Here is a 281,688-nt window from a genome sequence, read left to right as displayed (position 1 = left end):
AGATATTAGTCTGAGACTAAAACAACATGCCTGTTGTATTCAATTTATTCATTAACATTAGCGACTGTCTATCTGTGGATATTTCTGATATTTGGAACCCTGTTTGTTGTGCAATAATTATCCGGTTTAATGACTTTGTTTTTACATGACCGTTTGTCAGCAGTCTAGAGTTTGTTACAACAACAGTGTAATGATGACAGAATATTTAAACTGGTTGCATAAAGTATTTTTTAAAGGCAAAATAGTCTGAATAGGCAACTTTTAAACACTACCTCCGTCTCTATGACTGATGTTTTCATCTGTTTTAATGCACGTGTTTGACCGGATGATGTCAGTTACCTATAAATTATGCATACAAGTCGCTTCGGACTATAAGTCGCAGAACCTTTCTAACAATGAAAAAAACTTGATTTATATTCCAGAAAATACGGTAGTTGACATTATCAACAACAAATTGCTGACAAATACGAAATAGAAGGAAGACAACGCAGCTCATAGTTCAGATGCACTCCAAACTTTCCAAAAAGCTTAAGGTGATGTATATCGCAAAGTAGGTGGGGATTATACAAAAATACAAAATAAGTAAAAACAGAATCAGTTTTGTCGTGAAATAAAGTAATAAATTGACTAATAGTCAATTAATTGTTCTAAAAATAGTTAGATTAGTCAATTAGCAAAATAATTGTTAGTTGCAGCACTTATCTGCAAAGATAAACTCCCTATGAAGTGTATAATTTCTGAGCCAATAGCAGCAGTAGGCCTAACAAATTACAAAAATTATTGTTTCAAAAAAGGCTCCAAACGACCCTTCTGCCCCGCCATTGTTTGGAAATCAACTTACGAATGGCTTATTTTTAGTCGTCTCTGCAGTTTCAACTGGGACAGGAAATATTTTAACATAAAAATGTAATTAACAAACATTTATTTTAATAACTTAAATAAATTCAATTATTTTCATTATGTGAAGGTTATAGTTTAAAACCATTTTTTTATCTTCTTTCCTTTGGTTTTACAGTATAATTTTGTCTCTCTAGAGCTGACCAATTCTGCCTGACATGTTGAAGGTCTTGATATATAAATTAGGATTTCATTGCTCTTCATATTTTATGATACAATTATGAGTACCAGAGCATGCAAGAAACACAATTATACACAATGGAACAGCTCAAGAACTTCACGAAGACACTGAGGAATTCTTAAGACAAACATAAAAGCTCTTATCCTTCTGAAGAAAAGGACTAATGGCACCACCCAAGAAGAAACGGTAAGATTAGCCTCGTGACCTTCCAATCTTCCATCCCTCTCTTCAAAAACCCAACTCTGCTAACAAACTGCCATAAACAACCATTTTTACTGCAGCTCAACTTCAACACGATGCGAGAAATGGGACACGGCCACATGCAAGATCTCACTGTCTATTTTAATATTCCGAGCAGAGTGAGAAACAGACAGAAAATCAATACCTTCATTTTTTTTTCAATATTAAAGAATAGGTGGAAAGGGGCAGAGCTCCAACCTTTTGCTATAAAATCCTATAAAAGATTGGCTTTAAAGCCATTTGCCATTTGATCTAAGATGGGGCTGAAGACAAACCCCTGGGGCAGAATTATTTGATTAAACGTTGTTTGTTCTGCCTCACTCTGGGAACACTTGAAGAACTGGTACAAACACTGTGGCTTTTTCATTTGGAATTTTATGTTTGTTTGAATAAATACACAGTTGAAAATGTTCAATTTACCTTGACCATTTTTACACTCCCTGATAGGTAACTTACATTTAATGCTATGCACAATAAATATGGTCCTAACTATACTTAATAATGACAGAATTGCAATTATAAAACAGATAGTTCTGACTAGAGCTGAGCGATAAAGCCATGTAATTAGATATCGACAATATCTGACAAATATCCTTATGACGATTACAAAAGTAATTGACAGACGATGATCGACAATATCGGGAAATGACAAAACAATGGAGCTGGGAAGTCACCAAATATATTAAATAGTAGCCCAACAGTTATCATGCACTTATGTTTTTAGATACTAGCTTAATCAAAATATTAAAATGCTATAAGAATGAGAGAATAAAGAAGCAGGTTGTGTCTATTTTTACTGCTGATATGTTCTCTGAATAGCATGAAACATTTTCCAGTTATAACCTACTCTCTAGAATCAGACATGGCTTGTAACAAATGCACTATGGCTTAGCAACTAGATAAAAAAAATAAAAAATAAATAAAAAGCCTGTCAGGAAATGTCATTATTATGAAATATCATTAAAACAAAAATAATAAGAGTGACAAAATATTGTGGTCTTCATGAAAAACGTTTAATTCAAAAGTTAAGTCTATTCAAAACATTGCTTTGTGGCATCAACTTGTAGTCATCATCCACTCCATAAAGAAAAGTTTTTAATTTGCAGGACATGGGATTAAACTACAGGTTTTCTTTTTATATAAAATTATGGCGTACGTAGGACCCATTAAACAACCTTACGATTTGCGTAGGAGAAGCGCAGTTTAAGAAACAAAGATGAAAGTGATTAAATCATAAAAAAATACAAAAACACGTTTACCTTGAACTTAAATTGAGTTTGATTTCTTTTCTTTAGGCAACATTAAAGAAACGAAATACAAACACAAATTTGATAAGAACACAGTGGACATTATTAGGCTGCATTAATTGGGGAACACAAGGGAATTCATTAGGATTACACCTAATAGAACCCTAATTGAACCTTTTGAAGGGTTCACCCAAATGTAAGATGTCTATGGATTTATTTCTTCTGCAGCTCACATACGAAGATTTTTAGAAGAACATCTCAGCTCTGTACTGTAGGTCCATAAAATGCAAGTGAATGGTGATCAGGCCATCTAGCGCTCTGTGCATGCGTCAAGCACTAGGAAGTATAAATGAGCTTGAAATCATGATCGTGCCTAGAGACTGCAATGGCAAGATGTACAGTGAAATAGGAGTAATATCCTGGTCTGTTCTCACCCAAAACCAACTTGATCACTTCAGAAGACACTGATTAAAACATTGGAGTCATATGTATTACTTTTATGCTGACTTTATTTCCTTTTAAGAGCTTAAAATTTCTGGTCACCATTCACTTGCCTTATATGGACCTACAGAGCTGAGATATTCTTCTTAAAATCTTTGTTTGTGTTCAGCAGAAGAAAGAAAGTCATACACATCTGGGAAGGCATATGGGTAATTGAATGATGAGAGAATTTTCATTTTTGGGTGAACTATTCCTTAAAGCATGGACTTAGTGAAGTAAGCAAACAGTTGTAGCCGTTTAATGAAAGATAGGAAGACATATAGAAAATTTAGAGTTGTGTTTAATTTTCTGGAGGTAATGGTTTATTTATATTTTAATTATTAATATTAGTATTATTATTACGTTTACAATTATAATTGTGTTTAGATCTTAATTTATATTTGTAATTTTCAACCTGTTGTCGAATACGGTAACATGTGTGACGGCAAATGGGGCCAGTTGAGGAAGTTGGAGACAGTAAATGTTTAGATTTGGGGAGGTGGTTATATACCCCTTTTTTGTGACCACTTTGTTTTTTAATTGCTTTTTCATTTGAAATGCAATTGGAATTTAGAAATATCTTTGATTTAAGTTTTTCATGTTTCAATAATGAATTAAATTTTTTAAGCAAAATCAACTGGTGGAAGTGTAGTGCATGTGAAAATATTTACTGATCCCTCTGCAGTGGGGGCAGAGGGGCTGACGATGTAATTGGAAAATTGCCAAAAAAAAATAATTACAAATAATTTATAAAAAATATATTTTTAAAATATTTCTTGCATATTTTAGCCCAAGTTATGACTCTAGAATTTGATGCATATTTTATTTTAATACAATTAGGTTGATTAGGTAATATTACCAAGCATAAGAATTGTTAAGTACAATTGCTTTGCTGTTGTACATGCTGTAAAATGTCATTTGTAACGTATTCCATTAGATTACTCAAGGTCAGTAACTTATTCTAAATACTTTGGATTACTTCTTCAGCACTGGTAGATTTTTTCACTTGTTTTGACTATAAAAACTCTGCCAGTACAGTAAGACAAAATACACATGTTAAAAATACATTCTCTGAAAAACCTAAATATCTTATGCAGTGTTGTTTCTAAAACAAGATAAATCAAATTGTTTTAAGGATTTTTAGATATTTTTACAGGAAAACAATACAAAAATGATTATCAAGAATACGATTTTTGCCCTCATTTCAAAGGTCTTACTAGAAAAAAAGAAATAATGATCTAATGTTAATTTTCTGGTTAAAAAAAATATGATCGTGCCTGGTAATGTGCATGTAAAATGGCTAGAAATAGCATTTTAGCTTAGCATAAAGCTGACAATTTACACAAGGTTTATTTCTATTTCTTCTGCTCCAAACTTAATTCTCTGTCTGCTCGTATGAATGTAACACATCTTAAGAAAGTGTTTCACCGCTGTTCAAATGCACTTTGGATCACATCATTTATATGTATAAATGTTTTCCATCTGAAAGGACTAAATATTAAATGAAACAAATGACAATAAAATGCAAAGTAATCTCTTCAGTAATCAAAATACTTTTTGAATGTAACTGTATTCAAATTACCAATGATTTAAATTGTAACTGTGGTGGAATACAGTTACTTATATTTTGTATTTTAAATACGTAATCCCATTACATGTATTCCGTTACTCCCCAACCCTGTGCATGGATGCCGCAGAGAATAGCATGAAGCCTCCACACGTGCTTTGTCTCCGCGGTAACGAATTCAACAAGCTACGTGATAAGATGTGTGGATTGACTGTCTCAGACGCGGAGGCAACTGACATTCGTCCTCCGCCACCCAGATTGAGGCAAGTCACTACGCCACCACGAGGACTTAGAGCGCATTGGGCATTCCAAATTGGTTAGAAAAGGGGAGAGAAAAAAAAACACCACCCCTCACCCAATAAAATCACTATAACCAGAGACTATTTAGAATAGACAGGCCACAAATGAATGGGAGAATTTGCCCAATGCCCAATGGTCAATGGATTTAGAAAGGAAGTTCTGACATACAGGTTAAAGAGCCAATCATTTTTTGAGTTAAAGAAGCACAATTTACGATACCAGTGTTGTCAGATTTTACTGCTGATTTGAAATATGTTCTCTGATCATAATCTTGACCAACCGTTTTGGAGATTTCGGTCTCTCCCCATTCAAGTAAATAGGAGCTGCACTGTCATGACTGGAAATAGCTTCCAAAGATGGCCGCCAGTGGACTGACTTGCTAGAAAGACTTTGCTGTACCACACAACCTCTAGTGGCTTATTGCCGTATTTAATCAAAATGACTAATTCCTGTATAGTTTTTGGGTTGTTGTTCTTAATTTTAACCACCTTTCTGGCTTACATCTTCTCTATTGTTCATAACAAAGAATACGATACAATCACCAGCAGGCAGATAATTTAATTTGCCACAAGCCCTTCTTCAATGATGGAAAACATATTCATCACACATGGATATTAGTAATTTGAAGAATTATAATGGCAAGTAAGATGTCAGTCTGGTTCATAACTATCCAGACAGCCTTGAAGACAATCTGAAAAGATTGTAGCATTACGGTTTACTTTTAAGATGTTCCTGAAACCTCTCTGAAAAAATAGACTTGGCACACTCTCACAAAATGGGGTGGATGGTCTCCTTCCTGTTCTTGATCCATTAAATTTTCATCATGAGCAACTTTCATGTTTCTTCCATAAAAGTAATTCAGCACAGCTAAAGTAGAGAGCAAACATAACCTCGCATCCATGTCCGTGCCTGGCATCAGGATCATGAATCTCACCAAGAGCCTATTTGTTTTTCAGACATCAGAGCACTTGAAGTACAAAACTACAGAGCTGAGAGGGGTTTCTCTGAAATCTAGGCAATAGACTGTAAATTCTTGGGGTAAGAAAGATTTTCCATTAGCCAGATTCCATCAAGAGAAAAGTTGCTTGCTGCAGTTGAACTATCCTACCAAAAAAAGGAATAAGTGGTTTTAAGGAAAGTTGATTTATTGACTTGAAAGGAGAAGGGGAAAAAAAGACAGACAGACAGACAGACATAATTTCAGGTAGGGGAAAAGGTAGCTTGCAAGACACCTGATTTTTAAATATACATTGTTTCCTATGTCCACAAGAGGGCACAATGAATCAATATAAACCAAACAGCACCATGTTGTAGGCTAGCAATTGTTTATTGTAAAGAACATATCTAGCTGTTAACAAAAATGCATACATTTCAAATTCAAGGCTACAGGGTGAACTGTTTTATATACGGTCAGCCGGGTCCGGGATCGGGTCCCATTCTATTGCTGCGGGTCCCGGGTCTGTTTAACATTATGTGTAATACCCGAGTCGATCCGAGAAGACCCGGCCATAATCAGACAGCGCTGATGTCAGAGGCAGAGTGGAGTTAAGGCACACGATAGCAAATTAGCAATTCTAAGGTTAGCAGTGGTAAAGTGGCAATGAACAAGCAATCGTTATTATAATTCAAAATGGCAAACAGTTGAAGTTATCTTATGCGAGATACAAAAAAACTGCAAAGCTGATTCTAAACAAGTGGTGTTTGTCATCCATCACTGTGACAGCAAGTGGACTTTTGAAGCTGAAATAATGAGTGGATTAGCTATGCTGTTTCAATCAGCAAGAGAGGAATCACAGAAAACTTTTTTACCAACTTTCTTTCTATATCATTTGCGAATATGAAATGTTTGTGTACTGTACTGTTAATATGGTATTTCACACGTGACAAGGCAAAGGGAAAACAGAGCAAGCTGTGAAACTGTCCTTATTAACTTTCATGGTGGCAGCTGTTCAGTCTCCACCGGGCAATCTGATACAAAGCCACATGTCTGATGAAGGTCTGACACTATTCTGAAGTCGATATGACCAAAACTCTTTGTTCCATAATGATTTATGTAAATGTACTTCCAAAAAAGGCCACTTGGAGTAACTCTATAAACCAATTATCAAAGTGGTTCAAAACACACAATTTGTTTATATTTCAGTGTAAACAAAATACCACACAAACCAAAATATACATGAAGATATATTTTGTTTTATTATTTGGGAATATATTATAATGCATTCCATATATATTTATGCATTTTATAAACAATGTGAAAAGAACATTGCAATTTGAAATGTTGTAATGGAAATAAACTTTTACATACAATAAAGATGCCTTGCTCTCCCCAGCTTCGATCACCGTCAGTGAAGCTTGGAGCACACCTGCTCCTGATGCAAACTGAATGAAAAGCAGTGGAAAAAAGTCAATGCATTGGGAGATTGTGTGCTCCGGGGTCTAACTCACAGTGAGCGAAGCCAGGGAGAGCGGCTCATCTTGGCTTGAATGACATGCAAGAGCCCCCTGGATGTGCAGTTGAACAGGGGGTTTGATGAAAATATACAGTTGGGAGAAGTGGTTCCTCCAGGCCTTCAGTGATGGTGACTGAAGCCGAGAAGGGTGGCTCCCCTCGGGTTGAATGGCATGCCTGAGCCCCCTGGATGTGCAGTTGAACAGGGGGTTTGAGTGAAAATGCAGTCGGGAGGAGCGGTTCCTCCAGGCCCTCAGTGATGGTGACTGAAGCCGAGGAGGGAGGCGCCTCTTGGCTTGAGGCAGAGGCTAAAGGCTTTGGTGACTGAAGCCAAGGAGGGTGGATCAGAATGCTGGTCCAAAAGCCGAATTCTTTGTCGACAGTACGGCAGTAACACGCTATAACTGCACACCATGCGTAAAAGCGCAAAACCCACACACAGTCCACGGTTTTCCACTCCGAGCCTTCGCGAATCGGCATTAAGGATATATACAACCCTTATATTGTTCTTTTCATCTTTTCATTAGCTACACGACCCATTAGTCAAAATTATCTAGCTTTTCATTGGCCGGCTTTATCCAGAGACAAACATGGATGACGCAAATCTTTACGTCATTCGTGTGAACTGTCCTCTTTGGCTATTTTGATGACTACCCAATCACAACTGCACAGAAAATTTTGAGGCAGGGCTCATTTTGTTTGTAAGACCCTCCCAAATATCATGGTTGGGTGTTTTTCTACTGAAACACTACACAGAGTGCAAGATTTTGCAGAGAATAGACATGAATGATAAATTGTGTTGAATATATAAAACCTGAACAAAGACAGATTGATCAATATTTCTTCATATTTGTAATTTTTGGACTAAAATCTCTAATGGATTTTATTTATTGGACTCTTGCAATGAAAAGCATACCGAAGTTTGGAGGATTGTTCTCATCTGTGTTTGGCTGGAAGACAATAAAGGTCAGAACTTCCAGTTTCATTTTCCGTGTTTTGATTTTCACTCTTGACATGTTTAATAAATCTTATTGTTGTAACTTTGCGATCATCAAAATCTCTTTAAAATATCAAATCTTGAGACACAGATCTTTCAAATAATATATTGGATGTCAATATTAGTTTACAATTTCACAGTTTAAACATGCATTAAACATAATTAAATGTAAATAAATACGCAAGTGGGTCATTTTTGACCCACCCGTCATTATGTTAAATACAGTTGTATGTAAATACCTAATGCTTATACAGTGAGACGCTGATAAGAGAGCAAGACAAAATGGCCAAAGTCCTCCACCCAAGGTGCCATTCACTATGAACGTATATACTAGACCAACGTCTTTGACCATTTTGCTGTCACTGTTTTGTCAGCATTTCGTGTAGGAGTGCTGCATTTTATTAGACACTGTGTCAATTTAAAAGGAATTCAACCTTTTAAATGCATCTCTAGACACCAGCTTTCTGTTTTATTCACTGAGCTGTGTCTGTTTTAGCTCTAGAATGCGGTCGGTCTGAACATTAAGTCATTGTCAGTGCTTCGCACACATCCAAAATTCTAATGCACATTTTAGCGTTCCAATGTGCACTTTTATATAAATTAGACAAATGTACAAATTTTAATTTGACAGACTTAACCCTTTAAGCTAGGGGCCTGCCGGCACCCATCCAATATTTTTTTTTTTTTTTTTTTTTAAATATTACATTTATGCATTTGGCAGATGCTTTTATCCAAAGTGATTTACAGTGCCCTGATTACAGGGACAATCCCCCTGGAGCAACCTGGAGTTAAGTGCCTTGCTCAAGGACACAATGGTGGTGGCTGTGGGGATTGAACCAACAACCTTCCACTTACCAGTTCAGTGCTTTAGTCCACTACACCACCACCACTCTGGATAGTGTCCAAATATTAAAAACTACAGTCTTGACGAACACAAAATAGGTATCGTTTGAAAATTATTAGCTCTACTTTATAATGCATGCAGGCATTATGACCAAAACTGAACAAGTGTTTTGTAATTTGCAGACAAATCAGAAGTGTTCCGATTTGATCATTTATATTTTAAAAAAAATTGCCCTGTGCATATTATTGCAATCTGTAAAAACATCAGACTGATCAAATAGCCATGTGTCATATGTTGTTAGAAAGCTCCCAAAGAGTAGAATACAACCAGCCTATTTGTTTTACTCACAGACAAATACAGTTGAAGTCAGAAGTTTACATACACCTAAGCCAAATACATTTAAACTCAGTTTTTCACAATTCCTGGTATTTAATTGTAGAAAACATTCCCTGTTTTAGGTCAGTTAGGATCACTACTTTATTTTAAGAATGTGAAATGTCAGAATAACAGTAGAGAGAATGATTTATTTCAGCTTTTATTTCTTTCATCACATTCCCAGCAGGTTAGATGTTTACATACACTTTGTTAGTATTTGGTAGCATTGACTTTAAATTGTTTAACTTGGGTCAAATATTTTGGGTAGCCTTCCACAAGCTCACAATAATTTGCTGGAATTTTGGCCCATTCCTCCAGACAGAACTGGGGAGGTTTGTAGGCCTCCTTGCTCGCACACACTTTTTCAGTTCTGCCCACAACTTTTCTATCGGATTGAAGTCAGGGCTTTGCGATGGCCACTCCAATACCTTGACTTTGTCCAATACCTGTCCTTAAGCAATTTTGCCACAACCTTGGAGGTATGCTTGGGGTCATTGTCCATTTGGAAGACCCATTTGCGACCAAGCTTTAACTTCCTGGCTGATGTCTTGAGATGTTGCTTCAATATTCAGAATGCGTCTCCTTCCTGAGCGGTATGATGGCTGTATGGTCCCATGGTGCATGGTACTCTAGTTTGTACAGATGAATGTGGTACCTTCAGGCATTTGGAAATTGTTTCCAAGGATGAACCAGACTTGTGGAGCTCCACAATATTTTTTTCTGAGGTCTTGGCTTATTTCTTTTGATTTCCCCATGATTTTAAGCAAAGAGGCACTGAGTTTGAAGGTAGGCCTTAAAATACATCCATGGGTACACCTCCAATTCAGTACACCTCCTATCAGAAGCTAATTGGCTAATTGTCTAAAGGCACAGTTAACTCAGTGTATGTAAACTTCTGACCCACTGGAATTGTGATATAGTCAATTAAAAGTGAAACAATCTGTAAACAATTGTTGGAAAAATGACTTGTGTCATGCACAAAGTAGATGTCCTAAACGACTTGAAATCTGTGGAGTGGTTAAAAAATGAGTTTTAATGACTTCAGTCTAAGTGTAAGTAAACTTCTGACTTCAACTGTATATATATATATAACCGGTTTGTGATGAAATTCGTAAAGGTCTCAAGGTCTTGAAGGATTGCTTGGTTTACTCCTGAATGAAGCCTCATACCAGATTCCTAAAACAAAACTGACAACCAACACACGTGACAGAAAAACTTTTTGGTAATTGGGTATCAGGTTTAGATTGAATGTATTCAGACTCCACTAAACCTGAATTTACACCACTCCACTCAGTCTAAGAACCATGTCAATGCCACACTGTCTCCATTCCACTCGATATGTCCAGACAACATTCTCCTGCCTCTTCTCCTCCTCTCCTCTCTCACACCTCCCAAACCACTGATTCATGCTCACACTTATCGGTTTCCACTTCTACCTTGCATCCCCCCTCTCCACCATTTAGCTCCTGTACATCTCCCTCTCGTAGCCACAGAGAGACCTGTTAGCGTGGTGTTACATACTGTAGCTCAATCCTTCCATCCTAATTCCCGATGCCGTAAACATCAGAGTTATTATTTCTCCCGTGTCTGATTCCCCCACCCTCTTTTGGCACACAACTTAATCAAAAACAAGATTCCTTCAAGCAGGCCAGATCTTCTCCAGAAATCAATACGAGAAGATTGCCGAGAATTGGTGATGCAGTTTGCGGTGAGCTTCACATTAGGTATCATTTAATGATATTTATATTCAGCGTAAAATATTATGACAGAACTGATGAGCTGCTCCTGAAATGGCCGATTGGAAGTTACCTAGATCTATTAAAGGTGTTTGAGTAACTGATAAAAAAAACAAAACATGCTTGAACATTGATTGCTACAACTAAAATAGTAAGGAAATTGTAAACTGATGTAATTTTATTGTTAGGCTTTTTGCCTTTTTCTGCCTGTGTAAATAGACAGGAAACTATTGGGGGACCCAAACCTGCAATCCCACAGGGACACCACAGCCTTTTTATGTGCCACAGCAATGACATATTTGGCCTGCCAGAGGAGGTCTATGATGGAAATAGCTATTCGTTAGCAATTCTAAGCCTGCTCTAATGAAAAAAATGTGACTGTGGTAACATTTTTGCGAAATGAAATTATGTGGCTCCTTACATGTATCGAAGTAAAATGTGCACTGAGTGGTGCACACTGAAAGTCTCATTTTCTCCCAAACAAATGAGATCAAGGTCTATCGAGTTTTAAATTATAATAAAAAAAACTACCTACCTACCCTAAACCTATCATAAAGAGCAAATGTGAGATGAAAAAAACAACTGCTGAAGCAACCACATAATTTTGTGGCGTTTCAAAAACACGTTCGTCCCTTGTGTCGAATCACATGCTCTTCAGGACTCGTTCACAGGTCATTTGCATCACAAGAGTAACACTTGATCAGTTGAGCTACTGCGCAATTTGATCACACTCGAACAAGCTTGTAAAATGTAGTTGCTTATGTAATGCAAACATTAAAATATATCACCTTACAACAAGTCATGTACTATAGTAAAAGTGACTGATGTCATAAGATAGCTTTGTGTGAGGAATAGGCTGATATTTATGTTTTGTTTTGTTTTTTTGTGAAAGGATAATAAAAAAAAGTTTTAGCACCTCTAGTGTTCATTTTACCAGGAAACTGCCGTGATGCATACAAAGAGCCACATAAAAATTATTCTGCAAAAATGAAGGTTTAGTAACTAGAGATTAGGGCTGTGTACATTAGATTCATGTATCAATATTTATATTAAACTATTTGTGTATTCATACAGTATCATGTCCAGCATTTAAATAAAGAACATACTCAAGAAAATACTCAAGACATGTTTTCCACATATATAAACTCAATCAAATTAAAACTGGTTTATGTACCAGTATATCAAAACATATGAATTAGAGGTTGATTGATATTGGATTTTGCTGATACTATAATAATGTGTTGAAAAGAAATCCAATAACAGATTGATCTGTCTATTACTCATTTCACTGCTCAGTTTCTACCATGTGTGATCTGTGCAAATTACAATAAAATGACTTAAGAGCTATTACTATAGTTTTTAAAATCAATATATTGAATGTGCTAAAAAAAAATCATAGTCTTTCCTTCCTGTGACAGGGCGGACCAGACAGTGGCTACAAGAGTCCAAATTGAAATCCCAGATGCAGATTATTGTGCAACCAAAATACCAATAGTAAACAGAAAGTAAAAATAAATATTTGGTGGATAACGCAGAACTTTTAACAATAAACAAGCCTGAAATATATCGGGGACTCTTTTTTTGAAATGTCAGTGCTTCACTACTTCCAGCTGCTCATTCAAACAGAAAAAGGAAATAAAATATGCACTCTTACATTAATCTACAAGGTATAACAATATAAATTGCTTAACCGTGCTGAGAATTCCAGGCCGTGAACAGTTTCTAATCGTGCCGTGCCGAATCGTGCCCAGGTGGAAAAGCTACTGTAACCATTCCTCACCGTGCTCAGAACTGTTCAACCTCATGGTGGAAAAGAGACTAAAGTCATAATTCAAAATCATTAGATCATTGGCGATTGCTTGTCATATATGTCCGGTATTAATTGATTGTGAAATGCTCTGGAGCCGCTGGAAACATTGGGGTCATAATGCGATTCTGGTCTTTAGGTCCTTTAAGACCTCTTTTAAAGAAAATTAAGACTTTTGTTATACCATTTAAGAGTTTTTATGGCCTTACATCTTAGAAAACTGAATTTAAGACATTTTAAGACTTTCTAAGGCCCCATGGGGAACCCTGCTATGAGGAATGACAGAGACTGAAATTTAGCCTGTTTCTCTCGTGGGCACACTGGGCCTCTCTCACACGTTTGGCTTAAGGGCTGGGCAAAATTATTTAATTTCCACTTAATCGTGGTCTTCATTTGAACGATCCCGTTGTCTTAAAATCTAAAGATCACTCTTTCTTTCTATCCGTAACCCTTACACTAAATTACATGCATATGCAATTAAAAATGTGTGTGATTAGCCACTAGCGGGTCATTTCTTAGATTTCACTCACCAGTGATTGAGTAGTGTATGCTGAGAGTAAAAGTTTTGACTCTTTCCATATAATGTGTGTCCAAAGACGAGAGCCAAGGCAATCCATTTGTCATTGAATAATGTCTCTTTTAATAACCTTTCTGTTCTCTACAGTCAGATATTGATAAAAAAAAAACAACAAAAGACACATTAAATTATAATCACACATACTGTACAGTAGCACAGATGCTGTAAAGAAGCCCTTCGACCAAAACAAAAACTTCTGTTAATGTCCCTGCTGCTGGTCTAAAAGAGACAGTACCCATTTAGCACTTGCTCTACATGTCAATGTAAAGAACTGTAAATGGTACACATTATGCATGTAAACAATAAACATGTAACAATTTATATATATGCAATATAATATATGCAGTTTCAAATAATATTTAATGATGAAATACATGGACTTTGTATATTTTTAAAAAGCTAAAATGTGACCAAAATTATGAAAAACTAATGATAAAATAAAATGCGTTAAATAAAAAATAAAAAATAAAAACAGCAAGAAAAGAAATAAAACCATTTGAAACTACACACGTGTTTTTTCATTCATTTTCACGTGATATATGCAGCTTCTCGCTCTCTTTGCACGCTTGTGTATGAGGGAGAGCAAAAGAGCATTTTCTTATGACTCACGCCAGATAGTCATTGTTGTCCTAAACACAGCGACTCTAAAAATCATATGTGTTATGTGTAAAGAAGACGCTGGAAAAAAAGGATAGGAGTTATTGTCGGCCACTTGTCCTTAATCCAACAACAACACAGGACAAAGCAATCAAATGAACATTGAACTCTGTCAGACTCAACACAACAAACCCAGAACAATCAATAAATACTAAGGCCGGATTGCCCACTTTGTGAATTCCCAGAACAATATGCATTAAATAACACTGTTAAAGCATGAATAACGTATCATACGTGTTAGCTGGGTTACTTTTAAAGGTGGCAAACCTGTTAGACAATTCCCATTCATCTCAATGGCAGATGCTGAGTTGGAGCATGCAGCCTCGTAACGACCTGACCTACATGCTGGCATCTTTGCTCATGGGTAGTCTGTAAACTACCCATGTTTTTTTTTTTTTTTTTTTTTTTTTTGAGTCAATCACGTAAATGACTACTACTGTTCAAAAAAATTGCGTACTAACAACAGTGATTGGTTGATGGCACCACAAGAATGCGCACAGCTCCTAGGCCATCACTAGCGACAAAAGCAGCAATCAGGGGAAAATATAGGCTGAGTTGATTTCCCGCTTTTTAGTGCACTCCATAAAAATTGGGAACTGCTTAAACATCTACTATAATATAAATAAATATTTATGATTTCTATGTTTTTTGCAAAACATTATTTCGTCAAAGTACACGGCTACTTTTGTGTATGTGTATTGTGTAACGGAGTAGTTTTAACATCTACCAGCAGGGACTAACTGTCGAAGCAGACAAGCAAAACCTTTAGCCCTTGGGGTGTGTTTTGATATCAACTCACTTTGTGTGAAGTACTTACTTGTAATGTAGAATGAATGGAAATGTGTACTGCCAAATTGTTTGATGTTATGGAATACTTTATATTATTTCATTAAAGTATTGTTCATTCCTAATAAAATCATTTTCCTCTCCCTGCAGGAAGCAAGACAAACGCAACAAAATTTTACACAGACAAGACTGCTTAAACCCTACCTGAGGGGAAAATCTTCCTTATCTGACCTGCACAAGGCTGAAAGTTCCACTCAAAATTAATTAATTAATTCTTAAGGCTACCATTATCTACAGCAATTCTTGTCTGGCTGTCGGTTTTAACATTTGGCCAGATCCAGTCGCTAAAAAATTCTTACTTGTGATTTCCCCGCTTTGAGCTCTTAGTGCTCGAGTCCTATTCCCTCGCTGCAGGTCTGTGAATTAGACTGACACTCCAGCCTGGCTGCAGAGAGCAGACCATAAACCCTGCCAGTCTAGAGTGTGTAAAATAATAATGGCAGTGTAGAAAAACCCAAGCTGTGATAATAACAAGCTCTAATGGGGTGCTCTTATCGACATCGATTTCCAATAATAGAGATCATATAAAAAGTAGGTAATTACACTGTGCAAGCAGAGGGCGTCCTGTGCAAATATCATTATCATCAAATTGGAATGGAATGCCAGCACGGAACATGCACCCATTAGGTTGGAGTGGCCCTGGGGAAATGCGGAGGAGAGGAGACACATAGAAGAGAGATCCCCGTCCGCAACACCCAATGCCCTCCGCCCTTAGAGTCATTTATACCCTTGGCCAGAGCCATTTCATCGACTGAAGCTGTGCTGCCCGCTAAATAAGTAAGGAGCTCCATTATTATGGAGGTGTGTTTTTGAAGATGAGCTCTGCACGGTAAACACTACATCCTCATAACCAAACACAGAGCAGCCGCATAAAAACAACAGAGGCTGATACGATATACAAGATGTATGATGGAATTACCTGTAAGATAGGGCTAATCACTGATGTCTTGGAATTATTATTTTTCTTTTGAAGGAGGAAGAATATTTCAGTCCAGTTATGGTCGAAATTTTCTTATTAAAATTGTCACCAAGTTGCCCTTAGTAATTTTAGGTTATACAGATGGATAGTACTTTTAACAAATTTGATTGAAATTATGTATACTCACATGAGATGTAGACTCAAGTCAAAATAGTAGCCTACAAAAAGCTGCTTTATTCTATATAGAGAAGGTTGCCCCCTCATTGGGGTCACCATATTGAGATCACATAACCAGTTTTATTTACAGGTATACAGGCTAGCTCATTTCTAGTTCTCCATCTAAACAAATCAAGCAGACAAAATAAAGAACTAAATCTACATCATAACAATGCAGTCAACAGCATAGTCCACAGTGTATCAGCATATAAAAGATCAACCATTCTGAACAGAATGAAGTGGAAAACAAAACGTCCAGACAAGCAGTTCCTATTGGAGCAATGATGAAAAAAGCTGGGACCTCAAACCATAACCGCAAACACACAACATCTGCAGCCACCACACTACAGACACAGTCAGATTGATCGCAGCATGTACACAGTGCACACAGAGTGCACTGGGAGGCAGTCAGAGTGTGTTCATGGAGAAACCATGCAGTCAGCCTCTGTGCACCACGAACCAACAATATGCCAAATTTGCTGGGATTGGAAACAAGAATGTCCAAGTTTAGTGCAAGACACATACAAAAAGAAAAAAATGAACAAAAGTAAAAATCAGCCATTCTGATCTGAACCACTACCAGTGAATAAACAAACTTCATGCCAATAGGTGTCAGTCAATGAAACATTATCGAGCACCTAGTAGTGCCTTTAATCTGTGCCTAGTAAACAGTCTGTTTACTATGCATCCCTATGACCAGGAAAACTGTAATATTCAGATTTTAAAACTGGCAAAAACCTTGTCATTTCATCTGTCATTTCTTTAACTTCACACATCTTTTTATATTGAGCTTTTATTTTGGCGGAAACCGAATGAAGCAATTTGAGTTTGTATGTTTTTGACGACAACTTCACACCTCCTGATAAGCAGTTTGCTATACATCTTAAATGTGCTTATTATACCACAAAACACTGCAATTTAATTATAGAAATATATAGTCTGCATGTGCTGCACACTTCAAGCTTAATGTGCAATCTGTTGTCTGTAATCATATGATGAGGTTTTATCAGTGTATGAACAGCCGGTTTTACACATTCCCTTTGAAGTGTGCAGCACATTCATACTGTATATTTATTTAATTAAGTTTCAGCCTTTTGTAGTTTAATCATTACACTAGCACATATTATGATTTTGATTTGATTAATTGAGCATTAAAACATTAATTGTTTGACAAATATGTCAAATTCTGTTACATTCCACATATAATGGTTAATTCTGTTTTTATGACTGGTTCTGCGATTCAGTCCTTTTTTTCCATATCGCAGAAATCATAGTGCCCTAGCCAAACCACAAGTCACACACACATTGACACAGTAATGATTGAAAGCACTTTTTACTGACCTTATCGGGATTGCATTTGCATTTGCACTTTCCCTGCCATCTGGTCTTTTCCACTCCTTTTCCTATGCATTAAAACATGAGAATAATTAGAGTGTGTATGGTAATCGAATCATGTCATGTTTTACCCTGAGCCATAAACATGCATCGGAGAGGACGTGACCTCGACTGCAGGTACGTAGAGAAGGCCTTCCCTCTCCACTCTTTGGCATTGTTGATCAAGCCCCACCTCGCTCACGTTCAATCAAAGTCACCACACCATTGTTCATTACAAGTATTTGTTTTATGAAATCTCAGCCCAGGGGTGTGTTGTTTGTCCCATCCGCACACACGCATACACACATACGTTCCTCCCACAGCTGGTAAAATTGTGCTTGTAAATGAAATCAGGCTTAACCATGCGTTGGCTTTTCATCAATCTCTGTGTGATGGCTGCTCGCCCTTGATTCATGGCTTCCACCCTCTCGAGCTCCTCCCTGTGTGTGCAGATATGAGTAATGACCCTCTATATCCCGTTGAGCTGTCGACCTAAGGGACAACCAAAGGAACCAAGGATCACCCCTATCCATTACCCTCTCTAAACACCTCCATAATTACACACAGAGTCACATGTATGCAGAATATTTGGCTCCTCCTGGATTTTCATCTGGGTATTTTAATGTTCTCAAAAGTCCTTATCCTGGTAATGAAGTGTTCCTATAAAATAATTTCTGCAAATACATTCAGTTTTGGCCTGTGTCTGTGGTGAGGGTAGTTTGTAATTTTTTATAAGATCTATTTCATTAACAATTTCTCCTTCCAATTTTGTTTAGTTTTCGTCAGTTTTCACTCTATGGCTGTTAGTTTTAGTTTTCTCAATGTCTTCTAGTTTGAGATAAGTTTAGTATTTTAGGGCTGCCATTGTTTTAACTCTATTCAATTTCTCAGGGTGGTCTAGTGTTATTGCTAAAAAAAATGTTTTATTAAGTTCGAGTTGTAAAGGTTTATTTTTATAAAATATAATTTATCAAAAACTAAAATTCAAATGTTTTTGTAATTGTTATTTCATTTTAGCTTTTTGGAGTTATAAAAATGTATTTTAGTTAAGTTTTATTTCATTTAACAAAAACGTTTGCATTCAGTTTTCAGGAACAATAATAACACTGTCTGTGGTAGCCAACAGTCAGAAAAAAATAGCAGCAGGAGTGTGTTTGTGAAATTGCAAGTGTGCATATATGTATGTGTGTGTGGGTGCGCACACAGCCCTCCCGGATACCCACGACATCTCTATCTGCCCAGTCCGACATGCCATTAGCATAAACAAGCACCTGTGTCTGTGTCTACCTGTCAGGGCCCTGTCAGTGTGTGGCTGCAGAGAAGAGCACGGTGCATTAACCCGGCCAACTTATCTCCAATGTTGTCCACAAAGGGGGGATTACAGTGCAGGAATTGCTTTTGGGAGTGCTGTCACTCAGGCGCTGATTAGAGCCCACTCCACTCTTCTATCACCTTGCAAACAACAGAGAATTCCGATGGCCCCGCGTCCTCAACGTTTCAGATCTGACGGTTCATGTCTGCAACGTTAATTGGCTGCTGTTATTATCCCAAATCCAGGTAACTGGACATGACCTATTTGGATCTGGCACCTCCATGTCTTCATTAGTAACAGGAGGGGTTCGCCCCTCGCACTGATATGCAAGCGATCTGCGCTCTACAGGATTCAGATACTTGGTGTATTGCTGATACCTATGAGAGGCTAATCTATTGCAAGGAACTCAAGGTCAAATCGAACTGGCACCAAAGCTGCGTTTCTATACCGCCTGCTTAATTAAGCCTGGAACATAACGCTGATGGCTATATTTTTCTTCTGTCAGAAAAGAAATTACGGGCAACGGAGGACTGACAGAAAGCAAGCAAACCTTTAAATTAGGCTTTAATTAGCTTGGTGTAAAATAGAAGACAGAGAGCAGGCAATATGTAACTGATGATAGTTATCTGAAGTTCTCACACACACAGACAATGCCTAATTAGGCAAAACCTATGTAGTCTTTTCAAGAGTCAAACAATAATTTACTCACGTACAAGATCTGCAAATATTCTCTTTCTGTACAAGTACAATGTGCAATAGCTGAATTTAGAGTGGAGAGATGGAGACAGCACGGTGCATTGGACAATATGACATGATTTACATTCAAATTGAAGTGTTGAAAAGACAAGAATAGCATTTGTTTTGGATTCTGGTTGCCAGCATGGGATTTGGGGGCCATTCGCACCAAACACATCTGTATACACTGTTTTTTAATTGTTTTTCAATGTGAACATGCACTAGCCAGACCGTTGTGGAGCATCTTGTTCTTTCAGGGTTTCGCACAGGAGCGAGACACCTGCGTTCTCTTCTATTTGTTGTGTCTAGCTTTTTTAGTGCAAGAATGTGTTTGGTCTGAACAGCCTCTGACACTGTCCCCAATTTACAAGTCCCCACCAGGCCTCTCAACTTGCTAAACTAGCAAGAGTTCCTGCATGGTCTAGCTGGTAAACCAACAAAACTAAGAGGGTCAACCATCATGACATTTTTGATAAAGTTGATTGACCAGCTTCATCAACGTAATTTTAGTGGTCCACCAGCTAGACCATCAGAAAACCAGCACAAACCAGCATAACTCAGCCATGGTCAGCATGGACATTTTAAGCAGGTGTTTTCAGCAGGGACACACTATGGCCATGTATAAAACCTGGTATTAAGATAAGTTTTGGGCGATCCGATTGTAAGTGGACAAGCGAGAGAGATCTCTGCTTACCTGGTCATAATATGTGGCTCTTTTGACCACTTTTGCTTGAAATTCGATGGGAAGGTCTGATTTAATGATGACATTTATTAATCATTATGTCAGTGTATTACTGCATGATAATAAACTTCAAAAAAGTAAAAGAAGAAAAAGCGCAAAAAAAAAAAAAATAAGGCTAAAGTTTATAGCAGAATTTGTTGTTGTTTTAGCAGAATACCTGTATAAACTATTGATATCAAGTATCCTAAAACTTCTGTGAAGTTCTTGTGCATGTATTCGCTTTTTAAAATTTTCCAATTGGACGGTTAATTCCTTTCAGAGTCGCACGAACTGGCAAAGATTAAACTCTTGTTTTTGCGCATCTGTTGATTGACAGGTGAGAAGGCAGTGCTACGCTGCTGTTGGAATGCATTAGAAATGGATGAACGTTTACACTATAAGGCCAGTGTTATCATATGCGTTTTCGACCACTTTCGACCACTTTCTAATGTCACAGAAGTGGACAAATCTAAAAACATTTTGGACCCCTTTTGTACCAGTCTTAAGCATAGTCCCATTTTAAATGGATCCCCCAAAACCCATCGTAATACCAGGTGTAAATGCGGTCTATAGCATTTGAAGATCACGCTAGCTTTTTTTAGATCCTCTTCTCACCTTGTTTTTCATCTTGGTCAATAACCTCTGCCTGTCTGTCTCACTCTTACGTTATCTCTCCTTTTCTGTGTCTAGCCACTGTTAAGTCACACTTCTCATTCTTTCTCTCCCTCCCCACCAGCTCAGCACAATGTACAGCAAACATGCCATTTTCTAATTGCCTGAAGTCCTTGCCCTTGTTCATAGAACACTTATAGTAAGAACCTGCCCTATTCCAGAGACCTGTAAACAGAAGTGTGGTTTCCTGATAAAAACACTGCCCTTTGACCTGAACACACCAACCTCCCAGTTAACAAACCTCACAAACTCTTAGCATTACAGTGTGAGCTTCTCATTACCACCACTCAGCCAATAAAGCTCTGAGGTACATTTATATTGCAGAAAATAGCAGAAAAAACCCACATAAAATGCAGCATGTGTAACTGAAATAAATTCTGGGCTCTAATTTATTAGGAGATGTACTAGCGCAGAGTTCATAACATTGATCCGCTGTAGCATTATTACTTGTTTTGAGTTTTAATTTCCCACAGTCCAGCTTTTCCCATTTTGTTTGGCATTTAAATGACCACATATTTCAAACTTCTCTACTCTATCTTGGTAATGTGAGAGATAATCAGTATAGTTGGGTTATTTGTGTGTTTTATGTGCAAGCCCACGGCAGAAACACAAAAAGGATGCAGCCACATTAATGTAGATCTGATTTGCCTTGATCTGTAAAGTACATTTAAATGTTTTTTTGTTTTGTTTTGTTTGTTTGTTTGTTTGTTTGTTTGTTTGTTTTTTGTTTTTTGTTTTTTTAAACAGTGTGGGAATGGGCTGTGGTTGGATGCCCTTTCAGCAGCTGGCTGCTTTGAAAAGAATGACTTTTTAAATTACCCATATATCACTGTCAGCACACAAGGGGCCGCTGTTCCAGTGGCCAGCCAGCAGTCAGAGAGGGCGCTAAGGTGGCACGGCAATCTCAGACCTTGCCCCCATGCCTCACTGCGCCAGTCCAGGAACGTACACACACACACACACACACACACACATACACAGCAATAGATTATACAGGCACACAGTTCACTCAAATACAAAGTACACAACGTTCCCAGCCAAAAAAAAAATATAATAAAAAATGCACTCTAGAAGAACGGATTAGATAAAGCAGTTGTTTAAAAAATGCTTCATGTAAATAACTGTGGACTTCGGATCTTTTTGACTTGATTGTGGACAACAGCAATCTACCGTGCTACTGCTGTAATTGATTATTAAATAACTAGGGTTGGGAACCGAGAACTGGTTCCTTTTTAAAATATATACAGGGACCACATGATTTATATGAAATTTGGTTCCATTAACATGCATTCTTACAAATAATGACTCTTATGATTATTCTAGAAGAAATGACTCTTATTGTGTGATGTTTTTGAATTTGTGTCTTATGAATTTGTGTTGTATCTGTTTTATTGATATCTAAAACATCTCATCAATTGGCAACTAATCTTATCATTTGGCAATTTAGCTGCTGAGGGTTCAGTAAATGCAATAAGAATTGCATTTCTTTATCTACAATATTTCTTCCTCAAAGGATAGAATCTATGATGGAACTGAAATCTTTAAGAGGAATCTGAACCATTAAATACCTTACAAGTCCAATCCCTACACATAACTAACATTGCTATTTAAAATGAGAGACATTGTTTTCAGCAAAACATTTCTGCCCTTTGGATGTCTTACACTGTTCATTTCATTAATGCTATGATCAATATACCCTGCACCGTAGACTTTCCCAAGAGAAGACCTGTCAAATGAACAGTGTAAGACATCCAAAGGGCTAAAATGTTTTGCTGAAAACAATGTCTCTCGTTTCAAATATCATTATTAGTTATGTGTAGGGATGGGACTTATAAGGTATTTAATGGTTACGATTCCTCTTAACGATTCCAGTTTCATCCTAAATTATTTTTTTTTTTTGAGGAAGAAATATTGTAAATAAAGAAATGCAATTCTTATTGCATTTACTGAACCCTCAGCAGCTAAATTGCTGAAAAGCTCAGAGACAGACACTGATATGTGCTCCAATAATATATATCAACACATGAGCACAAAAATCGAGATAAAAAGAAAACTAAGGCAAGCTTCATCAGAGTGAACTACTGGGTTTCGAGAATATTATGCGCTCTTGAACTAAAGCTGAACTAAACTCAAAACAGAGCTGGATTAACGTGCTTTTTTCCCATCTTTAAACACAGTTTCTTGAGGAAGAGTTCAACCTGAGTGGCAAGTAGTTAGCCAGCTGCAGTTTTGGTGGAGTTTGAAAAGCTGATGACAGCTTATGTCCCCGTGATAAACAGTGTGAGAGGAAGGCAGGCTAGGAAGCCAGCCATACTGCACTCATCTGTTATACTCACAATTAACGCACTTAATTAATGAGAGAGATCTCAGTATTAGATCCATATGTGACTGCTGCTGTGTAACAACATTTGCTGTTAAAACTAATTAAGCAATAAGAGTTGAATGCAAAGTGGTGTGGCACAGAATGCATTTGTAACAAATAAGCGTGACGCAGGGCATTGACAATGTCTCACAGCAGTGATACAAGCAAAAATGACCAAAAACAGCAGGAAAAAAAGACCTGCTTACATAAAATGTGCAACATTATCTAATATATTTTACAATTACTTATTTTCCCCATGGCACCACTTTGTTGCTGATGAGTTAATATAAGACAAGATGACGTCTCCACAGGAAGCCACAAACAGTGCAGTCCTTGGGACAGTAAGAATGATTGACATGTGCAACAACAAATGTGAACATTATGTAAACCAGGAAGACCACCAAAGACTTCTGCAAGTTGAATTTGGAATCTGGAATTTACTTGCAAAGAGAAGTGTCTCGCCTGTTACATTGAGCCCAATTAGCGTCCTGGTTACTTGCGTAATCTCCTTTCCCTGATGGAGGGAACGTGACGTTGTGTCGATGTAGTGACACTAGGGGTCGCTCTTGGGAGCCCGAAACACATCTGGTCTTTGATAAAAGGCCAATGAAAATTGCAGAGCGGTATTTGCATGCCAACCACTCATTCAGGTTTTGTTCTGAGGAGCCGACACAAGGTCCCGGCCATTTCAGCGGGTAGTTCAGCATTGTGGCAGGAGAGACACAACGTCTTGTTCCCTCCATCAGGGAACGGAGGTTACACAAGTAAGCAGGACGTTCCCCATCTGTCACTCACTCGACGTTGTGTCGATGTAGTGACACTAGGGTTCCCTATACGAAACACCACAACTGGCTGAACTGTGTTACGTGAACTGGCGGTGTGTGAGGGGCAGACCACTGTGTGCCTCGTAGCCAGCGCACCAGGCCGACACGTAACCTCCCCCAACGCTGTTATGAGTGTCGAACGGCCCTTCGGGGACAAGTCGACTGCCCAAAAGATAGAGACAGGCTAGCCCAGTCTTGGCCTCTTATCCTCTTTTTTCCTCTCCCCCAAAAAAAGAAATTAACTGACTGGGGCCACCAGGTCTACGTCGGGTGGGGTGTCCCTCCCAAGTGGAAGACACCACGGAGACCACACCCTGCCCGGGGGGGGGGGGGGGTATTTGAGTGGAAATACATCACATGGTCTTGCCGAGCTTTGTCGGAATTATGTCATGTGGAGAAGTCCCATGGTAGGTCCTACCCTACGGGGGAGGAGATTCTACAAGCATGGTGACTGGGGCAGAGGGGCCTCTGCCCAAGGAAGACGCAGTTTACCAACAGGGAAACAAATTAGCAGAAGATATACGTCGCATGGGGTTACCTATGGGGAACCACCACATGCGGAGCACCTACCCCAGTACAGGGCTTAGTTAGCACATGTACTGAGCCGGCAGCGAGTTTCTCCACGAACTCGTCTGCCACAGGGCTCGGAGGAAATCATCCAGGGAACACAGTTTGTGAACACTACTGGGAGTCAACAGCGCACATCTTCAGCTCAGGGGAGATGAAAGGCACTATCCGCAGGCGATACACCCACCAAGCTGTCCCGGACTTACCTGCTTGTGCCTGCCACTACATGGGACGAAACCGGTTCCACCCGGAAATTGTAGAACCTCGCAAAGGTGTTGGGTGTTGCCCAGCCCACTGCTCTGCAAATGTCTGTTAGAGAGGCGCCAATGGTCAAGGCCCAGGAGGCCGCTACACCCCTGGTATAATGGGCCTGTAGCCCTGCCGGGGGCGGCACGTCCTGGGCGTGATATGCCATTGTTATGGCATCAATGAGCCAGTGGGTGATCCTCTGCTTGGAGACAGTGCTTCCTTTCCGCTGTCCACCAAAGCAGACAAAGAGCTGCTCAGAGACTCTAAAGCTCTGTGTGCGATACAAATAGATGCGTAAAGCACACACCAGACACAGCAACATCAGGGCTGGGTCTGCCTCCTCCTGGGGCAGTGCTCGCGAGGAGCGTGAGGACCGAGAACCATGTCTGGGTGGGCCAGTAGGGTGCTACCAGGATGACCTGCTCCTCATCCTCCCTGACCTTGCACAGGGTCTGTGCAAGTAGGCTTACTGGGGGAAACGCATATTTGCGAAGTGCCAGTGCATCTATACCGAGAGGTGCCTCGGTCAGGGCGTACCAGAGCGGGCAGTGGGAGGATTCTTGGGAAGCGAACAGGTCTACCTGTGCCTGCCCGAATGGACTCCAAATCAGCTGGACCACCTGAGGGTGGAGTCTCCACTTTCCCCTGAGGGTAACCTGCCATGACAGTGCATCCGCTGCAGTGTTGAGGTCTCCCAGGATGTGAGTGGCTCGCAGCGACTTGAGGTGCTGCTGAGGAGACGGCGGGCAAGTTGTGACATAAAACGGGAGCGTAGACCACCTTGATGGTTGATATATGCTACCATTGTCGTGTTGTCTGTCCGAACTAACACATGCTTGCCCTGGATCAACGGCCGTAACCTCCGCAGGGTGAGCAGAATTGCCAGAAACTCAAGGCAATTGATGTGCCAACGTAGCCACGGGCCCGTCCATGAGACGGTGGCGGCTGCGTGCCCATTTCATACAGCGCCCCAGCCCGTTTTGGAGGCGTATGTCATAACCACGACGTGCCTGGAGACCTGCTCTAGGGGAACGCCTGCTCGTAGAAACGTGAGGTCGGTCCAAGGGCTGAAGAGGCGGTGACAGATCGGCGTGATGGCCACGCGATGTGTCCCGTGGTGCCATGCCCATCTCGGGACTCGAGTCTGAAGCCAGTGCTGAAGCGGTCTCATATGCATCAACCCAAGCGGAGTGGCCACCACTGAGGATGCTATATGCCCCAGGAGCCTCTGAAACAGTTTCAGTGGAACCGCTGTCTTCTGTCTGAACGCCTTCAAACAGGTCAGCACCGACTGTGCGTGCTCGTTCATGAGGCGTGCCATCAATGAGACTGAGTCCAACTCCAAGCCGAGAAAAGAGATGCTCTGAACTGGGAGGAGCTTGCTCTTTTCCCAGTTGACCCGAAGCCCAAGTCGGCTGAGGTGCGAGAGCACCAGGTCCCTGTGTGCATACAACACATCCCGAGAGTGAGCTAGGATTAGCCAATCGTCGAGATGTGAATGCCCACGTCCCTTAACGGGGCAAGGGCTGCTTCTGCGACCTTCGTGAAGACGCGAGGGGACAAGGACAGGCTGAAAGGGAGGACCTTGTACTGATACACCCGACCCTCGAATGCAAACCACAGGAAGGGTCTGTGTTGAGGTAGAATCGAGATGTGGAATTACCGTCCTTCAGGTCTACCGCCGTGAACCAATCTTGATTCCGGACACTCACTAGAATGCGTTTTTGCATCAGCATCTTGAACGGGAGTCTGTGTAAAGCCTGGTTCAGTACTCGCAGGTCCAAAATTGGCCACAACCCACTGCCTTTCTTCGGTACAATGAAGTAGGGGCTGTAAAACCCCTTTTTCATCTCGGCCAGAGGGACAGGCTCTATCACATCCTTTCGTAGGAGGGTAGCGATCTCCGTGTGCAAGGTAGCAGCGTTCTCGCCCTTCACCGAGGTGAAGTGGATGCCGCTGAACCTGAGCGGATGCCTGGTGAACTGAATCGCGTAGCCGAGTTTAACGGACTGGATCAGCCATCGCGACGGGTTGAAAAGCGCGAGCCACGCGCCAAGCTCCGGGCGAGGGGGACCAAGGGGACAACCTTACCTGGCTCCTTGTGACCACCCCCAAAACAGCCTGGGACAGGGGAGGAAGAGGCCTGTCCTCATGACCCGTGGAGACTGTCACATCGGGGGCGGATTTGTGCCACAGCTGGGCGCACAGGGTCGGGGAGACCGCTGCTGGAGCACCAAACCTGCCAAAATGGAATGGTGGATGGTGGTCATGATGACGGCCGTGCACACCGGGTATGTGACCCAGGGAACAAGGAAACCACTCTTTTGCTGAACTCTTGGGTACCGCAGCCACTTGGGCATGCGGTGAAATTAAATGAAAAGGCAACAAAAGATTCTCCTCCCGGCCCTCCACCGGGAGATGGAGTGGTCTGCTTACCAGCTCCAAAGCAGTGGGTTTCGTCGTCCCTGGTTCGCCCATCTCAGGAGCACTTCGAAGCCTTTTGCGGGTTCTTGGCAGCCAGCTGTGAGACGGGTGGTGTCTGCTTCCTGCGGTGGGCTCCATGCCGGGGCCGGGCCCGGGCCGCAGGGGCAGGCAGTGGCGGAGCCGGTGCAGTCACCACAAGGGGACGCCCTTGGTGATGTTCAGGCGGGTTGCGGGATCTTGAGCCAGGCCGGGGCAGGATGTGCCGGATAGCCTCTGTCTGCTGCTTCACTGCCGAGAACTGCTGGGCAAAGTCCTCCCTACCCTCGTGCAGTTCCTTTAGCACCTTGGCTTGGTGGACTTGCAGGAGAGCCATGGTGTGCAGGGCAGAGGCGGCTTGTCCAGCGGCACTGTAGGCCTTGGCCGTCAGGGACAACGTAAACCTACAGGCCTTGGACCGGAGCTTTGGGCGCCCATGCCAGGTGGTGGTGCTCTGCGGGCATAGGTACACCGCGAGTGCCTTATCCACCTGGGGAATCACCGAATAGCCCCTGGACGCCCCACCATCGAGGGTAGTGAGGGCGGGGGAGCTGAAAAATCGGGACCGGGCAGTAAAAGGTGCCTCCCATGACCTTGTCAGCTCCTCATGCACTTCCGGGAAGAAAGGAACTGGGGCGGGGCGTGGCTGTGAGCGGTGCCGCGAGCCCAGGAACCAATCATCGAGCCGCGAAGGTTAAGGGGAGAGCGAAGGGCTGCCCGGGAAAGCATGTCCGTCATTTCCGTGTCAGCCTGTGACTGGGAGACCGTACCCGAGGGGGGGAGCCCAGCTGAGGCTTCCGCGTCCGACTGGACGAGCCCGCTCTCCGATGCTGCGCTCGAGAGCTCATCACCTTCGCGGGCTCCGAACAAGAGGGCGAACTCGCCATGAGACGAGGTGGCAGACTCATCCAGAAGCCCGATCGGGGCAGACGAGCGTGCTGGGGAATGGGAGGTCCGTGGGGGGAAACCCGGCGGAAGTGGTCCCATTGGGGTCACCAAATCGCCCCCAGTGCTAGCCGTGCTGGCCTCATACCCGTAGGCAGAATGACCGAGGCGGGGAGCCGCTGGGGTGGCTTGCTTTCTTACGAAGGCAAGCCGCGACTGTAACGTTGCCATGGTCATGTTCTCGCAATGAGTACATGATCCATCCACGAACGCTGTCTCCGCGTGGGTCACGCCCAGACACGAAAGACAGCGATCGTGACCATCAGAAGGCGAGAGATTACGACCGTAACCAGGAATAACACACAAACGGAAAGGCATCTTTAAAAAGATGCGTCTTTAAAAAGATGCGTCTTTAAAAAGACGTTCCATGTGTGCCGCTCTTTTAGAGAAATATACTCTTTTATTTCTGCCGAAGCACCCAGGGGCATTCTCTGCAGTACACCAGTGCAGAGGAGGGAGAAGCCGCTGAAATGCGCCGTCAGATCCAGCAGAGGTGAATGAACAGTCAGCTCAGTGAACATCGACCGTTCGGCTCCGAAGAGAAAATCTGAATGAGTGGTTGCATACCAGCTCCTTTTATACCCGTATGTCCGGGGGAGTGGTAGGCAAAAACCACTCGCCAATTTTCATTGGCCTTTTATCAAAGACCAGAGGTGTTTCGGGCTCCCAAGAGTGACCCCTTGTGTCACTACATCGACACATCATCGAGTGAGTGACAGATAGGGAACATGTCCTCACCAGGCTTCTTAAAGACCCAGTGAAATATAAATTAATGTTTTGCTACTTTTAGTCCATATCTATTAGCTTTGAGGTCATCTATATGCTAGTGTACTTCTAAACGTTGATTAAATTTGTTTTCAGAAGATATAAATATTTAAAATCTGCAGTCTCTCTCTTTCCACTAAAAAGTTTCCAAATCATCCATGATATCACATAGAGGTTGAGAAACCTTGTCCAATCAAATGCTATAAAAACGAGGACACACCCTCCCCCTACAACTGTTCAGCGTGTCTGGCTGTGTTCTAACTAGCACTGATCGTACCTTCGCAGGATACTTCGTAGAGAGCACAATCCATGCAGTCATTCCAAATGGAATTTCCAATAATAATCGCTAAAAAATGAAATTTGACAGACCGTTATAACTTTTCTGCCATCTGAAGCTCTCACAGTGCAGGGAAATTGTCTTTGAAGGGAATTGGGCATAGAAATAATCACTTCTGAATGGGACATGACAAAATGGGAGCTAGACGTGAGGAAAGTTGCTGGAGTTTATTTACATTTTTTGAGCAGCTGGAGGCTTCTTGGAATGTACTGCTTGAGTACGTTTTTCTTTAATCGTTATGTTTAGTGTGATTCAAAACACAAATATATTATCTCTTAATCGCTTGCTTCTCATTCATTTGCATTGGACTTGCTCAGCAGCTCCAGCCTTGGCATAAGCAAAGACTGTGATGTGATGTGTGCGTTTGTGGGCTGTTTATGGATTAATGTTGTCAGTTAAATCATCGTTCGGCTCTCAAGTCTTTAGAAAAGTTGGCCGGCATTGAGATCGCTTCTTAGGTTTCCTCGGTAAGCGGCTCTGGCATGAGCAGCACAGTTGTTTGTGTTGTTTGACATGTCCCACCCCCACTTCCTGTTTCAGTAGGAAATAAGTCAAAACACCAAATCAAACTGCGCTCATCACGGCAGTTCACAGGGACTTTAAAGGCCAAAAATATTTAATTAAAATTGAAGTTCACCCAAAAATTACACTGCTTTTATCATTACCCTCATGTTGTTCCAAACCCATTGTAAGGCAGTATGTTACTCTCAGTAACCCTTCACTTTCACTGCCTTTTTTTTTTTATTAGCAATAAAAGTGAAGAGACTAAGGCTGTCATTTTGCCTAACATCTCCTTTTAAGTTCAAGAGAAGAAAGTCATACATGTTCGGGACAACATGAGGGTGAGATAATGACAGACTTTTTATTTTTGGGTCACCTTTTCCTTTAAATAGCTTAACCAGCAAGACCAGAAATGTCATGCTGTTCGACCAACTTCTCCAGCTCAAGTTTACTGGTCCCCGCTAGACCATCTCCAAACCACCATAAACCAGAATGAATAGCATGAAAATACATGCTGGTCAAAGCTAATCTTTTCCAAATGTTCATACTAAGGTGTTTGCAGATTACTCTAGCTTTTTCAAGATCCTCTTTTCGCCTAACCGTCTTTCTCATTCTCTGTGTCTATCCACTGCAAACTCTCTTTCTCACCCTTCCCACCAGCTCAGCACAATAACCTTTTCCATTTTTCTGCCATTAAATAAAATGAGCAACATTATCTATACTTTACTATTATTTCTTTTCCCAGCATCATTTTGACACTGATGAGTCAACATAAGACAAGATGACATCTCCACAGGAAGCCAATTGGAGTTTCTCAACAGGCTTGATCACTTACCCCAGTTGACTTATCCAACCAATTAACAACTTGTTTTCATATGATTCACACAAACAATATCCATCCGTGCTCGCAATATCAATTCATTTTCCCCAGTGCTATATAGGAGATGCTATCAAGTAGCCATCGGTGAGTGCAATGTTTACGACATACTGTAAAACAGTGTTTTCTCTCAGTGTTATTTAACAAGCTTTAACCTCCACCTTTCAAGTCAGGTTCATCTTCTTCATTAGTTTGGACTAAGTCTTTGGAGAGATAAACCCATAAAAAGGAGAACTATTAAAGGCTCATAACAAGTGTTACAAGGTGCCTTTCAAACTTGTAATATGATAGATGAGGATGCTTGACACAGGCCACTGTCTAGTATGTGGAGGCTTAGGATGTGTTCTTTGAAGTGCCCGGTGCAGGCTTAAGACTAAACCTAACCAGAGCTTTACCCAGGCTTAGTCCTAATCCAGCTTGCACAGTGCCACATGGAGAACTCCACCCCTTGGCCAACTACTAGGCACACTGCCTGTTTGGACCAAAAAAATGGTGTGAATACAAACCATATGCTTGATGAGAAAATTCACTTGTGTCTTTGATGCACTAAACCGACATATGCGGCACAATCATGCACATAAAATGGAACTAGAATGTACTGGAGTGGTACGTTGTCATGTGGTATTGGCTTCCAAATTTTTCTCTTTGAAATGTCCCTAAGCTGCAATTTAGCAATCAATTGTAGTGTATGTTGCAGTACAGTAATTTGTGCATAATGTTCTTTAAAAGCTAAGTAGACAATAAATGCTTCCAGTCAGAAAAGGAACTCTCTCTCTCTCTACACACACACACACACACACACACACAGCTTTCACATATTCATGTATGTAGGTGAATGTAAATTACAAAAATGTGCCTTGATGATGGTAATAGCTTATCTTCAAAAAGATTAGATGTTCACCTTGAACCTTTTCCAAGGCCAAAAGCAAACACCATCTGAGCCACAAGCTATCAGATAATTTGATTGACTTCAATAAGCCTGCATCTTAATAAACTACTGACCAGCCTCCATGAAGAAATGCTCTTTAAGTGATATACGAAGAGACATCATTAACATCGATATGTAATTCCACCTGTTCTTAGTTCTTAAAAGGTCAAAGACTGTGGAGATTTTTAACACTTGAGCACCCTATTTGTACTTCTCTATGCAATTTGAAACTTTGTAATGCAGCGCTTCTCATGTTATTGACAAATCGCTTTTGCTGTTTTCCCTAATTTGTAAGTCACTTTGGATAAAAACATCTACTAAATGAATAAATGTAAATGTGAACATCGCTAGAATTGTTTTTATGGAAATCTGTGATGGGACTTTTGATACTGTTCAGACTCCTAATAAACAGTAAATGAGATATGTTTCCGATTGACATCATACTACATTACCATGCCCTCAAAAAGCTAGTGTTTAAATTGTCTTTAACCTACTAAGTAGGTACAGTAGGTGGGGGCTGGTGAAGTGCATCATAAACTGCATTATGAAATAAGATGAGTTTTGGGGTCATGAAGGTGTGTCACATGGGACCATAATATGAAACAAGCAAGTGTGCTTCGGTTATTGAAAGCCAGGGTCAAGACCGTGACAATACCAATAACACACACGGATGGAAAGAAAGAGGTGTGTGTGTCAAACAATAATATGAAGAGCATCTTGTAGGTCCTCTGGCCTACATCTGGTGGGTGGGTGTGTGTGTACGTAGAGGTCTACAGCTCCGTATAATATCAGTGAATGGAAGCAGAATTTGGTATATTGAGGTGTGAAGATATTGCAATTGAAACCTACAAGCTGAAAGCTCATAAATATTTTACTGTTCATTGTGAACGGGTGATATATATACATGCAACATTATTAGTGAACAAAATATTATTTATAAATTCAGAATCAGACCCCCCATTCTGTTCTATAATTCTGTAATGTCAGAGCCATGATATCTTTAACATAAATGGGATAGGGACATGTAGAACATTAAAAACGTAAATATAAACCTTTTCCCTCTTAAGAGGCAAAAACAAGAGCGAGAAGCCATGAGAGCTAAAATATTTTTCAGATCATAAGTAAATGTTGCCCTCTGCTGGACTTCCTGTTTGACTACCCAATGCAGCTTTTCAATCATTCTCAAGGAATGGAAGTACAACCCGAATTATCTAATCTCATGAAAACATCACCCAAATGCATTAACATATTTACAATGTATACATTCCTTTGGGCCACATATTTTTCACAAACATTTTCAAATGTGCATCATTCCAAAATCTAATATCCAGAGATATGAATAAATATTGTGTTACAAACAATATGCATGCCTTTGGTCTTTAAGGACCACGTATATCTTTGAGTAGTTATCTCTGAAATATGAGATGTCTCACTAAAGAGGTCCAGGATCACGTAAGCCTGATTGTTAAAGAACTAGACTGCAGGACTGAACAGAAATGAGTCAGCAACTAGAGGGTTACTGGGGTCACAGATCTGTTCCCTTACGACTCAGTACACTTGACATTGCATCACTAATCTGACGCTATGGGGAGTGTCCTTCTATACGACCTAGATGAAACCTTTCTACAATAACGGCAATTCTAAAATTGGCTATGGTGTTTAAGCCCCGCCCTTTTAGGCACGAAGCTATCTGGTATAAATGCGGGCGTACAAACACCATTCCTCAGAATTTTCTTCCTTCAAGACAGTGATTCATCTCTCATCTAGAAGCCTTCTACTACTTCGCCGTCAACATACACGAGTCAGCGGGTGGGATCTTCACGGCAACGAGAAGATTCTCCGCTCCCCTGCAGTGTTCCAGCAAACATTTACTCCGCCTTGCCGCTTGACGCTTCGCATCCTGATTCCCTGCAGCGTTTCAGCAGGAGTTTTGTATCTTTATAAACTGTTGTGATATTGTGTGTGTATATATATATATATATATATATGAGAGCCGTTTACATGTTTGCGTCTTTTTAAAGATGTTAGGACAACTCTCAGAGTAGTATAACATATATTTTTTATTCTATATATATAGAATGACACGGTATGGGCTTGGTCTAGATCTGCTGTACGCTTGCAGCTGTTGCTGCTGCTGCTTGACATGAGTAAATATGCTGCTGCTGTTGTACGGAACCTGTGCACTGCTGCAGCTTCTACTGAACAAATAAAAAAATCCCCCAAACCATGTTAACAGAAAATAAAAAGACAAGACAAGCAAATAAGGTGATCCCTCCCCCCAACAAGCAGACCTGACTGCCAGACATGTGGGCTGCATTGAGGTGGATTTCAGTCGTGTGTAGCTAGCAGTGTATCTATAGCGTGTGTTAAAAATGTGTTCCCACTGGGGTTTATCTAGTTTATCTAGTTATTCATTTTTTGTTTTTGTTTTTTTGACAGCACATTTGTGCTGTTGCAGTGTCGACCCATAGATGCTGCAGTTACGGCACCTGGACAGCACATTTGCACTGCTTGCAGATTTTTTTTTTCTCTTGGCTTGAGCCAAGTTAGACAAGACTAGCATGGCGCAAGCTGACAGTACACCCTAGCCAGTTTAGGCAATGACTAGCACAGCACAGCTGACAGCATACCCCAGCAACCACCTGAGCAATTGTATGAAAAACTGAATCCAGAATACATCGCTTGAGTATTCAAAATAAACTGAACTGGTCTAAGATACATGCTGCTGAAAACCAACATTCCATTATATTACATAGCCGACAAGGTAACTCTGGGTGCTGAAGTGATCTTGCTTCTGCTTTGAAGAGTGCTGGTGCATGCTTCTGCATACAGAGTCCTTTCTCTATACAGAGTCCCTTGAGTAGAAATATTTGCTTCACTACAGGTGAACCATGACTCATCATAGATTATCCATCGCCCATTAGGAAGAGAGGGTAAAAAGGAGGCAGAGTTCTGGTCTCAGGTCTGGAGACATGTGGAGAGAGGGCAGAACTGTGTTAGTTTGGGTTAGGCAATAGGTAATCCTTACTAAAGTACAGGAGAAGTAAATAAGTGAAGATTTGTTTTGTTTTTGTTTTTTTTTTTGCAGATGCTGCAGTTGCGGCACCTGGACAGCACATTTGCGCTGCTTGCAGTGTCGTTAGGTTTAGTTGCTCATCCCTAAGATGCCACAGTTGCAGCACCTAGACAGCACATTTGCGCTGCTTGCAGTGTCATGAGAGGTTTCGTTGCTCGGCCTAAAGACACTGCAGTTGCTGAACAGCACGTTGTGCTCAGCAGGCCGAGTAGATGACAAGCATAATGAATTATGACTGGACACCACTGATCATGAATTAAGAAATGTAAGCCACAGAGGGAATATTCTTGTACTTAATATATTATACTGAACAGTAGGTGCGATCATGCGATACAACATACCATATTGGATATTGTTATGAATTTGTTGCTGCATTGCACGAGCGGTATGTCTTTCAAAGCTTATAATGCCTGTCGTGCACAAGTGACCCTATATGATACATACCGATTTATGCAAATCAAATGTACGCCTAACTAAAATGACGGATAGGAGATTGCTGACCATGCAAATAAAGTCATCATATCAACAGGATCTTATAGCATAGCTGGTTGTTTAAAATGCCAAAGCATGCAAAATACAGCCTTACGTCCAATTACTGCATGCCTGCTGATTTTGTTTTAATGATAGACTGAAATTGTGGAAGGAAGCTTCCATAATAGTCGGTCTGATATTACCGTGAGAGGGTCAGAACAGTATGTCTCTGGAAGATGTCTAGCAGCAAGGGTTTTTGCAAGGGAAGACTCTAGACCGACACTGAAAAGGTGGAATAGAAGCTGCATCTAAAACAGTGGTTCTCAGCTGGGGTGGGGACCCACTAAGAGGCCTCGGCACACTTCCAGGGGCCTCAAGATCTTTAAAATTATTTAGATAGGAAGATTATTATGATTTAAATATTTATTACATTATAAAACTTAATGAAAATGCTAAAATTAATACTAATAACATCTTGCTTTAATGAAGAATATACAGTTCTAGATGTTCTGGAGTACAAATTATGGTCACACTTTATATTAGGTGGCCTTAACTATTATGTACTAACATTAAATACATACAAGACTATGTATTTACTGTGTAACTACATGTTGTTCTGCAAAATTCCCACATTTGCTGCTACTGAGGTTGAGGTATAGGTAGGTTTAGGAGTAAGGGTAGGGTTAGGGTTAGGATTAGGGGTTAGTGTTAGGTTTTGGGGTAAGGGTTGGGTCAGGGGTAAAGTTAACAGTGTAACTACAAATGTAATTAAATGCAAGTACTTTAAATGTAATTACAATGCAACAACATGTACATAATAAGTACATTGTATCACATGATTAAGTACATAGTAGTTAAGGCCACCTAATATAAAGTGGGTCCCAAATTATAATTAATAGTTTTGATCTATTGTCAATACGCTACGATGCGTAGGCAGTTTATATATGTTTGATGAGGAAGAAAGGGGTTCTGATTGGTTAACATTGCAAGGTGTGCCAGGGTGACCTATCAGCCTGCGCCACAGAGTTTCTTAACTGAACTTAATTTGTCATTCATTCCGTAAGTGTTCATTATGTGAGGGACACATCCCGCCATCAGATCAGCATGAGAGCTGCATTCACTGTCTGGGCCGCGCCCACGCAGAGACAGCTCTCATAGAGGGAGACTGCCCTGTGAGGGCATGAGTCTCAAGATGCTTCACTCATGAATCGCCCTCGTTCTGAGAGACAATTCAAGCCCCGCGCCAATGGGAAACCCCCACACAACAAAAACACTCCTGACACACAATGCTGTTCCCCTCTTCCCCACTACTGTTTGTTGGGAAAGGAATGTTGTTGTTCATAATGTTGTAAAATATGCTGTTTCTGTGTCTCACATTCAATCACATGCAATAAACAATGCAATGCACTAGTTGCACATGCATGAGACACTCACACTTAAATAAATAAAGATCTTTCCCACTTCAAAGCCCACACATTATGCACAACTGCTTCCCAATGGTGAGCGGCGCATTATATCATACAATGACCAAATCAAATTGCCCCCTGTCCCATTACACGGACGCGTGGCGAGCCCTTACGGGCATTTCCGACTGGGTGCTAAAAATGATCAAACAAGGTTATATGATCCAATTTGCACGTCGGCCGGCCTGTTTCAACGGTGTTCTGTCTTCCACAGTTCCGTCTGAAGATGCGCTAGAGTTACCAGCCAAAATACACAATCTTCTTGTAAAGAACATGATATAATTATATTATTTTTCACACATTATACATTTGCACATATACAGTGAAATTCCTTTTTTTCACATATCCCAGCTAAGCTGGGGTCAGAGTGCAGGGTCAGCCATGATACAGCACCCCTGGAGCAGATAGGGTCAAGGGCCTTGCTCAAGGGCCCAACAGTAGCATCTTGGCAGTGCTGGGGCTTGAACCCCAAACATTCAGATCAGTAACCCAGAGCCTTAACCACTAAGCCACCACTGCCCCTATGATAGAGGGCTGTCTGTCTGTCTTTCTAGCTTTTCATTCTGACATCATGTATCACCACATTCTGGTTCACTCGGACAACACAAAAGTAGTTGCGTATATAAATCACCAGGAAGCGCTGGCTCACGTATGGCCGGCAAAACGCAAGTATGCATTTCCCCCAGTGCACCTCCTTCATTCTGTCATCAGCACAGTCCGAGTGGACATGAAAACAGTCCTGTTAATTGTGCTGAAATGGCCTAATCATTCCTGGTTTCTGGAGATGGTAGAAATACCAGACGGTTCTTCATGGGAAATACCGCTGAAGAGAGATCTTTTCTCTCAAACACAAGGCACGATTTGGCATCCCCAGCCAGAGCTGTGAAGCCTACATGCGTGGCCTTTGAACGGAGCACAACGGACGAGCCAGAATTGGTTCAGTCGGTTATGAACACCATTTTACAGTCTAGAGCACCTTCTACGAGATGCCTTTACACACTGAAATGGAATGTGTTCACTAATTGGTGCTTTTCACACAGCAAAGACCCAGTGAACTGCCCTATACCTGAAATTTGTAAATTTCTTTAAGAGCGATTGGACGCAGGGCTCACACCGTCAATGCTCAAAGTTTATGTGGTGACTATATCTGCGTATCACGCACCTGGAGCTGGCACCTCTACAGGCAAACATGATTTAATTATAATTCCTTAAGAGAGTGGGGTGGCTAAATCCCCCTCTCCCGGCTACATTCCTGACATGGGACCTAACTCGGGTCCTAAAAGTGCTCGCAAGGCCTCCCTTCGAGCCTCTGGACTATGTTGAATTGTGTGTGCTTTCTCTCAAACCAGCCCATCTGGCACCAACAATCATGCCACAGTACAAATAACTAAGATCAAATTTTTTCCCCATTCTGATGGTTGATGTGAACATTAACTGAAGCTCCTGACCCATATCTGAATGATTTTATGCAATGCACTGCTGCAACATGATTGGCTGATTAGATAATCACATGGATGATTGTTGGTGCCAGATGGGCTGGTTTGAGTATTTATGTAACAGCTGATCTCCTGGGATTTTCACACACAACATTCTCTAGAATTTACTCCAAATTGTGCCAAAAACAAAAAAACATCCAGTGAGTGGCAGTTCTGTGGACGGAAATACCTTGTTGATGAGAGAGGTCAACAGAGAATGGCCAGACTGGTTCAAACTGACAAAGTCTACGGTAACTCAGATAACCACTCTGTACAATTGTGGTAAGAATAATAGCATCTCAGAATGCGTTCATGACCTCAAGACTATATTATTGTAATGCATTACTGGGAGGATGTCCAGCCAGATCAATAAATAAACTTCAATTGATTCAAAATGCAGCAGCCAGAGTGCTGACGAGAACCAAGAAATTTGATCATATTAGCCCCATTTTATAATCGTTACATTGGCTACCTGTTAAATTTCGTATTAATTTTAAAATTCTGTTACCTACGGACAAAGCTTTGAATGGTCTAGCTCCGCAGTATTTAAGTGACCTTCTACCATGCTATATTCCATCACGTTCATTACGATCATACAATTCTGGCCTGTTAATAGTTCCTAGTATATTAAAATCCACAAAAGGAGGTAGATCTTTTTCATATTTCGCTCCTAAACTATAACTTCTAACTATATATCTCCCTAACACTGTTTGAGATGCAGACACACTCACTCAGTTTAAGTCTAGACTAAAGATTCATCTATTTAGCCAGGCATACACCTAATTTATCCCTCAACTCACAATTAGGCTGCTTTAGTTAGGTCTGCCAGAACCAGAAACCAGAAACATTGATTGTGATCTATAACTCTGCAATAAATTGAATGGCATCTATGCTAATATTATTTTATTTGTTTCCCTGTCTCAACCTCGGGACTCCTATCCTGAGGTCACCAGCTGGATCCAGCTCCATCCCTACTTCGTGTTGGACTCCACTGCTACGTGTCGATGTGTGATGATGACTAATAGCAGCGGGTGCCAGCCAAACATCACTTCAGTCTACGATGGACTTCAGAGGATGAACTGATGCCAACTCCAACCATAAGACATGGGATACTTCATATGCCATTTCCTGAACCTTGGACTTAGGATAGACCTCACCGAAATTACTGGCCAGGTTGAACTGCGATGCACCTAACTGATCTCTGCCTGCATCACCTCGGTCTAATGATGGACTACACTCTTGTAATGGAATACATAGACTATCAATTAATAGCCAACAAAACCCTTCATCAGCCAACTAACAAGAACAATTGCATCTATGTGAACTTCTGCAGTAAATCCATGATGGACTTCAAAGACATTAGTCATTAATCTTACAGTTCATACAAAATCTTTGTTTAAACACTGACCCTTAACACTTAGTTTAATAATTTTAAACCATGACTTGCACTATACATATGTAATACTGGTATTATATTCATGATGTTAGCCAGAGGGGAACTGGCCCCCACAGTGAGTCTAGTTTCTTCCAAGGTTATTTTTCTCCATTAGCCAACATTTTATGGAGTTGTGTGTTCCTTGCCACAGTCACCTTCGGCTTGCTCACTGTGGTTATAAATACAATTATTATTTAATTACTTATTTTTAAACACAATTCACAATCATATTTTATCAAACTACACAATGATGACTATAAGACATTATAGATATTACAGTTTTATTTACTGTTAATGCCTGATCTTCTGTAAAGCTGCTTTGAAACTGTGTGTTGTGAAAGGCTCTATACAAATAAAAATGACTTGACTATTCTGAGATGCGGGTTGGCGCTATTTGGAGGCTAGAGGGGGACCTATACAATATTAGGCAGGTGGTTTTAATGTTGTGGCTGATCAGTGTATACTTATGCCCCTCTTTTTAAGTACAGGCTCCATGACTTTTTACACAACCACCTGCATTCAAACAGTTGTATTTCCCAAAAGTCACAGGCACTTTCCTTACAAATAAACTTCCTTCCCGACTGAGTTTGTGAAGGGCTTCATTCACACTATATGACTATAGCTCATATATGCATTCTGAGTGTTCCCTTCCTGGCCCACCATGACGGTCATTCACTTGCGGCATACTCATGTCAGTCACCATCCCACGGGACTGAAGCGTCATGTTTCCTCTCTGGAAGTTTATGTCGTGTAGTGCAGCATGATGAGTTTCTGTTCCTGCCAATGTCTGTTCCTCATAGCGTCAGCTTAGTGACGCAATGTCAAGTGTACTGAGTCGTAAGGGAACGTCTCAGTTACATATGTAACCTCGTCCCTGAGACGAGGGGAACGAGACATTGCGTAAGATGGCCGCACTACAGACTCAGAGTTCTTTTGAGGTGCGAGCGATGCTCTCTTGACCCTCAGTCAGAAAATTCTGAGGAATGGTGTTTGCGCGCCCGCTTTTATACCAGACAGCTGTGCCTAAAAGTGTGGGGCTTAAACACCAGAGCCAATTTTAGAATTGCCGTTATTGTAAAAAGGTTTCAACTAGGTCATATAGAAGGACACTCCCCATAGCATCAGCTTAGTGATGCAATGTCTTGTTCCCCTCGTCTCAGGGATCCATGGTTAAATATGTAACTGAGACGTTCTTCCACCCAAGTGTACCTGGCCCTGAATTTCTCCAGGGAAACTGCCCCTAGCAGCTTGCACACAATAGGTCACTTTTTGAAGCATTGTCCTATTAACGAATGTAAACAGACAACTCAATTAGGCAATGAGAGTGTTATGACAAACATGATCACACGGGAAGTCAGCATGTTGATTCTGAGAGTTCCAGTCCGATAGGATCAGCCACATTATGCCGACACACAGCATCTCCTATCAGACATTTTTGCATCGGCTCCAGCGTGTTTACCTTCCCCTGTAGCATGACCGGAAGCACGTTGCGTCAGCAGGCGAGAAGTAATCGAGTATACATAATCAGTGACGAGCGCAATTTGGAGGTTTCATTTTTTTCTCTCCAGCATTACATTTTTACTCCACTGATGGTTAAGTTAAGGTTTGGGGGTTGGGTAGGGGGATACAGTTTATGCAGTATGCATTCCTCTATGCTGTATTACAGCCTGTTCAGCTGAAACTCAATTTACAACTTGCTTTTGGTGCCCCTTCATGTACATTTCACCTGTAACACAACAATGAACTTGGTTTATACAGATACAGTTTTGTTAACAATCTTGCTTTTTGCCTGACAGTCATTTCTGGTCTAACGGCCTCAGCCTTCGACAGACTCTTTTGTATTAGGGATGCAAATTTTGGCAAATATTTTTAACCGACTAACCACAAGTTTTAACTGGTTATTAACCGGTTCACCGATAAGCCATGAATCAAACTAAAGTGACCAAACAGGCATGACAAAGCTTTATACTGGCTGAAACAAAACAGGCTCACATGACACATGTGCATATTTAACAATAGTTATTACATCAACATCTGAATGAATAAACTTTCCTACTTATATTTCGTAACAAACTAATTTTGAATGGATCACTTGCGTGCCAAATGAGCCTATGAGGTGATAACTTTAATAGTATAATGGAAGAGTAAAAACAGTCTTGGCCTACCCACAATGTATGCTGCTGGGAAATCCTAATAGTTTACGTCATTTTCACGGACGAAATGGTCCAAACGCATGTTACACGCTTCATATTTCCTTGTCTATCAGACTGAGAGGAAGACAGTGGTTTACATGTTAACAGCACCCTCATGTGTGCATAACATGCCCTGTGTGGTTATCCCATCAAATTACCTCTCTGTTGTTTCTTCATTTAACCTCTCGTTTAATTTTTAACTGATAGTATTAGTCGAACAAATTGTTAATGCCGGTCAGTCGGTTAACCATTTACATCCCTATTTTTTATGTCTTTTGCAATGCTTATGCATACATAAAAGACATGGTTCACTCAAAAAAAAAAAAAAAAAAAAAAAAACATTCTGTCATCATTAAGTCATCTTCGTCTTGTTCCAAACCCAAATGACTTTCTCCTATGGAATACAAATGGAGATATTAGGCCGAATCTTAGCCTCAGTCACCATTCACTTTCATTGTATGGGAAAAAGATGCACTGAAAGTAAATGGTGAATGAGCGTAACATTCTGCCTAACATCTCCACTCCATTTGTGTTCCAAGGAAGAAAGTTATACATGTTTGGGAAAACATAAAGGTAAGTAAATTATGGCAGAATTTAAATTTTTCAGTGAACTATCTCTTTAAGTTCACATTATCATTGAGGTTTATGCGATAGATTACATGCTTGTGTAATCTTATCCTGCAGCCTTATCAGAAGTTACAGGGTAACAGCAATTACTCAGCTATTACCTAAGATTTATAGCTCACTGCTTATAATATAAATTGAAACATTGGCATTTAATATTAAGTCTATACCAGTCATGTTATTGGTACTGGGTCTGCTTATTTTACCTGCGGCTCTCTCTGCACCAGCCAGAGATCACTGCACCACTGGAAGAAACAAACTACTACTGATCAGCTTTGATGGGTTCAGATGGGACTATGACCAAGATGTGGACACCCCAAATCTAGACAAAATGGCTAAAGAAGGAGTCAAGGCAGCATACGTCACCCCACCCTACTTGACCATCACCAGTCCTACACACTTCACCCTGTTAACTGGTAAGAAGAAAGAGATACCAGCAATTCATATTAACAAAGTAATTGTATGTTTGCAATACATTTTCTTTATAATAAGTAGTAAGAAATTAATCAATGGCGACCCTAAAAAAATATTGGTATAAACATTTGGTCCCACTTTATTTTAATTGTCTTTAACTGCTATGGTATAATATTAAAATAGATACAATACAATGCTACATGTTGTTCTGCTTTATTCTCACAAGATGCTGCTACGGAGGTTGAGGTACAGTTAGGTTTAGGACTAGGGTTAGGGTAAGGGATGAGGTTAACAGTGTAACTACAGATGTAATTAAAAAAGCAATTATTGGTTAATCATTTAAAACATTTTAGGGAGAACATTTTACATTATGATAAAGGAAATAATGCCATTTTGTTCTTCTTTTTTTTTTTTTTTTTTAGGAAGGTACATTGAAAACCATGGAGTCATTCATAATGTGTGGTTTAACACAACCACACTTCAGAGAAAAGAGTACTACATGACACAGTTTGTGGATGAGTACTGGGATAATGGTAGTCTACCCATCTGGATCACAGCTCAAAGACAGGTACATCTTGAACCCTATAAGCAGTTAACAGCTCGAACAAAACATCTGCAGAAATCTTTGAAATCTCTGAAGTTTAAAATTTAAGTGTAAAGTTTGTAATTGAAATTTCAGTGCTTATCTTGCTGACAATAATAATAATAATAATAATAATAATAATAATAATAATAATAAAAATAATAAAAATAATAACTTAGACCAGCATGAGGTTAGTGCTGGTTTGGTGGTTCTAGTTGGTGGCCATGCTGTTCACCAGCTTATGACATCTACCAAAATCTTAAGCACTTACAGTAAGTAGTTAACTCCTAATGGTCAAGTACTACACTTTGCTGGAATATAAAACTGATACAAACACTAAAATATTGCTTAAACATCCTGTTTGTTACATTTCTATTACATAAAACACTAAACCAACTACTTTATGTGGCCTTTCTTAGGGTCTAAAAACAGGATCCCTACACTTCCCTGGCACTGCTGCCACCTACCAGAAAGAAACAGTCCAAGTGAGGGATGTAGAACCAAAAGTTTATGACTACACTAATGAGACTGCATGGAGGGAAAATGTGGATAAGGTGATGGGGGAATGGTTTAAAGATCAAGACTTGGACTTTGTCACCTTATATTTTGGCGACCCAGATGAGACAGGGCATAAGTATGGGCCTGATTCTCCTGAGCGACGTGAGGCAGTCAAAAAAGTGGACAGAACTGTAGGCTATATAAGAGAAACTGCTGAGAAACATGGACTCAGTGACCAACTGAATATTATCATCACATCTGACCATGGAATGTCCACAATGAACAAGGGAGAGAAGGAAAATCACATTGTTCTCACTGACATACCTGGTTTCAACTTGAGAGATGTGCAATTCCACCTTTTGGACTACGGACCTTCTGGGATATTGTTGCCCAAAGATGGGATGATTGACAAGGTTTACCAAGCCTTGAAAGGAGGTAATCCTAATCTTCATGTTTACAAGAAAAACGACATGCCTGCTCGACTGCATTATGGCAACCATCCGCGCATCTTACCCATTATTCTCTATGCAGACCCAGGATATGTCATCAATGGGGTGAGCATTTAATGGTAAAATGTATATAATATGCTGCATCCTACATTATGCTATATTTTATCACTGACAAAATTCTATGTTCCAAATATTATTCCAGTTTTACCCATTCCTGTCCAATAAAGGGGAACATGGCTATGACAATAATGTCATGGACATGAAGCCTTTCTTCAGGGCAGTTGGACCAGATTTCCACAATAACTTGCTGGTTGGACCATTTGAGACAGTCAACGTGTACCCTCTAATGTGCCACCTGCTGGGAATTAAACCAGAAATCAATGACGGGTCATTGGATAACACCCGACACATGCTGATCTCCAGTGGAGCGTCATGTGATTCCAGAGGCAAGTTTTAACAAGAACCAAATAAAAACGTTCAAAAATGCTTCCAAATCTAACAAAAAAATAAATGCACATACTGTTTACGTTATTTGCTATTTTAGAGGTAACTGTACTGAATAAAAGCGACTTATTGAGAGACAAAATAAAAATGCTAATGACGTGTGCTGTGATATGACATTTTGTTCCATTTTGTGAGTTATAAAATGCCTACTTGGGTAAATTTTAGACAGTGCCAATAATCAATAGCTTAATAAAATTAAATGATCTCTGTGTTGCCACAGTAGAACCTTTAGAGTTTAAGATAAACTAATGGTCAGAAGAAGTGGTCTCTTAACATGTTTTTGATAAGACTTTATGTACTGTTATATCAAAGGTTTCAAATGACATAGTCAAACTAACAATGCTATCCAATTGTATCGCTTTGTTAGCAAGTAGAGAACATGTTTGTGCAAGGCCAGTGTTATAGGTCCAACTCTTAAACCCTGTCTCTCACTATTTTAACATTGGAACATATTCAAAAAAAATTATTACACAAATTACAGAACTTTCAACTAATTAATCTCACTCCAAATGTGTGTGTGCCCTTTCCTTTTCTCTCTCTTTTTATTTAGATGCTCCAGAGTCAATCCTTCATAATGTGTTCATTGGTCTTGCTGCTGTGGCTGGATTTTTATTGCTTGTATTTGTGCTTGTTACATCCTACAATGTTTATAAAAGTAAATCGTCTCTGGTGTACAATGTAAAATGTTAATAAAAGCAAAATGTCTCTGAAGTAATGCACACAGTGAAATTACAGTGAAATTAGTTGTTAATGTTTTTTTTTTTTTTTTTTCTCAGAACAGTTCCCATATGTTTTTGAAAATGACTATTTTTTATCTTCACTCTCCAACAGAGCAGTACACATGGAAGATAATAATAAGGAAGCCAATTCCAATCAAACGTCATTCTAAGAGGGGCAATCAATTATATCTAAAAAGGTTAAAACAGCAGTGATTTTGAACCACAGACATGAACTGGGCTAATTAGAATGGGGTCAAGGTTTGGCTGTAAGCATGGCCCTCTTAGCCCTTGCTGGTATATGTCGTAATTATGGTTAGAAAAAAAACTTGATAGTTTCCATGAGCAAAGATTGTAGATTTCAAATTGCGTACTTCTGGAGGGTCATGGCCAGCCAGGCAACTGCCACTGAGATGAGTGGCAATGATAACAGATAGCCTTCTCCAGGTATTATAGAATGAATAATGAATTACCATAACTGCACAAAGAAACAAATGCTTGTTTATTTGACCATAATGGTAGAGCATGGTGTGAACCCATTATCCTATCCAAAAGCTAGTTTTTAGTTTGTAATCACTGCTGTCAATCGAAACAGCCCTTGCCATTTGCACCATGTGCATTCGTTTTCAGCGGAAATCATAATACGTTATCATGCCATTAAAGAGCTAGCATTTGACTTGTCTTTAATCTAATAAGAAGATAGGTTGATGCTCGGAAAGTGCATAAGATGAAATGGGGTCATGAAGGTGTCACATGGAGGCCGCAATATAAAGCAACCAAGGATACTTTAGTTATTGAAAAGCCTGGTTCAGAACCATGAAATTACCAAGAACACACACAGAGTAAGAAGTTGTGTGTGACAAATATTGATATTTAAAGCATCTCGTAGGTCTTCTGGGCTACATCTGGTGGCTGTGGGATGAATGGGAATGGGATTGGTATATGAAGAGAATGTTCATGTGTGATATAATAGATGCAAATTAGGCATGTAACAATACACAGTTTTCACGATACGATACAATACAGAAGCCTCACAATACGATACAATTATTTTTTTGTTTTTTTAAACGGCACCAATATTTTCACTTAAAATTATTCAAGGATTCGACATAAATGTATTTAGTGACACAACAGTGTCTGACATTGGCAACATAAAGCAGAGCTCTATAATAAAGTAACTTAAAACAACAACACTGCATTTATCAGCAGATTGTTATGAGAAAAACACAATTTTCGTGTTTTTCTTGAGAAAAATTATTTTGTCTAAATTCAAGTCATTTTAATTTCAATAGCACTTTTCACAATACACATCATTTCAAAGCAGCTTTGTAGAAAATCATGCCTTAAAGTCATAAAGCTCCCAATGAGCAAGCTAAAGGTGACCGTGACAAAGAAAAAAACTAAATAGTTATGGAGAAGAAGCAAAACCTTGAGATGAACCTGACCTCTGGCCAGGCACGGACTGGCCATTGGGAGAACCGGGACTTTTCCCGGTGGGCCGGCCTCGAAATGGGGCCACATGGGCTGCTGCGTTATGCAGAACGTGCCACAAAACGGTGCCACGATACATATGATATTGAATCGAGAGCGTCATATCGTTTGATACAACATGATACAATATTTTTTTACACCCCTAATGCAAATACGCATAAAAGGCCAAAAAAAAGAGCAAATATTTATAAAATGAAAGCAAGCTAAAATCAATCAAATTACCTTTCTTCCTCAATCTGACATTCCTCAAAACAGAAAAGAGCTCTCCAAAGAGAGGTAAAAGAGTGAATCACTTTGGGGAGTCGACAATTTTCTCAGTAAATTAATGAAAATGGTATATGGTATAGGAATGCAATATGTACCATTCCTGTACTGTTGTCAGTTAATAAAATATTACTTTGTCAAACATTGTTAGTGAATAAAATATTAGGAATTTATTAATTCAAGCCATGTTAAAAGCATTATGTCATTATCATAAATGGGACTGGGATATACAGAAGGGTGCAAAAGAGTCCACCACTGAAAAAGTTTCTATATTGCATCTTTTATAATTTTATATAAATATTTATATTACATAACATATTATCAGCATAACAATGAGTAAAAATTTGAAAAATGTACATGAATTTTAGAATTTCATAGTATTTGCTACCACTTTTGCTTAAATGATTGCATGCACTTGAGCTGGCATGGACTCCACAAGTTGTTTAGAACTTGATTTGAGAATGTTCCATAGAACAATTTGTATCCTTCAATTGAAATAAGGGAATCTGACCTTTTGTACAAAGGAGTAAGCATGTCACAAATTTGTATTTTTTTATTTGTGCAGAATCTTTCGGATTTTACATCATATCTTTTTTTTTGTTTTCAAATCTACAATTTCTAGATCACTTAATGTAATCAGATTGTGTCATTAGCATATACCAAAATACTTTTCCACTGTATTAATTTCCCGAGAGGCAAAAGTAAGAGTAAGAAACCTGGACTACACCATTTTTTTTAACTACGAGTAAATGTTGCCCTCTACTGGACTTCCTGTAAATGCAGCCAATAAAGTATTGAATTGGCCCAATGCAGTTCCCTGTCTGTCACTCACTCGACGTTGTGTAGATGTAGTGACACTAGGGGTTCGATCTTGAGAGCCCCAATCACCTTTGCTTAAAATAGAAAAGGCCAATGAGAATTGGCAAGTGGAATTTGCATGCCACTCTCCGCCCCGGACATACAGGTATAAAAGGAGATGGCGTGCATCACTCATTCAGATTTTTATTTCGGAGCCGAACGCATGTGTGTTCCGGTCACCAACGCTTACGCTGCTGGATTTACACGCATATCAGCGGTCACCCTCGCATGGTCGAGTGTTGTGCTTCCCCTGGGCGCTTCGGTGGCCAAGTCTGCAGGTGCTAAAAGAGTATATTCTAAAGAGTATATTTTCTTCTAAAAGAGCTCGCACAAACGATTGGAGTCTTTTTAAAGATGGCCTTTCACCTTTGTGCTACTGGATGTGGCCGTTATCTCTCCCCTCCGGATTCCCATGAGATCTGTCTCGAGTGCTTGGGGCGCCAACACGGTGAGGCAGCTTTCGTGGATGGGTCATGTTCTCATTGCGAGAACATGCCCATGAGAACGTTGCGGTCGTGGCTCACTTCCTGCTTCGTGAAGAAGGGAGCCACTGCAGCTGCTTCCCAGCCCTGTCCATCCTGGGCTGATACTCAGGCGGCCAGGTCGGCGAGCGCCGCGGATGATCTGGATGTTGACATGGGAGCATTTCCACCGGCTCAACCCCCGCGGACCTCCCATCCCCCAGCACACTCGTTCTACCCGGAGGAGCTATCGAGCGATGCAGGCGGTCCACCTCAGGGCAGATTTAATGTCTCGTTCGGGGCTCCTGACAAGGATGGGTTATTGATCGCAGCATCAGAGGGTGGGCTTCTGCTGTCGGAAGCGGACGAATCTTCTGAGCTCCCACCCACGAGATGGCAGCCGTGCTTGCCCGGGCGGCTGTGAACATCGGGCTAAAGTGGAACCCTCCACCCTGCCTTGAGCGTTCATGGCTGGATGATTGGTTTCTGGGCTCAGAGCACAAATCACGGCCACGCCCCTCCCCGCCCTGGTGCCTTTCTTCCCGGAAGTGCACGAGGAGCTAACGAAGTCATGGAAGGCAACTTTTTCTGCCCGTACACGCTTCACGGGCTCATCCATCCTAACTGGTCCATCCTAATATGTCGAGCTTCCCCAGGTAGAGTGCACCGTAGCGGTGCATTTATGCCTGCAGGGTGCAGCCACCTGGAGGGACCGGACTCTGACCAGCCTGGGTGAACTTACCAGCCCCACCATCGCCCCTGGGCCAGTGCAGGGTGCCCTCTGGGCCTCGGCGCAAAAGAGCAGTTTCCTCATTCCCTGGGTCATCACGCTCGCAACGGCCAAGCGCTGGAAGACTTTCCGGTCAACCAGTCGGACGCGAGTACCTTGTGTTCCCTCATTCTCCGTCGAGAGACAGCTGGAGAACAGGTAAGTGTGCTAGTCTCTGGGGCTGTGCACCTGCCCCAGCCACCGGCGTCTGTTGCGGGCTTGCGGAGCAGCATGTCCCCCCTGGGTTGTCTTCCAGGTGGGGCGCCTGCTCTGCCTTGTTGTGAACCACCCTTCCCGAGCATGATAATTCCAGTCGTCCCCTTGGTGCCGCTGGCGTGGAGTATGGAGGCCTGGTTAGGCCATCCTTCGGGCAGAGGCTGCCACCCTTCTGGCGAAGGGAGCAATAGAACCCGTCCCTGTAGCTGAGTCACACAAGGGCTGTTACAGCCCTTATTTTATTGTGCCCAAGAAAGGGGGAGGGTCGCGCCCAATATTGAACCTGCGTGCCTTGAACAAGGCCTTACACAGGCTTCCGTTCAGGATGTTAACACAGAAGCGCATCCTGGCGTCAGTATGACATCAGGATTGGTTTGCGGCCATCGACCTGAAGGATGCATACTTTCACGTATCGATCCTTCCTCGACACAGACCCTTTCTTTGGTTTGCCTTCGAGGGATGAGCATACCAGTATAAGGTAGTCCCCTTCGGTCTTCCCCTGTCCCCTCGCATCTTTACCAAGGTCGCAGAGGCTGCCCTGGCCCTGTGAAGGGAGAAGGGTATACACATACTCAATTATCTCGATGACTAATCCTAGCTCACTCGCGTGATCTATTGTGCGCACAGGGACCGACTTGGGCTTCAGGTCAACTGGGAAAAGAGCAAGCTCTCCCCTGTGCAGAGCATCTCTTTTTTCGGTATGGAGTTGGACTCGGTCCCTCTCACGGCACGTCTTATGACCGAGCTTGCACAGTCAGTGCTGACCTGCCTGAAAAGCTTCAGGCAGAAGGTAGTGACACCAGTGAAACAATTTCAGAGGCTCCTGGGGCATATGGCATCCTCGGCGGTGGTTCTCCCCCTCGGGTTGATGAATATGAGACCGCTTCAGCACTGGCTACAGACCTGAGTCCCTAGGTGGGCATGGTACCACGGCACCCAGCGTGTGACTATCACGCCACAGTGCCATCAGACTTTCAGCCCTTGGTCAGACCTCTACGAGGCGGCTGTTTGCCTTAAAGTGGCGTCTCTTCGCGAACTGGTGTTCTTCCTGTGGGGAAGACCCACAGAGGTGCGCGGTCAGGTCTGTTCTGTCTTTCTTGCAGGAAGGGCTGAAGAGACGGCTGTCTCCCTCTACCCTGAAGGTGTACATGGCTGCTATAGCAGCGTATCACAATACACTGAATGGGAGACCCTCACAGCAGCACGACCAGATCACCAGGTTCCTCAAAGGTGTGAGGAGGTTGAATCCTCCAAGACCACACCTGATTCCCTCTTGGAATCTCTATGTGGTCCTACCTGCCCTACAGAGAGCCCCCTTTGAGCCCCTGGAGCAGGCTGAGCTCAGCACTTGAACTGTCACTTGTCACGTGGCGCTCACTTTCATCAAGAGGGTGGGGGACCTACAGGTGCTCTCTGTCACCAGAAAATGCCTGGAGTTTGGGCCAGCACACTTTCACGTGATCTTGAGACCCTGGCCCGGTTACGTGCCCAAAGTTCCCACCACTCCCTTTCGAGACCAGGTGGTGAAACTGAAAGTGCTCCCTTCAGAGGAGGAAGACCCGGCCTTGTCATTGCTATGTCCAGTTCACGCCCTGCACATCTATCTGGACCGCACGCAGAGCTTCAGATGCTCAGAGCAGCTTTTTGTCTGCTTTGGAGGGCAGCAGAAGGGGAAAGCTGTCTCCAAACAGAGGCTGACCCATTGGATTGTGGATGCCATTTCTTTGGCTTACCAATCACAAGACCTGCCGTGCCCCTTGGGAGTTCGGGCACACTCCACTAGGGGTGTTGCATCCTCCTGGGCACTGGCAAGGAGGGCCTATCTAGCAGACATATGCAGAGCTGTGGGTTGGGCTACACCCAATCCCTTTGCGAGGTTTTACAACCTACGTATAGAACCGGTTTCATCCCGAGTGTTACAAAGTAACAGCATGTAGGCTGGGCAGCCAGTTGGGTGTACCGCTTGCATTACGCCTTTCCCCTTTTTCAAGGTGACAATGTGCGTTATTTTGTCCACAACAGTTCCCCGTAACTGGTGAACCCTGGATGCCTCTTTAAATCTTAAGCACTGTTCAGTGACGAACTCGGCGGAGGAGTGACGCCACCAGGCCCAGTACTCGTGGAATGGCCCTTTTCAGGTGAGCCTGTGTACTAGTGCTCAGTGCTCCATATGTGGTGATTCCCCTCTGGGTAATCCCATGTGATGCACCTGAACTGGCCGCTGACATGGCCGGGACTCTCTATCGGCTCCACAGCATAAATCTGAATGAGTGATGCACGCCAGCTCCTTTTAAACCCATATGTCCGGGGCAGAGAGTGGCATGCAAATTCCACTCGCCAATTCTCATTGGCCTTTTCTATTTTAAGCAAAGGTGAATGGGGCTCTCAAGATTGAACCCCTAGTGTCACTACATCGAGACAACATCTCGTTCCCTCCATCCAAATTCATTAACATATTCATGACATATAAATTCCTATGGGCCACATATTTTTCAATTGTTTATTATTTCCAAATGTAATCATCCAAATACATGCATAAATATTGTGTTACAAACAACGTAAATTTTTGTCCCCAAGGATCATGCATATCTTATTTGTGTAGTTATGTAATATAAGCTGTCTCACTAAACAGGTACATGGTAACACAAGCCTGGAGGTTTATAATTTAGACTGCAGAATTGATCAACATGAAGCTTTTCCAAGGAAACTGCCCCTTTCAGCTTGCACACTATAGGTAAATTTTGAAGTGCTGTCTGATTGATAAACAAAAGATTCTTAATGCCAAGTTTTATTCCATCACAATCCCTCAAGAGAATACGGATTACTCAATTAGGCAATGAGAGCTTTATGACTGGTTAGACGCTTATCTTTCCCTTAACACACCACAGGCATCATATAAAAAATTGTTTAATTTTACATTATAAGCAGTGAGCTATAAATATAAGGAAAAGAGCTGATTATTAGCTGTTGCCCTATAACTTCTGATAAGGCCACAAGATTATATAACATAAGATAACACAAGCATGCAATCCACCCCATAAAGCTCAATGATAGTGTGAACTTAAGTGTGTAGAAACATTTCAAAGGACAAAGACAAAAGAATCAGTTGAGAGCTGAGGCTGTTAGACCAGATATGACAAACAGACAAAAAGCAAGATCGTTTAGTGGAATACCAGTCATGTTATTGGTACTGGGTCTATGGCTGCTTATATTCCCTATGGCTCTCTCAGCCCCAGCCAGAAACCGCTGCACCACAGGTAGAAACAAACTACTACTGATCAGCTTTGACGGGTTCAGATGGGACTATGACAGAGACGTGGACACTCCAAATCTAGACAAAATGGCTAAAGAAGGAGTCAAGGCAGCATACGTCACCCCACCTTACCTGACTATCACCAGTCCTACACACTTCACCCTGTTAACTGGTAAGGCAACATCTAATGCTATCTGTTATAATGCAAAGACATTCACACATTTTTGAGTAAGGCTTAAGTGTCCAAATACTTATGGGGACCACGGCATATAATATAAATATATTGGACAATGCATAGCATTGTTCTGTAGCTAAAATTATGGAATCAATGTTTATTTTTTCTCAGGAAGGTACATCGAGAATCATGGTGTGATTCATAACATGTGGTTCAACACCACGACACAGGAGAAGAAACAGTATTATATGACACAGTTTGTAGATGACTACTGGGATAATGGTAGTCTACCCATCTGGATCACGGCTCAAAGACAGGTACATCTCAAACCCTAGTCAATGAAAAGCTTAAAACAACAGATTCAGTAGAAATCTTTCAAATCAAAGTTAAAAACTGAAATTGCCAAGTTGGAAATGTACATTTCAGCATTTATCTTGCTGAAAAGTTCCAATTTAAAGTTCATTAAATGTTCATTTTTGAGTGAACTTTCCTTTTAAGCATGAAGTTAGTGCTGGTTTGGTGATGGTGGAGCTTGTGGCCATGCTGTTTAAGCAGCAAAAACTGGGTTAGTTGGTAAAGCTTATGAATTTTCTGGTTAATTTGGTCAACAAAGGAAGTCTTGCAGGTCAGCAGCCTTGTGGCACACTGCTTTCCAATGCCGGAGACCAGAATCAAAAACACAACATCTTTTTGAGATCGGCAATGCTGGTCTTTTCAGTATTGTTAATGACATTAACTTTACACTGTCCTAATAAAAAAATCTCAAGAAATGTTACATAAGATTCTATATTACACCTTAAACAATTTACTTTGCGGAAAAATAACTGATACAAAAACATTACAATATTACTTCAACCTCCTAATTGTAACATTTGAATTACATACCCATTAATGTATTTATGTGGCCTTTCTTAGGGTCTGAAAACAGGATCCCTACATTTCCCTGGCACTGCTGCCACCTACCAGAAAGAGACAGTCCAAGTGAGGCAGATAGAACCAAGGTTTTATGACCACAGCAATGAGACAGTATGGAGGGAAAATGTGAACAAGGTGATGGGGGAATGGTTTAAAGATCAAGATTTAGACTTTGTGACTTTGTATTTTGGTGAACCTGATGAGATAGGGCATAAGTATGGGCCTGATTCACCTGAGAGACGTGAGGTGGTTAAAAAAGTGGACCGAACTGTGGGCTACATAAGAGAAGCTGCTAAGAAATACAGACTTACTGACCAACTGAATATTATCATCACAGCTGACCATGGAATGTCCACAGTGTTCGAACGAGAGACGGTAAATGAGATTATTCTCACCAACATCCCAGGTTTCTCCATGAGTGATCTGAAATTCCACCTGTTGGACTATGGACCCTCTGGGATGTTGTTGCCCAAAGACGGGATGCTTGACAAGGTTTACAGAGCCTTGGAAGGAGGTCACCCAAACCTTCATGTTTACAAGAAAGAGGACATGCCTGCTAGACTGCATTATGGCAACCATCCACGCATTCTACCCATCATTCTCTATGCAGACCCAGGATACGTCATCAATGGGGTGAGCATTTAATGGTAAAATGCTTATACGGTATGTAACACCTATAATAGAGTACATTTTCAATGACAATATAATGGTATACTTAATCACTTTCAAATTTCTATGTTCTAAATCTGCATCCAGTTCTACACATTCCAAGCCAACAAAGGGGAACATGGCTTTGACAATGAGGACATGGACATGAAGCCTTTCTTCAGGGCAGTGGGACCAGATTTCCACCATAACTTGCTGGTTGGACCATTTGAAACAGTTAATGTGTACCCTCTAATGTGCCACTTGCTGGGGATAAAACCAGAAATCAATGACGGGTCACTGGATAACACCCGACACATGCTGATCTCCAATGGAGAGTCATGTTACTCCAGTGGTAGGTTAACAAAAACTAAATAAAAGCTTTCAAAAGTGTTTCCATATTATGTACATATATATTCATGTTATTTAATTATTTAAAGGTCACTGTCAAGGATTTGAGGGATAAACATCAAAGGGAATAGAGTTCACCCAAAAATTAAAATTCTGTCATCATTTACTCACCCTCGTGTCATTCTAAACCTGTATTACTGTTTCTTCCGTGGAAGTCAAAAAGAGATGTTAGGCACAATGTTATCCACACCCTTCACTTTCAATGCATCTTTTCTCCCAAACATGAAAGTGAATGGCGACTGAGGCTAACAGTCTTCCTAACATCTCCCTTTGTGTTCCACAGAAGCAAGAAAGTCATACAGGTTTGGAAAAACATGAGGGTGAGAAAACTATGACAGAATTTTCATTTTGAGGTGAACTATCCTTTTTGCTTCTGCCGTAATATAAGATATTTTATTCCATTTAATGAGTTGTTATTCTAGGGTAAATAATAGACAGAGCAATTCATTAATTACTTTAACACAATCTTGCCATCAAGTGAACCTTGAGAGTTTAAGATAACTAAATGGTCATGATAGGCATCAGATGTGGCAATTTGATAAGATGTCTTGATAAGACTTTAGGTAAAGTAATCAAAAGTTACAAACTGCACCTATCAAACAAACAATGCCATTAAATATTATGGATAAAACCCCTTTGTGCAAGAACCGTGTTACTAGTGCACTACGTTCACATTTGAACCAATTGAAATCGTCTTATCACAAATTGCATAACTTTTAGGCCATCAGCCAAATTAAGGAATATTCCAGGTTCAAGTTAAATTCAATCCTCAGCATTTGTGGCATAATGTTGGACCCCATTTACACCTGGTATTAAAATGCATTTCGGGTGAACAGGTCTAAACGGGGTTTAAAACATTTTTTGATCGGATCACAAAAACCACATTCGAATGTGGTCAAAACTCATGTGACCACACTGGGTTTGAGGTGTAAAAGCTATCCGTCCTGTATGCATCCCGGAAGCAGTGAAACTCCACCCCTCCCCTGTCAATCAACCGCTGCTCTAAAACAAGAGTTTTAACTTTGCCGGTTACGAGCGGCTTTAAAAAGAAACAACAGTCAGATCGGAAATTTTTAAAAGCGGATACAGTACAAACACAATTACGAGAGCTTCACGGATCTTCTTCAGTGTATCTTATATCAACACAGATGAGAAGCACAAACACATGAAGCTCCTTTAATACAGGTAATCCTCAAAAAATTATTGATAGCTCTGCTTGACATGTTGCATTTGTGCTTAGATTAAATTTCAACCGCATCTGGGAGAAACAGCGTGCCGTTTGTTTTGCTCTTTCTTTTAAAACATTTTGTGTTTTTTTATCATGCAATAACACACTGTATGGTGGTGGGGGTGTGGTTGAGGTTATTTAGACTGTTGCCGCTGAAAAGCGTGATTTCTGATTTTAAATAAACACCATTTGAGTTGGATTCGCCGTCTCCCGCTTCCTCCTTTTCCCTAACTGTGAACTTTGTTACACACTGACATAGTGATTGATGTCGTCATGATATCAGAGACCCTCCCCTCCAAATCTGAACACAAGTAGTCACGGGAGACGCATTTAAGCAACCAGGTGTAAACAGTGATGTAAATGGGGCCAATTTGTAAAATTTTAAGGAATATTCTGGGTTTAAAACAAGTGAAGCTCAATCTACAGCATGTAGATTCAAAAAATTATTTCGACTCATCGCTCCTTTTCTTCAAAAAAGCACAAATCTGGGTTTCAGTGAGGCACTTTCAAATGGAACTGAATGGGGCCAATCCATAAACGTTAAAATACTCACTATTTCAAAAGTACAGCCACAAGACGTAAACAATATGAGCGTCAACATGACTTTAGTGTGATAAAACTACTTACTAACTTTTCTGTGTAAAGTTATATCCAATTTTACAACTTCGTTGCCATGATGACGTAACGCCGTAAACCCTAAAACCCTAAATGACCGGAAAAAAAGATCATTTAAACAATGTAACAGTTAAAGGATGGGCAAGGAGGAGGCGGGAACCGGCTGAACAGTAAACATATACTTTAATGGTATAAATGAACTTAAAACAACATAAAACATAAGGACACAGACACACATGCAACGCGGCCATGTGCGTCTCTCTCTCTCTCAAACCGGCGTCTCCAGCTGCCCCTTATGTCGCTCTCCCGCTGATCAGCTGATTCAGCACCAGCCATGCTCCATAACGGCCCGGCCATGCACTCCTCCTCGTCACACTCCTCCCCTGCCCAATTCAGGCTGGGGCGCCACCAGTCTGACTAACCCCCCCCCCCCCATCTCTGGGGGGGAGACGCTGCCCTTCCAGCTGTTCTGTCAGCTGGTGGCCCACCCCGCCTCCTATGAACCTGGGGGGAGAGACGAGGGGAGGTGTGGGGAGAGGGAAAGGGTGAGCGGAGACACAGAGAGAGGAGAGAGAGAAGAACTTGCTCACCGGCTCCCGGACACGCTATTTCCCGGTCCTCAACCGCTCCTCCACCCTCTGGCAGACGCCAGCTCGCACCTCCCCAGGCAGATGGCAGCTTGTCCTCTGGCCCCTGGCGGACGGAACCACTCCTCCCCTTCTCGGCAGACGGCCGCAGATCCTCCAGCTCTCGCCGGCCGGCAGTGACCCCTCCGTCCCCAAGCAGACGGCCGCAGCTGCTCCCCTGGCGAATGGCAGTGGCAAGGACAGCGCATCCCTCCTCCTTCCCAGGTTTCGGCACCACTGTAACAGTTAAAGGACAGGCAAGGAGGAGGCGGGAACCGGCTGAACAGTAAACATAAGCTTTAATTATATAAATGAGCTTAAAACAACATAAAGCATAAGGACACAGACACACATGCAACGCGGCCGCGTGCATCTCTCTCTCTCGAACCAGCGTCTCTGGCTGCACCTTATCTTGCTCTCTTGCTGATCAGCTGATTTAGCCCCGACCATGCTCCATCATGGCCCGGCCGAGCTCTCCTCCTTGTCACAAACAACTTTACAGCTAAAATAATACACAAGTTTTAACAGAATTAATGTAAGTGCTTTTATAAAATTATAAGCTTTACATTTGTGCCTTTAAACCCTCCAATTGGCCCCATTCACTTCCATTGTAAGTGCCTCACTGTAACCCTGATTTTTGCTTTTTTTTTTTTTTTTAAAGAAAAGGAAGGTTCGAATCCCAGGATGTTCTGAGTGACTCCAGCCGGGTCTCCTAAGCAACCAAATTTGCCCGGTTGCTAGGGAGGGTAGAGTCACACGGGGTAACCTCCTCGTGATCGCTATAATGTGGTTCGATCTCGGTGGGGTGCATGGTAAGTTGTGCGTGGATGGCGCGGTGGATGGCGTGATGCCTCCACACGCGCTATATCTCCGCGGTAACGCGCTGAACAAGCCACGTGATACGATACACAGGTTGAGGTCTCAGATGCAGAGGCAACTGAGATTCGTCCTCCGCCACCTGGATTGAGGCGAGTCACTACGCCATCATGAGGACTTAGAGCACATTGTGAATTGGGCATTCCAAATAAAAAAAAAAAAAAAAAAGGGAAGGACGAGTCAAAATAATTTTTGTGGTAATCAACATTATGCCACAAATTGTATTGAACTCAGAATATTCCTTTAAAATATTTACTGTTTCAAAAGTATAGCGACAAGACATAAACAATATGCATTGATGACATGATTTTTGTGTGATAAAATCGCTTACTAACCTTTGCTGTGTAAAGTTTTACAGCTTTTTTACCATCTCGATGTAATGCCCTAAATCCCCAAAGCAACTGTAACAACTGTGATTTAAACAACTTTACAGCTCAAACAGTACATGAGTTTTAACAGAACAATTAATGCAAGTTCTTTTATAAAATTATAAGGTTGATATTTAAGCCTTTAAACCCTCCAAAAAATAGCCCCATTGACTTCCATTGTAAGTGCCTCACTGCAACTTCGATTTTTGCTTTTTTAAAGAAAAGGAGGGATGAGTAGAAATTATTTTTTGTAGTTATCAACATGCCACAAATTCTGTCGATTGAGCTTAACTTGTATTGTATTAACTTGTATTCCTTTGATCTTGTTCACAATGTGTGTGCCATTATTCCTTTAGATGCTCCAGAGTCAATTCTTCAGAACGTGTTCATTGGTCTTGCTGCTGTGACTGGATTTTTATTGCTTGTGTTTGTGGTTGTTACATCCTTCAATATTTACACAAGATGCAAAATTAATCAGGGGTAAAGAAAAAACTAAAACAGAAACTAAAAAAAATTGTTTTACATTTTGTCTAGATTTTATTGTTGGTACAGTTCCTCTCTGTTTTTTAAAATGTGATGTATTTCTTTACCTTCACTCTCCAACAGAGTGGAAGACATGGACTATAAGGATAAGATGAAAGCCAATTCCAAGCAAATGTCATTTTAAGAGGGGAAATCAATAATGCTTCAAATACCTGTATTTTACATACATTCTGCTGCCTTATATTGATTAATATGCAGCATACTCATGTATAGACTCATTACACTGTAAATATAGAAATTCAATTACATATTCCTACTCTATTTGCTATGTTAGATGTTATTAGACACTGTTTTAAGAGGTGAGTGTTTGATTGTTTGTTTGTTTGTTTGTTTGTTTGTTTGTTTGTTTGTTTAAATACTGTTGCCATCTAGTGGAAAATTAGAGTATTCTTAAACTAATTGTTACTATATAAACCAACTGCATGCAAGTAAAGTCTGACTGTTAATAACTGCAATAATAAATTATTTACTGAAATCTTGAGACTTTCAAGGCTTTGGAAACAGTTGCATGCACAAAAACACATTTAGTCACACACACAATAGGCTGTACAATGCCATTCGGTTCAGTGGAAAAAAACAGCAAGAAGAAAATGAGCTTATGAGGACAAAATGACTGACAGAAGTTATCATTACACAAAGCTTTAGATTCAATGATTTATGGTGAAATCCTGTCCAGTCATGTGGAATTTTCCCAAAATAAGTTTAAGTAAACAGCTCATGACAAAGAGGCACTCAGAGCAGTCTGGTATGCATAAACAGTTTGAACAGTGTGCTGTAGTGTAGCCCCTCCAAACACATTCACACATACACACACGCACATACACACACACACTCAAAGAACCCGCCAGAGCAGAGCCAGTCTGGAAATGTGGAGTCTCCCCCTGGCACGTGTGCCAGACTCCCATCCATCTTCCAGTGCAATAAAATTTCTCTTTTTCTATCTATCTCTCTACTACTGTTGCAGGACATAGACTCTGTCTATACAGTTTATCCTTTATGCTCTTGCAAGCAGGGAATTTAAATATTATTCATTTCAAAAGTTTTGTGTTCAGCAAAGATTGAGACACCTTTGAGACGATCTCATTACATACTGAAGCTTCAACTGTTTCATTATTTTTTTTTTTGCAGTACTCCATAAGTGGGTGAATCTCACAAAACCTGTCAAGAAATCCCCCTAACTTGCATCACTATAATACCTATGAGCAGAAGACTCTGTATTTTGCATTACAGTAATTGCCTAATACAGAGTCTCATTCTCTTTTCTATATAAAATAAAAACAATTATATACTAAAAAAGGCAAAAAAAAATCTCAAGATTCACACACACAAAGTATATACTGTATATACTGTATGTATATATATATATATATATATATATATATATATGCAATATGCTTATTTATGCAATAATACAATAATATACTTATTTATGCAATATATATATATACAAATATCTAATATCTAGTAAATATCTAATTATAATTCAACATAAATATTGCATAAATAAGCTTATTGCATATACACACAGTATATATATATATATATACACTACCGGCCAAAAGTTTTGAAACACTTACTCATTCTTTATTATAATTTTTTCCACATTTTAGAATAATAGTAAAGTTGTCAAAACTATGGAATAACATAAATGGAACTATGGGAATTATGTTGTGACTAAACAAAATCCAAAATAAATCAAAACTGTGTTATATTTTAGCATCTTCAAAGTAGTCACCCTTTGCCTAGAATTTGCAGACATGTACTTTTGACATTTTCTCAACCAACTTCTTGAGGTATCACCCTGGGATGCTTTTTAAACAGTATTGAAGGAGTTCCCATCTATGTTGGGCACTTATTGGCTGCTTTTCTTTATTATTTGGTCCAAGTCATCAATTTCAAAAACTTTTTTTTTTTAATTACATTTTAGTTTTATAATGAAATAAATTAATATGTTGGCACAATTATATTTTTTTGTCTACAAAACTAATTTCAAACATTTAAGCATACACCTTCAGATCAAAAGATTTTTAAGATCATGAGAAACATTTCAGTCAAGTGTTTCAAAACTTTTGACCGGTAGTGTGTATATATATATATATATATATATATATATATATATATATATATATATATATATATATATATATATATATATATATATAATTTTTATTATTATTATTATTATTATTATTTTTATTTTTTTTGCATTGATCTTCTGGGTAAAATGTGACCAATATGAACATTTATCCATTTAGACTACAGCTGTCAAAATTAACATGTGCGATTAATATAAAAAGTTTAACGCATTAATTTTTCTTAATCACGATTAATGCATTTACCGTTAATAAAGCATCAACCAGCAAAAAAAAATAGTGGGACTAGAGTGGAAACTTTGTGATGTTTCCGCCCGGAGTCATTATACTAGGGCTGCGCTAATCGATCGGCCACCGATCTAAATCGGCAGATCTTCATCTTAAGTCTGTGATCAGCGATCGACTGATCATGCCTAGAATCAGGGCCAATCTATTTTGCAGCATGCAGGGAATCACACATACACTGCTACTTTAATGTATGAGCGCTTTCTCAACCCTTGATGACCCTTGACAGTGTGGCCTCTGGAGCGTGAATTGTTGGCAATTCTAAGGGTACGTTTACATGACAACGATGTACTAAAAACGGAAACGTTTTTCCTTTGCATTTTTGAAAAGTTTCGCATACAGACGACAACATTGTCAAAACAATCCCCGTTCACACGGATCCGTGAAAACGACTAAAAACGCTGTTTTATGCATGCCAGGCCAGTAGTTGGCGATGTCACTTTGTAAAGAAACACTATGCGCCTGCGCACATAAGCATTCTTCCACAAAGCGGTGAATACAAACAATGAAGTTGGCGATCGCTGGTCGTAGTAGTGATGCAGTAAATTTACATTTTGCTGGAGAAGCGTCAATAAACTCAAATCTTGAGCAGCACAAACACAGTCCTGTAGTCCACTATTATAGTTTTGAATGTCTCGTGCATTGTTTTGAAGTGCTCGTGCGCATGCCTGAACTCAAGATTATTCAATAAACTCTGCTCATTTTTACCATCACTTCGTCTCCTGCCTTCTTCTGTATTCCCCCTGCTGACTCTTGGGCTGGTAAGAGAGTAAGTTAACATAACATGCTGTTGATGTTGACTGGTTTTGGATATCAGACAGAACTCTGATATATGGATATCTTCTGATGGAGAGAGAGGTCTTGTGTACACTGGATCTAACATGCATTTTTCATTGCCTCATGTTTTCATATTCTAAGCATATCACTGAATACTGTACATGGCATCACATCTCTGTCTAGGCTACATACATAAGCGGTGGGTGAATGAATTGCAGGATAAAGGTACATCAAATAAAATTAAGTAAATAAATAAATAACATTTAAAATACAAATACATTTTTCCCATCTGAATCCATACATTAATTTCAAGATTTTCAAATTGCAGGTTCTGCCTACTGTACATTGTTCACACTCAATACAAATTAATAAATTGTTGATTATTGTTATTTGCACAGACACCAGTATTCATATTGATAATTATACATCTCAAATTGATGCCTATCAATCCATTATTCTTTATATAACATGTAAACGTGTGCGCATAACGTCATCGTTTTCACAAATTCGCGTTTTTGTATGTTTACACGGAGACGATAACAGCATCGTTTTCAAAAACTTGCACTTTGAAACCCGTTTTCAAAAGTTTGCGTTTTCAGGCCCAAAACGCCGTTGTCGTGTAAACGAACAGCCAAAACGCATAAAAAGTTTTCCGTTTTTAGTTGAAAACGTTGTGTAGGGCCTTGGCCCACTTAAAATGGCAGCAGAGACCGCATGGCCCTTTGTTCTGTGATCAAAAGGAGAGACATTGAACTCAGTTTCCCAGGATCCTTCACAAATTCACAACTGGATGCGAAGTCCCGCCCATGGACCCAGTCTCAAATGCCATTGGTCGAGTGGCCTACGACCGATGACGTCATCTCGTCAACAAAACCCGCGGACAGATGAAGTTCGGCCTCTCTGTGCTAAGCTCTGCCTGGCTGTTAAGGGACATCTGTACTGTGCACGTTCTGAAGGAGTTTTTCCCTCTGTTTGGACTGAGAACAAAGAGACCACGTTTTTCTAACCTTGCCATTTGGCCACGGTAGAGTAAGATTAACTTAGCTTTGTTCAAGTCTTATAGTATACTTATATCAACCGGTTCAGTTTCACTATAAAGCAACAGTGAATTTATTTTGAAAAACGGAAAGGCAACCAGTTTCCCTTCTCCCTCTTTTTCATTCAACGTTGACTACTTTCTGCATTCTTCTCCATCGCTGGATCCGAAGAATAAAGCAGAGACGCGTCTTTTCGCTGACGAGCGTAAGACAAGGAACCATCCAGACCGTTTCTCCTGACCACTCAATGCAACAGGAATTCCAACGGACAACCCTACTGAAATCACACAGGATTTCCCAAGTAAGGCTTGATATCTGGGCAGATTTAGTTTAGAAACTGTGATTTTTCTTGTGAATCTAAATCGTATTTTTGATTCTAAATGCTGATGTTTTGAGTATATTTGTATGTTAAACTCTGCTCGCTGCTTCGAGTTGGGAGATTTGTTTTAGTTTCTTTTGGGGTTACGTTTGTTTTGTTGAGTGATTTGAACTAGTAATTCAGTCCCGCTGTTACGAGCGGTTACCCTTAATTAAACTGCATGCATTTTTCCTCTCTCTCTCTCGCTCTCATTCTCTCTCTCTCACTGATATTCATTGAGTGAGCGGCGCCTCGGTTTATGTTCGACTCAGGCTGGTGAACCAAATTCTCCCGCCTGTTTCGTCAGTTCCTTTGTGTGTCCGCTTATTTCCATCCGCACGTGGTATCAGCTCCATTTTGGACTTAACCCTCCATTTTGAACCTGATCCTCCATTTTGATTCCTTTGTTACCACACCTGGACACACACACACACACACACACACTCACACACACACACACACACACACTAGCATATAGCTCCACTATTTGTTTAGGATTTCCTTGATTTCATTTTTGGATTATATTCGGATAGTATTGGCTGTGTTCACTGGCTGGCGAACCAAATTCTCCCGCCTGTTCCGTCAGTTGCTTTGTGTATCCGCTCATTTCCACCCGCACGTGGTATCAGCTCCATTTTGGATTTAACCCTCCATTTTGAACCTGATCCTCCATTTTGATTCCTTTGTTACCACACCTGGACACACACACACACACTAGCATATAGCTCCACTGTTAGCTTAGGATGTCCTTGATTTTATTTTTGGATTATATTCGGATAGTATTGGCTGTGTTCACTACTGCTTGATTATAATAAATCTTGTTATATTATAATAAGTACTCCTGTTTGTTTTTGTTTGAATATTGTGTTGAAGCCAACCTCTGCCACGTGAAGAACTCCCTAGTTACCACAGAGTACTATTATGTTATTGGTGTTAGAAACTAACTGTAACTAGATTACTATTAGATTTGTATACCAATAATTTAACTAGTTTTACCCTTTTTGATTATTTTGATTAACGATTAAGATACTCAACCTACAGGGTAGATTTTGTTTTATGAGACTCAATCAGTAACTTGCTATCATTTTTCTCTTTTCAAAGAGTGGTGCCCCGAGAATAGAGTTTAATGAATTAAATTCTATTTAATTACTATTTAGTTATTTAATTGTTATTTGATTATTCCATAATTAATAAGAATTAATTATTGATTATTTCTGATAGTAAAACTGATTTAAACAACCAGTAGCACCTACAGTTGTCATGTAAACAGCGTGTACTAAATAAGTATTCACGAATTTAAACTTTCAGACATGCTGTTATTCAGATGAATATGCAGGTTTGTTTTTGAAGTTTGTTAAGAATTACACATGTATGAATATTAAGTTGCCCACTGTTGCAAAGCAAAGCTTCACACAGGGAGGGAAGGAGGACACAGGGAACCGGGTTTCATCAGTCTCAGGTAAGGTTTTTTAATTGTCAACTTTCTGAGCTTACAGCTTCACAATAACTCAATAGCTTCACAGTATCTCATTAGCTTTACATTAACTCTTTAGCTTCACATTAACACATCAACTACTCAGCGGGACTCTCGATCTCTGGCTCTCTCTTTCTCGAACTGGCGCTGGCTTGGTCCTTTTATGCCGCTCTCCCCAATCTCACTACAATTAGAGACAGGTGTTATTCATAATTTGGCTCAGGTGTATGCACCCTTACCGCTCTCTCTCTCCCTCGATGGACGCTCGACCACGCCCCTGCTGCCACATATCCCCACCACCCAACTCAGGCCGGGGAGACATCCGGACTGCCTACCACTCCCCCCCCATTTCTGGACAGGGAGTCGGCGACAGCCCATCTGCACTTCCAGTCTGTGTACCACCTTGAATTTAAAGGGCTAGAGTGCCAGATACCACCGGGTGATCCGCGCGTTGGTATCCTTAATGCGGTGGAGCCATTGGAGTTGGGCGTGATCCGAGCAGAAAGTGAAGGCCCACCCCAACAGGTAGTAACGGAGAGTGAGGACAACCCACTTGATGGCCAGACACTCCTTCTCTACGGTGCTGTACTTTGTTTCCCACAAGGAGAGCTTGTGGCTGATGTACAGCACCGGGCGCTCCTCCTCCTCCACCACCTGCGAGAGTACACGGAAAACAGCCCGGACATGGAAAGGATTGACAGATTGATTTTGTGGGTGGTGGTGCATGGCCGTTCTTAGTTGGTGGAGCGATTTGTCTCGTTAATTCCGATAACGAACGAGACTCCGGCATGCTAAATAGTTATACGGCCCCGTGCGGTCGGTGTTCAACTTCTTAGAGGGACAAGTGCCATTCAGCCATGCGAGATGGAGCAATAACAGGTCTGTGATGCCCTTAGATGTCTGGGGCTGCACGCGCGCCACAATGGGTGGATCAGTGGGTGTCTACCCTGTGCCGAGAGGTGCGGGTAACCCTCTGAACCCCACTCATGATCGAGACTGGGGATTGCAACTATTTCCCATTAACGAGGAATTCCCGGTAAGCGCAGGTCATAAGCTCGCGTTGATTAAGTCCCTGCTCTTTGTACACACCGCCCGTCGCTACTACCGATTGGATGGTTTAGTGAGGTCCTTGGATCGGCCCAGCCGGGGCTCCTCACGGGCCTTGGCGGAGCGCCGAGAAGACGATCAAACTTGACTATCTAGAGGAAGTAAAAGTCATAACAAGCCCCCTGTCTGAAGCATCCGTCTGCAATACAAAAGGGAGAGAGAAATTAGGTGCATGTAAAAGCGGTCTCCCACTTTAACCTGCGTAAATGCCTGTTGGCACTGCTCCATCCACTGGACCAGGTCTGGAGCTCCCTTTTTAGTGAGATCAGTCAGCGGGCTGTTGACATCCGAACAGTTAGGCACAAATCTCCTATAATAGCCAGCCAGCCCCAGGAAATGTCTCACCTCCCTTTTGGTCTTGGGTCTCAGGCAGTTCGCAATCGCCGCCGTCTTGTCAATTTGGGGACGCACCTGCCCGTGGCCCAAGTTGAACCCCAGATACCGTACCTCCACCTGCCCAATCGTGCACTTCTTAGGGTTTGCTGTGAGCCCCGCCCATCGCAGCAACCTCAGAACCGCCCTCAGATGTTGCATATACCGCTGCCAATAATTGCTATAAATGATGATGTCATCCAAATAGGCAGCGGTGTAAGCCGAATGCGGTCTGAGGATTCGGTCCATGAGGTGATGAAACGTGGCCGGGGCCCCAAACAAACCGAATGGAAGGGTCACAAATTGGTGTAATTCGAACGGAGTGGAGAAAGCCGTTTTTCACAGGATATTGGTGTCAAGGGAATCTGCCAATAACCCTTTATCAAATCCAGTGTCGAGTAAAAACGAGTAGTGCCCAACCGATCGAGCAACTCATCAATACGAGGCATTGGGTAGGCATCAAATTTAGACACCGTGTTGACTTTTCTATAATACACACAGAACCGTACAGACCCATCGCTCTTAGGCACCAGAACAACCGGGCTGGACCAGTCGCTTTGGGATTCCTCTATTAACCCCATATCGAGCATTGCATCCAATTCTTCCCGAACTATTTTTTTTTTATGTTTGGGTAATCGGTAGGGACGGGTATGTACCACCACCCCTGGCTCGGTCTCAGTGTGGTGTTGGATGAGGTTCATGCGACCCAGTAGAGGGGAAAACACATCTGCAAATTCTTGTTGTAGTTTGGCAACCTCTGCGAATTGGTACGGTGAGAGGTGATCTCCGCAAGTGACCGGGGTGACGTGATTGTGTTTTGTGTTTACCTCCGGCCCGAGTTCCGCCCTCTCCGGTACTACTGTAGCCAATGTCACAGGGGCTGCCTCCCTCCATAATTTCAGGAGGTTAAGGTGATAAATTTGACGTGTGCCCCCTCTATCGGTTCGCTTTACCTCATAATCAAGATCCCCCACTCATTGTGTGAACTCAAAGGGTCCTTGCCACTTGGCGAGTAATTTGGAGCTCGATGTGGGGAGTAATACGAGTACCTTATGTCCCGTTGCAAATTCTCTTAGCCGAGTTCCCCTGTTATATAGTCGGCTCTGTCGTTCTTGAGCTTGGAGCAAATGATCCTGTGTTAGTTGCCCCAGGGTGTGGAGTTTTGCTCTAAGATCAAGAACGTATTGAATTTCATTCTTACTGTTTGAAGGTCCCTCCCATCAAGCACGCCATGCGGGCGCCACCCATATAGCAGCTCGAATGGGGAAAACCCAGGGGATCGAGCCATTTGTCCCAATTTCTATCATCGTCGAGCACAAACTTTCTTAAGGGTTTTATTAAATCACTCCACCAGGCCATCTGTTTGTGGATGGTATACGCTGGTGCGAATTGACTTAATGCCCAATAATTCATATAGCTCGCGTAGTGTCCTTGACATGAAGGTTGTGCCCTGATCGGTGAGGATTTCTTTTGGATTCCCCACCCGGGAGATTATTTTGAAGACTGCATGCTGAGATGTTGCACAGAAGCACATTATTCGGATTTCGCGTTGCATAGTCCACTAGGACTAATACAAAGCGATGTCCGCGTGCTGACCGCTCTAATGGCCCGACAAGGTCCATGCCAATTCTCTCGAAGTGGACCTCGATCAGCGGAAGGGGGTGCAATGGCGCCATTCACGGCATGCCGCACACCACCTTTGAACATCGCCGCCAATGCCCGGCCAATAAAAATGGACTATTAGTCGGTTCAGTGTTTTTCTTTCCCCTAAGTGACCCGCCATCGGATTATAATGAGCTTCCTGGAACACCATTTCCCAGTGGCTCCACAGTATTAAGAGCTGGGTTGTATCTTCCTTGGTTTGAGCATCCTGCGTCACTCTACACAACCGCTCGTTTATAATTGCGAAATAGGGATGTGAAAGTGCGACATTCCGCTGGAGTTGATGACCATAGATCACTCTCACTTAGTCAAAGACGTGCTTGAAGGTTTCGTCTCGTGACTGCTCCAAAGGGAAATCCCCTTCGGGAAATCCCCTGAGGAAGGGAGGGGCTGCAGCCTCTCCCCCCCACGTCAGCTCTGCCTCCCCTGCCAGAGCATCGCACATTTCACATCTCATCACTTTTGTGCAGGACCCATCTGTGCATATACATTATACATTTCTAAATTCAGGCCGATTAGTCCCCAGAATCAGCAGATGGGTGAGGCAGGAACTAACCGCGGCCTCCACTCTATGCTTTGTTCCCGGAAATTTAATAACGAGGGTCACCACAGGGTAGTTGTGAATATCCCCATGTACACATTTCACCCTCACACTTTTAGTTGTGCCCAAAGCCTCGTGTTGAACCAAGCATTGGTGGATAGTGGTCTGGTTACAACCCGTGGCCACCAAGGCTTGGTATGTCCCTTGATTCTTAACGGTATCCTGTACCCTCCAGTCTGATCGGGGGCAGCCTGTGGTGTGTCGGGGATCCGGACTACAGTTCCCAGCTCCATCACAGGACACTGATCCCAGAAGTGTTCCGGATCCTTGCAATGCCAGCAGGCCGGCCCAGGCACTACACTCGCACTTGTGGGGGCAGGTACATCCGCCTGAGGGGGAGAGCGGGTAGACCCTGAAGTCGCTGGGAAAGGGATAAACCAGCGAATGCGAGGAGCCGGCTTCGGCGGCGGGTTTCTATGCCTCCGGGGTGCAGGAACAGGGCCTGGAGAGAGGACAGAGTGAGAGGGGAGAAGGGAGTGGAAAGAGATGGGAGAAAACACAGGGGGAGGGGAGAGAGAGTGAGAGGGCTCCTCCACAATTGGGCATGCCGCAATATGGTCCTCTGCCAGCTGGACCACTTCCTCCAGCAATGCCGGGCAATGGCACTGGACCCACTCCGCCATCTCTTCTGGAAGCCGGCAGATCAGATGTTCCAGCACCATTTGGTTGACCACTCCCTCGACGTCGTGGTCCCCCACCAGCAGCCATTTCCGGCAGGCATCACGGAGACGTTGAGAGAAGGCAAACGGGCGGACGGTCCTCTCCAACTCCATCGACCAGAAGAGCTGGCGGTGTTGTTCTGGGCTCCGGCCAACCCACTGCAGGAAGTTTTCCCTCAAGATATCGTAGCCAGGAGACTAGCAGTTGTTTAGCTGTGAGCTGGGCCTCCCCAGACAACAAAGGGATAAGCCGGTCCGCTCAAACAGGTCGAGGAAGGCTTCAGGGTCATCTTCCATGGCTATCTTTATGAGTGAGGGTGGGTGCAAGGGACTAGTGTTGTCTGGGGTCACAGCCGGGGCTTTCTCCTGGCTAAGGAGGCTTCGGATCACCTGCCAGTCCTCTGCTTGAGCCCTGAGGATCTCATAGAAGTGGCGATCCTGGTCCTGACGGAGCTCAAGCAGGGCCTGTTCGTGGGAGTGGTGCAGGCCGGCGAGGGACTTGAGGACTTCCACCAGTGGTGAGGACTCCATGGGGCATACTTCCAACAGTTCCATGTCCCGGATTTCGGCACCAGTGTAACAAAGCTTCACACAGGGAGGGAAGGAGGACACAGGGAACTGGGTTTCTTCAGTCTCAGGTAAGGCTTTTTAATTGTCAACTTTCTGAGCTTACAGCTTCACAATAACTCAATAGCTTCACAGTATCTCATTAGCTTTACATTAACTCTTTAGCTTCACATTAACACATCAACTACTCAGCGGGACTCTTGATCTCTGGCTCTCTCTCTCGAAATGGTGCTGGCTTGGTCCTTTTATGCCACTCTCCCCAATCTCACTACAATTAGATACAGGTGTTAGTCATAATTTGGCTCAGATGTATGCACCCTTACCGCTCTCTCTCTCCCTCGACAGATGCTCAACCACGTCCCGCTGCACACCCATTTTCTAGATTCACTGTGGTAGTAATTCTGACTCGCTGCACAGTGAGCATGGAGAGGATAAAGAGACAGCAAACTGGTATAAAAACAAATTAAACAACAAATAAACATGCGTATACAACTCTGAGTATACCTAATGTAATGAGAGTTGTGACAATCAGACATTGTGTTGAGCGATAGAGACTGTTTGAGCATTCATGAGCACTTTCAGTTTCAGCTCGGACAGCTCAGGCAGTAAACAAATTATGGAGCAGTTTTAGAGCTTGTAATGGGTATATTTTTCTTAATTTTGAACGTATCTCTTCTGTGTTTGATGCTCTAATGGTTTTAACTAACTAATGTTAACTAATACAACTTTTGATTTAAAAAAAATTAATAGTATATGTTGTAACTAACATTAAGTTCATTAGTTCATGCTAACTACAGTAATGTTGTTAAATAATGTTAACAAAATGAACCTTTTTGTAAAGTGTTAACATAATTTTACTGTGTGGGCGATAAACCTATAACTGCACAATATAACTTGCAAAAGTGTGGCATAGGGCACTTTTTAAAAAATCTGTATCGGACGATCTTAGTGTTAAAATATCGGAGATCGATATCAACCTCATATTTCCTGATCGGTGCACCACTACATTATACTGACAGACACACCACAACACACATACAACAGTGATGGGAAAGGACCTCTTAACGCTATTTGTATGTACAAAACAAGCCCAGATGAGACTGGCGACAGAAAGCAAATACTTTGCAGCCTCTGTAAGGCTCAGTTTAATTACCACAGAAGCAGGTCAAGTCTTAACTATCACGAAAACACAGAATGAGATGTTGTCTGCAGTGTTATTCATGTGGAAATCAAAGCCATGATTACATTTACATTTACATTTATGCATTTGGCAGACATTTATCCAAAGCAACTTTCAGTGCTCTTATTTCAGGGAAAATCCCCCTGGAGCAACCTGGAGTTAAGTGCCTTGCTCAAGGACACAATGGTGGTGGCTGTGGGGATCGAACCAATCCCCATGGTTGACGCTGTTGTTGAAGCCCTGACACAAATCATGAACGTAGTGTCATGATTGCTGTAGCAAAGCGGATAGCCACAGTCTCCCAGGTGATTAAAATTGTGAAGGATGAGAGTTTAAGAGATTTAATGCCCATTGCAATGAATATGCAACCTATGTTGGGACTAGTTCTTTAAATCAGTCATACTCCCACTTTGACTTTGGGGAACGTTTAATTTTAGTTGAATTGGTGCTTATTTAGTGCATTTCTATCTTTATACTGTGGAAGCCTTTGTTTGGAAAATGTTAATAAAGCATTATATTGTTATAAACTCAGCAAGAAAAGAAATGTCCTCTCACTTTCAACTGCTTTTATTTTCAACAAACTCAACATGTGTAAATATTTGTATGAACATAAAAAAATTCAACAACTAAGACATAAACTGAACAAGTTTCGCAGACATGTGACTTACTGAAATGGAATAACATGTCCCTGAACAAAGGGGGGTCAAAAGTAACAGTCAGTATTTGGTGTGGCCACCAGCTGCATTAAGTACTGCAGTGCATCTCCTCCTCATGGACTGCACCAGATTTGCCAGTTCTTGCTGTGAGATGTTACCCCAATCTTCCACCAAGGCACTTGCAAGTTCCCGGACAATTCTTGGGGGAATGGCCCTAGCCCTCACCCTCCTATCCAACAGGTCCCAGACGTGCTCAATGGGATTGAGATCCAGGCTCTTCGCTGGCCATGGCAGAACACAAAATCATGCACAGAACAAGCAGTATGGCTGGTGGCATTGTCATGCTGGAGGGTCATGTCAGGATTAGCCTGCAGGAAGGGTACCACATGAGGGAGGAGGATGTCTTCCCTGTAACGCATTGCGTTGAGATTGCCTGCAATGACAACGAGCTCAGTCCGATGATGCTATAACACACTGCCCCAGACCATGACGAACCCTCCACCTCCAGATCGATCCCGCTCCAGAGTACAGGCCTCGGTGTAACGCTCATTCCTTCAATGTTAATCGTGAGTCCGACCATCACCCCTGGTGAGACAAAACCATGACTCGTCAGTGAAGAGCACTTTTTGCCAGTCAATCAATCAAATCAAATCAAATCAAATCACTTTATTGTCACACAGCCATATACACAAGTGCAATGGTGTGTGAAATTCTTGGGTGCAGTTCCGATCAACATAGCAGTCGTGACAGTGATGAGACATATACCAATTTACAATAACATCAAATTAACACAACACAATTTAAACATCTGTTATACACATAATTACACTCAACAATATACAAATAATAACATACACTGTACAGTATACAATATGCTGTTTTTTTTTATTTTATTTTTTTTATTATATAGATACACATTATTCAATAAAAATTAAAATATATATTAAAAAAAAGTATATATATATATATATATATATATATATATATATATATATATATATATATATATATAGAATGTACAGTATTGTACTGTATTGACATTCAGGCTGTCGGTTGATAGTCAGTTGTTAAGAGAGAACATAATATAATAATAATAATATAATTTATAATAGTCCGGTGTGAGATATAAGAGTAAGGGTAATAAAGTGCAGTGCTGATGTATTTGATCGTGGGAGATCAAGAGTTCAGAAGTCTGATTGCTTGGGGGAAGAAGCTATCATGGAGTCGGCTGGTGCGGGTCCTGATGCTGCGATACCGCCTACCTGATGGTAGCAGTGAGAACAGCCCATGGCTCAGGTGGCTGGAGTTTCTGATGATCCTCCGAGCTTTTTTCACACACCGCCTTGTATATATTTCCTGGAGGGAGGGAAGCTCACCTCCGATGATGTGCCTGGCAGTTCGCACCACCCTTTGCAGTGCGTTGCGGTTGTGGGCGGTGCTATTGCCATACCAGGCGGAGATACAGCCAGTCAGGATGCTCTCCACAGTGCAGGTGTTGAACCGTGTGAGGATGTGGCGGTTCATTCCAAACTTCCTCAGCCGTCTCAGGAAGAAGAGGCGCTTATGAGCCTTCTTCACAACGACTTCAGTGTGGACGGACCATGTGAGTTCCTCAGTGATGTGGACACCCAGGAACTTGAAGCTGCTGACTCTCTCCACTGGTGCTCCATTGATGGTGATGGGACGGTGTTCTCTGTCTTTTCTTCTGAAGTCCACCACAAGCTTCTTTGTCTTACTGACGTTGAGGGAGAGGTTGTGCTCCTGACACCAGTGTGTCAGAGTGTGCACCTCCTCTCTGTAGGCTGTTTCATCATTGTCAGTGATCAGACCTACCACCGTCATGTCATCAGCAAACTTAATGATGGCATTGGAGCTATATGTTGCCACACAGTCATGTGTGTACAAGGAATACAGTAGTGGGCTGAGAACACAGCCCTGTGGGGCTCCAGTGTTGAGGGTTAGTGATGAGGAGATATTGCTGCCTATTCTAACCACCTGGCATCTGCTTGACAGGAAGTCCAGGATCCAGCTGCACAGCGAGCTGTTTAAGCCCAGAGCCCGGAGTTTCTCATCTAGCTTGGAGGGCACTATGGTGTTGAATGCTGAGCTGTAGTCTACAAACAGCATTCTCACATAAGTGTTCTTTTTTCCAGGTGGGAGAGAGCAGTGTGTATTGTAGATGCAATGGCATCATCAGTGGAGCGGTTGTTGTGGTAAGCAAACTGCAGCGGGTCAAGATTGAGTGGCAATACAGAGCAGATGTAATCTCTGATTAGTCTCTCAAAACATTTGCTGATGATGGGGGTCAGAGCAACAGGACGCCAGTCATTTAAACAAGTTATTTTTGATTGTTTTGGTACAGGCACAATGGTGGATGTTTTAAAGCATGTGGGGACTACAGACAAAGAGAGGGAAAGGTTGAAAATGTCCGTAAAAACACCAGCCAGCTGGTTCGCGCACGCTCTGATGACGCGGCCCGGAATGCCATCTGGGCCCGCGACTTTGCGGATATTCACCCATCGGAAGGATCGGGTTACATCCGCTACAGAGACGGAGATTGAACTAACCTCTGTAGCTTCGGCCGTGAGAGCTCTCTCCGCGAGGGCGGTGTTATTTCCCTCGAAACGAGCATAAAAAGTATTTAGCTCATCCGGTAGAGAGGCAGCGGTGTTCATGGCGGAGTTTTTATTCCCTTTAAAGTCCGTGATGATGTTAATTCCCTGCCACATGCTTCTAGAGTTGGTGGTGTTAAACTGTCCTTCAATCTTGCTCCTGTACTGGCGTTTTGCTGTTTTGATAGTTTTTCGGAGGGCATAACTGGCTTGTTTATGCTCCTCCGCGTTCCCGAAATTAAAAGCGGAGGTCCGCACATTAAGTGCCGCGCGAACATCGCTATTGATCCACGGCTTCTGATTCGGATAGATTCGTACAGTTCTGGTCGGAATCACTTCCTCTACGCACGTTCTGATGAAACACATTACGCTATCAGCGTATACCTCGATGTCATCATCAGAGGCGGACCGGAACATCTCCCAGTCCGTGTGATCAAAACAGTCTTGTAGCGTAGAGTCTGATTGGTCCGACCAGCACTGGATCGTTCTGAGGGTGGGTGCTTCCTGTTTCAATTTCTGCCTGTAAGCGGGCAGAAGCAGAATGGAAGAGTGGTCCGATTTGCCAAATGGTGGGCAGGGGAGGGATTTGTAGCCATCCCGGAACGGAGAGTAGCAATGATCCAAAACCCAGTCCCCTCGTGTGTTGAAACTAATGTGCTGGTGATATTTTGGTGCGACTGATTTTAAACTGGCTTTATTAAAGTTCCCGGTCACAACGAATGCGGCCTCAGGGTGCGCGGTTTCCTGCTCACTTATAATCCCATACAGTTCCTTGAGTGCCCGGTCTGTGTCGGCTTGTGGGGGAATGTACGCAGCAGTGATAATGACCGCTGTGAATTCCCTCGGTAGCCAGAATGGTCGACACAGAAGCATAAGAAATTCCAGATCAGGAGAACAGAAAGACTTGATGGAATGTACGTTCCTCTGATCACACCAGGATTTGTTGATCATAAAACATACACCACCTCCTCTAGTTTTACCTGAGAGGTCTTTCGCTCTGTCCGCTCGGTGCACGGAGAACCCCGCGGGTTCAATGGCTGAATCTGGAATCTCTGCAGACATCCAAGTTTCCGTAAGGCAGATAATGCAGCAGTCCCTCGTCTCTCGTTGGAAAGAGATCCGCGCTTTCAGCTCGCAGAGCTTGTTATCCAGAGACTGAACATTTGCCAGTAGAATAGTGGGTAGCGGGGGTCGATTTGCGCGGCGTCTTACTCTGATGAGAACGCCGGCTCTGTTTCCCCTTTTCCTGTTTCCGCGGCCGTGCTGCCCAGACAAAGGGCTCTGCTTGCGTGTTTGTAAACAGCGGGTCGGCATTGAGGAATGTGAAGTCCGGTTTTCGGTGTGAGATCACTGAACCAATGTCCAAAAGTGTTTGTCTGTCGTAGACAATAAGGCAGACAACATCCAAGACAAAAAACATAAGAATTGTGAACAAAACAAACAAAACATTGCTATGTTGTGTCGGAGCTCGCAACGCAGCAGCCATACTCGGCGCCATCATGCAGTCCTGTCTGGTCCAGCGAAGGTGGGTTTGTGCCAATAGGCGACGTTGTTGCCGGTGATGTCTGGTAAGGACCTGCCTTACAACAGGTCTACAAGCCCTCAGTCCAGCCTCTCTCAGCCTATTATGGACAGTCTGAGCACTGATGGAGGGATTGTGCATTCCTGGTGTAACTCAAGCAGTTGTTGTTGCCATCCTGTACCTGTCCCGCAGGTGTGATATTCAGATGTACCAATCCTGTGCAGGTGTTGTTACACGTGGTCTGCCACTGCGAGGATGATCAGTTGTCCTTCCTGTCTCCCTGTAGGGCTGTCTTAGGCATCTCACAGTACGGACATTGCAATTTATTCCCCTGGCCACATCTGCAGTCCTCATGCCTCCATGCAGCATGCCTAAAGCATGTTCACGCAGATGAGGAGGGACCCTGGGCATTTTTCTTTTGGTGTTTTTCAGAGTCAGTAGAAAGGTCTCTTTAGTGTCCTAAGTTTTTATAACTGTGACCTTAATTGCCTACCGTCTGTAAGCTGTTAGTGCCTTAACGACAGTTCCACAGGTGCATGTTCATTAATTGTTTATGGTTCATTGAACAAGCATGGAAAAAATTGTTTAAACCCTTTACAATAAAGATTTTTAAAGTTATTTGGATGTTTACAAAATTATCTTTAAAATACAGTGTCCTAAAAAAGGGATGTTTCTGTTTTTGCTGAGTTTATATTGTTTTGTTTTCTTTCCTAAAAAGGAATTCAATGCATTTTGACAGGAAAATAATTATATATAGATTCAAATTTTAGCACTTACAAAATCTGCAATTAATCGCGATTAACTGCAAAATTATGAGATTAATCATGATATGAGATTAATCACGATTAAAATGTTTAATCAATTGACAGCACTAGTTTAGACTTTACCTGGTTTGTTTGTCATTTTGAGTCAGAGGTATTCTGGATTTGTAAGTACTGGCAGATAGTAGACTTGTGATAACTGCTTGAAAATTTGTTATGACTGTCATTGTCACGTTTATGTGTTTTGTTCATGTTTTGTGTTCATGTCTTTTTTTGAAAGTATAGTTCCTGTTTCTGTTCATGTCATGTGGTTTCCTGGTCATGTGATGTCATTGTTTGGATGTCAGCTCCTACGCCTACGTCAGGGGAATCGTCCCCTGGAGGAATATGTAGAGGACTTCTGCACTCTGGCCTGCAGGGTGGACTTTAATGATATTGCCCTCAAGGACTTTTCCATTTTGGGCTGAATGAGCCGGTCTCCTCCCTGATGCCTGACGGTCAAATTACCCTCAATCTGGCTCAGTTCATTGATTTAGCCCTACAATTGAGTGGTTCATCTTTCACTGTAGGAGTGGCTGAGGAGGAACTATGCACTCCTACAGTGACTGCCATATCAGAGCCATCCACCGTCATGCCGCCACGTCGTGGTAGCAGAGCTTGTGCCACCTTCTGCCCAGATCCTGAGTCTACTCCATGCCATGTCACAGCCACACCACGGCCTGCTCCATGCCATGTCACAACCACACCTCGGCCTGCTCCATGCCATGTCACAGCCATGCCTCAGCCTGCTCCATGCCATGTCACAGCCACACCTGAGTCTGCTCCATGCCATGTCACAGCCATGCCTCAACCTGCTCCATGCCATGTCAAGCTTCGGCCTGCTCCATGCCATGTCACAGCCATGCCTCGGCCTGCTCCATGCCATGTCACAGCCATGCCTCAGCCTGCTCCATGCCATGTCACAGCCATGCCTCAGCCTGCTCCATGCCATGTCACAGCCATGCCTCAGCCTGCTCCATGCCATGTCACCGCCACTCCTTGGCCTGCTCCATGCCATGTCAAAGCCACGCCTGAGTCTGCCCCATGCCATGTCACAGCCACGCCTGAGTCTGCTCCATGCCATGTCACAGCCACGCCTCGGCCTGCTCCATGCCATGTCACAGCCACTGTCTTTTATTTTGAAAGTAAAGTTCCTGTTCATGTCATGTGGTTTCCTGGTCATGTGATGTCCTGTTTTCCCTCCATGTTCACGTGTCTTGTTTTCATTGGTTTATTATCTTGTTATCAGTTCTGTTATGTCATTGGTTCATGTTTCATTGTCTTATTATTAGTTCAGTCTTGTGATTGGTTGTCTTGTTTACTTGTTACCCATGTCTGTGTATTTAGCCTTGATGTTTGCCATTGTTCAGTGTCAGGTATTGTTTATGTAACATTGTTTGGAAGTCAAGTCAAGTTATGTCAAGTCAAGTCAAGTCTAGTTTAGTTCATGTTTATGTTTCTGTTCATGGTTTCTGGATTTCACGTTTATGAATAAACTGCACTTGGGTTCTTCACATCATCATTGTCTTCATCTGCCTGTCACTGCCAGCATTCGTTACAGTTATGTTGGCCAGTGCCATGGGAATTTCCCTGTGAAGTCCAGGATAAGAGAGAAGCATTTCAATTCCATCACAACATGTCAGTTCCTAACTGGGCCACTTTAATATGCTCTGCTCTTATCCATTATTAGCTGTGAGAGCACATGTCAAACAGCCAGATTGTTCTGAGTGGTTTTTCTCCCTCTACTTTGAACTATGGCTGTGATGTTCAGTGTTGTGAAGAGCAGTTGAGCCAGGAAACAAGTATGAGGCTTAACAAATGTGCCTTATTTATTCTTTTGAGCTTGGTTTCACGTGGGGAATGCAGAACGGAGTATCAAGAGGATCTTGTGGACTATTTATGCCGGGCTATGTTTTGCGGTATTGTTTCATACTGCATTCCATTTTTTAGTGCCACCTTTATTTCTCTCAATAGACTGAATGTGGGTAGTTGACATGTCCATAGATTTTCTTTAGATCAAGATTTTAAGTTAGAATTTATATGAATGTATAGGGGAAATGTGCATCATAGGTCCTGTAACTGGTCACCAAGCCTTCACTAGGCTAATTCATTTTAAATGGTGCAGAAATGTGACAAAATTCACCATTCTAAGTAGTCTCTCAGTTAAAGGTGCACTTTTTTCAACATTAAAAAAGTTTAACTCCTAAAGACATGAATTGTAATTTTGCAACATATGTAGGAAATCATGACCACTCCCATTAAAATGAAGACTCCAGTCATATCAGTAACCATATAAAAGCTGTTTTATTCTACATGGAGAGGGTCCGCACATGGGGGCTGCCATGTTAGAATCACATGACCAGCAGAATATTACTCGCTTAATCTCAGTAAACGTCCTGTTATTTGAAACTTTCACTCATTGATTAAAGTAATCATGGCTGACTGTGAATATTACATTTCTATAATGGGATCTGAAACTGAAAACTATTGATTTTAAATGATGCTGCATCCAAGCCACTAGGTGTCAGTATAAGTCCAAGATGACACAAAGACAAAAGTTACCGAGTGCACCTTTAATATGAGGTCGTAAAAGCTGTATGCAATAATAATTTTTAACTTATGAGCGAAATGCTGTTAAAAATAGTTTTAGATCAAATTTAGCATGTCACACCTTTCAGCTTTCCTAAAGTATTCATGACAACTTCCCATATACTAATCTTTTATATTAATTTGTTCATTTTTAATTTCAAATATAGACTGCTATTTATTGTGGTCTATCTAATAAAACCCTCCGCAGCTCACAGTGAATGAGGTTTGAAACCATTTAAACTATTTCACAAAGACTGGCCAAGATGCACTGGTGGTCTTGGTCAAGAGCCATGTCTTACAACGGCCTTGTTTGGCAGGGGCATACAAGAACCGTGTCGCCTCGCACTCTGGTGAGACCTCGTAGAGCCTTGCGATGACAGATTTACTCCGAGCGTCCGGCTGCCTAGCTCCGGACATCAGCACACCTCTCCTAAATACCTGTCAATGAGGTGTCACTGTACAGAGAGTGCGCCATGCTTTCTTCTCCAGCACCGCCATGGAAATACTGACTCAACACCTCCATATCCTCACTCTCCAAGTCCAGAGCCCACTTCTGCAGTCCCGCCCAGGCAGTTCTGATGAGGCATTCCATTGAGCTGAAACAAGGCGTTAATCCATGATAACTTTTCCCGTGCCAGCATGTGGGTGCAGGTCTCTCCTCCAGTGCTTCCGTCATGCTTTTATGCTTGCCAGGTTGAATAACTCTAATGTAGCTGCAAGATTTAGGAGGTAATATCTACTGTATGTAAAGGGGGAAATAGTCTCAACAGTAAGGCTATAAATCTGTCATTTGTACTTTGATGGATAGATGATTCAGAATCGTTTTCACAAAGCAGCTGAGCTGCCGAACACAAAAGCTGCCATTTGTCTGTGTCATCTAGGGCTTGGTTTTATGTATTTGTGTGAGCAGTGAGGTATATAATATTGGCACCAATACGCAAGTCACTTTTTGGCAAAAACAAATGAGATCCCTCTATGTAACATCAAAATTGTGCAAAGGCCTAATCAACATCAGGGTATGGATTATCACATATGCATTTGCAAACAGTCAAATCAGAGAAGAAAGAGTCATGTGCTAAGTGCAGCCAAACCAATCTGAGTGTGAATATAGAAGCAAGCACAGATTAACCAACACAGGGGCCTCTGGCCTCTTGCCCACTGTATAATTCTTGTGCCACTAGCGTCGAGTTACTGTAAAAGTGGAATTGCAAAAATAATCACTGTTTTCAAACAGATTCCAGAAAGCTCTCCCAGTCTTTTAATGGTTGTACAAGCTGATAGTCCCACCCCAAAACTCACACCATTGGTCGAGTCAATAGCCGCTTTTCCACCATCGGGCCATATGGTTCTGAGCACACTGTGAAGAATGGTTCCAGTATCATTTCCACTTGAGCTTGGTTCGGCATGGAACGTTCACAGACCGTTTACAGCCCGAATTTCTCTGCATGGTTAGCTTACCATCTGTGCTGGTGAAATGGCTTTAGTACGTGGCAACTCACGATTGTCAATTTATCAACGCCAAGGTAACTCATTTGTTTGTTAGGTAGCCAGAAAAATTAGCTATGGTGACTACGTGAGGTTAAAGGTGCTGCAAGCGATTTTTTTTTTCATGGAAAAGTATGCCAAAATATTTCCTACTCACTGAAATATTTTAATGAAATAAGTGTCAACATATCTCACCAGATTCTGTGAAAGCTCTAGACTCTGTAAAAAGCAAACAAAAATGTGTCTGCATGCCGCGGTCTCTGACACTTTCTGCCTATCAATCATTTTGCACGTTCTCATAGTATTGTAGTTTCAGGGAATTATTGAGATGTAATGCCATTTCTCATAAAAGTTGTCAGTTGAGGGCGCTATTTTGCTGTTGTTGTTTTTGACAACCGCATCTGCTCGGTGTCAGTCTCAATAAATCTCATTTGGTATCTTTAGAGTGCAGGGTTTTGGAAAGAGAGGGCATGGCTAATCCTACGGCTCAGCTTCTGGAAATTCTAGAACGGCTAAATTGGCTTACAGCACCTTTAATAAAATTGTAAATGTTTGGTGTATCTTCGTGATTTTATGACAGTTTAACTAGTATAGTAAATTTTTCTGGATGCCTTTTTTGTCAGGGAAGTAACTTACTCTAGCTAGCTTATTAGCAATGCCACCCATCCAGGATTTTCCAGGATCATCACGGTTTTTAGCCGTCCATCCTGGAAAAATACAATTCCATTTACATTTACATTTACATTTATTAATTTGGCAGACGCTTTTATCCAAAGCGACTTACAAAAGAGGAAAACATAAGCGAATCATCTTAAGGAGACAGTGGTATGAAAAGTGCTGTATTACAAAGTTTCACTAGAATCAGAATAGTATTCAAAACGGAATAAAGTGCAACAGGAATTTTTTTTTTTTTTTTTTAATGACTGGTTAAGTGCTCATGGAAAAGATGTGTTTTTAATCATTTTTTGAAGACAGAGAGTGAGTCAATTTCACGGATGGAGTTGGGAAGGTTGTTCCACCAATGTGGTATGATGAAGCTGAAAATCCGGGAAAGTGTTTTGGTGCCTCTTTGTGTTGGTACAACAAGGCAATGTTCCTTAGCTGACCGCAGGCTTCTAGTGGGCACGTAGCTGTGCATAAATGATTTTAGGTATGCTGGAGCAGACCCAGTGACTGTTCTGTATGCCAGCATCAGAGCCTTGAATTTGATATGTGCAACAACCGGCAGCCAGTGGAGAGAGACAAGTAGTGGTGTAACATGCGCTCTCTGCATTCTGGATCATTTGCAGGGGTCTAATCGCACATGCAGGGAGGCCTGAAATGAGAGCATTACAGTAGTCCAGTCTAGTTATGACAAGTGACTGGACAAGCAGTTGTGTGGCATGTTCAGAGAGGAAGGGTCTTATCTTCCTGATATTGTAGAGTGTGAATCTACATGATTTTGCAGTCTTTGAGATGTGGTCTGTGGAATTTAGTCTGTTGTCGATGGTTACCCCTAGATTTCTGACCGATTTGGAAGGTGTTACTGTAGTTGCACCCAGCTGCATGGTGATGTTGTGTTCAACAGCAGGGTTGGCTGGAAAGACAAGGAGCTCAGTCTTGGCTGGGTTGAGTTACAGGTGGTGCTCCTTCATCCAGGCCGAGATGTCTGCCAGGCAGGCAGAAATTCGAGCAGTCACTGTGGTGTTGTTGGGCTGGAAAGACAAGTAGAGTTGCGTGTCATCAGCGTAGCAGTGGTAAGAGAAACCATGTGCCTGAATTATGGGTCCCAGTGTTGTTGTGTATATAGAGAAGAGAAGTGGCCCAAGCACTGATCCCTGAGGTACCCCAGTAAGTAGCTGATGAGGCTTGGATACCTCATCTCTCCAGGCTACCTTGAAGGACCTACCTGAGAGATAGGAGTTAAACCAGTCAAGCACAGTTCCTGTGATGCCCAGTGAGGAGAGGGTAGAGAGTAAGATCTGATGATTGACTGTGTCAAAGCCTGCAGAAAGGTCCAGCAGAATCAGGACAGATGATCTGGATTCAGCTTTCGCCTGTCTCAGTGACTCAGTGACAGACAGCAGGGCAGTCTCGGTGGAGTTTTGAAACCTGACTGATTGTCATCCAGCAGCTTGTTCTGTGAGAGATAGGCAGAGATTTGATTGAAAACTGCCCTTTCAAGTGTTTTTGCCATGAATGGGATGAGAGAGACTGGTCTGTAGTGTTCTATTTGTGTGGGGTTAAGTGCGGGTTTCTTCAGCAGCGGGGTTACTCGAGCCTGCTTGAATGTAATGGGAAAAGTGCCTGTAAGTAGAGATGTGTTAATTATGTGTGTGAGTGCAGGTAGGATGGACGGAGAAATGGCCTGTAGAAGGTGAGAAGGAATGGGGTCAAGGGAACAGGTGGTGGGGTGGTTGGAGAGGAGGAGTTTAGAGACCTCAGTGTCAGTCAGAGGAGAGAACATAGAGACAGAAGAGTTGCATACAGGAGATGGGTGTTTGACAGGGTGTGGTGCTGAGAATGTATTGCTGATGGTTATAACCTTATTAGTAAAAAATGTGGCGAAGTCATCTGCTGTCAGTGATGTGTCAGGTGGTGGACGGGGAGGGCAGAGAAGTGTGTTGAATGTTCTAAACAAGCTGCGAGTGTCTGTGGTGCTGTTGATCTTGTTCTGGTAATAGGAGGTTTTTGCAGATTTAACATTATCTGAAAAAGTTGCAAGCAGAGACTGATATTTACCTAGATCTGCTGGATCTTTAGATTTCCACCATCTCCTCTCAGCTGCCCTGAGGTCAGTCCGATGTTCACGAAGGACGTCAGACAGCCTGGGTCTGTGTGGTGTAGCACGTGCTGGCCTAGAGGAGATAGGACAGATGTTGTCTAGACAGGTTGTTAAAGTAGAGCTTAGTGTGTCTATGGCAGTGTTTACATTAAGTGTGGTAAATAAATTTAGTGTGGGAAGAGAGGTAAAGACAGCAGTGGAGAGGCGTGAGGGTGAAAGAGAATGGAGGTTACGGCGAAAGGAAACCAAAGGTGGAGACTGTTTTACTGTAGATGGGAGAGTCATGTTGAATTGAACAAAGTAGTGATCAGAGACATGTAAAGGAGTAACAAGAATATTTGAGTTGGTACAGTTACGTGTAAAAATGAGGTCCAGCTGGTTGCCCGATCTGTGAGTTGCTGTGGTGTGTAGTCTTTCCAAGTCAAATGAGGCCAGGAGAGTATTCAGTTCAGTGGCCTGGGGCTTGTCTTGGTGTATGATGAAATCACCAAGAACCACAAGTGGCCTACCATCCTCCAGCAAGGAGGACAGCAGGACATCCAACTCCTCAAGAAAGTTTGTCAGCTGACCTGGAGGGCGATAGATGACAACAACATGTATTTTTGTGGGTTGCATTGTAGTAATAGCATGGAATTCAAAAGTAGTATTGTTACATAGTGAAGAGTGTGATGAAAAAGTCCAGTTGTTATGAATGAGCAAACCTGTTCCCCCACCCCTACCGGTGTGACGAGGGGTGTGAGAGAAGGAGAAGTTGTTGGAGAGAGCAGCAGGTGTTGCAGTATCCTCTGGACGTATCCATGTTTCTGTCAGTGCAAGGATGCTGAGGGTGGACTGTGTGGCAAAGGCTGGAATGAAGTCATCTTTGTTCACAGCCGACTGGCAGTTCCAGAGTCCCACTGAGAAAGAGAGCGGAGCAGGTGCTGAATTGCAGAGTGGCCGTAGGTTGTGTGGGTTGCGTTTGGTCTTGCATCGATATCGTGTAAATGGTCTGTAACAGATAACAGGGATGTGCTTGAAGGCATGTGTTATTCGTGAAGTAGACTTGTTAGTATATAGAAGGAAAATAAGAAAAGAGATACAATAACAAGATACTTAAGTGCTGTGGTGAGTGGCGCCTTGTCGGTGTCCATGCTTGGTGGACTCGCTGGTCTTTACACAAGTAGGGCTTTACACGAGGAGGGCTTTACACGAGGGCTACCACTTCTGCTGCCGCTTCCGCATCAGCATTCAAGTCAATTATATACACGATGATAACGAGCCGATCAATGAAAAAAACAGGACATGCCTGAATGCTACCTAGCACAACAAAGCTAGTCATGTGGTCAACCGAAACTAAGGGTCGTGCGAGGTGACAAGTGCGGGAACAAACGCGACTTCCGTACACCGCAAATAAATTATGCTGCACTTTAGCAATAAATAATACTCTAAAACAAGTGAAGCACTGTTTATAGACACTAAAAACCACGATAGTTTTACACACACTGGACAACAAATGCTAAATCTAGCACTGAATACCCTGGGACAAGTCAAAACAATATAGCACACACACACACCAACCCACATTTAAGCAATGCAAGTTCAAGACAGTAAACAAACAGCACAAGTCTAGCAATGAATACCACTCTACAACAAAGTAAAACAATGAAATAAACACACTTACACGCAACTGCAGACTCCTGTAGATAGATCGCTTCTCATTCCGGGACGCAAAATGTCCCGGAATTTGGATATTGTTACGCGATGCAAGAAAGGTGCCTTGAGTTGTACATTTCAAGGCACCTTTGTACAATGGGCATATTTTCACGACGTGTTCAGACATATAGGCATACTGTGCAAGGAGGAGAACCAAACGCATGCATAAGAAAGTCTGATTAATTTTAGTGAACCGGTGTGTTTGGATGATTAAGATGAGTATGATTTTTCACTTTTGTGTGAACGATCCTTTTAACTTTAGCCTACTTACTACAATGCTTTAATGTTCTGGAAAACATGTCCAAAAGGAGAATGTCTTCTTTTTACTGTAACATCTGGTTCATAATGTTCAACACTCAAAAAATAAAAATATTTTTAAGATTTATGCATTTCAATATCATAACAAATTTCCAGCTGAATTGTGTGATCTTTAACAAAATTAAATTAGTCAAACAAAATATCTAAGTTTTTTATTATTATTATTAATTTTGTTAAAGATTACTCTATTCAATTTGATGGAAATTTGTTTTGAAATTGAAACGCGTAAATTTTTAAATGCGTACTGTTATTCTTGAAAATATTTTATGAGTGAATGTTTTTGTGCCTTTATTTGATTTCCTTTGGTTTAAATGTACTAATGGTTTTTAAAATGTATACATAAATTAATTCTTTATACATACAAATTTATACATTTTAAAACATTTAAATGTTCAGTGTGAACCATAAACAAACAAACAAACAAACAAAAAACTGCTTTAAATGTGTATCTTAAAAATAGGCTAAAATATTTTTTGAATGTACTGATGTTATTTTTGAATATGCAATAATTTCCATATCAAACTAGGTGTAAACGATCATAAATAATATTATATTTTTCTTGTACAGTGGCCAGAAATATGTTTTTCGATCACTGATCGGGTGTTGAGGAATTTATCAGGGCCAAGGTGGCAACCTTATAGCTCATTAAAACTCAATTATACATTACTATGCACATATAATTTTTGTACATAAATGTCCTTTTTAGCAAGTCTGGGAACTTTTCCCTTTCTGTGTTCCTGTCAACCTCTCGCTTTTTTCTGTTTGCGACATGGGTCATGTATTTCCTGTGCTTTAGCAGAGTAAAACCCAGGGGAAAAGACAATCCTTATAACTAGAATACGCAATCATATCCATAGCACACTCACTCCAATGTTTACCACTCTCACGCAGTCGCCAACTGCCGCATTTGTTACATCAAGCACCACAGTGTAAATAGAAAACAGTAAACCTGCCAACTGGCCCGGATCAGCATGGAACGGCACGGTTTCACAACGAGAACCGCTCGGCTAGTTGGTGGAAAATAGCACCAATCACTGTTACACTTTGAACTAGTCAACAAATACATTTCTTAATTACAGTTTTCTTTGCTAGTGTAACGGTGGCCAGCTGATAAATAGCTGTGCAAGGTGTATAAACCTCACTCTCCTGATGCTAGAGGCTGTAGCCTTTAACCTCCTTGTTAGCGCACGAACCTCCCATGCTGGAGATGCCGGTTCGAAGCCCATATGGAACAGGTAGAACAGGTGTATCACACTACGAGAAATAATATTAACATCGAAAAATTAAACATATTAAATTAAATCACAAGAGCAATCTTTTTAAGGAAGGTAGAAAAAGATTAAAATAACCATAAAGAGTTGTTTTCATTGACTTGAAAGGCCAGGAAGGAGAGTCTGCCTGACTGTTTTTTTGGTTACCGTTGGTCGATTCAATCAGTTTTTCGGTGTCTTGCGCCATGTGCTGTTTAAAACGCTGTGTCAAGTAAACAGTTGATTTCAAAAACCTTTGAGTTTTGTTCCATTATGTTTCACTCCATCTACCATTTTTAAACACAATAATACATCCCGGTTCTTTGTGCACCTCCAGGGGCCTGGGGCAAGTTGTCAATGCGGTGACACACACACCCTCCTCGGCTACAGTCACTGCAACAGACACCCTATGTCAACAGATCATCCAGACTGCATTGACTTAGTAATTTTTTGACACTTTTTGATCATTCATCCAGGCCCTTTGTGCTATGTATCATGCCCACAGGTGTCACGCACCTCGGCTTATGCCACTGACACAGTCCCCATCACACTTACCGGTTCTTTGTGCACCTCCAGGGGCCTGGGTCAAGTTGTCAATGCGGTGACACACACACCCTCCTCAGCTACAGTCACTGGTGTGTAAAAGCCCGTCATTTACGAGCGAGTGAAGTGACCTTTCGTGTTTCTAAACCACCTGTTTCAGGTAAATTAGTGTAAAAATGCAGTGTGTAATTCCTGTGCCACTAGCGGCAACAAACAGAACTGCCACAATAATGACTGTCCTCAAGCTTGTATCCCTATCACACAAAAAGTAGTGCAGCCAAAGTCGTGCCAAATACGTGTGATTTCCCAGGACTCCTGTTTCTGTCAGTGTGATTTTAGAAAAACAAAACAAAAAACGCTTAAATCATGTAATGAAAGAGGCCACATTCGGTGTTTCAGGTGGAAGAAATCTGTCTTTAAATGGTTACAGTCAAGAGTTGAGCACAAATAAGTTTTCCAGCTTTGTTCTCGTCCTTAACTTTATTTCTTCTAAGAATTCTATAGCTGCATATGCAAACAAGGCACAACTCAAAAAATGCTTTACTATTATAATGACCAGAGCTGTATAAGGTGTACAAGTGTATCTGACTGAATCCTTTTAATTACTAGATGTTCCCAGATGAACCACTAGGGGGCGCATTATGCTTGGCATACATACAGAGAGGATCCATTGAACCTTTAAGCAGGCCACAGAAGATGCTGGAGATATCTTAATGTTTCATGGTACAGTACAATGGAATTGATAATCTCTCAATGTATCACAATGGCGCATTACTACTCCTATATTGTGACCTTCTCAGATGAAATAAAGTTTTAGTAAGTACTCAAATAAAAATAATTGTTAATGTTTAATGAAAGCCATGAGCAACACTTTTTTTGGAAGGCCATACTCATCCACTAAAAATTTTAAGTATTCATGCAACATTAAACTGTATGATAAAGTGTGGCAAAGGGTCAGGCCTGTTTGATGGTTCAGGTTCTTTAACAATTTAATAAACCATACATGTTTTGTTTGTTTGGCAGTGAAAGACAAGACAAATGATAAGATATAAATTAATTTAGAAAACTGGATTAGCAATTCTCCTACCACCCTATCCATCAAAAACATCACTCATTTACTTGACTCATTTACTGTGAAAACACAGCACAGACACCTGATGCCAGTATTCTTTACGATTGTTCACATCTTCCATTACACTGCACCCAATGTTAAGAAAGGCTGGATCCATAATATATCAGTCCTCTGCCTACATTGAAAATAAATAGTGAGCTATCATTCATAAGGAACTACAAACTATGATTCCATTAAATATACAGACAGAAAAACATGCACTCACATGCCGTCTTACATACTCAGCACACACACACATACACAAACCAATGCTCATATGCAGAGGCACACACAAGAGTGGCGCCATAGTCTGCTGGGTGCATTTATTATGGATCAGCTTTGCCAATACTTTCAACACCAGTCCAACCTCCCTCAAACAGCTACAGGCCGATACGTGATGGATCTCGCTTTTGCGTGGAGGATCAATGCAGGACAAACAGTTCCTACTTCAGCCTTGTCAGTGCCGCCATCCAAAACACCTCTCAATCCAGCTCATAAATTATCTGAATAATTGATCTTGTCAGGGAAAGGCAGAAGGCTGAGATTTGGGCTTTTCAATGGCCACAGACATTCAGTTTGCCACAGATATCCCTTGTGGCTCTGATGCTGAGTTCTTGATGAGGTTGCATGATATTAATGAGCTTGAACACAAACAAAATACTGTTTCCACATGGACTGAAGGTGATCTGTTCCACCTCATTACAAATTAAACCTCTACATTCATCTAATCTCCAGTAAATATCTGCTGCATCAGCCGTGCATGACGAGATCACCATGAAATTAGAGCGGAGGAACCTGAACTAGCTCAAACTGTACAGTTTCACCTAACAAAAATATTGAGAATGAAGCAAACGGGTGGCAACTGCGTGCACAGAAATTTGTCTTTCAGTAAAGGATTAAAATGTTTGTGTTAGTATTATGAATACAGAAGAAGAGATCCTTCCTTTGCTACGGGAATGAGCCCATTCTTTGCAATATAGACAGCAATGGGTGTAACGATGTCATTGAGCCCACATTGCCCTGGCGATTGGGGGAAATTATAGTGCTACACTGCCAATTTCTTAAGGAAAAACGTCAGGAGGAACAAAAGAGGGATGAAGCTTGTGGTTTGATTAAACCTCAGTTGAGTTAAATTTTTGCCATCCCTCAGACTGATGGTTTGTATGCATTTCTGTCTGTCAACCTTCAGTTAAAATGTAAAATCCACAAGGTGAGTATCCAGATTCAAAGAAGTGACATTCTGTGTCTGTTTCAATGTTGATTATTGTAATCATGCCAACAACAATAGCTATAAATATTGAAGGTTGGCAGTATTATGGTATAGTGATGGTATCACATGGTAATGCCTTGGTACTGAATTATTACTGTTTTAATTTACCATAGTATTTACATGGTACAATAAGGTGTTTCAAAGAGTACCATGGTACTTTTTGGTACGTTTTTTTTTAGTGACAATAGACTATTAAGGCACATATAGAACATTTAGTGTTGCAAGACATTGAATTAACACATAAAATATTTGTGAACTCATGTTTTTCCAAATGTTCTCACTGCCTGCATTTTAGTCTTTTTCTTAAAAGTATCATGATACATGGATTCATCTTTCTCTCATCACTGAAGTCCAGGTGATAGTGCATTGATGTTCCCCTCTTGTTAATAAGGAGACATTCTTTAATCATTTCTGGTACAGACTCTCTTACACATCAAAGTCAGTTTGACCCTGCATGTCTGCAAATATAGCTTTGATCTTCCAACATCTAAGATGCAATCATACCCCTGACCCCATTGCTATGATCTCTGGTATGAACTTGAGATCACGCTGACCCTCAGTGATATTCTCATCAGGAGCAGACTCCAGTAGTCCTACTGCATCTAGCCATTTCAGAGCCATCTAACAAAAGCATATTACTGAATGTCTTTACTTAAGGGACTGTTGAAGACACCTAAAAGAGTGAAAGAAAAAAATAGAAGGACAGGCTATATTAATATTCTTCTTGAATTATAAAGCATCTCTTAAGGCAGTAAAAAGAAAATATATAAATGAGAAATAGCTGTTTATATTTACACTTCCTTACCAAAGAGACTTACAGTACAAGATGCTTGCTTAACGAGGAGAAGGCGGCCAAGGAGAAGGCGGCCATGGAGTAGCCAAATAGCAATAACAACAATACAAACAACATCTCATCTTTGCTTCAAAATTTATACATAGGCAAGAGCATTCAACTTTACAGACAGGTGGGTGACAATGCAGGGTGAATTCAGGTAAAATGTGTCACTTCACATCTCATATTTATATGATTATCAAAAAGTGACCCAACATACCTAAACTTGCCTTCCGTTTCTACAGTATTTATTTATTTTTATTTTTTTTCTTGAAGCCTACATCCTTTAAATGGGGAGATTTGCCAGGAAAAATCAGAAAATACCATTTAAATTCCAATTAAAATGTTTAAAATGGGGTGACACACTTGAGGTATTACCAAGGCAAATACACATATACACACTGCTTTAGAAATGCAATTCACCTGAGGTTTTTAGAAGAAAATAAAACTGATTTTTAAAGGAACAGCAGTCTCTTATACTGTAGCAGTGGAGTGACAGACACTAACCTCAGGCTTATGTTGATACGTGTCTCGTCCTGACATCATTCACATAACTATAAATGTAAGCTATAATAAAAAATTTTATCACCATGTTGTTTTTGAGTGGCACACTCTCATAAATATGAGAGATGTTGACAAGTCAAGGCTGTAAAGTGACACATTTCACTGTCAATGTTGACAACAACATAATTTCTCAATTACACTTAGATCTGCTTTCACAGTTGGAGGCTGATTCTGGATTTTTTGGAGGCTCATTTGGTCCAGCTTTTTAAAGTAGGAAAGGCTATATTTGTCTAATAGCAAGAACAGACACAGCAACACCACAACAACCTCTGCAGCGTACAAAGACAAAAATATATGGGCATAGATAGATAGATAGATAGATAGATAGATAGATAGATAGATACGTATTATATTGTATTGTATTGTGTGTGTGTATATATACAGTTGTGCTCAAAAGTTTGCATACCCTTGGAGAATTGGTAATAAATGTGCCATTTTTTAAGAAAACATGAGTGAGCAAGCAAAACACATTTCTTTTATTTCTTATGGGATTCATATTCAATTGTAGGTTATAACAGAATGGCACAATCATAAAACAAAACATGGCAACAAAGAAAAAAATGAAATGACCCCTGTTCAAAAGTCTGCATACCCTGTATACTGTATATTGCCCCCTTTAGCATAAATGACAGCGTGCAGTCTTTTGTAATAGTTGTCTATGAGGCCCCAAATTCTTGCAGGTGGTATAGCTGCCCATTCGTCTTGGCAATACGCCTCCAGGTCATGCAAAGTCTTTGGTTGTCTTGCATGAACCGCATGTTTGAGGTCTCCCCAGAGTGTCTCGATGATATTAAGGTCAGGAGACTGTGAAGGCCACTCCAGAACCTTCACCTTTTTCTGCTGTAACCATTGGAGGGTCAACTTGGCCTTGTGCTTAGGGTCATTGTTGTGCTGGAAAGTCCAAGAGCATCCCATGCGCAGCTTTCATGCAGAAGAATGCAAATTGTCTGCCAGTATTTTCTGATAACATGCTGCATTCATCTTGCCATCAGTTTTCACAAGATTCCCCGTGCCTTTAGAGCTCACACACCCCAAACATCAGTGAGCCACCACCATGCTTCACAGTGGGGATGGTATTCTTTTCACTATAGGCCTTGTTGACCCCTCTCCAAACATAGCGCTTATGGTTGTGACCATAAAGCTCTATTTTGGTCTCGTCACTCCAAATTACAGTGTGCCAGAAGCTGCGAGGCGTGTCAAGTTGTGTCATATTGTAACCAGGCTTTTTTGTGGCATTGGCGCAGTAAAGGCTTCTTTCTGGCAACTCGACCATGCAGCTCATTTTTGTTCAGGTATCATCGTATTGTGCTCCTTGAAACAGCCACACTGTTTTTCTCCTGAGGTTACTTGTGGGTTTTTCTTTGTGTCCCGAACAATTCTTCTGGCAGTTGTGGCTGAAATCTTTCTTGGTCTACCTGATCTTGGCTTGGTATCAAGAGATCCCCGAATTTTCCACTTCTTAATAAGTGATTGAACAGTACTGACTGGCATTTTCAAGGCTTTGGATATCTTTTTATATCCTTTTTCATCTTTATAAAGTTCCATTAACTTGTTACGCAGGTCTTTTGACAGTTCTTTTCTGCTCCCCATGGCTCAGTATATAGCCTGCTAACAAGAGAGTGTTAACAAACTCATTGACTATTTATAGACGGGCACTAATTGAAATTTAAAAGCCACAGGTGTGGGAAATTAACCTTTAATTGCCATTTAAACCTGTGTGTGTCACCTTGTGTGTCTGTAACAAGGCCAAACATTCAAGGGTATGTAAACTTTTGGGTGATTTCTGTTATCATTATGATTTAAAAAGGAGCCAAACAACTATGTGATGATAAATGGCTTCATATGATCACTATCCTTAAATAAAAGTCAGTTTTTTTGCATGAACAGTCATATTTTCAAAATCAATGCCAAAATTTCACAATTTCTGCCAGGGTATGCAAACTTTTGAGCACAACTGTATATATATATATATATATATATATATATATATATATATATATATATATATATATACAGTTGTAAATAAATAAATGAATATATATATATATATATATATATATATATATATATATATATATATATATATATATATATATATTCATTTATTTTTAAGTTAGTTTACTTGTTTACCAGTCAACAAAAGTGTCAGTGTAGAGCATGAGAGGAAATTGATGAGAAAAGTGATGTTTAAAGAAAACAAAGAAAATTCAAGGTAAATATAATTTGTTGGCGGAGTGTTTTTATTGGCTGTCATTTCCAATCAGGATGAAATTTTGTGTGGATACATGAATACACACTGTTTATAGTATAAAAAAATTGTAGCCACAAGACGTAAACATTATACGTGTTCACATGATTTTAGTGTGATTAAACCCTTATTTATGTGCATAAAGATATACCCAATATTGTAACTTTGTTGCTATGATGACACAATGCTGTAAACACTGTAAGAGATTATATTGCAATAATATAATGTAGACAAGTGATTTTATCCTACTAACTTCATGTTAACATGTATAATGTTTGCCTCTTGTGGCTATACTTTTGAAACAGTGAGTACTTTAACATTTCTGGCCTGGCCCCATTCACTTCCATTGTAAGTGCCTTACTAAGTTTTTTCTTAGTAGTTGAAAATTTTCTCTGTTGTAATCAACATTAAGTGCTGTCGATTGAGTTTAACTTATTTAAGCCAGAATAGAACAGAACTTTTCTCAGTGCTGTATTTATCTTAGATTAACTATTTCAAAACTTGCGTCGTTGACTCATCATGTAAATATCTGTCAGTCATATATTTGTGAGTGATACTGGAGTTCTTTCAGTAAGGAGTTTCCAGCCCATTGGTGTTGCCCACAAACTTACTCATGTCCCATGTTCCTTTGGTTTGGGATCTCTCCATCGTCTGCATGCCTGCTATTTGGTTCAGTCGCCAGGAAACACTCACACCATTTAGACCAATCAGAATCTTTTTTCTACCAGGGAGTGTCTGTTAAAAAAAAAAAAAAAAAAACAATCTGAAAGTTTAATGATTGGTGGTTTTTCCACTCTGTCATAGTTAGAGAGTGCCTGGGTGGCCAGACTGGCTTTCATCACGGGAAGGGTGCAGCATGTAAGGGGGCAACTGCTCCTCACACCTGATTGTTAGTGATACTGGATGGACTCCAGAACTTGGGTGGCATGTTACTATGTGAGATGAAGTTTCCAGTTATATCTCCTGGGATGTGATGACCTGAGAGTGATGAAATGGGATAAATCTGAGCATCGAAAACTATGAGTGTTTAGTTTGAAGGTTGCAGATTAAAGGTATACTAAAGATGGTGTTGAAAATCATGCATGGCGCTGCCCAGTTATCACCGTGTGAAAATATGCATTATGTATTGCAAAGAGAAAGAAAGAAAGAGAACACAGCAATTGGCAACCAGTATTTCTTGTTAAGGAGAGTAGAGTGATGGTTACTTTGCAAAACCAAATTATGCCAGACAGTGTACTTGTGGATTTAGTCCAAACCTATGCAATACTTATTTGTGTGTAAGCAAACCCCTTAACTGGGACTATTTCATACTATTCAAGCAGAGTCACAGTTTTGGCATGAGGGAAAATTTAATTTTGGTTTGAAAGCTGTGCATTAACTATTACGTAGCTTATGTATGCATAACTTTGTATGATCCCTGTTGCGCTTCCTGCTAACTCTTCTAACAATATGTCAGTTTTACCGTAAGTCAGTGAGCTGCAAAATTACAGTATTTTCCTTTGCTATAATGGAATGCTGCAGTCCAATATTTAAAATGCCTTTAGAATGCCTTCATATTGAGTGAAATAGAAAAAAAGGCAAAGCCATCTTTGTGACGTTTGTCAAATAAGGGGCTTAAACTTAACCGATATAGAATAGAACTGTGGTATCTTCATTCTTTTGCGAAGTGAAGTTGTTCTTTTCATGCCAATAGACTTAAGGCAGCAGACAGAGAAGAGAATGTTTTTACATGTGATCATCAATCCAGCATGTGTTTCAGGCGCCACATAGATTAAATGAAAGAATCTGAAAATGAAGGTCTTTAACTTTTAATCCTTTTACAAAGACCCTTCAGACTGTCTGAGGACCGAATGGCGTCTCAGAGGGAAAAAAACCCAAAGGAACTGATCCACTCCCTCTGAGGAATACGAATTACCAATTGTCCATTATGGTCCAGACTTGACTTCATAAGTCAAATTAAAATAACATCACCTCCATTAACGTCACATCAGTATTGAATCTTTATAAATAGCAGCATGGGACTTTTACTGCTTGAGGCTCATGCTAAGTAACATCAGATACAGCATATGTACAGAAACGGCATGAAATAAGCAAAAACAATGCCATTTTTAGTGGTTTTATTTTAAATGCATTTTGACTACATGGACATAAAGAATAAATAGAAGTTTCTTTTAATTTACATGAGCAGTTATTTTCCATTCCCCTTATATTTACAGCACACCAAGACTGTAATCTATATTATCCCGTCTGAGAAGTATAAAGATAAAGGCTTTTTTTTTTTTTCCGAACAATGGAAAAAGCTTGGAATTCCTTCAATAAACGCACTTTGATTTTTCGCAATGCGAAATGTTCTTCACATAAATATGTATAAAGTAACATTACAACCAAATGATGCTTAACAATTACAGTAGACACTGGTTAATATAGGCAAATACTGACCTTTCTTTTTACAAATTCATCTGGTACCACTTTACATTACAGTGGCCATGTTAAACATATTACTATAATTCATTTCTATAGTAATAACAAAATGTGATACAAGCAGCTCCACAAAATAATTACACATAAAGTACATGTAGTTCATCAGTTTTACTCTGTACTTTCTTATGTAATTACACAGTAACATGAACACTAATGTAAAGTGTAACCTAAATTGGCACCACATATACATCAAATGTACATTCCTACACTGGACAGTGCATGTGAAGATGAGTATGTAGCTTATTTCAGTTCGGGCAGGAGCATTTGCACTCTGATATAATGGGGTACTGAACTGGTATCCAAGCACATTTGAGCCCACCCTTTCTCTGCATGCATCTCCACCTCAAAACCGTAAAATGGGTCGATTTGGCAGGTTTGCAAACCATCCCTTCTGGAACTGAACAAGACCTTTTACTGTAGCAGCTGCCCACCTTAACATAGCGGGGCCAGAATCTGTTCCCCAGGTCCTGCCATGTATGCACCACCGGGCAGAAAGCATAGGACCACAGCCATAGCTGAAGTCTCCTTCTGAGTTTCTTACTGGGCTTATGTTTCTTCCCATGCTGGATCTCAAACTCCATGGCTTTGATTTCTTTGGGCATGGTGCCAGTGGGACGCTGTTTCATGATCTCTGATTCATTTAGGTCGTCCTGTCCTGTGTATTTGTCCTCTGGAGGAGTGATGGACATGAAGTTCTGGTCAAAGTGACTGCCCAGTATGGCTCTGAGTTCGGTTTCGTTCAGGTCCCTCTCCTTAGGGTCCAGTACGGGATCCGGGTCCTCTTTGAGTTCCACTATGGGCAGACTGTCACTGGGAATGGGACGGAGGAGGTAGTAATGTTGGCACATCCCTTCTTCTATCCTGAATCCGAGGGAGAAAATGAGTACATATATAGTCAGAAAATGTGGCACGTTATCCATCTTTCAGCCGTGGATGGCAGATATTAGCGTAATCCTTGCACTTGAGTGTTCGCTTTGAGTTTTGGCGAGACGCGAGCGCGCACAAACTCCAGTGCGCGCAGTCCTCGAATGATCTCCCTACAAAGTGTTCATTCAATTCAAACGGCACTATCCCTAATATCACTTCGCAAGTAAATATTATTAAAGAAATCCGTGTATAAATATTAGCTTTACAGTCATGACGCGCGTCTCTGAGGTCCAGGTTCTGCTTTTACGCACAGGTTCCCATCAGCAGAAGGGCTCATGACAGCATCAGACCATCAACCGGACCCGGTCTCCTCGTTGAGAGTGTGAGCATACCCCGCTCCTTGCATCTGAATCCGGAGTCCTGATGTCTGAGGATCCGCATGGTTTCTGGCGATGTGCGCCGAACTGAGAATCACCTGGCTCATCTGATTTATCCTCACGGGTCGCGATAGAACCCAAAGACCCATTCTCAGTTGTGGGTCTGTTGCCAGAGCTCCAAGACACCTCCTTCTATTTAGGGAGGGGGTGGGATGGACTGGGACAGGAGGCGTATAGAGTGGGTGGGGTATAAGGGGGTACAGAACTGCAGTCAAACCAGTCGCGGTTTGGAATTTCACGGTCATGCCAGCCGCAACTAAAATCTAAATGAGCGCCTATTAGTAGAAATACGGTAAACTGCGGGAGGAACAGAAAACGTACTTTTTGACTGTAATTCCACTGAATTAAATTGCGAGAGCTGTCTGTCGTTTATCGCCCTCTGCCGGTGTCATATCGATTTCTGACTCTCTAGTATGGTTAGGGGAGGGTGTAGGGATGGATTTAGGGAGAGGGACCAGGTAGCGAGGAGTAAAGAGTCTGTCTTGGAGTCAGATTTCGGCACAACACCGGTATGCGCAAAAACGGATGACATGTCAAAATATGCATGACAGCAGTGGACGACTTGGAAACGAGTGGGTAGAATCTCTGTAAACTTGGAAAACTATAACTTGTAAAATTGACAAACAGCTTATACGACCCATTCATTTATTTTAAAAGAAATATGTTAAATAAAGTTGTGAAATATTCATTTAAAATAAGTGAATAATTACGTCGAGTTATCGGAAACTATTATTTCTACTATTATCTGACTCTGTCAAAAAAAATGTGTGAGGTAGGCTAGACCAAAAACAGTTGTAACACTTTTTTCTTTTTGCTTACTGCACAGCAAAAATACTGACCAGAATAACATGCCATTTTTTCATCTATCTATTTATCTCTCTATCTATCTATCTATCTATCTATCTATCTATCTATCTATCTATCTGTCTGTCTGTCTGTCTGTCTGTCTGTCTGTCTGTCTGTCTGTCTGTCTGTACATACATACCTATGTATAATACTGTATATATCTGTCTGCCTTTCTACCTATTAATTAATTCATTTATTTGTCTGGCTTACTTATCTAAGATTTCTGACTGAATAAAAGCTAACAAAACTCTAGAGGGAGCATTTGCTATCATATTTCTTATGGCACGGGTACAGTTGTAACACAGTGTTACATCTGTCCCCTGCTGAACAACTTGCATGTATGTCTGTTTTTCTCAGTGACTTTACATCCTAACATGTTCAAAAATCTGTTCATTTACATACACAAATCAATAATTACAACAAGGAAAGTTTCCTTTTGTGGTCATTCAGTAATAATTATTTATTCACTCTGAAAGAGTGTGAATGTGCAAACTGATAATGACAGTTCAAAATTGCATTAGAAGGGAAATATTTACAGTATTAAAGCTGTACTCCATTACAACTGTATTCGGTCTACCCTAAACTAAACACTGTGCTTTATGTGGAAACAGATAATGTAACTGGTTTTATTCTATTAAATAATGCTATTTAATTTTACTGAATTTACCTGACAAATTAAGTTACACCAACGAAAGTAATTGTTAGATCAAGTAGCAAAAGATTCTTGAGGTACCAATTGCAGGTTATCTCTTTTTTCAGTGTATGCATGTATGTTTATGGGACTATATGTTTTGTAATGTGTATAAGAACAGTACAGTGGGGTCCACAAGTTTGATTGGATTTTTAAATATTTAAAACTGGATATAAACAGAAAGTTGTAGGACTTGAAACACATGACGTTACAGTTTTTCTCAATCGTTTTGGCTCATTTCTTTGAAACAGTTTTAACATTCTCTAAACTGTAAGTGCAATTGTCACAGCTGTTTTATGGGACATCAAAACTCTATTGCATGTCTGCAAAATGTAGTAACTCACCCAAAACATTTATTTCATGCTTCAAAACCTAGTTATGTCTGTACATTGGCCAATGCCATCAAAATGAAAAGTTTTTTTTTTTTTTTTTTTGTCATCGTGTGAGCCATACTGGTCAAAATGTTTAGATGTTTTTTCACCATTGTAGTCAACCCTGGAAATGTTTGTTATATTCAAATTTCATTTTTGTTCAAATTCTTTTGTTGACACTGACTGCTTACTGTTCTATACAAGAATGTCAGTTTTGTCTAGCTGAATGCTATTTTATATCACACTGAGCTTTTTAGATACCGATTTCAACTGCAGGTTGAAAAAGTTTACTGGGAAAAGTCAATACTGTACAATACTGTATTACACAGAAAAAGGATATGCACATTTGTGTGTATACAGTAAATTTTCTTTTTGTAGCAATGTGTTACATGTAAACAGAAAATTCACATTTGCATGCCCATTTTAAACATTTCTTACATGTAAAGTCATATATAGTGAACAGACAATTGCCACAAAATGACATCCATGAACATCCAAAAAAAAACAAAAAAAAACAGAACACTCCACAAGAAGTTTACTGTAAAAACAACCCCACAAATAAACAAAACAAAAAAAATAGCAGTCTTGCTAAATTGTATGGACCTAAGGCAGCAATATAAGCACACATAATACAGTAATTGTGGACATTGATTGACTGGCATGCAGAGGAATGGCATTTCTCCCTCTTCTTTTTTGTTGAGATTGAAGTCACTGTAGATCTGCTCACATTAGGCAGAACACTTTGTGTATTTCAGAGAGACCATGATTCATACTGTAATATGATAAATTAGAGGAACTATCAGATCATTTGAGCCTCTTCTGTGTCTTCTTTACTCTTCCACCTTGCTGTCCTCTTTCTCTCTGCTCACCATTATTACACCATCTCCATTTGGTCTTTTCTCAGCTCTTTCAGTGCAGTGCTCACCCCTGAAAGAGTTGAGAAAACCTTCCCCTTTTCACATCTCTTCTTCCCCCTATTTTTTCTCCCTTTACCCACTCTACCTCTTCTCATTTTGCACCTCTTCTTCGTGTTGTTTTTCCTCTTCTTCTTCTTCTTCTTCTTCTTTCTCATTGTTTGTTTGCTCTGAATTTTCATATCTGACCCCTTTTATAGATAGCAAAGTCATGACAGTTGTGTGAAAAATGTAGTAAATTGCATTTTCTTTGCTGTGTGTATTACTAACACAGCAGATATCAATATGAAGGCATTTGACAACCTGCATTTGAGAGTATGACTTTGTTTGTGTTAACTGTTTTAAAAGCATGAAATTTAGATCAGATAAATTTGTATGTAGTGTTTAGAGAAAATGAGGAAAATCAAGAAAAATGCACAATCTGTTGAGGACAATTATAAAGTGTTCAGATGACTGTGTTAGTTGTATTGAGAGCAGTGACCTGAGTTTAGAGAAATGCATAAAATTGATTGAGAAAAACTGTAAAAGGATCATTTTGCATGTGATGGCTCACACGATGAAAGAATGTTTAGAAGTTGTGAAGAGTATGACAATTTCACTGAGAATCATTTAACTGAGAATCAACTCATCAGTTTTGATCAACAAGCCATGTGCATTTAGTTATTGTGCAGAATGAAGACAACTGTACTTACTGTTTTGCACACATGTGCCAAAACGTGCAATTTGCTTAAATTATTAAGAAATTCAAATTTGGTGTGAACAAGAAACTAACTGTTCAGAGATTTGAACTTAATGTTTTGAAAAAAATAATTCTCATTCAAGAAATGAGCCAAAGCGATTGAGAAAACTGTAAATGAAGAGTAAAGCTATTGAAGATTCCTTACTATTTTAAGGTCACCAGTAAAAGTAAGCAAATTTGTGACACGTTAAAGGGATAGTTCACACAAAAATGAAAATTCCATCATCATTCACTCATCATCATGTGGTACCAAACCCATATGACTTTCTCTCTTTCATGGAACACAAGATGAAATGTTAGAATGTTAGCCTCAGTCACCATTCACTGGTCATTGTAACGTATTTTCTTACATGAAAGTGAATGGTGACTAAGGCCATAAACTAAAAAGTAATATGGGATTTTGGAACAACATGAGGGTGAGTGAATGTTGAGAGAATTTTCATTTTTGGGTTAACTATTGCTTAAATCCTTTAGCGTTTCACATAAAGGCTGAATATATAAAGATTCAGTAGTTCGCAAGTTAATATAATCCTGCAGTGAGGATAGCGTAAACATATGTGGCTTGCTGTCCCTGGCAGAGGGCTTGAGGCTGGAGACTTGACCTGTGCTCGAATGCCCCCCGGAATGGATTAGTATTGATGGAATAGATAGGAGGAGATGGGGAGGTGGTGGGATGCCAGAAACTCTCAATGCTACATAGAAGTAAGCAGCTGTTTATATACTCTTATATATGGATGTGTGATTGGTCAGATTAAATGAATTTGCACCTCCCAAACTTTGTTAATAAAACACCATTTCAGTAGTTCGCAAGTTAATAATCCTGTAATCCTGCACTGAGGATAGCGTAAACATATGTGCCTTGCTGTCCCTGGCGGAGGGCTCGAGGCTTGACCTGAGCTCAAATGCCCCCCAAAAGAAGCCAAGAAACAGAACAGCAAGTCGCTGGTGTCGTAGCCTTGTGAGACGTGGAAGTGATGTGTTGGAAGGAATAAGAGGAACCAATTGATTTTAACGACAATATCCCCCCCCCCCCCCCCAGAAAAAAAGAATGGAACCTGAAACAATGCACAGGAAGGGAAGGAGGGCGCTTGCCTAGCCTTGTGTGCAAGATGGGCAGAGGTGCCAAAGAAGATAGAATGAACGGAGCTGCTTGCGGAGGCAGCCTCAGATTAGGGTCCGCTTGGGGGATAGGAAACCAAAAGGTGTAGGATAGGGAGGAATTGGGGAGTGAAATTTATGCTGAAACACTGAAAGACAGTGGTGGTATTGGCTGCAGAGAAATGAGCTAGCGGAGAGCTATTGTGCGCTGGAGGGATCCTTATGCCCCAATGCGGGGGGCACCCCCGAGAAAGGGCAGGGTCGCCCTGGACAGAGGCGTGAATCCTGGCCGCCCAGACTGACCTTAAGTCTCCTTCCTGGCTTGGTTCGATGGAAGGGCTCATGTGGCGAATGGTGCGAGCCCCGTGGGAGATGTGTTTTCGAATTCCCCCACGACTGGATGTTGCAAGACACCTGCAAATGCACTTGTTGAGAGAGACATGGTAAGCGTGGCATCTGCGGACGCTTTAGGCTTAATTGTATGCTAGATTAAGTGACTGGAACATATGTGAAACAATGTCAGGATGCAGGCTTGCATTTGCATTTGCATTATGAATGGGCGGATCTTTGGCGTGGGACCGCGCTGCGTTCAAAGGGAGAGCGTACGATTCGTGGAAATATTTTAGCTGTATTATGACTGAGCTCACTTGGAGCTGCAAGGCAGCTGGGTCCGCAGGTGTGGGCCTGTACGACATTCGACGGTAGAACAGTTGATTCTTGAGAAAGTGAATAAATGTTGAATTTTAAAGAGCTCCGTATGCAAAATGAAACAGGCTGAATCCTAGAGCACGGGACCACACGTTGCTTAACCGGAGAAGCCTGTGTTTTATGCAAAAAGTTTATGCTGCGTATATACAAGAATTCACTCCGCAAAACTAATGGGTTGAGTCGTCAAGCATGGCATTCGACATGAGGGCATAGGTAGGCTATGTTCGAATTAAATTGATTGGTGCAGAGGTGTGGGCTTATGGTGAAATGTTTAGGGATGACCTGAAACGGGCCTATTGTGTCGATCACTGGGTGGTAATGGTATGTTTGGTATGAGTGGCACGATGTAGGTAATGGGCCATGGATGCTTAGATGCATAGCTTACAAGACGTGCCGTGGTTGTGGCCCGTGAACGGTGCATTGCGCTATTTGCAGTGTGGTAGGATTTTGTCACGTGGTCTGAAAGAAGCCATAGTTGCGGCGCTTGGACGGTGCATTGCACTGTTTGCAGTGTAGTAGTTGTCATGGCAGGGCACTACTGTGGCAGTATGAAAATGCAAAAGAGATACTGCTGCAGCAGTATCGAGCGTGGGTGGGCGTTGCAGCACATTATCAAGTGGAGCACTGCTGCGGCAGTACCAAGTGGGGCACTGCTGTGTTGGTATCAAGTGGGGCATACGTGCCTTATTACATTATACACGCCTGTAAGGAAAGCAAAAGGTGAAAGAGAAGCCAATCATAAGATTATGACAGATTGCTGAATGTTTCTTAAAGTCATGCATCCATTAGGTTCTATGTTTGAGCCTGTTAAGAGTTTGTAATCCAATGATTCGGGTAAAAGTAGAAGACTGTCTGTAAATGAAATGATAGCTGTAGAAGCGTTTGCTTCATGTATCGGGCTGCGAGGTGAGCTTGCGATCAGTCATTATTGAAGGATTCGCTTGTGGCCATTCATTCCTTAAGAGTATTACCGCCATCTGCTGTACGATGTACGTCTTGCATATGTGAAACGTCGCATAGCAATTGTTTTGTGAGGAGGGAATGCTCCACTCGACCCCTGGAGAATCGGAGCCCAGGCTACGGCTGGCTCTGAGTGTTCAGCTCCTCCAGCTTTCACGCTGAGCTTGAGGAGTTTTCTCCTATGGTCTTGGGTGCTACGAGGAGGTGAAATGTATATCAGAGCGGGTGTTGCTGTGGCAGCGAGCTTGCGCTAAAAATATCTGCGTTGAGTAGAGAAGAGATTGTTTGTTGCATGATTGCCCTGGAGTTCCAAATTGGATAAATCGCACTCTGAAGGGTGCTTTGAAGGGAGAACAATTGTGATATTCGTGTTGGAAGATGACTTCAAAACAGAATCACTGAATAGATCACACCCTAAACGTGCTGCGCGGCGAGGTAATGAGACTGACAGGAATCACCTGTGCGGGAGAACCAGATTGAAATGCTGGGGAGCGTTGGCATGATGGTTGAATTACAGTTGTGCTCAAAAGTTTGCATACACTTGGAGAATAGGTCATATAAGTACCATTTTTAAAGAAAACATGAGTGAGCAGGCAAAACACATATTTCTTTCATTTCTTATGGGATTCATATTCAACTGTAGGTTATAACAGAATGGCACAATCATAAAACAAAACATGGCAACAAAGAAAAAAATGAAATGATCCAAACTGAGCACACCTGTATATAGTTAATCTTTGTTTCATTCATTCGAATGGAGCTGTAATAGAGCTCGCATAGCGTGAAGCTGGAGCAGTGCCCGTTCGCAGAAACAGCTCACGTGATGGACTGCTCCGGATGGGAGGTTTAGATAAGAGAACATATGAACAGTCGTAGAGAGCGGTTTCACATGTATGAGGTACCGAAGTGGCCGGTTTCCGAAAGCAGCTTCACGCGTACGGACAACTCTGGGTGAAAAGAATAGATTAGGAGGAAAGTAAAAGTAGCATTTAAGTGGTAGCAGTCAATGCTGTGAAATGAATGAGCTTCTGTGGCAGCTTCTGTAGAAATTAGATTTAGATGGAAGAGCTGTTCTGATGAAGGCGAATGCTTTGCAGAGGAGTTGCAGTCTGACAATCTGAATCACATGCATGGGTCTGTTCATGGGCAGGGCCGAATGCTGGAAACTCTCAATGCTACGTAGAGGTAAGCAGCTGTTTATATAATCTTACTCTGGCTGTGTGATTGGTCGGATTTAATGAACTTGCTCCTCCCAAACTTTGTTAATAAAATACCATATAATGAAAATAAATAAGAAAAATGCAAAATTAGAAGCATTTTCACTAATGGTCTCAGACTTTTGAACCCCAGTGTATGTGTATTGTTGCTGTTCTCTTTAAAACATTATTTATCAATTGATATACTCTTAAAAGCTTACTCTTAAATGCTTTTTTAAACAGAATAAATGTGTGCCACTGTCCAATTAAAACAAGAAATGGCTCTTGAGTAGCTGTGCCAACTTTTGTCTGGTCTTGTCTTTGTATATCTAGTTTGCACTCAGATATCCCAGAATAAAAAAAATGTTCAGCATTCCACATCTCCTATGATATTCCAGTGTTCCTCTTTAATGTTTAAATTGACCTTAGAGCAATTTTCTGGATTGCTCCTGTGTCAGTGAGTGTCCGGCGCCAGTAGAATGTGAGTTCTAATTTAAAAGAAAGGAAGTGGGCTGAAATTATGTTTTTGAGATAAGCTTGCCAACCAACTGTAGTGACGAAGGAATCTGTGGCCCTTGAAAATGGCCTATCCTCCGGGTAGAATTACAGAATGCAGGACCAGCACCATCTCTCAGTGAACAAAGACATTTCTCAGAGCCAAATACAGAGTTATGTTGTTTTTTCCAGGGACCTCTTTATGAACCTAAACATTTTCAACACAAATGAAGATTTTTAGAGGAATATCCCTGCTCTGTAGGTCCACATAATGCAAGTGAATGGTGACCAGAACTTTCAAGCTCCAAAAATCACATAAAGGCAGCATAACATTAGTCCATATGACTCCAGTGGTTAAATCCATTGTGACGAAGAGGAGGGCATGGTCGGGCAGTGAGGGTGCACAGCCGGTGCTGAGTCACCTAATCAGCGGGAGAGAGAGATAAAGAGGAGCCGAAGACGCCAATGAGAGAGAGAGAGAGAGAGAGAGACAGACAGACAGACGGAATTATGTTTGTGTGTGTCTTTTATGTTATGTTGAAGTTCATTTGTATCATTAAAACTTATTGCTGACTGCTCAGCCGGGTCCCAGCTTCCTTCTTTCCTGACCGAACAGAGGTCTTTTACTTCCATATCTTCAGAAGCAATATGATAGGTGTGGGTGAAAGACAGATCAATATTTAAATAATTTTTTACCATTGATCTCCACTTTCACTTTCGCATTTCACATTTTGAAAGAATGTGAAAGTGAAGATTTATAGTGAGTTATATTTCGGTCTGTTCTCACCCAAAACCGATTGGATAACTTCAGAAGACATAGATTAAACCAGTGGTGTCGTATTCATTATTTTTATGCTGACTTTATATGAGTTTTGGAGCTTGACAGGTCTGGTCACCTTTCACCTGCATTGTATAGACATACAGAGCTAAAATATTCTTCTAAAAATCTTTGTGTTCTGCAGAAGAAAGAAAATCATACACATCTGAGATGGCATGAGGGTGAGTAAATGATGAGAGAATTAAAATTTTGGAGGGGAACTATCCCTTTATGTGCCATTCATTGTAAGTGTCTTAAAGGGATAGTTCACCCAAAAATGAAAGTTACTTTATCATTTACTCACTCTCATCATAAACCTCTATGACTTTCTTTCTTCTGAGAAACACAAAAGGAGATGTTACAGTAGGTAGAAGGTTCCAATACAATGTAAGTGAATGTTGACTGACCTTAACATTCTGCCTAACAATTTTTGTGTTTCACGAAAGAAAGTCATACTGGTTTGGAACAATAAGATGATGAGTAAATGATGACAGAATCTTCATTTGTGGGTGAACTTTCACTTTAACCTGTGAACTGTGGCTCAGTAGATGTGCTGCTCTGATGTATTTCTGTATTCCTCAGTAAATGACGCATTCTACCATGCAATTTGTACCAATTACTGTTTTACAGTGTTATTGTAGTTACCATGGAAGTGTGTGCTAACAAGAGTTGGGACACATAGAACAGCACATTAGAGGCTCCTGTAAATTTTCACAGAGAACTGAGAACATAGCATCATTCCGGACTTAATCAACAGATTATCTTTTTGATAGCACTACATGCCAGGGGCGGACTGGCCATCGGGAGCACCGGGTGTTTTCCTGGTGGGCCGCTGGTTTATTTGGGCTGGCCTCCTGCTGTGCAAGTACCGGCCCATCCTATAGGCAATATAGGCGGCCACTCTTGGCTCCAACATGCCCGTGTGGACCTCATAACAAGCAAAAATGTAATAAACTCTGTAAGACAAGCCAATACAATGGCTTTTATTTTGAAATAATGTAATGGCTTTTATTTTGAAATTGCATACACATTGGAGCGCGATTCCGTATGAGTGTATTAAGTCCATACCTCATGTGGACAAATCACAATAATGGCAACCAAAAACAACATATTAAGTATAAAATGAGCTCTGAATAATCACTAAATGACATATACTGTAACTGCAAGTTACAACAAATACAATAACAGCAGCATAAATAAAATAGGCAAACAGTAAAACTATGAGCAGTACATGGTCATTTGCATAATTTATTAATACCGCAAAGCATTTCTGAGAGTTGAACCGTAGCTTGCTGAATAATGCTTACGCCTGATAAACATGCAGAAAATAAGTCATAAAATTATTACTTTGTAGCTATTTGAGTCTTTGAGGCTTACTTTGTTTAAAGGATAGCAGAAACAGCACTTGTCAAAGCATAGGGCTTTTCACTTTTTCTCAAGAATAATCTGGGGAAGGAATTAAAACACTGCAGATATAAAGAGGCAAAAAAAAACAAACAAACAAAAAAAAAAACAGTGTAAATATGAGCAATTAATCTGAAAAATATTTGCAAAGATCTACACTTTAAGAGGTATGTTTATTTATTTTTACATATACTGTATTTATATTTGTATATTTATATATGTAAATACTATTTTTTTTAAATAAACATTTACACATAGTTATGTGAGTAATTGACATGAAATTTTAAGCACTGTCATCAGTGTCCTGCTGTGACACTTTCTTCATCTATTTTAAACAATATTTTATGATCTTGTATAGCTATATATACATATATAATATATTATTATTATACTTGTTTCCCCAACCTCATATTAACTAAGACAATAGTTTATTTGCACTTCTAGAAAAAAGTTGAAAGGTGATTAAGATCTTTGAAAACTTTGAAGAAATGCTGACTTGTCACAGCACCTAATATACACACTTTGCCTTGTACTTTCATGTACATTTTAACCTAACATCTGTATGTTGGAAAATACGTTTTCTGATCTATAAAGTGCTTATTTTTAGTGCTTTCTCTAAAAAATCCACTCATCACATTTACAATGGTTTTATGTGTTTTAAAGTGATGACAATTTTTGCACTGTGGGGCCCGTTGCCATGACTAGCAGTCAATAGGAATGTCTTTTTTTCAACACACAGCTGGTGTGTTATGGTGTGGTGTGTTGTGGGCTGGGTTTGGTGGACCGCTCTGGGCCAGAAAGTCCAGAACCACTTTTTAGTCCCAGTCCGCCCCTGCTACTTGCCCTGGTTTGAGCTTATTTCCAATGTATAAACACACTCTCCATTCTTTCTTTTCACTCATGGTGAGATCAATGTGTTTTGAATAATGGAAGCATTCAGTATTTGTCCTTTGATTTTTTGTAAACATATCTAAGTTAAGGCTAGTCGTGTCTCCATGACCATCAATGTCTCGCAATTGGTGCAGTAGTGCTCAGACCGAGTCTGAACTTCACTTAATCTTAATGATGGATCAAAAGCCCTCCCAGCTCGAGGTCAAAATATTCCGTATTCTCTTTCATGACCCAGCTAGATAAAAATGTCATTTGTTTTTGTTTAGTTCCCTGTGAAGACCTTTGATGATCTAACAAGAGAGCAATTTGAATGGTCGATTTAAAAGTTACGGTTTCACTGCAGCTAACACGCGGTCAGTTCAGTTTTAAATACAAACATACACGCAAAAACAATCTCTATCTGTCTATCGGTCTGTTTGTTTAAATTGTTAACATTGTAAGCCAAGCTTCATATCAATGTATTAAACACTTCTAAACACATCTAAAATAACTAAATTTGACATTGCACTTTCACAAATGGCAGAAACTACTCACACTAATTTTTCTGTACACTGTAAAAAAAAAATGTTCAGGTAACAAAAAATCATGTTTAATATCTAAATTTACTGGTTTATTGGAGTCAAACTATTAATGACTAACTCAACCTGACTTCATTAGCTTACACCAAAGAAAGTACATTTTTGAGGGTTAGATCAAGTAGAACATATTCTGGGTTCAATACAAATTAAGATCAATAGACCAAATTTGTGGCATAATCTGGATTACCACAAAAAAATCATTTGACTTTCTTTAAAAAAATAAAATAAAAAACACTTACAGTGGAAGTGAATGAGGACATAAATGTTAAAATACTTGCTTTTTCAAAAGTCTAGCAACAAAACATGAACAGTTTGCATTTTAACATGAATTTAGTGTGATAAAATCACTTTCTTACCTTTTCTGTGTAAAGTTATATCCAATTTTACAACTTCTTTGCCATGAAGACATAACGTAAACCATAAAATGACAGTAAAAACGACGATTTAAACAACTTAACCCGTTTGAACTTTTGACACTGAATTACATCAACTTAACTTTACGTTTTTGGCCTAAACTTAATGAAATCCTCCACAGAGGTGATCTTAACCTGGCAATGTCATTTTTTTTATTTTATTATTATTTTTTTTTTAATTTCATGTATGTATAAGCAAAGCTATAAAAATGTACCACTTTGTACCTTCAGGTCAATTTGACTCGATTCATATACAAATTACAAGAAAGGTGTAAAATTGTAGAAAAGTTTAAAATGTTACAAATGTTTAAAAAGTACACTCATACTCAGAATTGCACGCACACACACACCCACAAATACATATAAGCATATATGCATATATACAGTAAATTCATCCACTCATACACATCATTTCAAAGTGAAAATATTATTATTATTATTATTATTTTACAGAAGTCTCATGTATGCTCTGGTCACTGCTTCTATAAACCCCAAGTAGCCACAAACTTTATATAAGCTCATACTTTGTTTTTTTCAAAATTAGTCTGTTTCTACTTGTCTTTCAGCTTGCCTGGGTAAGTAATCCACTGTTATGTCTCAAATGTCCAGAAAAAAATGCAAAAATAGTATTATAAACAAATCATCCTTTGAATGTGTTCCTATTGATGAAACAGTATACATTATTGCAAAGCTGAGCTTTCAAATGACACCAAGAACACATTTGTAGTCCATTCAGAGGCTGAGATATTCCACAAAATATGGGGGAGGGGTAGAACTTCCCATAAAAGACTGGATGTCCAGAGGCAGTCACAAAACACGTTGAAGCACCTCCCACCTTTCAGATCGGTATATTTTAATAGAAGTTGATAGAGAAAAAAAAAAAAATAAAACATTTCTTGTGTTTGCTGCTATCAGGTGGAATGATTTAAGACTAAATGTAGTGATAGAGCAAACAAAGCCTTTATTACAAGCTTTTGAAATTAAAGTTAAAAAAATGGGTCAATTTCACCTATTATGTTCAAAGTCAGGACTTGATGGTTAAGATCATCCAAGGGTTAAAAGCTAAAATAATACACAAGTTTTAACGGAACAATTAAAATGAGGGACGAGTCAAAATAATTTTTTGTTGTAATCAACAATATTCCTTTACGTTAACAACTGAAAAATATCCACTAAAACTTAAGAAACACAAGTATCATTTCATAGCGTATTTACACTGGAATGTTTATTTTTTTATGACTTAAAACACATCCCTCACAACGTCATATTTAAGTTGCATCACAAAAAGCAAACAAGTTACAACCCCAATTCTGAAAAAGTTGGGACAGTATGAAAAATGCTAATAAAACAAAAATGGGTGATTTGTAAATGATATTCACCCTTTGCTATATTGAAAGCGCTACGCATTATATTATGTTTTACCCTGTGAATTTTTCTTTTTTTTTTAATGTACAGTAATTTCAAATCAGATGATTGCAACACGCTCCAAAAAAAGTTGGGACAGTCGAGTGTTTACCACTGTTAGACATCACCATTTCTTCTAAAAACACTTATTAAGCATTTGGGCACTGAAGACATAAGTTTGTTAAGTTTAAAAAGTGGAATTTTCCATTCCATATGTAGGTTTTTAGCTGCACAATTGTACGGGGTCTTCCGTATGGTGTGCTTCATAATATGCCACACAATCTCAATTGGAGACAGATCAGGACTGCAGGCAGGCCAATCTAGCACCCACACTCTCTGCTTACACAGCCGTGCACTTGTAATCCGGGAAGTATGTGGTTTGAAGTTGTCCTGCTGGAAAATGCAGGGACGTCCCTGGAAAAGACGGTGCTGGATGGCAGAAGCATGTTGCTCCAAAATTTTTACAAATCAGTCTGCATTCATGGTGTTCTCACAGTTGTGCGAGTTACCCATGCAATGGGCACTGACGCACCCCTGGCCCATACAAACCCTGGCTTTTGGACCTGACGCTAATAACAGCTTGGATGGTCCTTTTCCAATTTGGCCCAGATAACACGATGGCTGTGTTTTTCAAAAACTTTTTGAAATGTGGACTCTACGGACCAAAAAACAGTGCCACTGTTCTACTTTCCATCTATGATGAGACCGAGCCCAGAGAAGTCAGCAGCGCTTCTGGACAGTGTTGATGTAGGGCTTCTGCTTTGCATAGTAAAGTCTTAACTTGCATCTGTGGATGCAGCAGTGAATGGTGCTGACTAACAAAGGTTAACTAAAGTTATTCCAAGCCCATGTTCATGATATCCATTACAGATGAATGATGTTTTTTAAGACAGAGATGTCTGAGGGATCAGAGATCACGCGCATTCAGAAGTGGTTTACGTCTTGCCTTTTACACACCGAGATTTGACCAGATTCCTTGAATCTTTTAACTATATTGTGCAGTGTAGAGGGTGAAATGCTTCCAAAATCCTTCCAATTTGTCTTTGGGGAACATTGGTCTCAAAGTGCTGGATTATTTGCTGAAGCATCTGTTGGCAAATTGACAAGTCTTGAATGATCCTTGCTCTTGAAGGACTAGGCTGTTTTTGGAGGCTTCTTATACAGTATACAGTACTATGACACAATTGCCTCACCTGTTTAACATCTCCTGTTTCACATTGCCTTATTTCAACTCGTCAAATTGTTATTAGTCTTAAATTGCCCTTCTCAACTTTTTTGGAGCATGTTGCAATCATCTGATTTGAAATTACTGTACATTTAGAAATAAATAAATAAAATTCACATGATAAAACATCACATTATGTATAGTTGTGGTGCTTTCAATATAGCAACGGGTGAATATAATTTACAAATCACTCCTTTTTGTTTTTATTAGCATTTTTCATACTGTCCCAACTTTTTCAGAATTGGGGTTGTACAACATAACTCATCTGACATGGGAACAACCATCAACAATACAATACTCAAATATATTATTTGGATCAATAAATGCATAATGCAAAAATATACAGATATGATGGTTTTTAAATGTTTTGGCTTGCAATTTACACAGTATAAAGGTATCAAGACAAATATATTCATAACTTAACACCTTATAATAATACCCTAACTGGAATGGCAGTCACAAACATTTCAATGATTTAACTGGAATAAATTAGGTGGAATCTTGTATAATACCTCATCCTTGTGGGATTGTGTTGAACGCATACTGTAAGAACTGAGCCCCAACACACGCACGCACGCGCACGCACACTCACACACACACACACACCAGTGTGTCAGAGCAGTGCATTTTTGCCCACTGGATCTTAAGCACCAGCTGGCATTACTGTACATTAACCAGGAAGATGACAGAACATACAATCGTTTGAAGCAGAAAAGTCCAGTTGTCTTAAAAATAAAACAAAAATACACCACAAACATCAACAAATTGTTGAAACACTGCAACAGACATTCATAATGTTGCTTGCGTAAGATGCCCTTTTCATTTGGGAAAATAACTGTTTCAGTTCCCAGGGCATAAATTTGGATTACTGTGAACACATATAACTATATTCACACTTAATTGGGTAATAGTAATTGCAAAATTAAAATAGTATAGATTAGTGAATAAATACACTACTTTTTGTCCCATAACTTCCCTTTCTTTTCAAATATTTATGGCTTTATTGACAGAACCAGTATTGTGATTTTAATCATTTTACAAAACGAACCCAATTAAATCATCCAAACACTCATAAATATTTTTCTATATAAAGTGGTACAAATTTGTGCATTAAAACAAATAAAGTTGCACCTTTCTCTGCAAAAAGGTCTAAAGTGGTCCATTACAAACAATCCAGATATTAAACTTATTCCTATTACAGTAAAAAGTGTGGGATGCAAATCCATTTAAAAGTGCAGTTTTCTCTTGCCCTCCAACCTGTAAAACAAAAGTGGTTTTCATTTCCTCTTATAATAGTGTGTTATCCAGCATAAATAGGAAAAACAAAAAACAAATCAACTGCAATAAATCTTCAAATGTGAACAATCACAAACCACAAATCACTGTCAATAGGTAAACAATGCACAGTTCAAAGTATTTTTCTTCAATGAAATTAATTGTGATTGTTGTAGAGTTGTGGAACAAATGTCACACACTCTTACCCTGGAAATGTAAGCGCAGTGTAGTTCTAGCGGGAAGACTAGCAGCTGTACATCACTGCACGATTAGCTAGGTAACTCCTAGCCAATCACATGTAAGCCATTGCTTTATAAGTCTGCTCACAATCTATCACATTGCTGTTTCAGTGTGCTAACGCGGCAACCTCCACCACCCCACCACCACCAGTTAAGTCCCGTCCTGCACGGGGGTAGGCTCCTCGCCCCTGTCTCCTATCTCCAGCAGGATATGACAGTTCCAAGTACAACTTCTTCGGACTGCCAGACAGGGCTTACTCCAGAGAGAGACATTACATTTCTGTTTTATATTCATCAAATAAATGTCATCTTAAATTTCACTCAAGTCTACGAGTCTTCCTGATAGAACTAAATTTTTAATTGAGGCTCTTATGTTTTGTAACAAAGCAGACATGTAAATCTTACTGCAGTCTCTAATAATGGGACATTCTTCCATGCATACACTGAAAAACAATCAGTTAGAAACAGGTGCAGTTTGAAGGGGATCATGACTGTTCATACTTCAATAGTTCAGCAAACGATTCTAAATGGGCAGTGAAATTAGCTAATAAATCAATGTGTAAATGCAAGTAAACACATATACTTCAAACTGAATTTTGACTGGCTGCCAATTCACTTAATTCCACTCTTGACCTTCAACACCACAATAAGAACAACAGTAGAGTTTCAAAAGTGAAAAATCCCATTCATTTTCTCCATGGAGAAAATGGTTTTAGTGAATATATGTTAACCTTTCGAGACAAGCCTATCAGGAGCTCTGAGATTGTTAATGATAAATGCCAATGATGTATGCTTCTGAAGCATGATTTCAACATGATTTCAAAAAGTATAATTCACTATCTACAATTCTTAAGAGTTCTTCATCAAACAGAGTGCATAGAGTTCAGCAGTGACTGTGACCACCCAATCTCATCAAGCACTGAAATATAGATCAAGCATTTGCATACAGTACTGTGCAAAAGTTTTAGGCACATTAGATGTTTCACAAAAACATTTGTCTTGAGGTGGTTATTTTACATCTACTTTAGTGTGTCAATAGGAAATATCAGTTTTTGATTTCCAAACAGGCTTTTTGCAATAGAACAAAAGTAGACCAAGTAGTCCTAAAACAGATGGTTTGGCCCCTACAGAGCCCGCATCTCAATATCATTGAGTCAGTCTGGGAATACACAGAGACAGCAATTGAGACAGCCTAGATACATAGAACAAGTTGTCCAAGATGCTAGGAACATCTATCTGCCAACAATCTTGAAAAAAGTGTACCTAGGAGAATTGGTTGTTTACTGCACTTTGTATGAAGTAAACTGATAAATAAAAATTATTAATGGCATGAATAATATCCCCACTATACAACATTTTTCACAACTACATAAAACTTTTGCACATTACTCTATATTTGAATATTTTGCAATAACTTTTAAATAAATTACATGAATAAATTATGATGATTATGATTCGATTGTGTCATTTGCAATGCTTTGTGGGATAAGCAGTTCATTTAAATACTACTTTACTTTAGATCAACGGTTGTAATGTTGTGATTCATCTTGGAGCTATAGTAGTTAAGTTTGGTTTAGGGGCCGTTCAGACTTAAGTGTTCTGGCTTTAAAAAAAAGCTAGATGCAGAGCATCGAATGTAACAGAATGCAGGTGTCTCAAGACTCATTTTTAATGTGGCCACGTCCACACTAACACGTTTAAAAATGCATTTATTTTGCTACGTTTACGCCTCTCGTTCACACTAGAACAGCATTTTCCTCTACAAAACCCAGAGACTTTCTGATCTCCATAACTAAATACTCTGAAAAACTCGCTAGGAAAAGTTTTTAAACTAAAATGTATTAGTGTGGACGTGGCCTAAAACTGGAAGTTCTTTTAACTTGACATGGCACCTTAAAATGGAGTGCTCTTGCGAGAGACGCTGAAAAAAACAGCGCAACTCACGGTCAAAGACATCCGTTTACCGCAACTCTTTACATTCGAAAAACAGCTCAGACGGCTCACACGCATTCGGTGTGAACATCCCCTAAGAATTCTGTACTGAATAAATGTAAATGCCTATAGGGAAAATAAAAGGGATAAACTGGTTTTGTAAACAAGGCCGCTGAAAAGGTGGGCAGTCACTGTTGCGCTCTATTGGCTGAGGCAATTTCAAGTTCTGAGGAAAAGCAGTGCTTTATTTCACGTTGCATTGATAATCAACATTTTAACAGTCAGAGCCATGGTTTATGAGTTCCACAGAGTTGACCAGCAACTTCATCCTCTTCCACTGTCTGCAGAAAGGATGCAAGAATTGATTAGGCTAAGTATCCACTCATTACAACAGTGAGTTGTTATAATGTGTGCAGATGGAGAGGAGGGGTATAGTTTTGGAGGCAATTTAGGTGGTAATAAAACCACAAGTCTTCATGATGGAACACTCAGATCATTCTAAAGAGTGCTGCTGAGGACCTCTGAGACCTGTTCATTCGTTATCTCGTCTGAGTCTACATCCTGAGCTTCTCCTGTTGTGCCATACCCCGATCTGGCCACTGCGGCACCAACTCCTCTCATCCCATTCTCCTCCTCTTTATCCCAGTGTGGAACATCTCGGCTGGGTGAAGTCTTGCTGCAAGACTCCACAAAGATCCTGTGGACGTTGGGCTTACTCTCCCTGTAGGTCGGCCTGTACTCATCCAAACTGTAGGAGGTAGTGGGAGAATGTGGTAGGGAGAGTGGCATCTCCAACGGGAGGTCAATATCACTCTGTCTGGTGTAAATGCCTTCAGACAGCGAAAGCGTGTGGCTCTCGCTCTGTACACGCAGCCAGCGATGTGGTCCACCGAAATAACTCCTCTGGGGATCGCTTTTGGAAAGCAGCTTGCGCTTTGTTGGTAGATCGGCCAGGAACTTGGAATGAGAAGGTTTGTCTGTGGCCTTCACAGAATATGAGGACAATGACAAGTCCTCCAGATCCTTGGTGCATGATTCGGTCTCCAGGATGGACTTGGAGCAAGCGCTGTACTTAAGATCTTGCATCTGGAGAACATCTGGGGCGCTACCACTGAAGACATGTGCGGTCTGATGGGAGAGATCCTGGGCTGAAGAGTAAACCAAGTCCAGGTCACGAGGACTCAGAGCGTCACTTGAGTCATAGTCACTGTCTGTGGGAAGGAAGACCTCAGAGCAGCCCTCTTCATCAGAACCTGGCTGGGACTCTAGAACAGACATAAGTTAAAACAATAAGACAATTGGTACACTGGTTGGAAAAATACCAAGTGTATCTAGACATGGTTAATCAAAAGATCTGTTTTAATCATAAAATGAACATCATTAAAAGTATAGCTTTGCCTCTAAAATCTGATTGGATGAGCCATATTGGAAACTGTAAAACAGATGATATTTCCACACCTCGAATCAATATCCAAACAGACGCACATCAATTGAATTATATATTCAATATTCTAGTTGTTACAAACCATTAAAACAGCCTATAGTTAATTAACGACTTAATTAATAACTTAGTGGAAGAATCTTTTATTGTGATTGTAATTATTAAAGAAATTATTTATCCAAAAATCTTGCCCAGCGCTATAAAGGTTTCAAATCAAATATGGTGCCTTTGAGACATTATATCAGGTTAAACATGTCTCATGGCATGTCTCTTGACCAAATGTCATTGGCATCAAACCTGGCACCGTTCTGAATAACAACTTGGCTTCAGAAGGCTTGGAATATAGTGTACAAGTCATCCGGACAACTGTTATGGTGCTTTTCTGTTTTTTTTTTTTTCTTCATTTTTGTCCTTTACGACAGAAAAGAGCTGCGTAAATTTTCATTTTGTGTTCCGGAGAAAAAATAACAGCATATAGGTTTGAAATGACATAAATGTGATTAAATAATGAAAGAAATTTCATTTTGGGTGAACTATTCTTTTAGTACATTTTATTTCTTGCTGTCTTTTATTATATTGTTGTTTCACCATTTAATACACTATTTTTCACGTTGTGCCTATCAAGGTTAACAGCCCTTAACCTTGGTGAAATCACTGCAACATAAGGCACCTTATGGCTTATTGCTTTAATATCGCATGTTTTACCTTAGTACAGTAACAGTATTAGATAATCTCAATACCGCATTTTAATAAAGCCCACACTCTTTTCTCCTCTGTGTTTTACACAGATTATTGCATCAATCTCAAATATCTGCTGATCAGGAACCACATCTAACCACATCGATCTTAAACCCTCGCCGCTCAAGAACAACCATAACAACAACAACAAACAAGTCATGGCATCCGCTCATGTTATTTCTTCCTGCATTGCATACCACATTTATGATAGCTGCTTCCATTAGCATGGAGGGATTTACATGTGATAAATGTAAGGAATTAGTCAGGCAGACAAAGAATGTTAATGAGTTAGAGACACGCATCCGAACGCTAGTGGAGGTCAGTGAGAAATAGAAGCCAGCAGATACTGCTTCAGATACAGGTAGTACAGCGAGCAACACACACTTTGGTTCTGGCTATAGAACCCCCACAGCAGGCATTTGGGTGACGTCTCGGTGACATACTCGCTAAGCAAAACGACACCACTCTCCCGTTCCTGTTAGGGTTTCCAATCGATTCTCCCCACTCAGTGATGCAACCACTAAGAATCATGTTGAAAGAGCCTTAGTAATAGGTGATTCTATTGTAAGGAACGTGGAAATAGAGACTCCAGCCACTATTGTTCAATGCATTTCTGGGGCTCAGGCGTCTGACATCAGATCAAATTTAAAAGCACTGACTAATGCTAAACATAGATTTTCTAAAATTCTTATTCATGTCGGCACAAACGATGTCCAGCTTCGCCAGTCGGAGTTCACTAAATATAATGTTAAAGAGGTGTGTGAACTTGAAGAAACGATGTCAGACATTGTAATATGCTCTGGCCCCCTCCCTGCTCATCGTGGTGATGAGGTTTATAGTAGATTAGTGTCACTGAATGGCTTGATGTCTGAGTGGTGTCTGGAGAATAGCGTAGGATTTATAGACAATTGGAAGAGTTTTTGGGGTAGACCTGACCAGCTAAAGAGAGATGGACTCCATCCCTCCAGGGAAGGTGCCACTCTCCTGTCTAGTAATTTGGCTCATAGTCTTAATAGTGATAGTATTTGAATAACTGGGACCCAGGTCAGGAAGCAGACAAACCAGTTAATCCGAACATCTTCTAGCTGCCTTGAGACGTCAGACAGGTCACATAAACTACAACACATAGAGACTGTATCACCTAGATATCATGTGTCTGTTCCCCGAACTACTAAACACAAACCCCTCACTCAATCATTTAGAAAACATTTTATTCTGGTCAAACTTAATAAAATAATTGAAGATAAACATCATATAAAGGTAGGGCTACTAAACATTAGATCTCTTTCAACCAAAGCACTAATTGTAAATGAAATTATTACAGATCATAGTTTGGATGCATTCTGTTTGACTGAAACCTGGCTTAAACTGGATGAATATATTAGTTTAAATGAATCTACTCCCCCAGGTTATTGTTATAAACATGAGCCTCATCTGAAGGGTTGAGGAGGAGGTGTTGCTACAATTTACAGTGAAGTTTTTGGTGTTACTCAGAGGACAGGACACATGTTTAAGTCTTTTGAACTAATAATGCTTAATGTGACACTGTCGGATCTAAATATAATCTTGGATATTAAAAATTCTCTGTCATCTTTTGCCCTTGCAACAGTATATAGATCACCCGGGCCGTATTCTGATTTCCTTGGTGAATTTGCACATTTTCAATCAGATCTAGTAGTTACTGTAGACAAAGGTTTAATTGTTGGTGACTTCAACATTCACATAGGGATTAGCATGTATCGATATTCTCAACTCTCTTGCAGTCAGACAAAATGTGACAGGACCAACTCATAATCATGCGCTAGATTTAATTCTGTCATATGGAGTTGATGCTGATACTATAGAAATTCTACCACAGAGCGATGACATCTCAGATCATTACCTCGTCTCTTGTTTGCTGCGATCAGCTAATGTCACTCAATCTACACCACACTGTCATTCACTATTCTTTCGACCACTAAATATATAGCTTTAGCTTCACTGAGAATCTTCCAGAACTGTCTCACATACTCAGTAAGCCAAAAAGTCTAGAAAAACTTGATGTAATAATAGAAAATATTAATACAGTCTTCTCTAGCACTCTTGATAGTGTCACACCTCTTCGATTAAAGAAAATTAAAGAAAAAGCCGTGCACCATAGTACAATGATCACACTCATGCTCTCAAGAGAGCAGCTCGGAAAATGGAGCGCAAGTGGAAGAATACAAAATTAGAGGTATTTTGCGGTGCATGGAAGGATAATTTCTGTAGCTACACTAAAAGCTGCCAGGTCAGCATATTTTTAGCAAACTCATAGAAAATAACCACAACAATCCTAGGTGTTTATTCAGTACTGTGGCTAAATTGGTTAGGAATAAAGCCTCGACTGAACCAGATATTCTGTCCCAGCACAATAGTAATGACTTCATGAATTTCTTTACTGATAAAATAGAAATCATCAGAAATAAAATTGGAATTATGCAATCAACTGTCACAGCACCTCAGAAAACAGTGTCTCATAATTTTCCTCACGAGCAACTTCAATCCTTCGCTGTCACAGGTTATGAAGAGCTAACAAAACTTATCAAAAAATTAAAAGCCACAGCATGTTAGATCCAATACCAACTAAGCTCTTAAAAGAGGTATTCCCTGTAATCTCAGAACCTCTTCTTAATATTATTAACTCCTCGCTATCCTTAGAACATTTCCCAAGAAACTTTAAAATGGCAGTTATCAAACCGCTTATTAAGAAGTCACAGCTTGATCCTGGTGAATTGGCTAATTATAGACCGATTTCAAATCTCCAATTTATGTCGAAAATACTAAAAAAAGGTAGTGTCCTTCCAACTATCTTCATATCTACAGAGAAATGGTATACACTATATTGCCAAAAGTATTCGCTCACCCATCCAAATAATTGAATTCAGGTGTTCCAATCACTTCCATTGCCACAGGTGTATATAATGAAGCACCTAGGCATGCAGACTGCTTCTACAAACATTTGTGAAAGAATGGGCCGCTCTCAGGAGCTCAGTGAATTCCAGCGTGGTACTGTGATAGGATGCCACCTGTGCAACAAGTCCAGTCGTGAAATTTCCTCGCTACTAAATATTCCACAGTCAACTGTCAGTGGTATTATAACAAAGTGGAAGCGATTGGGAATGACAGCAACTCAGCCACGAAGTGGTAGGCCACGTAAAATGACAGAGCGGGGTCAGCGGATGCTGAGGCGCATAGTGCGCAGAGGTCGCCCACTTTCTGCAGAGTCAATCGCTACAGACCTCCAAAGTTCATGTGGCCTTCAGATTAGCTCAAGAACAGTGCGTAGAGAGCTTCATGGAATGGGTTTCCATGGCCGAGCAGCTGCATCCAAGCCATACATCACCAAGTGCAATGCAAAGCATCGGATGCAGTGGTGTAAAGCACGCCACCACTGGACTCTAGAGCACTGGAGACGCGTTCTCTGGAGTGCCGAATCACGCTTCTCCATCTGGCAATCTGATGGACGAGTCTGGGTTTGGCGGTTGCCAGGAGAACGGTACTTGTCTGACTGCATTGTGCCAACTGTGAAGTTTGGTGGAAGGGGGATTATGGTGTGGGGTTGTTTTTCAGGAGCTGGGCTTGGCCCCTTAGTTCCAGTGAAGGAAACTCTGAATGCTTCAGCATACCAAGAGATTTTGGACAATTCCATGCTCCCAACTTTGTGGGAACAGTTTGGGGATGGCCCCTTCCTGTTCCAACATGACTGCGCACCAGTGCACAAAGCAAGGTCCATAAAGACATGGATGAGCGAGTTTGGTGTGGAAGAACTTGACTGGCCTGCACAGAGTCCTGACCTCAACCCGATAGAGCACCTTTGGGATGAATTAGAGCAAAGACTGCGAGCCAGGCCTTCTCGCCAACATCAGTGTCTGACCTCACAAATGCGCTTCTGGAAGAATGGTCAAAAATTCCCATAAACACACTCCTAAACCTTGTGGAAAGCCTTCCCAGAAGAGTTGAAGCTGTTATAGCTGCAAAGGGCGGGCCGATGTCATATTAAACCCTATGGATTAAGAATGGGATGTCACTTAAGTTCATATGCATCTAAAGGCAGGTGAGCGAATACTTTTGGCAATATAGTGTATATGAACAATTTCAGTCAGGATTTAGGCCCCATCACAGTATAGAGACTGCACTTATCAGAGTTACAAATGACTTGCTCTTATCATCTGATTGCGGCTGCATTTCTCTTCTAGTACTTTTAGATCTTAGTGCTTTCTTCGACACCATAGATCACGAAATTATCTTGGAGAATTACGTTGGCATTAGTGGACTTGCATTAGCATGGTTCAGTTACTATTTATCAGACCGCTACCACTTGTATGTGTAAAAGAGGAACTGTCAAATCAAACAAAAGTTAAGTATGGAGTGCCACAGGGATCAGTTTTAGGGCCTCTGCTTTCCTCCTAATACATGCTTCCCCTGGGAGATATTATCAGGGATCATGGAATAAGTTTCCACTGTTATGCCGATTATACCCAACTTTATATTTCTTCTAAACCCGACAGAACTTCACAATGCTCCAAATTAAGAGAGTGTATCAATGAAATCAAAGATTGGATGGCTAGAAATTTCCTTCTACTCAATTCTGACAAAACAGAGGTACTAATTATTGGACCAAAAACCTCTAAATAAGCCGCTAAAATATAATTTGACTCTCGATGGATGTACTGTTACGTCGTCTTCTACAGCGAAGAACTTAGGTGTTATATTTGATACCAATCTGTCCTTTGAGTAGAACAGCATTCTTCCACCTCAGAAATATTGCTAAGTTAAGACACATCTCTCTGTTGCTGATGCCGAAAAACTAATTCATGCATTCATGACCTCAAGACTAGATTATTGTAATGCATTACTGGGAGAATGTACTGCAAGATCAATAAATTAATTGGTTCAAAATGCAGCTGCCAGAGTGCTGACTAGAACCAAGAAATATGATCATATTAGCCCAATTTTATCGTTGTTACATTGCCTACCTGTTAAATTTCAGATTAATTAAAAAATTGTTAACTACATACAAAGCTTTGAATGGTTTAGCTCCACAGTACTTAAGTGACTTTCTACCACACTATATTCCATCACGTTCATTACGATCACAAAATTCTGGCAGACTTCAGAGGATGAACTGATGCCAACTCCAACTGTAAGACATCGGATACTTCATATGCCACTGCCTGAATCTTGGATTTAGGATGAACCCCACCGAACCTCACCGAAATGACCTGCCGGTTGAACTGCGATGCACCTCATTGATCTTTGCCTGAATCACCTTTGTTTATTGCTGGACTACATTCTTGAAATGGAATACATAGACTATCAATGAATTGCCAACAAAAGCCTTTATCAGCCAACTAACAAATGACAATGCATCTATGTGAACTTCTGCAGCTAGTCCAGGATGGACTTCAAAGACATTAGTCATTAATCTTACAGTTTATAAAAAATCTTTGTTTAAACACTGGCCCTTAACACTTAGTTTACAAATTTTAAACCACGACTTGTACTGCACACAAATAACTAATATTGGCATTATATTCATGCTGTTTAGCCAGAGGGGAACTGGCCCCCACAGTGAGCCTGGTTTCTCCCAAGTTTATTTTTCTCCATTAACCAACATCTTATGGAGTTTTGTGTTCCTTGCCACCATTGCCTTTGGCTTGCTCACTACACAATTATTATTTAAGAATTTAATTATTTATTTTTATACACAATTTCCAATTACACAATGATAACTCTAAGACTTTATAGATATTACAGTTTCATTTTCTGTTAAGCTGTTTAGAAACGTGTGTTGTGAAAAGCTTGACTTGACTTTTATTTATTGCATCCAGAAGCTTCCTTTTGTGTTTTAAAGGCAGCCACCAATGCCTCATTCTCACTACCTTTCAAATATCACTGCATATATAATAAGTATTTGAAGGAACACACAGGCATGCAGTCAAGCACAAGAAGTATTTTTATTCCTGGATGAATGCCAGCTACTGAAAAACCTTTGCATTTACCAACTGTGGCCTTTCTTCTCAATTCTGGAGAGGGAGAGAGCACATAGTCTGTGTTAGAGGATGTGGAGTCATTCTTCTGGACAGGAGGCTCCATGCTGACATCTACTAGCCAGGTAATAGGCACCCAACCGTGAGCCTGTTTATAGCGTGCATACTGCAGGGCATTTGTGATCCAGCGGACGTCTCGCCACATCTCGTCCAATTGCTTTGAATACATAAAAAAATAGAAAACATTGGAGTCAAGTCCAGTGTTATTTCATCAGCAATGTTAAAAAATAAGATGAAGTTGCTTTAAAAGCTGTGATTGGGATTTATATTGAACCAATGCATGCTTTGCTTTTAGAGGGCGCAATGTGGTATTTTCCTCACACAAACATCACAATGACTTTCCCCACAAACATCAAAAAGCTTTTCGAACTGTTAAAATGGATCACACAAAAGCTTCACAAGGAGGCTTGAGAAACTTAAGGAGTGTGACTAATATCATAATTTACATCTTCCTTAGCCCATCACATTAGAGACTAACTGTACATATTTTTCCCATTTAGGAAATGTACCTCTCGACCTGAATCGAGAGGTACAATGTGTTTTCAATCAGACCTGTTAACTTTGTGAATCTTCACAACTAACACTTTCATATTTTCAATTCTTGAGACATACTATAGAAACTGCATTTATAAGGAGCACATTTCAAATTGGAAGGAAAAAAGCTGAACAAAAAAATCAAAGAGGGAAGACAAAAAAGAAAGTGCAATCTGAGCTCTTTCTAGCAAATGTCATGTGAGATCCAGCTTATTGGAATGAGCCCTGACACCGCAAGATGACTCCTTTGGAAAATATGCTGGGCTTCTAACAACAAAGAGGGGACTCCACTAAGACAAGAGCCATAATGTGGAAGAAATTTCTTTAGGTTGCGAAGTAGGCTGCTTCAATAAATAAGTGTTTAGCTGATTCCATTGGCTGGGGTATATTGCAACAAATTGAGGGAAAATACGCATAAATAGGCAGTGTTGCTTATATCACACCCTGTACATTAAAATGCATTCTCCATTAAATTAGTCTAAGCCTCAGACAGCACTCGCACTGACCGCCCACAGTCCATTCACTGACTGTCTGATGCATATTGCACATACAACTGGAAAGTCCTTTCTTGATCTGGCAAACTCAAATCTGATTGGCTGTACACAATTTCTGGAAGGGCACACTTGATTTTATATCAGTCCACCTGGAAACAAAGTTGAGTTAACAAGGTACTGGGTTGATACAAGTGCTTTTAAAAATGAAATAATCATTGGCTTTGTCAACATTTATTTCAGATAAATCCACCCCTAAGTGCCCTTAAAAAATAAAGTGTGGTTGTTTGCTTCACATGTCAGTCAGACGAACTATACCTGTCTAAGAAGATGATTCTTTGAATCGAAACATGCTAAAAGTTGCAACCAAAACATAAAAAATGTTGCTAATATATGGGAATGAGAGTGTAGTGAGATTTAAAGCTGAAATGTTCGATTTCTGCAGCACTAGCGTTACCATATGCAATTGCAAAAAGAAACTTTTTTTAAAAATCTTTTTTACAGCAGGATTACAAGGTACCAGGTTGATACAATGAGCGCTTTTAAAAAGAAAATATTTATTAGATTTGCCAGACCCACTTTATGTTAGGAGTCTTTAATTACTATGTACTTAGGCATTTGATAAAATGTACTTCTTATGTACATACATGTTGTTTCATCATACTTACATTTAAAGTACCTGCATTTAATTACATCTGTAGTTACACTATTAACCTTACTCCTAATTCAGGGATGCAAACTCATGAGGGGTGAAAAAAGTGAATCAATCACTAGTCCACAAACATGTTTTCTGGGGATATCAGTTTAATTTACCGAGTAGTTCAGTGACCACTTCTAGAGATGCCAGTAAGTGACTTAATCGTCTTATGTGCTATGAGTGAGTCATTGAATCGTTATGACTTGTTCATTACCAATATCTACCAGGAGACTTAATAGTGTTTAACCATTATAAGAAAGCAGATCTATAATTTTCCTTCAGTTTGACTGCTGAGCATGACTTTTCATCCAAAAAGACAACAATAATAGTCTAATAATGAGTTTCAATAACCTCCTTACCCTTCTCTTTTATTAAAATTTGCATGTCTGACTTCAGAAGAATGTTTAAGCTTTATAAGAACAAAGGAAATCTACAATTTTCCTACAGTGATATATTTAAACTTCTGAGCATGACTTTTATCAGAAAAGACAATAATAATAGCCTAATAATAATTAGTTTCAATAATGTCCTTTTGTCATTGTAAAGTGCCTTTCACATGACTTACGGCGAGGTGTCAATGCTCCGCTCAACGGCAGCACACGAAACTTTGCCCTCCACATAACAAGCGTCGCAGAAAGCATCAAGGATGGGAAATTTTACGAGTTTGCCATGCAAAAAAGCGGAAGATGTGCACAAACATTGAAAATATTTTTTTTTAGAAGAGAAAAAAAAAAATAAGAGGCCTCATTTAGGTTAAGGTCTTAGTGTTTCTTTTTTTTTTTTTTTTGGTGAATGTAATTACTGTAGTTCAATAACTGGGGTCTCTGGATACTTGGAAACGATAAGGTAATATTAAAAGAAATTATGACATATTCAACATCTCTTCATAAATTTTGACAGCTTTTAAATATTTCTTGTTGCTTTGAACTCTCTAAGAGATAATTTGTAAGGCAAAAACGTGTGTGAAAAACACTTTAGTGTAAAGTTGCACAACTCACAGTTGTGCTGACGCGTCACTCCATCGACTTGTATTCTTCTATTCAGCAGTAATGATGCAAGTCATGTGAAAGCCCATTAATGTGTATAAACATCAGTCACTTCTACACATTAATAGCTCTTTCGCCACTTTTTCTCCTTGATGAACAAGGTAGACTGACATGCTGATGCCTAAGCGAACAAAAAACATGCTCCTTCATTCGGTTTTTAAAATAAGAAGTTTTACGAGTGCCGCTTCACGCTCCACTCCCGTCAGATGCAAAATCACAGTGCAAGCGCTGCTATAGCCAAACACGCAATTGGCTGTAGCTGTAATCAATCAAGAGATCTGCCTTGGTAGGACTGCGATTGTCAAGCAAGCGATTGGCCGCTGCTGTAATCAATCACGCGGGTGACCACCTAAAAACATAACTCTTCGGATCTGCACAAATCACAAAAGTGACCAATTTTGGTTTCAAAATGGCAAATTTCCCCGAAAGTTGAGGAGTTTGAATCCCTGCCCTAACCCTAAGCCTAACCCTACCCCAACCCTTAACCTAACCCCTAACCCTACTCCTAAACCTACCGATCCTCAACCTCAGTAGCAGCAAATGTGAATCTTGTGAGAATTTAGCAGAAAAACATTGGATTTTATGTATTTTCATGTTGGAACACTGTAGTTAAAGACACATAATATAAAGTAGGAATGATTTGCCAAAGTTTATTTGAGATTAATCCACCTCGAAGCGCACAAATAAAATAAAGTATGGTAGGTCGCTTTACATATCAGTCAGACAATCTCTACATGTCAGTCAGACAATCTCTTCCTGTCTACGATGGCAGTTCGTGGCCAAAATAAACTGCGGTGTAAAATGTTTGCACTTTAGTCAAAGGTCTGGCTACTCGAAAACTACCGCTAAATAAAAAACCTACTAAAAGGCCAACACTGGGAATGAAAAGTTTTGAGGTATTTCCACAGCCAAAAAAGCTGCTTAGCATCGAAAAGACAGAAGTCTAAATCGCAGGGAGTAACACCAGTAGCGGAGTTCACTTACCTGGTAGCAGCAAACCTGTAAATCTGCCTGTTTAAAACCAAAAAGTTTAGACAACTTCGTAAATTTGAGCATACATAAGTGACTAACACTTCTCGCCACACACATTTGAAATGCATGTTTTTGTGGTCTGTCTAAGTTCTTTGACAGGACCTCACAGTGATGTAAACCTCCCCTCTAGCACGAGAGCCGAGCTCAAAACACTTTCCACCGATGTGCCACTTTGACAGACGTGGCCCATTCTCGTACACCGCCTCCTGGAACATATAAGGTTTTCACGCTAATTGATGCCACATTGCTCAGCCACACACAGCCGTGCAGTCACACTCATTGATTATTTTTTCCCCTCGTTGCTCTCAGGCACTGTGTAATCTGTGGTCGGTGTGCCACCTTTTTCCAGCGCCTCTTGGACCTGACATCACACAAACACACTTGTGGTTTTGTGGTCAATCTCAATTAATAGTCCAGACCGGGGTGGCAAGAGGGATTATTTCAGAATGGCACACACAACACAAGCCTCTCTTTCAAGTCAACTTGTGATGGTCTGCTGAGCTGTTATTGAAATTTCTACACAAGAAAAACAACTTGTTTTACAGTTTATACGTCTAGTAGTTATGCTTTATGACATCAATAAACTATCTTAATTGGATTATTAGTTTAAATTGTTTTTATAGTTTGAAGTTTCCAACACTCCCAAGTGACTGGGAATAAACACGTGTGATGCTTAGGATCGAAACATGCATGATGTATTGCAGAAAGTTGTAACCGAAACACGAACTGAGCTAATAAACGGGAATGAGGGGGTAGAGTCTGATTTAAAACTGGAGTTAGTAATGTCTGTGCCACTAGTGTCACCAAATGGAATTGCAAAAATGGTGATTGATTTCAAACAGGTTTCACGAAAAATCTTGCCGTATTCTATTTATCAGAAAAACAGATAGCCCACCTCCAAACATATGCAATTGGTTAAACCAATGTTGTTGTGTTGGTCTGGTTAGGATTCTCAAAAAACAGAGCAGTATTTTGACAGAGCCAAAGTGTTTTGGGTCATTTCTACAATTTGGTGACTTTTCGGCTTAGAAATTTAGAAAAATTAAACTTGAATAGGTATCATTATGTTTCATCATTAAAAGGGCATGTTAAAGATTTCATTAATCATACAGGTCAAGCTAAACGTCTTAAATTCAGATGTCCATAGGGTTAAGAGGGCAGGGTAAAAATAACAGGGTAGAGGGTAAAAATTAGCCACTACATGGTCTGTGAAAGATATCCAGCTAACAAATTTGTAAACTTACAGTGTGGATTTTATTTCTGTTAACATAAACACTGAAATTTTAAAATAATTCATTTTTACCAATATCTTTCCAAAACAGGGTGGACATCCATCTCCAACATCATTTTGCTGAATGACTGATATCCACCTCCAAAGTGTGACATCATTTGATAACTTAAATCTTCAAATAAAGGTCACAGTATCATAACAGGATGGACAATCAAACCAGTGTTAAAATGAAACATTTACCACAAAAGAATACATGCCATTACTGTAATAAAATGTAATACTAAACACTTAATTGTATGGAAGATATTTAGAAATGTGATTATTTACACTTTTGTCAAAGATGTATAAGATGCAGTCTGGGGACATGAGGAAATGACAATGAATTGAATAAAGACTAAAAGACTATTTGTAATGTTAAAATTTAAATAATTGAAATGATTTTAATTTATTGCATAAATAAATATATAATTAAATAATTATTAAATAAAATATAAATATTAAAAATGATTTCAATTATTAAAACATTTGACTTTTAGCGCCACAGCTGTTTTTAACATTACAAATAGTCTTTATTCTTTTTAACAAACCTTTTAAAACTGTAATCGGTTGAAATAAAACATTATAAATACCATAACTTGTAATGGGGACTTAAGTCACCAAACTGTAGGAATGACCCGTTTAATTTTTGGGGAAACAAACAACCTATGAATGGCTTATTTATTCTGACATCAAAAGAAAAGAAACATTTCAGCTTTAAAGGGATAGTTCACCCAAAACTTTAAATTCTCTCATTATTTACTCACCATCATGTCATCCCAGATGTGTATGACTTTCATCTGCAGAACACAAACAAAATTGTTTAGAAGAATATTTCAGCTCTGTAGGTCCATACAATGCAAGTGAATGGTGACCAGACCTTTCAAGCTCCAAAAATCACATAAAGGCAACATAAAAGTAATCCATATGACTCCAGTGGTTAAATCTATCTCTTTATAAGCGGTATAATAGGTGTGGGTGAGAAACAGACCAATATTTATGTCCTTTTTTACTATAAATCTACACTTTCGATTCCACCTTCAAATTCTGAAAGTGAAAGTGGAGATTTAGGGTAAAAAAAAAGACTTAAATATTGATCTGTTTCTCACCCAAAATGATTGCATCGCTTCAGTAGACATATTACACGACTGTTGACGTACAGATTGCTTTATGTGATTTTTGGAGCTTCAAAGGTCAAAGGTTGCATTGAAAGGACCTACAGAGTTGAAATATTCTTATAACAATCTTTGCTTGTGTTCAGCAGAAGAAAGTCATACACATCTGGGATGGTATGAAAGGGAGTAAATGATTAATTTTCATTTTTATGTGAACTACCCCTTTAAAATGTGTAATTTTTACACCACTAATGTCACCAAATGAAACAGCAAAAAATAATGATTGTTATCGAAAGATATTCCGAGCACTCGCCCATCTGCCACTGGTGGGACAAAATGATAGCCCGTCCCGAAACTCATGGCACTGGTTGAGCCAGTGTTGCTGTGTCCATCTAGTCGGGATGCTCAAACAAACAGAGAAATGTTTTGATAGCATCACTGTGTTAACATTTCAACAACCTACAAATGGCTTATAGTTGTTTCTACATTTTAAGCTAGAATTGGAGAAAGAATTTTAACATTGAAATTATTACACACTTCAGCTTTAATTTCCATTACCTGGATATAGTCCAATATGTGCTGGTGTCTCTGTTTGGCCGTGGACACCTCAGAGTCAGTGATAGCTTCTCTAAAAGCCTGCTGGGTGATCAGGGCATCCAGATCCAGCACTGAAGACAGCCGGCAGTACAGACTGATAAATTTTTCCTTATATGAACAGAAGTGAACTGCACAGAGACAAAATGAAAAGAAGAACACTATAGTTAGTAACCGACATGTCTTTATAAGGGCAACACTGGTGTGATGTTATTGCATTTCTTAAATTGACTTCTCTGGGATTGTGTGCTCTGAAATCGAAACCTAAGGAAGGTTATCATTAATGTCCCAAAAACCACTGACGAATCTTTTTAAAAGACTTGCTTGTAATGGAATTCTGTGGGTGGTTTACAAGTATATGGTGTTTGGGCTGAGACTACCTCACGGTATAATGTTTAAAAGTTGCTTGAAACTCTCCCCACAACAGCAGCTGAATAAGCTACCAAGTGTTCTAACTGGCACCACTGTTAAGCATACAAGCACACAATTTGCCTTTGTGTCTGAAAATAAACCCTCTATATTCGAATGTAAATGATCTTCCATTCTTTAAAACAAATTTTATTGAATTATAATATTGATTACTTGTTTAACCTTTCTTATTTTACACAGTCTGGGGAGAGCTAAATGGGGGGTGGGGGTCTGTGTTTGGCTAGCCGTGGTGCTGGTGTCTGCATGTGTGTGTGTGTATATGTGTGTTTGCTTGATTTACTAGAGGTCCTAAGGGAGTGTGACTGGGGGCAGAGGGGTGAGAGGGAGGGAGAAGGAATCTGTGGATTTTTATAAGGTCCACTGAGCTAATATTGTAGGGGTTGAAACAGAAGCCAGTGTACCGAGCTCAAACATTTGAAGAGGGAGGTTGAGGAACCCCGAGTGTGGTGTGTAGGGGTTGGTCTGTCCCGGGGCAGAGCAAACGTCGTCCGAGGCAGGCAGCAGCAGAAGAAAGGACACATTGTGACCCAGCTCCAGCACCTCATGGGTGTAGAGACGGAAGTGCTTGGCCTGTGCAGGACACACACACACACACACACACACACACGGAGACTTTAATCATGGGGGTTGGAGGGTAACAATGTTATGCCATTTTTAAGTAGAGAGCAAAAATCCCAAAACCCAGTAATATACTGTAGGCAAAAACAATATTATTATAAAGTTACTAATTCCATCCATCCATCTATCTCTGTACACCCATCCATCTATCCATCCCCTTAAAACTTCAAATCTCTCTTAAAACTGCCCAAGTTTTCAAATTAAATAAGGTTAAAATAACCTACAAACTTCAAAATATATTTAAGTGTTTTTAAAGCTGTTAAAACAAGGCTTTGTTAAGGCAATGTCAAAGTTGCTTTGACAAACTTTCCTTTTCTACTTTTAATTCCTTTTGTTGAGTTAAGTTTTATTGTAGTATCTGTAGTATGGTATTTTGTCAAAGTATGGTTATCATTGTATTATTTATAAGGGTTTTGCTGTGTGTAGTGTAATACAGAGTTAACTTATGCATAAAAATATATATATTTTAAAAGCCTTTTTTCTGTTCAAATGGCCATCCTACAATAGTTACACTTAGAAACAAAATTTTATGATATTATTGGGTAACACAGAGCTGCTTTGATGGATTGCATGTCTCTGGATGTGTATAAACTGGCTCTTGTTCTTTTTCCATTGTTCTGTAGTGCGTGCAGTGGATAATGTCCTGAAGACAGCAGTACCTGATGGAGAGGTAGATTGATCTGGTGCAGCAGACTCTTAATGGCTGTCTTGAGCTCAGAATAGAGAAGGAAGTCTGCAGCCTGATCTGCTCTTTCCACCTCCACAGGGCCAGACAGTGACTGCAGCCATTCCCACTCATCCCTGGGTGAGATGAGGCATTTCGTCAACATACACACACCTCTAACTCACTGTTTCCAGAAGAGCCCTTGACAGAGTGCCATTCCAGTGGTTTCCAAAGGCTAGCGGAATGGCATTGATGCCATGTTAGGTCTGATATTGAGAGTGAAATGTTTGCCACCAACCACTACATTGCCAATTTTAGACTGAATGTGCAATACTAAGAAAAAAACTTGTCAAACATCCATTAATGGCAAAACAGAGGCATTTTAAAATTGTACAACTGTGAGACAATGCCCAGTGAGTTAGCAAACTTATGAAATCTTCAGGGTTCCCACACCTTTTGACCAAGAGTTTCAATTAGTTGTTCGTGATTACAGAATAAAGATTTTTAAACAGATTTCATAGTTTTTTATTAATAGCACTCGCAATGAGCAATTTCTGGCATTTAAAATATTTTTTCAGCTGAGCATAACAAGCTAATTTTAAACTTGCTATAGAAATTCCTATAACTTTTCCATGACTTAAGAGCTGATTAATGTTTATGAATTTTTCAAAACTTGGAAATCACAATTAACAGATACAGGGCTCCCAACCTTTTTGACCAATAAATGTCCATGACTTCTCCATGAACTTTTCAGTAATTTGTGATTACTGGATACAGATTTTTAGAAATCAGTTTGATTCAGAACAATTTGCTAAAGATTAATTTAGACCGATAAACCATTTAGCGTAATTCATTCAATAGAACTGACTTTAAAAAAATGATTCACTGATAAATCGGACATCACTATGGCTTGTGAGCAAGTTTTACTGTACACAAGAGCAATATCTAACTCATTAAATATTTAAGAGCAAAGAAAAATATGTATTCACTACAGAAATTTCCATGAATTTTCCAGGCCAAGAAAATAATTGAGAAATTCCATGATATTGCCAGGTTTGTCATGACTGTGGGTACCCTGGATCTTATCCGTATGCAAGAGAGAGATTCAGCAAAGCACAGACATAATAAAGACTATTTTCTAAATTAGGTCTTACTAAACTTTCATTATTCTTAAACATTAAAAGTTAAAGACTCCAATTTAGTGAAATGACAGAAAAAAAGTCGACATTTCCTGCCTACAGGAGACCCGACTGGGACAGCGGCACCATCAGGGAAGTAAGCAACACCTTCTATTGGCAAGGGAAGTCCTCGGACGAACCAAGGCAGCAAGGTGTTAGCTTCGCTGTGAAGAACATGCTCGTCACCTTCATCGAGCCTCCCTCATCAGGCACCAAGATGATCCTTGCCTTCCACCTGTCAACAACCTCTGGCCCAGCCAACATCATCAGCGTGTACGCCCAAACCCTCTGATCCATCCCAGAGGAGAAAGACCAGTTCTACGAGGCCCTGGATGAAGCGATATCCAAAATCCCCAGCACAGAAGGACTTTACCTTCTTGAAGACTTTAATGCTAGAGTGGGAGCTGACCATGAAGCCTGGCCCACCTGCCTCGGCCCTCATGAAAGGGGCAAGATCAATGAGAGTGGTCAGCATCTCCTCGAGATGTGCTGCTTCCATGTTCTATGCATGTCAAACACCTTCTTAAAGTGCAAGGAGATCGACCAGGTGTCATGGAGACACCCGCGCTCCAGCCACTGGCACTAGCTACAACTCGTCATCACCAGACGGGCAGAACTTGCCAGTGTCCTCCTCATCCAAAGTTACCACAGTGCCGACTACAACACGGACCACTCCCTCGTGGCCAGCAAGGTGCGAGTAGCACCGAAAAAGCTGCACAACTCAAAGAAGAAGGGCAGCCCACACATTAACATCTGCCGTGCAAGCAATCCAGAGAAGATGCAGCAATTCACCAGCAACTTGCAGGAGGCTCTCACCGAGGACACACCTGAGGAAAACACCATTGACTCCAGGTGGTCCCATCCCACTGCCTATGGGAAGAAAGAGCGTAAAAATGCCGACTGGTATGAGGCCCACTGGGAGGAAGTGGAACCCGTGACTGAGGTGAAGGGCAAAGCCCTCCTGGCTTACAAGGCATTGCCTAGCCCGAGTGCACTTGAGGCCCCCTCAGGACTACTAAGAAAAACACCCAGCAGACCACCCCCCACTGTGCCAACACCTATTGGCTAAACCTCTGCAGCACTATCCAGGCAGCTGCTGACAATGGAGATGTAAGAGGGATGTATGAGGGCATCAAAAAGGCAACAGGCCTCTCAACCACCAAGACCCTCAAGTCCATGTCTGGCAAAGTCATCACAGACCAGGGGAAACAGCTGCAGCGCTGGGTTGAGCACTACCTCGAACTGTACTCAACCCAAAATATCGTCACACACTGCCCTGGACACCATCCCAGATCTGCCAGTCATGGAGGAGCTAGACGCCCCACTCACTCTGGATAAGCTTAGCAAAGCCACTGACTGCCTCACTTGTGGGAAGGCCCTTGGGAGAGATGGCATCCCCCCAGAAGTACTGAAGATCGGAAAACCTGCGCTGCTCCAGCCACTGCACAAACTCCTCTGCCTCAGCTGGGAACAGGGCCACATCCCCCAGGACATGCGTGATGCCAACATCGTCACTTTGTATAAGAACAAAGGAGACCACAGCAACTGCAATAATTACCGGGGCATTTCCCTCCTCAGCATCATCAGGAAGGTGTTCGCCCATGTCGCCCTGGCGTGCCTGCAGACCCTAGCCTCCCGAGTATACCCAGAGTCCCAGTGTGGCTTCAGAGCTGGCCAGTCAACTGCCAGCTGCAGGAAAATTGTCGAGCAGCAGCAAATGCCCCTCTACATCGCCTTCATTGATCTGATGTAGACGTTTGACCTGGTCAACAGGAGTGGACTCTTCAGGCTACTGCAGAAGATTGGTTGCCCTCCACGGCTGCTAGCCATTGTCACCTCATTCCATGAGAACATGCACAGCTTGGTCTGCTTTAACAGTGGAACATTGGAGGCCTTCCCAGTTGGCAGTGGAGTCAAACAAGGCTGTGTCCTTGCGCCGACGCTCTTCGGCATTTTCTTCTTCATGCTCCTACAATATGCCTTCAGGGACTGCAGCGAGGGAGTCTACATTCACATCAAGGAAGACGGCAAGCTGTTCAACATCTCCTGTCTTCGCGCTAAGACTAAAGTCACAGAGGTACTCATCCATGAGATGCTCTTTGCCGACGATGCTGCCTTGATGTCACACACGGAAGACGGTCTGCAGCAGCCTGTCAACCGCCTCTCCAACGCCTGCAAGGAGTTTGGGCTAACCATCAGTCTGTAGACCAACGTCATGACCCAGGATGCAGACTCTCCACCCTACCATCATCATTGATGGGTACAACCTGGAAGTTGTTGAGAACTTTACCTACCTCGGGTCCACCATCTCCAGTTCGTTCTCCATCAATACAGAGGTGAACGGCAGGATCACCAAGGCAGCAGCAGCCATGGCAAGACTGAAACAGAGGGTCTGGAACAATCCAAATCTCACGGAAAAGTACAAACTGCTCGTCTACCAGGCCTGTGAGCTCAGTACGTTCCGCTACAGCAGCAAGACATGGACCACTTACGTGAGACATGAGGAAACTCAACAGCTTCCACCTGAGGTGCCAGCGGGGCATTCTCCGCATTCAGTGGAAGGACAAAGTACCCAACTCAGAGGTTCTGGAACGTGCCAGCATGAACAGCTTGTCCACCACTCTTAGCGAAAGGTGCCTTCAATGGCTTCGCCATGTCAGGAGAATGGAACAAGGCTGAATGAAATCAGAAGGCTCAAGGCCGACAGGATGCCCACTTCTGCGCTACAAAGACATCTGCAAGAAAGACATGAAGCTGTCCAACATCAACACGTGGGAAAGTAGCGCAGACGACTGCTCCGTTTGGCACTTTGCTGTCAGACAGGGCGTACAGAAATTGGTGGAGCCCAGAAGCAAAAACCGTGCTGCAAAGAGAGCAAGGAGGAAGGAAAAACAACGGCAGCCTCAGCAAGCATCACCATCATTCATCTGCAGCAAATGTGGCAGAGACTGTCATTCAAGAGTCGGACTATTCAGCCACCTGCAAAGGTGCAGATAGGACATCACCCAACTGGAAGCTACACTGTCATCTCCCAAAGACAGAAGGATGCCTAAGGAAAGTTAAAGACTCCAATTTAGTGAGAAAAACAAAATTTTACTTTGTTAAAATAATCAATAAAATTGACGATGAGAGAAACTGATAAAAAATATGCTCTAAATTTCACTATAACATTTTTTACTATACATCACCTCACAGGATAAGATGATGGGGCAAAAAAAAGAGCTTTTAGTTCTTACTCTCAAGGACACTCTCAAGGCTAGTGTCTGGAGTTTAGTGGAAAAAGTTTTTTTTTTTTTTTTTTTTTTTTTGCTTTAGAGGTTTTCTCTGAGCCAAGAGTGGGAATCATCCTTAGTGAACCTCCCACTGACTTCCACAGTCCGGCCCCGTAGTAAATTTAGTTTTACTACCACACAGAACAGCAGGATAATACTCTCCCTGTCTCTACCTACCTACCAAGGTCAACATCATGACCATAGATGAAAATAAATAAATAGCTCCTTTACCAAACAAAAACAAATAGTAGTTTTGTTATGACTGTAAAAAATGGTGGTGTCAAGAAACTATGTAAGCCTGCGGTGAGGGGGAGCCCAACACGGAGTTCAGGCATATTTCAATCTTCTCAGGCACACTTGCTTCCACTGCATTTATTCACTTCACTAATGAGAAATATTAGCTTGTTGAACTGAACCGTTCATATCAATTACATGTTTCTAGGAAAATTTATATTCTTTAGATTGTATGAGTCACTTTCATGAGTCAAGACGTATGCGTTTTAACACTTTCAGCTATTTATGAACAATTGATCAATTGTTTCAGATCATGATCGCAAGCGCTAAGAAAAATACTTTCAAAGGATAAAATCATTATATGCTTTAATTACAGACTCAGTTCCACAGAACTGGACTGCACAAGATTAATATTATACAGTGATGAAGGCCAATAAGAATAGCACAATGTCCTATCCAGGGTTCCCACTCTTTTCAGGGCACAGTTTTCCAGGACTTTTCCAGGACATATTATGTTCCCAACAAGTGTAATATTTAAGCAAAAATACAATTGTCCATTTAAATTGAGCTTTTATTTTAGCGTTTCGGTCTGTTTTGGATGGTAGTTTCTCACCTCCAGATAAGCATGGTCACGCTACATGGCCAATTGTGATTATTAATCCTCGTAAAGCTGTGATTTTATCAAATAAATACATAGTCTGTATGTGCTGTGCACTTCAGAGTGCTCTGCTCTCTGTCATCTCACACACACAAGTGCACGTGTGATTATCATGATGAGGTGTTTTCAGTGTATGAGTGGTTGGCTTCACAAATTAAATTTGAAGCAGCATCACTTGCAGATTACACTGCCTGGCCAAAAAAAAAAAAGTCACTGTTTGGATTTAAAAAAGCAGATACTTAAGAGCCTATGATTGGATCATTATTGCAGTGATTATTATGTTTCAGCTGGCAACAATTCTTTTAACCCTAACTGATGCGGTGTGTAGCTTCTCATTTCTTAAACAACCATGTCGGAAGATGCATCCCGTGGTCGTGGAAAAGATGTTACTGTGTTTCAGAAGGGGCAAATTATTGGCCTGCATCAAGCAAAGAAAACATCTAAGGAGACCAACTTAGGGTGTGAATTCGTAAAAAAAAAAAAATATAAAATAAAATAAGTGGCACTGCATTTTGTACTATATAAGTACTTAAACTATTTAGTCGGAGCAAAATAGAGATGACAGCAGATGAGCAAAGAAAGCATATGACAGGGATTCGTTCATGACAGTTAACTGTTGACATAATACGCAGCTGCCAGCAATAACAAAATGATACGAATTTGTGTATTTAAGTCCTATTCTGAGTCCTGATCATTATCATGCTTTTGTGCAATTAACAAAAACCTTGTTAGCAACAGTCAAACAGTTCTGTTACACTCAAATATTTTCCAGGACAATTAATTATTTTCCAGGACATTTAGGTATTTTTCAAATTTTCCATGACTTTTCCATGACAGGAAAACTGCATGGCAAAATTCCAGGACACGTGGGAACCCAGCCTATCGCTTGTATTTTTGTTTTTCCTGAGTGTAAGTTTGATGGGTTTTTGTCCTAGAAAACCACAACATGTTTAATATTTTTGCATTAGGTGGCCCCGCCCGCTGTGAAATCTCATTCCAAAATTCCACCCTTATAACTGTAGATTTATCATCAAATATGTTCTGATTGTCTGTGATTGTGCCACATTGTGCAGCAGTTTCACATTCATTGTCACCAGAATAAAGGAAATGTTTGTTGGAGGAAACCTTTCACATTGAGCTTGTTAGTGCACAGTATAGGGAATAAAATGTTGAGAAAATCTCTAAGCTACCTTGACACATTCCAGTTGTCTCGTATCTTGGTGTGGCAGAGCATGTTGGGCATCCGTTGAGGAACCAGAACCTTGATCTGATCCACAGAGCTGCTGAGCTTCAGGAAACCCAGATAAAGCCCAGAGGACAGCCGGTGCTGACTGCGTCTCTGGTAAGCCAGAATGTCCTATGATCAGAACAACTGGTTAAACTAGATGTTTGAATTATCTTAATTTTTCATGCAAAACTCGCCACCACAATGCTAGAATGTTGAGGGGTGGTTGCTAGGTTGTTGCTATGTGGTTGCTAAGGTATTCAGAGTAGTTTTCAGTGTGTCTCTAAGTGGTTGCTAAGTGATTGCTTACCCAATTGCTTGGCCCAACTGAAAAGAGCCCACCCCTATATCTTTATGATATTCTGGTCCCTAGATATGGTGCTTATAATAAAATTTTTAGCATTTTTCGCATGTTTTAACGAAACGCAGGCAAAAACTGTAAGTCTGAACACCTAGAAAAGTAATAGCACACCTCTCCTCAACAAGCTGTAGGATTTAAGGTTTCATTCATGTCTGTAGCATAAACAGTGTCAGACGAGTTGCGCACCAAGCACCAATAATAAAATATACATGTATACAAAGAAGATTGTGCAAACTGATCTTGCAGAGGTCTTTGGAATCATATTTGTTGTCATTCTGTGTTTACCTGTATGGTGATCAGGAGGATGTCTAGGGCATAAGGTTCCTCAGGGGTGGAAAGAGACTTTCTCTGACTCTGCAGTTTGGATACCTGCATCCACTTCCCATTGAAAAAGGAATAGAGGCTGTCCATCTCCCTCACCGTAACAAGCAGCACATTGCCATGACGATCCTTAATGGGCTCATAGTGAACTCGGCCCAAGTTGTGGGTGCCCAGGAGGTTCTGGTTGGAGAAGGACAGAGGAATAGCCAAGATATGAAGAAAAGTTCTCTGGACAACTAATAATGTCATAAAAACAAGGCCTTTTTTTTTTTTTTTTTTTTTTAAAGTACACTTTGAAACCAACATGTCACAATCATTTCTGTCATTTCTTCTCAAATGTGCAATGAACTTATAACAGGTTACCACAGATCTTTTGCAGGTTGTAACTTTAGCACCACTTCAATTTTACTATAAATTTAAAGGTACACTACAGAGGATTTCTTGTTAGAAAAGAACATAAGTACATGAAAAATATGTTCAAAACAGCGTTCTTGCCTTAACTGCCTCACAAGAGTGCGGCAAAAATAATGATTTTACATTGAGGTGTCAGGCTTCCATCTTTCATCCTTGCATTTACATTATGTTAAGACCATCACCACTGGGATGCTTTAATGTTTGTTTCACTCCGCTTATGTTTGTGGCTTTCCAAACTAACGTGTAAGAGCAGTGCAGATGTTTAAGAGCAGCTAGATTTGTGAATCTTCATTCATCCCTGTGACATTAAAGTTTTGAGCCAGCAGGTGACAACAAAAGACCGTCTTGTGTGTACTATGAGATACTTGAGCTGACGTTGACAAACCGTGCTGTCAGTCAGTGCACAAGTTTTTTTGAAGTCATCCAGAATTCTCTCTCACCCCATGATCGCTCAGATTACTACTAAAATATAGCTGAGAAATAGAGTTAAACTAACAGTTTCAGCATTACTGCCGATCACAGCTGAGCTGCGACAGACGGAGTAATCAAACACATTCAAACCACCTACCTGATACACAAAGTTTCTGAGTTGGAAGAGGTAAACTTTCAACATGGCAGAGGAGAGAACGCTTTCTCTATCAGTGTCAAAATAAGAGTTCCCCAAGAAATATACAAGAATGAAATTGGCATCATCCATGTTTTCTCTCAGACAACAAAACACTTGAACGTGAGTGAAATACTTATAGGATAATTCCGATAGCATGTATGGCAGCATCACTACACGATCGGAGCAGATTACTACAACACTAAAGCTGGGCAATAGACAAACTAATAGCTGCAGGATTACTGTCCATCACTGCAACAGACACGGGTAATCACTCGCTCAGTCTAGCAAGATCACTTTTTTTGTTCTTCTACTTCTATAAAAACAAAATCATACATGCAGTCATGCTCTATTGTCCATCTATCAGCGCAGCTGTGATTACCTATGGCCGAACCACATCCGTGCTGATAGATGGACACATGGCACTCTTGCTCATGTGCTATTGTTTCAATAATCTGCAAAGTTTACACAAACCAAAATGGAAACATTACAATAAACACATAGGCTTTGACTGTGTGACAAACAGTCAGCTTAATGTAGCTACAAGTATTATGCAATATAACTCTAAGCTGTTTAATTGACCCAACTTCACTTACACCTGTAAACAGCTTTCACTTCCATCATACATCAAATTTGTGTTGGGTGATATGGACAACCCTTATGGTGTTTTTATGTGCTTTGAGCTTGACAGTTATTTTATGGTGAGCCATTAGTATATTAACATTGCTCCTGCAAGCACTATCACTTTTGCACTTATTTTGTTCTTGGATGTTCTATAAGAATATAAACCTAGTTAAAATGTTTTATTTACTTAAAGTATACAGAAAAGAAAAGATTTATATACACTACCGTTCAAAATTTAAGGTCACTTACTCATTCTTTATTTATTTTTCTTTTTTTTCTTCACATTTTAGAATAATAGTAAAGTCATCACAACTATGGAATAATAGAATTGGAAATATGGGAATTATGTTGTGACAAAAAAAAAAAATAAAAAAATAAATAAAAACTGTGTTATATTTTAGCATCTTCAAATTTTTTTTTTTGCTTAGATTTAGCAGAAATGTACTCTTGACATTTTCTAAACCAACTTCTTGAGGTATCACCCTGGGATGCTTTTTAAACAGTATTGAAGGGGTTCCCATCTATATGCTGGGCACTAAGTGGCTGCTTTTCTTAATTATTCGGTCATCCATTTCAAAAACTTTTTTTTTTTAAATAAAATGTTAGTTTTGTAATTAAATTAATTAATATGTTGGCACAATTATATTTTTGTCTACAAAACTAATTTCAAACATTTAAGCATACGCCTTCAGATCAAAATGTTTTTAAGATCATGAGAAACATTTCAAGCAAGTGACTCCAAACTATATATACATATATATATATATATATATATATATAAATGTTTCTAGTTTCAAAGGGGGGCAAAAAAAGGTGTACATAAGGCAGCAATTAATATATATAATTTTATATATGTTACGTAATGTGTTGAATTTGTGTTTACATTTTTGACAATGTAACTTCAAAAGTAAATTTCTGTAATAAAAGCGATTACTTGCAGCACACCTGCCAGAATAATCGTTATGCAATATGAAATATGCTCCAGCACTAACAGACTGACACACACTGCTCAGAATCACACATAAGGAATTTTCCCACTCAATTTCATTTTGTACGGAGATCAAATCCCATTCTGGTAATAAATTGTTAGCAAGGCTAATCACGGACTGGCAGACCTGCAGTTGGCCAGCAGCCACCAGCATCTTCTGTCTGGACTGCAGTGTGGAAGAGGATGAGGTGGAGACTGCCAGGCTCTGTCTGAGCCACCGGACGTCCTCCCACATACAAGACAGCTGCAAAACAAACATACACTCGTTAAGTTAAAGCTATTTACTTAATTCCTCGACATCATTCAAAGTCTGTGAATGAATGCCACAGCTCTTGAGTGCTGAATGATACACTGAGTACACTACCAGTCAAAAGATTGGACACACCTACTCATTCTTTATTATACATTTTTTCCACATTCAAACCTAGGCATCATGTATTTGTCTACAAAACTACAGCATTTAAGAATTTTATTACCTTTCATTTTAAATCCCTTTTTCAACATCTTTCTAACTGCTGTTCATTTTAATTGCTTATCAGGAGAGAAGTTTGTAAAATAAACATGGATGTGGATATGAATGCTTAAAATGATGAATGGCTCCTTTAATATGTATAACTTTCTCAAATCTCAACTTAAAATATCCACCTAGAAACATTTGGCAAAGAGTTATAGTCTACAAAAACTTTCACTACTTCTTGCATTCCACCACTTTACCCTTGTAATGATGGGCTGATTACAAATGTGCAGTACAACATCAATAACGTGGTGACTGTTCACTTTGACAGAATATATTTAGGACATTACACTGACCGCAGGTTGCATTTGGAAGAAACCAACAAAAATATTGACGCTTGTCAAAGAGATCGGTTAGGAAAACATCGAAAACTTATGTTTCAGTTCAACATTCACAAAACGCACGTTACTTTAGTGCAGTATCTCTCTCAGCTGCTTAATGTTGTGGTTGACTGTTTGTTTTTACATACCTTGGTAAACCACAGAAAGTCCTGCATGAGGGAGCTGCTGTATGAGTCGTCCACCTCCACGATGGGGATCTGATCCTCATTAGTCACTAGCATACTGTCCTTATGGTAAAATACTGATGCTATATAAACTCCCCTTAAAAATAGATGAAAAAAAACAAAACATTCAGAACAAGGGGCATTCAACATACAGGTGCATCTCAATAAATTAGAATGTCGTGGAAAAGTTCATTTATTTCAGTAATTCAACTCAAATTGTGAAACTCGTGTATTAAATAAATTCAATGCACACAGACTGAAGTAGTTTAAGTCTTTGGTTCTTTTAATTGTGATGATTTTGGCTCACATTTAACAAAAACCCACCAATTCACTATCTCAAAAAATTAGAATGCCAATCAGATAATCAACTCAAAACACCTGCAAAGGTTTCCTGAGCCTTCAAAATGGTCTCTCAGTTTGGTTCACTAGGCTACACAATCATGGGGAAGACTGCTGATCTGACAGTTGTTCAGAAGACAATCATTGACACCCTTCACAAGGAGGGTAAGCCACAAACATTCATTGCCAAAGAAGCTGGCTGTTCACAGAGTGCTGTATCCAAGCATGTTAACAGAAAGTTGAGTGGAAGGAAAAAGTGTGGAAGAAAAAGATGCACAACCAACCGAGAGAACCGCAGCCTTATGAGGATTGTCAAGCAAAATCGATTCAAGAATTTGGGTGAACTTCACAAGGAATGGACTGAGGCTGGGGTCAAGGCATCAAGAGCCACCACACACAGACGTGTCAAGGAATTTGGCTACAGTTGTCGTATTCCTCTTGTTAAGCCACTCCTGAACCACAGACAACATCAGAGGCGTCTTACTTGGGCTAAGGAGAAGAAGAACTGGACTGTTGCCCAGTGGTCCAAAGTCCTCTTTTCAGATGAGAACAAGTTTTGTATTTCATTTGGAAACCAAGGTCCTAGAGTCTGGAGGAAGGGTGGAGAAGCTCATAGCCCAAGTTGCTTGAAGTCCAGTGTTAAGTTTCCACAGTCTGTGATGATTTGGGGTGCAATGTCATCTGCTGGTGTTGGTCCATTGTGTTTTTTGAAAACCAAAGTCACTGCACCCGTTTACCAAGAAATTTTGGAGCACTTCATGCTTCCTTCTGCTGACCAGCTTTTTAAAGATGCTGATTTCATTTTCCAGCAGGATTTGGCACCTGCCCACACTGCCAAAAGCACCAAAAGTTGGTTAAATGACCATGGTGTTGGTGTGCTTGACTGGCCAGCAAACTCACCAGACCTGAACCCCATAGAGAATCTATGGGGTATTGTCAAGAGGAAAATGAGAAACAAGAGACCAAAAAATGCAGATGAGCTGAAGGCCACTGTCAAAGAAACCTGGGCTTCCATACCACCTCAGCAGTGCCACAAACTGATCACCTCCATGCCACGCCGACTTGAGGCAGTAATTAAAGCAAAAGGAGCCCCTACCAAGTATTGAGTACATATACAGTAAATGAACATACTTTCCAGAAGGCCAACAATTCACTAAAAATGTTTTTTTTTATTGGTCTTATGATGTATTCTAATTTTTTGAGATAGTGAATTGGTGGGTTTTTGTTAAATGTGAGCCAAAATCATCACAATTAAAAGAACCAAAGACTTAAACTACTTCAGTCTGTGTGCATTGAATTTATTTAATACACGAGTTTCACAATCTGAGTTGAATTACTGATATAAATGAACTTTTCCATGACATTCTAATTTATTGAGATGCACCTGTATTCAGCTACATTTGAATTACATAATGTGCATTTATACTGATACTACCTTCTGAGACTCTTGACAAATTTAGTAGAGGAGTGAAAAAGATGTTTTAGGCTTCGGGACACTGACTGTTTGCGACTGGGATTTTGCAGCTTCGATGTGTCTGGGGGAAAAAAAGCAAGGGTGTAAAGATGAACTAACAAGTATAAACAACAATACAACTAGAAAAGGAACATTCATGTTGGCTTGACAAAAGCCTTGCCTGAAAGTTATAAATAGGTTTAAAAGTTTAAGTTTGAAGGTTATACAGGCTTACAGAGAGACAGATAGACGCTATTACAAAAAGTAGATCTGGCACAACTTTACCCACTCATAAGGTGCATGGAATTAAATCAACAAGGATAGAACAGAGGAATCCAGCAACACTTGTGGAATAAGACATTTTAATTAGACTTAAAATTAATAAAACCAACATGTTTCAGCAGGTAGGCTTTCATCAGGATTAAAATAAAAGTACAAAACATTAACATTTGAAATAACTCTGATCAATTAATAATAAGAGAGCACACAATGACAACCACAAGGGACTCCCCTAGTAATTGTTTTTAATGGTTTAATAAGGGCCATTATTCAACTCAATCAGTCAATCAATCAGACATCCAATCTCGATATCAAAATGGTGCTTCAATTCATCAGTGTACTAAATAGTTGCATCAAAACAACACAGACATGTCAACATATCAAAATATCATATAAAAAAGAACAAACATCGTTACAAAAACTCTTTCAAAGAAACATCCTCATTCATTCCTCCTGGAAATAAACTTTTAATGTAAAAAATCAAAAAGGCCTTTTCCTAATTTGATCAATATCCCCACCTCTTGAATTGGGGTTTGTATGTTCAATAACAAAAAAGAAAAAATATGACAACAGAGACGGACAGACAGATAGATAGATAGATAGACAGATAGATAGGGGTGAGGGGTAGAATTAGAAAGCAAACATAATCAGTCTCGGTAGATTTTTATGTGACACTAAAGTTAATGGGAGTTTTACAACGTAAAAGCAGAGAAAGGTCGACTATGAGAACAATTATTGCGCTTCAGTGGAGATGGACACTTCAGAACTGCTTGAAAGCACTCCTAGCCTTGATGTTCTCGAAAATATTAAACATTGTAAAAGCAGAAGTAACAGATGGACAACTTAAAGACCGAACAACACGCTGAATGACGGAATAAACATGGGAGACAGACTAAAAGAGCCTCGGGACGTAAGTGCGAGAAGACTGGGGGAGTCGGGCCACCGACAAACCGGTTATCTGGAACATTTCAGCAGCGTATCTCCCGTTTCAAGTGCAGCCATATCAGCCCACATTTCAGCGATGCTAATCTTCAGACGTCCCTGTTTTCATGAAATTAAGCGTCACATAATTGCCCCCCGTGTAAACAGCAGGGCAGACGGAACAATCCATTTGGCTGAGAAGCTGTTTACAACGTGAAAGTGGCGAGTCACCGTGAGAGCAATCACGCTAGCTCTAGTCTCCATGTCTCCATCGGAGGGGCACGAAAGGGAGGTAGGGGAAGGCAGATTTTCCGTTTGAAAATCACTATCAACCCCCCTAAGGAATAATGTGTCTTAAAAGTCCCATAAGAAGGTTAACCCTTGCCCCTTATGACCCTACAGTGGCGATGGTTAACAGTATGTGATTAAAGATAGGACAAATGTGCACACAAAAGACTCTGATTGTTTCCTGCTTGGCTAGATGTCTACATAACGTAACCACAGAACTGCAACTCCGTCTTACTGGAATCCCAGGACAATTACGTCGCAATTGAAAAAGAGTCAAGTTTGATTATATATACTGGAATATCCCCAGAGGAAAATTCATTTGCTCAGAGGTTGCTCTTTCATAGCTCAGGAGACCTCAGTTATTGTCTCTTATATTTTTCCAAAAAAGACATAAATCAGACAATTGTTGACATACAAAAAGGGTATGAAGCTATAAAAATCATGTGGGTAGCATAGCTCAGATAATATGTTCTTGGAAGAATTTGATGAGAAATGTTTGAGTTGACATTTGAATGCAGACTTCATGTCAAATCTGAATCCAGTTTGACATCGTTGAGATCTACTGGGGTCTTTTTCTCAGGAGAAATAGCTGAGAAGCTGGAAACTTAAGCAAAAGTCTACATTCAGTAGGACAAACAACTGAGATGTTAAAGAGATCTCATTTGTGATTTGTCAATATTTTGACCTGTGGGTCATCACCAGACTCCCAGAACTAGACTTGGATGTCAACCACAATTTTTTTATCACAACAGTTGGAGTGAGAACATAATAACCCACTTTGGAAATACATTAAATCTGTTTTAGCAATTTTATATGTGTGCACAAGAAGAAATTTAGAGTCTCCAAAAATAAAGCCAGCAGCGCTGTTGCACATGTTGATAAGTTGAGTGCAGAATTTGTCTTTATTTCTTACTCAGAAGGTTAACTGGCTTTGACAAGCAGATTATTAGACATGAGTGTGTTGGCCTCCCGTGCCGCCAAACTGTCACACTAAATAAATAAAGAAATGTTTTTCCATTTATAAAAGCAAAAAAATAGATTGCGTTTGATTAATGACATGGCAATCTGTCTACCGCGCACAGTGAGTGCAACCATGAAATGAGGTGAGTGAGAGTTAGAGAGACGGCAAGCACTGGTAGCATTCTTCATTTTCAAACTAATTTAGCTGGGGTCAACAGACCCTTTTCAACATACGCGAAGTAGGTAAGCTCATCCATAACGATCGTGGCCAGACTTTCCAGGCCCTCGTTGACAGAAAGCGCTTATACAGCCGCGGCTGAGCGCGGAGGTGTGTGCGTGTGAGGGATTGCGTATACGTGTGGGTGTTGCTGTGTCTCTTGCAGGAACACTGGGAGCTGTGTGCACAACGCATATACACACACACCCCTCGGCTTGAGAGCGCACTCTCAGCTCCACATATACACATCATAAATTAAGATAACGTCTCCTTAAACGAGCTGAATTTTTTTCAAAGTGGTTTTTATAGTGGTGTCATTGTACTGGTGCTGATTCATTTAGCAGATTTCTTTTCGAACGCGTCACTCCAAAAATAACCATGTAAATACACTGCCCCTGTCAGCATGTGTGCTGACGGGGACATTATCACACACTGCAAAAGATTTTTTTACTTAATCAGTATTTTTGTATTGTTTTCCATTACAAATATCTGAACATCCTTAAACAAGATGAATTTACTTAAAAGTATGTTGTAATTGAAGTAAAAATGTGTAAGATACAAGGTTATTATAGTTTTGGGTTTTTAAATGAGTCTTAAATTATTTTTTAGTTTAGTTTCAGTTATTTTACCAACTGTGTTTGTTAGTTTTAGTTTGGTTTTACTTTTTCAATTAATTTTAGTTTTTATTTTAGTCTATCAGTATATTTTTGTTTACATTTTTATTTCTATTTCAGTTAACACAGATGAGTAAATGATTTGTTAGGGGACAACTTATGGTGTGTTCACACTTGTAGTTCGGTTCTCTTGGTCCGGACCAAAAAATAAAATGATACATTTAGTCCTGGTTCGCTTAGCATTCACACTGGCATTTTTAACACCGAACCTAAAGATACAAAACAAAAGGCATCAGGATAAGGTCACAACCTGATTGGACAGCTTTTATGATGTATATTTTGCGACGGAACTTGCCAAACATCCAAAACAATGCTGGCTGCTGGGCTAAATGCGCTCGTTGGATTTATGTATATATGGTGGTATTTTTACCAGCTGAGAACAAACGAAGAGATAATAAAATGTGTAAAGGAGTCAAAACTGCACCAGGAATTCCTCTGTTGCACACACAAACGAAGATATGTTGCAAGGACAGCTGACAATGGTTCCGACGCCTGTACCAAACTGTAATTGGCAACATAGCTCCTATGATAAGAAGAACCAGGTATGCTTGAGGTCAGTATTAAAGGCAAATTACTTCCTGTTATTGGTCTGTTTAGACATCTTTGGTCCATGCTGCATTCATATATCAGTCGAACAGCACCAGAGTTCGTTTGAAGTGGACCGAGACCCACTATCAGGGGGTCTCGGTCCGCTTGTTTGGTATGCACCAAGGTTCGGATGGCAGCGTTCACACTTGTTTAAATGAACTGCACTAACAGAGCAATCGCACCAGAGTTCATTTTAATCGAACCAAACCTGCCAAGTGTGAACACACCCTTAGTCCGGATTACACATAGGTCTATATAGTTTATAGCTAGGCTGACATACAACATGGTAAAAATAACCAAGGAAGACTTACAAACATGGAGATACACTCACCGACCACTTTATTAGGTACGCCTGTACACCTACATATTAATGCGATTATCTAATCAGCCAGTCATGTGGCAGCAGTGCAGTGCATAAAATAATTCAGATATGGGTCAGGAGGTTCAGTTAATGTTCACATCAACTATCAGAATGGGGAAAAAATGCGATATCAGTGATTTCGACTCTGGCACGATTGTTGGTGCCAGATGGTCTGGTTTGAGTATTTCTGTAATTGCTGATCTCCTGGGATTTCAGCAGCTACAGTTCTGCGGAATGCACAACACGTTGAACCTTGAGGCAAATGGGCTACAACAGCAGAAGACCACCTCGGGTTCCACTTCTCTCAGCCAAGAACAAAAAGCTGAGGCTTCTGTTCTTGGCTGACAGAAGTGGAACCCGATATGGTCTTCTGCTGTTGTAGCCCATACGCCTCAAGGTTTGTCATGTTGTGCATTCTGAGATGCTATTCTGCTCACTACAGTTATACAGATTAGTTATCTGAGATACCGTAGCCTTTCTGTCAGCTCAAACCAGTCTGGCCATTCTCCGTTGTCCTCTCTCATCAACTAGGCGTTTCCATCCACAGAACTGCCGCTCACTCTTTTTTGTTTTTGTTTTTGGCACATTCTGAGTAAACTCTAGAGACTGTTGTGCATGAAAAACACAGGAGATCAGCAGTTACAGAAATACTCAAACCAGCACATCTGGCACCAACCATCATGCCACAGTCGAAATGGCCCCATTCTGATGGTTGATGTGAAAATTGACTGAAGGTCCTGACCCAAATCTGCATGATTTATGCATTGCACTGCTGCCACACGATTGGCTGATTAAACACTCAAATGATTAAGCAGGTGTACAGGTGTTCCTAATAAAGTGGTCATGAGTGTATGCATCCCTTTAATTTTTTCAAACTAATCAATTTATCTTTAAACACTGAGCACATAACCGAATGTGGATACATGCACATGAAACTCATGGCCAGTAGATGGCAAGTTTGCGATGCAACAGAGACGTTAAAAGAAACAAAAACGATTTTGTAACATGCACAAGTCAAATTATTTAATACGAAAACTAAAAACAAGTAAAAAATACAGATTAAGATAATGCTTTTTGCAATATACACACACACTTCTTAAAGTAAACCAGACATAGACATACGTGTTATGTCTCAGCATGCTTAAAGGGATAGTTCACACAAATATGAAAATTATGTCATCATTCACTCACCCTCATGTGGTTATATATCAGTGACTATTTAGCAGAGACTGGCCACTTCTATTAAAATCAATGGGAAAAAAATTTAACACCCAATGGTTGGATTTAGACAGGAAGTTTCACCTTACAGGTAAAAGAGCAAATTACCTTTTAGATACAGACATCACCTGTCAATCAACTCGAGAACACGCATGCGCATTAGCTATATAAGCCGGGAAAATTGAATTTTTTTCTTTAGCGTAATCTGAGGTCAAAAATCACAATTTATTATTTCAGTGTTGTAAGATTTTACTGCTGATTTGAAATATGTTCTTTGATCGTAATCTTGACCAACCGTTTTGGAGATTTCGGTCTTTCCCCATTCAAGTAGATAGGAGCTGCACTTTCATGACTGGAAATACCTTACCGGGAGTGTTCCAAAGATGGCTGCCAGTGGACTGACTTGCTAGAAAGACTTTGCTCCATCCCATAATTTTTCTGTGAAACATAAAAGGAGATGTTAGGCAGAATGTTAGCCTCAGTCAAAAAAATATTATTAAATGTAATGGTGACTAAGGCTAACATTCTGCCTAACATCTTCTTTTGTGTTCCACACAACATGAGGTGAGAAAAAGATCACGTCTTCATTTTTAGGTGAATCTTTAAAGTCTCAACAAGTTTATATCAGAAAGAAGCTCTTCTTTTTTCTGTTTTTCTGCTCTCACATCAATGAAAAAGTCTCCAACGGTGTTTTCTCGTAGAATCATTTCTCCTGTATAACGTTGTTTAAGACACTGGCAGCCATCGCTCTGACATCATTAGTGTTGACTTCTAAACAGATGAGTGATGCCGTTTTTTTCGCTCTCCCTCCTCCTGCTTGTGGCTGGCTGCATAGCTCCTTAATGAAGTTGCTGTTTGTTAGCGGTGCAGTACTGTCAGCACCAGGAACAGCCTTCTTCTATACCTCGGTGGCCAGCCTCTGGGTTTAGGTGTGGGCTTGAGGCCAAAGCAGACTGCTCTTCAACTACGTCCAGTCTCCCTCGTTTTAAATGTATTTGTGCCCGGGCCCCGTGATTTACAGTGCTGCAGTATACGGGCAACATGTTTGACACATAGATGTTAAAATCCAAAATGGATAAATTTATTAAAATATTATTTATTTACGCATACTTTGCCTCTCCCTTGCTCTGTGCCCCTCAAGTGAAGAGCATAGCAGGGTGGGCAGCAGGAATGCTGAGAGGGCGTATTCATGCTGCTTTTGAGGGCCGTACTGGAGTCAAAACACTTTGACCACGCTTCATTTCGTCACTTTAATACAGAATTAATCTACTGGAAGAAGTGCAGACTTAGAAGATGAGAGCATGATTGGAGGGAGCTCTGTGCGGGCAGATGAGAGAGAGGGAGACAGAGGGAGCAAAAAAGTAAGAGACTTTTACTAAGATTTAGTTGTCAACGAATATGGGTTTTTCAATGGCTGATACTGATATGACTAGTAGAGAGCAGGGTGGTCAATGGCCAATATAAAGCAGATATATAGACTAAAACAATCTATATATACATGCTGGCCGAGAAAACAAAATGTGATCAAAATATTAATAAGTACATTCTGTTGGGTCCTGGGTAGCTCAGCAAGTAAAGACGCTGACTACCACCCCTGGAGTCGCGAGTTCGAATCCAGGGCGTGCAGAGTGACTCCAGCCAGGTCTCCTAAGCAACCATATTGGCCTGGTTGCTAGAAAGGGTAGAGTCACATGGGGTAACATCCTCGTGGTCGCTATAATGTGGTTCTCGCTCTCGCGTGGTTAGTTGCCGCGGAGAATAGCGTGAATCCACATGCACTATGTCTCCATGGTAACACGCTCCACAAGCCACGTGATAAGATGCGCGGATTGACGGTCTCAGATGCGGAGGCAACTGAGATTTGTCCTCCGCCACCCAGATTGAGGCGAATCACTACGCCACCACGAGGACTTGAAATTGGGCATTCCAAATTGGGGAGAAAAAAGGTGAGAAAAAAAAAATAAGTACATTCTGTCCAAGACAAAATAGGTATCGTTTTAAGGTTTAGAAGGTGTACTTGTGTAGGCATTATTACCAAAGCTAAACAAGTGCTTTGAAATTTGCAGACAAATTAGAAGTGTTCAGTTTTGATAATTTATCAATAATTTTGCACTGCGCATATTATTGTAATTGGTAAAAACATCAAACTGATGAAATAGCCATGTGTCATATGTCATTGAAAGCTCTCAAAGAGTAGAATACAATCAGCCTGTTTGTTTTACTTACAGACAAATATATAGTAATAGCTAAGTATATGTCTTTGAGATACATGTTACATGTAAACAGGTGTTGCTTATAATATGTGTTTTCACTGATACCTTCACGAAAAATAAACAGAGCAATAAAATATCACATATTTTACTTAGAGGAGGGGATTCCCGTTAAAACGAGCCCCACACAACGTAATCGGATGCATAGATCATTAGATAATCCACACGAAGCACATTGTGCACACAGCACATAATGTGCTATCTGGCTAAAAATCACGTTAGCTTTCCTGGATAAGATCACTTCATCGGAAACTAAGTAGTACGTTCTCCAGCATCATGGAATGCTAAACCAATCGTATAAGGATTCGTATTGCTGCAATCAGAGAAAGTCATCCAAATATGGGCAGAGAGGATCGTTCACTCTAATTACATATGGCCACCAGGAGATGGCGCCAAATACATGAAACAGCCTCAATTATGGCTCAAATGACACAGAATGGAACTAAATGAGATTTCGTTACTCATGCCTGCATGCTTTGGAGAGAGAGCATAACTTTAGTCGTTGTATTTGCATGTGTAATTAGTTCTTATGTACAATTATTATGTTTTATTTGGTTGGAGAGGCTTTTGGACAGTAGGATAAATTATTTTTGTTATGCTATAACTTTTGATTCCATAGTTCTGAGTGCTAGGTTGTGAAGGATGCAGCAGACTACCACAATTTCGACACTTTGCTGAGAATGTACAGCATACTGCAGTCTGAATTGGCTCTTTAAAATGCTGAAAGTGTGCTTATTTATACCACGCATCTGGATATATGTTGAGCTATAATGTTCTTCTCCATCATTTGATGAATAACTGCTGCCATGATAGCAACACTGCGCCAAGCCAATAGTGCTGATTTTTCTGATTTAGGTGCAATCTCTTATAAGTCTAGAGCAATTTATGCACATTTTGCACATGGTTACACTGGATTAAGGGTGGTTAGTGATAAAGACGCAGGTTTTTGCGTTGAAATACCACACAAAAGTGGCACAACTGTTTAGTGAATTTGTCCCAGATGGCAGGAAAGAGAGAGCATTATAAGAGACAGACAAAAACATAATAAAGAAAGCAAATAAAAGAGCTGGCATTAAAGACTCGCAACAGCTGAGCAAAAACAGAGCTGACGAGAATGAACTCATCTGTTCAACGCATCTGAGATTCCCGTTCTGATGTCAAGCCTTCCTGTGTTTGTGCAGCAAGAACAATGCAGCTGGGATGAGATTCCCAATCTTTTGGACCATTAATAATAGGTTTCTTGGCTCACATGGGAAAGCAGAGATATTACAGTAACTTTCAAACATGATTAAATACATCTACACTACTGCGGCAAAACACCAGACTCACTGCACCATTTATAATGCTCTGAAGGCAGGTAGGAGATCCCGGTTGATATGAGGGTTCGTAATTATGTCACTTTAAGACAAATGGGGATGAAATAGAGGATTCTGAGTATCATTGTTTAATCAAACCAAGCTTGTTATTCTGAAAAATGTCTGAAATGTATTATTCTGCTGTCACAATGCCAAGTCACGACAACACTAAGCAGAGAGAATGTTCACAGTTATATGAAAGAAGTGTAGTGGTAACAAGACTCAGTCCTCAAAGGTGGATAGTGTTACTTTTAAATATCTGTGCCATTAAACCATGATGTGTTATTATTTAGGTAGCTAGCAATAAACCTGTCAGCTAACAAACTAGAATGTCGCTCCACCAAGGCAGAGCTGACAGTTTTCGCAAATGCCAGCTATAGCGGAAATACTGAGAATGGAAGTGCTTAAGTTGCGTTCGGACATGAATTGCGCTCGGACATGAAGAACGCAATGATGTGTGAAATTGAGCTTGCATATCTAGAAGCGTCTGCATTTACGCACTTGCGTAGAGTATGTTTTGGATCTAAGAGAGACATGTATGTGTGTGTGGGTGTGTACCTCCGCAGGCGTAGTGCTGGTGTGTGGCTCGAACCTGCTGTAAGAGTCTCTCCATGGCCTCGATGTGACCTCTCCGTCTGCTCTCTCTCCCATTGCAGTCCTTCCAGTCTAACACAAGGAGATTTCACACAAAGTTTGAGTTTTAGCATTATGCCATTCTCTAGTCATTAAAAACAACTGAAAAATGGAGACTATCAATGTTATCTTCAAGTACCCTTAGCAGAAATTATCAAAGGCTTCATTTAATTAGATTCCACTGACTCTTCGCCAAGCTCCGCCTTAAAGACAAGCTTTTACTCATTTTAATGTATGTCTACGGAAGTTCTGTGTATTTGGATAGTTTTACACAGAATGTTATTTAAATTTTCAAAAATATGGTAAAATGTTGTTGCCCAGGCATTTATAATAGTAACACAAAGTACTAATAGAGAAAACAAGCAAAATAGTTCACCCAAAAATTTAATTTGTCATAATTTACTCACCCTCATGTCGTTCCAAACCCGAATTACTTTCTTTTTTATGCAGAACACACGAGATATTTTAATGAATATTATGCATGAGAATGCAGTCTTTTCAATAAAATGGCAGTTGGTAGTGACTCACTTTAAAGCTTAAAAAAGGACCCAAATGTATCATTAAAGTAGTCCGTGCAACTTGTGCATGATATTCCAAGTCATCTGAATACAAACTAAATTTTTGGTGAGCAACAACCCAAAATGTAACCCTTTAAATCTTGATGTCCCAAGCTTTTTTTCCTCTTCTGTTGTTTAAAGTGAGTCACTATCAACTGCCATTGTATTGGAAAGACATACTGCAATATTCATTAAAACATATCCTTTGAGTTCCAAATACAGTAATAAAGTCATACATGTTTGCAACGACATGAGTAAATTATGACAGAATGTTAATTTTTGGGTGAACCTTTTAAAGGAATAGTTCACTTAAAAATTTTAATTCTCTAATTATTGACTCACCCTAATATGAAGGTAGATCAGTAGCAACACTTGAAAGCTTGCATATTTGGATTTGAGAACTTGTACAATATATATTTGTACTCGTAAGTTGAAATTTACACTCACAGCACCGATGTGAAAACTTGTAAAATAAAAACTTGAAGTTGAATGTTGCAATCTGCACTCACAGACAATAATTCAAAGCTTGTGTTCTGAATTCACAATTGCAGACAAGTAGTCACAAATGTGTAAAATGACATTCACATAAATACAACTACAGACACAAACTTGTATTGCAAATTTACTTATGTACTTTAATTCATTTTCGCAGTACAAACACAAATCAGCACTTACAACCTCTCAAATCTGGCACTGCAACTTTAAATCTTCACGCTTTGACTTTTGCAACTACTTTTGCAAAAAACCTGTAGCAAAACTCAATTGTGCACTTGTAAAATCCTGATGCGAGAGAGCAAGACCAGTGTTCGGCAGGGGAGGGGTCAATGAAGTCGTTTTATTGTTTGATGCCCAGCCAATGAATGCCAACGGTGCGGATCGTGTTAACTGGGGATGTGCACGTTCAATGTGAATTGCCAAGGAGCAAAGAAAAAAACGCTTTGCACATTATAAAAAGATGTTGGTAACATTATTAACCTGCTTTGTTTCATTGGTGTCTGTTCTAATTAATTTGATACAGTTTAAGAGCGATTTTAACTGTTTCACAGGGTTTCCCATGTTGACCTGGGACTTTGGTTTGAATGGGAACTGGCAATTACTCTTGTCAAGAGCAGTAAATCACAAGTTGAATTATTTTATTTGCAACAGTAAAGCATCATAGGCTGATATGTGTCAATAATATGCTTTCAATTGCCTTCTTTATAATGAATAATGACTTGATTAACCTGAAAATCAACAAAGTGACAGCTCTAATAGAGCTGAAACGCTGGTCCAGTCATTTACTGGCAGTACATTCAGTGACCTGGGTTTAAATCCAGGTCAGACAGGATGCATTTGTAGCTTTGCTGCAGATTTTAATGTATTTTTAACAGATATAATGAAAACAATTTAGTAAAACACACAGACAATTTATAAAATTGATAAATAAATCAATAAAAATTGTAACTGAACCTGACAGCCAGCAATTACAGTATAATCAATTGAATATTCTGAGAATGCTTGAATTACTGAGAAAATAAATAATAAATAAATAATGTTTTCCATACATAGTTAAGAGGCTTTTTAAAATTGTCAAACCAATTTAAGATTTAAAATCTTAAGATTTTGCCAAACAAACAGAATTATTAGAAGAAACTTCTCATACTTTCTCAGAATTTATTCTCATTTATTCTCACTCATTGATCAATTTGGCATTTGTACTTGTGCTCCACAAAATAACATTTTTTTTAAAAATGCGCTGTTCTGAAAGATCATCTTTTGGCAGTGTCATGGGTAGTTATAAACATATGACATTGTTATGCACATAATCTTTGAAAAGTAAAGGATGCTGTTACAAAAATGTAAATAAAAATAAAGATGTTCACAAGGGATTTGAACCTCGGTCGATATATATGGATAGCGGACACACTACCACTAGACCATCGGAACCAATGAAAAGATCATTTCATCAAGATATTATTTTTCATAAATAAATAAATGTAATTTAAGTGTATAGGCCAATTACTGAGACATTTCAGCCTATGATGCTTTAATTTCGCAAATAAAATAATTCCATTTGCGATTTACTGCTCTAACAAGTGTAATCGCCAGTTCCCATTCAAACCAATGTCCCACATTAACATAGGTAACTATGTTACCCTGTGAAACCGTTAAAATCGCTCTTAAACTGTCATATTCATTAGAACAGACATCAATGAAACAAAGCGGGTTTATAATGTTACCAACATTTTTTTATAATATGCAAAATGTCTTTTCTTTGCTCCTTGACAATACACACTGCAAAAATTAAAGTACAAAAGTTAATGTGTAATACAAGTTTGTGTCTGTAGTTGTATTAATGTGAATGTCATTTTACACATTTGTGACTATTTGTCTACAACATTGATTTCAAAACACAAGCTTTGAATTATTGTCTGAGTGCAGATTGCAACATTCAACTTCAAAGTTGTTTTCACATCAGTGCTATGAGTGTAAATTTCAACTTACGAGTACAAATATTTATTGTACAAGTTCTCAAATCCAAATATGCAAGCTCTCGAGTTTTGCTACTGATTTACCTTCATACCCTAATGCCATCCCAGATGTGTATAACTTACTTTCTTCTGCTGAATACAAACAAAAATTTTTAGAAGAATATTTCAGCTTTGTAGGTCCTCACAATGCAAGTGAATGGGTACCAACATTTTGAAGCTCCAGATGCACATAAAGGCAGCATAAAAGTAATCCATAAGACTCCAGTGGTTAAATATATATCTTTAGAAGTTATATAAGTGTGGGTGAGAAACAGATTAATATTTAAATTAATATTTAACTTTTTTAAATATTAATCCACTTTTTTTAAATAAAAATCTCCACTTTCACTTTCACATTCTTCTTCTTTTGTTTTGCTGATTCGCATTCTTCATGCATATCGCCACCTACTGGGCAGAGAGAAAACATTTATGATAAAAATGGACATAAATATTGATCTGTTTCTCACCCACACATATCATATCACTTCTGAAGATATAGATTTAACCACTGGAATCTTATGTATTACTTTTATGCTGCGTTTATGTGCATTTTGGAACTTCAAAATTTTGGTACACATTTACTTGCATTGTGAGGACCTACAGAGCTGAAATATTCTTCTAAAAAAGAGTTCAGCAGAAGAAAGAAAGTCATATACATCTGGGATAGCATGAGGGTGAGTAAATTATGAGAGAATTTTCATCATTGTTGAACTATCCTTTTAAATACATCTTTAAAGGTTCATGCTGTCAAATTATATGTCCGCCATCATTCCCACATGATCTTGTAAAACATCAGTAAGGACACCTACATTTGATTAGTGAAGGGACAATTGAATGCCGTGTATTATAAGGTGGTAAAAAAAATTGTGAAGGACAGACCGGAAATGTCACTTTAAAATCTACTCATACAATCTCTATTATAAAATCCCCATCTCTTCCAGAGAATTCTCTCAGTCTGCAATATTTGTAGTTTTATAATGATGGATTTCTTATTTACAGACACAAATCTTGTCACCAGTGGTGACACAGCTTGTCTTTAGCAGCACTTGTTTAAAAAAGATTAAACTCAAGGCCAGATACAAACAGTATCAGAGGCAGGAGGCTGAGAGGAAATCGTAACAGTTAAATAATAGCGCTATTATTAGTCCTACATTCAAGGATCTTCGCTATACACAATACATATTTTTCTTCTCTAAACCAACATGATATTTGAATTGTGAGCACAAAGCTGTGCTGACTTAAACCTCAAGGTTTCAAGAACTTTCTGATCAAAGTGAACATTGCTGTTTAGAGCTACAGTACTTGGCAACTGTGGTTGCTTTGTAGAACTTACTGGAGGGAACAGCAGAAGGGGGTTGAGAAAGTTGTGGTGAACCCCAGCCCTTCATGTTGTAGGCAGACACTTGAACATAGTACTGTCTTCCCTGTGACAAACAAGAAAAAATCTTAGGCTTTGTTCAGAATTGTTTTGGTGTATCCGACTCAAATCTGTTTTATTTTTGGAGTCTGAAAACCACATGAAATCCAGTGTTTACAAACTGGAACTACATCCATATGCCACACATTCGTTTTTTTAGAATGAGTCTCAGTCTGAATGGTCAAATTGGATTTAAACCACATCTACACTAATCTGTTCTTGTTTAAAAATCTTTTCTTAGTTTCCTGACGTCATCGTTTTTCAAAGTATGTCATACTAGACAGCGTTTTCGAAAGTCTCGTTTTTGGTTGAGGAAAATGACGTTCCAGTGTGGATGAGAAGAGAAACATAGTTTTCAAAGGAAAACGGATTGGTGTAGATGTGGCTTTATTTTTTCAGCATTTGGACGAACGTTATGCAATGTGTGCCATATTGTATGGAGCTGTATTCAAAGACATTCACTATGTAATGGATGTAAGGAAGTGAACGTGTCAGCGGTATTAGACATACTCAATGCATAACTGCATAAAATACATCACTTATGTTCTCTCATGCACATCTTGAGCACCGTTTCTGTTTTCCTGGCCTCTCTTTCTACAATGACAGCTACTGTCTTACATCTCTTGCTGTTGAGCTGATGCTTACATCATTACTATAGCAACTGATGTAGATACACCGGATCTTGACAACACTGTCTGAACAAATAGATCAGAGTTTGCCATGGACAGTCAGTCCAAAAGATCAAATTTGAAAACCAATGCAGTGTGAACAAAGCCTTAGAAATCATGTGTTCTCCCCACAACAAAGGTTTTTGTTGTTGTTGTACAGCACAATAACAACAAGCATGTCCACTGGGTATTATCTTCAATGCAGTTCTGAGGACATAGCTCATTGTTTACAGTATGGACTGCACTATGTTTAAAGCTTACCGTGGTGAGACCTGTTATTGTGCACTTCAGGGACAGCAGATTCTCAAGGACCATTTCTCCGGCTAATAAGGAGAAGTCCTTCAGACAGCTCCATTCCACTGCAATATAAGTCATCATACATTATATGGTATTAAAAAGAGAAGAACGGCTATAGATGAGTGCAATCCATAGATTATAGAGATCACAGAACTGTCACTTATCCTATCAGGCTTTTCTCTGATGTAGAGTGGTGGCCCAAATATTGGCACCCTTGGTAAATATATGCAAAGAAGGCTGTGAAAAAAAATCTGCATCGTTTATCCTTTTGATCTTTCATTAAAAATAAAAATAACAAATCTTACCTTTAACTGAAGTAAAACAATTGAAACAGGGGAAATATCTCATTATTAAATAAATATTTTTTCTCCAAAACACATTTAAAAATTAAATTTTTAAATATGAATGGGAATATACTTCAGATATATTTTATTCAGATGAATTTCTAGGGGTGCCAATAATTGTGTCCAATGTGTTTTAGAGAAAGATATTAATTTAATAATGAGATATTTCCCCTCTTTCAATTGTTTTACTTCAATTAAAGGTTAGATTTTTGTGATTTTTTTTAATGAAAGATCAAAAGGATAAACGATGCAGATTTTTTTTTCACAGCCTTCTTTGCTCATATTTACCAAGGGTGCCAATATTTTTGGCCCCCACTGTACGTAAACATTAGTTAATGCACTATGAACTAACACTGAACAACTGTATTTTCATAAATTAACATTAACCAAGATAACTAAATGCTGTAAAAAAATATTGTTCATTGTTCGTTGATGACAGCTAATGCATTTACAAATGTTAATGAATAGAACCTTTTAGTAAAGTGTTACGGATGTAATAATGCTGTTGTGAATGCAGCTGATTTAAATATGTCATCAAGGTAACATTATCTAGCTGGCTAATACAGATGAGATTTTGTCAAAATTGTGAGAATGATTTGTGATAGTCTTGGAAGCATCAGTTAGAATGGGCTGATAATGATTTTGAAATAGAAAAACAGTAATGTTTCACATTGTATGTTATTTCGTGCACCAAAAAAAGTGTGTTTATTAGTTTATAGTTGTCATAGAGTTAAATTATAGCTGCATAATTTCCTTTATTTATTGAAAATTAAAAACCTAATGAATTATTTGTTGTAACATTTTGTAAAGAAAATGTAACATTTAATAAAAAACTAATATATTTCTGACGTATAAAAATACAGTCACGTAGCACTTTATTAGGAACACCTGTACGCCTACATATTCATGCGATTATCTAATCAGTCAATCATGTGGCAGCAATGCAGTGCATAAAATCAAGCAGGTCCGGGTCAGGAGCTTCAGTTAATGTTCACATCAACCAACAGAATGGGGAAAAAATGTGATCTCGTGATTTTCAACCGTGTCATGATTGTTGGTGCCAGATGGGCTGGTTTGAGTATTTCAGTAACTGCTGATCTCCTGGGATTTTCACGCAAAAAAGTCTCTAGAGTTTACTCAGAATGATGACAAAAACAAAAAAACACCCAGTGAGCAGCAGTTCTGCAGACGGAAACACCTTGTTGATGAGAGAGGTCAACAAAGAATGGCCAGATTCGACAGTAAGTCTACTGTAACTCAGATAACCACTCTGTACAATTGTAGTGAGCAGAATAGCATCTCAGAATGCACAACACGTCGAACCTTGAGACAGATAGGCTACAACTGCAAAAGACCACCTCAGGCACTTTATTAGGACCACAGTGTTCCTAATAAAGTGCTAAGTGAGTGTATGGCGACGTCACATCACACGTTTGGTCACAAGACGAAATGAAAACCAAGGTTTCGATGCTCTTGATGTAGGCATCATATTTGATTTAAGCGCTTCATTAATGATTTGATTAAATTATGACTTAAATTTAATTTTGTTCATCACAAAAAGTGATCATATGGCTTCAAAAGACTAGGAATATAGTACATGAATATATTGATTAATTGTATTGTGGTATCATGGTGGAGGTTTTTTGGTCCTTTTTCAGGCTTGAGAGACCAGAGTCACAATTTTACTATTTTAAAATTCACCTTTTGTGTTCATGCAAGACAGTGAGTCATATGAGCTTGGCGTGACATTAGGGTGAGTAAATAATGACAGAATTTTCATTTTTGGTGAACTATCACTTTAATAATGGAATATCATGGGGAATCAAAACACTTGCTTGAAAAATGAGCAAAGAGTAAACTGATTATCTCCAAATGTAGTCATAACAGGGAACAATTGGAATGTCTATTGATGCCTGTTGTGACACTGTAAATGCACATTAGGGATGCACTGACCTTTGTATTTGGTCACCACAGCGGAGTTCATGCTGGCAGGTTCCTGAAAGGTAACAGTAAGAGACGTGCTGCTGGTCACACTGAGACGCACGGCCGAAGGAGCCTCTGGTGGCCCTGAAAGTGCAAGGTCAAAGGTCACATAGTGTTCCGCTGGTAAGACTCTTAATTAGTCTTTTAATGATGAACGGCAATCTTATGGATTATGTCAAACTTCATTCAAATATAAAATATCTAAAACTTACTGTGAAAGGTTAATACCAGTTTATTTAACTGTGGACATTGTAGATGCAAGAGCTTAAGTGCATATTGGGTAAAAACACACAAACACACACACACACACACACACACACACACACACAAAACAGTGCCACCTGAATTCTTAGAACAGAAATCTTTAACAATTTGTGATGAATCATTTCCTGCTAGAATGAACACTCAATTCCCATCAATAATGCTTCTCAAGGACCTCTGAGCATCATCAATATTAAGACTCTAGTTGGCACTGATTTGGAACAAAATGTGATGTGATTTTGAGAGACAGGGACATTCACTGTCGGCATAGTAATAAAAAAATAAACTCTAATTAAAGATGAGGTGTGTAATTTTTCTGTTTGTTCACCCAATGGAAAACAGAAGGGAGTATTAAGGAAATATCTTTGAAAACATTATATTTGCAATTGCATTTGGCCTAACAGATATTAGAAACTTCACCTTCAAAGGCTGAATTGTTTACAGCACATGTAGATAAACATCTTATTGTACACTAGTCTCCTATAATTTGCGCAACAGATGTGGAATGGAATTATTTTGTCACTCGCCTGTTTACCTGTTGTCAGTTTTATTGGAAGTGCTGTCTGCTAAAGTGGAATGCAATAGCAGTGAATATATATATATATAGTACTGTGTAAAAGTTTTAGGCACATAAGATGTTTCACAAAAGCATTTATCTTAAGATGGTTATTTATAGCTTCAGCTTTAGTGTGTCAATAGGAAATATATATGTTAGACTCCAAAACGTTACTTTTGCATATAGAAAAGATTAGAACAGAAGAACAAGGAGCCCTGCAACAGATGTCATAGCCCCCAAAAAGCCCCCCACTGGACATCATGTCAGTCTGAGATTACATAAAGAGACAGAAGCAAGTGAAACAGCCTAAATAGATAGAAGAACTGTGGCGAATTCTCCAAGAAGCTTGGAACATCCTATCTGCCAACAACCAAGAAAAACTGTGTCCAGATGTACCTAGGAGAATTGGTGATCTTTTAAAGGCAAAGGTGGTCACACCAAATATTGATTTAGCTTTTTTAAGTTTACTGGTCTTTGTATGACATTAAGTGATAAATGAAAACTCTTTATTTCATTATTTTTTTGAAGACATCCTCACTATGCAACATTTTTCACAAGTGCCTAAAACATTTGCACAGTACTGTATGTATATATACTGTATATTTAAATGCATTTTCATCGAGGGAAATGCAGGTGCAAATATTCAAGGTTTGTTAAGGTTCAACAAACTTCTTAAAATGCAAACTGTGAATTTGGCTGCGAAAGAATACCACAGTATTTCAACTCCTTCCCATGTTTACTTGCACTTCGTATGTGCCTCTAACTCCTTGCAACCCAGTGCACACGACACAGCTAATGGCACCCTTGTGTTCCCCTGAAATCCCTTTCATAGACACCTATGAGAATTGAACATTTCTCTGCAATCTGATCTTTGAGAGTTTCTGCAGCAAAGCATAGCTGATTTATCATGGCTGCCTTCACTTGAGGTTGTTTACAAAGAGAAGCCAACAAAAGGTACCTGATATAACAAGTAATCAATTTGATAAGAGGGTGAGCAAGGACACTATTTTGTGTGTTCCCAGCTCAAGAGTCCTTTCAGGCCATCGAACCTAAGATTAATATTTGTGGGCTAATGATCACAGTGGCTTGTTTGCCAAGTCTTCCCACTCTAATAAAGTGAACAGGTTGAGCCAATATGGGAATAGGCGATTTCATCTAAAATGATGATAGTTTAGACAGGGCCGAAAGTAAATAAAGGCCAGTTCAATGCATATTATACTTTAGTGTGGCAAATGGGTAGCTTAGCTTTTCGATAGAGACAGTCATGATAAAATTACGCACCATGTTTAAAGGTGCAGTATGTAAGATTCAGAAAACCTTGTTATTAATGACACCTGTGGCCATTAAGTGAACTGCAGCCAGCTACCTGTTGATCGTGCTCGTGCTCCTGCACACACTTCATAGGGACGCAAGCGAGCATCGGCCAAAACAATGACATAACACACAAAGAGACTGAACGTGATTCACGCTGACAGATGAGATAGCATAATTAAAATTACACAGTTATGATTGTTTTACTACAAACTTTGAGACTAAACTAAAACTACTTATCAGCTAACATAGCATACTGATACACATACAGCTACATACTACTGAACTATACAAGACAGTTTACTGTTGCACTGCAGTTATGTTGCACTATTGTATGTTTTGTATATCATATGTTGTACTATGAATAAGAAACCAGCATATTTGCTTAAATTTATCCTGTATTCCTGACTTTTAGTATAAAGAGAAGATTGTTGAAATTATTTGAATGTTACAAAGCAAGGTAGCTTGCAATTCATCAGCGTTAGCAGGCAAAAATTACACGGATCAATCCTTCTGGCACTATATTTCACGTGCTTTGCATTTATGTAAGCTTACCTGTCCAATAAGAAGAACGCCAATTCAGGGTCGGTTTTGATCCCCAAAACCGCTTTAGATCCCCAAAACCGAACGAAGGTCCCTCCAGGAATCAAATGCCCTGCCGATGTTCACTCTAGTTTTCGCTCAACCACGATTACGTTCTCACTTAGCCAGATGGGATTCAGTAGATATGTTTTTTTTTTTTTTTTTTTTTTTTTTTTGGGCTTACTCGGAGTTTGTGTAGGAGTCGGTGTTGTGCTGGGAGCTGGCCGTTTGCTGGTTTCCATCTCTAAGATAACGTTACCTAATGTTGCAGTTTGTTGTCACTGTTGAATAGCGGAAACACTGAGGCAAGGCTCTCGGGAGCGCGCATAAACATCACATCCTTTGGATTTTCCTGTCAAAAGCGACCCGCTCCCTTTGCATGTAAATCAGTCTACAGGCTTTAATAGGCAACCTAGGAAGTCCGAGAAGGGCTCATTTTTTAAGTTGCGTTACAAGCCGTTCACACATTGGCAAAAAAATGAAATGAGAATTTAAAATTTAATGAAAATTGTTACATATTGCACCTTTAAAGAAAAAAAAAAGAAAAAAACATTTTTTCATTTTCTTGCCGTTCAGACCCCATAAAATTTAATTTTTCTGTGAAACACAAAATGAGATGCAACAAAATTGGATAAAGATTTGTACATCTCAGCTCCAAAAAGGACAGAAAAGCACTATAAAAGTATCTTAAAAGTATTCTATAGGATAGGTGGGCTACATGTCAAGTCTTCTAAAGCCATGTGCTAGCTTTGTGTGAAGAACAGACTAAAATTAAACCATTATTCACTGATAATCTTCTCCTCTGCCAGAGTTCTCATTTGACCTCAAAATTATGCTTTTAGACGTGTCAGACCAGGTTTGATTTCATTGATATAAAATGCTATTGGTTCTTGCGTGTCATGCAACCGCATATTAGATTAGAATTTTTTAGTGAACAATATCTGAATTTGTATCTGTTCCTCACACAAAGCTATCATATGACTTCAAAAGATTTAGAATAAAGAGCACAATTCATATAAACTACTTTTATGATACTTTTATAGTGCTTTTTTGTTCTTTTTGAAGCTTAGCAGTATAAATCACCATCCACTTGTCTTATCTCGATGCTCGAACATTCTGCCTAAAATCTCATTTTGTGAGACGTGCTGGTGAGTAAATGATGACAGAATTATAATTTTTGTATGAACTATTCCTTTAAGACTTTCCACCTATTTGACTCAAGTGTGTCGTGTACTCACGTGCACACTCGAAGCCGGTGCGCATGCGCTTGTAGAGCTTGCACCTCCACTCCCAGGCTTTGAGCTGTTTTTCCTTGTCAGATGTTTCCAGGCTGAGACTCTCTCTCATCACCTGGTTAGACAGCTCGCTGGCTCTCCTCTGGGCTTCCTGCACCAGTGCTGAGAGATGGGCATCTCTGCTCTCTAGACTGACAACTGAAGGAAAACACACAGAGAGGACGATTATTGAATGAATTTTTTCATTTATTCAGGTCAATAAGATTTTTTTGAGGTTGTGGATGGCCTTGCATTTCTGTTCAAGCTTTAATGTCTCAATTAGTTACTAACTCTATGTAGCACTGGCTTCATGAACCCTTTAAATAGGGGGCACTAGTGGCAGTCCTGGCTCACTTGTTGTCCTTTACAAGACAAGACAGGACCAAAGGAAAAAATAACACATTTTAACAACAAAATTAGATCCTAGACATGCTAGTCTAGTGGTATAGTTTTAATTGAGTATATAGGGACCCAATCTAATATATATATATATATATATATATATATATATATATATATATATATATATTAGATTGGGTCCCTTGCATGCTCAATATATATACAGTGGTGGGCAAAAATATTGGCATCCTTGGTAAATATGAGCAAAGAAGGCTGTGAAAAAAATCTGCATTGTTTATCCTTTTGATCTTTCATTCAAAAAACACCAGTCCTCCATACAGAAATTCTACAGATCCTTCAAATTCAGAGGTCCACGTTGGTGGAGGTTGGTGGGGTTCAGGTCAGGGCACTGAGATGGCCATGGCAGAACCTTGATTTTGTGGTCATTTTTGTGTTGATTTGGATGTTTGTTTTGGATCATTGTCTTGCTGGAAGATCTAACAGGGCCCATTGTAAGCTTTCTGGTTGAGACAGCCAGGTTTTTATTTTTTATCTGTTGGTATTTAATAGAGACCATGATGTCATGTATCTGAACAAGATGTCCAGGACCTCTGGCAGAAAAACAGCCCCACAACATTAAAGATCCATCACCACATTTAATCGTGGGCATTGGGTACTACTTCATCTCTGTGTGCGCCAAATCCATCTCTGGTGTTTGCTGCCAAAAAGCTCTTTTTCTGTTTCATCTGACATAGAATCCAGTTGCATCTGAAGTTCCAGTAGTGTCTGGCAAATTGAAGACGCTTGAGTTTGTTGTTGGATGAGTGCAGAGACTTTTTTTTCTTGAAACCCACCCAAACAACTTGTGGTGATATAGGTGATGTCTGATTTTTTTTTTTTTTTTTTTAGACTTTCTGACCCCAAGACCCAACTAATTTCTGCAATTCTCTAGCTGTGATCCTTGGTGATTCTTTGGCCACTTGAACCATCCTCCTCACTGTGCATGGAGACAATAAAAGCACACATCCTTTTGAACAAAACAATGTTTACACTAATTTTGAAAACAATGATTAGGTTGGCTTGAAAGAGCCAACCTACTGATCAACTATTTAAGCTTTTTAGCGGTGCTTGCGAAGCAAAGTATCACTATTATAATCTCACATACTTATTATTATTCTTCCGTACACTTTTTTTGCAGCTAACTCGTCCCGCACCGTAGACCCACAAATTAAGTGTTAAAACGACCGGCCTATTGAGGACACCTGTGCTTTTCTAAGGGATGGGAGGTACAGTGCACCTCTGGGGTGCAAAAAACCATCTCAGTAAGTCCCATAGGGTACTATGGGAATTGAATTTTTTCATACTATGACAGTCAATGCAAAACATTTGTCGGATCATATCTCCCAATCAGAATGTCGTAGTGACATTTCACTCGGGTTATCAATCAGTCTTTAAGTATCTTCTTGGAATGGCGAATACATGCCCTAGCAACCATTTACGGCACCCTAGCAACAACCCCCATAGACTTCCGTTCAATATGGCTCAGAAGGATGTCTTCAGAACAGAATGTCGTAGAGATTAGGGGATTGACTCTTTTCAGTCAGGTTATTAAGCAGCCAATAAGAATCACTCTGGTTACTGGCTAGCCACGCCCTAGCAACGATTTAGAGTACCCTAGCAACCAGCCCTATTGACTTCCATTAAAAATGGTTGAGAGGGATTTCTTTGGATCAGAATGTCCTACATGAGAGTTGGCTTGTTTTACTTGGGTGAGCAATCAGTCTTCAAGTATCATCATGGAAACTACTTAGCCATGCCCTAGCAACCATTTAGAGGTCACCCTAGCAACCAAGTAGAAAACATATCTCTTCACCAGAACATCATAGAGACTTCCAGGTTGGGTCATTTGAATCAGGCTATAAAGGAGCTTTTTTAGTATCAAGCTGGTAACTGCCTAACAACCAAATGAGCTCACCCTAGCAACCGAGTATCAAAACACATATCTTTGCACCAGAACATTGTAGACACTTCAGGGTTGGCTCATTTGACTCAGGCTAGCAAGGAGCCTTTTAAGTATCACACTGGTAACTGCCTAGCAACCAGATGAGCTCACCCTAGCAACCAAATAGCAAAACACATATCTCTGCACCAGAACACTGTAGACACTTCCGGGTTGGCTCATTTGGCTCAGGCTAGCAAGGAGCCTTTTGAGTTCCACCCTGGTAACTGCCTAGCAACCAGATGGGATCACCCTAGCAACCGAGTAGCAAAACACATATCTTTGCACCAGAACATCATAGAGACTTCCGGGTTAGCTCATTTGACTCAGACTAGCGAGGAGCCTTGTTAGTATCACCTTGGTAACTGCCTAGCAACCAGATGGGGTTACCCTAGCAACCAAGTAACAAATCACATATCTCTGCACCAGAACATCATAGAGGCTTCCAGGTTTGTTCATTTGACTCAGGCTAGCAAGGAGCCTTGTTAGTATCACCCTAGCAACTGCCTAGCAACTAGATGTGGTCACCCTAGCAGCCAAGTATCAAAACACATATCTCAGCACCAGAATATCATAGAGACTTCCAGTATGGGTCATTTGACTCAGGCTAGCAAAGAGCCTTGTTAGTATCACCCTGGTAACTGTCTAGCAACCCATTGCAAAAGCATAGCCAAGCAAAGCAACATGCTAGCAACATGCTAAAACATGTTAGCAATGCCTAGCTAAGCATTCTATCTATCAATAAACTTTCAGACTAGGCCTTTTTAAGCCAACCTTAAGTTTGTCCTGACGAACTTTACTTCTCTAGTTATTACTGCTGTAGTGTGAAAAAAGACAGTAGTGACAGACTTACATAACCTAAAAATAAAATCTAGAGATCAAGTCCTGCTTGAAACGACAGCTTATGTCAGTTTAGTGGCAGATGAAGTCAGCCCTGTGGGACAGAGAGGGGGTGGGGTGACAGGAAGGTGTGGACGAATGTACTTGGTGGTTGTCTGGAACACACAGGACTGTGTTTCACCATATAGATTTGTCATGGTAAAATGAATACACCTGGCCAGTCCTTCTCATAGACTGTGAATACTACTGCATTTTCTTTCAGACCCTTAGTCATAGACCATGACAGCAAAATAAACAAAGAAATACATGCCGAAAAAAACCTCTTTTACTGCAGTCGCTCAGCCCAGCCTGAACCCCTGGAGACAGGAGCTCTCCAGGGGAGATGATAAAGTGTGCATTGTCAACTCTGAAAAACGGCACCTGACCGAGCCAGTCTAATATGAGAGTCCACGGTGCAGTGGATAAAGGCAGCCATATTATCAGCCTTGAGGTGCAATTTCCTGCACTCTGAAGATTGACATCTGGCTACTATGTGCGGCTAATTGAACAAACTATAAATTATCTGCCGATATTGCACTGTCGCACACAGTTGGCATAGTTGGGGCTCTGGGACAGCCCTAAATATAGGCATTATGGGCCCCATAAACATGTTTTAAATTCAACCTTCGTCTGGACCTCCAAACTGTCAGGCATCTGGTTGATTGATTTACTTGGCACTTCTGGCCTGACATAAATATAATGCAGAAAGCCCAGGGGGGGAAAATACGGCAATGTTTATTTTCTGTTTGTTTACAAGGATTGGATTGTGCCACGATGAAATGTTTTGAAATTTAACTGCAGCTGGGGTACAATAAATCACTTAGTATAATTGCCCCCCGTTAAATGCATCATTGGAAAAGTTAAACCATTAAATGACAAACCTTGTTAAGACTTTTCTGAGGGATGCCGTGTGCTGTCTACCCCACCCCAGCCATGGCTCCAACGGCAGTACAGTGTTGCTCCCTGTTTGGTCTCAGACAACATTCAGCTTTTTCATGATTGCACTGATTCAAGCGCTCAGGTCTGGAGGGACTTTTTTCCATTCCGTTCAAGGTAAGAAACACCTGTTCTACTGTTGCCAAAGAAGTCAAGGACTGAATATGCTATTGATTAATCCAAGGGCAATTGGGTGCAGATATTTTTAACAGATCTGTAGATGTATTAAAACCTGATAACCACCCTCAGGTTTTCCCGAAAATAGCTCTGAATGCCAAATGCCTAAACAAAATGACAGTGGAGTATAAAAGTCTGAGTCCAAATTAAAACATTTTATTTAACCCACCCCAGCCACAGCTCCAATGGCAGTACAGTGTTGCTCCCTGTTTGGTCTTACACAACATTCCTCTTTTTCATGATTGCACTGAATCAAATATGATACACAATGTTTGACGGCTCCTGTTTCACTCTCTGGTCAAGCTGATGAGCCAAACAACCTATGGTATGTAAGTTTACATATTTATGGCACCATCTAATGGTTAATTGTGAAAAAAAAGTGGTTTCAATGATTACATCGATCTATTTAAAATGGCGGCAGACTTGCATGAAAAGTGGGGATAAATTACAGCTTATTTTAATAAAGTAAAAGTGAGAATAATTATTATATTGCTACTGAAATTATTAAATGAGTATTTGCTGAATATAAGCAACATTTGTTTGGATAAAATTTTGAATATTATTTTACTGAAAACCCCCCTTTGAAAACCATGTATCAAATATGATTCACTAGGCTTTTGAGGCATATCTCTCAATCACTATTACATTCCATTCATGCCCACCACAATAAAATAACAAAATAAAATAAAAATCACAGAGCATTGAAAATTCTGACATATACATTTTATAAGATATATTTAAAGTGTGAACTAATATTTCTATGTATTTTCATATATGCAGCCTGCTCTGTCATTATAATTATCTCATTGTTTTACATTACAAGCTATTATGTTGTCATCTTACCATAAGTTCTTGAGACCCAGCGAAAAAAGTTCCCTATCTGTCACTCACTCGACGTTGGTGTCGATGTAGTGACACTAGGGGTCACTCTTGGGAGCCCGAGACACCTCTGGTCTTTGATAAAAGGCCAATGAAAATTGGCGAGTGGTATTTGCATGCCACTCCCCTGGACATACGGGTATAAAAGGAGCTGGTATGCAACCACTCATTCAGATTTTCTCTTCGAAGCCGAACGGTCATGCTCATTGAGCTGAATACTACTGTTCATTCACCTCTGCTGGATCTGATGGCGCATTTCAGCGGCTTCTCCCCCCTCTGCACTGGTACACTGCAGAGAATGCCCCTGGGCACTTCGGCAGAAAAACTAGAGAGTATATTTTCTGAAAGAGCATTCTTCCCATCTAAAAGAGTATATATTTCTCTAAAAGAGTGCACACACGGAACGTCTTTTTAAAGACACGTCTTTTTAAAGATGCTTTTCCGATTGTGTGTTATTCCTGGTTGTGCTCGTTATCTCTCACCTTCGTCACGATCACTGTCTTTCGTGTCTGGGCACTGCTCACGCGGAGACAGCGTTCGTGGATGGTCATGTTCTCATTGCGAGGCTATGTCCACGGCAACAGCTCGCCTTCGTAAGAAAGCGAGCCACCACAGAGGCTCCCACCTCGGTCCTTTTACCCACGGGTATGAGGCCAGCGTGGCTAGCACTGGGGGCGATTTGGGGACCCCAATGGGACCGCCTCCGCCGGGTATCCCCCCGCGGACCTCCCATTCCCCAGCACGCTCGTCTGCCCCGATCGGGCTTCCGGGTGAGTCCGCTGGCTCGTCTCACGGCGAGTTCGACCTCTTATTCGGAGCCCGCGAAAGTGATGAGCTCTCGAGCGCAGCATCAGAGAGCGGGCTCGTCCAGTCGGAAGCCTCAGCTGGGCTTTTCCCTTCGGGGTCGATTGCCCAGTCACAGGCTGACGCGGAGATGACGATATGCTTTCCCAGGCAGCCGTGAGCGTCGGTTAGAGTGGATTTCACTGCTCTTCCCTGAACCCTTGCGGCTCGGTGATTGGTTCCTGGGCTCGCGGCGCCGCTCAAAGCCACGCCCCGCCCCCGTTCCTTTCTTTCTGGAAGTGCATGAGGAGCTGACAAGGTCGTGGGAGGCACTTTTTACTGCCCAGTCCCGATCTTTTCAGCTTCCCCGCCCTCACTACCCTCAATGGTGGGGCGGCCAAGGGCTATTCGGCAATCCCCCGGTGGATAAAGGCACTCGTGGTGCACCTATGCCCGCAGAGCGCCACCACCTGGCGTGGGTGCCCAAAGCCCCCATCCAAGGCCTGTAGGTTTACGTCGTCTCTGACGGCCAAGGCCTACGGTGCAGCTGGACAAGCCGCCTCTGCCCTGCACGCCATGGCTCTCCTGCAAGTCTGCCAAGGCTCTAAAGGAACTGCACGAGGGTAGTTCTGCCCCGGGATTGATGCAGGAACTGCGCTCGGCGACCGACCTCGCTCGCCGAGCGACAGAGGTCACAGTGCGGTCTCTCGGGCGGACGATGGCCACACTAGTGGTCCAGGAGCGCCACCTTTGGCTCAACCTGGTCGAGATGGGTGAGGCCGAAAAGACACGATTCCTTGCTGCCCCCATTTCCCAGGCAGGCCTATTCGGTGACACTGTCGAGGACTTTGCCCAGCAGTTTTCGATGGTAGAGCAGTAGATGGATGCTAGCCGGCATATCCTGCCCCGGCGCGGCTCAAGATCCCACACCCCGTCTACTCATCGTCAAGGGCGTCCCCCTGCGGTGACTGCACCGGCTCCGCCACAACCCGCCCCTTCGGCCCGGCCCTGGCGTGGAGCCCACCGCAGGAAGCAGACGCCACCCGTCTCGTGGCCGCCCAGAACCCGTGAAAGGCTTCAAAGCACCCTTGAGACGGGCGACCCAGGGACAACGAAACCCGCTGCTCTGGAGCTGGTAAGCAGATCTCTGTCTTTTTGTTACCTTTTGCATTTAATTGCACTGCATTCCCAAGTGGCTGCAGTACTCAAGAGCTCAGCAAGAGCGGTTTCCTTGTTCCCTGGGTCACGTATCCGGTGTGTACGGCAGTCATCACGACCACCGTCCACCACTCTATTTGGCAGGTTTTGCGCTCCAGCGGTGGTCTCCCGCCCCTGAGTGCCCAGCTGTGGCACAAATCCACCCCCGATGTGACAGTCTCCACGGGTCATGAGGACAGGCTTCTTCCTCCCCTGTCCCAGGCTGTTCCGGGGGTGGTCACAAGAAGCCAGGTAAGTGCTTCGATGTCCTTAGACTCAGCACGGCCACGACGTTGTGTGGCACCTCGAGCTCCGCCCCGCCGCGATGCCCCACCTGCCGGTATGTCCGATGATGTTGTCCCTTTGGTCCCCCTTGCGCGGAACTTGGACGCATGGCTTGTGCTTTCCAATCCGTCACGAGGGCTGGTCCGGACCGTCCGACTCGGCTGCGCGATTCACTTTGCCGGGCATCCGCCCAGGTTCAGCAGTGTCCACTTCACCTTGGTGAAAAACGAAAACGTTGCGCGGAGATCGCTACCCTCCTACGGAAGGGCGCGATAGAACCTGTCCCTCCAGCCGAGATGAAGAAGGGGTTTTTCAGCCCCTACTTCATCATACCGAAAAAAAGGCGGTGGGTTGAGGCCAATCTTGGACCTGTGAGTTCTGAACTAGGCTTTACACAGACTCCTGTTCAAGATGCTGACGCAAAAAAGTATTCTGGCGAGCGTCCGGCATCAAGATTGGTTTGCGGCGGTAGACCTGAAGGATGCGTACTTCCACACCTCGATCCTTCCTCAACACAGACCCTTCCTGCGGTTCGCGTTCGAGGGTCAGGCATATCAGTACAAAGTCCTCCCTTTCGGCCTGTCCCTGTCCCCTCGCGTCTTTACGAAGGTCGCAGAGGCTGCCCTTGCCCCGTTAAGGGAGGTGGGCATTCGCGTTCTCAACTATCTCGACGACTGGCTAATCCTAGCTCACTCTCGAGACGTGTTGTGCGCACACAGGGACCTGGTGCTCTCACACCTCAACTGGGAAAAGAGCAAGCACCTCACGGTTCAGAGCATCTCTTTTCTCGGTTTGGAGTTGGACTCAGTCTCCTTGACGGCGCGCCTTACGAACGAGCGTGCCCAGTCGGTGCTGGCCTGTTTGAAGGCGTTCAAACAGGGAACAGCGGTTCCACTGAAACTTTTCAGAGGCTCCTGAGGCATATGGCATCCTCGGTGGTGGCCACCCCGCTCGGGTTGATGCATATGAGGCCGCTTCAGCACTGGCTCCAGACTCGAGTCCCAAGACGGCCATGGCACCATGGGACACTCCGCGTGGCCATTACGTTGGTCTGTCACTGTCTTTTCAGCCCTTGGACGACCTCTCGTTCCTACGGGCAGGTGTTCCTCTAGAACTGGTCCCCAGGCGCGTCGTGGTCACGACAGACACCTACAAAACGAGCTGGGGCACAATTTGCAATGGGCACGCAGCCGCCGGCCTCTGGATGGGTCCACGACTGCATTGGCACATCAACTGCCTCGAGTTGTTGGCAATTCTGCTCGCCCTGCGGAGGTTTCGGCCGTTGATCCAGGGCAAGCACGTGCTAGTTCAGACAGACAACACGACAACGGTAGCATATGTCAAACGCCAAGGTGGTTTGCGCTCTCGTTATATGTCACAACTTGCCCGCCGTCTCCTCCTCTGGAGTCAGCAGCACTTCAAGTCGGTGCAAGCCACTCACATCCCGGGCAACCTCAACACTACAGCGGACGCGCTGTCACAACAGGTTACCCTCAGGGGAGAGTGGAGACTCCACCTTCAGGTGGTCCAGCTGGTTTGGAGTCGATTCGACAGGCACAGGTGCACCTGTTCGCCTCCCAAGAATCCTCCCCACTGCCCGCTCTGGTACGCCCTGACCAAAGCCCCCCTCGGCATAGACGCGCTGGCACACAGCTGGCCCCTGGCATTCGCAAATATGCATTTCCCCCAGTGAGCCTGCTTGCACAGACCCTGTGCAAGGTCAGGGAGGACGAGGAGCAGGTCATCCTGGTAGCACCCTACTGGCCCGCCCAGACATGGTGCTCGGATCTCACGCTCCTCGCAACAGCTCCCCCCTGGCAAAATTCCCCTGAGGAAGGACCTTCTTTCTCAGGGAAGGGGCACCATCTGGCACCCACGCCCAGACCTCTGGAGTCTCCATGTCTGGCCCCTGGATGGGACGCGGAAGACCTAAGTTGTCTCCCACCTGCGATGGTAGACACGATCACTCAGGCTAGGGCTCCCTCTACGAAGCGCCTGTATGCTTTTAAGTGGCGTCTGTTCGCTAAGTGGTGTTCTTCCCATCGGGAAGACCCCCAGAGATGCGCAGTCGGATCAGTGCTTTCCTTCCTGCAAGAGAGGTTGGAAGGGAGGCTGTCCCCTTCCACCTTGAAGGTGTACGTTGCTGCCATAGCAGCACACCATGACGTAGTCAACGGTAAGTCCTTTGGGAAGCACGACCTGATCATCAGGTTCCTAAGAGGCGCCAGGAGGCTGAATCCTTCCAGGCCGCGCCTCGTTCCCTCATTGGACATCTGTAGTTCTTCAGGGTCTACAGAGAGTCCCCTTTGAGCCTTTGCAGTCAGCTGAGCTTAAGGCACTCTCCTTGAAGACTGCCCTCCTGACTGCGCTCACTTCCATCAAGAGGGTAGGTGACCTGCAAGCGTTCTCTGTCAGCGAAACGTGCCTGGATTTCAGTCCAGGTTACTCTCACGTGATCCTGAGACCCTGACCGGGCTATGTCCCCAAGGTTCCCACCACCCCTTTAGGGACTAGGTGGTGAACCTGCAAGCGCTGCCCCAGGAGGAGGCAGACCCAGCCCTGTCGTCGCTGTGTTTGGTGCGCACTTTACACATCTATTTGGATCACACGCAGAGCTTTAGAATCTCTGAGCAGCTCTTTGTCTGCTTTGGTGCACAGCGGAAAAGAAGTGCTGTCTCCAAGCAGAGGATCGCCCACTGTCTCATTGACACCATAACTATGGCATATCTCGCCCAAAACATGCCGTCCCCGGTAGGGCTACGAGCCCATTCTACCCGTGGTGTAGCGGCTTCTTGGGCCCTGGCCAGAGGTGCCTCTCTAACAGACATTTGCAGAGCAGTGGGCTGGGCAACACCCAACACCTTTGCAAGGTTCTACAACCTCCGGGTGGAACCGGTTTCATCCCAGGTAGTGGCACGCAATACAAGCGGATAAGCCCGGGATAGCCGGCCGGGTGTATCGCTTGCACATAGCGCCTTCCACCTCTTTTGAGCTGAAGACGTGCGCCGTTAATTCCCAATAGTGTTCACAAAATTTGTTCCCTGGTTGACTTACTCCGAGCCCTGTGGCAGTCGAGTTTTCGGAGAGACTCGCTGCTGGCCCAGTGCACGCGCTAACTAAGAGCCCGGTTCTGGGGTAGGTGCTCTGCATGTGGCAGTTCCCTGTAAGGCTAACCCCATGCGATCTATATCTTCTGCTAATTTGTTTCCCTGCTGGCAAACTGGGTCTTCCTTGGGCAGAGCCCCTCTGCCCCAGTCTCCATGTTTGTAGTAACTCCTCCCCCATTGGGCAGGATCTACCTTGAAGGCTCTCCACATGGTTGGAAAGACCATGTGACGTATTTTTCCACTTAAATATCCCCCCCTCTCTTTGGGCGAGGTGTGGTCTCCGCGGTGTCCTCCCCTAGGGAGGGACACCCCCCGACTAGACCTGGCGGCCCAGTCGGATAATCCCCCTTCTTTTTTAGGGAGTGGAAAAAGAGAAGGGGAAAAGAGGCCACAACTGGGTTAAGCCTGTCTCTATCTTTGGGTAGTCGACTTGTCCCCAAAAAGGCCCGTTCAACACTCATAACTGTGTCGGGGGAGGTTACGTGTCAACCTGGTGTGCTGGCTATGAGGCACACAGCAAGTCTGCCCACCACACACCGCCAGTTCACGTAACACAGTTCAGCCTTGTGGCGTTTCGTATAGGGAACCCTAGTGTCACTACATCGACACCAACTTCGAGTGAGTGACAGATAGGGAACGTCATGGTTACTGGTGTAACCTCCGTTCCCTGATGGAGGGAACGAGACGTTGGTCCCTCCTGCCACAACGCTGAACTACCCGCTGAAATGGCCGGACCTTATATCGGCTCCTCAGCGTAAAACCTGAATGAGTGGTTGCATACCAGCTGCTTTTATACCCGTATGTCTGGGGGAGTGGCATGCAAATACCACTCGCCAATTTTCATTGGCCTTTTATCAAAGACCAGAGGTGTCTCGGGCTCCCAAGAGTGACCCCTAGTGTCACTACGTCGACACCAACGTCTCGTTCCCTCCATCAGGGAACGGAGGTTACACCAGTAACCATGACATTTTACAATTTCCCTTTTTTAAATATCAATATAGTGTTTGGTGCATAAAACACATATGATAAAAATTGTTTATTGAAAAAATAATATTTTATTAATATTTTATTTGATGTGCTGAATTGAACTGTGATACATTTCAATCCATATTTATAGACCAAGGAGAGGAAGTTATCATGGCCAAACTCTCAAACATTTGGTATCTCTGAAAAGCCCAGGGAGTTCTCTGATAATATCCCAAGATTTACCACTGTAGCATCTATGGGCTAAGAAAAACTTAAATAACAAATGTCCTACACAAAATAATTGCTGGGCCTCAGGAGGATAATGACATTTAAAGCCCAATGTATCAAATACGATACATAAAAAAACTTGCAAAAAATGTTTTTTACGATTTCATTTTATAGTTTGTCTAATGGTACTAAAAACAGTTTAATGTAAAAAATTGAGAATTTTTGGACAATTCTTTCATATGTCAGGCTTTACAGAGTTAAACCTTAAAACAGACAACAAGAAAAATAGGTAACACTTTACAATAAGGTTCTATTTGTTAACATTAGTTAAAAACATTAGTTAACCTGAAGTAACAATTAACAGAACTTTTACAGCATTTATTAATCTTGGTTAGTATAAATGCCTATAAAATCAAAATTTTTATTTGTTAACATAAGTTAATGCACTGTGAACTAACTTGAAATAACAATGAACAATTGCATTTTTATTAACTATCATTAACAAAGATTAATAAATGCTGTAAAAATATATTGTTCATTGTTAGTTCATGATACCTAATGCTTTCATTAATGAAAAATAGTATTTTGAAAAATTTTAAACAAAGAAATGTTATAGCATAAAAAGGATAAAAGATTAAATATTCTGCACCATTTCTTTAGCTTTTTATTCAACATTTCACTCAAACTGTTATGCTTTTGATCAAATTTGTAATAAAAAAAATACCAAATAAATGTATTTTCCCGAGTGTTCTCAGATTTTTTAACCCCACTGTACAGTATGTCAACAATCATTTGATTATATGCAGTATGTTAGGTTGCACCATGTTTTTTCCAAAATATGACAATGCATATAACTCATTAATTCATTCACTAGTGACATGTCACTAGATGTTTAGTAGAATTATGAGTGCTTATGACAGCTGTCATGGAAAGATTTACTCTTTTATTACTACTCTGAGGTGATTCTGACATGAGCCCCCAAAGCAAAGTGTCAAACGCTCACACTGGCTCCTGTTTATTGTCAGTTTCATTCTGAACAACTTGTCCAATTAAAAAGCATCTGCTTTTGGTCTCAACAGCAAAACAAGAGCAGGTGATGCAAGAAAAGCATTTTGATGATGAATTAAAGAAACTAAATAGAATGTAACTCTTGTTATTTTTCATTAGATTTCACTCAGGATGAAGCTGTGAGGATAAGCAAAACTTATCAGTGTATCCCAAAAGTAATAGCAAAACCTTTAAGTAACACAAGTAACAAACACATTTTCCACTGCAACCATATTTTCAGCCAAAAGCACAATTACTACAGTTATTGCGACTACTGTAAAATCACAATAAATTATGGGGGGAAAAAAGGAAAAAAAGTTTTCCAAAAAAGGAAAATTCTGTTATCTTTTACTCAACTTATGACTTTCCTCCTTTCATGGAACACAAAAGGAGAAGGCAGTTTGTCAGTCCCAGTCACCTTTCCCTTTCATTTCATCTTTTTTCAATACAATGAAAGTGAATAGTTACTGAGGTTAACATTCTGCCTAACATCTCCTTTAGAATGACATACAGGTTTGGAACAACATGGGTTAGTAAATGATGCCATTTTTTTTTTTTTTTTTTTTTTTTGGTGATCTCCTTCAAACAGTGTAAAAAGATTTCAGAATCAGTCTGTTGTTTAATTTTTTTTTTTATTATTTTTTTTTTTTTTAAATGATTGAAATAATTAATAATAACCACATTTCCCTTCAGTGAAAAGTTAAGTGCAAATGTGACGCAAATAAACTGTTTTTGCAAGGGGTACTTTGCTGGAAGCTTTGGTTTGTAAAGGAATATATTTTACTCCAGTCAAATCACATTTAAACACTTAGTTTGGTGGCAAAGTTTACTTCACTGAGTGGCTCTTAAAGTGTCTGTTTTGAAACACTGGAGGGACTGACTGTTTAAAACTTCTTGTTGTTAAGCATGCATACTCACAGTGTGGACTCTCTTTCCCTCCGGCTCTGAGCAGCAGTTTGGCTATGGGGACGTTGTTGGTCATGATAGAGATGTCCAGCGGCGTCAGGCCTTCACTGTTGGGGGTGTTGAGGTCCAGTTCATCGGCTGTGAACTGAAACAGCAGGATCTGCACGGCATCCAGATCCTGCTGTTCAACAGCCTCGAACAGAACCTCGCTGCCCTGAATGTTCTGTGGGGTGAAGAGAACGGTGGAGGGTTAGCAGTGACTTACAGTACACTTACTAATGGAACATTAACAGTTCCATTGGAGCAACCAGGGGTTACATGACTTACTCTAGGGCACAGCAGTGATATCTACAGTAGGCCTGCACAGAATCAGGCAGCAGAACGCTAAAAAAAGCTCTGCAGATTTCTGTTGAATTTAAATGCCTGACATCAAATACATCTCTTGCATGTTTGTGTTTATGTTTCTTTAATATGATTACATTTTAAAGGAGTTTTCAATAAATTTTGTTTAAATAAAAGGTAGAATTTAATAATACATTCAACTGCCAATGAGAATGCAGTACTCTAGGCTGCTCTTGGATGTTTAAAACAATTTATATTTAAATCCCCCATGAAATTAAAATGTGAATTTTGTGGCTTTTAGTCCATGTCTTTCTTTGAGGTCATCTATTTTATAGTGTACATCTAAAAGCTGACAAAAGTAACTTTAAACAGACTTACACTTACAGGATCTGAACCTTCAACCTGTAGGTTACTGGCCCAGATTTATAATCAGGCCACATCACGCACCAAAGTGTGGCAATAAAAATTACTGCTAACACAAACAAGAATGAAAAGGGGGTCTTTTTTAACCCTTATATAACATACGACAACAGTATGTAAGTTTATATATCCATTTAAACAGCAATGTCATTTGAGTTTCTTTTTCATTTGCGAGTTGGATCCATGTGTGAAAACATATGGAGGAGCATGTGTGTGAGCACTTGAGACAATAAGATGATTGCTAGATCTAGCTGTACATAATTAGTGACATTTGAGAAAGTTCTGAGAGCATGGCACAGCACTGACTGACTCAAGAGCATGCAGGGATAAGCCAAAATGTCAATCTATCTCAGAATGTGTCATGTGTAAGGTCAAATTAATGTTAACATCAATCAATATTACATTATATAAATGTTAATGTCAGCTAATGTTTATTTTTGGATTACAAGAAAAATTGTGTATTTATCATGATACCCATTAGAATTCTTTAAGCTGAATGCCATTTGCAAAAAATTGCCTAACACAGTGGTTCTCGACTGGTTTTGCTTTAGGACTCAGATTTTGGACAAGCAGCCAAAACAGCACCAAAATTGTTCATCGTATAAAAGAAAAAAATGTCCTGAAAATCAAACAATAAAATGTATAAATATTACAAAATAAGATTGCATGGACATGTCGCCTTTAAAGATATAGTCTATCCAAAAAAGAAAACTGTTCACTCTTTTGCATGCAATTACAATGTTGGAGCTTTCAAGCTTCAAAAAGGATGCAAAACCACCCTAAAAGCATCAGAAAAATGGTCCATATGACTCATGCGCTGTATTCCCAGTCTTCTGAATGGGATAGTTCACCCAAAACTGAGAATTCTCTCATCATTTACTAACCCTCATGCCATCCCAGATGTGTAACTTTCTTTCTTCTGCTGAACACAAACAAAGATTTTTAGAAACATATTTCAGCTCTGTTGGTCCTTACAATGCAAGTGAATGGTGACCAGAACTTTGAAGCTCCAAAAATCACATAAGTGTGGATGAGAAACAGAACAATATTTAAGTCCTGTTTTACTTCACTCTTAAGAAAAAAAATTATAAATAGTACCAAATAAGGGTTCTTTGGCTTGTAACAATAGCAGAACCATTTTTGGTGCTAAATAGAACCCTTTTTTAAAGGTTCCATAAAGAACCTTCCTTTGAAAGTGCTATATAGAACCTCAAAAGTGCTATAAAGAACCTTTTTGATGCTCTATATTTCTGATCCTATAAACATTATAGCCTCAGTTATGGTTTTATATTAAATATAAACACAAACAAACAAATATATAAATAAAAGGCATGTGTCAATTAAGTACTTTTTTCTATTTCAATGAAAAATTGTGGAAAAAATAATGCCTTTACTGCAATTGTTAGCTGAATACATTAGTAAATGATTGTGATTAAATAAATGATTGTAATTAAATAATTCCAAACGCATAAATCACTCATTAATAAAATAGGATATATACATATTTACATTAATAAATGCATCAACAATTACATAACGTGAAAGAGTCAATAAATGCATATGCAAATGAATTAGCAGACCCACATTGCTCCACACATTAAGGCTGGGACAGAAACGTGTACATTCTTTTTTATCTTTTATAGAGAGAGCATTTTTCTTCCATACTGACAACCAGTCATTCAAAGAAGAGCAAAGTCCCGTGGAAACACAAAATAGATGCAATGAAGGCTAAATTTCACTAAATATCTGCACAATCCTCTATGATGTCTTCACCATCCATCACTGTGTATTTTGGTGTAATTGAGTGGCAGCCCCTCTCTGCAGATAAAGAGGTTGTGAGGTCCAACAGCATCTGTCTGAGTAGAAATACACAATTAGGTTCAGAGTCAGTCTTTTAGAATATGTGGACAATATACAGTATGTGAGACCTTCACAATGTGAAAGAAAAAGGTTTTTGCTTTATTTATTTATTTGTTTATTTTGTGACTGGGCAAAGTGTTTATGCATAAACCCAAGTAAATATTTGAAACATTCCAAAATCCTATATGGATCACAAATTCAGTCTTTATCACTCACATGCTTAGTGGAGAAGCAGAGAGAAGTATCCTCACAGAACACAGCTGGAAAACATAGTGTAGCTGCATTTTAACTGAAAACCTATGACACAAATAAATTACATTGTATAAAATAATCATAGTGTATAAATGAATGGCAAAAATGGATATAAAAAGAAAGAGAGATAAAAAGGACTAAAAACTCACATAATCTGATAGCTTTAAGGCAGGCATATGCTGTTATCAGAGCATACAACTCATACCGCCAGTGGGATGGATACCTGAAAACACAATAAAAATCCAAAATTACCTCCTTTTTTTCATAATATAATGTCAGTATTTTAAACAAAATGACAAAATGACAGCTCACCTCTTGAGTCGGTCACACTTGCATGTTTTGGTAGAGATCTATAAAATAAAAATAAAAAATACAATTTTATGGCTAGGAAACCACCAGTACAGAAAGTTTTACTTTGTAAAGGTTAAAATTGAAAGCACTTATTATGGACTTGCTCAACATTTTGCAAAGACTTACCAATGTGCAGTGCTGCCTTTTTCAAGCAGTGACAAAAATGTCTGTTGTCTGATAACAAGCATAGTTTAATTAATTCTGTGATTATTATTTAAAGGTTATAAGCACTAAAGTTTGTCCATCAGTCTCATGTCCTGCAGAGAGAGAAAAACAGATGTCATGAGCTCTTGGTTCTATCTTCATGAATTCTCATCAGGATTATTAAATATATTTGCAAAAAATAACTGGATGCAGGTTTTATTTGGACATTGTGGCTACATTTCTAAATCTAAAGGTTAAGAGGCTCTGAGTAAAATAATTTATAATTACTGAATGCATAGAGGATAATTTTGAAACGAGAAAAATAATTTTGCGCAATTAGTCATGTTAATGCTTAAAATAGTAACAGCTTGAGGAAAGTTTCGACATACAGTTTACTGTATATTTGTCTTGAATGAGCTGAGAAAATGTGATTTCCCCAACACGAACAGTTACAGCCATAGCAGTAACAAAAGTGTTAAAAATCATGACTTCAAATTTGTCCAACCTCTTGCTCCCAAACAGCACATTCACGATAAACTGTAATCTTTAAATTCGCCACGATTTCACTTTCAAAAGCATTGAGTGAAGCAAAAGAAAAATAAGCAAATGCTCACTCCCATTTTACTGAGCTAATGGGATTGGTTATCCCTGATAACATTCCTGCTAAAACTACTAATGGGTAAATATTAAAAAAAGATATCAAGTTTACCTGTGGAGAGTGATGACAGTCTGTGAAATTGGTTGGTTGAGCTGCCAGGACTCCAGTGCTGCAAGTGAACCAATGACGCGGTGGCTTTGAAATAATTTATTGACAGTTACATTCAAAAACCCCTAATGTCCAGCGCAAAGAACCATTTGAGCACAAAAGGGTTCTTCAGGAAGATATGGTTCTAAATAGAACTATTAAGGTCAGTAAAGAAACTTTGAAGAACCATCTTTTTTAGAATGTATAAATCTCAAATTTCACTTTCACATTTTGAAAGTGAAAGTGAAGATTTATGGTAAAAAAAAAAAAAGGACTTAAATACTGATCTGCTTCTAACCCACACCTATCATATCACTTCTGAAGACATGGATTAAACCACTGGAGTCTTATGGATTACTTTTATGTGGCCTTTATGTGATTTGTGGAGCTTTAAATGTCTGGTCACCATTCACTTGCATTCTAAGGACCAACAGAGCTGAGATATTCTTCTACAAATCTTTGTTTGTGTTCTGCAGAAGAAAGAAAGTCATACACATCTGGGATGGCATGAGGATGAGTAAATAATGAGAGAATTTTCATTTTTTGGTGAACTATCCTTTTAGCATCAACAACAAATTACTGTATACAGTATGGGAAGCATTTTGTTCTCCCTTTTAAATGTTGATAAGTACATTTATTTTACTATCCTAATCATGCACAATTATATGGTTAGTTGCGTTTTATTATTTATATCAACACTGATTTTTCCCATTTGTCTTCAAAAACTTGATTTGCAACCGATTTTTTAGGTCACGACACACCAGTTGAGAACTGCTGACCTACGATACAACAAATATTTTCAAAATGTTTTAATAAAAATAAAAAATAAAATAATAATACAAAAATAAAAAATAAAATATATATACACACACATACACAAATACACTACTGGTCAAAAGTTTTGAAACACTTGACTGAATTGTTTCTCATGATCTTAAAAATCTTTTGATCTGAAGGCGTATGCTTAAATGTTTGAAATTAGTTTTGTAGACAAAAATATAATGGTGCCACCATATTAATTTATTTCATTATAAAACTAAAATGTAATTGATGTAATTAATAATAAAGAAAAGCAGCCAATAAGTGCCCAACATAGATGGGAACTCCTTCAATACTGTTTAAAAAGCATCCCAGGGTGATACCTCAAGAAGTTGGTTGAGAAAATGTCAAGAGTACATGTCTGCAAATTCTATGCAAAGGGTGACTACTTTGAAGATGCTAAAATATAACACAGTTTTGATTTATTTTGAATTTTGTTTTGTCACAAATAATTCCCATAGTTCCATTTGTTATTCCATAGTATATATGTTATATAATAATAACATTATTTATGTTATGTTACTTTACTATTATTCTAAAATGTGAAAAAAAAATATATATATATATATATATATAATAAAGAATGAGTGTGTTTCAAAACTTTTGACCTGTAGTGTATATATATAAAGGATTTGAAAGAGATAGTTCATCCAAAAAAAAAAAAAATAATAAATAAAGTCATCATTTACTCACACTCATGTTGTTCCAAACCTGTATGACTTTACATCTTCCATGGAACACAAAAGGAGATGTCAAGCAGACTGACAGCCTCATTTCCCATTCACATTCATTGTATGGAAAAATGATGCTGTGAATGTTGAATGAGACTAACACTCTGCCTAACATCGCCTTTACTGTTCCATGGAAGAAAAAAGTAATATGAGTTTGGATCCACATGCGGGCGAGTAAATGATGACAGAATATTATTTTTAAACAAAGATTATTGGTATAACTCTTTATCTGTATCGTATTAGTATAATTCTGTGAGGTCCAAGATACTCACAGACACTTTGCGAATACGATCGGATCGGCCGAAAAAGTAGACATCCTCGAAGGAGGAGTGGCTTCCTTTGAACTTTTCAGAGAGATTGCGGTAGATACGCTTAGCAGCGCTGGGGGAGGCAGGCCCCGCCCCCTTCTTACTCTGGGTAAGCTGCAGGTTCTGCATTTGTTGCGTCATACTAACGGAGAAGTTCCTGTGGAGTGGAGAAGGAAAAGAGAAAAGACTGAACACATTTATCATGAGCCCGGGGTGTCTGGGAGAGTTTGTACCCAAAATAAATTAACATGTGTGGTGGTATGTAGTTTTGTCCCCTTTTAATGACTAATGCCTGAGTCAGCAATGTCTCTGTGACAGATGGCTATTCGGTTGTCAGTAATGCTCCAGCTAAAGCAATGACTATCTAGAAGGTCCTAAATAACTGCATTCTGATGTCCAGGTACAAAGAATGCAAAATTTTGTAATCCTAATATGTAATATTCATTTTACTGCTCATGCAAACTCATGAGCGGTACAAAAAGGTGAGAAAGTCATAGCAGGTGTTCCAGGTGTATAATTTCTGTTGATTTATTTGTTGTATTTAAAGCCTTTTGTTGTATTTAAAGCCTTTTTAAACCTCTCAAGTTATTTTAATAAGGAAAATTTGGGCAAATCAGCTTCAGAAAAGGTGACTTTAGCTGAAACGTGAATAGTTTGAATCCCTGAGTGTTACTGTGATTTACAAGTTAACCCCTGCTGATAAAAAAAAAAAAAAAAAAAAAAAAAACCTGCTTAAACCAGTCTAAAATGGTTCCCTGGTCTTAGCTGGTCTCCCAGCCTAGTCAGGCTGATCCAGTTTGTTGGTTTTATAGGGGTTTCATGCACTTGTCTGGCTGGGAGAATAGCCAAACCAGCTGAAAACCAGCTAAGACCAGCAACCCATCTTAGACTGGTTTAACAAACTGTAACAGCCCATTTTCTTAACAATGACAGCCAGACAATGGCTCTCAATGCATTCAGCATAGTTTGGTTTTCAAGGATATCCTCATTGGTCTAAAAATAAATTGCAGTCTTCCAGGAAATCAATGAATTCTGAGCAGACAGTGAAGTTTATAATAGCTGTCACGAGTCTTGTAATAAAATAGCACTTTTTCATGCAACATATGTAATAGATGTTTAGCTTTGACATGATATATCAGAAAATGGATACAAATGTCAGTGAAATAACTAACTATCTCAGAGCCAAGACCAAACACTGTTGTTATTTTTTTTTTTTTTTTTTTACTTCAACACCTAGTACGGTCATTTGTGTAGAGTACGTTAACTGTAGGTTATGTAATTGCAGCCAAGTAGCATCTCTCAATCTATCCATAACATGCACAAGTAATTCACAAATGGCTGTAAAAGATCTGTTTCATTTGTCAAAACATCTGGCGTGAGCACACACTGTCTGAAAATATTGATGTAAAAACAATTATAAATAGAAAAAAAAAACGCTATCCCTTATTTAAAAAAAATAAAAGTAATATATTGAAAAAATAACAAATTTGTCCTTAATTGACATGCTCCTTAAAACGCTGCAGAACTGTGGGGGATCCATGTGATATTTCTCATCCCAGCAGTCTATAATCCAGCCAGACATGACATTAAGGCAGTACCTTGCTTTTTTTTTTTGCTTGTGCACAATATTAAGCATGCCAAACGCCCACTCAAAGCACTAATAATAATGCACTCTGCAAAGCAAGAGTGAAGTCTCTGACACCAGTGAGTAACAGAGCGAGCGAGGCGAGAGGTTGAATTGGAGCGGTGCTCTTTGTGAGACTAGGCTTTGCCTTGAATCCAATTAAGCCAATCAAAAGCAAAGGGCAGCTGCCACTGTGACTGAAGAGCACCTGTGGGAAACGACAGTGGGGTGATGGATAATTTTAGTAACACTGAAGGGGATCATACTGACCCCACCTGTGTCAAGGAAGAGGAAGGAAATTATACTTTGAGCTAGTGACAGATAAATGCCAAGCAAAGCACACACTACTTAATGTTTTAAGTCTGAAACTAGTCTGCAACACAACATAGACAATCCACATTGCATGCCCGCTGGTGAAATTTGACAGACATGCTGCAACTATTCGCAGGCACTGTGACAGATTTAAAACTGCTTTAAAATCAGACTTCAATTCCAAACTGGTTTGAAAACTGGTCGACCAGTTGTCAGGTGTCCACACTTTCCAGATCAGCGACAGAACAGCCATTAGCAAAAGCCAATACAATTGCGAGGGGAAATAGCACAAGAGAAGCGTGATGCATTGGAAAGTTGGAACCAAAAATACATTTTGGCTATTTTTCTCTCTTTTTTTTTTTTTCATTTTGTGTGAATCTCTACAAAAACAACCTTACTCCATGTTGTTTGTTGACATGTCAAGAATAAACCCTCCTGTTGCTGTGTGCGTGAGTTTGTGTGAGAACGACTTTCGGGATCGCAACTACAGTCTGAAAGGAGAATGATCTTGTAGTTGATGCACCTACTGTATTCTGCGATTGGCAGTGTAAAGTGTGCACCAACAAGACAGAAGATAAGAATCTGTGAGTCTTTAAACAAACTTGAAGTATTTAAGAGAAGCTAAACTCACCTATCCAAGCTCTGGGAGCTGCCTGGTGAGCCAGTGAGGAGAAATAGAGGTTTGAAATCCTTAATTAGTGCAGCATCGCTCTGCCTCTGGTTGAGTCTCTGAGCCAATCGTGAGATCTTGCTCTCAGATCTGACAAGACAGAAAGTCCGAGTCAGTCCATTGGGTGAGCTGAGATGCGGGACAGTGGCTGAGTCAAGGCACAGGAAGAGGGAAAAGGTGAAAACAGACACCCATGCTCTGGAGAAGCCCGGAGTACCAGGTGTTCACCGGAGCTCTCCTCTTCACGCGCATCTCGCCTTGGTGTTGGCTGGCTAATGTGCAGTGAGAGGAGTAAAGAGAGGAGATGGAGAGGGGGAGGGAGAGAGAGACATAGAGGGAGGGAGAGGGGTATTCTGCAGGCACTAAGATGAGCAACAGAGACAACAAAAGCATACAGGCGTTTAAAGCATAGTCCCACTGAGCATGCTCAGAGCACAGTGTGCAAGCATTAGAGAAAGGGGGAGAAGAGAGGGAGAGAGGAGGACCTGTTGTTCTTTTGCTTCTAATCACTCCAGTTTCCTCGTTCTGTCTCTTATCTGCCGAAACAGGCATCTAATCCCTTAACACAACAGCCTGGCATTATGATTATAAGCTGAATCCACAGGTTATCGCACCCCACATATACACAATTGTGAACTGTCTACCTAGACAGCATTTTAAGGCACCATACAATAGATGTGCTCCCACCATGAAGGCTGTTCCAAAAGGTAGGCAGTATAATTATTAACATCGTGTTTTGCCCTCTAGGTACATTTTAAATGAAAGAAAACTAGACATTGTTTAGCTTTCATCAGAGTCAGGTTTAATTTAGATTTGAGTTTTCATCAGATTCATCAGATCAACAGGTTATTGCACCCTTCCACACACACAAAATGGCTCTGTTCCAAAATCTAGTGATCTGCCTACCTAGATAGCATTTGAAGGCACCATAAGTGTGCTCAAAATGTTCACCTGTTCCAAAACAAGATCAGGAACAAGAACATAACTAATATTTTTTAATATACCTATTTTTGGCAATATTTTAAACAGGGATTGCATGTATGGTCATGGGTTCAATTCCCATGGAACACACAAATTGATAAAAATGTATGCTTTGCACTTTGGATAAAAGTGTTTGCCATTTTACATTTACAATTACATCAGATGCCAATCATTTACCACAATCAATCACTTAAAGTCCCCAAAATAAAGACAATTCAATATATATATATATATATATATATATATATATATATACACACACACACACACACACCGATCAGCCACAACATTAAAGAGCACCTATTATGGTTTTTAAACATGCCTAATTTTGTTTTAAAGGTCTCATACAATAGATTTACATGCATCCAAGGTCAAAAAGCACTTTAATTTGCTCATAATTTAAATTGCAGCATTACCTTTTTTTCCCAGTGTCAAAAACGATTCATTCAATGATCCGTTCTAAAGGATTCATTCTAAACTCCTCATTTCAGAGAGCCTACTCTGCTCTGATTGGTCAGATGTCCCAGTCTGTTGTGATTGGTCTACTGCTTAGTGTAGTGTTTGAGGGCAGGTCAAAGCTGTTCGTGAGCAGCCAGTGAAAACCAGAGGTGGGGTTTTTGTTACCAAATTACGTAGGTTAGTACAGGAAGTAAGTCTGGAATTACTAATGACTCGTTTCAGGTGTTCAGAATCGGTTCAGAAAATCCATTTGTCGTGCACTTTGATTTTTTAAACTTTGCAGAATTTTCTACATTCACAAACAGCTATATAACACACTACATGAAAGGTAATATTTGAAAAACCATAATAGGTGCTCTTTAAAACCACCTGTCTAATATTGTGTAGGTCCCCCTCGTGCCGCCAAAACAGCACCATCCTTATTCTTCTCACTACAATTGTACAGAGGATTAATCTGAGTTACCATAGACTTTGTCAGCCTGGCAATTCTCTACTGACCTCTCTCATCAACAAGGCATTTCCATCCACAGAACCCCTCACTTGATGTTTTTGGCACCATTCGGTGTAAATTCTAGAGACTGTTATGTGTGAAAATCCCAAGAGATCAGCAGTTACAGAAATACTCAAACCAGCACATCTGGCATTAACAATCATCCATGCGATTATCTAAACAGTCAATCGTGTGGCAGCAGTGCAGTGCATAAAATCATGCAGATACGGGTCAGGAGCTTTAGTTAATGTTCACATCAACCATCAGAATGGGTAAAAAAGGAGATCTCTGTGATTTTGACAGTGGCATGATTGTTGGTGCCGGACGGGCTAGTTCGAGTATTTCTGTAATTGCTGATCTCCTGGGATTTTCATGCACAACAGTCTCTAGAGTTTACTTAGAATGGTACCAAAAACAAAAACAAAAAACATCCAGTGAGCAGCAGTTCTGTGGACGGAAATGCCTTGTTGATGAGAGAGGTCAACAGAGAATGGCCAGACTGGTTCAAACTGACAAAGTCTACGGTAACTCAGATAACCGCTCTGTACAATTGTGGTGAGAAGAATATCATCTCAGAATGCTATTCTGAGATGCAGGTTGGCACTGTTTTGGCGGACCTACAAAATATTAAGCAGGTGGTTTTAATGTTGTGGCTGATCGGTATATATATATATATATATATATATATATATATATATATATATATATATATATACACACACACAGGTGCATCTCAATAAATTAGAATGTCGTGGAAAAGTTCATTTATTTCAGTAATTCAACTCAAATTGTGAAACTCATGTATTAAATAAATTCAATGCACACAGACTGAAGTAGTTTAAGTCTTTGGTTCTTTTAATTGTGATGATTTTGGCTCACATTTAACAAAAACCCACCAATTCACTATCTCAACAAATTAGAATATGGTGACATGCCAATCAGATAATCAACTCAAAACACCTGCAAAGGTTTCCTGAGCCTTCAAAATGGTCTCTCAGTTTGGTTCACTAGGCTACACAATCATGGGGAAGACTGCTGATCTGACAGTTGTCCAGAAGACAATCATTGACACACTTCACAAGGAGGGTAAGCCACAAACATTCATTGCCAAAGAAGCTGGCTGTTCACAGAGTGCTGTATCCAAGCATGTTCACAGAAAGTTGAGTGGAAGGAAAAAGTGTGGAAGAAAAAGATGCACAACCAACCGAGAGAACCGCAGCCTTATGAGGATTGTCAAGCAAAATCGATTCAAGAATTTGGGTGAACTTCACAAGGAATGGACTGAGGCTGGGGTCAAGGCATCAAGAGCCACCACACACAGACGTATCAAGGAATTTGGCTACAGTTGTCGTATTCCTCTTGTCAAGCCACTCCTGAACCACAGACAACGTCAGAGGCATCTTACCTGGGCTAAGGAGAAGAAGAACTGGACTGCTGCCCAGTGGTCCAAAGTCCTCTTTTCAGATGAGAGCAAGTTTTGTATTTCATTTGGAAACCAAGGTCCTAGAGTCTGGAGGAAGGGTGGAGAAGCTCATAGCCCAAGTTGTTTGAAGTCCATTGTTAAGTTTCCACAGTCTGTGATGATTTGGGGTGCAATGTCATCTGCTGGTGTTGGTCCATTGTGTTTTTTGAAAACCAAAGTCACTGCACCTGTTTACCAAGACATTTTGGAGCACTTCATGCTTCCTTCTGCTGACCAGCTTTTTAAAGATGCTGATTTCATTTTCCAGCAGGATTTGGCACCTGCCCACACTGCCAAAAGCACCAAAAGTTGGTTAAATGACCATGGTGTTGGTGTGCTTGACTGGCCAGCAAACTCACCAGACCTGAACCCCATAGAGAATCTATGGGGTATTGTCAAGAGGAAAATGAGAAACAAGAGACCAAAAAATGCAGATGAGCTGAAGGCCACTGTCAAAGAAACCTGGGCTTCCATACCACCTCAGCGGTGCCACAAACTGATCACCTCCATGCCACACCGAATTGAGGCAGTAATTAAAGCAAAAGGAGCCCCTACCAAGTATTGAGTACATATACAGTAAATGAACATACTTTCCAGAAGGCCAACAATTCACTAAAAATGTTTTTTTTTTATTGGTCTTATTATGTATTCTAATTTTTTGAGATAGTGAATTGGTGGGTTTTTGTTAAATGTGAGCCAAAATCATCACAATTAAAAGAACCAAAGACTTAAACTACTTCAGTCTGTGTGCATTGAATTTATTTAATACACGAGTTTCACAATTTGAGTTGAATTACTGAAATAAATGAACTTTTCCACGACATTCTAATTTATTGAGATGCACCTGTATATGTATATATATATATATATACACACACACACTAGTGGCCAAAAGTTTGGAATAATATAAAGATTTTGCTCTTATGAAAAGAATTTGGTACTTTTATTCACCAAAGTGTCATTCAACTGATCACAATGTATAGTCAGGACATAAATAACGTGAAAAATTACTATTACAATTTGAAAAAAAAAAAAAAATTTACTTAAACTACTTCAAAGAGTTCTCATCAAACATTCCTCCACATACAGCAATGACAGCTTTGCAGATCCTTGGCATTCTATCTGTCAGTTTGTCCAGATACTCAGGTGACATTTCACCCCACGCTTCCTGTAGCACTTGCCAAAGATGTGGCTATCTTGTCAGGCACTTCTCACGCACCTTACAGTCTAGCTGATCCCACAAAAGCTCAATGGGGTTAAGATCCATAACACTCTTTTCCAATTATCTGTTGTCCAATATCTGTGTTTCTCTGCCCACTCTAACCTTTCTTTTTGTTTTTCTGTTTCAAAAGTGGCTTTTTCTTTGCAGTTCTTCCCATAAGGCCTGCACCCCTGAGTTTTCTCTTTACTGTTGTACATGAAACTGGTGTTGAGCGGGTAGAATTCAATGAAGCTGTCAGCCGAGGATATGTGAGGCGTCTATTTCTCAAACTAGAGACTCTGATGTACTTATCCTCTTTTTTAGTTGTACATCTGGCCTTCCACATCTCTTTCTGTCCTTGTTGGAGCCAGTTTTTCCTTTGTCTTTGAAGACTGCAGTGTACACCTTTGTATGAAATCTTCAGTTTTTTGGCAAATTCAAGCATTGTATAACCTTCATTCCTCAAAACAATGATTGACTGATGAGTTTCTAGAGAAAGCTGTTTCTTTTTTGCCATTTTTGACCTAATATTGACCTTAAGACATGCCAGTCTATCACATACTGTGGCAACTCAAAAACAAACACAAAGACAATGTTAAGCTTCATTTAACGAACCAAACAGCTCTCAGCTGTGTTTGATATAATGGCAAGTGATTTTCTAGTACCAAATTAGCAATTTTGCATGATTACTCAAGGACAAGGTGTTGGAGTGATGGCTGCTGGAAATGGGGCCTGTCTAGATTTGATCAAAAATTACTTTTTTCAAACAGTTATGGTGCCGTTTTTTACATCAGTAATGTCCTGACTATACTTTGTGATCAGTTGAATGGCACCTTGGTGAATTAAAGTATAAATTTCCTTCGAAACAGCAAAATCTGTACATTATTAGTTGAAGTCAGAAGTTTACATACACCTTAGCCAAATACATTTAAACTCATTTTTTCACAATTCCTGACATTTAACCATGGAAAACATTCCCTGTCTTAGGTCAGTTAGGATCAATACTTTATTTTAAGAATGCAAAATGTCAGAATAATAGTAGAGAGAAGGATTTATTTAAGCTTTTATTTCTTTCTTCACATTCCCAATGGGTCAGACGCTTACACACACTTTGTTAGTATTTGGTAGCATTGCCTTTAAATTGTTTGTACTTGGGTCAAAACATTTTGCATAGCCTTCCACAAGCTTCTTACAATAAGTTGCTGGAATTTTGGCCCATTACTCCAGACAGAACTGGTGTAACTGAGTCAGGTTTGTAGGCCTCCTTGCTTGCACACAGTTTTTCAGTTCTGCCCACAAATTTTCTATCGGATTGAGGTCAGGGCTTTGTGATGGCCACTCCAATACCTTGACTTTGTTGTCCTTAAGCCATTTTGCCACAACTTTGGAGGTATGCTTGGGGTCATTGTCCATTTGGAAGACCCATTTGTGACCGAGCTTTAACTTCCTGGCTGATGTCTTGAGATGTTGCTTCAATATATCCACATAATTTTCCTTCCTCATGATGCCATCTATTTTGTAAAGTGCACCAGTCCCTCCTTCAGCAAAGCACCCCTACAACATGATGCTGCCACCCCCATGCTTCACAATTGGGTTGGTGTTTTTCAGCTTGCAAGCCTCATCCTTTTTCCTCCAAACATAAGGATGGTCATGATGGCCAAACACTTCGATTTTCTGTTTAATCAGACCAGAGGACATTTCTCCAAAAAGTAAGATCTTTGTCCCCATGTGCACTTGTGAACTGTAGTCTGGCTTTTTTATGGCGGTTTTGGAGCAGTGGCATCTTCCTGGCTGAGCAGCCTTTCAGGTTATGTCGATATAGGACTCGTTTTACTGTGGATATAGATACTTGTCTACCTGTGTCCTCCAGCATCTTCACAAGGTCCTTTGCTGTTGTTCTGGGATTGATTTGCACTTTTCGCACTAAACTACATTCATCCCTAGGAGACAGAATGTGTCTCCTTCCGGAGAGGTATGATGGCTGCATGATCCCATGGTGTTTATACTTATTTACTATTGTTTGTACAGATGAATGTGGTAACTTCAGGTGTTTGGAAATTGCTCCCAAGGATGGACCAGACTTGTGGAGGTCCACAATTTATTTTCTACGGTCTTGGCTGATTTCCCCAGGATTTCAAGCAAAGAGGCACTGAGTTTGAAGGTAGGCCTTAAAATACATCCACAGGTATACCTCCAATTCAGTACACCTCCTATCAGAAGCTAATTGTCTAAAGGCTTGACATAATTTTCTGGAATTTTCAAAGCTGCTTAAAGGCACAGTTAACTTAGTGTATGTAAACTTCTGAACAAACACTCCCTCTGATCAAATCTGATGAATCTCAATAGTGGCGAGTTGAGCTCTTCAATATAAAATATGCCCAAGTGCAAAACACATAATGCCTAAAATTAGTGAGGTATATTCAAACAAGAACATGTCTTTATTTCCTCTCGTTATGTTAATTAGAACATTGAGGGAACAATATGTTGTTTGTGCCATTTTGTGTGTGTGTTTTGGGGGGTGGGGGTTCAAGCACTATGTTTAAGTGAAAGTTCTCAATCACTGCATGTAATGCTTTTAATCCATTAATACTGACTTTATAGCTGGAATGCTTGACTGTGTGTTTAGTTCCCTAGTGCACAAAAGCATGTGCTGATTTTATTGTCTCAGAGGGCCAATGGAAAATTACAGTTCCATTTACTGTTGGAGGGCATTTCTGAGAGTTTTTAGAAGGAATACTACCTTTTGAAGATGAGACCTGAATTGATCTACAAAATAGCAACAAAAAACAGACATGTTTGACTGTGGGTGGATGTGTTCTGATTCAGTGTAATTCTACTCTGTCCATGGTCGTGACATAGTCTGAAATGGGCCTCAGGCGAAAATGGAATATTATACTAATATGACTTATTATCTCTCCAGCTACTGGCATATTAGTGAGTGCTTTAATCTCTCATAGAATAACTTGGGCAAATTGTTTCTCATGCAAAAAGGCCACTGAACAGAACTGAAAGTGCTAATAGCAGTCCTTCATCGTAGTTTTATACGTACACATGGTCAAATCCACTTGGTGCAACCAGGGTGAAGTTACCAAAGATTTGAGGTTTGAGAAAAACGGGATGATTCACATGACCACATGGAGTGACAAACAAGTGACAGACTCAACACATTTTCCCACTACACTCTCACCTATCCCTTCAGTGAAATCACACAAATGCCATCATGGAAAAAGGTGAATGTAAAACTGATACCAACATATTGACATGACGTTAACAACATCTTAACAGACATAATCAATGTGTATAAATTATTTGGAGTTTATAGAGTACTGAATTTGTAGAATGAATCAGTTGGTTTTATTTGTAATAAATTAGATGATTTTTTCAACACATCACATTTAACACATTAAAACTAATTTGACATTATAATGGTTTCATTCTGCTGAGTGATTTCTCAAGACTCGTATGAAACATTGTAATAATTTACAGCACACACCAAACACACAAACACACACACACAGTTAATGTTAAACCACAGCTTAGATGTAAAATTCATTAATTCACAAATTCATAAATAACTTTCTGGAAAAGATTCTACATCATTTATTGATAAATGAAAGCTATATGATGAAGATTGAACTCAAGTCACCCTAGTAAATGTTCCATGGATTTCTTTTGTAACCAGTCATTAGATGATTCGTGAAGATTTGTATGTCTCTTGTTGTGTATACATTAAAGAGTTTACATTTTAGATGTTAACAATATGTTCATATTGTACTTTAGTGTCTATCCAAAATGACAAAAAAAAAAACTATTAAAATAACTGAATAATAATGATATCAACAAGCTCTCTGAAAAGTGACAACGGTATTAGGCTAAGACATTTAGGTATGTGCTCTTTCTTTTGACAGACGGTTGTTTCTTATCTAACACACAACTTGTAACTTGCAGCCATGAAGCCTGAAATTTACTGGGTTCCTCAACTTTCGCTGTCTCGGGTTATGCTTATTTGTTAAATAAAAGTGCCTACTAAACAACTACAATGTCTGATTCTGCTCACAATTTAGACAAGGATTAAATGCATCTTAAGCAAACATACAAAAAACATCAAATCATAATTAAACCTCAAAACACATTTTAAGGGAATTAAAGTGTTTCATATGTTCAAAATGTGTTTATACACTTAAAATGTATCGACATACTGCAATGACACTTGATATACAGCACCAGGGACAAGAGGTCGGCCTATTTGAGAGGGAACTGCGTCAAAACCGCTCAATTATAATGGTAAAATTTAGAAAAACATTTTCCATGAGGGCAGAACAAAGCTGTTTCCATAGCTGCAGCTTAATAGCAAAGATATCATCGTCTTGCATGCGAACATTTAGAGGACACAAGCTTAGTGAAAACTGACACTAATGGTACAGCGAGACGCCCATGTCATCGGTTCCTTTCAGTATATATCCTTGAAAGGGTATTAGGAACTAATAAAATAAAATAAAAAACCAGCCCATGGCAATCTCTGATAAGAAGTAAATAAATGAATTCATTGGTATTTCTTGACTCTGCCAATCAAGATTATGTTTACTGGTACATCCAGTTTACATTTGAAGAGCATCTGCACTGTTTATAAGTGTGAAATCGCATGGCCTACAGGAATCCCTTTGTGCAACATTTGGCAGCAAAGGGAAAAAAGCAAGATTTTTTTACAAAAGCAAGATAAATTACCCTGTAAAATTGTTGTGTGTCTATATAGAAAGGAAACATCTAGTCAAAAGGAGGTTAAAGGAATAGTTCACCCAAAAACTTTTCCCAACGTCATTGTTTTCCAAACTATGTGGTACTAGAGAGCGTTTTCAAAAGCCTTCATTTTCAGTGGAGGAAAACGCCATTCCAGTATGGATAGTGTAACGATGAGGTAAAAGAAGAGATGACGACGATGACGTGATGAACCCAAGTGCAGTTTTATTTTTCAAACGTGGAATGCAGTAACCCTAACTATAAACATGAACTAAACATAAACATGAACTAGACTTGATTTAAACATAACTTGATTTAAACATAACATTACATGACTTGACTTGACCTAACTTGACTTCAAATGATACAACAAAGTTACATTTACAATACCTGACACCAGACAATGGCAAACATGAGGGCTTAAATACAAGGACATGGGTAACGGGTAAACAAGACAACCAAATCACTAAACTATAAACAAGATAACAAGTCTAATAACAAAGTAATCAAACAATGAACCAATGAAAACAAGACACATGAACAGGGGAAACACATGACAATATCGCATGAGGGAACAGGAAATCACATGATATGACATGAAAAGGAACTAAACTTGAAAATAAAAGACATAAAAACAATAACAAAACACATAAACATGACATATCCCCCCCTCTAGGGGCGGCTCTCGATGCCCCAAAACATAAAGTTAATTAAGGAGCTGGGGGGGGGGGGTGGGGGGGAGTGGGGTCCTTGAGACATGGTCTGTCAAGACAGGGCGTGGGGCGTGGCCTGGTGAGACAGGGTGTGGGAACAGGGCAAAGTCAATGGAAAGTGGGGATGAGAGGCTCGAGGGGCAGAGCCAATCGGGATGAGGACCAAGGCGAAGCCGCAGGGATGTAGGTCCCCAGTGGAGCAGAGGCGGGCCTGGACCATGGAGCAGGGGCTTGCTTGTGACATGGCATGAAGCAGTTTGGGGCTTGGCTGTGACATGGCATGGAGCAGAATGAGGTTCTGCTGTGACATGGCATGGAGCAGACTGAGGTTCAGCTGTGACATGGCATGGAGCAGACTGAGGTTCAGCTGTGACATGGCCTGGAGCGGACTCTGGTGCGGCTGTTACATGGTCTGGAGTGGACTCTGGCGCGGCTGTGACATGGCCTGGAGCGGACTCTGGCGCGGCTGTGACATGGCCTGGAGCGGACTCTGGCGCGGCTGTGACATGGCCTGGAACTTGGGTTTGGCGGCCATGACGTGGAACTTGGGCTTGGCGGCCATGATGTGGAACTCAGGCTTGGCGGCCATGATGTGGAGCAAAGTCGTGGAAGGCAGAACCATAGGAGGCTCGAGACTAAGAGTCCTGGATGACTTGGAAAAGACCTCAGTGGTCGTGTACATGGGCAGAGACTCAGAAACGACCTCTGTAGTCGTGAACATGGGCAGAGACTTGGAAACAACCTCCGTGGTCGTGTAAATGGGCAGAGACTCAGAGATGACCTCTGTGGTTGTGAACATGGGCAGAGACTTGGAAACGACCTCCGTGGTCGTGTACATGGGCAGAGACTTGGGAACGACCTCTGTGGTCGTGGACATGGGCAGAGACTCGGAGATGACCTCTGTGGTCGTGAACATGGGTAGAGACTTGGAGATGACTTCTGTGGTCGTGAACATGGGTAGAGACTTGGGAACAACCTCTGTGGTCGTGGACATGGGCGGAGACTCGGGAATGAAAGTCTTTCTTCTCCTCCTCCTCCTCCTCCTCCGGATGGCCGAAGTAGGCAACGCTGGCTCTGGGACAGACGAGGCTTCCAGCTCGTTGGCTGTGGCAGGCGTGGGCGTTGGCTCATTGGCCGTGGCAGGCGTGGGCTCGTCGGCCGTGACGTGGGACTCCGGCTCAGCATCCGCCTCCCCTACAGTGAATGTGGAACCAGTAATCTGCAGGGCTAGGTCGATATACTGAACCAGACTAAGGGAACTGCGACCGCCAGGCATTGGAGGAGATTGGCTCACTCAATCCGAAATGGAAACAGTCTTTGAGGGCGACCTCATTAAAGTCAACCTTGCTGGCCAGAGTGCAGAGGTCCCCCACATATTCCTCCAGGAATCGATTCCCCTGACATAGGCGCAGGAGCCGGACCGCTAGGTTCATGGTTGGCGGTCAGGTATTCTGTAACAATGAGGTAAACGAAGAGATGACGATGATGTGATGAACCCAAGTGCAGTTTTATTTTTCAAACGTGGAATCCAGTAACCCTAACTATAAACGTGAACTAAACATAAACATGAACTAGACTTGACTTAAACATAACATGACATAACTTGACTTAAACATAACATGACATGACTTGACTTCACTTCACTTCAAATGATACAACAAAGTTACACTTACAATACCTGACACCAGACAATGGCAAACATGAGGGCTTAAATACAAGGACATGGGTAACGGGTAAACAAGACAACCCAGGAACTAAATGAACAGGAACTAATCTTGAAAATAAAAGACATGAAAACAATAACAAAACACACAAACATGACAGATAGCAATCCAAGAGGCAATAGAAAACATATTAGTTTAGATGCTGCCTTACTCACCCTCATGTCGTTCCAAATCCATATGACTTTCTTTCTTCCATGGAACATAATGGAGAATAATGAATCATGTACTCTTCATTCTTTTCCATGCAATTACAATGTAAGGGGACTGGAGCTTTCAAGCATTAAAAAGTATGCAAAACCAATCTAAAAGCATCATAAAAAGGGTTCACATGCTGCATTCCCAGTCTTCTCAAAGGGTTAGTTTACCCGAAAATGAAAATTCTCTTATCATGTATTCACCCTCATGCCATCTAAGATGTGTATGACTTTCTTTTCCTGTAGAGCACAAACAATGATTTTTAGAAGAATACCTCAGCTCTGTAGGTCCACATAATGCAAGTGAATGGTGACCAGAAATCCAAAAGCTCCAAAAAGGAGATAAAGTCAGCATAAACATAATCAATTAGACTCCAGTGGTTTAATCAATGTCTTCTGTAGCAATCCAGTTGGTTTTGGGTGAGAACAGACCAAAATATAACTCCTTTTTTTGAGAGCAGTCTCCTTGGCGATCGTGATTTCAAGCTCGATTACACATTCTATAGCGCCATCTAGTGCTCTGCGCATGTGTCAAGCACTAGGAAGTGTAATCCAGCTTGATTGAGCCTAGAGACTGCAATGGCAGTCAAAAACCAACTGGATCGCATCAGAAGGCATTGATTAAGCCACTGGAGTCGTATGGATAAATTTTATGCCGACTTTATCTGCTTTTTGGTGCTTCAAAGGCCTGATCACCATTCACTTGCATTGTATGGATCTACAGAGCTGAGATATTCTGTTTGTGTTTGGCAGAAGAAAGAAAGTCATACACATCTGGGATGGCATGTGGGTGAGTAAATGATGAGAGAATTTAAATTTTTGGGTGAACTAGTCACAATAGGAACAGACCTAAAATGTCCCCATTCAATGTACTCTAATTGCATGGAACAGAAGGGCCAGTACATTCTTCAAAATGTATCTTTCATGTTCCACAGAACAAAGAACACGAGGGTGACTAAATAAAGACAGAAGTTTCATTTTTGGGCAAACTTTTCCTTTTTAAAAGTGATACTAGAAAGAGACAATGAGTAAACCAGGCCAGCTAATAATAGTATATAACCACAGGTGTAGAGTGACAAAAAGAACAAAGAAGAGTATGCAAACAGGTGGAAAGAGTGATGTAGACAGAGCAGATCAAAATGAGATAAAAACACTGTAACAATACCTTTAGGTTAACTTAATAGAGAGCTAACTTGAAACAGCAACAGCCCGCACAGTTTAATGAATACTCAAGGAATTTCACGTCAAATTGTAGAGCACTTGTCACCAAACCACTTCTGAATTCATGTAATCTTAAACCTTATCAAGTCATCTCACATTACAGCTGGTTTCCAGATATTTCTCGACTCATGGAAGGACAAGAACAAATCTGCAGCAGAAGGGGAGCTATGAAATAAGTGAGCGAGTATCCAATCAGAAGAACGTATACCAAGTCACGACGGCGTGAAAGAGCAGATTTCTTCTCTCAGCAGGGTTTTGTGTGTGGCTCCTCTCCACAGCTCAATGCTAAGAATTCCATTTGCTTGGCAGGCAAATCAAAGGCCATGACAACAGCTCAAAGACGCACATCTCATCAGGGACATAGGCTTGTAGGCTTAGATTCTATTAGCATTTTGTTCAAAAACTAAATAAAATACACAGTTTACTGGCAGTCAAATCCATGACAACATACTTGGATTCCTCAGGCAAAGAGTATACCACATGTAGAACAGCAATTAGTCTTAAAACAGCTACTGCAATAAACACAAAAACTGTGGGAAGTGGATACTAGACTGAGCCAAAATCCCGCTCAAAGAATTTTGAGTGAATCATCGGCTGGATGTGTGATTTTATAAATTAAATTGTTGTTTTTGAAGATGTTTAATGGTGGCACCCACCTAAATTCATAAAACTGCATATTTAACATACAGCCAGTCTGGTGGTTAAGAATCTAGTTTGCAAAAATAAGGGTTACATTCAAGGACAGTTGAACTGAACTTAAGAATTAAAAAAGAACTGAGAATAAAGTCCTGCTCCACAGTCTGCAAAATAAAGGTTCTTCAACAGTTCTTGCCCGTGGTCCTATCAGAACAGACCTACAACCCATGTTTTTTTGTCGAACATCAAAAGGTTAACTAGATCAGATTTCTTCAGTTGGACTGTACTACTTGTATACTTCCAAATCACTTCAGATTGAAGGCTCCCACTGATTTTTAGAAAAATATCTCAACTTTGTAGGTCCATACAATGCAAGTGAATGTTGGCCAGAACTTTGGAACTCCAAAAAGCATATAATGGCAGCATAAAAGTAATCCATATGACTCCAGTGGTTAAATACATATCTTTAGAAGTGATAAGATAGGTATGGGTGAGAAACAGATCAATATTTAAGTCATTTTTTACTATAAATCTCCACTTTCACATTCTTCTTCTTTCGTTTTTGCATTTCACATTCTTTGTGCATATAGCCACCTACTGGGCAGTATAGTAGTAAAAAGTAGTAAAACAATTTATATTAAATATTGATCTGTTTCTCATCCACACCTATCTTATTGCTTCTGAAGATATGGATTTAACAACTTGAGTCATATGGATTACTGTTATGCTGCCTTTATATGCTTTTTTGAACTTCAAATTTCTGGCCACCATTCAACTGCATTGTATGGACCTACAGAGTTGAGATATTCTTCTAAATACCTTTGTTTGTGTTCTGCAGAAGAAAGAAGGTCATACACTTTTGGGATGGCACAAGGACGATTAAATAATGAGAGAATTTTCATATTTGGGTGAACTATTCCTTTAATGACAAGCACAACAACCGTGTAGAGGCAAATACCTGTAATACTGTTTATAAATAACTGATTTTGTAAAGCTGAACTTTTGGCATTCGATTAAGGACTCTATCATTCAAGCCTTCAGTGTATAAAAGTCAAGTGCCATATAAATCTTATATAAACATTATAGATATCTTTACATAACCCTCCTTAACTAGAGTGTTACCTTCATGCGTGGGCAATGCAAATTTTCGTGTCCCAGGCAGTTGTGAGTCAGCCTCATATTTGGCTGTATACCAAAACTATGATAGTAAATAATTCATATTAGCATATTCAAGCACAACTTATCCTGAAAATAAGCTAGAACTTCATCCAGATAATATTTTATTGAAAGATTTTGTCATAGAATTCAGACATCAAAAGTAATGTTTAGACTGATGCTGTTACTTTAAAGTCTCCCACGTCCAAGAGCAGTGTACATCCATAAATGAGAACTGGGCCAGACAGCATCTCGACTGACCGAGTATAAATCAAGCAGATGACAACTGGGCCTGATGCTATCGTTGCTCATTGGAAATGAATAGATGACTTTGACGTTCTTATTTTATTTTTATCTGAAGCCATCTTCTGTTCTAAAGAAATTTAGTGTATTTTTTTCCAGCTAAAAAAGTTTAAAGTTTATACTAGACTAAGCTGGTTTTAGATGGGTTTCGGCACATGCCATGCGTGAAACCAGCTTAAGCCAGCAAACCAGAACCTCTTTTCTGCAGAGTTGTCAAAATCTATATATGGTTGACTTTGTGCAATTTGCATAATGTTCACTTCAGGATTATTGTTAATGGTCAATAACACAATGTCACCCTTTTCTGTTTTTAAACTGGTACAAAAGCTGAAGCACAAATGCATTATGCATGTGATGGAAAACTGTAGCATCAGATAACCAACAAACAATACCGAATTTGGATGATAAAGTTTAAATAACTTAAATTATTAAAATACAAAACATTATTTCACTACATATCACCTTTTCCACCACACTGTTTCTGCGCTTATCTTTGGAATGAAAGCTAAAGGTCTTGATTATGTCTTTCTGAGGCTTAAACGCAGCTTCCATTCAGTCGATCTCCATGGCAACACTACTAGTGCCATATTTCTTAATGGATACCATGGGCTCTACTGACTTCAGACTGCTGGCAGTGTGCTTTCTCACTAAGGGAGAAAGCATTCAAAACAGTTTCCCTCTGCAGCTATTAGGTGTGCGCATGAAAACACACTATTACCAAAACAAACAGACACAGATTAGGGGTTTAAAAAATTCCTATGAGTTTTTTCTGATTGTTGAAAATATATAGTTGTGTTGATTTTCATACAATGTTGGACTGTACAAATAACATTTCATCAAAGGAATGGCAAACACCTGCAGAGCTATTACATGCTGATCATTAACACAGAGCACAGCACAATTCAGGACAATTTCTACCAGACTGGGTGTTTTATTTAGAATAATTCCTTTCACTAGAAGGCTTTTAATGTATCAAGGCAGAAAATGCTGTATCATACAGTGGTAACTTTCATTTATTTACCTATAGTGTGTGACACATCTGGTTTTGTGTTTGATATTATTTTGTAATGCTATAATTCTGATGGGAATGAAAAAGAAAAGTACGTATATAGTTGTAGATATTTTTCAACTGCATTGCTTTCATTCATAAATAAATTGTACACAAACATTTATTAGCAAATAGTAAAGGCTGCAAATAGCTCCGTCAAGCAACGATTAAAAATAGCCTGTGAGCTAATTTATCTAGGAATCACGAAGCTAGAATACTTGGAAGCTAAGATTCATTAAGACTGACCAGGTGACCAGAACACCCAATTATGTTCTAATAATAGCACGTATAACACTCTGATCTCTGCTGTCCATGACTTATGGTCCTTAACAAACACCAATGGATTCTTATTGATAACATAGGAATAACCTACAGACTGAAACATGCTTCTGACATATTGTGGTGAGAACCACAAAGGATGTCAGAATAATAAGCAGCACAAAGGACTGTATATATAAAGGTATAAAGTTCTGCAGTGCCAGACAGTTAACAAGACCTTCTGCACACATCAGAAATATAGGTGCAGGAATAAAAGAGGTAGGTAGGATGGTAGGATTAGAGACGATCCTTTTTGGTGTTTGTGTGTTTATTTAAATCCTACTGAGGTTTTAGTAATACCATATGTTAAGATTGGTGTAAAGTCTTCTTTATCATCCATAAGTTTTTACACTTATACACAGAAAATATGATCTTGTTTTTGAGTCCTTTAATAAGACATCTGTTCATTGAGCTTTAGTTCATTGTAATTCAAAGGAGATTAAGAAGGTAAAATAAGTAAAATAAAGCACTTACTTTTTATGGGTTTCGTATCTGCCAGTGGCTCCCAGAGTCTGCAAAATGAAATGAATGAAAAAGTAGGAATTGAAACATTTGGTGTCCCTTCAAAAGGACAGCTGTTGCATAATCGTGTTTTTAACATTAGTTATGAATTAGTTATGAATTCATCTTTACAGTTAGCATTCCATTTGAAAGCTTTAATCCTCAAGATTCAATATCTGAAAACTCTTTTGAGCTTGAATTATTCACTCTATTGCCAAAAGTATGTGGCCACCCCCTTCTAATTAAAGAGATTGGTCTCTAAAGAATTGTTCTTTGGTCTCTAAACAATTCTAAAGAATTGGGTGCTTCTAACTTTGTCATAACAGTTTGGGGAGGGCTGTTTTCTGTTGCAGCAAGACAATGCTGTGCAAAAAGTGAGGTCCATTAAGAAATAATGTACTGGTGTCTTGTGTGGAAGAACTTCACTGACCTGTACAAAGCCCTGACGTGAACCCCACAGAACACCTTTGGAAAGAATCGGACTCTGAACAAATGGGAGCAAATCCATGCAGCTATATTCCAACATCAAGTGGAAAGCCTTTCCAGAAGTGTGGAAGATGTTATAGCAGCAAAGAGTGGAATTAATCCCTATGGTTTTTAAATGAAATGTTCAACAAAAACATGAATGTTGGTGTTCAGGTGTCCACAAACTTTTGGCCATATAGTGTAGCAACAGTATTGTTTAAAATTGTTATGTCACAGGAAATCAGATGTTATATAAGTCAAGTAAAACGTTTTCCAAATTAATGCATTGTATTACTCATAAGTCAAGTAAAGCCAAACCACAAAAATGCATAAAAAACAAAGTGTCTGTATTACTGTTCTAGAGTCCACCAGGAAAAAAGCAAAGCAAATCAACATGTGCAACAGATGTGTAAATGTGGCTCTCATAGCTTTTGTAAGAAGAGTTAACCATATTAACACTGTCTACTAACACTATGTCAAACAGAAATACTATATTTTCTAATTAAAGAGTAATCAATGTAGTCACCAAGCACTTCTGTTTCGAGAAACTGTGTCCCCACACTTGGGAATGTCAGCCTTACTGTTGTCATAGCAACTTTCGTGAATATGTTTTGAAAATTACCTTTCTTGTAGATGTACATATTCTTTCATCTGACATCAAAAGCCAAGCAAAAGTGCTGAAAACTGTTAACACGGACACAAACCAGATCAGCTCCTTATACATTTAACTCACCCAAAGGCTTAAATGTATCAAGAGCAGCATATGAAATGAACACACAGATGCGGGTGAAAATCAGCCATCTGTGCTGGGTAACGCTTGTTATGTTGTGTGTCCAGTGTTTTCCATAGGCTGTATAGAAACAAATCTGATTCGCAAATTAATCACTCAATTGTTTTCAGTGAATCAGTTATACGAGCTTGCAAAATGGTTTGATTCAATCCGAATCATTTGGACAGCTCACTGACGCACGCAATAATTTGGAGTTCTTTCTCACATCGCACACTGGGTTACTTTATAACTAAAACAGAGAACACAGAACACTGGATGAAGTGGAATACTACAACCTACTGAAACAAAACCTGCAAATGCATCCAATAATTTGTCAATGATAAACTTCCAAGACCAACCAGTGCAGCATATGAAACAACTCTGTAGTTCAGGTAGCCTAAATATAATCTAACCAAAGAGTATTGAAACAACAATTCCATTAAAACAAGTAATGTGCCAAAAGTTGGACCTGTAGCATGGCAGTACCATGGCATTCTTTGAAATACCTTTAAATACTATGGTACATCAATATGTAATCATTCAGTACCGTTGTATATATCAAAATCTTATATTCTGTACTAACTAAAAGTAGCACCACTGCTATCATTTTTAGTAATGTAAAAGTATTTTCACAACAGTGGAACTTTTACAGAAACAAGCGACAAATAGTATTGCAAACACAGGTTACAGCCAAGCAAGACAAGGTAGTAATTAAACATCCTAAATGTAGTGCTGGAAAGACCAAAACATTTAAGTGAATCGGTTCTTTGGGCGGTTCATGTAAGTGAACCGGTAAAAATAAAAGATTCACTGATTAACTTATATTTGGAGTTGGGATGTCCAATTAATTTAAGTGAATCTATTTGTTCGGATGTTCATTGAAATGAACAAGTTCAAATAAACAATTCATTGATTTGCTTGAGCCCTTGTGAAGAAGTCACAGAAGTTGATTGCTGCAGTTTATCACTAGAACTCCTTGCTTTATCACCATGTTTTCAACTCCGCTATATAAAATATGGTGTTTTCTAGTTTTATGTAGTATAAATGTATTTATGTTCAATGTTAAATTTAGTAAAAGTTGTACTTAGTATTATTTTTTAAATGTATGTTGAAGGTCTTGAGCGCTAGGTTGTGAAGCACTGCGTTTTGTAAATCAGGCACATATAGTTATCTATATAAGCCTAATTTACAAACAGGAGAATTAGAATGACTTAAAGGTGCTGTAAGCTATTTCAGCCATTCTACTTCCACGAGACTGTGCCGTTGGATTAGTCATGCCCCCTCTTTCTAATATCCTGCACTCCAAAGATACCAAATGAGCTTTACCGAGACCGACATCGTGCAGAAATGGTTGTCAAAAACAACAACAGCAAAATAGCGCTCTCAACTGACAAATGTTATAAATAACATGGCTTAAAAATGTAAGTCTCAATAATTCGCTGCAACTACAAAAATACGAGAACATGCAAAACGATTGACAGGTCAATAGCATCATTGTCCGCAGTTCGCAGACACATTTTTGTTTGCTGTTTACAGAGTCTAGAGCTGTCACAGAGACAGGTGAGATATCTTACAACACTTATTTCAGTAATATCTCTCAGGAAGTAGGAACATTTTTTGCATACCTTTCCATGAAAAAAAAAAAATCGCTTACAGCACCTTTAATTTAAATACAGTGCCATTTCAGCACTTTTAGCACCTGATTAAACTGGATTGCAGGTGGACTGAATAATACGATTTTTGCACTATAATAGCACACACTAGTGTAACTGTTTTGGGCTTTCGCTTCTCAGTAATTTGTTTCTTTTTATGTTTTTTTGGTATTGTATGCATATGGTTCACTCCATTTCACATCCTTAACTTAAGGAAATATGCTCAGTGAGCATAAATGAGTCCTTAATTACTCTTAATATAAATCAGAACAACACATTCCAAAGCCACAACACAATCCCCCCTCTACTAACCAAACAAAAGAAATGAGACACTATCAAGTAATTATCTATACACCTGGAAACGTCTTGTGCCACTCGAAAATAAATAAATAATTCAATATCTGCATAAAAGTAACAAGATTATATATCATATTAATATAAGAAGAAAATAAATATACATATGCTACACTGTCCAGACAGAGTGTGTTATGCAGGTTAAAAGCCACAAAAAGCTCAGCAACCTTGAACCGCCTCTATTTTCTCTCTCACAAAGCCAGAAAAAACATATTTTCACATAATGAAGGAACACGTCTTCCATGATGTGACTCACGGATATGTGATGTTCAAAACAAGCAGAATCAATTTCCACTGAAAATGACACATTGAAGCCTTTGCCACAGTGTGTGGTACACAATGTTCTGACCCTGCACTCTGACCCCAGCTTAGCTGGGATATGTGAAAAAAAAGAATTTCACTGTATATGTGCAAATGTATAATGTGTGATAAATAAATATAATTATAATTAACTATTATAATTCTATTCCAAACCCAACAGCACCTGTGACTGAAGTAATACTTCCTTCCAAATCTCATAGTGTGAAGAGTCGTGCATCTATCCAAGTGGGACTGTGTCCCTCATGAATGCTGCCTATCTGCATACACAAATCTTGATAAGATCTGCTGGAGATGATGACAAATATCATTAAAAGGGCAATTGTGTGAAGCGAACTGACAACTAATTCTCTGACAATTCCATTACAAACTACTCTTTCAGTCAGGTTTGGTTTTTAACACTTTTAATACTATGCTCTCAATTTTGCACAAATACTGATTTTTAATAGTCGTCTAGTCCCTAGACCACTGCACACCCATCCTTTTGCTCATTTTGTCACACTAGTGGCAGTATAAGAAGATCACCACTCATAGAATGAATGGGAGAAGTCAAGGAGGCCTATAACGCAACCTGTGTGCTGCAATCATCACCTGAGCTATAATTGCCATGTGAATAATTACTTTGGAGCTGCAGGAAAATGATTCCGACAATGCGGATTGGCTCATGGCACCACTACAATGCGCATAGTTCCAAGACCTTTTGAATGGCCACCAATGGAGAAAGATGCTACAGGATAGTCACTAGTGAAGCACTTGGGAGTAGCCAATCAGTGTTGCCATGGCAATATTAAGTGTGTTAGACTTGAACTGCATCTTGATTTACAGATCGGCGAGATTTGCCGGCTGCAATCGGGGGAGGAGTTGAAAAGAGAGCCATCAAGCCGGACAATTTTGTGCTTCCCGTCGCGTGCTGAACCTACATCAGTCACGGCAGATCACATGATTTTTGTTTTCTTTATTGCTGACGAAGCGAAATTCAGACAGACAAATGCATGAAATTTACATAAAATAATCAGAAACATTATTCATTTGAAAGGGTTATGTCCTGCTTGATACAGTGCCTGTTGGGTGTACAAGAAAAAAGTCCAATAAAGCCTATATTATTTTAATACCACGTGGGGATGGGGGCATAGTCGTGTGTCTGTCTGTGGGAGAGGGAGAGCAGTAAGGCTAGTCAACTGGGCTGTCATTATGTCTCTCGTTATAGTGATGGCAAAGGGAGGCCTGAAAAGGCCAACAAGTGCATCAGTCGGCAGGAGATATCAGAGAAAGAGACATATGCAGATGCACTGCATAAGTGTGTCCATGTTTGTTTTATGTTGTTTTAAGTTGAGTTTTACATTAAACATTTATGTTGACTGTTCAGCCGGTTCCTGCTTCCTCCTTGCGCAACCTTTAACTGTTACAGTGTTGCCGAAACCCGTGATTTGGAGGATAACGTCATCATGTACCCTTCACCACTGGGCAAAGTAATCAAGTCCCTCACCAGCATCTAGCAGAACCAATATCAAGCCCTCATGGATTTACACCTGGAGCAGGAATAACATTTCCAACTCCTGCTCCAGGCCCAAGCGGAGGATCGGCAGGCGTTCCGGAGCCTGATCGCCAGAGAGGGGGCTGCAGCTGCGACCCCGGAGCCCTCAACCCCTGTTACCCTCATCAAGATGGGGCCAAGTGATGATCCCGAGGCCTTCCTCAACTTATTTGAGAAGACGGCCGAGGTGTGGATATGGCTACCCGATCAGTGGGCGGCCCGCCTGTTACCTCTGCTCTCCGGGGAAGCGCAGCTAGTGGCCCAGCAACTTCCTGCCAACAGCCCCCTCAACTACAGAGACCTGAAGGCGGCGATCATGCAACGGGTTGGCCGTAGTCCAGAGCAGAACCGTCAGCACTTCAGGACCCTGGAGTTTGGGAAACACGGCTGTCCATTAGCTTTTGTGCAACTGCTCTGGGATGCCTGTCGACGATGGCTGCTGGCAGAGGGAACCCGCGGTGCAGTGGATATCGTCGACCTGGTGACACTGGAGCAGTTCATCTCTCAACTCCCTCGGGGGATGGCCGAGTGGGTCCAGTGCCACCACCCGGCTCAACAATCCACTGATTTTGGGAACGAATTGGCCTGATTTTAGGAAATTATTAAGGAAAATACGTGAGGATGGTTCCTATAAAATGTTGTCTCGGTGTGTGATGTGCGATGCTATGGCAGGGGAGGCGGTGCCAGGGCCATCTACATCTGCTCCACGTCAAGATGAAGCAAGAGAGGGAACTCCCGTCCACAGGGGGTTCCCTGAGGGGGATTTCCCTCTAGAGCAGTCACGTGATGAGTCCCTCAAACACGTGTTTGACCAAGTGAGAGTCATCGTTGGTCAACAGCTCCAGCCTGTCGTCGCACTCACATACCCATATTTTTCAATTATTAAAGATCGGGTGTATCGAGTAACGCGGGACACTCAAACAAAAGAAAATACAACCCAATTATTAGTATCAAAGAGCCGTCAGGAAACCCTCTTCCAGGAGGCTCACTGTAATCCAATGGCTGGCCATTTAGGTCACGAGAAAATGCATAACCGAATAATGGCCCGTTTGTTTTGGCCGTGCATTCATGGGGACGTTCGCAAGTGGTGTGCGGCGTGCCGTGAATGTCAGTTGGTGAATTTACCGGCCACCCCAAAAGTGCCATTGCACCCTCTACCGCTGATTGAGGTCCCCTTCAAAAGAATTGGCATGTACCTCGTCGGGCCATTAGAACGGACCGCACGCGGGCATCGCTTTGTATTAGTTCTTGTGGACAATGCAACATGATATCCGGAAGCAGTGCCCCTACGCAACATCTCAGCACATAGTGTTGCCGAGGCAAAGATTCCAAAAGAAATCCATACTGATCAAGGCACTACATTTATGTCACGAACACTATGCGAACTGTACGAATTGTTAGGTATTAAATCAATATGCACCAGTGTTTACCACCCACAAACAGATGGTTTGGTGGAACGATTTAATAAAACCTTAAAAATATGATTCATAAGTTCATACACGAGGATGCTAGGAATTGGGATAAGTGGCTCGAACCCCTGTTATTTGCAGCACGAGAGGTCCCACAAGCCTCCACAGGGTTTTACAAGTGCTGGCTAATGCTAAACGTAGATTTTCTAAAATTGATATTCATGTTGGCACTAATGATGTCCGGCTTCGCCAGTTGGAGATCACTAGTGTGAAATTGCAAAAACGATGTCAGACACTGTAATATGCTCTGGCCCTGCTTGTTGTGGTGAAGAGGTTTATAGTAGATTAGTGTCACTGAATGGCTGGATGTCTGAGTGGAGTCTGGAGAATAGCATTGGATTTATAGACAATTGGAAGAGTTTTTGGGGTAGACCTGACCTGCTTAAGACAGACGGACTCCATCCCTCCAGGGAAGGTGCCGCTCTCCTTTCTAGTAATTTGGCTCATAGTCTTAATAATGACAGTATTTGACTAACTGGGGCCCAGATGAGGAAGCAGACAAGCTGACTAATTGTAAATGAAATTATTACAGATCATAGTTTAGATGCGCTATTTCACTGTAACCTGGCTTAAATTGGATGAATATATTAGTTTAAATGAATCTACTCCCCCAGGTTATTGTTATAAACATGAGCCTCATCTGAAGAGTCGAGGAGGTGGTGTTACTATAATTTACAGTGAAGTTTTTGGTGTTATTCAGAGGACAGGGTATAAGTTTAAGTCTTTTAAATTAATAATGCTTAATGTGACACGGTCATATATAAATAAAAAAACTCTGCTGCAGTATAAAGATCACCCGGGCCTTACTGTAGATAGAGTTTTAATTGTTGGTGACTTCAACATTCACATAGATAATGAAAATGACACATTGGGATTAGCATTTATCGATATACTCAACTCTCTTGGAGTCAGACAAAATGTGACAGGACCAACTCATCACCATAATCATATGCTAGATTTAATTCTGTCATATGGAGTTGATGTTGATATTAAAGAAATTCTATCGCAGAGCGATGACATCTCAGATCATTACCTTGTCTCTTGTATGCTGAGATCAGCTAATGTTACTCAATCTACACCACGCTATCATTCAGGTAGAACTATTTTTTCGACCACTAAAGATAGCTTCACTAATAATCTTCCAGATCTATCTCATATACTCAGTTAGCCCCAAAGCCTAGAAGAACTTGATGAAATAATAGAAAATATAAATACAGTCATCTCAAGCACTCTTGAAAGTGTGGCCACCCCTTCATTATGCAATCATCTGTCACAGTAATTCAGAAAACAGTGTCTCATAATTTTCCTTACGTGCAACTTCAATCCGTCATGAAGAGTATCAAAACGTATCGAAACATCAAAAGCCACAACATGTTTGATTCAATACCAACTAAGCTCTTGAAAGAGGTATTCCCTGTAATCTCAGAACCTCTTCTTAATATTATTAACTCCTCGCTATCCTTAGGACATGTCCCAAGAAACTTTAAAATGGCAGTTATCAAACCGCTTATTAAGCCACAACTTGATCCTGGAGAACTGGTTAATTATATACCGATTTCAAATCTCCCGTTTATGTCGAAAATACTAGAAAAGGTAGTATCCTCCCAACTATGATCATTTCTACAGAGAAATGGTAAATGAACAATTTCAGTGAGGATTTGGCCGCATCACAGTACAGAGACTGCACTTATCAAATGACTTGCTCTTATCATCTGATCATGGCTGCATTTCACTTCTAGTGCTTTTAGATCTTAGTGCTGCATTCGACACGATAGATCAAGACATTCTCTTGAATAGGCTAGAGAATTATTTTGGCATTTGTGGACTTGCATTAGCATGGTTTAGATCCTATTTAGCAGACTGCTACCACTTTGTCTATGTAAATGAGGAATTGTCAATCCAAACAAAAGTGAAGTATGGAGTGCCACAGGGATCAGTTTTAGGGCCTCTGCTTTTCTCCTTGTATATGCTTCCCCTGGGAGATATCATCAGGAATCGTGGAATAAGTTTCCACTGTTATGCCGATTATATCCAAGTTTATATTTCTTCAAAACCTGGCGAAATTTCACAGTTCTCCAAATTAGCATAGTGTATCAATGAAATAAAAGATTGGATGCCCAGAAATTTCCTTCTACTCAATTCCGACAAAACAGAGGTACTAATTATTGGAACAAAAACCTCTAAAAACAAGCCGCTAAAATATTATTTGACTCTCAATGAATGTACTGTTACATCATCTTCAACAGCTAAGAACTTAGGTGTTATATTTGATACCAATCTGTCCTTTGAAAATCAAATTACCAATGTTTGTAGAACAGCATTCTTCCACCTAAGAAATACTGCTAAATTACAACACATGCTCTCTGTTGCTGATGCCGAAAAACTAATTCATGCTTTCATGACCTCAAGACTAGATTATTGTAATGCATTACTAAGAGGATGTCCAGCAAGATCAATAAATAAACTTAAATTATTTCAAAATGCAGCAGCCAGAGTGCTGACTAGAACCAAGAAATATGATCATTTTAGCCCCATTTTATCGTTGTTACATTGGCTACCTGTTAAATTTCGTATTCATTTAAAAATTCTGTTAACTACGTACAAAGCTTTGAATGGTCTAGCTCTGCAGTACTTAAGTGACCTTCTACCACGCTATATTCCATCACATTCATTACGATCGCAAAATTCTGGCCTGTTAATAGTTCCTAGAATATCAAAATCCACAAAAGGAGGTAGATCCTTTTCATATTTGGCTCCTAAACTATGGAATAGTCTCCCTAACACTGTTCAAGATGCAGACACGCTCACTCAGTTTAAGTCTAGACTAAAGACTCATCTATTTAGCCAAGCATACACCTAATTTATCCTTCGTATTCTGAGGTCACCAGAACCAGCTGGATCCAGCTCCATTCCTGCTTCATGTTGGACTCCACTGCTACGTGTCTCTGAGTGATGATGACTAATAGCAGCCGGTGCCAGCTAAACATCACTTGAGTCTATTATGATGGACTTCAGAGGATGAACTGATGCCAACTCCAACCATAAGACATGGGATACATCATATGCCATTGCCTGAACCTTGGACTTAGGACAGACCTCACCGAAATTACTGGCCGGTTGAACTGCGATGCACCTCGCTGATCTCTGCCTGCATCACCTCGGTCTAATGATGGACTACACAGACTATCAATTAATTGCCATCAAAACCCTTCATCAGCCAACTAACAAGGACAATGCATCTATGTGAATTCCTTCAGTTAATCCAGGATGGACTTCAAAGACATTAGTCATTAATCTTACAGTCCATATAAAATCTTTGTTTAAACACTGACCCTTAACACTTACTTAGTTTAATCATTTTAAACCATGACTTGCACTGCACATAAATAAGTAATACTGGCATTATATTCATGATGTTAGCCAGAGGGTTTTAGTTACATTTAAATGTTGTTTCAGCTAAAGCAGGTATTTCAATTGTATGTTGTATGATATAAATATGATATGTAATATGATATAAAAATAATATGAATGTTTAGATTATATTTTAACTAGTGTTTATGCTGCCTCATTATCATCAACAAAGCTTGTGCTTGCAAATATCTGTTTGGGTGTAAATGTGTAAAATGTGCTGTAAATATGCCCATATTAGAAAATCAGCATATTAGAATGATTTCTGAAGGACCATGTGATACTGAAGACTGCAGTAATGATGCTGAAAATTCAGCTTTGATCACAGGAATAAATTGCATTTTACAATATATTCAAATAGAAATCAGTTATTTTAAATTGAAAAAATATTTCATAATATCACTGTTTTTGCTGTATTTTGGATCAAATAAATGCAGCCTTGGTGAGCAGAAGAGACTTCTTTTAAAAACATTAAAAAATCTTACAGATCTAAAAACCTTTAAACGGTAGTGTAGGTCTAAAGTTTTTAAGTCTTTATGTAAAGAAAATGTTTAGTCAGATTACTTAGTCTTGTGAACAAATGTTTAGTATGTGTTATATGGCCTTATTTCAGTGACTTAAAATTTTGTTTTTTTCAAAAACATGTACATACATGTTGTTCACATATTATTGTAGCCCAGTTTGTGCTGAATACAGTGTTATCAGACTTTAGCCATTAATATGTTTTTAAGCAACTGAAAAAAGCACAAATGTCAAGGCATGTCACAACTTCTCCAGGGCCCAAAACACCCTCAGACCCCAGAGGGTTAATTTTCTGTTAATGCATAATTTTCTGTAAAGCTGCTTTGAAACTATGTGTGTTGTGAAAGGCACTATACAAATAAAAATGACTTGACCCTCTCTTGACTTTTCCCTATTCGAGCTGCTGAATGGGCATTGGCCGTGCAGCATGCTCGACGTCATGTGGGAAGCTTGGGAGGAGGGACCTTCAAACAGCAAAAATTAAATTCAATACATTGTTGATCTTAGAGCAAAACTACACACTTTGGGTCAATTAACACAGTAGAATTTGCTCCAAGCTCAAGAACGTCAAAGCCAACTGTATTACAGGGGCACTTGACTATGGGAATTCACACCGGGAGATAAAGTGCTTGTATTACTGCCCACCTCAAGCTCTAAATTACTCGCCAAGTGGCAAGGGCCCTTTGAGGTCACACGGCAGTTCGGAGATCTTGATTATGAGGTTAGGCGAACAGACGGGGTGGGGCACGTCAAATTTACCACCTCAACCTCCTAAAATCATGGAGGGAGGCAGTCCCTGTGACACTGGTGATGGTACATCCAGAGAGGTTGGAGCTTGGGCCGGAGTTGACTCTCAAATCAAATTCATTCACCCTGGTCCCATGTGGAACCCACCTCTCACAGTCGCAGCTCACATACGTGGCCAAGTTGCAAGCAGAATTCGCAGACATGTTCTCGCCTGTCCCCAGTCGCACGAACCTCATAGAACACCATATCGAGACAACCCCGGGGGTGGTGGTTCGTAGCCGCCCCTATCGCCTTCCTGAACAAGGGGTTGTTCAGGAAGAATTAGAGGCAATGCTCGAGATGGGCGTAATAGAAGAGTCGCATTGAGCCAGCCCGGTGGTTCTGGTACATAAGAGCGACGCGGCAGTACGGTTCTGTGTAGACTATCGCAAAGTCTGACGTGTACTCAATGCCTCGGATTGATGAATTGCTCGATCGGTTGGGCGCGGCTCAATTTCATTCAACACTAGACTTAACAAAGGGTTATTGGCAGCTCCCTTTAACTCCAATCTCCTGAGAAAAAACAGCTTTTTCCACACCATTCGGTTTACATAAATTTGTGACTCTTCCATTCGGTTTGTTCGGGGCCCCAGCCATGTTTCAGCATCTCATGGATCAAAATTCTCTGAACACATACAGCATATGCCGCTGAGTATTTAGATGATATTATTATTTATAGTAATGACTGGCGGCGGCACATGGAACATCTGAGAGCTATCCTGAGGTCGCTGCGACGGGCAAGACTCATGGCCAACCCGAAGAAGTGCACAATTGGGCGGGTGGAAATTCGGTATCTGGGGTTCCATCTGGGGTCATGGGCAGCTGCGACCCCAGGTTAACAAAACCGCAGCGATCGTGGCCTCCACCGCATGAAAGATACCAACGCTGCATGTGTGTGTGTCCATGTTTGTTCTATGTTGTTTTAAGTTGAGTTTTACATTAAACCTTTATGTTGACGTGCCTTGCCCATCCTTTAACTGTTACATACCAACAAAGGCGTCAGTATTTTTAATCATTTTGAATGTTTTTTATGAATAAACATATTATTATTATGACAAACATAATGTAACATGATCTAAACATGATGTACTGTTATGAAAACATGGATTTGAGTTTTAGTTGAACTGGAGGTGTTAGAATAAACACCTTAGTAATGGCATACTACTTAACTCCTCTTATTTCTGCCATAGCAGAAGTAGTGAGCATAGTATGTGAAGTATGCCATTGCGAACACAGCCCATGAAAAGAGTCTGGCCAATTGTGAATAAGCTGTGTTACCATTCAGAGCTCGTGCAGCTCCTTTCAAGAAACTGTGCTAGCTGAGCCAGCCGGCTGTTCTCGAATCGCTCTCGCGGTTCTTTGATGGCACACGTCACGATGGTGGCGGCGTCTCAAGTCAGGCAAAATTTCTAACCGACATGCACTGCTTCAATTCCAGCGCCAACTGGTCAGAGCAGTGCTGCATGAAGTCAAACACACCTATTTTCTTGTGGATCCAGAGTGATAAGTCACATGGCCTTTTTAGCTCAGGTGTTTGGATCAAACAAATCTGTTTCCAGAACTGAGCAAAGATAGCAGATTTCAAATTCAAATTCAAATTCCACTTCCGGGGTGTCCTTCATGAGCCAAGCAACTGCTATTGAGATGAATGGGAATGCTACAGGATAGCTTTTTCTAGGTATTGTAGACCACATTGGATTTTACTGCTGATTTGACATATGAAATTGAAACATAATCTTAAAAAACTATTTTATAGATGTCAGTCTTTTCCATTCAAGTAGATAGGAGCTGTACTAGTCAATTGCCTAGAAAGAAAATATCTGCCCTGGGGAGTTGCTAATATGGCAAAGTGAACTAACTTGAACAGATGGGAATTTGGCCATACTCAGCAGGGCCATGTTTTCAACTTGAACAACCAGATCAAACATAATCCAGCAAAAATGACAGAGCACTTTTAAATCGTGAACACAGCAAATTGTCTGAGTGCAGAAAAGTGCCAGCCAACCAGTGTTTTGAGCTTAGCGGCTTTGAGATTTCTAATGGAAAGAATTGCTATTGACAGCTTGTTGATTTTGGTGAAATGTCACACTCAGGAAGCTCTATCTGGATCATGACACAGGGCTGCTCTTGTCTACGCCTGTTTTTTAATGTCACTGGACCTTCTGGGCTAATACAGCAGTTCAGAAGGAGACGGCTGTCAATATGTGTGAGTAAAAGAAGCCTGGAAGGGCTGTAATTGCTTTAAATATGGACAGAGACCGAGACAATATGCTGACATTGTCTTTCTGTCTGTAATGCAAAACAGAGACCAACGGAGCATGTTTCTACTTATGAACTTTATAAGTTCATGTAGTCATGCAACTAAACATGGTAACATAGGGCCATATGACTCAGAAAGGTGTGAAGATTGAAAATAATCTTATTGACTTATATGCACTGACAGCATTGTGAGACCTTTTGGAAAAGTCTTTGCAAATTTATCTAAATTGAGTGATAAAACCACAGAAAAAAATTAATGATGAATGATGTAATGAATGAATGATTGAGTGAATAAGTGAATGATGAATACCCAAACTTTCATACTGCAAAGTGACAGCAATGATTGATAAAAACACAATAATTGGTGACTTTTCAACACCTTTTCTTCTTTAAACCATATAATTTAAAATTTTCTGATTGGTTACGTGGGCATATTGGGCAGTACCTTGTGGTCTGATTGGTAGTGATAGTTATAGTGATGCTTTTAGAAAATGTATACTGGAGATTTAGGGCCCTATTTTAAGAGCCCTATGCCTTACGCACAACGCTATACGATACGTCATATGCGCAAAGTCAGTAGGCATGGCCATGAAGTTTTTATATTTTCGTGCAAGCATGCGCTAATTCAAGGTGCAAGTGGGTTGGCAAAATCGTGCGAGCAAAGCGCTAATGGGCTGGATCAAGTGCAATTTAATTCTGAGGTTCTTTTCTGGTTATTACATCGTCTGCATCCTTTCATTCAAGCCATTTCATGTCAAGCAACTTCGATATAAATGAAGACAGCCCATTCATAAAAATAAAGTAGTGTAAATGGGCTGTATGCAATGCATCCCCTGCTCTGTTTGCCGCCTGTGCTGCTCTGGAGCATGATGTATGATTTATGTTCTCTATCGGCCTCTCTGGGACTGTTGGTTCTTGTCCTGCTTGCCTGTGTCTCACCTGCATGAAATATGCTTTGCTTCTCTCCCAATGTTAGTTGTATTGTAATGTATATTTGTTATATGTTTCTCTGCTTAAAGTCGGCATGAAATCAAAATTGACCCTATTTATTTTATTAATGCATGTTACTGGTCTTATTGTGAGCAATTCATCTATGCATATTTGCTATTTTATAAAAAAAAAAATAAAATAAATTTATAATAATAAATTTAAAAAACTTGATCTAGTAATCTTTAATCAAAATGTCATAACTTGCTCTTCCGGTGATATGACTGACTCTTCTCTGCTGACGTGGGGTGATCCCTACTGGATACAATGCAAGTTGGATGCGTTTGGAGTTTATTCATATTTTTCTGTCTCTTTGGATGTACAGAATGAGTAAATGTTCTTTTTTTCCCTTTATATTTAGTGTATTGTGATTCAAATGTTGAAATATTGTGATCTTTTACCCGCTTGTTTCTCATTCATCTACATTTTGTCTTGTTCGATAAGCTTCACTCAGAAAATATGGCAAAATCCGGAAAAGCCTGTAACAATTTTCATTTCATACCCACTTTAATGCTTTATGTTTTGATTCTGTACAGTGTTTTTTAGCTTTGGAAAGGCGCTATACAAAATAAACGTACTACTTTTATTATTATTATTCTTATTCTTCCATTATCTGCTGGTGGAATCCCCAAACAGCAAATGCAGGAACAGAGTTTAGACTTTGCGCTGAGATTAGATGTGCTTCTCAAACGTCTTATTTCTCAGGAAAAGAGCAAATTGCGCTTAGTGCAAACACTCCATCCCATGCCCACTTGTTCTTTGCGCTGCAACGAAAACTGTGCTTAGAATTAGAGCTCTCATGAAAATTGGATAAGATGTAGTGCACAGTTGTTGCGCTTAGTGCTGCGCATGAAAATAGAGCCCATAAAGGGTTACTCTTACCAAACATTTAAATTCTGTCACCACAGGCAGAATGACAGCCTCAGCAAACATTCACTATCATTGTATGGAAAAAAAGATGGAATGCAAGTGAACGGTGACTGAGGCTGTCAGTATCAAACATCTTTTGCGTTCTGCGGAAAAAAATAATTAATAAGGGTTTGGAAAAACTTCAGGGTCAGTAAACGATGACATAATATTACACTGGGTGAACTTTCCCTTTAAGTACAATTTACGTGCTACTAACGTACTACTTGGTGCTTTGGGAAACCTGGCCTGGAACAGAATCCAGGGGTGTGGAGACCAGTTTTTTATGGATTTAACAGTTGAACTAATTTTAATTTGACATGCCAGCTTAAAAAAACTGTACACATGGCACAAGATACTAAAAAACAGCAAGTAAAGATTCATGCAGTAGTGCGCAAAAAAAGTGCATATTACACCTCCACACATTTACCCATGAGACATTACTGATAAAACATGTTTCTATGAGCTCGAACTAAAACAGCAGGTATTATGACACCTCCACTGTGCCGCTACACAACAGAAAAACAGGCCACAGCTGTTCATACAGTAGACTGATAAATGCTGGGAGCAAACACTCTCACATCAAAATCTGACAGACAGGAAACGGAAGCATTCACAACCCCAAAATATCAGTTCAGGAGGATAGACATCTGGTCTTGTGAGCTAATAAGTAAAGACTTACGGTTAGATGGCTTTCACCATTTCTCTTCATAAACATGTCAAATAAAATTTTCAGCAATTCCTCTTTTCACAACACACTGAATAATTCTGCCTTTGCTACAGCAGCATGTGCATACACTGGTGCATCAGAGAGGATTTTCACATTGAGAAATGATAAATTGTCAACAGACTATTTGTTTTATTACTCTACTTTGCCAGTGAAAAATATTTTTTCCAACCAAATCAGCCATGAAGAAATGCAATTATGAATAAATGTAAATGTAGAGTTTTGGGGCAGTTGTTGAAACTATCACATGTCCTTTTGGTTCAGCGCTTACATTCGAACATCCAATGGATTGTTGATCATGTGTGTTTCATGCTTTGCAAATGTTTTCTGTAATATTTTTGAAGATTGTTGTTTTATCATTTTTTTCTGCTGACACAGTTAGGCCATAGAGTTTTACTTGTCCTGCCAACATTTTCACTGGCCCCACCACAAAAAGTATAAATGTAATTGTATAATTGAATTGTCCTATACATTTTATTTTGTAGCAACATGTTGTTATAAGTGTCAGAAAAAACATTTCTTTGTATTTTTATTTACTGTTTTCTTTAAAAAAATGACCACAAATAATTTATAATGTTTGTAATTTGCAAAAATTGCTGGTCATTTTACAGCTATAATGTATTTCTATCACAGCTATAAATTCATAGACACTTTTCAGGTTTTGAATGTTGGTTTCAAACAAGTAGCTCCTAACCCTCTTAAATTAGAATATTTTTTGCGAATTCAACCAACCAAAGTAAATTTAGACTATTCTCATATTTATTAATATTATCATAGCTCTTGGGTAAACAAGCGAACATGATCAAACCACACTGGCATACATTCAGACAAGGGTCAACTATATTACTAAGGCAGATTTTTACCGAAAGGTTTAAATGCGTTCTTATGACCAAGTTATTTGACAGGTTGTCACGTGTTTGTGTCATATATTTATACAATTATACAATTTTATTATTTATCACATTATTTGTTGGCCAAAACATTTTTTATGTTACCTTTTCAATTTTAGTTTAATAAATTGCTTTGCACTTCATAATTGTTTTAATTTTTTAATTTAGTTTAAATTTAGGTGAAGATTTATTGAGAGGCTTAGATTTTGTTTTGGTGGACGTGATAGGGGGTGATGGGGAAAATGTTCAAAATATTATGTTCAAAAGAAAACAATGTTCAAAGTATTACAGCTTTACTGTATATTATAGGTATAATTTTTGTGGTGGAGCCAGTAAAAATGTTGCCACCTGTCCCATAAAGCACAGGATAATCCCATATTTAGAGATGAAATGATGCGTCCCGTATCAAATCAGTATGGGACACGATTTGTCCGTATTTTAAGCCGCCACTATTTTGAGGCGCAACTTAAAGCACAAGTCACAATCGGAAATACTGGCCTTAGTGGGCAAGCAGAAACATCCTTATTTTTCAGCACTGGCATTAAGAAATAATCCTCAATATAGAGTCAGAGAACTGCAGTGTGTTTTGGTGGTACACTGATTGGAAAATTAGTTAGCATAAGCACTGACATAATTGCAGCCCATGAGGAATGTGGAGGTGCATGACCTCAAAATGCTGTAATCAATAATTAACTTTGACTAATTTATATATGGTTCAGTCAGGATGCATAGTCAACAAGAGGGTTTTAAGGCGCAAATTTAAATGTTAATTGCTCTGCTGCCAGAGGATCATTATGGATGCCTGGTTTATCTAATCTGCCCCCTGAACAGTGCAAAGAGTTTTCTGCTGCTTGACCTCGCTCATAACAGCTTAAAGGATCATACTTGGCTGAAACTTAAGTCTGTTTTCAGCTCTGGAATAATGAATGAAGTGAACATCTTGAACTGAACTCAAATAACCTGTAGATTAGGCTAGGCAAGCTCCAAGCTGACAGCCAAGACAGTCAAAGGCTTCTAGAAACTTCTCACTTCACTGTGCTAATTTAAACAAGGCCTTTATTTTCTATTTGTCAGTAGAGTAAACTGTAGCATGGTTGTTAAACCTCTCCCAGGCCCAATTAGGGGAGCAATGCTAGCATTCATAGCCCAGATCTTGCTTCTGGTCTGAGAGGAAGAGGGGGCTGTGGTGATGCCCCTGGCAGGCCAGTCCTGGCAAATCCAAGCCCTTGTGGCGCAATATTAAGTGACTGCTGAAATTCATGGCCTGCACAACCATTTTATATGTCTAGGTGACAACCGGCTTTCATATGGCGCAGGCGTTTTGCAACACATTAGCAAATTTCATAGCTGTTTCATTATTCATTAGCGTGCTTTCATGCGGGAACACACAGGCCTAGTGTGAAAAGCAGGATCATTCCTTTTATTAAGATTAATGGCAATTCTTGTGTTATCAGGATGAAACTAATAATGAAAACAGACATGGCAAGAAACTGTTATGTAAGTGTGAAATGTTTTAGCCTTAAAAAAATCTTTTAATCTTTAGCTACGTTGTACACTACTGTGAAAATACAGAGTGGAACAAGTCAAGATGAGGAAGAACTAGTTATTAATGGTTTACATTTAGTTTACATTGTAGCGGTTGCCAAGCAACATCACCACTTGCTACATTAAAGGAAAAGTTCACACAAAAAGTAAATTTCTCATCATTTACTCATCTTATGCCATCTCAAACTCATATAACTTTCTTTTCACAAACGAAGATATTTGATTTGATAGGTGATTTTGTACATACAATGAAAGTCAATGGGGTCTAACATTTTCTAGCTCCAAGAAGACATATTGGCAGCATAAAGAAAATCCATAAAACTCGTGTGGTTTATTCCATGTCTTCTGGAGTGGTACAATCGGTGTTGGGTGAGAAACAGACCAAAATGTAGCTAATGTATCTGCAGTCTCCTTGGCAATCATTATTTGAACCTCGATTACACTTTCTCATGCTTCTTCCGCAGAAGAAAGTAAGTCATGCGAGTTTGAGATGAAATGATCATTTTGTGGTTAACTATTCCTTTAATACAAAATTCAACTGATGTGCAGTCACAGGTGTGTTTATGGCTATTTTATGGCTGTTTTGAATGTGACTCATCTAGTCATAATTCAGAGTCAGAACTGTCCATCTTACAAACATTTTAATAGCATTTTGTATGTGAAGCTGTTTTTGCATTGATACTAGACGTATCATTAATTTGCTATCATAAAATTTTATCTTTTGGTTAGCGTCCATCAAGTTCCAAATAAAAGGAGAAAATAATCAAATTAGATGACGTAACTTTTAATTGTATCAAGTATTTAATTCACTGGATTATCTTAAAATTGGTATCATCACAATATTTATTAAACAAAACCATTATAAATAAATTTGTTGCATTTCCAGCAAAAATAACTATACTGTGACTGTAATACTGTTAGCATGACATAAAATTAATTCTAATTTTATCTAATCTAATTCTAATTAGCCATACTAACCACCCCTATACTGTGAAAGTTAAATATGCATCATGTTGCTGTAAATATATTTTGACTTGTTTTACATCAAAAGTGTTGTCTTCAACCCTTTTATTCCAAAATAAAAGTAATTTTTCAATGTCTAGCTCATATACCTTTTATGCGATGTACTATTACCATAATCTTTCTCTTATTGTGCCTGAAGGATTACATAAATAATTCACTGGGGAAAACACTGGCATTGGCTTGATTTTAGGCATCGGCTTGATTTTAGGCATCATATGTCAAGCTTTTTAATTCTTCTCTCACTTAGTAAATCTGATGTTTTTTCCCCACGTAATGTGCTGCAAAATTGATTCCACCCACACAGACAAGACAATCACAAACATCTGAAACCAGAAATGTAAAGTAGGCTGCTGCACATTGTTATCCAAACTATTACGACGTCTGGGTGCAACATGGCTTTGAAATTATTCTGCAACGTCTTCAACCCACGCTCATCACCTTAGGCTAGACAGCATCTGCCAGCACGGAGAGAGAGGGCAAGTTTGCCCCCTTATGGTTTCTTTATGAAGTAAACTTCAAGTAAACTAAAAGAGGGCACTAGAACTTTCCTACAGAAAGCAGGTCGAACTAGACCACTGTACTCGATCCAAGTGAAAAGAAAATAGCCCTCCCCCGTTAGATAGCACGCAAGTTCTCTTTTGGCAGCGCTTGACTTAGTGGACTCTGTAATGAGTCTGGCTGCCTGATTAGAGTGATAGACATGCAGGAATCCAGCAGGCACTGCCAGAGACTGCCGCACCGTGGAGAGGAGGAGGGAGGAATAGAGGACAGAACGTCAGAGAGAAGTCTGGAGGTAAACATCCAGGAAATATCCTAGCAGGAATGTAGACCTTGCTGGATTGAAGTGCAGGGACTAGGGGCACCAAAAGGAATGGGTAAAAGGTGGAGAGTTGCTTGCAGTACATTTCCTTGGGTAAAAGACAAGTTAAGGCTGTTTCCACACTTGGTTCAATTGCTTGATCCGTCTGTTCCCAGACAGAAGACTTGAATGATGCAGGGGGCTTCGCTATCTGCAGCATGTTTACTCCACTTGCCATTTTCAACTACACACTAACGCATGCAGAACTGTGATGTCATCAACTGATTTAACATACTAACAGTTAACTGGACAGCTACTCTGTAGAAAGTTGACCCACCTGAAACACAGGTGGACCATATCCATCTACAGAGCCATACCGATGAATTAGCAGAGGTTGTAACCAGGGGTGTGGCCACAAGAGTGGCACGGGGTGGCAGCTGCCACCCTAAATAGAAGCTTTGCCACCCCACTTTCAACCATTGAAATACCAATATTTGTATACTGATGTAATGCTATGTTTCATAGTTTTTAAAGTTCATTAAATTCTCCTTTTTTGCTGTTACTCAAATGAGACACTGACACAACCACACATACATAACCATGGCACACCTTCAGTCCTAGTATCTGAGGACTACAAAGTTACATAATGGTAAGGCACAAACAAGAAAATGTAAATATGGCAAATTTTGATAGTACAATCGACTATAAACACTCCCCTAAACCCATTCTGAACCATTTTGCAGAATGGCTGATTTATTCAGTCCAAAATTAGTCAGACCTTCACCCGCAGAAATGCATGCTGGGTACCCGATGGCGCTACAGTATGTTTTCATGTGTAAGCTTATTTCAATGTGCTCACTTTAAAAGCAAATTTTTTATATGGACTATAATTCGAAATAGTTGTAGTACATGCTGTTTTTATGTTCGTTGTAACATTATCTAACCATGTTAGTTGTAGTGTATATTATTTCAGTCAGATAAAGGCACATTTCTGCCCCCTGCAGTAAGTGAAAATGCAGATTGGTAGATGAGCACTCTGATCAGAGCGTGTATGGAGGGACAGCCCAGAATGCGCTTTTCAAGAGAGGAGATGAGTATGTAAACAGAGACAGAAGGTAAATCTCCACACATCTAACATACCAAAGCAAATTGCGTATTCTGGCTGGCAGGTGTAAAGTTATCGAATAAATTGTCATTTTTAACTTGCATCTATCTTGAGAAATTCCCACATTTTAGTTATTTAAATGTTTTTTTTGTTTGTTTGTTTTTTTTTTTTTTTGTAATTGTATCTTGATGTTAAATGGTTAAAAATTAAATTTCGACATCTCCAAGATTAGCTAACTTGACCTCCAGATAAATTACTAATTAATTTTAAAAGGTAATGTTAAAATATCTATGCAAACTAGTGCCCGATCGATATATCGATATTAGCATTTCACCGATATATCGGTATCGGCGTACATTTTGCCGATATGTGCCGATATGAAAACTTTTTTCAGAACATATAATGCAGAAAACAATGCTTTCATTACGTGTCATTACGTAGTTTGTCCAGCAGAGCACGCTCTGACTCGTCTGTTAAATACATACTGGAAACTTAATAAACAATGGCCCCATCATTTTCCCTTTTCAATATAACTAATATAAAATTAACCTTGTCCCTGACAACCATGTCACTCATGTCTGTTTGCTGTTAGCCAGCTATAGTTTGTCAGTGCAGTCAGTAATGTAGCAGATTGAAAGGTAAACATCAGAGCATCTTTTTTGCAGCTCAGCAGATAACAGTGTGGTGGTGGATTTTGTATGTTCAGTGTTGATTTCATGATATGTTATTACCTAGCTGGTGAGACACAATGCTGGATAATAAAATAAACTGTGTCCGTCTTTTACTCACTGTGACAACGAGCTTATAGCTAACTAGCTAATCACGCAGCTACTTTAATTGTTGTCAGCTGAGTGGAAGCTAATGAGTAAACATGTATTCACCAAACTGTTTTGTTCAGGGTTCACAGTTTGGTACCCCCTTCAACCGAACAATTCCAGTCATGTCATTTATAAAATGTAATATTTAAAAGTCTGGTTTTCCACCATTAAAAGTTTCCCCTGAACATGTATAGCACAATACAGTGTAACACGGCTGCCGCTGTTTATCTTGACTCGGCAGTATTAATATAGTCAGCATTTGACTGATACTAAACAGTAATACTGATGTTTATTTAGCTATTTATTTTATTTTTATTTATTCTTTATTTTAATGGTCAGCAATTGACTGATACTAAACAATACTGATGTTTATTTAACTACTAGTTTTATTTTTATTTATTCTTTATTATAATGGTCAGCATTTGACTGATACTAAACATGCAGTACTGATGTTTATTTAGCTATTTATTGTATTTTTATTTATTCTTTATTTAAATGGACAGCAATCGACTTATACTAAACAGTACTGATGTTTAACTATGTGTTTTATTTTTATTTATTCTTTATTTTAATGGTCAGCATTTGACTGATACTTAACATACAGTACTGATGTTTATTTAGCTATTTATTTTATTTTATTTATTCTTTATTTTAATGGTCAGCATTTGACTGATACTTAACATACAGTACTGATGTTTATTTAGCTATTTATTGTATTTTATTTCTTCTTTATTTTAATGGTCAGCATTTGACTGATACTAAACATACAGTACTGATGTTTATTAAGCTATTTATTGTATTTTTATTTATTCTTTATTTTCTCATTGTACATTTCTAGAATTTGTTGACAATGTATAATAATGTCAAATATTATATTCAAATAGCCTTCCGAGTACCTTTGCGTAGTCATATCAGTGCAAAATCGGTGAAAAATCCACATAGAAAGGTCTATTTTCATTCCAGCTCAAAAATTTAATCGGCCACCATATCGGTAATCGGTGAATTTTCCCTCTCCAAAATTGGTATCGGTCTCAAAAATCCCATATCAGTTGGGCTGTAATGCAAACATTAAAATGGCATTTCAATAAAATGTGAAAGTGAGCTAAACCATATTCATTGGGTTAGCAGTGTTCCTTATGTACGCTTCTCTTCACCCCCTCCCCCACTCAACTTGTTTCAGTGCCACTTAGTTCAACATGCAAAAATGGCAGACTAGCAATCACAGTAATAGCTCGATATTATTCCTTATCTTGCTGCACAGAATCCTGTAATAATAAATAATGTGTCTAGCTAACTATCGTTAATCTAAACTAATTAGCTGCGTAGTTATTTTACAGGAAATTCTCATTTAAACTGTAAATGACATTTCAAAACACTTCAATACTTATGCTAACTTGCTGCTCCTTGAGGCAATTAAAACACTGTGCAATTAGGATAGATGCATTATTACGAATCTTATTTTTTAATAGGGTGCCTTCAACTGTCATTAATTAGCTTTTTTATGTTGCTGTAACCTACAGTATGCTGTGTGACAGAATAAGGCACAAATGAAGAGGAAGGCTGGAAGGGAGACATAGACAGCTATTTTGTTAAAAAAATTAAAACAGGATGGAGAGGAAGCAAGAGAGCAGGAGCGGAGAGCAGAGGCAACTTAAGTAGCAGTCCTGTCTTGGTAGTCTATTGACTGAAATGCTGCAGGCAGTAGTCACTGTCTGGCTGGTGTAGGCTGCATGAAGTCGTCACTTAACAACACAGACTTTAAGCCAATAAATGAGTGATTGGATAGTGTCTGAAGCTTTCCCATTGATAAATTCTGTTTGACTCAAACAGATTTTAAACCACATCTGAAAGCTATAATCCTTCAATGTGATTTCTTAAAGGCTCAATGAATCTTATGCTTTAGTATGGCGGTAGTATGAGGATCATACTGTAATATCAACATGTTATTGCTTTTAGACCACTTCACAAATCAGATATTTTACATATGGAAAATTGTAATGTGACTATTTATTTATTTGAACTGAACTGAGAGCAGTTTACGCTCACTGCCTTAAATTTACTGCTACAGCAGAGTCCCATCAGGAGCAGGTTCCTGCTCAAGGGCTCTTCCACACACAGGAGGAGTTGAATTTTAGCAGCTCTGTCTACTGAGCTCCTGCGGCCCAAATTCATTCATGCTGTTAATCCTGACAATGCACCTGCAATAAAGCAATACTGTATATATATATATATATACAGGTGCATCTCAATAAATTAGAATGTCGTGGAAAAGTTCATTTATTTCAGTAATTCAACTCAGATTGTGAAACTCGTGTATTAAATAAATTCAGTGCACACAGACTGAAGTAGTTTAAGTCTTTGGTTCTTTTAATTGTGATGATTTTGGCTCACATTTAACAAAAACCCACCAATTCACTATCTCAAAAAATTAGAATACATCATAAGACCAATAAAAAAAACATTTTTAGTGAATTGTTGGCCTTCTGGAAAGTATGTTCATTTACTGTATATGTACTCAATACTTGGTAGGGGCTCCTTTTGCTTTAATTACTGCCTCAATTCGGCGTGGCATGGAGGTGATCAGTTTGTGGCACTGCTGAGGTGGTATGGAAGCCCAGGTTTCTTTGACAGTGGCCTTCAGCTCATCTGTATTTCTTGGTCTCTTGTTTCTCATTTTCCTCTTGACAATACCCCATAGATTCTCTATGGGGTTCAGGTCTGGTGAGTTTGCTGGCCAGTCAAGCACACCAACACCATGGTCATTTAACCAACTTTTGGTGCTTTTGGCAGTGTGGGCAGGTGCCAAATCCTGCTGGAAAATGAAATCAGCATCTTTAAAAAGCTGGTCAGCAGAAGGAAGCATGAAGTGCTCCAAAATTTCTTGGTAAATGGGTGCAGTGACTTTGGTTTTCAAAAAACACAATGGACCAACACCAGCAGATGACATTGCACCCCAAATCATCACAGACTGTGGAAACTTAACAATGGACTTCAAGCAACTTGGGCTATGAGCTTCTCCACCCTTCCTCCAGACTCTAGGACCTTGGTTTCCAAATGAAATACAAAACTTGCTCTCATCTGAAAAGAGGACTTTGGAACACTGGGCAACAGTCCAGTTCTTCTTCTCCTTAGCCCAGGTAGGACGCCTCTGACATTGTCTGTGGTTCAGGAGTGGCTTAACAAGAGGAATACGACAACTGTAGCCAAATTCCTTGACATGTCTGTGTGTGGTGGCTCCTGATGCCTTGACCCCAGCCTCAGTCCATTCCTTGTGAAGTTCACCCAAATTCTTGAATCGATTTTGCTTGACAATCATAAGGCTGCAGTTCTCTCGGTTGGTTGTGCATCTTTTTCTTCCACACTTTTTCCTTCCACTCAACTTTCTGTTAACATGCTTGGATACAGCACTCTGTGAACAGCCAGCTTCTTTGGCAATGAATGTTTGTGGCTTACCCTCCTTGTGAAGGGTGTCAATGATTGTCTTCTGGACAACTGTCAGATCAGCAGTCTTCCCCATGATTGTGTAGCCTAGTGAACCAAACTGAGAGACCATTTTGAAGGCTCAGGAAACCTTTGCAGGTGTTTTGAGTTGATTAGCTGATTGAGATGAACCACGGTGCAAATGCTTACGAAACCGTGAGTGGCAAACCGTACGTTTTTTTTATTTTTATTTTTTTATTTTTTTTCCAGAGAACCCTTACACCCCTAGTGAAATTGTAAGATATCATACGACTTGGCGCATATGAAAAGGTATGAATTTTATTCCAAAAGACCAATCAATAAACAAACACAATTTCAAATCAGTACAATACAGGCACAAATTTTTGCCTCCTATCCACTACTTTATTTTAAGAAAGGAGCATCAGTGAACTAATATGGTTACTCATTCTATATTAATTTATGCAATACAAATGATGGATGTATGTCAATAACCTGTAACACGCTTCCCTCGTCTCGTTTCAAACCCCATTGTTTTCCTTCTTCCGTGGTACACAAGTTATTTTCCTAATAAAATAATGGTATGGTTTAGGTTTAGGGTTTAAATTAGGGGTTAAATTTAGGAAAAAACATAATTACATGTTCGTTGTTTCGTTTATTTCTTTTCTATGAAAGTAAAAGTAGTCAACTCTTAAAATGTCTTGCAATTTTGCCATCTCTTACTATTATTACGACTAGTCATGAAATTGTTTTTTTTTATTTTATTTTTTTATATATTTTTATTTTTAATTTTTATTGAATAATGTGTATCTATATAGTAAAAAAACAAAAACAAAAACAGCGTATTGTATACTGTACAGTGTATGTTATTATTTGTATATTGTTGAGTGTAATTATGTGTATAACAGATGTTTAAATTGTGTTGTGTTATTGTAAATTGGTATATCATCACTGTCACGACTGCTATGTTGATCAGAACTGCACCCAAGAATTTCACACACCATTGCACTTGTGTATATGGCTGTGTGACAATAAAGTGATTTGATTTTGATTTGATTTGTTCGCATCTACAGCCCTCCCCCCACATTGTACTTTGGGTCTGATCTGCTATACTTTTGCATCATCAATATGAGTACAAGCGGCAGTTGTTTATACTGAAGCTAGGTAATGATTCAAGGTGAGAAGATGCCAGCTTCACAGTGTTATTACTGTTTTTGTCACACGCAGAACAGCACTTGAGTTTATCTGCCATGGATGCACTGCAAGAGATGCAAAAAATGTAAGCTGACCTCCAAAGGCAATCTATCTGGAGACAAGCAGCTGAGAAAAAAACATTATACTTTAATCAGTGTGACAGGGAGCATGCAAAGACACAAATTATATGTTATCGATAGAGGGTGACTTCCATTCTTTAAGTAGGACTTCTTCCATTCAAACTGCAAAACATACCGGATGTCACATGAACCGTTCCCCATACAACAGAACCCCTTTCAACCAGACTAAAGTGTGGTTCGCTGCAGTTCGAAAAACCGCTTTCACACCAAACAAATGAAGCATACTGTAACATTGCTTAGGTTCCTTCAAAAACTCCAGTGTGAAAGCACCCTAAAGAGGTTGAAAATAAAAAATAATAATAAAAAAAACAGAATACAAATGCCGCTCCATACTGTAGGTGAAATTATAATTTACAAATCATAGCCGACAGGAGACTGTTAACTAGAACAGGCAGACAGTTGCTATTATCCGTCAGCACTAATTGAAATCCATTATACACCGATCAGCCACAACATTAAAACCACCTGCCTAATATTGTGTAGGTCCCCCTCGTACTGCCAAAACAGCGCCAACCCGCATCTCAGAATGCTATTCTCCTCACCACAATTGTACAGAGTGGTTTTCTGAGTTACTGTAGACTTTTTCAGTTTGAACCAGTCTCTGTTGACCTCTCTCATCAACAAAGCATTTCCATCTGCAGAACTGCCGCTCACTGGATGTTTTTTGCTTTTGGCACCATTCGGAGTAAATTCTATAGACTGTTGTGCATGAAAATCCCAGTATATCAGCAGTTACAGAAATACTCAAACCAGCCAGTCTGGCACCAACAATCATCCATGCGATTATCTAATCAGCCAATCGTATGGCAGAGGTGCAGTCCATAAAATCACGCAGATACGGGTCAGGATCTTCAGTTAATGTTCACATCAACCATCAGAATGGGGAAAATGTTTTATCTCAATTCGATTTGGACTGTGGCATGATTGTTGGTGCCAGATGGGCTGGTTAGAGTATTTCTGTAACTGCTGATCTCCTGGGATTTTCACGCACAACAGTCTCTAGAATTTACTCAGAATGGTGCCAAAAACAAAAAACAAAAAAACATCCAGTGAGCGGCAGTTCTGTGGACGGAAATGCCTTGTTAATGAGAGAGGTTAACAGAGAATGGCCAGAGTGATTTGAACTGACAAAGTCTAAAAAAACAATTCCTTAGAGCCAGCTGTTGGAAAGATTGGTTTTCATGCTCATGACCCTCCTATCACATCACATTCCATGCTTTAAACACCTTGAGCTAAAAGACCTGACCCTCAGAGCAGCACTAACCAAGCACCATGGTAACACATTTAACCGAGGGCAATAAATTGCTGCATCGGTCTGTAGCATCCATCCTATCTTTTGTCTGACATGTGGACATGTATTTTTGTGCATGACAATTCACTGAACAAAATAAATGTGCTACCTCTAGCTTAAATGTAACATGTTAATTTAGTACATTAATGATAGAATTGTTAATGATAGAAAAAAATAACATGTTATTAAAAATTTGCACATTTAATCATGCCCCCTGACCCATACGTAAAGCTCCAGCTAATATTACAGGAAACACGCCTTGACAAACCACTCTTATTGAGAGCAGGCAGTACAGAATGAGTAAGGAGCCATTGACACAGGATGCATTCTTGTTTTAAAACTCAACATAGAATGCAATGGAACAGACAGTAGGCATCTCGGGAAGCATTTTATCTTGACACACCATCTTAAAAAGACACCTGTTGTCACAACTTGTGGTAGTGAAGATGAAGAAGGAGAGGCGAGAGGCAATGGATCTATTTTCAGGCTTTAATGAGGAAGACGATATAAAACAAAGTGGAGTGCCATAATCCAAATTTACAAACTAACAAGCATTACACAATCGAGAACTGACAAAGAATGAACATAACAGGAGGGTATAAATACACAAAGGAACTAATGAGGGAATGAAAGACAGGTGAGAATAATCAGGAACAGCTGGCAGTGCTCTATGGGAAATGGATAAGAGTCCATTTCAAAATAAGAGTCCATGGAAACAAAAGGGAGACAGAACGTTACACCTGTCTTCATGGCCAAAAACGTCTGTCTGCAAGTGTACATAGACCAACAATTGAAAATAACAAAGACGAAATGTGAGAATGCATCTTGTGTGAATGCCCTTAAATCTTCCTCAGACAGAATGACAACTCAATTGTACAATGGATTTCAGTGGTTGTAGACTTATGTTTAATGATATGGAAATACCATACAGTATATTGACTTCTAAAGCCATATTTTGCAATGTCTATTCAATGATTTATTTGTCTGCCACAATAATGTATTGTCTTAAATTATCTTAATTTTTAGGCTTTTCTCAGGATATATTGATATCCAACTAATTAGATTCATTAATCAGCAACATATCATGTAATTAATTTGATTTAAACATTTAAGTAATTGAAAGCCTTATTTTATGATCAATAAAGACAAACATAATAATAGAATATTAGTATTCATTAAGCAGGCTTTTTTATGTGAATTGGTTTCCAATTAGCTTAGATAATATTCAGATTAATTTATACTGATTTTTTTTCTTTGGGGGGGGGGGTCTAAAAGCAATAACATGATGATATTACTGTCTAAGCATCACTTCAGACTTTCCTACATCAGAATAGCCCTGCACAATATGACAGGCATCAAAAATCACCCACAATTCTCCTGACTTTCATGACCACCCGAATTAGGTTTTGATTGACATAACCTGGCAATGTCATACACAGAAAGTGCTGGAGTCTCCACACACCAGAACTGCCTTCCAGATTCCACTTTCAGGTACATTTCAATTTTAAAGCCTTTACTATTCATCTTAACAAAAGAGCTCTCCACTGACATTTTCCATGCAGTCATGCCTGAGCTGTTAGCAGGGGAAAATTCTGGAATATATGTGTAACTGTGTTTTCCCCTGCCATGGGGCTATAAGGTTTGACACCTCATCCAGAATAACACTCTGGAAATGAAAAAACTGAACTTAGGTTGTGGAATGGGCACACAATTTTTTCTTTCTTTTTTACAAATCCACATCACTTTTCGATCCTTATTTTTTAACAATGGTCGATTTAGCACGTAAATGTAGTGCGATATATAAAAATAACGCGTTAAAATGTAATCAATTAATCCTGCCCCCTGAACGCTGTAATGCTTGATGTTTTTGCGTTCCGCTGTCAGCAGGTGGCAGGTTCAACTTGGGATGAACCTAGAACTCAAGCTGTACTGGCAATGCTCCTTGTCAAAGCAACAAGAGCAGGCAGCACAAAAATGAATACGGAGCATTTCACAGATGACACGCTTTTGCGTTGGGCATAGAACAATAGAACGCAAGGATCTTGAGACACGTTTTTCAAAGTTCAATCCATTTTTAACTTGACACAGCATATTAAAATTAGCATTCATGGCGCGAAAAACTGAAACACAACGCAACCAAAGTGAGATGCTCTGAGTACATACTACATATACAAACATTTTAAATCACGCAGACAGAGCGCGTCCTGTGAGAGACTGACAAATTCGCTTGAAAATAAATTACTGTCTAAAATAGGCCAATAATAGGCTTAAGGTAATAGACCTAAATATATGGAAAAGATGTTAATATCGGATACACCGATGAGCCTAAAAATTATGACCACTCACAGGTAAAGTAAATTATGTTTATCGTCTTCTAACAAGGCCACATGTCAAGGTCTGGGTAGATTAGATGATAAGCGAAAAATCAGTTCTTGTAGTCAACGTGTTGAATGCAGGAGAAATGGGCTTGAGTAAAGACCTGAGCGACTTTGACAAGGGCCAAATTGTTATGGCCAGACAACTTGGTCAGAGTATCTCTGAAACGGCAAGGCTTGAATGGTGCACCCGGTCAGCAGTGGTGAGTACCTACCGACAGTGGTCCAAGGAGGGACAAACCAGCGACAGGGTGTTGGGCACCCAAGGCTCATCGATGTGTGAGGGCAACAAAGACTATCCCATCTGGTCTGAACCGACAGAAGATCTACTGTGGCACAAATCACAGAACATTTTAATAATGGTTACGGGAGGAATGTGTCACAACACAGTGCATTGCACCCTGCTCCGTATGGGCCTGTGTAGCCGCACACTGGTCAGAGTGCCCATGATGACCCTTGTCCACCATTGAAAGTGCCTACAATGGGCATGTGAGCATCGGAACTGGATGTTGGAGCAGTGGAAGAAGGTTGCCTGGTCCGATGAATCCCGTTTTCTTTTACATCACGTGGACAGCCGTGTATGTGTGCGCCATTTACCTGGGGAAGTGATGGCACCAGGATGCACTGTGGGAAGACGACAAACTGGTGGAGAGAGTTTAATGCTCTGGGCAATGTTCTGCTGGGAAACCCTGAGTCCGGCTATTCATGTGGATGTCAATTTGACATGTGTCACCTACCAAAACATCATTGCATGCCAGGTACACCCCTTCATGGCAATGGTATTCCCTGATGGCAGTGGCCTCTTTCAGCAGGATAATGCGCCCTGTCACACTGCACATGTTGTTCAGGAATGGTGTGAGGAACATGAAGAGTTCAAAGGGTTGCCCTGGCCTCCAAATTCCCCAGATCTCAATCCGATTGAGCATCTGTGGGATGTGCTGAACCAACAAATCCGATCCACGGCAGCTCCACCTCGCAACTTACAGGACTCTGCTGCTTATGTCTTGATGCCAGATACCACAGGACAACTTCAGGTGTCTTGCAGAGTCCATGCCTCAGCGGGTCGACGCTGTTTTGGCGGCATGCGGGGGACCAAAAGGATATTAGGCAGGTGGACATTATGTTTCGTCTCATCAGTGTGTATATACACTGATCAGCCACAACATTAAAATCACCTGCCTAATATCATGAAGGTCCCCCTCGTGCCACCAAAACAGCTCTGAACCATCGAGGCATGGGCTCTGAAGGTGTCCTGTGGTATCTGGCACCAAGACATTTGCAGCAGATCCTTTAAGTCCTGTAAGTTGCAAGGTGGGTCCTCCATGGATCGGACTTGTTCTGGGGAATTTGGAGGCCAAGTCAACACCTTGAACTCTTTGTCATGTTCCTCAAACCATTCCTGAACTATTATTACAGTGTGGCAGGGCGCATTACCCTGCTGAATGAGGCCACTGCCATCAGGGAATACTGCTGCCATGAAGGGGTGTATGTGGTCTGCAACAATCTTTAGGTTGGTGGTACGTGTCAAAGTAACATCCATATGAATGCCAGGACCCAAGGTTTCCCAGCAGAACATTGCCCAGAGCATCATAGTGCCTCCGCCGTCCTGCCTTCTTCCCATGGTGCATCCTGCTGCCATCTCTTCCCCAGATAAACGACACACACACACCCGGCCGTCCACATGATCTAAAAGAAAACGTGATTCATCAGACCACCTTCTTCCATTGCTCCATGGTCCAGTTCTGACACTCACGTGCCCATTGTAGGTGCTTTTGGTGGTGGACAGGGGTCAACATGGGCCCTCTGACTGGTCTACAGCTACGCAGCCTCATACGTTCATCTGTTGTCCTTCCTTGGACCACTTTTGGTAGGTACTAACCACTGCATACCGGGAACACCCCACAAGGCCTGCCGTTTTGGAGATACTCTGACCCAGTCGTTTAGCCATCACAATTTGGCCCTTGTCAAAGTAGCTCAGATCCTTACGCTTGCCCATTTTTCCTGCTTCCAACACATGAAATTCAAGAACTGACTATTCACTTGCTGCCTAATATATCCCACCCCTTGACAGGTGCTTGTAACGAGATAATAAATATACACTTCACCTCTCAGTGGTTTTAATGTTGTGGCTGATCAGTATATATACTATATATATATATATATATATATATATATATATATATATATATATATATATATATATATATATATATATAATAACCTGAATTATTATTTTTATTATATATTATATTAAGAGGTTTTTTAATTTTTATATATAAAATTATCTTTATTTGGAGGCTTTTCTCAGCAAAAAAAAAAAAAAAAACTTCTGCTATTAATTGCGATAAATTCAAATAATTAATTGTTACATAACGTAATTAATTCAATTATAAATTGAAATCAATTGACAGCCCTTTCTGTTTTACCATGTAACACTTTAATTCATCAATGTGAAGAAACCAACATGATCACAAGGGTAGTCGATATGACTTCCAGTACCCTAGGATTGGCCCTATTTTGCCAATTCACTGACTATCTCCTATCAGACATCTTTGCATCGGCTCCAGCATGTTTACTTTCCCTTGTGGCGTGACCGAAGGGCACGTTGTGTTAGCAGCGTAGGAGACCCGGGTTCGGATTCCGTGTTAAAACCAGGAAGTCATACCATTCACATAATCAGTATCGAGTGCGATTCAGAGGTTGCATTTTTCCCTCTAAAATTAAATTTTTACTCCACAGATGGTTAGGTTAAGGTTTGGGGGTTGGGTTGGGGGGTTCAGTTTATAAAATATGCATTCCTCTTTACTGAGTGATGGTGGCATAGTGGGCTTAAGCACATAACTGGTAATCAATCCCCACAGCCATCACCATTGTGTCCTTGAGCAAGGCACTTAACTCCATGTTGCTCTAGGGGGATTGTCCCTGTAATAAGTGCACTGTAAGTCGCTTTCGATAAAAGCGTCTGCCAAATGCATAAATGTAAATGTATTACAGCCTGTACAGCTGAAAAAAATCTTACTTTAGGCATCCCTCCGTGGATATTAGACCTGGAAAATGGAGCTCAAACATTCCCATACGCCCAACAACACTTACCGCTTTAGCCACTGGAGGCAGTGTTTTGAATTTCAGTAAGCACAAACCGATTTTAGCTAAAGAAAAGTCAACTGACTGTTTCTGATTTCACTGTAAGATCAGTCTGGAAGAAACACCAGGGTGACATGAAACTCTGCTGCTGGTATAAAAACAGAACAAACTCAAACTCTACTTGCTCACATCACTAGTCACTGATTAAGTTTAGGGGTGGTTGCTAGACTATTACTACTGCTTATATTTAGCGTTATGGATTTATTTTTTTGTGATCAATACTTTATTTGTAATGTAACGTAATTATTTGACAACAAAAAACAAATGAAAGAGGGGAATGAGTTATATCTAGAGGCCAGAATGTAGAGACCTGGGGGTGTGCTCTTTTGGCTTGGACCAGTAACTGTAGCGAAGACGCCGGGGCAGTAATGTATATAATGTATAAAAGTATAAACAGTACAACAAAGTAGCAAATCAAAGGGTAAACAAAAAGCAGGCAAGGGTTCGGTACACAGGAAGTCAGTCCAAGAAAAGCAAACCAAGTAAATCCAAGAGACAGAGGGGTAATCCAGTAAACAGGCAAAAGGTCCAAAAACACACAAGCAGGCTGGGAAATACGATGAACAGGCAGGAGTCAAAACACAGGGAAAACAGTTACGGTAAATAACGCTCAGAATTGCAGACTAGGCAGAACAAGACTTCGCACTGAATGTGTGTAAACAGGGAACTTATATAGACAGAGATAATGTGAAACAGGTGGGTGAGTAATCAGTCTGAGCGGAGGGTTATGGGAAATGTAGTTCGTGAAGGAAGGGTTAGTACTCTGGAGATGGCGACCTCTGGCGGCGTTCAGGAGAGATAGTAGGCGCTGCCGGTGTACCAGTAACCAACCACTCAGAAAACCTTAGCAAACATCTAGCTGCAACTGCATAGCAACAACATGGCAACCACTCACAATACCCTAGCATTATGGAAGCAAATTTTGCCTGGACAACCTCCAGCTGTACTGTAAATTTCCACTCAGCTGTTATAATGAATGCAGATTTTCAATCCAGTCTGCCTTGAATACTTACATTTTTATATATTGCAGTATCATAGGCTGTCTGATATGTGTGATGTTGCTGCTGCACTAATGTGTAATTTGGAAATACTCAATACACAGTACTGATTACTTGCATTCTAGGCTCTGCTGTGACATTTGTTTTTTTGTAATTAACATTTTTTATTAAATCTTACAATAATAAAGAAAAGCAAAACATATATATATATATATATATATATATATATATATATATATATATATATATATATATATATATATATATATACACATACACACAATCAACATTTAAACCCAACAACCCCCCCCTTCCCCTCCCCAACCCCCAAAAAAACAACCCTGTGGTCACACACAAGTAAATATTAAAAAAACAAACACACACACACACACACACACACACACACACACACAAATATATATATATAAAATCATACTCACTTAAAACTATACTACACTACTCTCTCCACACCCCACCCCGAGAGCCCTCCAAAAACTCCAAATACTTGCCCCATTTCCTTACAAACAAATCTAAGTCACCCCATCTTCCCAATGACACCTCCTCATAAGCCGTCACCCTCCCCATCTCCGTGCACCACTCCGGATATGGGGGCACATCAGCTGACCTCCAACCCCTCAAAATAACCTACCTGGCATTTCATCACACAGGTCAGAACCCAATTCTCTATATGCTGTGACATTTGTTAAATTAACATTTATGAATTGATTTTACAGCTGTTATCCACTAAAAATATAGTTCATTTGTGAAAACAATTTTAAAACAAACAAAACCAGAATGAACAAAGATAATATCAGTGCTAGATTATTACAGCAGCAGCTGTTTAATGACATCTCCTGAGATGTTGTAAATTAACCAGCTAAGGATGAGAAATAAGCCTGTGGAACTAACCACACCAGCAAAAAAAAAAAAAAAAAAAAAAAAATCACAGTCCATTTTGTTTTTCCAAGAACAGACCGATTTCTGGACTACTGCGTTTTCTGTGTGAAAAACTCACAAACACAAAAAAAAAAAAAAGCAAAAAAAAAAAAGCACTGAAACTGAAAGATGCTCATTAGTTACCTGGTGGGTGAAAATTTTGTCATAATTTACTCACGATCATGTTTTTCCAAACCTTTCTTTCTTCTACGCAACACAAAAGGGGATGTTAGGCAGATTCAGAATGACAACCCGAGTCACATTCACTATCATTGTATGGAAAAGAGATGCAATGAAAAAGAATGGTGACTGAAGCTGCCATTCTGCCTAACATCTATTTTTGTGTTCCACGAAATAAAGAAAATCATACGGCTTTGGAAAAACAATGTAAGTAATGACAGAATTTTATTTTATTTTATTGCGTGAACTTTTCCTTAGATATTAATTTCAATAATTTTTTATTATTATAAAATTGTAATAACAGATCACTTATTTTTTATGTGTGTATAGTATGTATTTTGGTGTTATACAGTATGTATTAAAATAACTCAGAACTACTGTTGTCCATTGACAAACTCAGCAAAGACAGCAATGACAACCTCTGCATATTTTGCCATTCAAAGATTCTCATTAGTTACGCAAGTGTTAATACAAGTGTGACTTGTATTCTACAGCCTTAAAATGTTCATTCATTTAAACTTCATTTATTCATTGCTATGGCAACAATGCTGACTGTAGCAGAGAGAATGAAATCTGTACTTATGGGTGCAGCGTGTCTGTGTGTCATGTGTCCAATTGTGGCATATCAAGTTTCTTCGTTGGTTCCTTACGAGAAGAATTCCTGTGGTGCCCTGGCTAGCGCAGCACATTGTTTTCATATTATGAACTCACATCTACTCGCACCATCTGGTTTGATGCATTTAAAGCATTTTTACCACCATATTAGGGTTGCTCCGGTACGATACCAACCCTGGTTCCTCAGTATCAATACTAAATTGATACTTAGGCAACAAATAAATAGCCTCAGGTTATTGATGAAATTACACAGAAAAGGACTTGATTAAAAGAACTGCACAAAGTTTTGTAATTACAAATTCTGTGTTTTAATTTTAATTTATCTGGATTCCATGTTTTATCAAAACAGTGAATGAATACATAAATGAATACATAAAACTTCAAATAAAGATATATATATATATATATATATATATATATATTATGTTTTATTTATCATTTATTTATTTTTTGCTCAAATTAAAATGCTGCACAACAGAGCTTCACAGTATAAATGAAAACATTAATGAAAAAAATCTGATTACCTGTGCCACAAGACTGCTACGGCTGATTCACCGCCTGCTTATATTTAGTACACTTGCTTCTGTGATGTTGCTTACATATTATAATAATAATAATAATAATTTTATAATTGAATTATTATTATTATTATGATAGTAATGATAATAATAAAACCGTTTATTATTTAATTATTGTTATTAGTAGTGTTATTGCTATTACTATGAATATTAAATTTTTCTATACAGTAGTAATATTTTTCTGTCACAATGACTACGTTTACATACACACCAGAAAGCGGCTTATTACGAGAAAGCCGCATTTCCATTTACATGCACTGTATAAGCGGTGTCTTCACTCCCATATACATACGTTCAGTCAGTAAGAGGCTTTCTCCACAGCAATGTAATTTACCCGTGAAGCTTGTGTAAATAACAAACATGGTCTCCGAGGAAGACTTCACTATTTTATTCTCAGTTGCTTCGCTTTTATTTCTAGATATTCCAGAGTTGTTGCTGTGTTCGTTTCCTTAACTTTCCATCGCGATATGCAGCGGAACTGTGCTGCAATAGTGGGGTTTCCCTCTTACTTAAAACTCTGGGATTCACTCAATGTATGAGCGCATATAAGCAAACGTAAGGGGCCGTCGATAATTTACAGTGGTGTGTGTAAATGTAAAAGTCTAGTTTATAGTGTATGTGCTTTTCCCACTGTATTCCTAGAAATGTTTAATTCTTTCCACGGTGCTGACTTGTTGTTGGGCTCCATCCTATGACGTTTGTTCTCCGGTCTGTTCCACGCACATGCACACGCCTAAAAAACCTGTTATAACTGCGGTTATGTATTTACATGGCCACTTTTAGCCGCATTCACAATTCTCCTCACCATGAATGCAGCCCATGTAAGTGTTCACAGCTACTCAAACACTACACACACCGCATTGAGCATCACGCGCAATCTGTGTGTATGTAGTATGACCAAACAGAGAGCACAGCGGCACCTCTCGTTCATTCTGAAGCACGCAGCGCATGCAGACTGTATATAATTTAATAAAATGACATCCTTCTGCTTTTAAATGATCTCACTTGGTCATATTGAGATTTGAATTTGATCAATTGTCAAATTGTCAGTTATTTCATCTAAAAAATGTCACATCCCATAAAATTTTGCTAATAGCACTATATTGGAGTATGGTACCAAAATAAGCAACAAGATAATATTGTACCATTTAAAAAAATTGGTATCCTGATATTTCGTTAAGTACCAGTATACTGCGCAACCTTATACCATATTGATATCCAGCATTGTTGATATGCAAACTGATCCAATACCCTGAAATAATATATATGGTTTAAATTTTTTGACTGCATTTATTAACATCATGTCCCTATTTTCATTTTCATTGTCATAATGTTTTGTGTTCATATTCGAGAAGAGTTGAAGAGTTGGGAGTACCCACCTAAAAGTAATGACGCATAAAACTTGAAAGTGTTGTGTAATTTTTTTAAATGTTTAAATACTTTCTCTCATGCTTATTATACAGTTAATATGTAGAAACATTTAAATGAAAGCCATTCATAGGTTGATTTCCCCAAAAAGTGTAAACACTGTGGCCCTTTGGTGCTATAAAAACATTAGAAAAGTTCACCCGAGGAATAGTTCACCCAAAAATGAAAATTCTGTCGTTACTTACTCCCTAAAGTCGCTCAGAAACCTGTATGACTTTCCTTCTTCCGTGGAACACAAAAGGTGATTTTTTAAAACATTTTAACAGGATTTATTTGAATAGATGTGAATAGTGACCCCGTTATGTCAAGCTCAAAAAAGGACCAAAAAAAAACAAACAAACAAAAAAAAAACATAAAACTACAGAAACATTCATCATTATGACTTGTACTATATTCCAAGTCTTCTGAAGCCATACAATCACTTTGCGTGATGAACAGCATCAAATTTAAGTTGTTATTCACTCTTGAATCAAAGCAAATCATTAATAATACTCTGTAAATCAAATATGGCTGCTAAACTGATAATCCAAAATAACAGCGTACAGACTTGGAACAACGTTAGGGTAATTAAATGGGTAAACTATTCCTTTAACTCCATGGGGACTGTCTCTGTGATAAGTTTACTAAGTTGCTTTGAAAAAAGCATCTGCTAAATGAATACACACTTACAAATTGTACTCATAGTACATACATTCCACCATTCTAAGGAGTTTGAAATGCACAGACCTCATTAATATTCATGGTCATGGTCATTTGAGGCTAGCACATATATTAAGAACATAAATCACAAACACGTCTTTATTTATGTCCTCGTAACATACACATTTACATAAACAACTTTCTCAAAACAGCACAAGTACCTTCTTAACTAAAGCAAATGTATGCAGTCCCTAATGTAAGGTTGCAAGGCATCATCCGTTCAGGTGTCCTCAAAGCACTGACTCATTGGTGTAGGATGACAGATGAGTGTTAACTGAATAGAAAGCCATGATCAAACTCCATTATGAATTCTGGGCAAATATGCGAAATGAATAAATGAACAGTTATACAACTGAATATCTATGAAAAACCTCACGGCAAGCTGTGAAACTGTCAGAACACAGTAGGTGCTGCATCAATAACCGCCTACAAAGGTGCGTATGTTCAGAGCTGTCCTTAAACAGGGTTATGTGCTTCCAAGTAAAACAAACAAGTCATAGCAATAAAAAAGCAATGAATTATAAAAATGTATAACTTATAAAGGAAGAGACTACCCACAAATGAAAATTCCATAATCATTTATTCACCCTCATGTCGCTCCAAACCCCCATGACTTCCATGGAACACATAAGGAGATGTTAGTTAGAATGTTAGTCTCAGTCACCATTCACTTTCATTGCATGTTTTTTTTCCATACAATGAAAGGGCGTGGTGACTGAAGCTTTCCTTTTGGATCTCCTTACGTGTTTCGTCTAACTATCCCTTTAAACCAATGTATTTTCTTGGTGAAAGATCACATTTCCTCTGTATCTTTAACCAACCTCTATTTGACAGCAACATAATACATCGCTACCACTCACATGGATGTTTCGGAGTTTCTTCTTGCCCCTTTCCAGTCGGCTGAGGAGTCTGTGATGTTCTTGGGGTGTCTGCTGCAGAAAGCGGTCATCAACAGATACGGTTTTCCTAAGAGCCGCTCTTTCCCTCCACAGCCCTGGGATGGGGCTCTCTGAATCCACACTCCGAGGGAAGTGCTTCACTTCCGACAGTGACAATGTCTCGCCTCGGTCACGCAGCACTGACCCTGAAAGAGAGAAACAGACACCTGAAGTGAAAACTGACACCCAGAGAGAAAGAATACACCAGAGAATAGACAGACTAAGGACAGGACCGAAACTTCCTCTCACAAGAATACACACCAGGCCATGGCAGATTTTTTGTTGCTTTTTTAAGCTTGACAGCCATGGTCACTATGAACTGTACCTGTATTGAAATAACATTGTGTAAAACTCTCCAAAAATGCCTACTTTTGTGTTCCATGGAAAAAATAACAAGCGAATAGTAAGCAATGACAATTTTCATTTTTGGGTGAACTATTCTCTTAAAATATGAATAACTGGCATCAGGGAATGGGTTGGTCAAAAGAAGCGAAAAAATTAACATTGTGAATAGGCAATTTTAGCCACTTTCACAATTCCAGTAGTTAAATGGCCCATCCTCTCACTCCTTTTTTTTTTTTTTTTTTTTTTTTTATTCAAACGATTTCAAAGCTACCTCTCAATTCTCATTTGAATTGCTTTGATTAAACAGCTTTCCACTGCTTCTTCTGGCAAGTCAGGTTTGTAACAATTTCACCATAATGAGCACAGCTCTAAATAAGAAGCGTACAAAATTAATTACGAACTATTGTGCAACATCAATGAAACAGTTGTCAGTTGAATGGCTAGAAACTGTACATACATATAATCTTTCAAAAGCAAAACTTGAATACTGACCACCTCAGTTGTAACCTTAAACTGCAAAGTATAAATTTATTGTGCAGCTCTTATAAACCAGCACTATAAAATGTTTTGTTCCTAAAGCTAATAATGTATACACACACATGCAACTTATGCCCCTAGCTGGGTAGATAGGGTGTTTGGTTTCTCTGTACCATCAGCTGCTGAGCGGCAGTGAAGTTCTAACCCTTTATCCACTGAGCTACTCTTAGCATGGTTCCATCTCCACCACTTACCAATTAAAACTGCATGAAGAGATTTGGTTTTACAGCTCATTTTACTGATGCCTGTACTCCTTAATATACACAGTCCAGTTATGAGAACAATCTTGAAACAAATTACATAACATCAGGTTATAAAATGGATAGTTCTGGTCTAGATGCCAATTGTCAATACAGTGTTCCAGCTATGAACACCTGTTTACCTAGCTACTGTACATCACTATGCAGCTTCCATAGTATAATATTTCTTACTGTTTACATTGCATTGTTTGCTAAAATACAGAAAATGTTAAAATCTATATACAGCATATACAGTATATTAAAAATATCATAGGCACAGTGTATTATTGGTAGTGCTAATCGTCTGATATGACACATGGTGGTGCATGTGTGCCAGCGAGTTTGAATCCAGCTCAGTCCTTCTCATTTTCATCAGGTACTGTAGGCGTAACTAAATAAATAATGTGCTTTCCATTGAAAAACTCACAACTAAAACCAATGAAAACTTTAGGTTACTCATAACCCCGGTTCTCTGATAACAGCAGTGAGGTATCTCAATGGGAATTCACCTCAGGTGTATCCGTCACTGGAATTAATAACATCACGTCTGTTAGCTGACAGCCCAATCACAGCAGTGATAAGGGAGCTCCACCTCCCTATATAAGACACCGCCACAGGTCTCTTCCTCATTCTCCGCATATCTCTTCTCCGTGCAACTGCAAGGAGGGAAGTGTGGTGAGATAACTCACTCCTGTTATCAGAGAACTGGGGTTACATGAGTAACCTAAAGTTCTCTTTCTAACATTCGTTCGGTATCTCACTATGGAATATAGCCAACTCCCGTATTGCAGATATGCTGTCCGAAGCAGACCATCAACCGAATTGTAGTGTCCATTGTACACCCACCTAATCAATTTGCAAAGAATGGATAGGGGGAAACAAAATAACACACTTGTGCTTCACTGTGTTATTGTTGATTTGTGTGTGTGTATTTTTACACATCAGCAGATTGACTACCCACACCAAGGACTGAATGAGCCAATGACGGCTCTGTAATATCCAGTCTGTAAAATCGGACAAAAGTGTTAGGCGATGCGCAATTTGCAGCTGAACAAATGTCCTGGACTGAAATGCCCTTAAACAGCGCCCACGAGGTAGCCATGCCTTTGGTAGAATGAGCTCTCAAGCTTAACTTAATATTATAGCTTCCACTACCCAATGCAACAGGCGCTGTCATGATATGGGTCTGCCCTTATGAGAATCAGCCCAAGAAAAAAAAAGCTGATTACTCTTCCTCAATGCCTTAGTTCTCTCCACATACAAACGTAGAGTACGAACTGGACACAGACAATTTAAGCCGTTTGGCCTCCGACAAGGAAAATGAAGGTGGGTGAAAAGCCAGCAAGTCCACCGGCTTATAACTGTGCGCGGAGTTGCTCACTTTAGGCACAAAGGCTGGATTATAGTCTTAACCCTTTAATAGCTGTGTCCACTCCGTCCCTCAGGTGGGTCTGCCAGTTAAGAAGTTAAGAGATACTCTCGACAAATCCACCACAAAGCGCATACAAGAGTGATGTATGGACAATGCATGGAGTTCACTAACTCACTTCACCGTCTTCAGAGCTAGTAACAAAGCTGCCTTTAGCGAAAGGAGCTTCAATTCCATACTTTCAACTGGCTCAAAGGGAGGCTGAGAAAGCGTGTTCAGAACCACAGACAGATCCCATGACAGAACTAGTGGTTTTGACACCCTGTTCAAATGTCAAGCGCCCTTCATAAACCTGCAAACAAGCGGGTGTTGATCTACTGTCCTCAAGTTAATTCCCACATGACAGGCCGATATGGCAGAGAGATAAACCTTGATGGTAAAAAAGGCCCTGCCTTTATCCAAAAGTTCATGAAGAAAACACAAAATGTCTGCCACCGAACATAAAAATGGAACAATGTGTCTGTGTGTACACCACTGCTCAAACACACTCCATTTCTGATCATATACGGAACGCGTTGAGTCAGCCCTCTTGCTCTGAATCATTTTAATCACCTTCGAGGGTAAACCCGTGACACTCAAATTTTGCCTCTCACAGGCCAATCAGACCAGAGGCCATCAGACCCAATAGGCATAGACACAGTCTGAATGAGACTTTTTTCCCTCTCTGAAAAAGGGACAAAGAGCTGCGAATCAATCCGATGCATTCCTCTGACAGAAACGCTTGATACAGATAGGAGTTTAATCTGAGACCCAGGTATATATAGCACAGAGCAGTAGATCATCTAGGAGAGCAGACACTCTGAGACCCATTAATCTCAGCGGCGTTAGCACTGCTTCCACACACTTGCTGAAGACTCTCTGTGCTAATGACAGTCCGAAAGGCACTGTCAAAAATACGTAGGCTACTCCCTGATAAGCAAACCTTAGGAATTTTCTGTGTTATGGGTAAACGCCAATGTGAAAATATGCGTCTTTCAGATCGACTGACATAAACCAGTCTCTGGGACGAACAAATTGAGAGACCGCTTTGAGTGTGAACATTTTGAATTTGTACCTTCTGAGGTGTTTGTTGAGGTTCTGCAAATCCAGAATAGGATGGAGTCCTCCCCCTCTCTTGGGGATGATGAAATACCTGGAGTAAAAACCCAGACGGCTGTCCTCCGCCGGCACCACCCTTATAGCTCTTTTGCTCAGCAAATTGGCTATTTCTTCCTCCAAAATCTGAGCTGACTCCCTTTCTGCTGTTGACATTAACACCTTGTTGAAGAGAGGTGGTTTTACAGCAAATTGCAGGCGGTAACCCCGTTTTATTATTGTAACACTCATATTTTTGTGCAAACTGTCCTCCTCTCCCTTTTTTGACCCGTGGGTGGAGAGGGTAAATGCAAACTGAGAGGCACTGGGGGAACTGGTGCCAACACTCTCCTTAAACTCTTTTTGTAAGAGCTGTGCAAATTGAAACTTAGTTTTCGACTCCCCTGCCGAGTCCTCTTGGCTGGAGGTGGGGGGGGACCTCTCTTCTTTAGGAAGGAGTGGAACAGAGGCTCCGCGAGTGCTGTTCACCCACTCCATGTCCCAAACCAGAACACTGGTTAGGTCGCCCGCCTTTTCTTGTTCCCCTGAGGGTTAGACGGGTGATGTTTGGTAGCCGCCGCTGCAAAGAAGCCTTAATTCTCGGCTGGGGCTGTTTCGGCTGTGCCCCTCCCTGCACTGACTGCTGGGGCAAATCCAGATTGCCCACCTCTAAAATGGGGTGGGAACCCAGAACATGACGGCTGCGGGAAGGCAAGTTTCAAACACCTGCCCATCTTTCTTCCTTGAATTGCACTGCTGCCGCATCGTAGACACCGTTGCCCCGAAAAGGGCTTTTGGTTCCATCGGGGTGTCCAGGAAGTCTGTCTTCTCTCTCTCAGACAAACCCAACAAACCCAGCTAAAGAGCCCACAACGGAGAGACCCATGCTGCGGCCACAGCTCTGTATGGCTCCTCATGACGTGCGCAGCTTGAGATCCGCAAAGATGCAAATCTCCTCCCACAATGCGCGTCCGGCACCCGGTGTCAATTTGCCACACCATCGATAGTCAATACAGAGCGGGTGGGAATCCTTGGGCGAGATCATAGATCCACACGCGCACAGATGGGTAGGATCCTTTCCCTTAGCTCCGCTGCTCGGTGAGCTCGCAGTCGCCATTACAGAAAACTGAGCTCAAGAACACAGAGCCAGTTCACCACAACGCGCCACTCAATTCTGTGTTTCCCCGGATCTCTCCTTAATGTGATTAGACCAGCCAATCTGCCACACCACCACAACATGCAGGAAAGGGTAGAAGCTATAACCGCTTTTAACCCTACCGAAAACTACGTAAACCCGCCTTGACGTGCTGGTTTACACCCGGAGAAATAATATAGACACAGCAGAAAAGAATATTCACTTCGACAGAGGATATATTCGCAAAAGAAAAAAGCCTCGCTCTGCGACGTACCTGAATGGCTCGTCTAATGAACTGTTTAGCGACCACTCATTGCGAGTCCTACTGAGATTAGCTTCCAATAATCTTCACAGGGAAGAGAATGAGAATGAAGAAGAGACCTGTGGCTGTGTCTTATATAGGGAGGTGGAGCTCCCTTATCACTGCTGTGGTGCCATTGTGGTGCAGGCGAATTCCCATAGTGAGATATCGAACGAATGTCAGAAAGAGAACCTCTGCATATCTAGCTATTTAATGATTCTCATTAGCAACCCAGTAGGTATCAACACATGTGTGGCTTGCATGCTACAGCATAAAACGTTACGTAATCTCATGCACAGACTTTAACTTTGTAAACTCATTGCTATGGCAACAATGCTGACTGTAGCAGAGAGAAAGAAACCTGAATTGATGGGTGCAGCGTGTGTATGCTTTTGGCATGTGTCCAATTGTTTCATATCAAGTTTCTTCACTGGTTCCTAATGAGAGAGTTTCCTATGGTGCCCTGGCTAGCACAGACAATATTGTTTTTACATTATGATCTCGCAACGCACACCATTTTGGTAGATTGTAATGCTTCAAACTCACATTTTCTTTTCTTTTTTATTATGTATTTATTGATGTCATAAGGTGGTAATTTAATTTCATTACATCATCTTGATTTTTTTACTCAGGTATTTATACCTCTGATGTACCCCTTACTGATAAGTCATCAACAAACCAGAGATTTGTGGGTAGTTGGCATGAAATACTTTATGTCCTGCTGTACATTATGCTGTGTATCTAAAACTATTTTAAAAAGCGCTTTGCTAATTATTTTATAATTATTATTATGCATGCAGCTTTAATGGCCTCATATTAATTAAGAGACAACACTGAATATTCATACTTTAACAAATCCATTTGTTTCAATGCAGGACCATTTAAAATGAACTAGTGAAGGCAAAAAGGGTAAAAAATAAAAATAAAAATGTATAAGGAAATGGTGACCCATTACAGGACCTAAGACATAAATCTTATACATTCACATCCTCTATATGTATTGCAGCCTAAAATCTTTATGTTAATATAAAAAAAAAAAAAACAATAGACATACATAGACATCTACCCTTATACCAATGAGTATTGCCACCACGATTAGCATGAAACGTAGACATAATCTAAAACAAACAAACAAAAATATTTCAGTGATTAAAGATTCATCAGTGAGCAGCTGTGTGTTGTGTGTGGTGAGACTGTTACATCAGATCACCTACGGTGAAAGTATTAGTAAACCCTTCGGCTTGAGTGTAACTCCAGGGCTGACCGCATTTACAAAAGTACTGAGACTGAAAAGTGAAATTAATTTGTTACAAATTACCCCACCTCAAATTCAAATATGTGATTAAAACACAAATTGAGGGAATGATTCAATTTGTCCAATTACCCATTTTGTCTGAAAACCATCCATGCATGGACACAACGATGTTGGCATATTGATGAAGCGCTGCCTCTGTCTTTCGAGCAGAGTTGAGAGAAAAGCATTTGATAAGTGTAATTTAACTCAAAGTCCAACTAAATTAAAGACATGACAAGAATCTTAAGACCTTAAAACAAATCACAGCTGGCGCTAATGATCCCAGTTTCCATGACATCTATTTGGGTTCCATCTTCGTCATCCTCAAAAGCGAGGGTAAAGAGGTGCTAGCTCTGGGGTCACTGGTCTGTTCATTCAATGAGACTTTTTGGCAAAAGACACACTGGATGTCAACAAGTGCCAACAGAATAAAGCCCCCCTACACTAACCATACTAGGAAAGTGTAGTGTAACATATGTAAAGCATAATGTACAGTCAGCTGGTCATTATTGCAAAATACACCCCGACGTGAAGCGGAAGAAATGTAGGAAGATTTAGGCAAAGCAACGGTCAATAATACAATTTAGTGCCAATTACGTAAACATTTTTGACAGCAGAATGCCGTAATTGACCAATTAGTATAAGGTATTCCAGAGAGCCGTGTAATAATTGAACAAGAATTACAATCTGTGAGCTGAAACAAATTTAAGGGACAGTTCACCCAAACTGTCTAATGATAGTGTTTCATTTCTAATGACAGTCTAATGATAGTATCATTTCTAATGATAGTAACCTAGGTAACTACTCCTCAGCTAGCACACGCGATTGTAAATAAAAACAAATGTCACGTCCAAACCATATGCACGATTAGTTTTTGTTGTCCCTAATGTTGTTCCAAACATGTTTAACTTTCTTCTGTGGAACACAAAAAGAGATGTTAGGCAGTATGTTATTCTCTAGCCTAATTTATACTATGTAAGAAGCTGAACTTTATTCTCCCAGACAAATGGAACCAACCTAGATGAACAAAGCCGACGTTTATACTATGCATGGCATCGTTTTAAAATTAGTTTGTTTAGGGTGACGTCACAGTGTTAAACGTACTATTCCTGCCACGGGAATTAATGCCAATAATGCAGATATTTCCTTGGACCACCGCTTTTAGTGCTGCATCGCTTTTTAGCCTAAATTGTCACAGAGCCCCTTCCACTTTTAGTGACAAATTATCTGATGTGACTTCATACAAACCGCAATCTCTCCACGCATTTGTCGGTGTTGTGAATCATATAAAAAAAAGTGTAGTAATGTACAAAATGTGAAATCTTCAAAGTTATCAATTTCTAATGATAGTAACCTAGGTAACTACTCCTCAGCTAGCACGCACGATTGTAAATAAAAACAAATGTCACGTCCAAACCATATGCACGATTAGTTTTAACCAATCATCAATGCTCTTCGATCAGCCTAGTTCTCCTAGGTCAAAAATGTCCAAGTAGGTACAGCTGCAGGCCGGAGACCTCCAAATTGGGGCGGAATATCCAAAAGAGGGTGGTGCTACTCTAGAAGGGGCAGGGTTATTCCAAAAGGGGTGTCACTTCCACTCATGGTTTAGGTTAGTGAAAGGGTTAGGTTTGGGGCTTCCTATATCTTTGCTGGCAGTTTGGAGCTACCGCCCCTTTTTGGAGCTCTACCTTGCAGCTACATCCTTCTCAGAATATTACAGATGTGTGCGAACAGGAGACATATCACCAAACAAACACCTCGGCAGAACAAAACATCACTGCATTTCATTATCATTGTTAGGCAAACTAAAAGAAGGCTGTTTTCCCAGTAAGTATAAATTAGCCTGCAGTCATCACTCACTCTCTTTGCATCCTTTTTTTTTTTTTTTTTTTTTTTTTTTTTTTACAATGAAAGTTAGAGGTGACTGAAATAAATAGCTTGATCTACTGGAATGTCAATGGAATATTGGATGACATACTGATCCTAAAGCACCTCTATGTGAAACTGGACTAAATCGCCTGAAATGAAACGCGGAGTGGTTGCAATTTCATCTGATGCTGTAACACTGCTCTGTTGTTAATTAACACCTGTACAATTTGAATGACAACTGACATTTATAATACGAAAGGTACATAGACTTTGGATACTGAATGGCAGGGATTCTACTGTCCAATAGCATTTCCTGTTCAGAAATGATGGAATTAAATTCAAGAGAGCTGGGGGATGTTAAACTAAAGTTTAAGTTGAATCTTGTGCTATTCGACCACCTACAATCAGTTGAGCCAGTGTGCCCGCTATTCATTTCTGCGCACAAGCTCAAATGCAACAGTGACCTCTACTGGACTACTGGGGTACTCGATACTTGATTCATTGGGAAGCATACAATACCGATATTACTCACTATAGTCAAAAGTATCCTGAAAGTGTATAACGAATGAATGTACACCATTGACATTACACGTGTCTTGTTATTTAAAAACCAAAATTAAGGTCAAAGAAATTAAACAAATGCATTCAAATGACCATGAACGACATACCTTCATACATTCACCTACTATTACTTTATCTTGTCCTATTTTAAAATGCGGAGATAGCAACTTAGTAATTTACTAAGTAACATAGTCATTTAACATTTTATAACATAACTGGAGAATTTGTCATACTACACTAGCAATGATGCCAACAAATAAACAAATATATGGACTTTATGAATGAACATATGAGTGAATGAGTGAACTACTTACACCCAGACAGCCCTTTTAGCTTATAATTTCCAGCTAATGCCATTTAGTTCCTCCCTGTGCACAGGGGTTACCTAACATTGATTGTATCATTTAGCACATTAAGGCTGATTCTCACATCCCCAGGTAATAAAGCAGAACCCAGCAGCTGAAAACAATCCTCTAGCGGCACTCATTCTACTACACGAGGGTGACATTAAAGACAGCTAACACCCAGCACCTATTGGGCCTCTCTGGATAAAATATTGATTCTGACGCCACTGCTGACATCAATATGTGTACAGAGCAATGCTGTGGAAACAATCCCAGGATGCCTACAGGGTACCACATCAACACCACGTTCCCTTTTCCTGCCTTTCACTTGCAGCCTTGAAGGTGAAAGTAGGTAAGGAAAACACCATTACCATAACAAACCAAAAACAAGTGTGGAAAACCCTATTGCTGCTTCACAATAGCAATGAGCTGAGAGCAATATTTTGTAAATATTTTAATATTCTGATCATATTTCTGCTAATAAACTTTTAATTAATTATACACTCACTGAGCACTTTATTAGGAACACTATGGCCCTAATAAAGTGTCCGACATTGTCTTCTGCTGTTGTAGCCCATCAGCCTCAAAGTTGGCCAAGTTGTGCATTCTGAGATGCTATTCTGCTCACTACAATTGTACAGAGTGGTTTTCTGAGTTACCGTAGCCTTTCTGTCAACTTGAACCAGTTTGGCTAATCTCCATTGACCTCTCTCATCAACAAGACATTTACGTCCACAGAAATGCTGCTCACTGGACGTTTTTTGTTTTTTTGCACCATTCTGAGTAAACACTAGAGACTGTTGTACGTGAAAATACTCAAGAAATACTCAAACCAGCCCATCTGGCACCAATAATTATGCTACGGTTGAAATCACTGAGATCACATTTTTTCCCCATTCTGATGGTTGATGTGAACATTAACTGAAACTCCTGGCCCACATCTGCCTGATTTTATGCTTTGTACTGCAGCCACACGATTGGCTGATTAGATTATTGCATGAACAATTAGGTGTACAGGTGTTCCTAATAAAGTGTTAAGTGAGTGTATGTTTGCTCTGCCATGGCAAACACATATCCTGTAAATGCTTAGAATGATATACTTGTGTACTGCCAACTGTATACTCTGCAGTTTACTCTACCATTTTTAACAAATAGTAGATTTGTCATACAGCTTGCAGTATGCAATGGTAAATACTGTACACAACATTATCCTACACTATTTGTCACACAGTGTTAAAATAAGGGATGCATCGATACCATTTTTTTCTCTCCCAGTCCTATTACGATACCTGGGTAGGGTTGCACCAGCTGTGCGTAAGTTCTCACGTAAGTTAGGACGTAAAGTTCACACTAAAGGCTTAGTAACTACTAGTTAGTTTGTAACTAACTCAGTGCTTAATTTGGTTGCACCACCTGTTCTTAAGGCAAGACTTAACTAGTAGGTCGTAAGCTCTCTGTAAAGTAATGCGTAGTCGCATAATATGACGTTTACCTGTATTGATCCAATAAGCAGCCTTCAAATTTGTACACAGAAGTGTTAAAAAGCTGTGTAATTCAGTTTTATCTCATTACGGTTGATGATGCTCACGTAACTGTCAGCTGTAATAAATTATAATAAAATATATACAATACGTAATAAAATTACATTTGATAAATAGTATATTTGCCCTGTGTAAATAACAATAAATAGGAACTGTATCTAAAATAATTAAGGGGTGATAAATAAATACTAATACAACAGGCTGGAGGGCGAAGTACCCTGAAAACTGCACCGTTAGATCGGTTTCATGCTGAAGAGCCACTTAAAAGTAAGTTTTTTTCCTCTCTCGTAAATCTAAATGAGTGAAAATGCCAACATCGTCATATATGTCGAAAGGATTGAAGTCTGTCATGCAAAACATAAATGAGTCTGCTTTTTTATTCCATCAGTTACTCCTGGTCGGAGTCTTTCGTAAATATTTAGTCTATACGTAGGGTTACGTTCTACCTAAGTTTAATGGTGCAACGCTCAAATATTCAGTAGTGCGTAAATTGTGACTTAGTGCCCATTTACGCCACAACTAGGCTAAGTTGTAACGTACGTATAGCTGGTGCAACCGGCCCTTGAACTCTCAGATGCAAAATTCTATGCAGTGTGCTCAGGATGTATACTGCAAATTCACATTTTGGAAAATTCAACAGGTTATCTGGGTATTCCATAGAAAAAAATGTGCATACTGTACATTGTATACATACAGCATTCTGCCTTCCAAGTAGGAATAGCATGGTATTATGCTATTATGAACATACTGTACCAATTCTGTCTTAAAGGAATAGTCATCCTCAAGTTGTTCCAATCCTGTATGATTGTATGGATAAGAGCAGCATGAATTCTGCAATATATCTCCTTTTGTGCTCCATGGAAGAAAGACAATGAAACCATATGGTGACCAGGGGCAGTAAAGTTTCAAAAAGGACAAAAAGCACTATAAAGGTTTCATTAATCCTTCCTTGGTCTTGTGGGTCATTTTAACCCGTTTTTAAAATGATTCTAAATGGGTCTAAAAGTTCTGCAAGGCCAAGGAAGGGTTAAAGAAGTTAATATGACTAATAAATTATTCACTATAAATCTTTCCCACCATCTTTTTGGCACTGTATGTTTTTGTTGTATGAAGAAAAGCAGCGTAAACTTTCTGCAAACTATCATACAGGTTTGAAACAACATGAGGCTGAGTAAATGATGACAGAATTGTATTTTTTAGGTGAACTATTACTTTAAGAGGCTTGCAAGTGCATAGTAGAACCTTCCACTGTTTACATACCAGACATAAGCTCTACCAGAGATAGGCAGAGCTGTTTATGGTGTGAACAAAAGCCGTTTCCTGTCATTCTGTACCACCCCTACGGATACTGATGATAGCTCTCTCCTCTTTTGAAGGTAGGTGGGGTTGAAGGATGACTAAATGGATATTTCTGCCTTTTCCTTATCTGGTCTCAGTTTGCCAGTACCAGAAAATGTTGTTTTTCTTGACGAGTCCTTGTAAAATGAATCGCTCATTAGGCTGTCCATAAGGTTCACCACTACTATTGCGTTAGTGCTAATGAATATCGCCTGCAGCGCACTGCGATGAATAAACCTGCAATTATGAGTCATTCCACATACAACAAGAGCACTAATGACAGGGCCAACTCTGCAGATTGACAGCATAACAGCATGAACTCCAGAGACTGCATGAGACTGGTAAAAACATACTAAAATAAGCTTTTGGCACATACTGCGATCTGTTCTGCAGGATATTCTCATTATCTGAAAATGTTCAAAAGTGCAATTTGCTTCTTGGCTGTTAAAAGCAAATAGTTTTAATTATTTTATTATCTTGTGAGGAACATTTTGTTTCTGTAGTGAGTATTTATGCTGTCCATTAAACATTTTGATATTGTATAAAATATCTTGAGATGTCTAAAGATTTATAATAGCATTTTACTTTAATCACCATTTCATATACAGTATTTCAGAGTACAATGCATTTGCAATTGAGAACTGCAAAAAAAAAAAATTGTCAACGTGTCCTTCCCTGCACAGGCAATTAACTAGATTATTCAAGTCATTAATTTTGCAGACAACCTTTGCCCCTGATTTGAACAAATATGTACTGTATGTCAAACCCAACTGCAAATTGCTTGATGAAATTGCTTTTCATGGATGTAACAGGTGATCAAGCAATCAAGCAAATAAAAACAAACGTGGCAAAACATAAAGTAATATGAGAAACAATTCCATTAAAGAGCCACAAGGTCTCCAAATGACATAATGTGGTTTCTTCAAACCACTTCAGCCACTGAAATACTACACATAGATTTTTAACTAGAATGATAGAAGTTTCAAACCATAGCACTGGCTCATTTATACACATACATAAAGAGCCAAAATAGGATTTTTGGAGAGATGATGAATGGGTGCACAGTTTATGATTGGCATACCTGATGCGTCCCAGTGCAGTCCTCCGGGGCTGGCTGCCAGGCGCCGCCGTTTCCGCACACTCACGCCGCCTTGACAGGAGTCCCTGGTGGGCTTGGGCAGAGGAGCTGAGGTGGTCCGCAGGGGTGCCGAGGACTGAGGGGAGGCTGAAGCTGGCAGGAGCGGAGAGGGTGGCAATACATGGGTTCTCCTCTCCTGGCATTGGCTCAGATGGATAGACTCCTTCTCCATGGGCCTGTGGAACAAAAGAGATTTAATTCCTGCTGTCACTCCACCATAATTAGCTGTCATGCAGTGATGTTTTCATGATCACAATTGAGCTCCCCCGTACCGCACAGCATGTCATATCAGCAGTGATAAATACAAGTTTTTCCATATCAATCAACATCGAGAAAATTAAAGATTTCAGCTGTTAAGTCAGAAAAAGAGGGGAAATAAAGATGTGGGAAATATGTGAGCACAAAACATGTGGGAATATTTTAAAGCAATATATTGTATAATGGAAATCAGAATGTATCGCAGTATGTGTATAATTTAATGCTTAGTTTGTGCACATTTTATTATATGACTTTAATAGAAGGATTTAGGAAAGATTACAAAAATGAAAGCTTAATATAGAAGCTAAATATTTACACATTTGGGGCCGTTTACACGACAAAGTTTTCAACTAAAAACGGAAAACGTTTTATACGTTTTGGGGCCTGAAAACGCAAACTTTTGAAAACGGGTTTCAAAGTGCAAGTTTTTGAAAACGATGCCCTTATCGTCTCCGTGTAAACATACAAAAACGCGAATTTGTGAAAACGATGACGTCATGCGCATGCGTATTACGTGTTCAGTCTATAGGCATGCGCGCGAGTGCTTCAAAACGACGCGCGAGACATTAAAAACTACAGGACTGTGTTTGTGCTGCTCAAGATTGAGTTTATTGACGCTTCTCCAGCAAAGTGTAGATTTACTGCATCACTACTACGACCAGCGTTCGCCATCTTCATTGTTTGTATTCACCACTCTGTGGAAGAATGCGTATGTGCGCAGGCGCATAGTGTTTCTTTACAAAGTGGCATCGCAACTACTGGCCTGGCATGCATAATACAGCGTTTTTAGTCGTTTTCGCGGATCCGTGTGAACGGGGATCGTTTTGACTACGTTGTCGTCTGTACGCGAAACTTTTCAAAAACGCAAAGGAAAAATGTTTCCGTTTTTTGTACATCGTTGTCGTGTAAACCTTACCCTTAGAATGATAAACTGTTTATCAATGTAACAATAATAATAATTTAAACAAAAATGGTTACATTTAACAATAAGATTCCATTCATTAACATTAGATAATACATTAGGTATTATGAACTAACAATGAACAATACTTTTACAACATTTATTAATCTTTGTTAATGTTAGTTAATAAAAATAAAAAATGTCATTGTTAGTTCATGTTAGTTCATAGTGCATTAACTAATGCATTAACTATTGTTAACATATACAACTTTTCAAAATGTATATATATATATATATATATATATATATGTGTGTGTGTGTGTGTGTGTGTGTGTGTGTGTTGACATTTACATTAACCAAGATTAATAAATGCTGTAGTAAAGTATTGTAGGTGTTACCAAAAATCAATTAATCAGTCTATCTATCTGTCTGTCTGTATATTATCTATCTATTGAACAAATGCAGAAATATTAATGTATTGAACAAACTGTTTCAAGGACAAACATTGTCAGAAATGCGCAAACAATACTAGAATTAGGGGATTTAATAAACAACCCATTTTAGTTTGGAAACATACAGTACCTGGTATCTGGAAAGGTATAGCTTTGGTTTTTCCATGATCCTCTCCTGTGGGATCCGGGTTTTTTTCTTCTAAACAAAAACTCAACAATGTGCTCCACTGCAAACATGACACCCTCACAGACTTCTTTACGTCAAAAAAACTATTAAATGTTGTCAATGTGATTTTGTATCAGCCATGAGCAGCAAATTAAACCAGAATACATCTGTATCTCAGCGTTCTAATGCCACCCTTCTTATCCAGGACGTCCAGTAGCTAAAGCCTTTCAAAGTCAGAACGTGGAAAGGTAAAGGGTGGAAAGAAGGCCCCTGGTAAAAAAATTTTAAAAAAAAACAATAAAAGAAAAAACAGCAGCCCTGCATTAATATTAAATTGCACCTTGAGCTAAAGTGTGCCAGCCGTGCACACAAAAGCCATTTCGGTCTGTCAAGAGTCAAGTGTAGCACATATCTGATGGCAGAGTTGGCTTTGTTGCTTTTGTGTGACTTTATTAACTGTAGTGAGTCAGGAGAGGGTACCAGTGCCTGCTTTTGTTTCCACTGAGAGATGTAATAACACCTTCACAGCGTGGGACCCTGCTTTTTGTTTTTAATAAAAGGCTTTGCAGTAGCTTATGAATGCAGTCTGATTACATAAATTTCAAATTAACAGTGTAGCAGCAGGATTCTTCTGCTACCCAGGAAGGATCAAAATAATATTAACTGGTCTTAGTCATTGTATGCATCGCATTTTTTGTACCTGCTTTGAAGCATATGCCATGAGGTTTTTGAGGGTTTTATGTAAAAAGTAGCCAAGAGAAGACTTCATTCATTTTGATTGGCCATTGAAACTTAAAGAGCCACACAGATTCCACATGTGGGAGGTTGGCTGGCACTGCCACTATAAGTGTCTTTCCTCTAATGAAGGACTTGTTTCAAATGAAAACAAGTTTATAATTTATAAAGAAAATTTTAATTGTGATTCTCGCAGAGAAAAAAAAATGAAAGCAATCAGAGGTTTAATATGTTGTGAAATGTTTAGCAAACGTAAAATGTCATTAGTCAACAGTATGTAATCAGCTTATCTACAGTGCACTTCAAAAACCAAATTCTTTAGTAAGTCTTGAAATGACTTAAATGGCATCCCTACATTTTGTGTTGCAGTGTTTCTTCTTCTTTTCTTTTTTAATTAAATGCTAAAAGTGTGTTTCAGTAGACAGAGCAAACAATTTCAGAATTTGTTTGTGACTGCTCAAACACTACACTCTGTTTTTATAATGCCTAAGTTAGTTATAGACCTCCAGTTGGCTTCATAAGTTGATTCAGACCTTTCTACTGACTGGTCCAAACACTGATAATGTGTAAACAATGACATCTTTTGGTCACTGTTATCATTGCAGTCTGACAATTGCTAAACCAGATAAGATTATTTTCTTAAAAGTTAGAAACAAAATAGCTTACATGTATGCAAATAGTTAACCCTTTTCTGAAGTGGTTATTTTGAATAAGCATTAATAAGCATTATCTTAATTTGTTACTCAAAAAGCATCTTGCTGTCTCAAAAGTATTTGAATTAGTTTAAATTTTTCCTATATCTATATCTACATGATATCACTATAAACCCCCTGGGAGCCTTTTACCCCAAGTGTCACCTTTTAAAATAATAATGATAATAATAATGTTCAAAATAATCTTCTCTTATTATTTATTTTCAAACAAATAATTTTTTCCATCATTAACAAATTAATAAATAAAAAAAGAAATGTATTTTTTCAGACTTGATACACTTTGTGACCAGAATAAAACACATATTCCTTAAAAGGATTGTTCACCCAAAAATGAAAATTCTCTCATCATTTACTCACCCTCATGCCATACCAGATGTGTATGACTTTCTTCTACAGAACACAAATGAAGATTTTTAGAAAAATATCTCAGCTCTGTAGGTCTATACAATGCAAGTGAATGGTGGCCAATGGATGTCCAAAAAGCACATAAAGGCAGCATAAAAGTAATCCATATGACTCCAGTGGTTAAATCTATGTCTAAAAAAGCAATATGGTAAGTGTGGGTGAGAAAAAGATCAATATTTAAGTCCTTTTTCCCAATAAATTCTCCTCCCTGCCCAGTAGGTGGCGATACGCACAAAGAATGCGAATTCCAAAAACTAAAGAAGAATGTGAAAGTAAAAGTGGAGATTTATAGTAAAAAAGGACTTAAATATTGATCTGTTCTCACCCACACCTATCAAATTGTTTCTGAAGATATGGATTTAATCACTGGATTAATATGGATTACGTTTAAGCTGCTTTTATATACTTTTTGGACCTTCAAAGTTCAGGCCACCATTCACTTGCATTATATGGACCTACAGCTGAAGTCAGAAGTATACATACACCATAGCCAAATACATTTAAACTCAGTTTTTCACAAGTCCTGACATATAATCATAGAAACAATTGCCTGTCTTAGGTCAGTTAGGATCACTACTTTATTTTAAGAATGTGAAATGTCAGAATAACAGTAGAGAGAATTATTTATGTAAGCTTTTATTTCTTTCATCACATTCCCAGTGGGTAAGTAGTTTACATACATACAACAGTATTTGGTAGCATTGCCTTTAAATTGTTTAACTTAGGTCAAACGTTTTGGGTAACCTTCCACAAGCTTCAATAAGTTGCTGGAATTTTGGCCCATTCCTCCAGACAGTAACTGGTGTAACTGAGTCAGGTTTGTAGGCCTCCTTGCTCGCACACGCTTTTTCAGTTCTGCCCAAAGATTGAAGTCAGGGCTTTGTGATGGTCACTCCAATACCTTGACTTTGTTGTCCTTAAGCCATTTTGCCACAACTTTGGAGTTATGCTTGGGGTCATTGTCCATTTGAAGACCCATTTGCGACCGAGCTTTAACTTCCTGGCTGATGTCTTGAGATGTTGCTACAATATATCCACTATCCTTCCTCATGATGCCATCTATATTGTGAAGTGCACCAGTCCCTCCTGCAGCAAAGCACCCCCACAACATGATGCTGCCACCACCATGCTTCACAGTTGTGATGGTGTTCTTCGGCTTGCAAGCCTCACCCTTTTTTTTTATTTTTGTTTCATTAGACCAGAGGACATTTCTCCAAAAATTAAGATATTTGTCCCCATGTGCACTTGCAAACTGTAGTCTGGCTTTGTTATTGTTTTGAGGCAGTGGCTTCTTCCTTGCTGAGCAGCCTTTCAGGTTATGTCGATATAGTCGATATATAAAATGACTCATTTTACTGTGGATATAGATACTTGTCTACCTGTTTCTTCCAGCATCTTCACAAGGTCCTTTGCTGTTGTTCTGTTTGTAATGTGCTGAGGCGATCAATGCAAATGGTAAACGCCCCAGAGGCAAGTTTTATATATATATATATATATATATATATATATATATATATATATATATATATATAATTTTTTTTAAATGCAATTTATTCCTGTGATGTAAAGCATGAATTTTCAGCATCATTACTCCAGTCTTCAGTGTCACATGATCCTTCAGAAATCATTCTAATATGCTGATTTGCTCAAGAAACATTTATTATTATAATAAATATTGAAAACAGTTGTGATTCTTTGATGACTAGAAAGTTCAAAATAACAGCATTTATCTGAAATAGAAAGCTTTTGTAACATTATACACTACCGTTCAAAAGTTTGGGGTCAGTAAGAATAATTTTTTTTTGAAAGAAATTAATACTTTTATTCAGCAAGGATGCATTATATTGATCAAAAGTACAAAAGCTTTCTATTTCAGATAAAAGCTGTTATTTTGAACTTTCTATTCATCAAAGAATCCTGAATTTTGTTATATATATTGTGTATATGCCCTATATCAGATATTACATTTTATTCTGTTGTAGGGGAGGGGTCTTTGTCTCCTCAGGTGTGAATCACATCAATATTCATGATCATTCACACCTCCTCACATATGGCCTTTCTAACACTAAAAGTGTCTTACAAAAGTTAAATGACTATATTGTTTTGTATGAATGAGTGATCAGGATGGTTTTCACATCATTTTGTAGCAAAAATCTAGGCTACAAGATCCAGTTCTCAAACGTCTTGTGAACAAATGTTTATTATGTGTTATATGGCCTTATTTTAGTGACTTAAAATTTTTGTTTTTTCAAAAACCACATATAAACGTTATTTTCTCAAAAATACAAACATGTACATACATGTTGCTCACATATTATTGTAGCCCAGTTTGTGCTGAATACAGTGTTATCAGACTTTAGCCATTAATATGTTTTTAAGCAACTGAAAAAAGCACAAATGTCAAGGTATGTCAAAACTTCTCCAGGGCCCAAAACACCCTCAGAACCCAGAGGGTTAATGACTTCAACCTAAGTGTATGTAAACTTCTGACTTCAACTGTACAAAGCAGAGACATTTTTCTAAAAATCTTCGTTTGTTTTCAGCAGACGAAAGTAAGTCACACACATCTGGGATGGCATGATGTTGAGTAAATGATGAGAGAATTTTCATTTTAGGGTGAACTATCCCTTTAAGGTGTGCCTTTAGCCCCATTGTACCCTAAAGCGTAAACTGAATACACTGTATGTGACAGTAACAGATCAATAAAGCAAACAATGTAAAAGGAGGAAATGTCTTGTTACCATAAGATAATGCGGCACTGTTTAACAAGCTAACTCACCCAAACATGACATTTCTGTTTGGATATGACAATTGACCTTAACTGAAACGCCAACACAAAAAGCCATCAAACTGGTTTGTAACAAAGAAACAGAAACTTGTTTGACTTCAAATTCTCTCACAAACACAGTACCTGGATTCCTTGTCTGTGTTTACGGTGTTACTCTCATGGGATGGTGGCGACATGGAACAAACTGAATCCCGGCTCCGGGGTAGCAGTGTAGAGGGCATACACAGCCACGTCTCCAGATCAGAGAATTTGGAGTAGCTCAGCATCTCTAAAACGCTGCAATACAGGAATATGACTCACAAAGGGTGTCAGAAATATCTGGGATAAAATCATTTTGTACAGTAGTACAGTAAGGGACTTGAGTAACTTTGAAGTCATGAAGTAAATTTAAATGAGAGAAGTGTATGAGCAGACTACGCGGTCTACTATGCAGTAAATTTTCATGGCCCAATCACATGTCTTAAAGGAATAGTTAGCCCATAAAGGAAAATTCTGTAACTCACTTGCATGTCACTCTAAACCTGTAAAGATTTTCAGTGAATAGCAACTTTGATCTGATAATTTGATCTGTTACTAACACAAAATAGCTATCATAGGTCTTCAGAAGATTTGGAATATAGTGTACGTATTGTGTGGACTACTTTTATGATACCATTATGGTGCTTTTGTGTCATTTTTAGAGCGCAAAAGCCACAGTACCCATTCACTCGCATGGTATGGAAGAGAGCAGCAAGAACATTCTGCTAAACATCTCACTGTGTGTTTCACATAAGAAAAAAAGACATTTGGGTTTGGAATGACTATGGTACACTTCATTTGCGGGTGTTTTTTCTGTTCTGCATTAATGAAATGGAGTTAATAAACAGAAGTTCGGGAGGAGCATGTTAATTTTAATCTGAAAAAATCACAGCCCACGAGCAGGAGTATATTAACCGCTGCTTACCTGCTTCCTGTGACAACTCTCCTGACATCCCACCTCCACCCCATCTCCACCTATTCTCTAGATTCATTATCTAAATAAGTAAAGACCGGGGGGGTGTAATCAGGACTCGAGTCGAGTCTCGAGTTCCGAGCCCTCCAGTATACGGATAGCAAGCCAAATACGTTTACTGTTTCAACACAAGATTACATTAAGATACGAACTACTGAAACATTGGCTGTACACCATGGTTCCACACAATGCACGCTAAACATCCTGGCATTTTGCTCAATTGCACTCACCTGTCCTCTCCCAATCCAGGGATTTCAAATTTTGCATCAGCTGTGTGGAAACCACATGATGTCCGGCACTCCTGCGGAGCTAGCAGGCATGTTTTCTCTGACTTGTAGGACATCTTGTGCCATTTCTGAGAGCATAGGGAAAACAGTGCAACATTTTAGTCTACTTTAGGCTAATACAACTGGCTTTCTTCAACAGCCACTGATGAAGGATAATTCCTCAGCCAGCTCTACACGTGGCTAATGTTTTGGATCTGAGGTCACTTCCCAGCACAGATCTCCATCTGTGGTGCCAAATAGGCGCTGGCAAAATAATCATACCTGCACACATTACTAATACACATAAATAAGGCTGGCAGTGAACTTCCACATTGAGGAAATCGGGTTTCAATATCTCCTCACACTTTTCCAATTACAACACTGTTCATATTCAATCTTTAATTAGTACTCTTCCACTGCCTGCTAGGAAAAAAACGTCCAACCTGACATTGGAAAACATATAAGCACAGCTAACCAGCTTGCTGTTTTAGCTATTTATTTTCAGCAGGGATGCATAGTACACTCATGTACACGGCAAACCCTTTTGCTACAATATAAACTACACTGTAAAGTTTAGGCCACACATTTTCACGCTACTTTCTGTGTAAACAGCTGAGGGTTCATATGGTCTCGTTTTGGGAAAATGGGGGAATTTACCTCTTTGTTCTCCGGTTCTGGACTCCTGAAAACGCTGCAAATCCTCAGCGGAACATCTGCACCCTCTTCCCGTAAAAACCTGAAACTGGACTCAAAACTTCCCGTTACGTGTCTTCCAGGCAGGCGTAATGCAAAACTCTTCGGTCCGAATCAGGCGATTGCATTTAGGAAAGAATCGCTACAGATTTCTGTAAAACTCACCAAATGTGATCCCTGCTCTCCATCAGGAAGTGTAAAGGAATCTCTGTGTCCACTGCTCCGAAGAGACAAACTTTCCATCTCGGTTCAATATCGAAACTGTGCTCCAAAGATGTCACATTTTAAACCTTCCAGTTCCGATATTTTGCTAACGAGTATATGATCATTCAAATCAAATGTCGATTTCTATTGAAAATTGTCCTGTCTGTTTCTTGGTGCTTGTCTGTGGTAAGATAAGACAGGAAATATTTATGTAGTTATCCGGGAAAATTGAGGGACTGCAATTAACTCAGATAAACAGTTCTTCATCTTCATGTTGATGTAAGCAAAAGAACATCCCAACTATTTCCAACAGGAAAAAATGATCACGACTGAAATATCTTACTGATATACAGTGTATATATGGCCTATACAGTTTGTGCATATCAATTTCTGGTAAAACTGTGCAATAAGGTTCTATTTGTTAACATTAGAAATATTAATTAATGCATTCATTCATTAATATTTATAATGTTAACAAATAGAACCTTACTGCACAGTTTTACCAGAAACTGATATGCACAAATTGTGCAGTAAGGTTCTATTTGTTAACATTATAAATATTAATTAATGCATTAGGTATAATGAACTAACAATGAACAATATTTTTCAAAGCGTTCTTAATGTTAATTAATACAAAATACAATTGTTTATTGTTAGTTCAAGATGCATTAACTAAAGTTAACATAGACGACTTTTAATTTTTACAATATACAAGTTGAAACTAACATTAGCCAAGATTAATAAATGCTGTAAAATTATTATTCATTGTTAGTTCATGTTCACCAATGTAGATAACTTGATGTTAACATACAGTATAGAACCCTACTGTAAAGGCTTAATATTTTTTTTTAAATTGTGGGCAATGTATGACATTTTTAATATGACATTTGTAATGCAACTATAAGGGAAAAAATGCACAGCATTGTTAGTGTGTGTGTGTGTGTGTGTGTGTGTGTGTGTGTGTGTGTGTCCAGGTATTCCCTACATTGTGGGGACCAAATGTCCCCACAAGGATAGTAAAAACCTGAAATGTTTGACTTTTTGGGGAAGATCAGTCGGTCCCCATGAGGAAAACAGCTTATAAATCATACTAAATTATGTTTTTTGAAAATGTAAAAATGCAGAAAGTTTTCTGTGAGGGTTAGATTTAGGGGTAGGGTTAGGGTTAGGGGATAGAATCTATAGTTCATACAGTATAAAAATAATTATGTCTATGGAGAGTCCTCATAATGATAGCTGCACCAACATGTGTGTGTGTGTGTGTGTGTGTGTGTGTGTGTGTGTGTGTGTGTGTGTGTGTGTGTGTGGTGTAGTAAATGTTTACGTAAAAAGAGAGAAAACAGGACTCTTGTATGGTAAAAGTGGAACATTTCATCCTTTTCCATTGCCATTTAAAAGTATGCAGCAAGTCCTAGAAATCTCCAAAGAAAGAAACTGTAACAAACTAATAATATAATGCTAGAAGTACTTAAGATGATTAAGGTTAAAGCATAATATAGCTTTATATGCCTCTTTGGCCTCGAGAGTAAAATATCTGGTGTCATTCTGTAAATGTCTCTTTCCTGTTAGTCACTACTAAGACCACACGAGGGAGCTTTTACCCATTCATATACAGTATAACAAAAGACTGAATAGGTCTCCTGAACAATTTTAAGAAACCAGCAAAAGAAAATATAATGAGGATAATAAATTATTTTTCTGAGAAATGACAGATTTGGAGAGTCTCTAACCTCCTTGCTAAACTCCATCCTGCATAACACAGACAGATCTCAATGCAGATGAGTCCAAGCAGAGCACTGTGTTATGGGAGTGTGAAAAACATGAAAGAGCGAAGCAGAGCGCATTGAACATCTGTCTGCAATTGACAACATGGTCAGGGAATCTAGGGGAGTGTGTGGCCTTGCAGCTGTGGTGCAGAGATTTGTTTTTGTTCTTGGATACTGTGGCACCCTGGTGGCCCAGAAACTGACCCACCACAGGGATGATTCGGAATGATTCCAATGGATACGTGCAGTCAGTGTGTAGAAGGTTAAATATCAAGGTAGTGTTTAAAAGAAGAGAAACTCCTACTAATAGCATCATGAAGAGTATATTTCATTTCAGTATGGTTTACCACTCCAGGACACATATGCTCCGTCTGTTCTAGAGATATGGTAAGTTTCTCCTTTGGTGTCTCAGTCTTTGAAGATTTTTGTAGTCATAATTGACTGGTAACTAACTTTATAATGCTATTTTTTATTTTTTTTTATTTTTTATATATATATATATATATATAAAACTGTACTATGGTATTTTGTAAATCTGCTATAGATGTACTTTTTGTGATATGTAAAAACTTAAAGTGCTTAACCATGTTCAATCAGTTTAACAATTACCACATTAAAATACTAAATAAAGTGACAATATTGAGTATCATTTTTCACTGTAAATTATCTGTATTGTTTGTTTTTTTTTTTTTTTTTTTTTTTTTTTGTAAAATTAACAATGGCTCCAAAAAGTATTTGGACACTTAAGCCATGCTTTAAAATGTCTAAATGTCATTGCACTGAATAACTAAATATCAAAGGGAAAGAAATACAGTTTTAAAGCAAAATTTCAATTGATATGCTGTTCAAAATTAAGACAAAAGTATTGTGACACTGGCTGTCAAGCATTAGTGGAAAAGGTCCTTAGTTAATGTGAAGAACTGCTAGGACACCCTGTGTGAACTTGAGGGGAACTGACTTCATGCATCCACAAAAAATCACCTTGAGACTAGCTGGTTAAAAATAATTATAAAAATGGCTCAGAAAAGTAAAGCATTATTTGTTTGCAGGTGCTACTTGGTTTGGAATTTTGTTATTCATGCAGCAAAATCCATACATTTGTAAGTGTGGCTTAAGTGTTAAAAATAATACTTTTTGGGACCACTGTATGACCATTCATTTCTCATCTAAGGATTTACAAAACTATTGGAGTAAATACTTTTTCCGTTATGCCTTAGAAATGCTACTGTGAGCTGAAACAGTCTCAGCATCAACGGTAAAAGAGCAGAGGATACAAGTGGGACAGCAGCGCTGTTTTAACCAGACAAAAGTGAACTAAGCATTGCAGCAGCATTCACTGGGCATTTACTGAGCCATGAGCTCTGATCTTTCTGCGGTGAAGGGTTCAGCCCTGGTTAATCGAACAGAGCTGGCAGTAGCCACTGGAGGAGCAGAGGGCTCCTGCTCTCGCTGTACCCTTCCCTTCGCTGTGGTTCTACTGATTATTGGCATTGCGGTCACAGCGGTAGCTTATAGTTTCAGCACCCACGGATCTACCATCTCCATTCTTGGACTTCTGCTTCTCATCAGTGGACTGTTGCTTCTGGGCTTGAGTGCGTTGTGCAGGAGATGCAGACAGGGCAGAAAAATTGACAAATCATGGGAGAGTCAGACCGACTTGGTAGAAAGTGGGAGGAATAGCTGTAATTGACATTTTTGATTGATTATTTTTTATTTGTAATGATTGAGCATATATTCATTTGAATTGATTTGTGATTAAAATGGATTTACACTTGCAAAACACTGACTACTTTTTTTGTCATTTCTATGTTAAAATCAAATTCAATTTTTTTGAAGTATTACACACACACACACACACACGAATATCTGTTTTTCATCATAATGTTTAAAAAATGTTGTTTTCTATATATTTTTGTTAAATCAGGTAAACAATCTTCATGAGTTTGTGCAATGTGGGGCAAAGACAATTTTACTGTAATTTTTTTTTTATTGGAAGTAAAATAAAAGAAGCATGAATTACCATATAATTTACAGTGAAAACATATATTTAACAAAACAATACATTTCGTTTTACATTAAAATATTGCTAAAATTATGTTTTTAAAGGTGCACTCAGTATTTTTCTCCTCATTAAAAACGTTTAACTCCTAAAGACATGAATTGTAATTTTGCCATATATGTAGTAAATCACAACCACTCACATTAAAATTAAGACTCCAATCATATCAGTAACCTTATTAAAGCTGTTTCACTCTACATGGAGAGGGTCTGCTCATGGGGGCTGCCATGTTAGAATCACATGACCAGCCAAATACTACTCACTTAATCTCAGTACCTGTCCTGTTATTTGACACTTTCACTCATTGATTAAAGTAATAATGGCTGACTGTGAATACTACATTTCTACAATGGCATCTGAAACTGAAAACGTCCTGGTTACTTTCGTAACCTCCGTTCCCTGATGGAGGGAACGAGAAATTGTGTTGATGTAGTGACACTAGGGGTCACTCTTGGGAGCCCCAAACACCTCTGCTTTTTGAAAAAAGGCCAATGGGAATTGGCGAGTGGAATTTGCATGCCACTCCCCCGGACATACGGGTATAAAAGGAGCTGGTATGCAACCTCTTATTAAAATTTTCTCTTCGGAGCCAAGACAAGGTCCCGGCCATTTCAGCGGGTAGTTCAGTGTTGTGGTAAGAGGGACACAAAGTCTCGTTCCCTTCATCAGGGAACGGAGGTTATGAAAGTAACCAGGACATTCCCCATCTGTCACTCACTCGACGTTGTGTCGATGTAGTGACACTAGGGGTCCCTATACAAAATGCCACAACTAGCTGAACTGTGTTACGTGGAGTGGTGGTGCGAGACGGGCAGATCGCTGTGTGCCACGTAGCCAGCGCACCAGGCCATCACGTAACCTCCCCCAACACTCTTATGAGCATCGAACGGTCCTTCGGGAACAAGTCGACTGCCCAACAAATAGGGACAGGCTAGCCCAGCCGTGGCCTCTTTTCCTCTTTTTTCTCCCCAAAAAGAATGGAAGAGACCACACCCCGCCCAGAGGAAAAAAAGGGGGGGGGGGGTATTTTGAGTGGAAATACATCACATGGTCTTACCGAGTCTTGTCAGAAGTATGTTATGTGGAGAAGTCCCATGGTAGGTCCTACCCGATGAGGGAGGAGTTTCTACAAACATGGTGACTGGGGGCAGAGTGGCCTCTGCCCGAGGAGACGCAGTTTACCTACAGGGAAACGATTTAGCAGAAGATATCATATGGGGTCACCTACGGGGAACCACCACATATGGAGCACCTACCTCAGTACAGAACCTAATTAGCACACATACTGGGCTGGCAGTGAGTTTTTCCACAAACTCGTCTGCCACAGGGCTAAGGAGGAAAGTCATCCAGGGATCACAACTTATGAACACGACTGGGAGTCAAAAGTGCACGTCTTCACCTCATGGGAGGGGAAAGGCGCTATGCGCAAGCAGTACACCCGGCCAGCTGTCCTGGAACTTACCTGTTCGGACCTGACAACACACGGGACGAAACCGGCTCAACCCGGAGATTATAGAACCTCACAAAGGTGTTGGGTGTTGCCCAGCCCGCTGCTCTGCAGATGTCTGCCAAAGAGGCGCCACTGTTCAGGGCCCAGGAGGCCTCTACACTCCTAGTAGAGTGGGCTTGTAGCCCCACGGGGGGCGGCACGTCCTGGGCATGATATGCCATCATGATGGCGTCAACGACCCAGTGGGCGATCCTAAGTTTGGAGACAGCTCTTCCTTTCCGCTGTCCACCAAAGCAGACAAAGAGCTGCTTGGAGCTTCTAAAGCTCTGCGTGCAATCCAAATAGATGCGTAAAGCGCACACCGGACACAGCAACGCCAAGGCTGGGTCTGCCTCCTCCTGGGGCAGCGCTTGCAGGTTCATCACCTGATCCCTAAACGGGGTTGTGGAACCTTGGGCACATAGCCCAGTCGGGGTCTCAGGATCATGTGAGAGTAACCCGGACCGAACTCCAGGCAGGATTCGCTGACAGAGAACACCTGCAGGTCCCCTACCTTCTTGATGGAAGTGAGCGCAGTCAGGAGGGCAGTCTTCAAAGAGAGTGCCTTAAGCTCAACTGACTCCAGAGGCTTAAAGAGAGCATCCCGTAGACCCCGAAAGACTACAGAGAGGTCCCACGAGGGCATGAGGCATGGTCTGGAGGGATTCAACCTCCTAGCACCTCTCAGGAACCTGATGATCAAGTCATGCTTCCCCAAATACTTACCTTCCATTGCCTCGTGATGTGCCGAAATGGCGGCTATATACACCATCAAGGTGGAGGGGGACAGCCGCCCCTCCAGCCTCTCCTGCAGGAAGGAAAGCACCGATCCGACTGCGCACCTCTGGGGGTCTTCGCGTCGGGAAGAACACCACTTAGCGAACAGATGCCACTTAAAGGCATACAGGTGCCTCGTAGAGGAAGCCTTAGCCTGAGTGATCGTGTCTACCACCACGAGTGGTAGGCCACTTAGTTCTTCCACGTCCCGTCCAAGGGCCAGACGTGGAGATTCCAGAGGTCTGGCCACAGGTGCCAGATGGTGCCCCATCCCTGAGAAAGAAGGTCCTTCCTCAAGGGAATTCACCAGGGGGGGCTGTCGTGAGGAGCGTGAGGTCCGAGAACCATGTCTGGGTGGGCCAGTAGGGTGCTACTAGGACGATCTGCTCCTCGTCCTCCCTGACCTTGCACAGGGTCTGTGCAAGTAGGCTCCCTGGGGGAAACGTGTATTTGCATAGTCCAGGGGGCCGGCTGTGTGCCAGCACGTCTATTCCGAGGGGTACCTCGGTCAGGGCATACCAAAGTGGGCAGTGGGAGCACTGAAGCAAACAGGTCTACCTGTGCTCGACCAAATCTACTCCAAATCAGCTGGACCACCTGGGGGTGGAGTCTCCACTCTCCCCTGAGCGTAACCTGTCGTGACAGCACGTCCACTGCGGTGTTGAGGTCGCCGGATGTGAGTGGCTCCTAGCGACTTGAGGCACTGCTGACTCCAGAGGAGGAGACGACGGGCGAGTTGTGACATGCAACGGGAGCGTAGACCACCTTGACGGTTGATGTATGCTACCATCGCCGTGTTGTCTGTCCGGACCAATACGTGCTTGCCCTGGATCAACAGCTGGAACCTCCGCAGGGTGAGCAGTACTGCCAACAACTCGAGGCAGTTGATGTGCCAACGCAGCCGCGGGCCAGTCTAGGAGCCGGCGGCTGTGTGCCCGTCTTGGAGGCATCCGTCGTAACCACGACGCACCTGGAGACCTGCTCTATGTGGGTGTGGCAACCGCTGAGGATGCCATATGCCCCAGGAGCCCCTGAAAAAGTTTCAGTGGAACCACTGCCTTCTGTCTGAACGCCTTCAAACAGTTCAGCACCGACTGTGCGCGCTCGTTCGTGAGGCGTGCCGTCATCGAGACCAAGTCCAACTCCAAGCAGAGAAAAGAGATGCTCTGAACCAGAGCTTGCTCTTTTCCCAGTTGACCCGAAGCCCTAGTTGGCTGAGATGCGTGAGCACCAGGTCCCTGTGCGCACACAACACATCACGAGAATGAGCTAGGATTAGCCAAAATAGTCGTCAAAATATTGAGGATGCGGACGCCCACTTCCCTTAGCGGGGCAAGGGCTGCCTCTGCAACCTTTGTGAAAACGTGAGGGGACAAGGACAGGCCGAAGGGGAGGACCTTGTACTGGTACGCCCGGCCCTCGAAAGCAAACCGCAGGAAGGGTCTGTGTCGAGGTAAGACGTGGAAGTACACGTCCTTCAGGTCTACCGCCGCAAACCAAGCTCGCTAAAATGCGTTTTTGCATCAGCATCTTGAACGGGAGTCTGTGCAAGGCCCGGTTCAGTACTCGCAGGTCCAAGATTGGCCACAACCTACCGCCTTTCTTCAGTACAATGAAGTAGGGGCTGTAAAACCCCTTCTTCATCTTGGCTGGAGGGACAGGCTCTATCGCACCCTTCCATAGAAGGGTAGCGATCTCCGCACACAAGGTAGCGCCATTCTCGCCCTTCACCGAGGTGAAGTGGACGCCGCTGAACCTGGGCGGGCACCTGGCCAACTGAATCGCGTAGCTGAGTCGGGCGGTCCGGGTTCAGCCATCGGCTGCCTTAGCCGTCAGAGACGGCGTAAACCAACAGGCTGCCAACCAGGGCCTGTTGGTTTACGTCGTCTCTGACGGCTAAGGCATATGGTGCCACTGGACAAGCCACCTCCACCCTGCACGCCATGGCTCTCCTGCAGGTACACCAAGCCAAGGCGCTAAAAGAGCTGCACGAGGGTAGGTCTGACCCGGGATTGATGCAGGAACTGCGCTCAGTGACCGACCTCACTCTCCGGACGACGAAGGTCACGGCGCGGTCTCTCGGGCAGGCGATGTCCACCCTGGTGGTCCAGGAATGCCACCTTTGCCACCTGTAATTTAGTATTAATTAAACCAGCTGCAACTGCAATCTGTTTCTATAAACAAAATCATGTGACATCCCTTAATTTCCATAGTCTATAAAAGCCTTTAATTATTATAATGAATTCAGTGTCTTCAATGAGCCTGTTTACATGCACACCAATACGCTGATTACTCTCTAAAATCAGCTTATTTAAAAAATCTGACAAGGCAAGCAATCCACGTTTACATGATGTTTGAAATAATTGCGTTATTCTCTCATTTTGACGTCAAACCATGAAGAGGCATGCACTCAAAATGTGTGCGCATTGGATGTGATGGTAAAAACACTGGGTAAGGTGTTTACATGGCATGTGAAATCGGCATAATGGGCAAAAATCTAGTGTTTTGTCAATTGTGTTATTCATAAGCCGTTCATGGCCTTTACACCAATAAAGGAATGCGGTTTATTGCGTTTACATGATCGCAAGTGTTGACGGCTTATTAAGCATAATCGGGGTAAGAATGTCTCACTGTTTCAATGATGTGGACTTTAACATTATACCAGTTAATGATATACGTATATTGTTATGAACTGGAAAATATTTAGGCACCAAAATGCCATCCTGTAATGCCTGAAATGTTATCTCCATATTTTTTACAGGGAATTTGACAACTATCAGACAGTTTTTATACCATAAATTACACAGGGATTTTTTTGCAGTGTACAGATCGGTCTAGAACATGTTCATATGCGAAAACACCAAGATTCAAAGTTCCAAGTGTTGATCAAATTGTCTCATTCTCATGTGACAAAAATCTACTTTAAGCAGAAATAATGGTGACTTTAAATCAGATGCATGAAAATCAGAGCAGCACATCATTCAGACTCTAAACAGATTATGCCCTGTGTCGTGTATGGTGTACATGCCCCCCCCCCCCCCCAAATCTGTGACCTTTTTCAGAGGTCTCCGTTATTCTTTCTTTTAGTCCATCTGGTACCTTCACACCATAATCCTTGTCAAACTATAAAACTTTGGGCAGGTGGTATGTGCTAGTGTACACTGCACAGCTGTAAGCTGTAATAGATGCTGATGGACAGGACTTGACATGAATAGACAGATGTTCCAAATCCAGATTAAAAGAAGAAAAGCACTCTACGTACTTTTATTCATTTCAACAACAGCCATTAACATGAACATCAACTAGATACCCTTCACTGTATAAAGTGAAACTGCACAAGTGTTACCTTAAGGCACCGTATAACCCAATGTTGTCAGGCCATATTACAGTAAACATAACATTTGAAAAATATAAAAAATAAACCAGTTTATTTTGAATTGAGGTTATTTGACAAAACATTTGTATAGTGTTGGTTTAACCTGAGGATATACCAACAAATATCTTGAAATTGTCTTTTATTGTTGGTGACATGTTAAAATGGCCCACAATACAGTTTTGTTTCTTAGTCACTTTTTAGTCAAAATGTTTATATTTTTATGATTAAACTCTTATGAATAACAAATAGAAAAATGCTTTTTTTATATAAATCCATAAAGAAAAATTATCCAGCAAAATGCTGAATGCAAAATGCCAAAAAATGAAAAATACCCACATTTACATTTTCCCAAAATACCATCAAACACAACATTAATTCTCCTCTTTGGCTTCAGTGTTATGTCATGGTCCATTAATGACATAACTAAGGAGTCGTTTATTACACAATACTTAGTGAAATCCCAGATTGACGTGCTCTTGCAAAAAGGACACGAGGTGGGACATGCTAAAATTTCTACTCCACCCTTTGACTGCTTCTAAATAAATTAGCAAAATCCCTCCTGCAATGTGCAGTTGGCAAAATTAAAATGGCAGCTTAAGCTATTAAAGTGAGCAGCTTTTAATCATTGGCTGCAAGGAATTCAAGGTTGCTGGTATAGAAGGGGAGGGATTAAAGTCTTTGAACTGCACAGTGACATCTCCATTCGGATCTGTGCAGAGGGCCCTGCTGTTGCTCGGGATATCCCTGAGATATTACTGCACGGTTTGCCGAAGAGCTTGACAGGAGTCCATGGTGCCCACGTTTTTCTCAGAGAGCAGAGTCAGGGATGAAACATCGCCATGGGTCTCATGGAGTTTTACTTGGAGATTGATCCAGTAACTCTAAATCTCATCATCCTCATCGCTAGCTACGTGATCCTGCTTCTGGTCTTTCTCATCTCTTGCATTCTGTATGACTGCCGTGGCAAAGACCCTTCCAAGGAGTACGTTTCAGAGCCCCCTGCCCCTCAGCAGCAGTCTCCCATACGACTAGTGGTGATGCAAAGCTCCCCAGCTTCTTCTCGTTACAATGAACAGAATAACACAGCTGCCTCCAACTTTGCACCCGTGACCGCTGACATGCGAGAGAAGAGAAGCACTTTGGTCTAATGATGGACTTCATATGTTCAAAAGCTGCTGATGTTTGACTTTTTCTCCCTTTTCCTTTGGAAACATCAAATGCTTTAAGAAATGTTGAAATTTAAACCTAATTTTGTCTAAAACAGGTAAGAAACATACAAGTCCTCTTCACTGTCCCAAATGTATGACCCAATTTAATTCCTCGAGTTTTTACTTTATTAAACAGTCAAGAGTGGGCTCATTTGTAAATTTTCCACAAAGACATTCAGTTTGGCCTTTAAATGAGAAATGTTTTGATTTTTGATTTTAGAAATTTGATTTTGTGTTTTATTAATAATGGAATCAAGACACATACAGACAGTATATTCTTTGCAACCATCACAGTGGCTATTTGCATGAGATGAAAAAAAGTGATTGTCAAAATCGATGATATAATGCTTTATGGTTCTGTAGAATGTATGGCCATTAAGAGGAAAAGGGCATTTGCTAGCAGAGAGATTAAGTTCAGTAACATCAAGTGTCTGCACTATTGTGTCATCATCCGACAGTAGTATTACTTAGTAAACATACAAACCAGAATGGATGTAGTGTTTTATGCACAACGTTCATTACTTTATCCATTTAAATACAGTATTTTATACAACTGTAATTAAGTTGTATGAAATGGTCAAATGCAAAATTTTATTTTGGTACAGTCATTTTGCTTTTATCTCCAGCACATTTTGAAGCATTTTGGTATAGTACTAAGAGCAAGAATCCTCAACTAAACAATTTAATACATATTATCTATTCTGCCCCAAAAGACAACCTTTTTTGTTTAAATTAATCTAGTTGGCTATCTTAAAGTATCAGCCATTCTATCAGTTTGAGAAAACTAATAAACTACACCACACCTAGGTGTTTCATGTCTACATAGACCCTTACACTGCTACATAACTTAATGAACTGTGCTGATTACAATATTATTTTCACTAAGCTTATCTGCTGACATGGCAACTATTGAAATGAAAGCATTTAATAATTAAATAGCATCTGGGAACAAAAACTCTGTTTACTCATTTACCATGCCACTGGGCCATATTTTGATTGTCATGAACTGGTCCATATTCAAATGTAGCCAAATCTTGAAGATCTGGACTGTTCATGTGCAATGACATTCATGTTGATGACATCCCTGCTAAAAAGACATGCAGTTCCCATGATGGTCTAGGCTGGTTGATTCTGGTTAATGCTGGTCTAGATGGTGGACAAGCATAGCCATGCTTTTCACTAGCAAATCCTAACTGGTGAAGCTGGTTGACCAGCATGGTCTTTCTGATGAGGCTGGTTAAGCTAGTTTAAAAGCCTGGTGGAGACACCAGCACACCAACATCCCATGCTGGGGGACCAGCACCCAAAACACAACACTCATAAGCTGGTGACCAGCAATGCTGGTCTTTTAAGCAGGGATTACAGTAACGTAGTACAAGTTGTCATGATCATACTTGTCATGAGCACTGGATTTACATGCTTGTCATTGATTGACATCTTTGTCTAGCATTAGTCCTAAATATAGCTTTAGATTGCTTTGCCATAGCCTTCCAAAGACATACACTGGCGGCCAAAAGTTTGGAATAATGTACAGATTTTGCTCTTATGGAAAGAAATTGGTACTTTTATTCACTAAAGTGACATTTAATTGATCACAATGTATAGTCAGGACATCAATAATGTGAAAAATTACTATTACAATTTAAAAAACAAATTCAGAAATTCTTAAACTACTTAAAAGATTTCACTCTTTTCCAATTATCTGTGTCCAATGCCTGTATTTCTTTGCCCACTCTAACCTTTTCTTTTTGTTTTTCTGTTTCAAAAGTGTCTTTTTCTTTGCAATTCTTCCCATAAGGCCTGCACCCCTGAGTCTTCTCTTTACTGTTGTACATGAAACTGGTGTTGAGTGGGTAGAATTCAATGAAGCCGTCAGCTGAGGACATGTGAGGTGTCTATTTGTCAAACTAGAGACTCTGATGTACTTATCCTCTTGTTTAGTTGTACATCTGGCCTTCCACATTTCTTTCTGTCCTTGTTAGAGCCAGTTGTCCTTTGTCTTTGAAGACTGTAGTGTACACCTTTGTATGAAATCTTCCGTTTTTGGCAATTTCAAGCATTGTATAACCTTCATTCCTCAAAATAACGACTGACTGACGAGTTTCTAGAGAAAGCTGTTTCTTTTTTGCCATTTTTGACCTAATATTGACCTTAAGACATGCCAGTCTATTGCATACTGTGGCAACTCAAAAACAAACACAAAAACAATAATAAGCTTCATTTAACAAACCAAATAGCTTTCAGCTGTGTTTGATATAATGGCAAGTGATTTTCTAGTACCAAATTAGCAATTTAGCATGACTACTCAAGGATAAGATGTTGGAGTGATGGCTGCTGAAAATGAGGCCTGTCTAGATTTGATCAAAAATGACTTTTTTCAAATAGTGATGGTGCTGGTTTTTACATCAGTAATGTCCTGTCTATACTTTGTGATCAGTTGAATGCCACTTTGGTAAATTAAAGTACCAATTTCCTTCCGAAACAGCAAAATATGTACATTATTCCAAACTTTTGGCCGCCAGTGTATATGTGAGCTATCAAAAGCATTCTGTGATTAAGCAGAATATAGAGCCTAAGTGTTATTATATGAACGCTCTTTCAACCTTACATGTT

At 40.0% G+C, this 281,688-nt stretch overlaps 5 protein-coding genes across 5 annotated transcripts; 2 read left to right on the top strand and 3 right to left on the bottom strand.

Moving 5' to 3' along the window:
• Window positions 1–42,872: 42,872 nt before the first annotated feature.
• LOC127423215 (ectonucleotide pyrophosphatase/phosphodiesterase family member 7-like) lies at window positions 42,873–46,003 on the top strand. The gene is made up of 6 exons (XM_051667354.1): window positions 42,873–43,119; window positions 43,540–43,685; window positions 44,120–44,752; window positions 44,850–45,093; window positions 45,702–45,829; window positions 45,983–46,003. The coding sequence occupies exons 1-6, from the start codon at window positions 42,879–42,881 to the stop codon at window positions 46,001–46,003; spliced, it is 1,413 nt and encodes a 470-aa protein (XP_051523314.1). The 5' UTR covers window positions 42,873–42,878.
• A 7,086-nt stretch (window positions 46,004–53,089) lies between these two features.
• Window positions 53,090–59,705, top strand: LOC127422984 (ectonucleotide pyrophosphatase/phosphodiesterase family member 7-like). Its single transcript, XM_051666941.1, has 6 exons — window positions 53,090–53,351; window positions 53,526–53,671; window positions 54,270–54,902; window positions 55,026–55,269; window positions 59,395–59,518; window positions 59,645–59,705. The coding sequence occupies exons 1-6, from the start codon at window positions 53,105–53,107 to the stop codon at window positions 59,703–59,705; spliced, it is 1,455 nt and encodes a 484-aa protein (XP_051522901.1). The 5' UTR covers window positions 53,090–53,104.
• A 36,406-nt stretch (window positions 59,706–96,111) lies between these two features.
• Window positions 96,112–97,882, bottom strand: LOC127422985 (noggin-3-like). The gene has a single exon (XM_051666942.1). The coding sequence runs from the start codon at window positions 97,408–97,410 to the stop codon at window positions 96,736–96,738; it is 675 nt and encodes a 224-aa protein (XP_051522902.1). The 5' UTR covers window positions 97,411–97,882; the 3' UTR covers window positions 96,112–96,735.
• Window positions 97,883–112,718: 14,836 nt separating this feature from the next.
• On the bottom strand, window positions 112,719–268,573 carry LOC127422980 (ankyrin repeat and fibronectin type-III domain-containing protein 1-like). Its single transcript, XM_051666937.1, has 25 exons — window positions 268,362–268,573; window positions 268,161–268,245; window positions 267,468–267,592; window positions 266,370–266,522; window positions 259,772–260,004; window positions 246,603–246,826; window positions 206,364–206,401; window positions 189,209–189,337; window positions 186,606–186,798; window positions 180,682–180,892; window positions 166,906–167,100; window positions 162,928–163,041; window positions 160,595–160,692; window positions 159,582–159,672; window positions 155,107–155,214; window positions 145,400–145,499; window positions 143,590–143,722; window positions 142,734–142,850; window positions 139,941–140,156; window positions 139,260–139,426; window positions 132,723–132,864; window positions 131,847–132,015; window positions 130,981–131,147; window positions 124,193–124,397; window positions 112,719–117,255 (listed from the first exon to the last, which is right to left on the bottom strand). The coding sequence occupies exons 1-25, from the start codon at window positions 268,382–268,384 to the stop codon at window positions 116,489–116,491; spliced, it is 4,203 nt and encodes a 1,400-aa protein (XP_051522897.1). The 5' UTR covers window positions 268,385–268,573; the 3' UTR covers window positions 112,719–116,488.
• LOC127422983 (uncharacterized) lies at window positions 198,803–200,724 on the bottom strand. Its single transcript, XM_051666940.1, has 2 exons — window positions 200,033–200,724; window positions 198,803–199,954 (listed from the first exon to the last, which is right to left on the bottom strand). Exons 1-2 carry the CDS (start codon window positions 200,564–200,566, stop codon window positions 199,694–199,696), a joined length of 795 nt encoding a protein of 264 aa, XP_051522900.1. The 5' UTR covers window positions 200,567–200,724; the 3' UTR covers window positions 198,803–199,693.
• Window positions 268,574–281,688: the final 13,115 nt, after the last annotated feature.

Source organism: Myxocyprinus asiaticus, chromosome 32 (genome assembly GCF_019703515.2).
Source record: "Myxocyprinus asiaticus isolate MX2 ecotype Aquarium Trade chromosome 32, UBuf_Myxa_2, whole genome shotgun sequence".
Classification (NCBI taxonomy): Eukaryota; Metazoa; Chordata; class Actinopteri; order Cypriniformes; family Catostomidae; genus Myxocyprinus; species Myxocyprinus asiaticus.
Note: the sequence above shows the minus strand (reverse complement) of the source record. Positions and strands in the feature narration are given on the sequence as shown.

What these genes read in the sequence shown, in the direction of transcription:
- LOC127422980 (XM_051666937.1), bottom strand. Translation starts at nt 268,384, where the DNA reads ATGGAGAGCAGGGATCACATTTG. An exon ending in TGTGGTGACCAAATACAAAG is followed by an intron (nt 160,693 to 162,927) that starts GTCAGTGCATCC and finishes CTTATATTGCAG; the next exon opens with TGGAATGGAGCTGTCTGAAG. An exon ending in TGGCTGCTGGCCAACTGCAG is followed by an intron (nt 140,157 to 142,733) that starts GTCTGCCAGTCC and finishes TTCTCCAACCAG; the next exon opens with AACCTCCTGGGCACCCACAA.
- LOC127422983 (XM_051666940.1), bottom strand. Translation starts at nt 200,566, where the DNA reads ATGCCTGGCGGTCGCAGTTCCCTTAGTCTGGTTCAGTATATCGACCTA. An exon ending in CCATTTACACGACCACGGAG is followed by an intron (nt 199,955 to 200,032) that starts GTTGTTTCCAAG and finishes ACGACCACTGAG; the next exon opens with GTCTTTTCCAAGTCATCCAG.
- LOC127422984 (XM_051666941.1), top strand. Translation starts at nt 53,105, where the DNA reads ATGTTATTGGTACTGGGTCTATGGCTGCTTATATTCCCTATGGCTCTC. An exon ending in ACACTTCACCCTGTTAACTG is followed by an intron (nt 53,352 to 53,525) that starts GTAAGGCAACAT and finishes ATTTTTTCTCAG; the next exon opens with GAAGGTACATCGAGAATCAT. An exon ending in AGATGCAAAATTAATCAGGG is followed by an intron (nt 59,519 to 59,644) that starts GTAAAGAAAAAA and finishes ACTCTCCAACAG; the next exon opens with AGTGGAAGACATGGACTATA.
- LOC127422985 (XM_051666942.1), bottom strand. Translation starts at nt 97,410, where the DNA reads ATGGATAACGTGCCACATTTTCTGACTATATATGTACTCATTTTCTCC.
- LOC127423215 (XM_051667354.1), top strand. Translation starts at nt 42,879, where the DNA reads ATGTTATTGGTACTGGGTCTGCTTATTTTACCTGCGGCTCTCTCTGCA. An exon ending in GGATCACAGCTCAAAGACAG is followed by an intron (nt 43,686 to 44,119) that starts GTACATCTTGAA and finishes GGCCTTTCTTAG; the next exon opens with GGTCTAAAAACAGGATCCCT. An exon ending in AATCGTCTCTGGTGTACAAT is followed by an intron (nt 45,830 to 45,982) that starts GTAAAATGTTAA and finishes ACTCTCCAACAG; the next exon opens with AGCAGTACACATGGAAGATA.